The sequence below is a fragment of the Zalophus californianus genome, chromosome 13, assembly GCF_009762305.2.
Source record: "Zalophus californianus isolate mZalCal1 chromosome 13, mZalCal1.pri.v2, whole genome shotgun sequence".
NCBI classification, from domain to species: domain Eukaryota; kingdom Metazoa; phylum Chordata; class Mammalia; order Carnivora; family Otariidae; genus Zalophus; species Zalophus californianus.
The window spans coordinates 7335592-7606987 of record NC_045607.1 but is presented as its reverse complement, the minus strand read 5'-3'; the positions used below and the strand labels follow the sequence as shown (position 1 = coordinate 7606987).

General features: G+C 54.5%; 15 protein-coding genes, 1 long non-coding RNA gene and 3 other non-coding genes across 93 annotated transcripts in view; 13 read left to right on the top strand and 6 right to left on the bottom strand.

Moving 5' to 3' along the window:
- Positions 1-1153, bottom strand: part of PTGES2 (prostaglandin E synthase 2) — a 5145-nt gene extending 3992 nt beyond the window's left edge. Inside the window, exon 1 of one of the 2 annotated variants that reach the window (XM_027616459.2) lies at positions 785-1153. In XM_027616459.2, coding sequence (XP_027472260.1) covers positions 785-1138 — 354 coding nt within the window. In that variant the 5' untranslated portion in view covers positions 1139-1153. The remainder of the gene's footprint in view (positions 1-784) is intronic. The other variant, XM_027616460.2, reaches the window with a different exon arrangement.
- Positions 1154-1906: 753 nt separating this feature from the next.
- On the top strand, positions 1907-15824 carry LCN2 (lipocalin 2). Of its 2 annotated transcripts, XM_027616461.1 has the most exons (8): positions 1907-1940; positions 11900-12076; positions 12606-12742; positions 14125-14204; positions 14327-14446; positions 14691-14792; positions 15475-15508; positions 15631-15824. In XM_027616461.1, exons 2-7 carry the CDS (start codon positions 11912-11914, stop codon positions 15495-15497), a joined length of 627 nt encoding a protein of 208 aa, XP_027472262.1. In that variant the 5' UTR covers positions 1907-1940; positions 11900-11911; the 3' UTR covers positions 15498-15508; positions 15631-15824. The 2 variants fall into 2 exon arrangements, with proteins under 2 accessions (XP_027472262.1, XP_027472263.1); XM_027616462.1 differs by lacking the exons at positions 1907-1940; positions 14691-14792.
- Positions 15825-19678: 3854 nt separating this feature from the next.
- Positions 19679-23171, top strand: C13H9orf16 (chromosome 13 C9orf16 homolog). Its single transcript, XM_027615752.2, has 2 exons — positions 19679-19970; positions 22694-23171. The coding sequence occupies exons 1-2, from the start codon at positions 19892-19894 to the stop codon at positions 22864-22866; spliced, it is 252 nt and encodes an 83-aa protein (XP_027471553.1). The 5' UTR covers positions 19679-19891; the 3' UTR covers positions 22867-23171.
- CIZ1 (CDKN1A interacting zinc finger protein 1) lies at positions 20418-39787 on the bottom strand. 16 transcript variants are annotated; one of them, XM_027615749.2, is made up of 18 exons: positions 39222-39783; positions 38313-38534; positions 37964-38079; positions 36307-36378; positions 34281-34510; positions 33035-33212; positions 32735-32843; positions 31611-32212; positions 31287-31405; positions 30483-30680; positions 29456-29580; positions 27468-27555; positions 27049-27162; positions 26703-26855; positions 25121-25190; positions 24835-24956; positions 24332-24487; positions 20422-21884 (listed from the first exon to the last, which is right to left on the bottom strand). In XM_027615749.2, the coding sequence occupies exons 2-18, from the start codon at positions 38420-38422 to the stop codon at positions 21771-21773; spliced, it is 2676 nt and encodes an 891-aa protein (XP_027471550.2). In that variant the 5' UTR covers positions 38423-38534; positions 39222-39783; the 3' UTR covers positions 20422-21770. The 16 variants fall into 16 exon arrangements, with proteins under 16 accessions (XP_027471540.2, XP_035579553.1, XP_027471550.2 ...); XM_027615737.2 differs by having other exon boundaries at positions 38313-38427; XM_027615748.2 differs by lacking the exon at positions 39222-39783 and adding an exon at positions 38920-39052.
- A 4931-nt stretch (positions 39788-44718) lies between these two features.
- On the top strand, positions 44719-89443 carry DNM1 (dynamin 1). Of its 17 annotated transcripts, none has more exons than XR_003523711.1 (23): positions 44719-44981; positions 59042-59115; positions 59425-59574; positions 59862-60065; positions 60278-60376; positions 60474-60634; positions 61706-61848; positions 61976-62111; positions 62297-62364; positions 65258-65396; positions 71104-71190; positions 74372-74442; positions 74619-74670; positions 74876-74887; positions 77267-77380; positions 81202-81311; positions 81981-82092; positions 82529-82540; positions 82896-83066; positions 84333-84548; positions 84956-85171; positions 87273-87309; positions 88833-89437. XR_003523711.1 is itself a non-coding variant. In XM_027615697.2 (23 exons), the coding sequence occupies exons 1-22, from the start codon at positions 44821-44823 to the stop codon at positions 87292-87294; spliced, it is 2556 nt and encodes an 851-aa protein (XP_027471498.1). In that variant the 5' UTR covers positions 44719-44820; the 3' UTR covers positions 87295-87309; positions 88833-89443. The 17 variants fall into 17 exon arrangements, 11 of the variants coding, with proteins under 11 accessions (XP_027471498.1, XP_027471496.1, XP_027471497.1 ...); XR_003523707.2 differs by having other exon boundaries at positions 88195-89437; XR_003523708.2 differs by having other exon boundaries at positions 88192-89437.
- Positions 89444-89985: 542 nt separating this feature from the next.
- Positions 89986-107206, bottom strand: GOLGA2 (golgin A2). 3 transcript variants are annotated; one of them, XM_027615678.1, is made up of 27 exons: positions 107060-107206; positions 105457-105579; positions 104064-104144; positions 100884-101000; positions 100576-100619; positions 100392-100455; positions 99927-99986; positions 99650-99730; positions 98795-98833; positions 98443-98505; positions 98263-98356; positions 98058-98164; positions 97085-97143; positions 96595-96736; positions 95177-95266; positions 94962-95069; positions 94669-94756; positions 93962-94299; positions 93608-93721; positions 92653-92898; positions 92498-92573; positions 92181-92269; positions 91680-91895; positions 91490-91592; positions 91286-91392; positions 91053-91206; positions 89986-90962 (listed from the first exon to the last, which is right to left on the bottom strand). In XM_027615678.1, exons 1-27 carry the CDS (start codon positions 107141-107143, stop codon positions 90739-90741), a joined length of 3111 nt encoding a protein of 1036 aa, XP_027471479.1. In that variant the 5' UTR covers positions 107144-107206; the 3' UTR covers positions 89986-90738. The 3 variants fall into 3 exon arrangements, with proteins under 3 accessions (XP_027471479.1, XP_027471481.1, XP_027471480.1); XM_027615680.1 differs by lacking the exon at positions 99650-99730 and having other exon boundaries at positions 90739-90962; XM_027615679.1 differs by lacking the exon at positions 104064-104144 and having other exon boundaries at positions 90739-90962.
- Positions 107207-107289: 83 nt separating this feature from the next.
- SWI5 (SWI5 homologous recombination repair protein) lies at positions 107290-113073 on the top strand. The gene is made up of 6 exons (XM_035723751.1): positions 107290-107338; positions 107465-107573; positions 107859-107907; positions 109654-109775; positions 110849-110943; positions 112742-113073. Exons 1-6 carry the CDS (start codon positions 107290-107292, stop codon positions 112804-112806), a joined length of 489 nt encoding a protein of 162 aa, XP_035579644.1. The 3' UTR covers positions 112807-113073.
- Positions 113074-115790: 2717 nt separating this feature from the next.
- Positions 115791-116310, top strand: LOC113934512 (small nuclear ribonucleoprotein Sm D2-like). The gene has a single exon (XM_035723642.1). The coding sequence runs from the start codon at positions 115864-115866 to the stop codon at positions 116218-116220; it is 357 nt and encodes a 118-aa protein (XP_035579535.1). The 5' UTR covers positions 115791-115863; the 3' UTR covers positions 116221-116310.
- A 15415-nt stretch (positions 116311-131725) lies between these two features.
- On the bottom strand, positions 131726-141401 carry TRUB2 (TruB pseudouridine synthase family member 2). Of its 2 annotated transcripts, XM_027616469.2 has the most exons (8): positions 141259-141401; positions 140584-140715; positions 138918-138992; positions 137724-137785; positions 136501-136582; positions 133833-133905; positions 133192-133328; positions 131727-132426 (listed from the first exon to the last, which is right to left on the bottom strand). In XM_027616469.2, exons 1-8 carry the CDS (start codon positions 141365-141367, stop codon positions 132101-132103), a joined length of 996 nt encoding a protein of 331 aa, XP_027472270.1. In that variant the 5' UTR covers positions 141368-141401; the 3' UTR covers positions 131727-132100. The 2 variants fall into 2 exon arrangements, with proteins under 2 accessions (XP_027472271.1, XP_027472270.1); XM_027616470.2 differs by lacking the exons at positions 138918-138992; positions 140584-140715; positions 141259-141401 and adding an exon at positions 138662-138900 and having other exon boundaries at positions 131726-132426.
- On the top strand, positions 141375-151682 carry COQ4 (coenzyme Q4). 4 transcript variants are annotated; one of them, XM_027616474.1, is made up of 7 exons: positions 141375-141485; positions 141947-142081; positions 143175-143271; positions 143809-143911; positions 149760-149889; positions 150426-150519; positions 151009-151183. In XM_027616474.1, the coding sequence occupies exons 1-7, from the start codon at positions 141440-141442 to the stop codon at positions 151181-151183; spliced, it is 780 nt and encodes a 259-aa protein (XP_027472275.1). In that variant the 5' UTR covers positions 141375-141439. The 4 variants fall into 4 exon arrangements, with proteins under 4 accessions (XP_027472275.1, XP_027472274.1, XP_027472272.1 ...); XM_027616473.1 differs by having other exon boundaries at positions 141440-141485; positions 141944-142081; XM_027616471.2 differs by lacking the exon at positions 141375-141485 and adding an exon at positions 141501-141862 and having other exon boundaries at positions 141944-142081; positions 151009-151682.
- Positions 151683-156660: 4978 nt separating this feature from the next.
- Positions 156661-156751, bottom strand: TRNAR-UCU. Its single transcript is given in 2 exon segments — positions 156661-156696; positions 156715-156751. It is a non-coding gene; the product is annotated as a tRNA-Arg (tRNA).
- Positions 156752-157248: 497 nt separating this feature from the next.
- SLC27A4 (solute carrier family 27 member 4) lies at positions 157249-171043 on the top strand. Its single transcript, XM_027615293.2, has 13 exons — positions 157249-157409; positions 158724-158890; positions 161239-161633; positions 162843-163001; positions 164138-164207; positions 164298-164389; positions 165195-165304; positions 165516-165725; positions 165935-166061; positions 166695-166832; positions 167000-167164; positions 167260-167406; positions 170107-171043. Exons 2-13 carry the CDS (start codon positions 158730-158732, stop codon positions 170262-170264), a joined length of 1932 nt encoding a protein of 643 aa, XP_027471094.1. The 5' UTR covers positions 157249-157409; positions 158724-158729; the 3' UTR covers positions 170265-171043.
- LOC113934395 lies at positions 166069-177325 on the bottom strand. 11 transcript variants are annotated; one of them, XR_003523660.2, is made up of 8 exons: positions 177197-177325; positions 176929-177041; positions 171549-171630; positions 171041-171187; positions 169748-169860; positions 168945-169609; positions 168529-168642; positions 167781-168437 (listed from the first exon to the last, which is right to left on the bottom strand). It is a non-coding gene; the product is annotated as an uncharacterized LOC113934395 (long non-coding RNA). The 11 variants fall into 11 exon arrangements; XR_003523655.2 differs by having other exon boundaries at positions 177167-177319; XR_003523654.2 differs by having other exon boundaries at positions 168945-169088; positions 169504-169609; positions 176929-177313.
- A 67-nt stretch (positions 177326-177392) lies between these two features.
- Positions 177393-193967, top strand: URM1 (ubiquitin related modifier 1). Of its 3 annotated transcripts, XR_003523651.2 has the most exons (6): positions 177393-177478; positions 181655-181725; positions 189916-189997; positions 191304-191352; positions 191688-191834; positions 192390-193967. XR_003523651.2 is itself a non-coding variant. In XM_027615295.2 (5 exons), the coding sequence occupies exons 1-5, from the start codon at positions 177444-177446 to the stop codon at positions 191754-191756; spliced, it is 306 nt and encodes a 101-aa protein (XP_027471096.1). In that variant the 5' UTR covers positions 177393-177443; the 3' UTR covers positions 191757-193967. The 3 variants fall into 3 exon arrangements, 2 of the variants coding, with proteins under 2 accessions (XP_027471096.1, XP_027471095.1); XM_027615295.2 differs by having other exon boundaries at positions 191688-193967; XM_027615294.2 differs by lacking the exon at positions 191304-191352 and having other exon boundaries at positions 191688-193967.
- A 9443-nt stretch (positions 193968-203410) lies between these two features.
- Positions 203411-213344, top strand: LOC113934855 (translation initiation factor IF-2-like). 3 transcript variants are annotated; one of them, XM_027616414.2, is made up of 4 exons: positions 203411-203576; positions 203675-203836; positions 212050-212156; positions 212712-213344. In XM_027616414.2, exons 1-4 carry the CDS (start codon positions 203486-203488, stop codon positions 213306-213308), a joined length of 957 nt encoding a protein of 318 aa, XP_027472215.1. In that variant the 5' UTR covers positions 203411-203485; the 3' UTR covers positions 213309-213344. The 3 variants fall into 3 exon arrangements, with proteins under 3 accessions (XP_027472215.1, XP_027472216.1, XP_027472217.1); XM_027616415.2 differs by lacking the exon at positions 203675-203836; XM_027616416.2 differs by lacking the exons at positions 203411-203576; positions 203675-203836 and adding an exon at positions 209772-211402.
- LOC113935214 lies at positions 205328-205539 on the top strand. Its single transcript, XR_003523963.1, has one exon. It is a non-coding gene; the product is annotated as a small nucleolar RNA U3 (small nucleolar RNA).
- A 52-nt stretch (positions 213345-213396) lies between the features above and the next one.
- Positions 213397-227190, top strand: CERCAM (cerebral endothelial cell adhesion molecule). The gene is made up of 13 exons (XM_027616413.2): positions 213397-213694; positions 215125-215235; positions 215409-215526; positions 216063-216197; positions 216304-216508; positions 218314-218433; positions 218764-218840; positions 218942-219048; positions 219893-220025; positions 221728-221855; positions 222031-222234; positions 222623-222869; positions 223601-227190. The coding sequence occupies exons 1-12, from the start codon at positions 213498-213500 to the stop codon at positions 222867-222869; spliced, it is 1782 nt and encodes a 593-aa protein (XP_027472214.1). The 5' UTR covers positions 213397-213497; the 3' UTR covers positions 223601-227190.
- An 8069-nt stretch (positions 227191-235259) lies between these two features.
- Positions 235260-269120, top strand: ODF2 (outer dense fiber of sperm tails 2). Of its 22 annotated transcripts, none has more exons than XM_027615637.2 (22): positions 235910-236047; positions 237144-237382; positions 238754-238844; positions 239732-239848; positions 240131-240256; positions 246646-246816; positions 247670-247830; positions 248627-248756; positions 249354-249485; positions 254133-254204; positions 255565-255636; positions 255758-255874; positions 256584-256769; positions 257180-257289; positions 258790-258925; positions 262362-262472; positions 262569-262673; positions 263667-263825; positions 265116-265216; positions 267393-267555; positions 267989-268114; positions 268787-269120. In XM_027615637.2, exons 2-22 carry the CDS (start codon positions 237351-237353, stop codon positions 268973-268975), a joined length of 2607 nt encoding a protein of 868 aa, XP_027471438.2. In that variant the 5' UTR covers positions 235910-236047; positions 237144-237350; the 3' UTR covers positions 268976-269120. The 22 variants fall into 22 exon arrangements, with proteins under 22 accessions (XP_027471441.2, XP_027471434.2, XP_027471447.2 ...); XM_027615638.2 differs by lacking the exon at positions 235910-236047 and adding an exon at positions 236255-236385; XM_027615639.2 differs by lacking the exon at positions 235910-236047 and adding an exon at positions 236438-236709.
- LOC113935196 lies at positions 249960-250155 on the top strand. The gene has a single exon (XR_003523948.1). It is a non-coding gene; the product is annotated as a U2 spliceosomal RNA (small nuclear RNA).
- Positions 269121-271396: the final 2276 nt, after the last annotated feature.

The window sequence follows — 271396 nt, the reverse complement described above, 5'->3', positions numbered from 1 at the left end:
CTCAACCCAAGGGACCCTCTGGATGAGGGGGCAGAGCCCAGCATTTGCCAGAGTGGGGTCTACCTCAAATCTCCAAGGGGGGAGGGTTGTATCTGGGCCTTGGGCCTGGATCTGCGAGTTCAGTACGTGAGCCCCAGGTAAGCTCGCTGCATATTCACGTTTAAAAGCCACAGCGGCAGTCCACCTCCCTCACTATTCAGATGGGATGCTGAAGCTGGACCACCGGGGTGGGCAGAGAGATACAGAGACCTCCACTCCTCTCCTACCACCCTGTTCCCCTGAGCCCAGGAAGGCGGCACCTGTGCCATCACCGGGCTAGGGGACACCTCCCTGCCCCTCTCTGTCTCAGGGCCTGGAATCTAAGGGTCATCCTTTCCCTAAAAATACTAATACTAATAAACAAATACATAACCTTATGATCTGAAGACGGTGGGAGGGTTTACGGAAAGTTTATTATTTTCCAGAGGACAAAATGTCTACCAAGTAATAAACTCTGAAGAAGGCTTTCTTTCCCTTTCTTGTAATCTCCAAATCTTTTCATGAAAAAAGTCTAAAAACACGTTAGAAAACGACCTTAAGACGAAGACAACAATTCTAGTTAGCAGGCAGCAGTGGCGACCCCATTGCCCAGATGAGGATGCTAAGTGTTCAGATACTTAAAACCAAGTCACTTGCCCAAGGTCACGAACGGACGGAAGAGGTGATACCTGACCCCGCCATAAGTCCCGAAGTTCGGCGCTGACCCCAGCACCCCTACCCGCGGCTGGGTGCGGCTCGGGCTTACCTGCGCGGCAGAGCGCTGGGCGCGGAGGTCCTGGGAGCGCAGGTGCCACCGCGCGGTGTGGTACAGCCCCAGGACGCCCCCCAGGGCCAGCGCCGCCGCCCCCAGCAGCCGCGGGCTCCCCTTGCGGGCGGTGGCCGCGAGGCCCGGGCCCCCCGCCGCTCCCGCGAAGCCGGCCCGACGCTGCGCGGGGAGTCCCGAGGGCAGGCGACCGCCCAGCCTCCAGGCCAGAGCGTGCCCGACGGGCCACAGCGCCCGCGCAGCCTGGGCCATGTTCGCTCCGCCGGCGCCGCGGGCGGGCGCGCGAAACGAAGACGGCCGGGGAATCAGGCTCCCCTTAAAGGGGAGGGCCTCCATCTCCCGAGGGTTGCTAGGGGTGACAGTGACGCCGAGGGGTGAAAGGAACAGCCCTGGAGGGACTAGGCGTGCGTCCCGGGCGCCTGGTTTCCACGCACCCGTGAGAGCCACAGAAACACACTCTGGGATGTCTGGGAGTCGCTTTTTAAATGCCCGGCTTCTGAACATGAGCTATAACCGTTCTCGGTGGTGACCCGGGGCTGAATGCAGGAACTCGTCGTGTGGACTTTGGGTCCCAGCGTCGTCCGGAATGTGTGTTTATTAACTTCTTTCTCATGCAACCAATAGAAAGAGATTGAGCCCTTCAGAGCGTCAGAAAAAGGGTCATAGCATCGAGTCCACGAGGGCCGCGGAAATCAGCCGTACCACCCCTGGTGCCAGCGACTCGGGCTCTCTCTGCCCTCCCGCGCCGCTGCACTGTTTCTCCTGTGTCCCGAACCATAAAATTTTCCATACACACAAGGGGCCTTAGAGACCACGTGTCTCAGATTTCGCCCACGCGGTGGCGCCGGCACGCTGACCCAAAATGTCCCGCGGCAGGATGCGCAGAGTGGAGGTGCCAGGCTGTCCCGCCCCTCTGCCGGGCTTGCTCGCCGTAGCTGAGGACCCAGGCCTCCAACACCTAGGCTTCTCGGCGGGCAGCCCCGGATGGCCCCTCCCGGAGGCCGGGAAAGGAGCGGGGCTCGGGTAGTAGGCGGAGACTCAAAGACGGGTCAGGTTGTGGGCGGGGAGAGGCGGAGTCTGACGGCGGGGCGGGGACAAGAGCTGGGCTCGCGGGAGAGAGCGCGAGAGCTCGACTGCGGTAGGGACCAAGCTCCGGGCGTGGTGGGCGGGACCTCGCGGGTGGGGGCGGGGCTTGCGTCCGGCGGACGCGGCGTGACCCGTTCGTGACCTTGGGCGAGTGACTTGGTTTTAAGTATCTGAACATCTGCCAAATACTTGGCAGAATTTTCCTTGGCGGTCCTCCTCGGTGCCACTCCGCTTGCCCTGCGTTCCGTGCGCCGCCTCCACCTTCCGCCCGGCGCCCGCTGTAGTGCGACGGTCGCCGCGTTGCGTCGTCGCTCGGCCCTCGCGGCGCCCGAGCCCGCGGTGTCGGGCCCCAACGGGGACCTGGGCGTGCGGGTGGAATGCGAGCGCGGAAGGCGAGGACGACGGCTTCGGGGAAGCCGGTGACCCAGAGGGGCTGCTGAAGCGCCCTTTGCTTTCTTAGGGCTGCCCTCCTGGGAAGGGGAAGCGGGGCCGGACTGGGGGCTTGGAAGGGACCGCAGAGCCCTCCCACCTCTCCCCCCTGGGTGCGTTGCGGCTGCGGGCGCCGGCCGGGGTTTCAGGGCGAGCACCTGCGAGTGGGTCCCCTGGAAACCGCAGCATCCGAGAGCTGCGGGCAACCGGCCCCGTTTTACAGATGGGGAAACTGAGGCCGCTTCGAGATCACTCGCCCTTTTGGCATTTGCTGCAGCCCCTGTGGAGACGGGAGCTCCTGAGGGGGTGGGGCGGGTGGGTCGTCTCGGCTTAGCAGGAGGGGCTGTCTGGGTGGGCGAACCCGCCCTGCTGAGTCAGCATCTCCTGCCACCTTTGCTGGTGTGGCCCGGAGCCTTGGCGAATGTGACCTCCTTACAGAGCAGCCTGTTGCCTGCCCAGCACTTCGGGGTGTGGGGGTAGGTGTCGAAGGGAGGGATGTGGAAAGAGAACCATCAGCTGTTTTTCACCTTTTCCAGCCTGTTTCCATATCTGTCAAATAAGAATAATGATTAGGGTCTCCTGCATTGAGATGTGTCAGGATTTGGGGGGAAATGAATGAATGGGGAGAAGCAGGAGGCTGGAGAGACTTGTGCCCTAGAGACTCCTATTTTTTGCGCACCTGGCAACTACCCCACCTTTGCCAAACATAGAATGGAAAGCCAATGACCAGCACCTCCACCAAAATACTTGGCAGAATTTTCCGTTGGTCCAGATTAGGCAGGATATTAGGGCAGGCTCACTGCCCTTGTTCCCTACACTGCTTCTTTCTTCATTCATTACAGCCGGGGGTGGGGGCCGGTGCCTCCTGTTTCTGGCCAGCATTGAGCAAAGAGCCCTGCTTAATGCCCAGGGCCCCTCAGCTTTTGGCTTTGATATTCCTTTTGTATCTTTGTTTCTATTTTCTTAATTTCTGCTCTTCCCCTTCTCATTCTGTTTTCTTTGCATTTATTCTATGGTTTCTTTTCTGCACTTTCACTCAGGACACTTTGCTCATGCCTTTACAGCCTTTCCCTATTCTAAAGCACACACTTAAGACTACTCATGGGCCTTGTTTGTTGTGAGCCCAGCCAGATATTCAATGTGTGCTTCACTCTACATCTGGTTGTCTTGCAGAGGGAGCGCTCTTCAAAATGTCCAGGCTGCGGTTCAGCCAGGATTGCTTTTTTTTTTTTTTTTTTAAGATTTTATTTATTTATTTGAGAGAGAGGGAGAGGGAGAGGGAGAAGCAGACTCCCCCCTGAGCAGAGAGCCCAATGTGGGGCTGGATCCCAGGACTCTGAGACCATGACCTGAGCCACCCAGGTGCCCCACGAGGTTGCTTTGCTTTTCAAATAGATCCTGCTCAAAGTCCACTCAGGCTACAGGGAGACCACAGGAAGACCAGTCACCCCTCCTTGCCCACCTTTGTGGGGCAGTGGCCCCCCTCTCTGCTCCCCAGCGGGGGCTGAGCCAGCCAACCCCTTGACTTTTCTTGACAGTAGTCTGATTCTAGTCTATAATCTCCAAGGTTCAGAAGTCAGCCCTCCACCTTCCCTATGACTCTAAAATAGGCTTTCCTGGGCAGGAGCTGGAGGAAGCAGCTCCTTCCCATCTCTGCTCCTAGTGGGGATAATTCATAGATAGAAGGGGAGAGGCTCTGGTCAGGGAAGGAAAGGACCCCAAGGCCCTTGAATACTTGGCAAGACCCTCTGGGAGGCCTCTTTCCCACTCATGGCACAAGCCTCCCGCCCCCCCAACAGGGACCGCTTGGTGTGCACTTGGGAGCCTGTGGGGACCCTTAGCCATGCAAGAAGGGGAGCATCGTGAGGCAGGACAAAGAGGAGACACTAGGAGAAAGCCAAGGCTCCCACACTGCAGCCACAGCACCTTCCAGGGCACCCAGAAGCCCTGCCTGGGACAGAGCAGAGCTTTGATACCCCTCCCCTGGGGAGGCTAGGAGCTCTCTGAGCAGCCTGGCTGCAGCTGCCCACACAAGCCAAGCCACCCAGGACCCTGGGCCCCTCCTGAAATGAAACCACGTCCCTTTGTGAGCAGATCTGTGGTGTGGGGCACACAACAGGTGGAGCCCCAGGTGTGGGAAAAAAGGGTCTGTATGGATTGAGGGGACTATGGCAGACTGAAAAATGGCCCCCCAAAAGATACATGCATGTCCTAGTTCCTGGAACCTGTAACTACAACTTTATTGGGAAAAAGAGTTTTTGCGGGGCGCCTGGGTGACTCAGTTGGTTAAGCGACTGCTTTTGGCTCAGGTCATGATCCTGGAGTCCCGGGATCGAGTCCCACATCGGGCTCCCTGCTCAGCGGGAAGCCTGCTTCTCCCTCTGACCCTCTTCCCTCTCGTGCTCTCTATCTCTCATTCTCTCTCTCTCAAATAAATAAATAAAATCTTAAAAAAAAAGTTTTTGCGGATGTGATTAAAGATTTTTTGTCTTTATTACTACTTTTTAAAAATGTCTTAATGGTTAATGTACTAATGTCTGATTTTCAAAGTGTGTAAATTAAATGTGTACGTTACTCTCTTCAAAAGCAGACAAAACAAGCTATTTTTTTCTTGGTATGGCCCAGATTTTTTTCCTTTCTTGAAGACTGACAGCGTTCTAATTCCTGATTCATAATCTGACATAGAGTGCATTCGGTTTTCAAATTTCTAAGAGAAGAAAATTATTCTCACAACTCACCAGTGTTTTAATAGTAGAAGGCAAATATTCACAACTAATGATTGGTCTTTCCCTTCGTTTTCTTCTTTTTTTTCTCTTTCTTTGCCTCTTGTTATTCCACCTTTTAAGTGAGTTGCGATTTCGACAGGAGGAGGGCATCCCAGATTCCCCGGGTGGGCCGTGCATGTCATCACATGTGTGCTCCTTAGAGAGGCGAGTGAGATCACACACGTAGAGAGGAGAAGGGAAGGGGAAGGCAGATGTTGGAGCAGTGGGGCCACGAGCCAAGGAATGCCAGCAGCCACCAGAAGCTAGGAGAGAGGCGAGGAACAATGCCCTAGAACATCCGGAGGAAGTGTGCCCTTGCCCACACCTTGATTTTGACACAGTGAACTTCTGATTTTTGGCTTTTGGCCTTCAGAATGTGTTGACTTAAGCCGAAAGTTTTGTGGTGATTTGTTGCTGTAATTTGATGATTTGGGAAATAATCAGCCTATCCAGAAGATGCTAAAAGTAGGAAATTCACTATTTGGAGAGGATGCTCTGGAAAGAAGGTCAAGGGTATGGCTGAGCAGAGGACCTAAGAACGTGGAGGAAGAGGTGGTCCAAGACAGGGGTCTCCAGGGGGGTGGGGGAGGGGGAGGTGGCCCAGGATGGGGAGATCCAGCAGTGTGGGGAGGTAGCTATCTCAGTCTGTAACAGAATACCACAGACTAGATGGCTTATAAACAACAGAAATTTATTTCTCATGTGCATCATAGGGAATATAGTCCATGATATTGCACATGACAGAAGGTAGCTACACTTGTGGGGGCAAAGCATAACTAGAAGTTGAATCACTATGTTGTACACCAGAAACTCATGTAACATTGTGTGTCAACTGTACTCAAATTTATTTATTTATTTATTTATTTATTTTTTAAGATTTTATTTATTTATATGTCAGAGAGAGAGCACAAGCAGGGGGAGTGGCAGGCAGAGGGAGAAGCAGGCTCCCCGATGGACAAGGAGCCCATTGTGGGACTCGATCCCAGGACCCTGGGATCATGACCTGAGCTGGAGGCAGATGCTTAACCGACTGAGCCACCCAGGCGTCCCTGTACTCAAATTTAAAAAAAAATTTGTTTTAATTTATTTCTCACAGCTCTGGAGGCTGGGAAGTCCAAGGTCAAGGCACTGGCAGATTCAGTGTCTGGTGAGCGCCTGATTCCTGGTTCATAGGTGGCTGCCTTCTCACTGTCCTTACCTGGTGGAAAGGGTGAGGGAGGTCTCGGGTCTCCTATAAAGGCACTAATCCCATTCACGAGGGCTGCACCCTCATTATCTAATCACCTCCCAAAGGTCCCCCCTCCAAATACTACTGCACGAGGATCAGCTTTCAGCATAGGAATGGCGGGGTGGGGGGCAGTAATGACACAAGCATTCAGTCCAAGACTCAGGGACGAATGTGTATGGGCAGAGAACAAGGAGCCATGGGACAGTCCAGTCCTGGCAGACTCGGCTGAGCAATTAGGGAGGGACACTTGCAGTTGCACTGACCTGGGGGGAGGCCAGTGCCCACCCAAAACCTGAAGGACCCTGGAGCCAGAGAGAGGCACCCAGACCTGTGCCCTGTATCCTCTGGCCTCTGCAGAGGGTTTGGTGCATGTTCTCGGCATTTCCTCCACCCCAGCACCAGCCTCCTGGCCCCTCACCCCACTCTCCACTGGTCCCAGTTGGCCCCTTCTCATGAAGCTGCACATGCTCTCCCTTTGGGGCCTGACCTTGTCCTTTGCCTGTCACACCTGTCTCATGACCCCCTCCCCCAGAGGGAAAGGCTCAGCCACAGACCCTACCCCATGTGAAATAAGCATGGAGTGTGAGGAGGAACCACTGTGACCCCAACCTTCCTCAAACTGGGATGAATGGGGAGGGGCAGAAAGGCTGGAGCCCTACCCCCTGAGCTCCCAGGAGGACCTCAAAGGAGCCTGAGTACCTCTCAGACATTTGTACTCTTTTCAGCCTTCCAGAACCCATTCCCCTGCCCCCCTGGGCTGGGCATTCTCCTGTTGGGTCCTGGGCTCTCGGGGTACAAAGGAGAATCTGCCTTTTGGGAGAGCCAGACTCTTCTCACAAAAACTACCTTGGATGGTGTCCTGCAGATGCCCAGCCAAGGGCCTGGCAGGCAGGAAGCATGGGGGTGGCCCAGGAGTGGCCAAGGTGGAGATGCTCTTTCCTGGGGTGCTTGGGGCTGCAGCCCAGGCAGGAAGGGTGCGGAGCTGGGAGGAGCCGGGTCTTGGCCAGCGCCAGGACGCTGCCAGGCAGAGGTACCTCCTGCCCAGCTCCACAGGAGCCCAGTGTCTACCCACCACCAGCCGGATAGATGCCTGGTGCCCACTGCAGGCCCTGCCCAGAGCAGTGGCCTCCAGTCCCCACTGTGGTCATCATGGACACTCTAGCCTGCATGGGAGTCCAGGCCCCAGAGACAGAGGCAGGAGCACCCAGCTGGGAGGCATGCTTGGGCCAGGTACCTGAGGGCCAGACTGAGGAGGCAGCCCTGGGCCCAGACCTCATATGGCAGGGCCTGCGGGCCCCTGCCCAGTGGGCCCAAAGGACCTTTGCATAGGGAGGAACCCAGTGGGTGTTTTGTGGGAGGTGTAGGGAGGGGCTGCCTTTCAGAGCTGTTCCATAGCCAGGGTCCCTGCCAGGTGGAAGGGACAGGAGCCAGGAGATCCTTGAGGCTCCCTGGTGAGCCCTCGCATGACAAATGGGGCCTGGGGGTTGGAAAGCTGCTCTGGAAACTAGAAACTCAAGCCAAGGCTCTGGAGGAGCAGGCCTTCCCCCTCCAGGGTGTTTGGACCCGCAGTGGCTAAGGAGGGCTCATCTCTGGACACTAAGAGTTGCTGCAGCTGTGACTGGTCTCCTGGGGGCATCTCCCCAGCACTCAGGGGGACCATGGTGTGGACCTTCTGTCTGGACTCTGGCCAACTCCAAGGGCTCCAGGGTAGACAGGACCCTGAAGGCCACATTGCTCACTCATGTGAGTCCACAACACATCACACAGAAGCCTTGGGGCCAAGTCCCTCCTGGGAGAAGCCAGGTCTGGGCCTTCCAAGTCCTGCTCTGGGTCTCTGGAGCAATGGCGGAAACTGAAAAGGCACCCACACCTGTGTTTCTCTGTGGCAAGAAGCCAGGAGAACTCCCCCATGGTCCCTGAGTGCTGAAACTCAGCTTGCATGAAGTGGGTGTACATCTTGACCTTACCCTCCCCCCACAGCCCTGCAGAACGCCTCCCTTCCTAAGGCCCAATGCAGCGGGCACACCCAGCTGGTCCCCTCCCCTCCAGCTCCAACCAGCCCAGCACCCACATCTTGTTGGCTAGGATTGGCCACAGCTTGGCCTGATCTCTGCAGTACCCATGGCCATGACCGTCCTTGGGTCCCCACAAAGTATGGCTGGGACACAGCACGCTGCTTAGCCTCAAATCCGTGGACAGACCTTGTCCCCTTCACTCTGACCCCTCCCTCGGCTCCTGGGCTGGGCCAGCAGAGGGGCGAGGCAGCTAGGTAAGGAAGGGGCAATGAGGTGGTCATCACCAGCTGTCAGCTGAAGGTTAAGCCCACACAAAGATAAGAACAGACAGATAAGGCCAATGGGCCCAAGACAGGCCTGCAGCCAGCGCCACAAGAAGACTGGGTTTGCTCAGAAACTCCGAGATGGCCTCAGGTAGAGACGCCGCCCCATGTGTGTGCTGGCCTCTGTTAAACAACACAAATTCAGCTGAGTAATTTAAAACATCAAATTGGATTTATTGAACGAGTCATGAATCAGGCAGCATCCCATCTAGCAAATAGAAGGGAGCTTTGTGGAGCTGCAGAAAAGGAAAGGTTTTAAAAGGTGGAGAAGGAACAGAAAAAAGGAAACTTATCAAAGAGTCCATTGTTTTAGGCAAGGTCAACCTCCTAAGGGAAATGGAAGGGGTCTCTCCATAAATTTCATGGTGCTGACCCGGAAATTCCATGTGTGCTGGTCAAAGGTTACATTGGGGGGGCGCAGGGGGGCCGAAACTGCAATTGGGGTAGGCGTTAGGTCTTGGCTTGCCAACATAGGGACCTTAACATAAGTGAATCCATTTTGGGCCTGTGGTTTTCTTTTCAACACCTCCCAGCATCTGCAACGCAGCTGTCTTTACAGAAGGGAAAACTGGCAGGGGTGGGGTGGGGTGGGCAAGGGTGGGCTGCACCTCAGCGGTCAGGATCCTACCAAGGGCCCCTGAACCAGGCCTTCTCCCTTCTTGCAGCTGGCCCTGGTTTTCTCAGGCTGCAGACCTGGCCCTAATCCCTCCCCACTCCATACCCTGGTGAGCAGGCGTTGGGGGATTCGTACCAAAGGAGCATTGGCCACTCTACCTCATGACTGTTCAAGTCTAGAATATTCCGTCCAGTGACAGGTACCGCCTCTCCCTAGTTAGGGACACTGCTCCCTCCCTACTGGGGCTCCACCTGTCAGTCACCCTCCTATCCAGCAGTCACTGCAAACTCAAAGATACCTTTTAAGGTCAGAGAGGGAAGCAGAGGTGGAGCTCCTGGGGCTGTGAGTGGGAATGAGAGGGGTGAGAAGTAGCCACTGGTGCCTTCAGAGGGCACGTGGGCTTTGGTGGCAACTTCATTCCTCCAAAGCTTTGCTCATCCTCACTTCCTGCTCTTTCATCACCCTGACAGGCCTGAGAGGGCAGGGGTCCTCTGGGGGCCTTTCTGGCATTAGGGAGGTAGAGGCTGCCCCCACCCCCCATCTCAGGACCCCCAGAGTCCCTTCCCTCAGGGCCTACCACCCAAAGCCCAGACTAGGGGAGCTGGTTCCCCTGTAGCAAGTAGAAGAGCCAATGAGGCCTCAGAAGTCACCTGAGGCCAGTGAGCCCTCAGTTCTGCCTCAGGTCAGGCGGCTCTCCTGGGGACTTCTAGGAGACACTGCCCAGGGGCTGGGACCCTTCACTGCCTCCCGTGGACAACCAGGCTCCCATGAGGAAACTGCTTCCCTCCAGGACAAAGCTGGGATCAGCCATGACAGAAACACTTCTGGGGGCCCAGGTCTAGGCTGCTGGGCTCCACAGCCCAAGACTGTGGCCAGAGACAGCAGATGGTGTCAATACCCCCTCAAGGGTGAGGCCGAGTTATTGCACTCACTGTGACCCAAAGTACCTGATGTCCAGAGCAGCAGGGTAGAGAGCCCCCGCTTTGGGTCCCAGCCCCCCAGCCTGCTTCACCCAGTGCATGGGGCATGTCCTTCATTGTCTTCAGACCAGGATGGAGCTGGGACTGCGTACTCAGAGCTCTGATTTGTCAAGCTGTCTCATTTGTGGCTGGCAGGCCCAGCTTGAGGTCTCTGTCCACGGGGCCCACAGGAGGGGCCAAGTCCCTTAGGGGTCAGCTGAGGTCTGGGTCCACCCCTGCCAGTAGGGTGCGGAGGAGGGGAGGAACATTGCCCATAGGCCTTCACTGGGGGAAAGGTATCTCACCCTGGGCCAGGTCCTGGTGTGGGGTCCCTGGGCGGGGGGCCAGGACCTGGTGTGGGGTCCCTGGGTGGAGGCCAGGATCTAGGCTCCATGAGCACAGGGCACATACTCCGTCCTTCCCTGCCAGGAAGGTCCACTTTCAGCTGCCTTCCTTTTCCTGGAGGGGACCAGGAAGTAGTGATGAGGTTTTGGAATAGAGGTGAGGTTCGGTGGGGTGAGGTCCGGAGCCAACGACCAAGAAAGAATTCTTTTTTTTTTTTTTTTTTTTTAAGATTTTATTGATTTATTTGACAGAGAGAGACACAGCGAGAGAGGGAACACAAGCAGGGGGAGCGGGAGAGGGAGAAGCCGACTCCCCGCTGAACAGGGAGCCCAACGCAGAGCTGGATCCCCGGACTCCGGGATCATGACCTGAGCTGAAGGCAGACACTTAACGACTGAGCCACTCAGGCATCCCTGTTTGTTTGTTTGTTTGTTTTTAAAGATTTTATTTATTTATTTATTTGACATAGAGTGAAAGAGAGACCAGACGGGGAGTGCGCAGAGGCAGAGGGAGAAGCAGGCTCTGGCTGAGCAGGGAGCCCGATGCGGGGCTCTCTCCTAGGACCCTGGGATCATGACCTGAGCCGAAGGCAGACGCTTAACTGACTGAGCCACCCAGGCGCCCTGGTTATACGGACATTTAATTGTATCTACATTTCCTTCTGGAAGCTAGATTATTGATAGAAATGCTTCGTTCTTGTAGATTGCTAAGACATTTGTAAACTGAGGGAGACTTATGTCTTGCAGAATTGTGATCTCTAGAAATTAACTATTTGTTTTTCCTTTCCTTAGCTTTAGGGCAGCCAGGAGTGCCTGAGGAATGTCACATATATCCCATGGGTGGGGGGGTTGTGGGGTGTCAGCTTCTGCTTTGTCCTCAGCTTGCCTTCTGTTCCCTCATCAGTAGCCCATACTCTGTTGGTGTGAAGCACTGTCTGCCTTCATCAGGTGTGGGAAGGGGGCCTCTCTGCATTTACCCCACCCTGGGCTTGGGCTGAGCAGAGTCTCCTAGAGGTCAGGGATGACAACTTGGCCAGATTGGAGACGATGGACCACACACAAAGGAGTCCTTGTCCCTGCCAGAGATGTGGAGCTCTGGGGAATGCCCCCTCCCCCTCCCCTGGCCTTCCTGCCCCTCATCTTGCATAATCCTGACCTGGGGGAAAGGGACCAAGAGCTTGCCAAATGTTTCAGCCTGAGTTGCTGGCAATTGCCTCACTCTTCCTGGATTTGGCAAAGGATAAATTCGCTCCACCCTGAGTGAGCCATTGGCCAGGGGACCATAAATAGGGTCCCCCAAGGGCAGCTTTCTCACTAGCTTCTCCTCTTCAGCTGCCATCTGGCATGCCAGTTTTCCTAAGCCCTGAAGTCATGGCCCGAGGTCTCCTGTGGCTGGGCCTTGTCCTGCTGGGGTCCCTGCAGGCTCAGGCCCAGGACTCTCCCCCAAAGTTGATCCCAGCCCCACTTCTGATCAAGATCCCCCTGCAGCCTGACTTCCAGGATGACCAGGTAAGGGGCCTGGAGGGGCAGAGTGTGAAGAGAGGATGGGAGAGACAGAGTCTTAGGGAGAGTGTCAGGGCAGGATGGGCTCAGGCTTCAGCTCAGCCTGCCCCTGGGTCCCCTGATGGAAGGCACACCCCATGCCCCCATCTCCACCCCAACTTTGCTGCCAAGAGGGTCACTTGAGCAGAACTTCCCAGGTCCACAATCCCTTCCATAAGGAAGTGGGGACAGTCCCTGCAAGGTGGGAACATCTTCAGGCCTCCTACATGATGAGGAAACAGGATCGGGGACTTCAGCTGGCCACTTGCTGAGGGTCATCCTGCCCCTACCGGACTCGGGGCTCTCTCCTGACCTGGTGGCCGGCTCCTGTGGCTGCATCAGCGCAGGCCTGTGTGGCCAGTCGGGGTCCCTGCTGCCCAGTTAGGGGAGCTCCTGGTTCCTGGTCAGGCTGCCTGGAGGTACCTGCAGGGACGGAGCAGTAGGGGCCCCCAGGGGCCGTTCCTGGGCTCCGCCTATCATCGGCCCCCCACTGTAGTTCCAGGGAAAATGGTACGTCATAGGCGTAGCAGGGAATTCAATTAATACAGAAAAACGAGCCCGGTTGAAGATGTACACCACCACCTACAAGCTGAAAGACAACCACAGCTACGAGGTCACCTCCACCCTGATCAGGTGAGGGCCACCACCTCCTGGAGGCGCGGGCAGAGGGGGTCCGAGCGGGGGCGCCATCCTGGGGGTCTGAGAGGCAGACTGATGTCAAAACCGAGGGGTGACTGAAGCTGAGGTGGACATTCATCCTTTTGCTGGGTACCAGAGCCCCCAGCATTTATCCCTTCCTTCGCTCACTAGCTCAACATTTATCGGTGCCTTCAGTGCAGACGCACAGACGGTACTGGGGATGGACACAGACTGTCCTAGGGAAACGAGACGGAGAGAGCAGGGGTGTGCTAGAGTGGGAGGAGGGTCACCGGATCCAGCCTGGAATCCCACCCAAGGCTTCGTCAAGGGCTTCCAGAGAGGTGGTCTCTAGGCTCGGCCTTGAGCGGGGAGCCAACTCTTCCAGGAAACCATCACATGGCTGCCCTGAGCAGGGGCTGATGAACAGCCCAGAGGGGGGCAGTGGCCACAGGGGCAGGGTCCTCAGACACCAGTACCAAAGGGATCTGGTGACGAGCGGGTCTGGCTGCAGCAGGGAGAGGAATGAGGGAGGCTGGTCAGTCCCAGGTGGGAGATGACCACGGGGCGGGGGGGCAGATGAGGACCTAGAGAGGAGAGCCAAGGATTACCCAGCTCCTATGGGTTTCTGACTCTGTCACTTGGGGGATGAGGCTAGAGCATTTGTGGTGCAAGGAACAGAAGAAGGGCAGGTTTGGGGAGATCAGATAGGATGCACGTGAGAAATCAGGGTTGGCCCAAGAGCTAAGGGAGTCCCTGGCATCGAGCAGACTGGAGCCTTGGAGGGTGAACCCCCTAGGAGAGGTTACAGCAGGAAGCCACAAGATAAGAGTAGGGGACAAATCCCTGGGGGGGGACCCCAAAGAGGGAAGGACAGTAAGGTGCTGGAAGGAGAGTCAGGTGGCTCAGAACAGAGCAGGCAGGGACAGGCAGGGATGGGTTCAAGGGGAAGAGCCAGACCCATCGGAGCAGGGTGGGCTGTGGGCCTCCTGTGGCAGGATGGGCTGTCACCTTTTAAAAAAAATATTTTATTTTTTATAATTAATTATATATAAATAAATAAATATATATAAATATAATTAATATTTTAAATTTTAAATTATATTAAAAATATTAGAGAGAGAGAGAGAGAGAGTGTGTGTGTGTGTGTGTGTGTGTGTGTGTGTGCACGCACGCCCAAGCCGGGGCAGGGGCAGAGGGAGAGGGAGAGAGAATCTCAAGCCGACCGTGCTGAGCACACAGCCTGACTTGGGGGCTCGATCCCAGGACCCTGAGATCAGGACCTGAGCCAAAATCAAGAGTCAGACACTTAACCGACTGAGCCACCCGGGTGCCACTGGACAGTTACTCTCTTACCCACCCATCTCTTGCTTCCACAGGAACCAGCGCTGCGACCACTGGATCAGAACTTTTGTCCCAAGTTCCCTGCCTGGCCAGTTCACCCTGGGCAACATTAAGCGTGAGTCCTGAGTGGGGCGGGTCTCCAGGGGGCATAGATGCCATCCTGTGGGGGCCGGGGAGGAAAAACCTGTTTCCCACACCGGGTCAGGGCGGGCTGACCCCTCACCGACCACCCTGCAGGTTACCTCGGAGTGCAGAACTACACCGTGCGGGTGATGACCACCGACTACAACCAGTTTGCCATGGTGTTCTTCAAGAAATTTTACAAAAACCAGGAGTACTTCAAGATCACCCTCTATGGTGGGTCCTCACCTACTGCCTCTGGGACCCGGCTCCTGCTCAGGCTGGGGGAAAAGAGGCCCATCCCACCCAGCCCCCAAGGTCCCCTTTACTCTGAGCCCCTGGCAGGTGGGTGAGGGGTCTTCCCGCCCGTCCATTCCCACCCCCACCCCCGTCATGTGGAAGAGCTCTGAGGCCTCGTTCCCATGTTCAACAATATTTATGGAGCATTCGCCTGCCCACTCACTGGCCATCTTGACCATAGGGAGGACCAAGCAGCTGCCCATTGCTCTGAAGGAATACTTCACCGGCTTTGCCAAATCCCTGGGCCTCACCGATGATTACATCATCTTCCCTGTCCCCACTGGTAACTGCCAGCGACGGAGAGGAGAAGGGGACATGGGGACTGTCCAGGCCTGTTGTTGCCTCACGAGGGAAAGGGGGAGAGGGGAGACTCAGGCCCCTACTGCAGTCACTGGAGCCCCTGGGAGCCACTTTGGGTTCAAGAAGACCCTGACTCACCCAGAGGTCTGCGGGGCACCCAGCAATGTGGGGGCCCCAAGGATTCCTCCCTGACAAAGAGCCCGGGTCCAAGTTTCCCATGTAGTCGCCTGGCCATGTTCCCCTCTACCCAGGTCTGCTTGTCCTGGGCTAGCACCCACTTTGCCCTGGGGCTTGCTCACCACTGACTTGGGAGGTGCTCAGGTGGCCTGGCCTGGGCAGGTTACCTCCCCAAGCCTGCCGGGGCTGTCAGGACTCAGCAGGGAAACAGGCAGAAGGCCTGGTGCCCAAGCAGGCATGTGGCTGGGCCTCATCTGCCTCCTTTGGAGAATGGGTGTCACCCAGCTCTGCTTGTCCTCTGGCTTCTCTCCCTGTCCCCTGCCCCCATCACCCACCCCTCTGCTGTACCATCCCTGAAGGGAACCCCCAGATCTTCTGCGGCTGGGCCAGGCTGGGGCCCAGGGCAGCCCAGGGGCAGCACAGGGGCCCTGGAGGTCAGGGATCCCCCCCCACACTCCTGCCCACGCTGACCACTCTGTCCCCCACAGACCAGTGCATCGATGATAAGTGAACGAGCATGCGGTGAGTATGGCCCAGGAAGGGGCTGATGGGAGCTAGAGGGCAGTGGGAGGGGGTCCCAGGCCTGCCTTTGTCCCCCCCTGCCCAGCACTGCCGCCATCTTTATTCCTCTGACTCTCTTTTAGGTGTCCCCTGTCTCTCTTCACCCCCTCACCCTCACGCTGACCTCTGCCCAGGGCACCGCCCAGCTGTTCCACCAACCTGGACACCAGGAGAGAGCCCGGAGATCCTTCTCACCACACAGCCCACCAGCTGCTTCCCAAGTCGCCCTTCTGATGGAACCCCTCCTTGCTTGCTAAATAAACACATGCCCCCAGGTCTTGAGTCTCTGCTCCTTGACCCCTGGGCCCTCAGAGGGAGAAGAGTAAAGGGCGGGCTCCTATTAGCATCACTCCCAGGGACGTGGCCCCCAGAGAGGGATGGAGGCTGCAGAAGCAGAGTCCAGCTCTGACTGAACACTTGTGGCTCCCAACTCCAGGCCCAGCCCCAGATCAGCAGCAGCCCTCACCGGCCCCCACCTCCTAGCACACTGATGGGGCACACTGACACCCACGTTCAGCCACCTGCAGCAGGGCCAGGGAGCTGGAGGGGCTTGGGGGGCTGAGGTACTGTCATCCACACTTCACCAGGACCCTGTAGATCCTGGAAGACTGTAGCCAGGGCAAGAGGGGTGCACAGTGGGTGGAACAGAAGCATGCCTAGCTTGAGGCTGTGCCAGGCACAGAGGGCCACCGGAGGTGGTCCCCTTTCTCTCTGCCAGCCCCCTATGGGCCCACTGGTGGGTGGCAGTGTCCACATAGACCGCATTCCAAGTACTGTCCCTCACCCACATCTCTCCTCTGTGATGACCTCTGGATCATCGTGGGGGCAGGGCCAGGGGAGGCAAAGAGGAGAATACACTGCCAGGAATCCAGATTCCAGAAGACTTGAGGGCTCCAGGCCTATACCCACTGCTTGGCTGGGCCTGTGTGTGGGGCCTGACCAGCCCCTGTCCACCCCTCTGTGTCTGCATCACACACCTTGAACTGCATCACACAACATTGCACACTTGAACTCCCTTCCTGGCCTCTTCTCCCCTTGCAAGGTCAGAGGCCAGAGGGGGCGAGGTTCTGAAGAAACCCAGGCTTATCCACCCCAGAGACTTGCACACTTACCCTCAGCTGGTGGGGGGGTGTTGGGAGAGAGTGGGATAGTGGGAAGATACTGGAGCTCTGAGTAGTCCCTAGCCTCAGCCCTGAGGGGGCAGGACAGGCCTGAGACCCAGGGCCACCAGATAGGCTGCAGCCTTAGGAGTCTGGGTCAGGGGGCGCCTGGGTGGCTCAGTTGGTTAATGGGCTGCCTTCGACTCAGATCATGATCCCAGATTCCCGGGATGAGCCCCGCATAGAGCCCTGCACAGAGCCCTGCATAGAGCCCCGCATCTGGGGTCTTTGCTCAGCGGGGAGTCTGCTTCTCCCCTTCCCTCTGTGTTCAATCTCCCTCTCAAAAAAAAAAAAAAAAAAAAAAAGTGGTCTGGGTCAGGTTCCAGGAGGAGACCAGCTTGCTGCAGCGTGGGCTAAGAAGGATGGAGGCTCTGCCCAAGGCCAGAAAGACCCACACTGAGAAGGGCACCACTAGCTGGCCGAGGGGGTGGGAAGCTGCACCCAGCATGCCTGGGGCTTGGGGTCCACCTCGGACAACAGAGACAGTTTCTTTGCTTTGGCCCAAGCCATGCAGCTCCCTGGCATCACCTGGGCCTGCCGGCTCTTCAGGAGCAAACTCTTAGGCCACAAACAGGCTTTGTGTTTCTTCCCAGGGTCACTGGGTTTTATTAGTTTCCTATTGCTACTATAATAAATTATCACACACTGGCATCTTAAGCCAATACACATTTATTCTTTTATAGTTCTGAAGGGCAAAATTCTGAAATCACTTTTACTAGCTAAAATCACTTTTCGGCACCTGGGTGGCTCAGTCAGTTGAGCGTCTGCCTTTGCTCTGGTCATGGTCCCAGGGCCTGGGATCGAGTCCCGCGTAGGGCTCCCTGCTCAGTGAGGAGTCTGCTTCTCCCTCTGTCTGCCTCTCCCCCTGCTTGTGTGCACTCTCTCTCTTTCTCTGGCAAATAAATAAATAAAATCTTTAAAAGTAAAATAAAATCACTTTCACCAGCTAAAATCAAAGTGTCAGCATGGCTGTGCTTCCTCCAGAGGCTCTTGGGGAGAATCCCCATCTTTGCCTTGGGGTTTTTTCTTCCTTCTTCAAAGATAGCAGTATGGCATCTCTAAATCTCTCTCTCTGCCGAGGTCCTCACATGGCTTCCTCTCTTGTTTGCAGTCAAATTCCCCTTGACCGCCCTCTTTATAGGGACACTTATGATTACATTTAGGGCCCACCTGGATAATCCAAGGTAATCTCCCCATCTCAAAATACTTCCTGTAATCACATCTGCTCAGGCCCTTTTTCCAAATAAGGTACTGTTCTTAGGTTCCAAGGATGAGGATCCAGATATCTTTGGGGGCAGACCACTACACTGGGGTCGGAGAAGGAATCAGGACAGAGCTAATGAGATGGGGAGAGAGAGGGGCACAAGGACTCCAGAGGCAGGGAAGCACTAAGGCATATTCCCTTCCCCCTGTCAGGGCTGGATGGAGTAGGTGGCAGTTTTGTCCTGTGGTCTGGTTTATGGGCCCGGACCACTGGAGTGAGGTGGGCAGAGGAAGAGGCCCTCTCTGGGATCACAGCATTTCACCAACGAGGAGCGTGCCTGGGGGCAGCTGCAGGCTCCACCCACGAGCATTTGCATCCACCTGCTGCGTCCCTGTGGTATGTGGATCTGTGCATGCCTGGGCTTGTTTCTGAGAACCTACGTGACTTTCTGAGGGTTTGTTTGCCCCTCCCCCTGTGCCCTGGAGTCTGCACGTTTCTCCTCTGGTCTAGACATAGTCAGATCCTATTGATCTCATGTGTGATTTCACATTTAAGAGAAAAACATGTGTCTGTGTTTTTGTTTGGGTGTCTCGTGCTTAAAGGGATTTGGATTATGTCAGCACATCCACAAAGGTGACCTGTGTTTCTGCCGTGTCTCCGCAGATCTGTGTGCCACACTTGGGTACGGGTGTTTCTATGCCAGTCAGGGCTCACGGGGCTTTGCTTTCTTGGTTGGTGAAATGCTGCGCTCCTATGGAGGACCTCTAACCCATCAGCCGAAGGTGGATGCACAGGCCTCTTTCTTTCTCAGCCCTGCTCACTGGTTCAATGCAGGCCTCACCTCCATTCCACCTGATTCAGGGAGGAGAAGGCAGGGCTGCCAATATGCAAGTCAGTAGTGCTCCGATTGCAGGCTGCGGACTCCACCTTCCTCAGGTGAGATGGTGGGATAGTTTTGGGGACACAGACGATCCCTCCCCATTGTCATCATTTGGGGCATACCCAGGTTCGCCATTGCTGGCTCGGCCCCCCAGGGCCGTGTCACAGTAGAATGCAGCGACCATGGCGGAAGGTGGGGGCACCCGATGGAACGCGGGCCTGTTTGGGCCATACCAGGTCTGACCCCGATCCCAAGGATGTCCTGCCCACAGGAAGCACCCGTGTGAGACCAGCACGGGGCTGCTGCAGCCATGGGGCTCCCTGGCAGCTACAGCTACGGGACTCCCAGTGAGTGAGCCTAACTCAGCCGGACTCCTGGCCAGGATGATACTTCCGGGTCCAGCTCAGGAGCGACAGTGTCTTGGCGGGTGACTTTGGGCAAGCCTCCCTTTCTCAGCTGGTAAAGGGGGTGGGGGATGATGGCAGCTGGGCCAACCTAATCCTGAAGCCACACGCAGCACTGTGCCACACAGACCGTGACTCTCACTGAGGCTGTGAACCTAAATCTTCCGAAGCCATAGGGAGCCTTAGAGAAAACGCGTTTCAGATTTCGCCCACGCGGAGGCGCCGGCTCGCCGACCCGCAGGTCCCCAGCGGCAGGACGGGCGGAGTGGAGGCGCCAGGCAGCCCCCGTCCCTCTGCGGGGCTCGCGAGTCCCGGCTGAGCGCCCAGGCCTCCACCACCTGGGCTTCTGGACTGCCAGCCGCGGATGACCCCGCCCAGCGGCCGAGAGGGGGCGGGGCTAGGGGCGGGGCGCGACTGTGAGGCAGGGAGTGGGCGGGACTCGGGCCGTGGGGGCGGAGTCTGACGGCGGGCGGGGACGGAGCTCTGGCGGTGGGGCGGGGAGGGGGCGGAGCTCGCGCCGCGAGGTTCCGGCCTTGGGGGCGAGGCCCCGGCCGCCCTGCCGCGTTCTGCCGCGGCGTCCCACTCTTCCGGCTTCGAGTTCCATCCGGCGTCTCCACCTTCCGCCCAGCGCAGGCTGTGGGCGGGAGGGTAGCTGGGTTCTACCGTCGCGCGGCCCTTGCGGCGCCCGAGCCCGCAATGTCGGGCCCCAACGGGGACCTGGGCGTGCCGGTGGAGACGGGCGCGGAAGGCGAGGACGACGGCTTCGCGGAAGCAGGTGACCCAGAGGGGCTGCTGAAGCGCCCTTTGCTTTCTTAGGGCTGCCCTCCTGGGAAGGGGAAGCGGGGCCGGACTGGGGGCTTGGAAGGGACCGCAGAGCCCTCCCACCTCTCGCCCCTGGGTGCGTTGCGGCTGCGGGCGCCGGCCGGGGTTTCAGGGCGAGCACCTGCGAGTGGGTCCCCTGGAAACCGCAGCATCCGAGGGCTGCGGGCAACCGGCCCCGTTTTACAGATGGGGAAACTGAGGCCGCTTCGAGATCACTCGCCCTTTTGGCATTTGCTGCAGCCACTTCCTGCAGCCCCTGTGGAGACGGGGGCTCCTGAGGGGGTGGGGCGGGTGGGTCGTCTCGGCTTAGCAGGAGGGGCTGTCTGGGTGGGCGAACCCGCCCTGCTGAGTCAGCATCTCCTGCCACCTTTGCTGGTGTGACCCGGAGCCTTGGCGAATGTGACCTCCTTACAGAGCAGCCTGTTGCCTGCACAACACTGCGGGGAGTTGGGGGTGGAGAGAGAACCATCAGCTCCCCTCACCTTGGGGAGCCTTAGTTTCCGTATCTAAAATAAGAATAATGATTAGTGTCTCCTGCATTGAGATGTGTCAGGGTTAAATGAAGAAAAAACAAATGGAAAATATTTAATAGGTTCAAAGCATGCAGGTGTTCGGTGAGTGGTTATTTTTCCCTTTAGTGTAATAAAGATTGATTTCTCAAGTTGGAGGGCAGGACTTAGTAAATGTGAGGTAAGTATGGAGTCTGCTTTTTGTTTTGTTTGGGTAACAGCTTTATTGAGCTATAATTCACATACCATACAATGTATCCATTTAAATTGTACATGTCAGTGGGTCTTAGGATATTCAGAGTTGTGCATCCCTCACAGTAGTTTCAGAACACTTCGATCACCCCGGGTCTGCATTTAATAAAGAGGTAGAGGACCTCCCACAGGGTGGTAAGTGGTAGGCCGGCCAGTTTGCCCTGGGCACTGCAAGTGAACAGTAGCCAGATGTGTATTAAGGAAGCCTGCAGTAGCAGGGAGAGCAATCAGGAAAAGCCACTCAGGTGTCACACTGAGTGGATGTTGGCAGATTCACAGGACTTAGTGCAGTGGGGAGGTGGCTGTCCCAGGCAGAAGGCAGAGGCTTAGCACTGGGAAGTGCCCTTGACACAGATCAAGCCTGGCCCCCAGTGGTGTGGAGATACCACCTGCCTCCCCCATCCTGCTTCGGGCCTGTGTCTTGTGACACAGAATGTGCAGTGTTGATAATAATGACCGTCTACTAAGTACTGGCTGTGGCCAGACCTTGTCTGAGTTTTTAATATATTGGAATCCTCACAACAACCCGGTCCTTATTCCCTTACCAAACGACGCAGTCACGTGCTGGGGTGGAGTGGAGCTGGGACTGACACCCAAGTGCCCCTGCTCCCTCTGAATCTTGGCTGTGCCACCAACCAGCTGGAGGATCCTGGGTAGGTCCCTTCCTTCTTGGGCTTGTTTTCCCATCGGTACCACAAGGGGGTTGGACTCTAAGATCCAGCAGGGACTTTCCAGGACTCTGTCCTCTGTGAGCTGTGCCAGCTCTGGCCGATGGTGCTCTTCCCCCAGAATGCAGACACACTTGCACCCAGATCCCAGACACACTCCTCCAGCCCTGGCCTTTTCCAAACACTGTCAGCCGCTTCCCCTTTTGTCCCAGGCTGGCAGCTGAGTGAGATTATCTGAGTCATGGGCTGGCTCAGAACTGGGTCCGCAGTGGGCACAGGCCCAGACCTTGGATCCTAAGGGATACTGTGCTGCTGAGAGGCAGGTCAGGAGTGGCCATGGAGGAGGGAGTGATGGTTTCTGGTGGAGACCAGGGAAGGCTTCTTAGAAGAGGAGGCGTTTTGAGCTGGTCCTTGAATAACTCTTGTGGTTGAGGCATTCTGAGTGGCAGAGACAAGTGAGTAAAGGCAGAAAGGCCAGAAAGTCGGACGCTTCATTCAGTCATCCATCCATCCATCCATCCATTCAGCTAGTGCTTACTGTGTGACAGTGAGGGCACCAGGGAGACAGCAGTGAACACAAGAACATTCCCTGTCTCATGAGCTCTGTAGTCTGGTGTGGTAAGGACCGTGGAGGTGTGTGGAAGGCAAGGATTGGGAAAGCTCCCTGTAGCAACATCCACGCTGGGCGTTGAAGGATGACAGGGATTCATCCAGGAGAGGAGGAGGGAAGACAGAGGAGGACGCATTGCAGGCAAAGGCAGCAGCATGTTCAGGGGGCCCGAGGTGGGCAGAGGCGGGTGAGGCGGGGCTAGAGAGGGGGCAGGGCCTCGGGAGTCTGGGCTGTGCTTTTCCCTTCCGGCAGGGGGAGCCTCAGAAGGGCTGGAGAGTAGGGCCTGCCTGGGGCCAGAGGCCTTGATTGCCTGACTCGGGAAGGGGGGCTCTGGCCTCCGGGCAGCTGATAAAGGAAGTGGAAAGGAGCCTTGGCACTGGGCAGGACACGGTCTGGCTGACCTCCCCCTGACGACCTTAACCCTAGAAAAAAGGATGGTGCACTACTAAGGTATTATTTCTCCAAAGCCTTTCACTTTTGGTATCCACCCATTTTCCAGATGGTGACACAAAGGGTCAGCAAGGAGTAGGGACTTGCCCAAAGCCCTTTTGTCCTGCAGGCTGGGGGGCTGTGTGGGGGAAGGTGTCCGAACCCTGAGGAGACCTGGAACCTTGGCTCTCTTTTCCCTTCCTCCCAGAATATGCTGCCATCAACTCCATGTTGGACCAGATCAACTCCTGTCTAGACCACCTAGAGGAGAAGAACGACTACCTCCATGCCCGCCTCCAGGAGCTGCTTGAGTCCAACCGGCAGACACGCCTTGAGTTCCAGCAGCAGCTTGGGGAGGCCCCTAGTGATGCCAGTCCCTAGGTTCTGGGAGCCCCCAACCAGCCCAAACCCTGCCTCCCTGGGCTAGGCTCTGGCCTGGGCACTCACCACCTGGCTTAGATACCTTCTCAAGGGCTGGCCTACAGGTCCCCTGGTGGGTCTGCCTGCCTCAGTCACCCTTCCGGTACTCCCCTTGGCATGCCTGGGCCAGCCCCCACACCCAACATCCCCTCCTGGGGTCAGGTGTGGGCCCACGACCCACCCACTTAGCCTGCTTGCCCAGTTCCGGGGCACTCCCCACTCTGCCCAGGCCTTGAGCGTCCATATTAAACGGGTCTCCAACAGCACTGTGCCTCTCCTCTGTATCTTGGGTGAGGACTCCACTGGCCCTCACAGGTAAACAGGGCAGTGGAGGCATTCCAGGCACTGATCATGCGCTGGTGACTCACAGGCCTGCTGGTAGGGTAGGGGTTCTTGGCCTTGTATTTCTGGATACACAGGCAGCCGGTGAGGCAGGGCTTCCTCCCTACCTGGTGCCCTCCTGGACAGCAGCAGATTCCCCAGCCCAGTTGAGAGCACGGGACGTGCTGTGTGACCCTGTGGATACACTCAGCTTCTCTCGGTCCTAGGGTCTTTCTCTACGACAGCCAACTCCTGTTCATGCTGTGTAACCCTGCTCCAGGCCTCAGTCTTCCCAGCTAGCCAGTCACAGGGTTGGTCTACCTCTAAGGGTTTTTTCAAATGAGGAAATAGCAGAACTAAAGAACCAACTCCTCCTGGGCCCCATTCGCTGATGATTCATCTTAGGGTCACCTGACAAGAAGGGTGGGCCCCTGCTATTGAACCACAAACTCAGAACCAGAGGACAGGGAGGTCCCCTTTGCCTACACTTCAGTTTCCAGAGTCCAGCTGGAGAGAGGCCAGCACAGGGGTCCAGAGCCCAGGCCTGAGGCAAATCCTGGCCACTCATCAGATGCATGACCTCTAGCAAGTCACTTGACCTCGCTAGGCCTCAGTTTCTTCACCTACAATTTGGGGACCACAATAAGACCTGCCCCCTAGGGTCCCTGTGAGGATTAAATGAGATCTGAGTTGAAGGTGAAGGTGCTTTCCTAGCCCTGATAACCCCATTAAAGAGGGAAACAGGCTGTGAGGGATAAAATGCCTTGTGACCCCAGAGGCCCTGCTCAGGGAGCCTGCCTGTGGCCTTCTGGCTCCGGCCACCACACCATGCCTAAAGAGGGTGGGTGTTGGCTGATAGCAGGCTGGGGTATCCCCTGCCCCTATCCACCCAGACAGAAGGGCTGGTGGGCACTGTACGGCCAAACTACCTTCTTTTATTAGATTTTCAGTAAAAACACCAACCGTGTCAGAATTTCCACACAAGACTTCTAAAACGCATAGCAGACTGAGACCCAGACGGGGTGGTCCTGAGGCGCTCCCTCTATCAGGTTTTGAGGCGGGTTGAGCGCCGTGGTAGTGGGGGTGGAGGGGGTTGGGCTGTCACCTTGCTGGGGGTTTTAGCTGTGTCCTGGGTGCTGGGCTGGGTGGGTGTGCGGCCGCCAGAAGTGAACAGAGCAGTCAAGGCGTTCCGGGCGTTGATTGCACACCGGCGGCTCACGGGCCTGCTGGTAGGGCTGGGGTTCTTGGCCTTCTTGTATTTCTAGACACAGAAGGTACAGGTAAGGCAGGGCCTCCTGCCCACCTCATATGCTCCCTCCCAGCAGCTGCCTCCCCAGCCTGGCTGAGACTGCATCGGACATGCTGTGACTGTGTGTGTGTGTGTGTGTGTGTGTGACCCTGTATGATGCACTCAGCCTCCCCAGGCCAGAGCTCTGGAGCTAACAGCCCTGGCCCTCAGCTCCCCCCAGAACAATAGCACAAAGAGCTGGGCCCCACCCCTGCTCAGGTTCCCTCCCTGGGCTGAGGCCAAACACAGGAGGAAGGTGGCTGCTGGCCATGCCCGGCAGCTAGGGTGGGTGGGCGGGTGGAGCAGCAGGCCCAGCTCACCTGCAGGTTCTCGAAGTGGGCCAAGGACTTGCAGTGGGAGAGCTGTGCCCCCGAGTTGCTGTGGTAGAACTTGTGGCAGATGCGGCAAATGTAGCCCATTACGGGCACCAGGAAGTCCACACCTGTGGGGCGGCAGCGTCTATGCACTTATCCCCCATGCCAACCCGGTGGCCCTCCCTCTCTAAGAGCCCATTTGCTTGCCCACCCTCCAGGTGAGAGGAGAGAAGAGGACAAGGGGAGAGGCTGCCTGGCCTCTCCTGCAGTGGGGTCAGGGCTAGGGTCTTACCGTATGCGGTATTGGGGCTATAGGTCTCCGAGCCTTTCCACTCCTCTATGGATATATCTCTGGACCTCACCTAGAAATATGCAAGTGTGGGCCTTGGTTCAAGCTTCCCCTGAGCTCCTCCCAAACGCTGGTGGGGCCTGGTTTCCACCCACATTCTTCAACACCGCCCCCTTGATTCCCAGGAGGAATATATCCGGGAGGTTGTGGGTGGCATTTTCTGAGCCTTTGCACAAGCTGATCCTGCCAGATTGTCCTTCCCAATCTATACTTTTTGAGTTCAGCTCAATCAGTCCTCTCCTCCAGGAAGCCCTCCTGCTTCCACAGTGACCATAATCCATGCCACGTGTGCGCAACACATCACGAGTGTCCTCTCTGAATCCCGTAACAACCTTCCTAGGTTCACCCATCTTACATAAGAGGAAACTGAGGTCCACGCACATTAACTCACTTGCCCAGGGTTTATAGAGGAGCAGAGTAGTTAACCCTGGTGAGCCCTAACCCTGGTTACACTCTTAACCACGAGCCCCCCGTGCCAGCTCCCTGAATTCTTGATATTGCAGTGACCTCAGTCCCAGGGGAGCTGGGTTTCAGGTGATCAGGGACTCCTTGTCTCACCGGCTGGATGCGAGCCCCTTCCAGACGAGGCCATCCAACTCCAGCCATGGCAGCCCCACCACACTTAGCAGTGCCCTCCTCACTTACCAGGCAAATGTGCCTTCCAAGGGCGACAACCACTCCCCTTTGCCACCCTGGGCTTTGGCCCACCCTCACAGCCTGAGCTGGGACCGTTACTTCTAAGCAGAAGAATTGGGGCTCCGAGAAGCCGAGGGGCTTGCCTGAGGTCAGGCCAGTGCTGATTGCATGTAACAAAGTGGCCTCACCCCAAACCTGCTTAGGGCTGAGGATCGCCCTTGCACCCCTCCATGTGCCCCTCAGGCTACCCCTCACTACTCTGGACTGGCAACGGGCAAGCTCTGGGCGGGCAGGGGCCGTGCCCTCCACATATCCCCACGGCCAGCACCAGGGCCTGGCTCAGAGCAGCTGCTTTTCATTTCTTAACACGAAGAGAACCCAAGTTCCTCCAGCTCCTCCAGCTCCTCGCTCGTGGGAGGGAGCTGGGGCGTTCGGAGTACGGGCTCTGGAGTCTCGCTTCCTGGCGTCCAAGTTGGTGAGATTCAGTCAGGAAAGCGGTGGGTACATGCCTGGCATATAATAAATGCTCAGAAAGTGCTGACGGCTATTATCGTCATCAACCTCACCTCATGCTGACAGAATTCTGTGTACCCCGCATAGTTCTCTCCATGCCCTTATTGGCCTAAGACACCCTTTCCCTCCCTAAACACAGGTCAAGATTTCAGCCAGGCTTCGAGGTCCTGCAGCTGGCCACCCTGCCGTCCTCATGATGTGTATTTACACCGAGTCATAGGGAATAGAGTCCTGTTCACACTAAATCATGGCAGGCCTTACTGCCTACAAATGTCAGCTCGTCGGCCCCTGGCCCCTGGGAGGCGGGGTGAGGTCCCGCCTGGGCTGGGAGTCCAGCCTCCAGCCTGCCTCCCACGCCCCCTCCGCCCCTAAGCACCTGCTTGCAGAATTCCTCCTCCACCTCGATCTCTTCTTCTTCATCTTCCTCTTCCTCCTCCTCCTCCTCATCACCCTCAAAGCAGCCCACAGCGTCCACTGTGATGAAGTGGTCCTCATCTTGACCGGCTAGCTCCTTCTCGAGCAACTTCAGCTGCCCAGGGGAATGGGCCAGGGCTCAGGTCAGCTCTGGGCACACGAGGTGCCACCCCACCCCCACCCCCGAGAGTCCCAATCCCTCCAGACCTGCCGAGTTTAGGCCGGGATAAACCTCAGCCCACTGTGTGGTCTCGGCCAAGGCTCTGTGCCTCTCTGGGCCCATGTCCTCCGAGGGAGCTGGGGGTTACCTCCTTGGCTTTGTCCTTGTGCCCCTGGGACTTCACGTGCTCCACAAACTTGCGGGGCGTCTTGAAATAGCGGTTGCAAACAGTGCAGAAAGGTCGCAGGGATTGCTTGGCGATCTGATGAAAGGAGGGCAGGCCAAGCGGGTGGCGGGCGGTGTCCCCAGGGGCAGCCAGGCTGTGCCCAGTAACACCTCCTCTCCCACTTGCAGGCCTCCACATCTGTCATCAGCTGGTTGTGCTCCACCCCTTTCCCAGAACATGGGCACACACAGCCCCTCCCTGCGTCGTGGGCTTCGAGACAGGATGGCAGGTGGCAATGGAGGACAGACACAGGGCAGGGGGAGAGAGAAGAGCTGCCAGGAGGACCCCCACAAGCCCCATGGCAGGGAGACAGCACGTGTGGGTGCCCCTGCAGCTCATACCTTGTGGTCCTGCGTCCTGCGGTGTTGGATCAGGTCACCCATGTAGTAGACCTGGCAGGTGTTACACCAGCGCCTCGGCGGGGGCTCTCTGAATGGTGACAATTAGAACAAGGAGTGTGACACTGCTCTCGTTGGAAAGACAGCCGCTCTCCCAAGGCGCCCCATAAATGTAATGCAACTCCAACATGATGTGTTTTTAGAAACTTAACAACAGTTCTGAGATGCATCTGGAAAAATACTTAGACAAGAATAATAACCAAGGAAGCTTGGTGGGGGGTGGGGAGATTTAGAAGCATCTGGGATCCCAGGAGGCCAGCAGGGCAGTGACACACCTGAGCATATCTGGCCCCGAAAACTCTTTATCCTTCAGTTTAGATGCCCTGTAGTTCCTGGAGCTGTTCTTGCCCCGCCCCCTACTCCTGGACCTGCCCCCTACCCGTAAGCCAGACTCGCCCCTGGCACCCCAAAGGGCCATCGCCACAGCATTTTCTACAACGGACAGGGAGGACCTGATCCCTTCTGTGCCCCCGCTGAACTGTGGTGAGCTCTGGGAGGCCAGGACTCCCAGAGTCCCAGGGCCAGGCACGGGATCGGCCCCTAGTTTCTGACTGCGTTGGATGAAGGAAGGACGGGCAGCCTATCGGAAGGACTGCCATGACCTGTGTGGCCTCAGGGGCCCTGGTGAGGCTTCAAGGGAAGACAGTTCACTGAATCTCCTCCACCTAAAGCCTGCTCGTAGGACGCGCTAAACCTTTCTAGTTTTCTTGTGTCCACAAGATAGGTTTTTATATAACCAAGCTCATTCTGCAAATGCAGATGTGAACCGTGTTCTAACCCGACGCTGCATCATACCTGTTCCCACGGTCTCAGGAACTCCCTGGTATTGTCCTTTATGAGCTACTCCACCAAGTGGATGAGCCTGAGCTAACTCATCCCACAGGAGTGGAGATTTTCAACAGTTTCCAATTAAACTTTTTCACCATGACAGTCCTCTGCAAGGAACATCTTTGGGTGTCACCTTTCCTCTGTATTTATGATTACTTCACCTAAGTATAATCCCTGGGTCCTCGAGCAGGGGAGGTTTAAGGCTCGAGAACATGCTACATGACCACGTCAGGAAGTTCTTCTCAAAGTGAGAACCACCTAACAGAGGCGCCGCTGCCTCTGGAGAGAGCACTCCGTCACTCAGGGCATGCAAGCAGCAAGCTCCAAGCTGTGACCCTCTGTGAGCGCTCCTGGCAGAGTCCCCAACCACTGGGTGTGTGATGGGGTTGGATTCGGGCTCCCTAGGCTTCTTTCATTTTGATTCTGAACTAGCTGCTAACATTCTGAAATTGGGAGATTTCCCATACAAAGCTGGGTTTCTCGATGCTCCAGAACAATCAGGAGACCTGGAGCGGAGGAGCAGCTGTCCTGTGAGACAGAGCCCAGGTCCCCCAGCCTGGCCCGAGGCAGTGCTGACCTGCTTCTCTCCTCCCTGTAGGCCTCTGTGACTGCCCACAGGATGGTGAAAGGTCTTCCAGTGTCCACCAGGCCTCCTCAGCCCAAGAGCTAGTCCTGGACTCCAGGAGGGCTCACATTTTGGATCAATGACGCGCCCATGACAATGAAAGGGGGACAGGCAGGGTAGCTGTAACTTCAAGCCACAAGATGACTGATCCCCGGGTGGGGTCAGCACATATGCCAGGGAAGCAGGCGTCTGTGCCACCACCCGCTTCCTTCCCATGTGGGAAGTGCCTAGATGGCACCTTAAGAGACTATCTAGTTCATGAACTCTTGCACTGCACCCTTTACCAGGCCATCTCACAGATGAGGAAAACTGAGGCCCACAGGTCCACAGTTAACAGTGTGACGAGGCCTCCGGCGGCGACCAATATGTAACCCAAAGGCAGACCTTGCAGGTGGTGGACTCAGGGCCCCTCTCGGCCTTGCCTGGCCTGCAAGACCGTCTACCCCCCAGCACGGAGCCTCCGAGACCCCCCACTCACTCGTCCTCTCTCTCTAGCACATCCCGGGGCACGGGCAGCAGGGACAGGAGGCAGGCCTGGCTCATGTGCTGGATCTCCCCGAGCCGCTGCTGGTGCTGGGCCCCTGACATGTGGTTCTGGAACTCCTGCAGTGGGATGAAGAGTGAGCCCTGGAGCGACGAGCGAGGGTGGGGCCCGGGCAGGCAGCCTGTGGCCTCAGCTTCATGGCCACTGTGTCGCCGCCGCCGAGGCCATCTGTCTCACAACAGCCCTGTGGGGGCCAGAGGAGGATGGCGACCTGAGGCCCCGAGTGAGCACACAGCAGCCAGAGCTCCTGCTGTTTCTCCTGGACACCGTGTGAGCCCCTCGCAGACAAGGAGCAGTCCGACTGACCTCCAGACCCCACTGCTCTGCTCAGGATGACACAGGCTGCAACGGCAAATGGTCATAACAATACGAGCAGAATGCTCTTGTTAAGGCACCACGCTCGCTCTGGGCTGGGCCGGGGGTTCGTGATTTCAATGTCAAGTCATTGAATCCTCGGAGCCTCCCAGCAAGGTGGGTTCTTGTTTGTTTTTTTGAAGATTTTATTTGAGAGAGAGAGAATGAGAGAGAGAGAGCATGAGAGGGAAGAGGGTCAGAGGGAGAAGCAGACGCCCCGCTGAGCAGGGAGCCCGATGCGGGACTCGATCCCGGGACTCCAGGATCACGACCTGAGCCGAAGGCAGTCGCTTAACCAACTGAGCCACCCAGGCGCCCAGCAAGGTGGGTTCTAAATGCTTCTTCATCTGAAGCACGAGCAAACAGAGGCATAAGGAGGGGAGTTCGCCTTCTGACGTCTATGCAGCTAGTCAGGGCTGATTCAGACCTGGCCTGCTGCACGCGCGGATACTAACTTCTTGGCTGGTCAGGAAATGTTTCCAGAGCAGATGCACAGCTGCCGTGGACGGCGTGGACGGCGCTCACGGGGCCCACGGGGCCACTCGGGCACGCCCTACAGACACCCCCACTCTGCCCAGCAGAACCCCCCGGCCCCGGCCCACAGTACCTGCTGGCTGCTACAGTTGGCCTTACAAAGGTAGCAGAAGAACTGGAGGGTCTGCTTAGAGGGTGTGCTGGCGGCGGCCAGGGCGGCAGACGCAGAGTCGCCAGCGCGGGGCATGGGGGTGACGGGGACGGTGCTGAAGGCCCGGCTGTCACTGCTCTGCAGGATGGTGACCTTCAGGGAGCCCCCGGCACCCCACACCTGCACCGGGAGCAGGGGCAGAGCTACCACCCGCGGGGCACCTGTGGTGGGCCCGCCCCTGGGCCAAACGCCCGTGAGTGGCATCTCCCCGGACCCTCCTGACAGCCCCCTTCACAGATGGGGAAACGGAGGTGCTGAGCTGGTAGGTGACTGCCCAGGCTCACAGAGCTGGGGCGGACGACAGCCGGGACTCAAACCTAAGCCCACCCAACTGTGAAGTCCACCCCGCCCCACCCTCCTGTGAGAGATGGAGAAACGGAGGCACAAAGACAGAGCGGTTTTGGTTGCAGTCCCCCTATGAGGCGGAGCAGGAACCCGAACCGCATGCAGAGGCTTTCGCTCTGTGCTCTCCCCGCTAGAGCAAAGCTCCCCCTGTGAGGGGACCAAGGGCTCTAGTTTGGGGATGGGCAGGCTGGAAGGGACTTGTCGCCAAAAGTACCTCCAGTTCTTCAGAGCAAAGGCACGTGAAACAGTCAAGCCCAGTCTGCTCCGCCCACAGGCCAGGGGTGGTGGGGAAACGTGAGGGGCCCGGAGGAGTGGGGGCGCGCAGGCCCTCCCGCGCTGGGCCCGCGGTACCCGAGCAGCCCCAGTAGCACGTTGACCCACCCCTAGCATCTCTCTTGCTCGTTTTTCACATTCTCCCACATCCAGGCCACTGGTCAAGTCCTCCTGGCTCTCCACGCTGACCTGGGCGCCACCTGGCTCTGGAGAGGCCTCCTCCAGGTCTGAAACAATAGATGGGTCCATCTCCCACCGGGCCCCAAGGGACCTGGGCCTGACAGCCCCTTCTCTATCCACAGCCAGGACCCTGAAGCCTCTGGTGGGGACAACCCCGAGCCCTGATCAGGACCACAGGGCGCCAGGGAAGGAGCCAAGGGCCCGGGCAGGGCTGTCCCATCATGGAGCAACTGGGAACCAGTGCTCACTTACCGGCTCCACTATCTCCCTTATCAGGCGGTGTCTCGAGCACCACGCAATGATCCGGAACCGACGCTGGCTCTAGGGCCGGCACCGACACCCGTGGCGGGGGCTGAGGCTGTCCCTCAGTCTGGTCAGGCGGCTGGCCTGGCGACGGCCCTGGAGGTTGCCTCGGGGGCTGCTCCGGGGACTGGGCCTGAGGACACGTCTGCGTCTGTGCCTGCTTCTGCGGCTGTGGCGGCGGCAGAAGCGGCTGTGGCAGCGGCGGGGGCTGCGGACGTGCCTTCGGCGGCACCTGTCTCTGCAGCTCCGCCTCCTTCCGCAGCGGCTGCGGCCCCACGTGGTCCGGGGAGGTCTGTGTCTGCGCCTGCTTCTGCAGCCTGCGCTGCACCGGGGCGTCCGCGGGGGGCGTCAGTGGCTGCGCCTGCGCCTGCGCCTGCACCGGGGCCTGGATCTGCAGAACCCGGGGCTGCAACGGTGGCAGCACTCGGGCTTCCGGCGGCTCAGGCAGCAGCTCGGGTGTCTGTGTCTGCTTCGGGGCCGTGGTGCGGGCCCGAGGCTGGACCTTCGCCTGCAGCTGCCCGGGGGGCCCCCTCTCTGTGGGCAACTCTGAGCTAGGGAGGATCAAGAGATAGCTTCCTGTGTCTCCCAGTTGACCCCAGGGGCTCCTCAAAAAGACCAAGATCCACGTTCAGTCCTAGTTCTAGCACGTACAAGCTGGGCATTTGCGGAAGGGCCTGCCGCTCTGCGGGCCCCAGCCGCGCCTAAATAAATTGGGAGGATCACTGAGCCCCACCTCCCACAATCTGCTAATATGTATCCAAGGCCCTCTAAAGCCGCCCACCCTCTGCCCACTCTGAGGTCCCAGATGCACATGTTCACCTCTCCAACCTGGCCACCCAGGCTGCCTCTGGGTGGCTCAGTCCCAGGGAAGACACCGGAGACTCTCTAACTGGGCGCCCTCCCAAGTAAGATGCAGATTTGGGTTTGACCTTCCTGCAAGCCAGACGCCAAGGCCCTTTCCTTCTTCCAGCTCCCTGAAGGGTCCTGACCCCCCCACCTACACCCACCCCCAGCCTTCGCAAGAATGAGGGTACAGGGCCCCTGGGCCCCAGCGGGTTTTCAGCATCCGTTACCTCTTTGACCTCTTAGCTGGTGGCTCAGATGCCTCACAAGACTCAGGCAAAGGGGCTAGAGTGCGTTTCTCCTTAGTGATGTCATCCGGGCAGGGTGGGGAATCTTGGTCTGGAACAGAGGACAGATGAGTGACTGCCAAGCCGATGCCGTATAGAGCACAAGCTAGCTCCGAGAGACAGGGTCTGGACTCCCCCTGCACCAAGAGCCCTGCCCCCCAGGTCTGCCTCCATCACTGACCCTGCACCCACCTGCCCCAACCCATGGCCCCTTCCAAAGGGCCAGCAGCCTCCCTCTCTTACCTTCTGGTGTGTTTGTTCGGGACTCGACAGCTTCCTCAGACCCCTCTGGGGGGTCTGACTTGTCTTCCACAGGTATCGTCTGAGAAGAAGAATCCTGCTTCCTTTCAGAAACTGGTTCTGACATCTGCCGCCCACCCGTGTAAGTACACCCTGGCCCAAGAGCAGCTGTGACGGGCCCCTAGGGGATGAAGGCGCCCAGGGATCCGGGGACCTCTGGTGAGGCCTGGCCCAGAGCTTCCCACAGATGATCCTAAGCACCCCAGGAATCGTGTCTAGGAGGGTCCATCTAGCTGCCTGGCTGTTAACCCAGATTTGGGGGATACAGAGGGGCCCTCCTGACTCCCCAAGCACCTTCTCCACGAAGCAGCCAGCAGGATCCTTCTAAAATGCAAACCTGACCATGTCTTTTGCCTCTTTCAGTCAGAAATCCTGCTGTATTCCTCTGACTCTAGAGTACTCCTTCCTTACCCAAGCCCAAAACCACCACCCCATCTGACCTCTGCCCCCATGCCATCTCCAGCCAGCTTCCCCCCCTCCCCCTCTCTATGCCCACACTGGCCTTCTCTCTGGTTCCCCAAAGTCCTAGGCCTTGTCCTGCCCCAGGCCTTCACCCAGAGCCTCACAGGCACTTCTTCCAGGAAGCCCTCCTGACCCCAGAGTAGACCCTTAATATGGGTTCCCAGAGGAGCTTGGGCTTCCTTTCTGTGGCATTTTCCACAGTCTTAATTAATTGGTGGGAACATTATTTGCATGAATGTCTCACTACTGCTACCACCCTCCTCCCCAGCCTAAGACCTCCAGGAGGGTCAGGCAGATGTACCATCTGCACCACAGAGGCCCCTACAAGACTCAGAGATGTTTGCTAAATAAATGCACGGCTCCAGCTGGTCCTGGGCATTCCAGTTAGCCCCAAGAGCCTGCCTGCAGGACACCTCAAACTATGACAATGCTCGGTGTCATCTGTATCTCCATGTGTTTGCAAAGAGAAACATTCGGTCAGTAAGATTACTGGTAGCGTTGGGATGTGGAAAAAGTTGCATCGGACATTCATGAATATCTGAAATTTGGGAAACCCTAGACAAGGCCCACTTACCCCCCTCTTTTTACAGATGGGGAAACTGAGGACAAAAAGGGACGTGACCTGCCCGAAGGCCCGGCGTGAGCCACGTGGGTGGAGCTGGGCTGATAGCCAGGTATGACCTTCCGACTCCCCTCCCCACCCACGGCCCCCCTAGCCACCACTCACCTTGCGCTGGGGTGGGGTGGAGGAGGGGGTGCGGGCCTGTTTCTGCGGAGTCCGCCCTGAAAGGTTGATCTGGGAGGGATTCATGGGGACCCCGACAGGAGGGGGACCCAGCAAGGACTGCCGAGTGGCCTGGGGGAAGAACTGCTGTAGATTTGGGGTGGCCAGCTGGGGGGGTGTGAGGCTGGGGGCCGTCAGGTTCGGGGCTGCCAGGTTGTAGCCACGGAGGTTCCCTGCGGGCAGGAAGAAGGGAGAAGAGAGGTTACAATGTGGTTGGATGGTAGAGGCCAGAGTCAGGTGTTCAGCCCCCCAGAGCATCACGGAAACAACACAGATGACTTTGACAGGGAAGCTTCCCACACAGCAGCCAGAGGAGAGAGATGAGAGCCAAAGGCCCACTCCCACCTTGGGCATTCGTAGTGAGGGTGCTTTAGGGCTGGTATTCTGCTGAGGAGGAGAGGGACACCCTGATCAGCAGCTTGTGCAACCCCACTCACCCTCTGGCACGCTTTGGGGCACACCTTAAGGTGTGTGAAAGACCCAGCACAGTACCCATAGGAAGAGCCAGCAAGTTGACTGACTGGTCCCTGGAATATTAAGACACTGCCCTGGGGCGCCTGGGTGGCTCAGATGGTTAAGCGTCTGCCTTTGGCTCAGGTCATGATCCCAGGGTCCTGGGATCGAGCCCCACATCGGGCTCCTGGCTCAGCGAGGAACCTGCTTCTCCCTCTCCCTCTGCCTCTCTCCCTGCTCAAGCTCTCCCTCTCTCTCTCTCTCTGTATCTGTGTCTCAGATGAATAAATAAAATCTTAAAAAAAAAAAAAAAAAAGACACTGCCCTATCCCCCCCACCCCATCAAAGGTCTACTGGGAACCAGGCAGTTGCTAAGCACTTTGCGTGCACGGCCTCCGTCACTCGGCTCAGCCACCATCAGGGTAGGTACTGTGATCTCTACCAATGACAAAATAGACACAAAGTGGAGGTGTAGCTTGCCCAGGGTCTCTGCTTATTCTGCCTTCACTCCTCTCCACCTGCCTAAATCCTTCCATAGCTCCCTGCTGCTTGGGAAGGAGCTCGTCCCTCACCTTGCGGGGGTCCGGCCCTGCCCTCCTCCCAGACCTCCTTTCTTGCCATTCTCCCCACACATGCACCCACTAGACTCCAGCCATGCTTCTGTGCATCCCTTAACAAGCCTGGTTTCTTCCCGCCTCTGGGCCTTTGCAGATGCTGTTCCTTCTGCCTGGGCTATTCTGCCCCCACTACTTCCTGGTCATCCTTCAGATCTCCCTTTAGGTGTTTATCTTCTGAGAGGCCTTCTCAGAACCACTCTGTGTCCCCAGAGGCACTAGCTTCCCTGTTCTAGGACCAACTACACAATTTCCTGTCTGCTTCCCACTGCCCACAACCCAACCACCCTGGGAGCTCCCTATAAGGGCAGGTGCCTCATCTAACTCAGAGGCCTAGTGCTCAGGAAGTGTTTGAACCATAAGAGACAATCCAAATCCTTGCTCCAACACTGGGACGGGAACCATAGGGATTGAGGACATGGGTCAAATGTGTTCTCATATCTAGTTCCAGCCCTATAGCCCAAGCTCTGCGACCCTGAGCAAATCAATTCCCCCTTCTTAGCCCCAGTTCCCTCATCTGTACAATGGGATAATTATAGCACTTGACTCACTGTTTTATGAGGACTCAATGAGATATACAAGTGTGCCTGGGATCCAGTAAGTGTTCAAGTAACATTAACTTAAAACAAAACAAATACATGTACACATATGTGCAGAGAGAATGCCAACCGGCTATTAAAAATAGTAAGATCAAGAGATCTCAAAGCTCTAAAAGAAAAATGGACAAAGGACATGGACAAGTCACAAAAAGAAATATGAATGTTTAACAGACAAATAAAAAACGTTCGACTGAACTAGCACTCCAATAAATGTAAACTAAAACATTAATGATGTAGCTTTTTGCCAACCAAGTTAGTAAATCATGTGTATATATATATATATATATAAAAAGCATATAATACCCAGTGTTGCCGTGGGCATGGTGAGACCGGTACTGTCATACGTGGCTGGTGGCATTGCAAACTGGTCCAGTCCTTTGGGAAAGCAAGTTGGCAATACTTATCAAGAGCCATAAAACATCCATCCCCCGACGCAGCTTTTCTACTTTTCGGAATATGTTCTAAGAAAATCGTCTCAAACATGATATTCATGCCCATGTTATTTAAAACAGAGAAAAAAGAAAAAAGAAAAAACAAAGCGGAGTGGGGAGAAAAAGGAAGCAGCTGAGTTTAGGTACATGAGGGCTTGCCCTCCAGTGGAATACAAAGAGCTTTTAAAAAAATAATCTTCACAGACACTGTCAAATCATCTGGTAAATGATCATGCTATTCTATTCCGTGAAAAAGAAGTAAAAGACAGCCTTTCAGTTCCATGTCAATAACCAACCACAATCATATACAAATTCCCAAGTTTGGGCCTAGGAAAAAATGGGAGGAAATACACCAAACCGTGACAGGTGTTTTTTGCTTTTGTTTTTGTTTTCCTTCAGAAGGTGAGTGAGTCTATGACAATTTGGGTTTCCTTATCCTCTAAAAATAATTTTTTTCACTTTTCTTTGATGAGTGTGATCTTTAAAATAGGAAAGAAAAAGGGGGAAATACATATGTATACATTGTGTGTGCTTTTCTCTCTCCACCTGCCATCGATCGACTGCCATCGATCATTTGTAAATCAACTCCAGGACCTTCCATGCGTATGTGGCAGGGCTGAGAGTGACAGCCATCACATCTTCTGACCTGGCAGCATAACCAGCTGGATGGCAGGACAGCCTAGTATCTAAGAACAGAGTTGTGTAGCAAGACCTGGGCTCTAACTCTCCCTCTAATCCACACCTACTCCCTGTGTGACCCTAGGCACATGATTCTTCTCTAGGCCTCAGTTTTTTCATTCGTAAAATGGGAGCACGAGTGTATCTCACCCCCCACCCCCAGAGTTGTCAGCAGAGTCGAGGAACTGTGTTTGTAAAGGTCTCAGCACAGTGCACCGCCCAGAAGGACCACACAGCAAGCCACAGCTACCGTGCAGGAGGGGCTGGGTCTGAACATGAGCTGGCCCTAGGTCACTGGGCTCCTAAATTAATACCGAAAGGGCTTGATATCCCAGAGCTGCATCTTAGGAGGAAGAGCTGAGAGACTGCTCTCCACATGAGGACACTGAGACGAGGACACAGGCTTACTATATATGGCTAGAAGCACCCACACAGAGATCCAGGGGGTCAGAAGGCTCAGGCTTCATCTAGCTGCATGACCCAGGGCAAATGACTTCCCCGAGCTCTGGACCTCAGCTTCCTCATCTGTCAAATGGGATGTGGAAGAGAGTGATCCAAAGAGATCTTTTCCTCCATCATTTCATCTAATCTGAACGGGAGTGAGCTGTGCTGAGTACTGCCCACAGAGCCAGCACCATGGCCAAGGGCACACCTCTGCGATCAGACAGAGCTGCGTCCAGCTGAGCAACTTTGGGACTTCCACCACCTGGAGCCCCAGAGTCCGCATCTGCAAACTAGGGCGCCGAGAGTAGCTCCCTCTCAGAGTTAGCGTGTGGATTTGGTGAGATTGAGTGCAAATGGGGATGCCAGGGCACCACCCCTGAGTTGCAGTGAGAAGGGGCCAGTCCTACCTTGCAACTGCTGCAAAAGCAAAGCTCTCTGTAGCACAGAGCCGTTGAGGAGGGAGGCGGAGTTGGCACCTTGGAGATTCAGAAGCTGCTGCTGTGGCTGCTGCTGGGGAAGCCCCCTGTGTGTTGGGAGGGGGTGTCAGAGGACTCTGGGAGAGTCAGAGCCTCCCTCTTCCCTCACCTCCACTCTCTGCCCCTCTCTACCGCAGACAGAAGAACCTCGTAAGGTGGGAACTAATGGCTTCCAGGACTGAAACAGGGATGTCCCTGGGAGAAAGGGCTGGGATGGGGTCTCCACGACGGGTCTGAGCGGCAGGGCTGAAGCCGCCCACCCCTCCAGAGGGGAACTCACCGGCTGACGGCCATGGGCAGTGGGGCTTGCGGCGGGGACTGCTGCAGCAGCTGCAGGAGTTGCTGCTGCTGGAGCTGCTGGAGCTGCTGCTGCTGCTGCTGGTTGAACATGGTGGCTGAAGGAAGGACACGGAGTAAGGCAGGACCCCTGTGTCCGCGCCTATCCACTCCTGCCCGTGGCCCTCAAACACCTGCCCGCTGAGGTCACGGCCACACTGCAGTCCTGCCAAGAGCATGCCGCATTCGCACCCCCATGCTTTCAATAAACCCCCCCTCCCGCCACTTTCCCGCAAATCCTGCCAACAGTCCCTCCCTCAAACGCCCAACCCCGCCCGCCATCTCCCCCACTCCCATGGCTCGGTTCTTCCAGGGGCGTCCGACGCAAATGCAGCTTCCCCGCCCCCAGCCTTTCTCGCGTCGTCACGCCCCGATGCCAGCCCCTCTCCACACCCCCACCCCTCCCTCGTGCCCCTTTTGTCAATAACAGCACCCCCAACCTTTCGCTTTGGCCTCTGAACAAAGTGGGAGGAAGGCTTCCCTCCCCCACTCCGCTAAGCCCTTCCTCTGCAGATCCAGCCAGCATTACACATCAAATCCGGCCACCCCACCTGCCCGCGACGCCCGCAGCCTCCATCCAAGTGGCCCCTAAGCCTTGCGTGCGTCCACCAGGCGCTCTCGGCCCGCGCACTTCGCTTCCCCAAACCCCCGCCCAATCGCCCCGCCCCCACTGGCAGAGCCGACTGGGCCGCTGGAACTCGCGGCTCCGCCGGGGCCTGGCCGCTTGAAAGGCTGGTCTGCGGGCCTGGCCGCCGCAGCGCCCTCTGGAGGACCGGAGGACCCAGTGCCGCTAGCCGCGCCGCGAGGTCCCGTCCGGCGCTCAGGTCTCGCTGCGGGGACGGAGCCCGCTTACCCGGCGCCTCGGCTGCGGCCGGCGCGGCTGGGGGCTGCGAGGGGGCCCGAGGCGGCGCAGGCCTTCCGCCCCTCGTCCTCCTGCCCGGGAACCGGCGGCTCCGAGCCCGAGGTCTGTCTGTCTCCCGGAGGGGTCTGTCGTCTGGCGGGGACATCGCGGGCGATTTCGAGAAGGACCTTCCCCAACCGACCTCCCCGGGCCGCCACTGTCCCGCGATCCAGGGGCCCCGCGCGGGGCTGGGGTGGGAGGGGCCGTGCAGCCGGCCGCGGCACATTCGGGGACCGAGACCCGGCGAGAGGGTGACAGGCACAGCGAACAGAAGGTCCGTCTCAAGGTGTTTCTTCGATTTGACTCAGGACGGGGTGAGGAGGGCTGAGTTCAATTATGAAAAACGGCGCTCATCCTGAGCCTGAAATTGTCCTGCCCCGAGGACACTTTAATGACGACTCGGTCCCTCATCCCGGCGCCTCTCTCCTTGGTCCCCACATGGAGTCACTGAGCCAAACAACCTGTGGTCACTCAAATAGCGATCCCTTTTCCTTTTTCTGTTACCAAAATTGGTCCCTAAAGGTAACAACAACCCGGGGCAATCGGCTTCTTTTGCAAGAAGCGCCGATTGTGCGCGGGGCACGGCGCACGGTGGCGCTAGAGGCGTGCAGATTGGAGGCCGGCCCAGCGCGCTCGGCCGCGGAGGCCCGAGGGAGTCAACCAATCCCTGCAGTCGTGTGACAAGCGCTGCCCTAAAGCTCTGGACCCGCTCCACTGCAGCCCCGGGCGGCCGCACCGGTGCCTAATTACGCCTGGATTTAGAGGCGCGAAAGTGGCTCAGCGTGGCCACAGCACGAGGCAGGGGCCGGAGTCAGTAGGACGTCGCGCCCTTGGGTGGAAGGGCAGCCTGGACCGTGGGAGCTTTGAAGGCCTGGCCTTGGGCATAATTTATCCTGAAGGGCGGGGAGCGCTAAGGAAGGGTGTGACAGCATCACATGCGCCCGGATTAGAAAACTCACTTGGTGAGAACCAAGACGGAGCCAATGGGGAGGGAGAGAAGGGGCCGAGTCAAGATCGCTTAGGCTTCCTTCCAACCAGGTCCAAGCACGCTGACACCCTGGTCTGGGTGCTAGCAGAAGTTGGAGAAGTTGAATCCGGGCTCCACAACCTTCTGGCTAGGCGAGTCCAGCCCCCGGGAGAGTCCTCTCCGAGCAGGTTCTTCGTCTATAAAATGGGTGTTCCCTCCCAGGGTGTGTGTGAGGATAATATTACGTAATGCTTAGCGCTAGCCCTTGGCAGAGTGAGTTTAGCAAATTGCTAAAGTAAAAACAAACAAACAAGAAAACTAAAAATAAGGCTCATGCTGGTGATTCTGTGTTGATTCATTTTTCTGAAAAGCAACCTGCAAATTCTCTTATCAAGATTGAGCGTGGGGGCGCCTGGGTGGCTCAGTTGGTTAAGCGACTGCCTTCAGCTCAGGTCATGATCCTGGAGTCCCAGGATCAAGTCCCGCATCTCCCTGCTCTGCAGGGAGTCGGCTTCTCCCTCTGACCCTCCCCTATCTGGTGCTCTCTCTCAAATAAATAAAATCTTTTTTTTTTTAAGGTTTATTCACTGGAGACGCAGAGAGAGAGAGAGAGAGAGAGAGAGAGAGAGAATATGAGCAGGGGGAGAAACAGGGAGGGGGAGAAGCAGGCTTCCCGCTGAGCAGGGAGCCCTATGCGGGGCTCCATCCCAGGACCCTGGGATCATGACCTGAGCCGAAGGCAGACGCTTAACCATCTGAGCCACCCAGGCGCCCCTCAAATAAATAAAATCTTAAAAAAAAAAAAAAGTTCTCGAACGTGTTCTGCCCTTTGACCTGGTAACCCCTCTTGTAGGAAACGTGCCCAAGAAAATAATCAGAAAGGAGAATTTTTAAAGCCAGCAGGTCATTCATGGAAACATTATTTATAATAGCTACCTGGAAAGTAATCAACCTTAGGAGAACAGCTAAGTAAATCATGGTGTCTGCCTCTTAAGGAATAGCACACAGCCCTCAGAAATTACGCTTTCAAAGGTTATGTAAACACCCACGATATGATGTGAAGTGAACTCAGCAGGCTACAAAATTGCACACACATTTATGATGCTGGTTTTGGAAAAAATAAATATATGTGTGTAGTGGGCTCGTGGGGGGTTTTCACTTTCCTTTTTTCTAATTTGCTGTAATTGGTTTGGATGACTTTATCATGGGGAGGGAATGGAACATTTTTTAGAATGTATATAACTTTGTGCTGACTCCTTGAAGACCAGACAAGATAATGGCTGGTAACTCTCTGGGGACACTGTTCAGGGCAAGACGCATGTTAATTGCTTTTAACCAATCCCTTGCTGGCAAAGCCCCCCAATGGACTATGCTCAGAGGGAGAAGGGAGGCCCTGTCTCTTTGCATCTGAAATGAAGTCTGAGGCTGTAGCATCACCTGGAGGTCTCTCACTTGCCTCTAATTTGAGCTGCACCGTTATCACCCAATAAACTCTTATGCTCATACAGATCCAGTTCCAGACCTATTCTGCTCCAGGAATCTACCCATCTCTTCTCCTGATGCTACCACAAAGCATGATTATTACAGTTTGGGAATATATTTTAATGCCTGATAGCACAAGCCCCCAACATTATCATGCTTTACCAAAAAAATTTCTTGCCAATTCCCGATTGTGTAAAAAAATTTTTTCTAAGTAAATTGTGGAATGATGTTGTTAAACCACTCCCCCTACGACCCCCTGCCAAATCTCAAGTTGCATATAATAATATATATCAGAGCTTCTTCCACACTGATGTGCATAGGAATCTCCTGGGGCTCTGTGGTTCTTGTTAAACGGAGGTTGTGATCCAGCAGGCCATGAGCAGAGCCTGAGATTCTACATTTCCTTCCTTCCTTTCTTTCTTTCTTTCTTTCTTTCTTTCTTTCTTTCTTTCTTTCTTTCTTTCTTTCTTTCTTTCTTTCTTTTCTTCTAAAATTTTATTTATTTATTTGACAGAGAGAGAGAGAGAGCATAAACAGGGGGAGCAGCAGAGGGAGAGGGAGAAGCAGGCTCCTTGCTGAGCAGGGAGCCCCATGTGGGACTCGATCCCAGGACCCTGGGATCATGACCTGAGCCGAAGGCAGCCGATTAACTGACTGAGTCACCCAGGAGCCCTCCTTTTTTTTTTTTTTTTAAAGATCTTATTTATTTATTTGACACAGAGAGAGAGCACAAGCAGGGGGAGCTGTGGGTAGAGGGAGAGGGAGGAGCAGGGCTCGATGCGGGGCTTGATGCGGGGCTCGATCCCAGGACCCTGGGATCATGACCTGACCTAAAGGCTTAACCGCCTGAGCCACCTAGGCGCCGCAAGAGATTCTACATTTCTGACAAACTCCAGGTGGTGTCCAAGCTGCTGGTCTGGTACCAGACCTATATAGTATGATCCCATTTCTGTAAAAACAAAATGAAATAAAATGAATATATAGGGGACAAACCAGAGAATAAACACCATAAAAGCTATACTTAGTGGTTATCTGTGGGTAGGAGGATGACCAAGAAGCTTTGAAATATTGTGTAAAGTCTGACTTTTACAGTAAGTTTCACTACTGTAATTAGGAAAAACAACTCAGCTGTGATGGTGCCCCTCTGGGCAGACATCTGCAAACTGCACCCCCTCCCCAAATTAATGGCTCCACTCCAGGCTTCATCTCTGCCCTCTCTGGTTCTCAGAGCATAATAAAGGGGCTGGGTCTAAGCAGCTCTTCTCAGGATGCACAATGTATGTAGCTGATGCTCCAGCTGCCTGGAGGGCTCAATCAGTTGGTTTGATCAAATTCCCCCGAGCACCAAGCCAGGGCCACGCCCCTCACAGGGATTCTAAATCTCTCATTATCCCCATTACCTAGATTAGAAAACTGAGGCTCAGAGACGGGAAGGGACCTGGATCACCCAGCTTGAACAAAGCCTACGGCCTGCTCATTTTCCTTTGCCTGCCTGGAAAATCCCCTGCCCCCAGATGTCCATGTGGGTCACTCCCTTACTTCCTTCAGGTCTCTGCTCACATTTTTACCAGAATCCTACTCTCACCACGCCAAACAAAGAGTAACACTACCCCTGCCCCAACCTTCCCCAACTTTCTCGCTTTCCAAAGCACCCATCACCATCTGACAGGTCATATTTATCGGCTTATTGGTGTTTGTTCCTCTTTTTCCACATATGGGTATAAGCCACATATGGGTAAGGACTTTGTCCATTTGCTCATTGCTTTATCTCTGTGGGCTGGCATAGGGCCTGGCTCAGGTAATATGCATTAAACTGGTGAGTGAATGGTGATCTCTGATTCCCAGGGCACTGCTCTCCCAGCAGTGCTCCCCAACCCCCCACATTCATATACAGGGTGACCCGCTGATGCCCAACAGCACAGGGTAAGCTGGCCTCTCTTTCCCAGCCTCCTTGTGGGCAGTCCAATTTAGGTTCCTCAGAATCAGAGGTGGATGTCTAGGCCTGGAGCCCATGTCCTCTCCATGTGAACAGGACACATAGGGTAGGACTATAGGAGTCCTGGATTTGAATTCCAGTTTTACCACCACCCTGATGGGTTGGGGCAAAGACTGACACTCTCTAGGACAAGAAGTCCCAGCTCTTCCAAGAAGACCTTCCAAGGGTCAGGGCCCTGGCACTTTCTATTCATTCAGTCTGGCCTGCTTTCCCCCTGATCCGCCTGTGGCTGGCTCCTTCTCATCATCTAGGTCTCTTCTCCAATGTCACTTCCTCAGAGAACTACCCATCTCCTCCCAGGCTAAAGGGGCCTTTTGCATCCACACATGTACCTCTCTTCACACCCTGTTTACTTCTTCCATCACTGTTAGTGTAAACTATTTTCACTTTTACGATTTCATTTACCTGTTTCTTCATTTCCTGTCTGTCTCAACCACCCCAATGTAAGATCTGAGGGTAGAGACATTGTTGGTCTTGTTCACTGTTGTATGTCCGCTGCTGCCTACGACAGGGGCTGGCTTACAGGTGCTCAATAAATATTTGTTGAATTAATGTTCTGTCTCCTTCTAGAAACAGGGAAACTGAGGCCCAAGGCAGGACGGGCATGCTGCCATGAATAAGTGTCAGAACCTAGAGTCGAAGGCAGTGAGGCCGAGTGGAACTCCAGGTCAGGAGACGTGACCTTGAAGGAGACCCATCTCTTTCCAAGCCTCAGTTTCCTCATCTGTAAGATGGAGTGAGACAGCCATGACCACTATCCGAGAGGCCCGGTACTAGGGGTGAGACCTTGCCCAGTTCCAGGAATGATAGCTGCGGTGCAGCATCGGAGCCCCCCAGACACGGCTCAAGCGCCCCAAAAGCCGCAGATGGAGAAAACTACAATCCCCATGGTGCCGCAGGCGGCACCTGCGCACAGCGGCCAGCCCGCAGCGCCGTGACCGCCCTCTGGCGGCATCCTGGCGCAGAGCTCCGCTCGGCTCACGGAGGGGCGGGGGGGGGGGGGGGGGTCCGCGGCGCAGGCAGTCGGAGCGCGCGGCTGCAGCGGCTGAGCAGGAGCCGGGAGCTGGAGCGGCGGCTGATTGCAGCCCGCGGGGCCCGCCGCAGCCATGGGCAACCGCGGCATGGAGGATCTCATCCCGCTGGTCAACCGGCTGCAGGACGCCTTCTCCGCTATCGGCCAGAACGCGGACCTCGACCTCCCGCAGATCGCCGTGGTCGGCGGCCAGAGCGCCGGCAAGAGCTCGGTGCTCGAGAATTTCGTAGGCAGGTAGGAGCGGCGCGCCCCGGAGCGCGGACTGCCCCCAGCCCGGGTCCCCGGGCCTCCGCCCCCGACGGCGCCGCGACCTCGCAGCCCTTGGCGCTGCCTCCGCGGACGGCGCGCCCCCCGCCTGCAGCCAGACGGAGGGTGCCCCCCCACCAGAGCCCCTCAGGGGCTGCAGCGCCCCCCGCTTGTCCGCAAACGTCGTCAAGCCACCGGCCACGGTATCACGCCCCCCTCCTCCGCCACATCCTTTAGGGAAGACGGCGCTCTGCTAAGAGACCCTGGCAAAGGGTGCCCCCTCCCCCAGTATGGGCACCAAGGGGGCCTGCATTACTCAGCGCCTCCCTTTGGCTCCCGCGTCCCTCGGAGAGGGCAGCACCCCAAGGGCAGTGCTCCCCAGCCCTAGGTTCCACGGAAGACAGCTCCCTCCCCCAGGAGGATCCCTGGAAAGTGGCTAGGGACCCCCTCCGCAGCTGTGTCCCTGGGAGAGGACAGAGCCCCCGGACATCGAGGACCATGCACAGCCTCCCCCCTCACACACACACCTCTGCAGCTCCCGCCGCCATCCGTGCGCAGCGCGGCGGCGGAGGGAGGAGGGGGTTGGGGGTGCTGCAGGACCAGGAGGGGGGTGGCCGTGAGACCGCTTCCGATCCTCTTGCGAGCCGCGGGTACCTGGCTCCGCCGCCGCCCCTGGGTGGGGGGCGCCTGCCACCGCCGCTCTCCCCTGGGCCTGGCAGAGGGATCGTAATGGAGGGAGAAGGCGGCGGAGGGCAGAGATGACTAAGACAGGGAAGCAGGATGGCGGGGAGGGGGGAGCCATTTGCACAGCCTAATCCCCCTCCTGGCTCTGATCCCATAGGGCGCTGGGAGGGCCAGGTGGCGGGGAGTGGGGGGCAACCGCAAAGACAAAAGGTCCTGGGTTTAGGGGGGCAGGTGGGGTCGTGACCCCCCCTCCCCGGGATCCCCAGAGAAAAATGGAGTCCGGGATGGCTTTTTGGTGCGGAGAAGGAGGATGGTGCTCTCCCGGGAGGGGGATGGGGGCTGAGCAGACAGGGAGGAGGCAGCGACACCGGCCGGCCTCCTGCTCAGGCATCTCCCTCCCTCACCTTCTTCAGAAACCCTAGCTTTCTCCCAGTGACCTTCGCTGCTAAGGAAGCAACTGGCCTGTGAGAGATGGAAGCAGAGGCCCCTCCCTCCGAGGGGCAGCAGTTCCGAGGGGACATCCTGGGTCCAAGCCAGGTTCGGCTGTGAAGCCTCAAGAGAGTCATTTGCCCTGTCTGAGCCTGTTTCCCCACCTCTAATAAGGACAGTTGCACTGGATGGTTGTTCCTGCCCCTCAAATCACCTGGGAAGACCAGTGCCAACCATGGGGCTAAAGGGAAGGGTTCTGACGGGAGCAGTGTATCTGGGAGATGTTGGAAAGCCACCATGGGGGCGGCTGGGCCCATCTGGTCAGCAGCGGGGGAGGCCGTCTGTCTCTTGGGGATGGGCTCCCACAGAGCCCCACTCCTGCTCACGCGACCCTCAGAGCTTCAGAGACAAACAGGCAAGAGATACAGATGGGCCCCTTCCCTGTGGCCCAGCAGTCAGGGTGAGGGGGTGGCAGGGACTCTGGACACAGCAAAGCCCAGAGGCCTTAGTGCTTTAAGGAACACCCACGGAAATGCAGCACTTTACAGTGTACAAACCATATTCCTACCTTTCGTCCATAGAACATTTGCTGAACGTCAGCTTATTCCAGGCTGTGTGCTCTGGCCATGAGGCATGGGGCGGGGGGGAAGGTGACCTCAGCCCCCCTCTGCTGAGCCCTTCTCATGTGCCCCACACCATTCTCCACAGGATGGCTCACAGCAGCCCCATGAGGCAGGTACCATAATGCCCATCCTGCAGCTGAGGGAACAGACCCCAAGGTTAGATGCCTTGCCCAAAGTCCCCCAGCCAGGAAGGTCAGCATCTATTAGATTCCAAAGCCCAGGCTCCTAATCTCAGCCTTGAGAGCCTCTGAGAGCCAGGCCCTGAACTGGGCACAGGGACATGCAGGTGCATGGGCCTCCATCTTCCCTCTCTGTAGGATGGGACCACGGACGGTTGCTGCCCTACTTTCCTGACAGGGCGGTGCGGGACTCCAGGGAGTTCATGGGTGTAAACACCCTTTTGTAAACACGTGGGAGGGAGCTGTTGGTGGTCAGTTAGGCTTGGGGACCCATGTGCGCCAGGGCCAACCTGGTCCCTGTCTTCCTGGAGTTCACTGTCCAGCCAAGGCAGGTGCCAGTAAGTAGGCAACATAGCAGGCCGGCGTGGCCACAGCTGACTTGGGCCCCTGTTAGCTTGTTGAGTGGAGCAGGATGTGGACTGTGTCCCCGGAGGCCCTGGTCCTCTCGCTGCCCCCAGCACCCCGGGGCCCTCTGACAGTGGCCCTGCAGGAGGATGCGCAGGGTGTCCAGGTGCAGGCCCAGGGCGGCTGAGGAGGGCTTGGCCTGAGGTGGAGGAGTGGGTGGGAAAGCGTTATTTGATCCTCATGAAAGCTAGTGAGGAGACCACAGCTGGGGCACCCGGAGGGAATTCAGTGGGGCCCCTAGCCAGCCCCACCTGCTCCCTCATGGGCTCCTGACCTCTCCGTCCAGGGCTGGGTCCCCAGACCCGTGAGCATGGAAACAGCCGCTCCATCTCCCGGGGCTTCCCAGGAGCCAACCCCCCACAGAGAGGAAGTGGAAAAATACACCAGAGGGACCAGAGGCTGCCCCGGGCCAGCCTGGGCTTCTGCGCAGCCCCGGATGGCCCTGCTGTCGACTCTGCAGTCATGTGGCAAAGCAGCTGCCCGGACCCTGCTAGGACTTGTCTGGGTCCATGCTCTTTCTTCATCCCCCTTTTACAGAAGGGAAAACTGAGGCTGATTCACTCAGTCATTCAGACATTTGTGGAGTGTCCCCAGTGTCACGGCGCTGGAGAGTCTAGGGTAGAAAAGACAAAAGCTTTGCATTCCGAGGGGGAGACTCTGAAATAGTAAACACAGGAGCGCATATGAAGAAGACAGAGAATGTGGTCAGTCCTGTGGAAGGGAAAAGGGAGGTCAGAAAGGGTTTCTAGGAGCGGGTAGCATCTGAGATGAGAAGCCATGAGACTGAGAAGCATTCTAGGCTGAGGGAACAGTGAGTGCAAAGGCCCTGGGGCGGTTAACAAATGTGGCATGTTTAAAGAACAGAAAGGAGCCCCTGTGGCTGGTGTTTGGTACGCAAGGGCAGCGTGGCATCAGAGAGGTAGGCAGGGGTTGGATCTACAAGGCCCTGAGGCTCTGATGAAGAGTTGGGTTTATTTTCATTACTGCCAGAAGCTTTTAAGTAGTGGAGTGCCTTGAGCTGATTCCACCAAGTGTGTAACTTGGGGAGGGGGCGGGGGACAGGTGAGGAGGCTGATCTAGTGCGCAGGCGCTGATGGGGGCCTGGGCCAGGACTTCCACAGCGGGGAGGGGGAGAGCGGTGGGGTTCAGGGTACATTTTGGAGGAAGTCCCACATGACTTGCCGGTGGATGGGATCTGCAGGGTGAGGAAGGAGGACTCAAGGATGACGTCAGTGTCTTTGATTCTGGGTGGGTGTTGGTGCCGTTACCGGAGGACGGGAGGAGCAGGTTTGGGGGGGGGGGGCAGGGGCAGGACCAGGAGCTCGATTTTGAGCATGTTGAGTTTGAAGTGTAAGGTGGGCAGTGTGGTGATGAAAGCTGGAAGCTCAGGGGAAGGCGGGCTGGAAGTGTAAGTTTGGAAGTCGTCCATGGCGTAGAGGTGGGATTTAAACCCATGGGAGTAGATGAGATCATCTCGGGGCGAGTGTAGACAGAGGAGTGTGGGCAGGGCCCCAGGACACCCCAGCATTTTGGGAGCAGAGGCCTGCTGCCCTGGGCCACCCGACTTTGCCCCCGGCTCCGCGCCCCCTCCCTGTGACACCTGTCCAGGACCAAGAGTGGGCTGTCCTGGGACAAGCTCTCAGGCTACGCTCCCCTCCCCTCGCTCTGGTGCCAGGTAGGCTAAGAAATGGGTAGCACCCACCCTCCCTGCCCCGTCGGCCCCTGGGGAGGCTGAGGCCAGTGGGAACGCAGCAGAGGGGCGGAGGGCGCAGGCTCTGGAATGGGACCTGGGTTTGTAGCTCAGCCCTGCCATTTACAAGCTGAGTGACCTTGGGCGTGTTTCTTAAACCCTTCTCGGCTCCTAGTTCCTCATCTGTAAAATGGGGTTAGTAATAGCATGTCCCTCTTAGGATTGTGCTGAGTATTGACATAATGCCCACGAAACACTTGGGGTAAGGCCTCGTAGAGAGGATGTGCCAGGTTTGTTCCGCCTGGACAGAGGGGCAGGCTGGGAAGCAGCTGGGGCGCAGGTGGGGGCAGGGGGCCTTGTGAGTGGGCCTCTGCCCAGAGCCCAAGGGGTGGCCTGAGAGGCAAGGCTTTGGGTTTCCCTAGTGGCTCTGCCTACCCCTGCTCAGGCTCCCTGGCTCCTACCGGTCTCCTTGCTCCTTCCTCCGTGTTCTCATCCCAGCGTGGGCTTGGTGCCGGTCTCTGGCCTCTGAGAGCCCCTCTCTTCGTCATCCCTGGGCCCTCCGGTGGGGGACAGCCCACTCCGCGTTACTAAGCTCTCATCTTCTGAATACTTTGGGATACATCTTAGTGGTTCCAATTCCCAGACTTGGAGACTGAGTCCAAAGAGGATTAGGGGATATCCTGAGACATCCTAGGTGGAAAATTACTGACTGGAGGGGGCAGAGGGGACTGACGTTTGCTTCTGTTGAAGGGAGGGTGTTGTCAGAGGGGCAAGAGAAGGCCCCCTGAGGAGGGGGCCTTGCGGGTGGACCTGAACAAGAAGCCGACCCGGTCAAGCAAAGGAGTGGACACACCCCAGGTGCAGGGTCCCATCCGAGCACAGGCCCAAGAAGAGAAGGAGCCCAGTGGGTTTGAGAACCCAGACAGAGGACAGCATCGCCGAGGGAGGAGTGGAGGCCCCAGTGAGACCAGGGAAGTCGGGAGACACCGGCGGCCCTCAGCAAACACCCACACCCACAGAGCCGACTCCCTGTGCTCCAGCCTCCATGTGCTCAGAGTGAGCCCCTGCCGAGTGCTGAGCACACATAACCAGACTCACCTGCTCCACCCAGGCCAGAGAACATCTTTTCCAAACCCCCGCCCCATCCAGTGGCCCCAAGGAGTCGGGAATGAAAGGTGACTCTGGCAGACAGCATCTGATCCAGGCTCCAATAGAATCGAGTTTCCCTGACCTTGGCTCGGGCTACAGGGTCAGAACCTCGGTGGGCGATGGGAATGCGGGGGGCAGGGGGGCAGCGTGGAGGAAGCCAGTCTAGGGCCCGGTGTTATTAGGTGTGGAACAAGAGCAAAAATGGAGGCCCACGTGCCAGATGTCTAAATATTCCAGTTATAAATCAAGCTAAGGGATCGCTGAATACAGTACATCCTGCCCTCCCACCTTGACAAACACACTTTCATAAGAACCTGGCAGACTGGGTTTGAATTTAGAATTTCAGACTCCTCAGAGTTCCGTGATGGGGTGTGGCATTATGGGGACAGGTGGCCCCTCTCCCCAGGCTGCCCCTGTCTTTTCTTACTCCATCCTGCACCAGAAGGGGCCTCCCGGGCTCACATGCCGACACCCTGCCCTCACATCTGAGATCCATCCGAGATGCCAGGAAGGATTCCTCCCCCCCCCCCCCCCCCCCCCCCCCCGCCCCGCCGCGGCTAGGCAGGGCAGACCCTGGAGGAGGGCTTGAGACCAAGAGGGAATTCCAGAGCACTCAAGTGTGGCCTAGGAAGGGTGCATAGGCTCCAGCTGGGCACCGACCCTTGGCCCCTGGGGACCCCTTGCTCTAGAGATCCAAAGAGCGACCCCTAGAGCATGGGGCAGGGGTCCTGATTCCCCATGTCCAAGGGCAGTGCTGATTATTATTTTCTTGGAGCCAACAACCTGTTAGTTGGAGGAGCAGACTATCATCTCCTGTTTTCAGATGGTGAGATGGTTCAGAGAGGGTAGAGAGCTGCCTGAGGTCCCACAGCAATGGAACTAGAGGCAGGACAGGAACGGGTACCGGTCCCCTGCCTCATGTCCGTCCCTCTTCGCCCCCCCACCCCCGCCGCCTGCTTGTGCACAGATCACACCCCTCAGCTTCTCCTCTGCTCTTCTCGGTTGTCTCTCTGGACTCTGACCCCTCCCCGGACTGAAATCCAGCTAAGGAACAAGAGCTGTATGGGGTCGGCTAGAACCATTGCAGGCACCTTGAAAAAAAGACTCTTGGCCTTGGAAGGTGGTCAAGGCCGTCTCCTAAAGGGCATCTTCCCACTGCCCTGGCCAGAGGCTCCGGGACCAGCCTCCCCTCCTGGGTCACCCTCCCCATGCGAGTCCGTCCCAGGCCCTGTGGATCCTGCCCCTGGTCCGCCCACCTCTTTGAACCTCAGCTGCCCCCACCTTTGTCTTAGCCCCGGGGGTGGCCTTCTCTTGTGCCTCCACCCCGTTCTCTGCCTGACAGCACGGAAACGCTCTATGGCCTCCCAATCTGACCCCCTCTGCTTGAAGCCCTCTTTGGCCCCTGACCTCCAAACCGAGCCCCTCGCTCCTGAGTTGAGCCCCTGAGACCTGCCTTAGCCAGCCCCGCTTCCGCCTCTGCCTGTGGGTCCTCCCTAGTATCTTGCAGGTCGTGGAGAAAATGCCCCCCTCACTCTCCTGCCATATGCTGTCGTCATCTTCACCATGCCCTCGTCCTCCTTCACTGGCTCATCCTCTGAGTCTCACATCAGCCAACACCTCTTCCAGGATGCCTTCCCTGACCACCCTCTCCCCCTATGACCTGCCCCTCGCTGTGTGGGATAGGGCTCAGTGTTCTCCCAGGACGAGGGGCTGCAGAGGAAGAGAGAGGCCATTGCCTTGGGCGGAGGGCTCCCAGCAGACAGCAGTTCCAACCACGGTTATATGAACATTTCACCCGTTTATTAGTGCCTCCTCTTTCATCACTCCTGCTCAGATGCATCTGATCTGAGCACAGGGAAATGAGGCCACCGGGCAGGATGCGGAGAAAATTCTCAGCAGGTGGATGCACACTCCCCTCTGACCTGAGTTCCAAATTTGAAGGAACACAATGCACAAACAGGGCACCTAGCCCACATGCGCTCAGGTGGCTCATGGCGCCACCAATGGGCACCCTCCCTTAGAGCCTTCCACAGCCAGGATTGCAGGGCATCCCCTCAGCAGCCCTTAAGGAGGGAGCTGCTGGCCTGTGTCCCATTTCACTAATGGGGAAACTGAGGTTCGGAGCAGGGATATAATTTAGTGGTGGAGCTGAGATTCTTTTGCATCGAACTACTGGTGATAAGCAATAAGGATCCAGGCGTAGCTCTGTTATCGAATGACTTGGGAAATGCCCTTGATGAGCTATTAGGCAAACATAGCCACTACATAAGTGTGGACTGGAGCCCAGTGTGTGTATGTGGGCACGTGAGGGGTCTCTGACCGTGTCTCTCATCACAGCAGCCTTACACAGCCATGCGAGGATCAATCAAGAGTTTGCGGGGGGAGGGGGCGCCTGGGTGGCTCAGATGGTTAAGCATCTACCTTCGGCTCAGGTCGTGGTGCCGGGGTCCTGGGATCGAGCCCCGAGTCGGGCTCCCTGCTCAGTGGGGGAGTCTGCTTCTCCCTCTCCCTCTGCCTCTCCCCCTCTCTCTCAAATAAGTAAAATCTTAAAAAGAGAGAGAGAGAGGATGCAGGGGGTGTGCCTAGCAGCCTCTGTCAGTATAACATGGGACTCTTGATCTTGGGGTCGTGAGTTCAAGCCCCACCTTGGGTAGAGAGAGTAGTTAAAAATAAAGTCTTTTTCTTTTTTTAAGATTTTGTTTACTTATTTGACAGAGAGAGACACAGCGAGAGAGGGGACAAAAGCAGGGGCAGAGGCAGAGGGAGAACTGGACTCCCCGCTGAGCGGGGAGCCCGATGTGGGACTCGATCCCAGGACCCTGGGATCATGACCTGAGCCGAAGGCAGACGCTTAACCACTGAGCCACCCAGGTGCCCTTAAAAATAAAATCTTAAAAAAAAAAAAAAAGGGATGCAGATTTCTTTTTTTTTTTCTTTTAAAGATTTTATTTATTTATCTGACAGAGACAGACACAGCGGGAGAGGGAACACAAGCAGGGGGAGTGGGAGAGGGAGAAGCAGGCTTCCCGCAGAGCAGGGAGCCCGACGTGGGGCTTGATCCCAGGACCCTGGGATCATGACCTGAGCCGAAGGCAGACGCTTAACGACTGAGCCACCCAGGCGCCCCGGGATGCAGATTTCTTAAACAGCTTTATTGAGGTATAATTTACATGCCGTAAAATTCACCTGTTTTTAGTGCACAACTCAATGATTTTTAGTGTATTTACAGAGTTGTGCAACCATCATCACAGTCTAATTTTAAAACACTTCCAGCACCCCAAAAAGAAACCTTGTGATGATGCAGATTTTCAAGCGCCCGGCAGAACCTCTGACCAACAGTCGGCGAGCCATCAGTGTTTGCCATGATTATTATCGTAAATGATAAAATGTTTACAGTGGTGGTCCCCAGGTGCTGGGATGATGATTGTTGTTGTTTTTTTTAAGATTATTTATTTATTTATTTGACAGAGAGAGACACAGCGAGAGAGGGAACACAAGCAGGGGGAGTGGGAGAGGGAGAAGCAGGCTTCCCGCCGAGCGGGGAGCCCGACGCGGGACTCGATCCCAGGACCCTGGGATCATGACCTGAGCTGAAGGCAGACACTTAACGACTGAGCCACCCAGGTGCCCCTGATGATTGTTTTTTATTTTTAAACATTTTGTGTATTTTCTGAATATGTTTTCAAAGGGAGAACATAGGATTTTTACAGGTAGGAGGCAAAAGAGAAATCTGTTTCCATCTTGAAAATATAAAGTCATCAACACTTGCAAGGGAGGGAGGGAAGGATAAGGAGGAAGGAAAGCTCATCGCTTTTCTTTAGTAGGAAAAACGGTTGCCGAGGGGAGAGTTTGCACTTCGGAGTCCAGAGCCCTGGGTGCTCTCCTACCCAGCCACCAACTTGCACTATGACCTTTGGCAACACTCTTCCCTGCCTTGTGCCTCAGTTTCCAAACCTGTACAATGCCAGTGATTTGGGGAAAACTAGAGGAGCTCGTCTTCATTTTTTTTTTCAAAGATTTTGTTCATTTATATGAGAGAGAGAGAGAGAGAGAGTGAGTGAGCACAGAGGGAGAGGGACAAGCAGACTCCCCGCCAAGCAGGGAGCCCGATGTGGGACTCCATCCCAGAACCCCGGGATCATGGCCGGAGCCAAAGACAGACACTTAACCGACTGAGCCACCCAAGTGCCCCGAGGAGCTCGCCTTCAAATCATTCTTTTGGCCAGCAGGGCTGCCCCGAGGGCCAGCTGCCTGCCCTGCTCCATGATGGGCACTGGGGCCACCGTGGTAAATGGGACCAGCCCAGTCCCTGCTCTCAGGACATCAGAGCATCAGGGGAAGCCAGGCCAGGACTGCCCTGAAATGTTCAAACCTCAGCTGGAAATTCATGGTCTGTGTGATGTGGGCATGCCTGGGGCCTCCTGGGGCAGCAGGAACAGAGAGGGACTTGTTGCCTGGAGGCCGCCTCACCTCCTCCCCACTGTATTTCTTGGCCCACCCCCTCCCTCGCCTCCACCCTAGCTCCGTGCTTCAGAAGGCACCTCAGAGCTGGCCTGCCTCCCTTGCCTTCCACTTTCAGGAGCAAGATTTGGCTGGAAATATCCTGGCGCCCCCTCCCACTCTTCTGGCTGTCCCCCAGGAGACCCACCTTCCAACTCCCTCCCTGCTGCATCGTTTGGTGGGGGCCCAGCCTGTGTTCTCAGCTTGCTCAGCAAGTTATGTTATTTATAATCATAATAGCTACCATTTCTTCAGGCATCAAGGTATGTGAGCCTCACAGCAACCCATTTTACTGATGTGGAAACTGAGGCTCGGAGAGGTATGGTCACTTGTCCACAGTGACACAGCTCCTGAGTGGCAGCTCTGACATTCAACACCAGGCCTGTCTGAGCTCAGGGCCTGGGAAACAGGAGACATGGAAGGAAGGCGGCTGCCAGGTGCGCGCCAGATGGAGCCTGCTGCTTGCTGGTGTTTGCATTCAACAGGACCTGGGAAGCAGGGTCCCTGAGCTCTGGCCCCAGATCTCAGGTCCTAGAGTAGAGTAGGGGAGGGTCACTTTGGGCCTTTGGTGTACTTCCTCCAGACCCCTCTGGGTAGGACGGTGCTAATTCGGACACGGAGCCTGTGGCCCTTGAGGGTCCCAAGAGGTGTTTAAGGTGTTTACTTCATCCTCCCTGTGCTTCAGGTTTGAAGGTGTCTCTGCAGATGGCAAGGCAAGGCCTCCTCGGGAAACCACCATCTGTCCAGAAGGAATGGGGAGAACTGGCATGCCACCACGCACCCCTCCCACATGGCTCCTGGGGCTGGTGGGCCCAGCACACTTTCCTCTGTCGTCCCTCAGCCTAAGCAGGAGCTGGGTGGGAGGTGTGGGGTGGCACTGGCTGGAGGCCAGACCGGGCTGAACCCCCACTTTAACAGAGCGCCATGGGACAGTGTATCCAGGTGGAAGGCAGGAGCCATGGAGCTGTTCAGCCATGCTTGCTCCCTGGAGCGTTGCCTGAACACCTACTATGGGCCAGGCCTGGGGTTAGCACGGGAATCCGGCAGGGAGCAAAGATCTCACAGTCCGGACGTGTGAACCAGCCAGTGCTCTTTGCTGCCTGCCCAGGCATGGGGCCCTGGTCCCCTCTCCGCCACCTCTCCCGTCACAGCTCCTTGCATCTCTCGGGGCCTCTGTCCCCTCCTCTAGACAATGATGGAGGAATGACATGGTCTCTGAAAGCTTCTCCTCCTCAGGGTGCATCATTTGCCCCTAACCTTTCGTGGTCAGAATCCCGAGATCTGAGTCAGTGCCTGGAGGAAGCGGGCAGAGTGTTCTGTGGGCTCTCACATTCCTTGCTGAAATTTGGGAACTCTCCTAGAGGGGGTGCTGAGAGCAGGCAGCACCGTGGGCAGCCCCCTGGAGCTGCTGAGTGCCTACTATGTACCAGGCCCGGGCTAAGCTCTTTGTATGAAAAGCCTCCACAGACCTTCTTGCAGCCCACATGTGGTCGTGGATGATGCCCAGTTTCTATGATGCTGGTTTGCAGCTGAAGGTTTTGAGGCCCAGAGAGTGAGGCCCAGACTGCCGAATGGCCAAGGTGGGATTCGAACCCAGGGCCTCTGCCTGGCATTGGCTCCTAACCACTAAGCTTGAAAGGGAATATGAAAGTGACATGGGGTTCATGTTTACAATCCAGATTCCCTCTCCCCTACCCCTGCCCCACTAGCTCCTAACCCAGCATATCTGAGGAACATGCACTTTAACAAGCTGCCCCTGCAGACCATGTGAGGGCCTCACTCTGAGAACCTGGGGCGGGACAGAGATGGGGCCTCTCCCCACCCAGGCACCCCCATCCCCACCCTGGCCCCAAGAGATCCTGGTCTGAGGAGGGGCTCTACTCCCACACATAGCCCTGCCCCTCTAATCTCTGCTTCCCATAAGCTTCTTGTCCTTTAAGTAGCCCTGGGGAGGCAGTGACTTGGGGAAGCCTGGCCCAGACCCCTGACCACACCTCCAGCTGGGGCCTGGGCTCCCCGTACCCTCTATGCAGCACCTCATTGGCCTCCAACCCGCAGGTCTGCTGCGGCCAAGTGGGTCCATCTGTGCAGTGGGCCTGGGGCTCTCAGGGAAGAGCTCCAAGGAAGGTCCATGTCTCTGCGTGGGGGGCTTTCTGTGGGGAGTCCCATCCTTCCCAGCTCCTCCTGTAGTTTCCATGGCAACTCCTGTTGCCATGGTATTGCTGGGTGAGGAGCTGGTGGGGGAAAGGGTGGACCCCAGGCCCCCATGCCCACCCAGCCTCCTTGAGAACAGATGTCCTATCTACACAGCCCTGGGGGTTTCCAAATACTAGAGAGTCACCCCCCAAAGGAGTGAGTAAAGGATGGGAGAGATAGAGACAGGAGCCGCCTCCCCCCCACCCACCGCCCCGTTAATCCCCTCCTCTGCGCTGCCTGGTGCATCTCCGTTCCAGCACGTGTCACACTGCATTGCATTATGTTTACTTGTCTCTCTCTCTCACCACACTGTGAGCTCCTCCTCCGGGTAGGGAGCTGTCTGACTCATCATCTCGCATCCCCGGGGCCCAGCACAGGGCCTGGCACAGAGCAGCTGCTCCCAAATATGTCCTAGATGGAATTTAATTGAATTACATAAAAAGCCAAGTCTGGCTTTTTGGGTTGAAGGAGGAGCAGAGTTTGACAGGAGACTTCCCAGCCTCTGGGGCCCAACAGGCCCTTGGGGTTGAATCTGAGCTCTGCCATTCCCATCTGGGTGACCTTGGACAGGTCACCTCACCCCAAGCCTCAGTTGCTTCATCTGTAAAATGGTCATTTCCATGTCAGAGCCCTGTTTTGAGGGCCAGGGGAGTCAGTCAGCATTTACTGAGTGCCTCTTACGTGCTAAGCCTTGGGCTAGACAGGGGGATCCCGTGGTGGACAGAAAGATGCTGGCCCTGCCCTTCTGAAGCTCAGTCTTGCAAAAATGAAAAGTGCTTGCCTAGCACCTGGAAATGATGAATAAATGCAGGATTTGTCATCCTTCTCCTTCCCCACAGAAGTAGCTGACTCCTCCCTATTTGCCTCTCATCCCCCCAGAGGAGGCGCAGGGGCCAGAAGAGGTCTCCCCAGGGCCCCAGAGGAGGCCTTGAACCCAGGAGCTTGGGCCTACTCTGCTGTGCCTGGGACCCTCCCGGCCGGAAGGGGATGGGGGCGGTGCAGGAAGGTGCATGGTCCAGGTCAGGCTCTGGGATGGGAGTAGGAGACCTGGGTTCTTCTCGGGCTCAGTCCAAGTCCCGTAGGAGCTTGAATGTCCTTTTGCCTTCTTGGGCCTCCATGTGCCTCTCCATGAATGAGGTGGCCAGCTGGATCCCTCTGGTCCCTCAGGCTGTAGCCTGCCCCCCGCTTTCCTGCATCCTGGGGATCCCATGACTGCAGTTCTGACAGCCTGCTCCCTGAAGAGACCTCCGCCCTCATGCCTGCGCCGGCCTGGGTGGGGCCGAGGGTGGGGGTGGATATGAGAAGAGCTGACAGGACAGAGAATCAGCACCCACAAGAGCTGGCCAGAAAGACTGCTGAGGTTGACACTGGCACGAGCAGATATCTGGGGTATAGACATCAGGTCTGGGGCAGTGACTCGGGGACCCCTCAGGTCCCATCCTTCAAAGACTGGGTCTGCAAGGGACTGAAGCGCAGGGAGCTCTCACAGGAGGGTCAAACAGATCTGTGTCCGGAGTCTGCTCTGCTGGATACGGACCGTGCAGCCTGAACACCTCTGAGCCTCAGTCTCCTCATCCGCAAAATGGGGACAGTAACAGCACCTACCTCACAAGGCTATTGTGTGGAGTCCATGAGATATTGCCCACAAAGAGCCTGGCATGCAGTAGGCACTGAAGAAGCATGAATTTTTTTCCCTTGCCTCCTCCTTCGCCCCACCCCTCCTCATCCTCAACCCCAGCCAGATGGGGCCCCCTGGGAAGGGGAAGTGAGATGCTGCCCTTCCCCCACAGCGGAAGGGAGGGGAGAAGGTGCAGCTCCGTTTTCTTGAGATCCACTTGGTGACCACTGGACACTTGGGCACCCCGTGCCACAGTTGAATGGCAGTGGCTGGGTTGGCACATGGACTTCTTTTTGGCCCAAAACCAACACAGGGCATCCCTGAGAGAGATCTGGGGGTTATGGGTCTTGTCTGCTGACAACTCACATGCATAAATCTGTGACCCAGGGTACTTGGGGGAAGTCCTTTCCACCTTTCTCGGCTTCCATCTCCCCTCAGTGAGACGAAACCCCGGGGCTAAGGTGTGGTGGGCACTTTAGGAGAGCACTGGGGCTCCCCATGGCAGGACAGGTGCCCCCAGGACAGAGGGAGCCTATTCAGGCCTTGACCCTCCGCTCACTCCCAACTCATTGCAGGGACTTCTTGCCCCGAGGGTCAGGCATTGTCACCCGACGCCCCCTGGTCCTGCAGCTGGTCAATGCCACCACAGGTACGTGCTCTCATCCACCAGCAGCCCCACCAGCCTCTCCAGCCTCCCCACTCTATCCGCAAGGAGAGGTCCGGCCTAGCCGCTGAACTTGCTTGCTATGTGACTTTGGCCCTGGATTCCCCGTCTGGACAGTAGGGATAAAAATGCATAACGGGGACATGGCGTTGTTGTGGGGAGGGAGGAGAGAGAAGGCAGTGTTTGGGGGTGTATGGGGGTCTATTCCCAGTGGAAGATGGAACCCAAGTGGGTTCCAGGTTAAGATGCTTACCCCTCCACCTTTCCTCCCCACCCCACCCCATTCTGGGGCAGAATATGCCGAATTCCTGCACTGCAAGGGGAAGAAATTCACCGACTTCGAGGAGGTGCGCCTGGAGATCGAGGCTGAGACAGACCGGGTCACGGGCACTAACAAGGGCATCTCGCCGGTGCCCATCAACCTCCGCGTCTACTCGCCGCATGGTGAGGAGACGTGGCCCCCGTCCCGGGCCTCCTGGTCCCCTTGCTTAGCTCCGCCCCCACAGCGACCACCTCCTCTGCCCATCCTAACCCCAAGCTCCATCCCGCCATGACTCTGCCCACCTCCGGCCACGCCCCTAACGGGTCCCCGCTTTAGCCCCTCGTTTCCCTAATCCGTCCACCTGCCGCCAGCTCCCAAGCGGATCCTCTCTAACGGGCCCTGTTCCTTAATCCGCCCGCCCACGGCCACGCCCCTCGCCTTGAGCCCGCCCTCTCGCCACCCTGTCCAGTGCTGAACCTGACACTGGTGGACCTGCCCGGAATGACCAAGGTCCCGGTGGGGGACCAACCTCCTGACATCGAGTTCCAGATCCGGGACATGCTTATGCAGTTCGTCACCAAAGAGAACTGCCTCATCCTGGCTGTGTCCCCGGCCAACTCCGACCTGGCCAACTCCGATGCTCTCAAGGTTGCCAAGGAGGTGGACCCCCAGGGTAGGTTCCTAAGTGCGGCAGAAGTGCAAGGCCCTGGGGCTCTTCTTTCAGTGCCAGGAGGAGCCACTCTGTGAAGAATAAAGGAGGCAGGCCGTGGGTTGAAGGAGGGTGTGGGGAGGGAGATGGGCAGAGCAGGTGGCAGCGGGAGCGCTGGTGGTCTCGGTGTGAGGGTGAGTGCAGATGCAGACGACCCTCTCCTGCCGGCCCCCCAGGCCAGCGTACCATCGGGGTCATCACCAAGCTGGATCTGATGGACGAGGGCACAGATGCCCGTGACGTGCTGGAGAACAAGCTTCTCCCCCTGCGCAGAGGTAGGCAGGCTCCTCCCCTGACACGCTCCACTGCCCCTCTCCTTCAGCCCACCCCGAAGTCAGGGCTGCTTGCCCCTGACTTCACCCCCTTCCACAGGCTACATAGGGGTGGTGAACCGGAGCCAGAAGGACATCGATGGCAAGAAGGACATCACGGCCGCCTTGGCTGCTGAACGCAAGTTTTTCCTCTCCCACCCGTCCTACCGCCACTTGGCCGACCGCATGGGCACACCCTACCTGCAGAAGGTCCTCAACCAGGTAGGAGCTCAGGCCTGGGGAAAGCAGCATGGGGACAGAATCATTTAAATATATTTTGTGAGGGTGGCCCACAGAGGCGTCCTCATCGTGTTTGTGATGATGGAGGGGAGGCAGGGGGGAAGGCAGTGTGGTGTAGGGGCAGAACTGGGGACTCTGGACGCCACAGGCCTGACACTCCATCTCTCTGAACCTCTGTTTTTGCATCTGTAAAATGGTGATGTTGGTGATAAAACAAGATCATTGTGCAGCTTCAGGGAGATACTGTGTATGGGGACCTAGTCAAAGCAAGCCCCCGAACTTGAGAATCACCCTACCGGAGGCCTAAACACAGAGGGGACATGGGAGCAGCCCTCCAGACATCCCCGTCCCAGACACATTTCATTTGGCCCTCATGGTGTCTAAAATTCAGCTAATTTCAGATACAAATCTAGACTCTCTGTTTCTATTGAAAATTACGTGGGGTGCCTGGCTGGCTCAGTGGGTAGAACATGTACCCTTTTTTTTTCTTAAGATTTTATTTATTTATTTGACAGAGAGAGACACAGCAAGAGAGGAAACACAAGCAGGGGGAGAGGGAGAGGGAGAAGCAGGCTTCCCACTGAGCAGGGAGCCCGATGCGGGGCTCAATCCCAGGACCCTGGGATTATGACCTGAGCTGAAGGCAGACGCTTAAAGACTGAGCCACCCAGGTGCCCCAAGCATGTACTCTTGATCTCAGGGTTGTAAGTTTGAGCCCCACAGTGGGCGTAGAGATTATGTAAAAATAAAATCGAAGGAAGGAATGAAGGAAGGAAGGAAGGGAGGAAGGAAGGAAGGGAGGGAAAATTGCATTATTCATCCATGAATTCAGCTCATACACCTACTGTATGCCAGGCCCCGGCCTCAGCAGCTTTGCTTCTCGTGGGCAGGGCAGTGGTGGGCAGGATCATGGCTGCCTTCTACCTCTTTCAACCTCACCGCATCCACAGGTCCCCTGGCATCCTGGCCCCTGCTTGGCCCTCTGGGCATCTGTATTTGTGACCATGGCCTTAACTCCCGTCTCATTCTGTGCTCCCACCCCCCCACCCCCAGCAACTGACCAACCACATCCGGGACACACTGCCGGGCCTTCGGAACAAGCTTCAGAGCCAGCTTCTGTCCATAGAGAAGGAGGTGGAGGAGTACAAGAACTTCCGGCCTGATGACCCAGCCCGCAAGACCAAGGCCCTGCTGCAGTGAGACAACCCCCCATCTCCTGACTCCCCAACACCCAGCGGCCCCTCAGCACAGGGCTCACCCAGGGCTCCCTGCACGAGGCAGCTGCAGCCCCCTCACGCCTTCCCACTCTCTCCACCCCCCCAGGATGGTCCAGCAGTTTGCCGTGGACTTTGAGAAGCGCATTGAGGGCTCAGGGGACCAGATCGACACCTATGAACTGTCAGGGGGAGCCCGCATCAACCGGATCTTCCATGAGCGCTTCCCCTTTGAGCTAGTCAAGGTAGGACAGTCTCCCCAGGGGCGGGGGTGGGGGTGGGGGCTTAGGACTACCCACCCTCCCCCTCCGCCTTGGACTTTCACACATACCTTTGCTGACCTGGGGCCCAACCCTGGGAGTGGGGCATCTGTCTTGGCGTTCCAGGAGCAGGAAGGCCCTGACCAGCTGTCTCTTGTTCTCCTACACAGATGGAATTTGATGAGAAGGAGCTCCGAAGGGAGATCAGTTACGCCATCAAGAATATCCATGGCATTAGGCACGTATTGGGACCGGGGAAGGGGGCTGAGCCCTGGAAGGCAGAGGGTCTGGTACCAAGGCACAGGGAGTGATGAAGTGAGCTGCCCTCAGGAAGGACCAAGAGCCCTGGTCCCCAGTCCCCTCCACCCTTTCTGGCTCCCAGCTCAAATAGGCTTGAGCTGGGGGAGGTGGACTGGAGGCCTGGGCCACCCCCTCCCTGCAACCTGCTGTCTTCCTTTGCTGTCCCTGGAAGCAGGGCCTGGAGGCTGGACCAGCTGGGCAGAGCCCAGGACATAGGTAGCTGGGGAAGCATCCTCTGGGCTTGGGCCCCCTGCCCATCCTCAGGATGAGACAGCCTCCCCAAGTCCTATCCAGGTAGCTGCACAAAGCTGCCAAACCACTGGGAAGGGCCTGGGATGGAGCATCTAGGTATTGGTCTGTGTCCTTTTAGGATGGGACAAGGCCTCTCAACCCTCCAGACCCTCCCATAGTCTCATTAGCCCCAAGTGGGTCCCATTCCACATCACTTCCCTCCTTCTAGCCAACCCCACGGCCTTTGGAACAGGAAGGGGGCCTGGAAAAAAAGATGTTTCCTTAAAAGCTTAGCCCCCTTCAGGGACCCAGATCCACACTGTTCATTCAACAAGAAAATTTAAAGCACCTGCTATGTGCCAGGCAGTGAACGAGACCAAAATGACCCTGCGTTTATACAGGTTCAATTCCAGGGTTTGGCATAGAAATTACAGACTGATAACTGCATTGGCCATGACACAGAAAAAAAAAAAAAAAAATCTCTTCTGGTCTTAAAATAAAATGTTTTATTCCCAGAAAGGCTCTTAAAGAGAGCCCAGTTTGGCAGTTTTCATACCATGTTTGGCCATAGCACCTTTTGTATGAACAGAATCTTCAGAGGAAGCAGGCCATACGTGACAATTACAAGCAGACCTTGTCTTGCCCCAAAGAGCGTCAATGGAAAGTCCTTCGTTAGAATCCCTCCCGCCCGTTTTACAGATGAGGACACTGATGCCCAGAGAGAGGGAGTGGGAGGACCCCAAGGGCAGAGTTCAGGGGGTCGGGGGGGGGCCCTGGCCTGGCACTCCTGGCAGGAGCTGGCCTATGACACTGTGCCCTTCTCCCGCTCCGGGCGTTCAGAACGGGGCTCTTTACCCCAGACATGGCCTTTGAGACCATTGTGAAAAAGCAGGTGAAGAAGATCCGAGAACCGTGTCTCAAGTGTGTGGACATGGTTATCTCGGAGCTAATCAGCACGGTTAGACAGTGCACCAAGAAGGTAACCCGGTGGCCCGGGCCAGCCCCCCCCACCTCTGCCCCCATCCTGCACTGCTGCCAGGCGATCCTTTCCCCACACCCCCCACTGCCTCCTCGGTAGCATGTACAGACCTCAGCGGGGTGGGAAGGCAGGCCACCACAGACTAAGACAGGGGGTCTCTCTGAGGGGGCCTCACCCACTCCCTGGCCCCCAGGCGCAGGGATCACACGTTGATAAGACAGGTGTGATGGTGGCTATGCACCCTGAGAGCCCAGCAAGAGCTCCCCCAGCTCAGGGAGAATCGGCCTGGAGGGACCCTGAGCCCCCTCCCAGCTTTGGGGGTCCCCTTTGGGGGCTCCAGGGAAGGGTCACGGGGACACCTTGGCGCTGCAGACAGGTGAGATACAGGGCCTTCTTGGGTGCTGCTCTGGGGGTCTGGATGGCCAGAGGGGTACAAAGGACCCAGGTCTCGCAGGTACCCCGACTCCCCACTGTCTTTCACCGCCCCCATCCTCACCCCAATCTCACTCAGGACCCTGCCCTACCCTTCCATCCACATCCAACCTTCCAGGGACAGAGTCCTCCTCCATCTGTTACGTCCTCTGAGCTTCACAGAACCTCCCAAGGAGGGCGGGGCAGGGAGGATGGCACCCATGTCACAGCAAGAGAACTGAGGCTTAGGAGATCAAGTGACTTGTCCAAGGTCAGATAAGCTAGCAGGTGGCAGAGCGGCCACTCGAAGCCAAGGCTTTGGACTCCAAATCCAGTACTCGTTTGATTCCACCCCAGCCTCCCTTTCTTGCCTCTCCCCACTGCTGCCCTGGCCCCTCTCTACCACCACTTCCACTCTTTCTGTCTTTCCTCTTCTCTCTTTCTGTCTTTCCCAGCTGAATTCCTCCAGACCCTTTTGGAGGAGAGGCAAAGGATGCCCCTTGAGGAGAAAGGGAAGGGCAGGAGTAGAACCAGGAGCTGGAGAGTGGAGGTCAGGCAGCTACACTGCAACTCCAGGAGGCATCATCTGCACCATGGTCTATGCAAATGGAGCCCCCTGGAGTTGGGCAGTGCACAGCCTGGGCAGCTGGATGCAGCAATCCTGGTGGAGGTAGGGAATCGTGCCAGGCTTTGGAGTCAAGATGAAGTGAATGCAGGAGGTGTTGGCAAACCTTGAATTGAACAGAATGGGTGGGTGGGGTCCTGGCCTGGGTCAGCCCCTTAGGAGGACCCAAAGGCTGTGACAAAGATAGCATCGGAAAAGACAGAGAGGGCCGGCTCAGTGTAGCTGAGGAGTCGCGGCGGGGGCGGGGGAGCCCTGGGCAGAGGAGCTGAACTCAGTAAGGGGCCTTGTACAGAGCAGAGGCTTGGTCCCTCAGAAGCCCCCCAACCCGTACCCCACAGAGCCCTGCGGGATACTTGGCAGCACCTGGGAGGTGCCGACCCCGGGTGGCGGTAGGGAGGGCCGGTCCCACACTCACAGTGTCTTCTGTTCTCTTCCCTTTCTCTGTGTCGGTGTCTCTCCGTCTCCCCCTATGCCTGTGCCATCCTCCACTCCTGAATCCTGGCTCTGCTTGGCTTTCACTCCCCTTCTATTCCCCACCTGCCCACGGCTGTTCCACCTCCCGTCCCCCCTCCTCCCCGGGTGCAGGACGGGCCTCTTCACACCTGACCTCGCTTTTGAAGCCACAGTGAAAAAGCAGGTGCAGAAGCTCAAAGAGCCCAGTATCAAGTGTGTGGATATGGTAGTCAGTGAGCTCACCACCACCATCAGAAAGTGTAGCGAAAAGGTATGACCGCCGCCAGGGCGGGGCTGGGCCTGGCCGTCCCTTCCTCATGGCCATGGACTCCCGTGGGCAGAGCCATCTGCTGAGCAGGCCTGCCAGCCTCTCGGCCACCCACGTGGACCCAGATGCCTGTGCTGGCTGGGTGATTCTGGGCCCTTAGGTTTCGTGCCAGCTTATAACCCTGGGTCTGCTTACACTTACGATCCTTTTAGGCCCCCATCTCTGCTAGAAGACTTTGCTCCAACCCGAGCATCCTCAGCGGCCCCTTTTCACCAACAAGAATTACAATGGTGACGATGATAAGGGGATGGCGGATATTTGTTGAGCACCTATTATGTGCCATGCACTGAGCTAAGTGCTCATCTTTGTTAACTGACTTGAGCCTCCCAACGACCCTAAGAAGTGGGTCATGTTATCCCCATTTTACAAATGAATAAACTGAGTCTCAGAAAAGGAGAGCAGAGTGGGATTCAGATTCAGGGAAGCTGAGGAAATAGATCTGGGATCCAGGCCTCCTGGGGTGGGGGAAGCTATCCCAGTTCCTCAAAACCAATTTGCCTAAAAGCATATTGGATTACTCACTTTATGGTAATCCGTATGCGTTCGACAGGGTCAGCCTCTTTTGGGTCTGTGACCTTTTAAATGCCTTCTTCCTATTTGTCTACTTCTGGGCATTCTGAGGATTTTTAGCCAGATCTTCCGAAGGCAGTTCTTTCCAGGGGAGTTCATGAGAATCAGGTGCCTGGGGGAGCCTCTCCAGGATTCAAATGCCCCTGCCCAGCAAGCTGAATCAGAATCTCAGGGAGAGCCCAGCCTTGCCTGTACTTGAAAAAGCTCCCTATGCTGGGCGGTGGGGGCACTTCTGCCTCAACTTCATGTTGCAAATAAGTTTCACGGGTTTCATGGCTCGTGCATAATTAGTCACGTGCGCCCCTTTCCTTATCCTGTCTTACTTTGCCCACTTTTGTGCCTAATGTGGACAGTAAGCAAATTAGCATCCACTCCAGGCCAGTTCCAAGTGGAGTGAAATCTGGGCTGGACTCCCCATTGCATAGTATTTACCATGACATCTGAGTCACGGTCCCACGGCATACTCAGCAACACAATCTTACTTTTGTTAAACTTTAAAAAACACCGAGTTTATCTTAAGCTGCCTCAAATCTCTTTACAAAAGAAGACAAGATATAACTAAATTATTTTAAACTTCAGCTTTTCGTTATAAAACTAATACCTTCTCAATTTTAAACATTTAGGAAATGCCAAAGCTTAAAAAGAAGGCAACAACCTTCCCTTTCCAGGGAGCCACTAGTGAGACTTTTGTACATTTCTTGCAAGTCTACTCCTTTGAAAGAAAAATTGAAACTATCAGTATTGATTTTGTTCTGATTGTACACGATTGTTACAAAAATATTCGAACAGCACAGAGAAAGCAAGTCCCTATAATCGTACAACCCTAAAAATAAGGACTATTAGCTTCCTAACTAATTACAAATATACGCCAGTTTTAACCTAAATGGGATCATACTATACACGCTGATTCCGGAACTCTTTTTTACTGAGCAGTGTATAATGGAAGCTTGTACATAACTACAAGATCTACCCTTGAACTGCTGAATCATATTCTGCTGTAGAAATGTGCCATGATCTATATATTCAATATCCTATTGACATTTCGATTGTTTCAAACTTTTTTTTTCTTTTACAAACAGTGCTGCAGTGACCATCCTTACAGATGTATTTATAGTACGTATCCTGTTGTTTCTTTAGGGCAAATTTCTAGACAGACAATGGCCAGTCAGTGTATATGAACATTCACAATTTTGGTAACTTCCCCACTTCTCCAACATTGCCCTCCAAAAAGTTTTTACCAATTTATTTCTCCAAATCTTTTTTTCCTAAGGTTTATTTATTTATTTTGAGAGTGGGGGGAGGGGCAGAGGGAGAGAGAGAAAAAAATTCCCAAACAGACGCCCAGCTGAGTGCAGAGCCCAACCGGGCTCAATCTCATGACCCTGAGACCATGACCTGAGCCGAAAGCTCAGTTGGACGAGTTGGACGCTTAACTGACTGAGCCACCTGGGCACCCCCTCCAAATCTTTTTTCTGTACATAGGTTTATTTACCCTGTTAGGTAGTCACACTGTGAATATATTAGCATCCTGCTTTTTCTTTTAGTAACACACATTTTGGGGAGGTATGTTACATAGTCTACATAAACCTTTTTTAGTGGTTGCATAATATTCTACTAAATAGATTTATCATGGTTTATGTAACAGTTTTTCTATTGGTGAACATTTCTTTTTTATTTTTTTTTAAAGATTTATTTATTTATTTTAGAGAGAGAAAGACCACGAGTGGGCGGGGCAGAGGGAAAGAAAGAATCTCAAGCCAACTCCACGCTCAGTGTGGAGCCCAATGTGAGGTTCGAGCTCACAACCCTGAGATCAGGACCTGAGCCAAAACTAAGAGTTGAACACTTAACCAATTGCGCCACCCAGGCCATTTAAGTTGTCTCCAGTTTTTCAATATTATAAATAATCTGGCAATGAACATCTTTTTTTTTTTTTAAGTAATCTCTACACCCAACATGGGGCTTGAACTCATCACCCTGAGATCAAGAGTCACACACTGTACCAACTGAGCCAGCCAAGTGCCCCTGAACACCTTTGCCAATACAAATGTTTATTTTTCTTTCTCTAGGAATTTTTTCCTTAGGATAGATTCCTAGAAAACTGATTACTAGAATCAAACATTTAAAAACTGTGAAACAGTCTGCTGAATTGCATTCCAAAGGAAAGCAGTAATTATCGTAAATGGTAAGATTTTGGAAGCAACCCAGATATTCTTCAAGAGGGGATCGATTATGTAAGGTATCATGCGGTCAATGGCAGACAATAGCTATTAAAAGGGCAAGGCATATTTATTTCCATTCACATGTCCCTCCACAATGTACTGTGGGGAAAAAAGCAGGTTTCAGAAGATAATATAGTATTGGGGGAGGAAATAATATATGTAAACAAGAAAATTCCAAAGGCATAGTCATCAAATTGCTAACCATTATGTTAAGAGAGGGCAAGAAAAATAGGAATTTTTCCATTTCCACTTTGCAAATTTTAGTCTTACAGTGAGTCTGTAGATTTTTGTCAGCAGGAATATTGATACCAAAAACTTTAAAAAGGAAAGCTTATAAATTATTTCTAAAAAATAATGTTGCCTTTTGATGTATTTAATGAGTAGTGATTTTGTTTCTTTACATGGCAAAATTCACCCATCTTCTTTATTCCCCCCCCCCGCAAGTCTTCTAAGGTTAGCAAGGCACCCCTGCCAGAGGTTTCTAAATAGTCAATTCTAACACTTCCCAGGCCTGCTGGATTACAACTTTCCTCTCTGGATGAAATCTGGAGTTTAATGTCGCCCATGGGATGTACTGCTCAATCCTCCCAAGGACCCTGAGAGGGAAAGTGCTGTTACTGGCCCATTTTCCACATGGAGAAACCGAGGCTCAGAGAGGTTGCAGTTACTTTCCTAAGGAGAGTCGGCAGGGCAGGGGCTGGCTTTGAAACAAGAGTCATGTGGCTCCCGGGCCTGCGTCCTTGGCCACTCACTCATGGGCTCCAAGCTGACCGCCCCACTCAGCCAAGGACTGAGAAAGAAATGTTCCATTTTAAAAACTGGCTAAAAGTCCTGGAAAGGCTCAGAGACAGCCAGAATGGAAAAAGATGCTCAAAGGGAACAGAACTTCTCAAAGAGGCTGAGGCTGCCTTGTCATGTGTGACACGTGGAAAACCTGACAAATGTAACATCCAGGCGGTTAGTGGGAGAATTGGTCATGCTGTTTGGCAAACTGCTCCCCCTTCCCTCCTTGCCCACCTCCCCCCCACACACACACCCCTGCCACAGCCCTGCCCTGGGAGGAAGCACTTGGGACCACCTCAGAGGAGGCCTCAGAGGAGGTGACTCAGTCCCAAATCTCTACCCCAAGTTGGAGACTTCAAGGAGCAGTGGAGCCCCTCCTTGGGCTTCATGGGGTAGCGGGTCCACCAGGCCCGTCTAGCCAGTGTTTGTTTGGAAGCCTCGGTCTCAGGCTACCTCTCCCCCAGGTCCCCTGTGCTTGGCCACATCAGCCACGCCTTGGCATATCCACGGGATGGTCGGGGGCACGGGGGGGCGGGGGCTCACATCTCTCACGTCTACCTCTCCTGGGCATCCAGGGTGCCACTTTCTTCCCCATCCTCCTGCCTCTCCCCATGCCCCCTGCCCCATCCCCTTGGCCTCCATCTTGCCCTCAGGATCACTACCTGTGACCCGGGCACGCTAACCTGCAGGTCTCTTCCCACGTAGGGGGATTCACCTGAGGGGCCTGACCCAGGCATGGGAAGAGTGACAGGACTGGTTCAAGATTTGCCCGACCTGGGTCCCATGTGACCACCAAGTGGGGAGGGCAGGCCAGCAGGACTCGAAGTTCCTGTGGGTGGGCTCCCCATCGTCAGCTCAGCGAGGCCCCCTCCCCGAGGAGGAGCTGGTTCATGAGCCAGAGGGGCTGGTGTCCACTCACCCTGGCAAGGGGGGCGAAGACATCCATTCTTCATTCATTCTCTCATTCCTTCAACCTGCCCTCTCTGAGCCGAAGCCGTGTGCCTGACCTGCCACTGTCTTCAGGGCAATGACAATCCAGTTGTGGGGGGGGGGGGCACGGAGAGGCCCCTAACCTAGCTCTTGGGGGTGGTCAGGGCAGGCTTCCTGGAGGAGGTGGCATCCAACAGTCCTGCAGGAGAATGAAGCGATGTGGGCTTTGTCCAGAGCCTGGCTGAGATGAGGGCAGAGTTCACAGGCAGAGGGAGGAGGGTTTCTGCCTCAGTTGATAAAAACTGGAGGGAAATGGGTACTGGTGAGCTCCCACCCCAAAGGAGTGGGGTAGAGACAAGTTGGCTGGGCAGATGCTGCTGGGGATGATGGTGCCAGGCCGGGGCATGCAAAGGGAGGCAAAACTGGGTGGATTCTACCAAGAAGGCCCGGGGCCCAGCCAGGCCCCCGCGGGGTACTGCTCATGCTGCTGGCACCCCACTCCGCATGCCCCCCACCCCGTGCCCTCGCATGCCTTGCCTGGGGCTCCTGCATGTCCTGTATGTGCCTGCTGGTTTCCCCCTGCCCCCTCCCTCAGCCTGACTCAGGAGGCCAACTGGCACCTCGGGCCCTGCCCTCCCCAGATTCTTCCTGGATAGGAATCTCGAGGCTGTTGTCTGCCTGATTCCCCACCTGACTGTCCCTCCAAGCCTTTGGGAGGACAAGGGGTAGCCCTGGGGGTCAGCGAAAGCTTTGGGAGCTAACGGCTCCCCAAAAAGAGGCCTCCAACGAATAGTCTGTTTCCAAGATGGCTGCGACCAAGGGGGCGGGGCAGGCTGAGCCCTGGGGCATTTCTGCCCATGGGAACGGCCGTCCCCCCGAAGTTGACCGGGTAGGCCAGCGAAGAAGAGGGCCTGGAACTGGAAAGACCCTTGAATTGCCATTTGGAACCCACACTTGGGGGAAAGGGTGGCCGTGGCTTGGTGCCTTCAGCTTCCTGGGACCCCGGGCCTCTCTTCCCCTCATCTCGGGCCTTCTGTGTGTCCTGCCGCCGCACGCTCCTGGATCCCCGGATTCTGGTGGGGTGGGGGTGCTCCCCGCCGGTGCCCCCTGTGTACGTGGCTCTCTCCCCTCCCGCCCCTCCTTAGCTCCAGCAGTACCCCCGGCTGCGGGAGGAGATGGAGCGCATCGTGACCACCCACATCCGGGAGCGCGAGGGTCGCACCAAGGAGCAGGTGAGCCCACCGCACGCTGCTTCCCTCCTGCCCCACCCTTCCCATTTTGCCTCTTGCCTCAGGCTCCCTTACACCTTCTCGCCTCATACTCTCTGCTTCTCTAACTTTTTTATTGCGGTCAAATATATATAACATACAATTTGCCATTTTCACCACCTTTCGGTGTGTGGTTCGGTGGCGTGAAGCCCATTCACTCTGTTGTGTGACCATCACACTCCCATCCGTCTCTCCAGAACCTTTTCATCTTCCCCAAACGCAGCTCTGTGCCATTAAACAGTGACTCCCCAGCCCCTGCCTCCCCCCACCCCCTGGCAACCACCATTCTCCTTTGTGTTTCTGTGAATTTAACAACTCTAGGGATCTCATATACCTGGAAGCTTACAGCAATTGTCCTTTTGTGTCTGGCGTATTTCACTTGCATAATTTTCTCAAGGTCCATCTATACCAGGTGTGAGAATTCCCTTCCTTTTTTTTTTTTATTTTAAAGATTTTATTTATTTATTTATTTATTTATTAGAGAGCGAGTGAGAGAGAAACAGCATGAGAGGGGAGAGGACCAGAGGGAGAAGCAGGCTCCCTGCCGAGCCAGGAGCCCGATGTGGGGCTCGATCCCAGGACCCTGGGATCATGACCTGAGCCGAAGGCAGATTGCTCAACCAACTGAGCCACCCAGGCGCCCCCGAGAATTCCCTTCCTTTTTAAAAAAAAATTACTTAAATTCAATTAACTGACGTATAGTATATTGTTAGTTTCAGAGGTAGAGGTCAGTGATTCATCAGTCTTATATAACACCCAGTGCTCATTACATCACGTGCCCTCCTAATGCCCATCGCCCAGTTGCCCACCCTCCACCCCCTCCCCTCCAGCCACCCCCTCAGTTTGTTTCCTGAGATTAAGAGTCTCTTATGGTTTGTCTCCCTCTCTGATTTCTTCTTGTTTCATTTTTCCCTCCCTTCCCCTGTGCTCTTCTGTTTTGTTTCTTAAATTCCACACAAGTGAAATCGCGATACTTGTCTTTCTCTGATTGACTTATTTCACTCAGCGTAATACCCTCTAGTTCCATCCACCTTGTTGCAAATGGCAAGATTTCATTTTTTGATGGCTGAGTAGTATTCCATTGTATATATAAATATATACCACATCCTCTTTATCCATTCATCTGTTGACGGACATCTGGGCTCTTTCCATAGTTTGGCTATTGTGGACATTTCTGCTATAAGCATTGGGGTGCAGGTGTCCCTTCTGAATTCCCTTCCTTTTTAAGGAATGTCCGAATGATGTTCCATTGCCTGTATAGAATTTATTTAGTCATTTATCAGATATTCATTCATTCATCCACAAACATAGTCACTGAATGCCGCCTCTGAGCTGGGAGGAGCAGAGATGAACAGGCCCCCTCGCGGGCCCGCACAAGGCTTATAGGCGAGTCCTCCTTATTTGTCCATCTCTCTGTCATCCTTCTGTCTGTACCAACCCCTGGCTCCCGATTCCTAGCCTCCATATTCATACGCCCCTTCTCCATGATGATGCTGTCCCCCAATCATTCACATCTTTGTTTGGATGTTGTGTTTTTGAAACCTCATTGATCTCTTCAATTACAAAAGTGGCAGATAATAAAATATTCAATCAGTACAGAAGTAATTAAATTACAAGTAAAGTGTTCCTTCATTCACTCCCTACCCCCAGTTCCTCCCACAAAAGAACTGTTATTAACAGTTTGGTGTGTTCCCTTCCAGGCCCAAGCATTTTTTTTAAGATTTACTTATTGGGGCGCCTGGGTGGCTCAGTAGGTTAAGCGTCTGCCTTCTGCTCAGGTCGTGATCCCAGGGTTCTGGGATCGAGCCCCGCATCGGGCTCCTTGCTCTGCAGGAAGCCCGCTTCTCCCTCCCCCACTCCCCCTGCTTGTGTTTCCTCTCGCTGTCTCTCTGTCAAATAAATACATAAAATCTTTAAAAAAAGAGAGAGAGAGAGAGAGAGAGAGCACAAGTGAGGGGAGGGGCACAGGGAGAGGGACAAACAGACTCCCCGCTCAGTGGGGAGCCAGACGTGGGGCTCCATCCCAGGACCCTGGGATCATGACCTGAGCTGAAGTCAGCCACTTAAGCAACTGAGCCACCCAGGTGCCCCTAGGCATTTTTTCCCTAGACCTATACACATTCCAGATTCCATCTTAATCTTCAATAACCACAGTCCTGCTGTGTGTCTTGCCTTTTTTCTCTAAAGATAATTGTAGAAGCTAACATCTGTTGAGCACCCATTACGTGTGAGACGTGTGATCTGCCTCATTTCATTGTGCCTTCACCACTCCTAGGAGGCAGACACACTTCATCTGTGGAACTTGAGGCTCAGTGAACACAGGCTTATTATGCGGAGCAGTGGGGTTTGGGTCTAAACCTGGTAGTGTGCATCAGTCATGTTCCTCTGGTCATGACTCGGTTAAGAATCTCATCACTCTTCCTCATTTGCAAAGGGGATCTTCCAGTGCCAGAACCTAGAAATTGTCCTCATTCTTTTCAATAACTGTAGAGTGATTTATTGTTCAGAGGAGGCCATAATTTATTTCACCTTCTGATGGCCATTGGCTTGTTTCCAATTTTTCTCCATTACAAACTACACCACACTGAACACCCTGGTATACATATATCTTTGTTCACTTGGTGAGTTTATCTAAGAGACATATATATGTATATATATAGTTCTAGAAATGAATATGTGCATTTTAATATTGTTAAATGTTGCCAAATTACCCTCCAAGAAGGTGATCCTAACTTGCACTTCCACCAACAGTATATGAGAATCCGTCTTCTCACAGTTGTGCCCACACTGGTCATTACCAATATTTATTATTAATTTGATGGGTTATAAAAGGATCTCATTGTTTTACCTTAGATTTCTTTATTAATGAGGGTGAGCATTTTTACATAGCCTTATTGATTATATGCATTTCCTCTGTGAATTGCCCATTCATTCAAGAGTTCTCTGGCTCTTTTGATTTGCTTGTCTGTCTTTCACTTACTGACTTGTAGGAAGTCTTTGTTTGTTATGGATACTATTTTTGATGCACTGATTGATTTATTCTGGGTTCTATATGTGCTATAAGTATATTTCTTCCAGCCTTTCATGCATTTTAAAACCCTGCCATATTTTTTCCACTTGCCTGCTGACCTGTGTATCCTCGAAGGTCATGCTTCTCATCGATATTGAGCTGGCTTACATGAATACCAATCATGAGGACTTCATAGGCTTTGCCAAGTGAGTGCTCCCTAGGCAGAGAAGGTGACATCTCCTGTGAGTGTGTGTGTGTGTGTGGGTGTAGGACCCAGGCCTGCTGGGTCAACCTTCTGGGTCTGGTGCCCACTGAGTAGTGGCATTGAAGCTAGGCCTCTTGAGAGAAGAAATTCTGAGACTCTTCCCTCTCTCCCTATTAGTGCTCAGCAGAGGAGCAACCAGATGAACAAGAAGAAGGCTTCAGGGAACCAGGTGAGTGAACCCCAGTGCCCCAGCCGGAGGGATGGAGGGTGCCGGATGGACGCCAAGCTCTGAGAGCCCCCTCCCCCAAGGGGAAGGGTCCCACGGGGGCCAGGGAGCCTGTCAGCTGCCAGCCACAAGCCTCCCACTCTGCCTCAGTAACCCTCTCTCCTCTCTCCCGATGCTTCTCGTGGTTGCTATGGTTACCTCTTTGCAGGATGAGATTCTGGTGAGTACCAGGACTGGGGCTCTTTGGCTTACGTAGTGAAGGGGAGGAGGGGGCCCATTTACAGCGGGATGCAAAGGGGGCAAAAGGGCACTCTTTGGCTTGAGCTGCTTGCACACACCAACACATGGGTGTCCACATGTGCTCTCAGTCCAGAGGCAAGGCCTAGCCATTCACAGAGTCCCATCAAGCTGTCCATCAGCGCACATGAGCTTAGCATCTACTTCAGGCAGAGGTAGACCATGTGGGCTGGGTGGGTGAGAATGGCTGGGAGGGGCCTGGCACTCAGTAGGTGCTCCTCAAATGTCTGTTGAATGGATGGATGGATGGATGGATGGATGGATGGATGGATGGATGGATGGTAGCTATCCCTACCAGAGAGTGGAGTAAAGAGATGAATGAGTGTCAAGAGACAAGTCCCTCCTCGCCCATTCTGTCCTTCAGATCTCTGATGGAACACCACTTCTCCCCCCGACCTGTACACAGGAGTCATAGCCCGGAGTTTTCCAGAGGCCGTAGTTTCTTTGTAACAATCTAGGTGTTTGTGTGATTATTGGCTTCATACTTATTTCCTTCTCAAACCCCATGAGGGGAAGGGCTGGGTCTCTCTTGTCCATCAGCAAATTCTCAGCCCTACAGCCCAGTGCCTAGCACACAGTAGGTACTCAATAGAACAAAGGCATTAATGAGTGTAATATCCCAGGGCAATTCAGTTCAGCAAACACTCGGTGGTGCCTACGCTGGGCTGGCCCTGGACAGGAGTCAGACTCCGGTCCTGACCCCTGGACACCTGAGCCTGCAGTCAGGACCCAGGCAGGGTGGGAGTTGGAGGGGCAGGCAGTTCCTGGTGCAGAGGCTGTGGAAGGGGGTTTGGCAGAGCGGGGGGTGGCCAAGGGAGGACAAAGGCTGCCAGTCAGAGCAGGGAGTAGCGGGACACGGTCTGCTGATCAGTTCCTGGGGCGTGGAGTGCCAGGGCCTGGCATTTGGATTCAGTTCCAAAGACAGTGACAACACACTGGGGATCCTCCCTGGACCTGGACAGGGCGGAAGAGGGACCATGGGGCACCTGGCTATCGTGTTTCTGTGAACGGTGAAGGCCGCTACTCAGCTCCTGATCCACTATGTTACTTGGGTTCTCTGCAAGGTTCTGGGGGAAACCAGAGGGTCAAGGAGGGTGCCGGGAGGAGGGTGTGGTTCGAGGTCCTCAGAAGCAGGCCTGACCGCAGAGGGCTTTCCCCAGGCTCCTTGGCTCTTCTCTGGATGCTCAGAGGAGCCAGGGAGGTCAGGGCTGGGGGAGGGAGTTCTTTCTGAATGGCCCACCACAGGGGTCTAGTTAGTGGCCTTGCCCTTGGAGTAGAATCTACAGGCCCTGTCTATAGTGATGGCTCAGGATGCTCTTGGGGACAGCTGCATCCTGCTGTGAAAACAGACCTTTGACTGTTACTCTGGGCTCCCCAGGGAAGAAGGGGCCTGTTCAATTCATGCTCAGCCCTTCACCCTGCTCCCACTTCCTACCACCCTACTCCTGTCCAGGCCCTGGGGCCAAAGACCCTTAAAACCCTACTGCCCTAGCATTCATGTGTTCATGCCACAAATATTTATTGATTACTTACTGTCTGCCAAGCACACTGCAAGGTGCTGGGATATACCAGTGAGCAAGAGAGTTCATAATTTAGCAAGACAGGCTGACATCAGCAGATAATCTTCCCTCTCTCTCTCTGTCTCTCTCTCTCTCACACACACACACACACACACACACACACATAAACACACACACAATTTTGAAATCTCAGCCTTTGTCATAGAAGAAGACTTAAAGGAGTGATAAAAGACTATAAGAGGATAATGGGGGTCCTGACTTATCCTGGAGGCCAGGGAGGGCCTGCCTGAGAATGGGACTTCTGAGCTGACACCCAGAGGGTGAGGAGGAATTTGGCAGACAGACAGGAGGGAAGTGCTTTCTAGGCAGAGACAGCAGTGGCACGTACAAAGTCCTTGAAGTCAGAAACAAGTCTTAGAATAAGGTGGATCTTAAGCTGCAAAGACATTCAGAATTGTCTGGCCCAGTGGGCCCCCTAAACTCTGCTTGCACACTTTTAGTGGTGGGGAGCTCATCCCCTACCAAGGCTACCAGTCCTCTCCTCAGATGGCTCTGACTGTCAGAAGGCTGTTTACCCTGAGCTGACCTCTGCCTTCCTCCATCTTCCAGTCTATTCACTTGTGGTTCAAACCACAGCAGGTCTGGCCCGCACCCTCCCTGCCCGGCCAGACCTCCAAGAGCTAGAGGAGGGGTGGGCTTTTGAGTGCCTCTCTCTGCCTACCCCATCCTCCACAGGGAGTCCTGGTCTCTTCCCACTGACCTCCTGCCCTCTCACCCTCCAGGTCATCCGGAAGGGCTGGCTGACCATCAACAATATTGGCATCATGAAGGGGGGCTCCAAAGAGTACTGGTTTGTGCTGACCGCTGAGAATCTGTCCTGGTACAAGGATGATGAGGTGAGTAACGGGCCGCTGGTCATCAAGGGGTTTGGCTGGTGGCCAGAGTCAGGCTCAGACACTACCCAGGGCCTGGAGTAGACCGGGTCACCCAACAAACAGGGCTTTTCTTAAATCACATCAAAGACCCTTGGGTGGAAGTGGGCTGCAAGGATCAGAGGCAGGCAATCCTGGGAGCTCATCCAGGTTGGACAGAGAAGGTGTTATGGCAGGAGCGGGGAGCCTGGGGCCGAGCGCCCTGGAGAGGGTGGGCAGGGGTGCTGGGCGCCCCTCCCTGACCCCGCCAGCCCTGTGGCCTTCCTGTTTTCCGGCTCCAGGGTGTGCCGCCTCCCCCGTGGCCCCCACAGGCCTATGACACACACATATCCAGCTGCCAGACACCCTGTTAACCCCTGCACCCCAGTCCTCCAGACCCCAGCGATGCAAGGGAGGCGCCCCAGGTGCCTCCAGGCCAAGGGGCCGGGAGTGATGGGGTCCTGCAGAGGCTCCGCACAAGACCCCCCCCCCTGCGCACAGGGGCACGCAGAACCCCTGCTACCTCCCTCCCTCACTGCCGGTCTCCTTTAAGAATGAGTCTATTTGGCTTCCACATCTGGATTCCAGAGGTGACCAGAGAGAATAGGGAGGGCTTGGGGTGGGGGGGGACTTGTGGTAATGAACTCCAGCTGGCCACAGAGTGGGGGAGGGGACCTTCTTCCTGAGGAAGCTTTTGGAGGAGAGGGCGCTCCAGTGGGGAAGTGGGGCTGGGGTGGGGGGCTGTGATTTTGGTCTCTGAGCTCCCTCCTCGATCCCCGCCCCCTCCAAGTTGCCCCGGGGAAGGCTCCCCCGCCTCCCCATCTTGGGCTGGGCCCTCCATCGTCACTGGCGGGGGCGCCAAGTCATCTGGACCTCATTACCCCAACCCTGGCCTCTCCCCGACCATGGGGCCCCTGGAAGGATGGAGTGTGAGGTGGCGTGACACGGGCGGGGGGATTGCTTCCTGCTCTGTCGCTCAGGCAGGCTGCCTAGACCCCTCATGGGCTGGGGGTGCTGACTGCTGGCCCCAGAACTCCTGATGCTCTTATGTGAGGGTCGTTATATGTTGGGCCAGGGGACAGTGTGACCTGGGGCTGAGGGCTACGCTGCAGGGAAATGTATCCAAGAGGGGCCCCATCCTCGTGTGGCGGGGTCTTTTTGAGCTCTGTGTGTACATTTGAGTCGGGTCGTGTGTGGGGCGCGGTGGGGGTAGGCAGTGAGTGCCGGGAGGTGGGGTGTGAGGCTGATGGGTGGTGTTGGGGGGGCGTTGGAGGAGAGTGTTTGGGGCATAGGCGTCCAGGTGTGGTTGGGGGAAGACTGTGTGCGCCTGAGGTACGACTCTCAGGCGTGTGCCTGTGCCCGGTGTGGAAATGAAGGGGTATGTGTGTGGCAAATGGGCTTGAGGAAGGAGAATGTGCACGTGGAACGTCTGAGAATATGTATGTGCTCGAGATGGAAGGATGGGAGAGAGCCAGTGTTCCACTGTGAGGGTGCGTGTGTGAGCCCCCGAGATGTGCGAGTGTGCTTGGGGCACGAATGTGTGACTTGGGTTTGGGTGTGGGAATGTATGTGTCTGAGTTGTGCGGGTGTGCATGTCAAGTTGTTGTGTTTGTGTGTGTGTGTGTGTGTGTGTGTGTGTGTGTGTCAGATGTGAGTGGATTTTTGCACTACCAGCTTGCGGACATGGAGGTGGTCTGGGCTGCAGGGAGGATGATCTGGCCCCCTCTCTCCCTAGCCGCCAGCCCTCTGGTCTTTGGGACTTGGGTGGCCCTCTGGGCAGACAGGCGGCTGCCCATATCCCCAGTCCTCATTGCCACCCCCCATCTTCTCAGACTTCCTCCGCCGCCCATCAGCACCCCCATCCCGTCTCAACAGCAGGGTGCCCCTTTTCCCTCTGCACCTCCTCCCAGCACCCCCCCCGTGCCCCCACCCCCAGCCCCCTGCCCCATCTCCAGGTTCCGGTTCTGGGATGGCGGGTGGGGGTCGGTCCAGCTCTCCAGCGGCGGCGCCGAGGGTCTAACCCAGCCCAGCCTAACCAATGTGCAGACTACTGTACAATTTGGGAGTCCTGAACAGATAGTCTAAACACTGGGTAGACGGAGTGGAGGTGTCCTCTGGTCCATCCAGGCAGCAGTGTCTGTCCGTCGGGTGGGAGCTTCGGCCCCATGTCCTGGAGATCCAAGGCCCCCAGCCCCAGCCCAGCCAGCCCGTGGTCCCCTCTCTGCTCCCGACTCCCCTTCTGCCTCCTTTGACGTGGCAGGGGTGAGCGGGAGCTGTGGCTGGGAAGGAGGGGCCTGGGGAGGGGGCTGGCCAGCAGGAAGGGAGGAGTGGGGGGAGGAGGCCGCTCCTACCTAGAGTCCAACCCCAGAGCGCAGGGCGGGTGGTGGCGGGGCCTCCCTCGAATGCTTCCAGATGTTCCCTGGCCGCGTGTGCAACTTCCTCCTCTCCTCCCCCAGCCACCCTCTGGGACTCCCGGCCACCCGCCTGGCATAAAGAAGGCTTTATGTGGCTGGACAGGCCAGGCGGGTGTGGGGGGCAAAAGGAGGTGGGCAGGACGGCGCCAGGACTGGGGAGCAGGGTCCTCCTCAACCCAGCCCCCTCCCGCCCCCCTCCCCCCTGCCCCCGACCTGAGATCCTGGATGAGGCTCATGCCCAAGCCCTGAGTCCCTGAGATCCACACAGACATCCCCCGGCCACAGCATGGGTCCTGTGGTGTGGGCACGTGGGGTACCAGCAGCAGAAACCCTCCTCCGCCTCCCAGAGCCCCATCCCGGAGTACCTCCTTTGCCAATCCCTGAGCCTCCCTTGAACATACCAGCCTATAGACGAATGTCAGCCCACAGCAGACATACACAAGTGTGCACGTAGGCCTGGCACCCACATGCCCATCCACAGATACACATCACTCCTCCCAGACGACTACAGATAAACCAAACGTGTTCAACCCATGCAACAAACCATCTGCGTGGAAACATGCATGCCCACGGAGTGCCCCCCAGGCACGCTCCATGCAAACAGATGTTTACAGTTGCCACACACACCCATGAGAGCGTGCACACATCCGCCTTGACGCACAAACATGCTCACACGGACCCATGGCCATGCTGTGCACCTCCTCGGGCACACGCGCGCACGCACACACCTATGCGACACAGACACGTGGGCGCACATACACAATGGTCATGGTGCGTGCTCCAGCTGGCGTGTGTTTGCACAAGCACACAACTACACACGTTGCACACACAGACGTGCCACCTCCAGGCTTGTGCTGTGCGCCTGATTGCTAACACATGGGCGGCTGGCGTGGGGGAGGGGGCTGGCGTGGGCTGAGCCAGCCCTTTGAAGCTGCTGGGGCTGGTGGCCCCCCTTCTCTGTCTCCATAGTCAGGAAATGAAGTCAGCAGCTTAGCCAAAGCCGGTCCCGTTGGCCAGGCTGGGGGCGAGAGAGGCTTGAGTGTGGGGTCCCTGGCTGGGGCTGGCCTGGACGGCATCCAGAGCCTGCTTGGGGTGGGACTGGGAGCCACCCTCGGTCTCGCCACCCTGCGCTCTTGGGCTCTGGCATGTATGCAGAGGTGGTGGGGATGGCTTGAGTGCCATTGGGAACCAGAGGCGCCCGGCAGGCCCAGGGCTCCATGCCAGGCTTTCTTCAGATGGCACCTGTGTCGTGCCTGGTACGCAGGTGCCCCCACAGCCCAGGGCCGCTCTGGGGCTCCACAGCCCCGCCCCACCGCGCGGAACGCTCTCAGGTTGTGAGGCATAGCAGGGAGCAGTGCCGACCTCACCCATCGCCCCCACCTCTATCCACAGGAGAAAGAGAAGAAATACATGCTGTCTGTGGACAACCTGAAGCTACGGGACGTGGAGAAAGGTTTCATGTCAAGCAAGCACATCTTTGCCCTCTTTAACACTGAGCAGAGGTGGGTCCCCAGACTGGAGCCCCAAACCACCCTCACTGAGCAGAAAGGAGAGGGACTTGCCCCAAGCCCCACAGCAAGTCATTCCTTTGACAAATATTTAGACAGTCACTTAGTGAGCACCTGCTCTGCATAAGACATTCTGCCAGGCCCAGGAGGACAAGGAAGAGCCCACCACCAGGCCTGATCCCCTTCTTGTTGCTCAGTGTCCACTGGGGTCGGTGAGGGTACTGGGCCTCTCGCCTCCCAAGCCAGGGCTACCTCCTGTGGGCTTCCCCTTACTCGAGATGAGGGGTGAGTAGAGCTGCCATCAGGGAGGTCCCCAGGCAGCGAGGGGGAGCCAATGGGGGCTGCATGGTCAGGGATACCCCTCTTATGAGGGCTCATCCCCCCCCCTCTTTTTTAGTCCCTTTCTAGTAGAGCATTTTACTGCTAATTTCACTGAATCCTCAAAATGACCCAGGGAGGCAGGAGTTGTTTTATTAACCCATCTTCCAGGCGAGGAAACCGAGGCTTGGAAGGGGAGGGGACTTGCCCAGGGTCGCACCGCTGGGAAATGAGAGAGCCAGGCCTGGACCCCAGACGTGATGCCCCCAATCCGTGCGTGCCCTTCACCACCTGCGTGAATGGGTTTCACGCCTTCTCCCCTCACCGCCTTACTCCATCTTGCAGGAATGTCTACAAGGATTATCGGCAGCTGGAACTGGCCTGTGAGACACAGGAGGAGGTGGATAGCTGGAAGGCCTCCTTCCTGAGGGCTGGCGTGTATCCTGAGCGTGTTGGGGTGAGTGGCAGGGCGGGGGGCGGGGAGCAAGCTACTTCCCACAGGGGGCCCGGGGTCATCATCCTCAGTGATATCAAGTCATGTCACGTTTCTGAGCCCGTATGCAGCTCAGAGATAGCACGGATCCTCCCCCTACCTGCGCTGGGGTGGGGTCAGAGTGAAGCCTTCCGCCTGTTCTTTGTGACCCTCCTCTGCCACCGATGGCATTTCCTGCATCCCTTTCGTATCGTGGTGGCTTTCTGTGGCCACCTCCACTTTCCTCCTCTCTTTCACTGCGGGGATGTCTCGAGTTACCTTAGAGCTGGGGTAGAGTGCCCTGGGTTCACTCGCCTTCTCCTTTCTGTGTGTGTCTGCTTGGGCCATGCTTGCTGGTGGCGGCGGCGGCGGTGGCAATGCTGGTGTCGTGACCTCTTTGGCTTTGGTGTGGGCCTCCCAGGACAAGGAGAAAGTGAGTGTGCCCCTCCCTCGCCTTCTGCCAGGTGTCTCCAGACTGGCAGCAGCTCTGGCCAGGTCTTTAGCATCAGGAAGGGACCTCGGAAGTTCTATCCTAATTGATGGACTGGGAAACTGAGGCAAATTCTAGGCACTAGACTGAGAGCCAAGATAAGGCTGAATGAGGGCCTGGGGTCCTAAGAGGCACTGGGGTGGGCAGAGTAGGCAGACGCAGAGTGTTTGGGGGAGCTGGTGTCTGTTCTCTGTATGGCAGTGTTCCAGGCACCCTTGGAGGGGCCGAGACCCTGGGGGTGCCTGGAACCTGGCTGTGAGGGCCCAGTCACCCTGATGCCCTCTATTCTCAACGGCAGGCCAGTGAGACTGAGGAGAACGGCTCAGACAGCTTCATGCACTCCATGGACCCACAGCTAGAGCGGCAGGTGGAGACCATCCGGAACCTGGTGGACTCATACATGGCCATCGTGAACAAGACTGTGCGGGACCTCATGCCGAAGACCATCATGCACCTCATGATCAACAACGTGGGTGCAACCCTTCGTGGGCGGTGGGTGCTCTTGGGGGACCAGGGAGGCAGCGACCAGGTTGGCCTGGGGGAGGCACAGTCCAGCCCCTTGGGATCAGGTCTAGCGAGGTAAGTATAGGTCCACACGAGAGCTGTCCAAAAGAAATATAATGTGAGCTTTGTATATTATATTGTAGTCACATACCCAAGTTGTTCCAAACATGCTTAAATGTTTCCCAAAAGGAACTAGGAATCACATCTTTTGAGAACTCCCAGGCCATGTTTTGAAATGCACGCCCCGCAGAATCACTACCATCCATGAAAAGGCATGGCCCCCAGAGAATTAGAACTATGTTTGAATCCTGGATTTGCCACAAATTCTGTTTGGCTTTCAGTAAACTACCCTCTCTGAGCCTCTGTTTCCCTATATGTAAACATACGGATAATACAGTTGAGAAGTAAGGGAATATAAAGTGCAGAACAACACAGTGCCTGGCACAGAGTAGGTGCTCAATATATATTTGAACAACAGATAAGTGAGACACAGGCCTTTTTTTTTTTTTAAGATTTTATTTATTTATTTTGACAGAGAGAGAGACACAGCGAGAGAGGGAACACAAGCAGGGGGAGTGGGAGAGGGAGAAGCAGGCTTCCCGCCGAGCAGGGAGCCCGATGCGGGGCTCGATCCCAGGACCCTGGGATCATGACCTGAGCCGAAGGCAGACGCTTAACGACTGAGCCACCCGGGCGCCCCGAGACACAGGACTATGGCGTAAAAGTCTCAGTGCCTCTCCATGAGTATCCCAGGACCCGCACCTGCGGAGTATAAGGAGCACATAAACCCACCGCCTACACACAGAGAGTCCCATTTCACGCAATCCAAGGACGCATTCACACCTGTTACTCAAGGGCTCAGAAAATTTTAAACTCATCTACCTTATTTTGGTCCCGTGGAGCATGCAAGTCCTTGGAAAGGATGTAACTAACTACCCCATTTTATAGATGGGGAACCTGAGGCTGAAACACAGCTGAGTAACTAGGTGTCCTTGGTTGCATGGTGGGCCCCGAGTGCCTTCCCACATCTATGACCTTGGACAGGTCACTTTTCCCCTCTGGACCATCTGAGAAAAGGGCAAGGAGGGAGGCGGGGAAGCAGAGGAGACCTCCAAGGTCAGGCGGTGGCACAGCCAGGACCCCGAACTCCCAGTCCAGCGTACAGTCCCGCGGGGCTTCACGGGGTACGGGCGTCAGGCCCCAGCCCGTCCTTCTGTTCGCGCGCCCGCAGACGAAGGAATTCATCTTCTCGGAGCTGCTGGCCAACCTCTACTCGTGCGGGGACCAGAACACGCTGATGGAGGAGTCAGCGGAGCAGGCGCAGCGGCGCGACGAGATGCTGCGTATGTACCACGCACTGAAGGAGGCGCTCAGCATCATCGGCGATATCAACACGACCACTGTCAGCACGCCCATGCCCCCGCCCGTGGACGACTCCTGGCTGCAGGTGCAGAGCGTACCGGCCGGACGCAGGTACCAGGGCCGGCCCCCACGGCCCCAAAGCCCCCCAGCCCGGGGCCCGCGGGAGGAGGGCCGGGACCGGGCAGTGGCGCGCCCGCGTCACCGGAACGGCTCCCACCTGGAGCAGGGGGCGGGGCTTAGTAGAAATGGGCGGGGCTTATTGCGGGGCGGGGCTTGCCGTGGAGCGCTGGCTGCGGGGCTGGGTGGAGCTGGAACTTTGGAGCCACCGGAGGCGGGGCTTAAACTCCGGGAACAAGTAGGGCGCGGCGGGGCGGGGCGGGGCGGGGCTTCCGCGCATGGGCGTGACCGGCGCTGGCCTGGGGCGGGGCCTCAAGGTGGGGCGGAGCTGCTCATCTCTTCCCCTCCTTGTCTTCCACGCCCTGTCGCCCGTAGGTCACCCACGTCCAGCCCCACGCCGCAGCGCCGAGCCCCCGCCGTGCCCCCAGCCCGGCCCGGGTCGCGGGGCCCTGCTCCTGGGCCTCCGCCTGCTGGGTCCGCCCTGGGGGGGGCGCCCCCCGTGCCCTCCAGGCCGGGGGCTTCCCCTGACCCCTTCGGCCCTCCCCCACAGGTGCCCTCGCGCCCCAACCGCGCCCCGCCCGGGGTCCCCAGGTGAGTAGGGGTTGAATACGATGGGAGAGACCACCGGGCGGGCGTAGCCGGGAGGGAGGTGTGGCCAGAGCCGGCCCTCTCCATCCAGGGCGCTCGGACGTGGGTGCCACCCGACGTGTGGCTGAGGGCTGGCGGAGCCTGCGCCCTAGGGAGCGCTGAGTCCCGGAGGTGGTCCTTTCTGGGGAGGGGGCTGTGGGACTCCTCCCACCTGCCCCCTTCTTTTCAGCACTTGCATGGCGCTTCCCTCCCTTTTCACTTCTCTCTCCCACACGTTGCATTCCTCCTCCTTCCTCCTCGCTCTCCTCCTCCTCCGTTCTCCATTCCATCCTCAACTTCTGTCTCCCAGCCCCTAGTGACCTACCTACCTCGGGTCTGGGCATCTCTGAACCCAGATCCTCTCCAGATGTGGAGTTTTTCACTTACAGGGCTACTCTGAGTCCTGACTCTTTGAGCTGTCCCAGGGGGTGTCTGGCCTCTGGCCCACAGGAACAGAGGCCAGGCTGTGACTGACTGGAAAGGTGTGTGATGTGTGTGTGGGCGTGCACACGAGTGTGAGTGTAAGAATGGCATCCAGGCACGAGCTAGGACACGGAGCATCTGGGAAAGGGGACTGGGAGCCATGGGGCAGTCTACTGGCTTTCTTCTTTGGCCCTGCCTCTGGCCCTACCTGGCCTGGACCGACATGGTGGGTGTTGGGGCAGGAGTGGGTGAAGGCTGCCCCATTCCCAGAGATTTCCAAGGAAAAGGCTTCTACTTCATCCCTTGGATTTGCCTTCTTCATTCATGACCCTTTTTCAAGGAAGCTCATTCTGATATTTCAGTCCCTGTTTCCACTGGCCACGTTCCTTGAGGAAGAACACATCAGACCAATAGCATCCACTTGTGTTTCCAGATGGCTGGAGGGTAGGGCCTAGCCTTCGTGGGTCTAGCCCCCATGAACCCCAAATGAAGCAGAGATGGGACTTGCTTCCACGGTGATCTGATGACCAAAGCAGATGGGGTAAAGCAGGCAGCGTGGTATTGGTCAAGAGCGCTGGATTGGAGTCCAGAGGTTCTGGTTCATCCTGGGCTTTAGGCAAGTCACTTTCCCTTCCAGGGCCTCAGTTTCCTTTCTACCACATGATATTTAACATTCTGCCTTTCTCCCAGGGCTGGTGTGAGGATCAAGGGAGACAGTGACTGTAGACAAGCCGCATGAATTGCAAATGTGGCTATAGGAGCGCTTTGCTAACTTCCCTTGTGAGTTCAGATTCTTAAGGGTATTTGACATGCCCAGGTCTGCGCTGAGGGGTGACATATGGGAAGAGGAAGATTTGGCACCTGCTCTAACTCCAGTCTTGCTAACACACGGGAAACACTTGGCAAGTCACGGCCCTGCCTCGGGGGAAGACAACAGCCTGGGAAGCTTCAAGACAGATTGACCTGGGGGAGGTCTGCGGGCTGATTGAGATAAGACTCAGGTGATGAGGAGTCAGGGACACCTGGGTCGGTGCGGGCGAAGGTTTAGTGTGGGATGCATCGAGGAGAGCCGCTGGCCAGAGAAGAGTGCAGATAGAAGGAGGAAGAATAAGAAAAGGTTGCCCTGGGTATGGTGGGGCAGGCTACAGAACCTTAAAAGTTCACAGAAGAGTTTGTCTTCTTGGGACTCAATGCTGTGGGGACTAGGGAGCCATGGAAGGTTCTCGGGCAGAGAAATGGCAGCTGGACCCTAAGAAAGCAAGATCTGTCCCATATGGAGCATTGCAGGTGGCCCTCTGAGCACGCCAGGCACGAGTGTGCAGGGAGCTGGTGCAAATGCCTCCTGTGTATGGGCGAGCTTCTGTGTTGTGACTCAGCCCACGCGTGTGCTTCAGTGTGCCGAGTGGCTGCATGCCCCACATCCGTGCTGCACGTGCCGGCCAGTGAGGGCGCTGGGCAGTGGGAGGCGGGGGAGGTGTATGCGTGTTGTTTGCGGGCATGTGTGTCAGCGTGTGCATGCGGGGCCGTGGGGCCTCCCAGCATGTGTGTGCACGCCCGGGCGTGTGCGTGTGCGTGACCCCATCCCCAGGCCTGCCCCGTCCGTGCGTGTGAACTGCCATGTTGATTTGGTGCTGTCTTTCAGAATCACTATCAGTGATCCCTGAGGAGCGTCAGCCACGGTAGGTGCATACGGGCCTCTCTGCCTGCTGCATGAACGGTGTGTCTGTCCCCCACCCCTGCTGCACCAGCTCCACATGGGGGGGCGCACCTGGGACCTCAGAGCCAGGCTCCCCCTCCCTCTCCCTTCTGCAGCTCCAGACTTATTCTTTCCTCTTTCTGTCCTCGCTGCCAGCTGGCTCTCTCACCTCCCTCTCAGCAAGCCTCGGGACTCAGTGCCACTGCTCAGGACCTCCAGGGCTGAGCCTGGGGAGCTCTTGGGACAGGCTCCGCGCCCAAGCTCTCGGGAGCCGGCAGAGAGGGCAGAGAGCTCATGGTCAATGGTGTAGAAGCAGGGAACTCGGAGGGGGTTGTGCGTGGGGCCGGACTCAGCCAGAGGCCTTGGAACTTCGTCCCAGGGGTGCCACACTGTCTCCCCAGTCTGAGCCGTGCTGTTGGGGCAGGGCAGCCAGCACCCAGCTCAGGGGCCAGAGCCATGGTAGGGCCCCGCCTCCTCTAGCGGGCCAGCCATGGGGCAGCCATCCGGGGCGAAGGTGGGGTGCTGCTTTCTGAAAGCTGGAGGGCCCTGTCCACAGCTCACAGGCGAGGCAGGGTCACGCAGGCCATCTCCCTCCCTCCTTGGTATTGTCATGCCTGTGGAGGCACAACAAATGACAGTGTCCTCGGCCCCAGATGAAGCGCCATAGCCAGCCCACAGGCTCATGGCCCTGGGGCCTGGTGCTCCTAGGGTGACCTACGCCTTTCAGCCAAGCGGACCACAGTGTCCACTGACCTAGGCAAGTCAGCTTCTCTGGGTCCCACCCTGGCTGGGCCGCACAGTCACCCAGCGACCCGCCTGCCACTCTGTCCCTGCCGCTGACTCTTGCTCTTCTGCTTTTCCCCAGCAGGAAGGGCCCAGCCTCACCTACGCGACCTGTGGTCCCCCGACCAGCTGAGGCTCCCCTCTTAGACTTATAAGCCTGTGGCCGCTGGTATCCGGCTTGCCTGACCTCCCCGCCTCCCCAGGGTCCCTTCTGAGGACTCCAGGCTTTCTGCCCCCCCAGAGGGGCCTCCAGTGCCCCCTCCAGCCATCCTTTTAGCTTTGCCCTCCTGGTTCAGTGTTCTTTCTCCTCCTGTCTCTCTCCGTGAGGACTGGTGACTGTGGCCTGGGGCTCACGGCCCCACACTCCGAGGCTAGGGGTGGCCCCAGGCCAGTACGTTGGAAGACAGGGAGGGCCGAGCATGTGCCTGGAGCTGTGGGTGCACTGCCTGGTGGTGTATGAGAGACCGGCGTGCGTGGCAGGGGGAGGGCCGCCCCGGCCTCTCCCCCCCCCCCCGAGACCCCTGGGAAGCTGCGGCCCCCACCCACCTCCAGTTCCTCCCGCCTTTCCTCTCTCTCTCCTCCATTCCAGAACCCTCGCCCACACCCTCAGCCTCGTCTTCTGCCCCTGCCAGCCCCCTCCTGCCCTGCTGGGCTTGGCTGCCCTTGCCTTACCGTTTCTCTCCCTCCTCTCCGTTCTCTCTCTGCTTTATCTCCAACTGCCAGCCGATCGGGTCAGGCAAGTCCATCCCGTCCTGAGAGCCCCAGGCCCCCCTTCGACCTCTAACCAGATCCCTCTATTCCTCGGAGACCTCCCTTTCCAAGCCTGCCTGGACGGCTGTTCTGTGACTTAACAGTGGCTCCCCAGCCTCAAAGCCCCGCCCTTCATCTGTGACTTAGTCTGTTGTAGTGGTGAGCTGACACATCCAGGCGTGATGTTGGTGAACACTTGTGCCCCTCCGTGGTACTGCTCCTACCCCGTTCTATAAATAACTATAAATACTCATATATACACACACACGCACGCACACGCACACACAATCTGGCCGCCACAGCCTCGCCTCTAGTGTTGGGAATCCGTCACCAGGCTGTCCTTGAGGAGTCTTGTGGCCCAACTACCAGGGAACACTGTCACCCTGACATCCCCCTCTCCGAAGTGTGCCACCTCTGATGAGCCTCCCTGTCCTGCCCGGCCTGTGGACAGCCACTTTTTCCGTCCCTCCCCCGCTCAAGCCCGGGGGCGCTGTCCTGGCAGCCGGGTGGCTCTTTCCCACCGGTCTTGCTGTCTCTCGGCTAAGAATAAAACCCATTCCTGGACGATGGGAAACTGCCCTCTGCTGGCTTGTGTTCTTTGTGGAGTTCAGGGGAAGGGGAAATCTTGAACACTGGGTTGCAGGGGTGGGCAAGGGCCCAGCCATCGCTCCGGTGCTGTAAGGAGTGGCGGTAAAAGGCCCCATCCTTCGCAAGGCCTACTGGGAAGGCACCTGGGGGGTTCACAAATTCTCATCCTGGGAAGCCCGCTCTGCCCACTAGGGGGCAGGGGCACCGACTCGGCCTGGAGGGAGGATTGGGTGCTGGGACCCTGTTTTCCCTCCCCAGGATTAGATCAGGCTTCTGAGCCTCTGGGCCATTAGGGCAGGAATGCCCCTGAGAGTCCCAGGGCAGAGCCCCCTGCGGTCCTCCAGGCGTCCCCAAGCAGCATGGGGGTGACAGGCCTGGCCCACCTCTAACAGCTCCGCTCAGGCTCAGACACACTGGGGCTCCGCACAATCCAGAAGCCTGCCCTCTGCTGGCAAGATCTCCTCCCTGTTCCATGCCCACAGCACAGACCCCAGTCCCTGGTGGCCAGTGACCAGAAACAGGCACCCACAAGGCCAAGTATGGCTAAATCCTTTTATTCTGAAATAAAAAGCAAACCCACAGGAGTCGAATCACCAGGGCAGAACCCCGTCCCCGCCTCCTTCTTCTGTCTTCCTCTGTCCTATGCTATCAATAAATAAGTGTCCCCATTCCCCAAATATTTAATAGAACTTGCTCCCCATTTGCCAGCTCTAACCTCTGCTATGATACAGGGGCTGCCCGATCCCCAGAATATACAAAATGTTACAGAAGTACAGTATATACACTGAGGGGGGAGCCCACCCCGCCAGCAGCTTATATATGCCTTTGCTGGGCCTCAGAGAGGCTTGGGAGAGTGCTGCCCAGTCGTCTAGCGGGACAGGGGGGCACTTGTGCCCCAAAGTGCCTCTGAATAGAGGATGCATGAGCCCCTCTGAATGAAGGACTGCATGGTGGGGGTGAGGAGGTCACCAGGGAGCCCCTGCTCCCCAAGAGAGGGACCCCGAGAGGGAGCCTCCTAAATAAACTCTATATCTATTGAGCCTCCGGCTCTTTGTTTTTCTGGAACCATGAATAGTCCAGATATAAAGACACAGCTCTCGCCAAGGTGGCAAGTGGGTCTGCACCGATTTATCTCCCCCCATTAGGGGGCCTATCATACCCCTTTAGGGGTTCTATCTTGCTAGTGTAGGAGAAAAGGGTGACTGGGAAGGAATGATAGGGTGGTAGGGACAGGGTGGGGGCAGAGCCCCCGGCCCCATTTCTTCAGATTTTGCTTGTTGGTGACAGGTGCTTAAATCACCATGATCTTCACCTCGTCATTGTCATCAGCCCGGTAGAAGAAGGGGATGCAGGGGTTGTTGCCCAAGCCTGGGCGTTCCTGGGGGTTCTGGATCTCACGCAGCAGCTGCATGATCTGCTGTGCAGTGGGGTTTTCAGGGGCACTGCGGCCCACCAGGGCCTCTCCCTGGGGAGGTGCCACACTATCATTGTCAGCCAGGCTCACCTCTCGAAGATCTTCGGGGGGAGAGAGAGGCAGGGCTCTGAGTGCTGTGCAAGCTCTCCCCACCCCCCCTCAACCCACCCGCCCCCGAGGGCTCTACTCACCACCCTGGCCATTGGCATCGCCAAGCTCTTGCGCTGGAGGTGCTGCAGTGGGCTCCCCAGCAGGGTTCTGGACAGTGGCCAGGAGCTTGCCCTGCCACTCATTGCGCTCGCCTACCAGGCGGAGCACTAGCTCCTGCAGCTCCAGCAATTTGACCTGGAGGGAGAGGTGCTGAGCCCCCGCGAGGCCCATCCCTGCCCCGCACACCACTCCCAAGGACGCGCAGGGCCCCTACCTTCATCTCCTCCTTGTCTTGAGCCAGCCGGCTAATGTACTCCTCCTTCTCCCGGTGCCGCTCCTTGAGCAATGCCCTCTGACTCTGGTAAAGGGCTATATACTCTCCTGCGGGCGGGTGGGCAGATGGGCGGCCGCTCAGGCTCTCGCCCCATCCCAGAGCTCCTGCCCCGTGCCGGCCCCGGGTGCTGGCCCTCCCGCTCACCAATAGTGTCCGTCTCTCCCGAAAGCTGGATGCAGCGATGCTCCAGCTCTTCCACCCGCTCCTTCAGCTCCACTTTCTCCTGCATGAGCTCCATGAATCGGTTCTGCGGCCAGAGCAGCGGGGGTCAGGGCGCGCCAGCCCGCCTGGGCCATCCCACCCTTGCCGGCCGAGCCGCAAGAGATTCGCTCACCTGCAGCTTGTCCATGGCCGCCTGGAGGGCCTGGTGGGTCTCCCCAGGCACACTGTCGCCTCCACTCCCGGGGGCCGCGGCCATGTCCGGCACGTGCGGGCCCGGGGCCACCAGGTGAGCCAGGCGTTGGCAGCGCAGCCTTTGGTCTTTCAGCTGCCCACGCAGCCGGGCCTGCTCCTCCTCGGCGCCGGCTAGGGCCGAGTTAAAAAACGCCACCTGCGGGCAAGATGTGCTTTTGTGGGGGGGGGGGCTACTCAGGGTGAACACGGGGGTGGAGAGGAGCTCCTCCTCCCCCGGCCTCAGCGGGCCGGGCCCACCCGTGGTTCAAGAATGGTGCCACAGCTGACCACTGGCTCCCAGGGGTATCGGGGGTCAAGAGAAGTCGAGGGAGGCAAACCAAGAGGCAAGAAGGGTGCCCGGGGCAGGTGGGGGGGGGGAACCTCAGAGGGAAGCAGGAAGGTGGCACAGGGAAGGAAGGGGCAACGGCGGGGGTCCGCTTACCATGGCCTCTCGGCTCTCCAGGCCCTCCGGCACGCTCAGCTTGGGCCGGGCAGCCTCCTCGTGCTGTTCCTCACTGTCCAGGTCGTCTCCTGTCGGGGCAGCCGGAGGCTCCTCAGACAACCCAACAGGGGAGGTGGAGCGGGCCCGGGAGGAAAGCTCGGGGCCGGCTCCGCCCCGCCTTCCTGTGTGACCTCGGGCCAGCCCATCCCCAGAGAAGGAGCCACTGTCCTAAAGGTCCCTTCGCGCTCAATTCGGTGCTGCTCAAAGTCGCCCTCTTCCTTGGGCTCTGTCCCCTTCCCCTGGGCACCCCCACTTACCTTCCCCAGGCATAGCCATGAGGCTCAGCTGGGCCTGGAGCTGCTGGTTCTGCTGGGTGGCAGCTTCCAGGCGTCCCTGAGGGGCCAGGAAAGAGTAAGAAGGGACACAGGTGGCAGGTCCTCCCCTTGGGGGCCCAGCACTCGAACCCCCTCACCTGGGTCTCCTCTAACTCTTGGCGGGTCTTCTCGGCCGCCACCTTGACCTGAACATCCTCGTGCTGCAGCCGGTCCATGAGCTGGGTCTGCAGCAGGACCTGCTTGTGCAGCAACTCCTTGTCGGAAGCCATCTGCTGGTAGGCGGCCACGTGCTGCTGACAGGCGGCCACATACTGTTGCAGGTGGCTCACGTACTGGTCCCGCTGCTGCTGCAGGCTCTCAGCCTCCCGGCTCTTCAGCTCCACCTGCGGGAAGACCCTGGGACTGAGGCTGTGGTGGCCGTGGCTTGTTGCGGGGGGGTGGGGGGGAGATTCGGAGCCCAGGCTGGGGAGATGGGAGTGGGGGGGGGGTTAGGCCTGCTGCCCGCCTGGGCCCCTGGCTCCTTCGCTCCAGGACCAAAGTCACTGCCCCCACCCCCCGCCCAGAGCCCCACACCTCCCTCACCCGGCCTCACACCTCATGACAGCCCTCCTTTTTAACTTTAGTGGAAAATCAAAGAGTCAAAGCACGCCAACTGACATCTAAGTGTGCCCTGAATGCCTCACTTTACAGGCATGCTTCTCCCTTAATCCTCAATACCTCCGTGAGAAAATGCTAATCTCCCTTTTAGATGACACTGAGGCTGAGAGATGAGAAGCGAACAGTGACCAGTGGAGCTGCGGGCAGCATCCAGGGCTGAATCCGAAAAGCTGCCCATGGCACACCATCTCTTGCCCTCTGGTCAGGGGCTCGAGGTCTCTGGCCGCGGCGACGACCTCCATTCGGCCCAGGGCTACCCACTCCATAAAGTCAGAGAGCAGGGGGCAAGAAGGAGCCTGTGCCACAGGCAGGCTGGGAAGGACCCTGGAGTCACATGCCCCCCACCCCCTGGCTAGAGCTGCCTGTCCTGGCCAAGCCTCCCACTCTCCAGGCGGGTGTCTGTCCCCCAGGCTCCTCGGCCGGCGCGGGGGTTACCGTCTCCTTGAGCTCCCCCAGCTTCTCCTGCAGCTGGCCCAGCTTCTTGGCCAGCTCCTTCTTGACATGCTGCTCCGACTGCAGCGCGGTGGTAACCTCCATGTTCTCGTTGGACTGGACAGAGAGGAGGAGTCAGTGGCCACCCGGCGCAGCTGGAGACCCCAGGACATGCTGTCTGCCTCCCACAGCTCATCTGAGCAGGGCTCTCTAGCTCACAGGGTGCCTTCATGGGGACCATGTCAAGTGGGGTCCATACCCCCCTCCCCAGTTTTACAGGTGGGGAGACAGAGGCCCAGAGGGGTTCAGTGTCTCGCCCTGTGCCAGGGACCAGGCCAGGGAGGAAGGGCTGCGCACCAGCCTGACGAAGCCGTTCTGCAGCTCAGCCAGCTGCTCCTTGAGCTCGCGGTTCTGGGAGAGCGCGCGGCTGATGGTGGTGCGGTCATTCTGCATGGTCTCCAGAATCTGCTTGCGCTCTTCGGCCTGCTCGCCCCAGCACTCAGCGGCGCGCTCCAGCTCCAGCAGCCGCTGCTCCTGCTCCTGGTTCAGGCGACTCAGACCTTCGTTGTCTTTCACCTGGGCCTGCAGCTGCCCCGCCAGGATCTCCAGTTCCTTCTGCAGGTGCTCAGCCTCTTCGTGGAGCCGCTGCTCCTCCTCCGAGGGCCCGGCTGGGGGCTCCAGGGCTGGGGGCACCGCTGAGAGGGGGCACACAGGAGGGGCCTCTCACCTCTGTGCCTCCCAAAACCCCCACTTCTTGGTCCACAGCTCCTAACTGGGCCTCGTCACCCCAAACCTTGGCCTCCTGGCTAACAGTCCCCTCACACCCATGGGACGTGCAATCTTTCAAGATACTTTGGAATAGAGTTCCTTAGGTTTTTCTGCTCGAGACAACTCTGGGTGGTGGCCAGTGGGCGCTCCACCCGGACTGGCCAACTCCTGGTACAGACCTCCTTCCCTTGGCCACAGTCCCCTTCCAACCACCCACATCCCTAGGGGCATTCGAAGGCACCCTCACCAGCCCTCTGCCACCAATCCTGCTCCCAGATCCTCCAGCCCCAGCTTACCTATCTGGTTCTTCAGTTCGGCCACACTGGCCTCCAGTTCCTGCACCTGATTCACGCTGTGCTCCTTCTCTTCCCTCAATTTGTGCATCTGCCCAAAGCACAGGGGGGAGGGGCGTGTGGGGGGCGGGAAGGGAGGACCATCGCCCTCTCTACCCCTCCCCCCTGTAAAAACTAGACAGCTGCCTCTGGCTGCACACAGCAAGTGACAGGGTTCCCATTTTACTGATGCCTGGGAAAGATCACGTGACCTGTCTAAGGCCGGGGGGGGGGGGGGGCCGAAGGTCACATCTCACTTGTTCAGACATCTGCTTCATCCTCTGCTGCCAAATGGCATTATCCTCCTTCAGATTCTCTGCATACTGGTCTCTCTCCAGTTGCAGTTGCTTTAGTGAATCTTTCAGCTGCAAGAAGGGGCGCAGAAGTTAGCAGGGGCTGTCACTGTGCCTCACGGGCTCCTGGGCACCTGGGGTCACCCTCCTCCCACCCCCCTCGCTCTGCAAGCCCTCACCTGCCCTACACGGGCCTCCAGCTGTGCCCGGTCTTCCAGGGCCTGCTGTAACTCCTGGCTGCTATCAGGGATTTTCGATTGACTAGAAAACTGGAGAATGAAAGATGAAAAGGTTAGCTGTGGGGAGCCCAGGTGTACCACACAAGGCCCCCCCACAAAAGGGCCTGAGCTGGGATAACGTACAACTTGGGATCGATGAAGATCTCTATGCTCACACTGTTAGTACGGCATCCGTAGGCTTTCTGTTAACTAAATACTCATTGTAAGTGTTCCTCTAGCTCCCAATCCCCCCGACCTGGTGTACATCCTTCCAGATCCTTTTCTGGTTATAGTGAATAAGGCTACAAACTGGTCCAGGTCCTAGAACTGGGGCAGTCAGGGCACAGAGTGCGGGCGTCCATCAACTTCAGGGCAACCTCAAGTCCTCACTTTCTATCTCTAGCGGGCCATTTATTAGACTGCCCATCACAGGGACGGGCCACAGAGGCAACATTCAATTAACACTTGCTGAGAGGATGGGTGGCCAGACAGGTGGATGGGTGGAGAGCTCTGTCTGCTGCCCAGGCCAGACCAAATTTGGAGCTCTAAGAAATCGGGTCCCATATCCAGGAGAAAGCAATCAGGAGGGTGACAGACCACATGAGCAATAGCTGTGTAGCTTGGAAGAGACGAGGGAGCGACAAGGAATCTGCACACACACACACGCCCCCACCCCCCACCCCCCACCCCCCACCGCCAGTATCAGAAGGTCTGTCTTGGGAAAGAGACGAGATTTTTCCTGTGTTGATCGGGAGGTTAAGAGCCCCACCGAGGGATGCGACCTGAAGGCAGAGGATGGCTCAGTGTGAAGAAATTCTGACGGAGGGGGGCTCTCTGGCCCTGGTGGCCCGCCCTCCGAGAGGAAGCAGACAGACTCATGGGCTAGCCTTATGCCTGCCACCTGTACAACAATGGTTTTCACCCAGGATGCTTTAAAAAAACAAAAATAAGGGCGCCTGGGTGGCTCAGTGGTTAAGCGACTGCCTTCGGCTCAGGTCATGATCCTGGAGTCCCTGGATCGAGTCCCGCATCGGGCTCCCTGCTCAGCGGGGAGTCTGCTTCTCCCTCTGACCCTCTTCCCTCTTATGCTCTCTATCTCTCATTCTCTCTCTCTCAAGTAAATAAATAAAATCTTTAAAAAATAAATAAATAAAAAATAAAAAATAAAAATAAAAAACAAAAATAAAAAAGCCCTATCCCTGAGATTCTGATGCCACAGATCTGGGCCAAGCCTCGATTTGTAGATTTTGATCAGTGTTTGGAGCAGCATTCTGTGGCGGTGCCAGAGCAAGGATCCAAATCTTCCAGCTCGTGGCTGGAGGCCGCCCACTACGATCCCGGGAGACAGCGGCCCCCGATGGCTGGGGCTCGGGCCTTACCTGCTGCAGCAGGAGCTCCGACATCTCCAGTTTCTTCTGCAGCTCCTCCATCCTGAGCTGCATGCCCGCCTTCTCATTTACCAGCACTCGAAGCTTCTCGTCCAGTTCCGAGTTCTGCTGCTGCAGGTCCTCGTTGTTTTTGCTGTGGCCACAGGTGGCCAGGAAAGGCCCACCAGCACAGGACAGAAGGGAGCCCTCTGGTGACCGACCGGCCACACGTGCCGCAGAGCCACAGGACAGGGGCACTGGCAGGGGCCCCCGGCAGCAAGAGGCCCCAGCGGCAGGCCAGAGGGAAGACCTGAGCGGCCTGAGGCCATGGCCTGCGCTGGTGGCACCGCTGGGCCCAGCTCTGCACGGGTCCTAGGCCGTAGGAACCGCCCCCCCCCCCCCCCCCCCCCCGCCCTCACGCCCCTCCCGCTTCCCAGCCCGCAGCCCGCAGCCCGCAGCCCGCAGCCCGCAGCCCGCAGCCCGCAGCCCGCAGCCGTCCTACTTGTTTTTGTATAACTCCAGCTTCAGGGCATCTCGTTCTTTGGTTAAGTCTTTGTTGTGCTGCGAACACAGAAAGGCGGGGTCAGGCGCGGACACGGGGAGAGTGCGGAGGGCGGACTATCAGCTACCCTTGACACTTCGTTCAAAGCCTTTCCAAGCCCACGCTCTCATTCGCCTCGGAAAAGAGCCCGGGAAGGGTGGGAGGGACTCCCGGCTGGCCAGCGGAGGTCCGGACAGAGGGGGTGGCACTGCTACCAGGCCCGAGCAGCATTGTGACTGGTCCTTCCCTGAGCCAGTCAGCAGGCACCAGGCTAAGGATCGCGTTCAAGCCTTGCGACCACCGCATGGGGCAGGCCCGACTGTGTCTGTTTTACAGGTGAACGCAGATCGTTACAGGTGAAGTCGTTTGCCTGCAATCCCCAGCAGAGCTGGAATTAAACATCCAGTCTGTCTGATTCTTCACCCAGTTTCTCCCTGCAGTGGGGGAGCAGATCCAAGGAGTGGAATTAAATTTGCATTGGGATCTTCTGTCTCTTTTTTGAATGATCTATTCATAGGCCCAGCACTCATGAAGGTACAGAGGTGACAGGTCTCCCAGAGCTACTCTGTTCCTCTCCCTGGGTTTTTATAAACCCTTTCATGCACCTTCTATCTATTACACACATGCTTCCCTTCCTACACAAATGGTAACATACTAAAAGTACTGTCCTGTACTCGGCCAAGGCCCAGAGCCGGTGACCGGCAGGGCTGGCTCTCTGGCTCTAGGCTCTGCATTCAGTGCTCGCTCCAGAAAACAGCCCCCACCACTGCCAATTACCTCAAGACAGCCAGCTCAGCCCTGCGTTTCTTCTAACAACTTTACAGTAGCGAGAAAGGGCCCGTGCTGCCTTCTGGGCAGTAAGACATTCCACCATGTGGAAGGGACCTGTCGGGGAAGCTGCAACTCCCGCGGATGGGTCCCATGAGGGGCTTACCCTGTCCACCTGTTTCTGCTGTGTGGAGACAGCAGACAGGGTGCGCTCCAGTTCTCCAACGCGCTGGCGGGAAGACTGCAGGCGACTAGCAAGATCTTCAGACTCTCCTAGAATGACAGAGTTCGAAATGGAACCCAGGAAGGAATCCCACCCAAGGCCTACCAACATGCCAGGCTGAGGGATGGGAGGGTGTCTAGACCCCCACCTGCTTTCTGCCTGGCCGCCTGCTGTGTATGGGCCAGGGCTGTCTGTAGTTCAGTCTTCTCAGACACGAGAATTCCTATGGTCTGAATGTGAACCTTTGGGAGAGAAGGCAAAGGGGCGCTGAAGAGGAGGGAAGGAAGCGTTTCCTGGGGGGTGGGAGGGAGACCTCGGCTCCACACACCTGCAGCTGCTCCCTTAGAGACCCCTGTTCCTTTGCAAGCTTCTGCTCAAACTCCTTCTTCTCCTGCAGGAAGGAGGACACACAACATCCCTGACTGGGAGGAGGCAGAGATGAAACAGCAATGCTCCCAGAATGCCACCGATGGCCCAGGACAGGCTCAACAATGTGGCCAGATCGGGGGCGGGTTGGGGGGGGGGGGCAACGGATGGGGGGCAGGGGATGGGGAAGGGGTGGGGGACGAGGGGGCCTTTTATTCCTCCAGGCTAGGAGCAGACCAAGACGAGAATGGGCCTCTACATCTGAATCCTCCCCAAACCCATCTGCCATGTAATCAGCAAAGAAATCACGTTACTTTTTCCAGTTGATCCAAGGTTTCCTGGTTCTGCTGTTTCTGTGGGGAGAGTCAAAGGAAGGTAACTCAGTCTGTCCCCCTTTACTACCCTCCCCACACCAAGACGGAGGATGGGCAGGGGCCAGGGACGGGTTTTAAAGGGAAAGTTCACAGGGACATGAACTGACAGACTCTCCTCAAGCTCCCAAGGAAAGAGACTTTGGGTCTTAAGTGGCTTTGCTCACAGCTATGCAAGTGAGAGTCTGGATCCAGATGCCCATGAAAGGACAAGGACCTAAACCTCTAGAAATGGGAGTTGAGAAGCGAGACTAGACTACCCTTCTGTCAGCTCGTGGTTCGGAAGGGTGCATTCATTCACAAATATTTGCTGAGCATGCCCCCGCCCCAGGCCAGGTTCTGTTCTTAATAGCAGGGATACAGGAATGAGAAGGACCTGATTTTCTGAGCTAAAAGGGACCTTGGCCACCTCTAATTCTACCTCCTCAGGAAACGGAAGCCCAGAGAGGAAAGGTGACTTTGTCCGAGTTGAAAGATGGAGCAAATTAGGGGCTGAGAGTCAAGGCTGGAGCGCACCAGTCAAACCAGTGCTTCCTCCAGAGGCAAGAGCCCCGGGGCAAGTATGGGGAGGACCCAAGCAGGGGTGTCTGGAGAACAGAGAGGAGGCAAAGAGGGCAGCCACAGAGAGCCATGCTGCATGCTCCGTGCTCCGGGGTCCCTCCAATGGAGACTTAGGCCCCCCGGCACCCCATTCTCCCTTGGCACCAGGGGCCCCCAGCCCCTTTCTTCAGAGCCCCAGGGAGAAACTGGAGCCCCAGACTGGCAGTGTGGAATCAGGGGACCCCACTGGACTCTTACCAATTCCTCTATCTTGCTACTGAGTTGTTTGTTTGTTAGATTGCTGGAATCCAGGGCTAGTGAGAGCTCTTGGTACCGGCTCTGAGGCGCATGCACAGGAGGAGGAGGAGTTGGACGAGGGCGGGGTGGGGGGGGAGAGGTAGAGAGAGCAGTCATTAGGGTTGGGGGCTGTCTGCGCTGTCTCAGCTGGCAGCGGGGCACCCAGCCCCCACTGTGGGAGGAGGTGGGGGGGGGGCTGGCCTGCAGGGTCACTGAGCCACGGTCCAGACCCACTTACCTCCAGATCCTTCATATTAGTAGACGCTGCCAGGCCCTCTCCATTGATGTAGGCTGAAGGCTAGGAGACACGAAAGGGCTCACATGGAGGTGTGCTCTGCCCCCGCCTCTGGACCTAAGCCGCCCGACCCCCTGGCCCGCCCGTCAGCTGCAGACCGTTGTGCCTAACCCCTTTGGGCCAACTCCTCCTGGTTCTTATCTCCCCCCTCATCCGTCCCCTCCCAGGCAGCTCTCATCCTGTGCTTCCTGCAGAGGGAGCAAATACCGTCACCAGCTTCGGCTTTGAGGTCCGACCCCTTCATCTGGGGAGCTTCAAAGATGACTCAGAGGAGTCCCGCCGAGCTGAACGTCGCCCAGCGAGCTGGCTGCCCCCGGGCTCTTCCGTCCCTCTTGGGAACCTCCGCCTCATTCTTTCCGTCATATCCCCCCACCTACCCCCCACCTTGGGTTTCAAGTCCTGGGGTACCTCAGACACAAGACCATTGAGCTGCTGAGATAGCTGTCGCAGGCTCTCGGTAGATGACACACATCTGGGGACGAACACAGGAGTCAGGGGTGCAGGAGGCTCAATGGGAAAGAGGGGTTCGCGGTCAGTGGCCTACCCCGACTCCCTCGGCCTAGGGACTGCTGCCCCCACAGGAGATACTCACTTGCTTTCATCCATGAGGAAAGGGCCATTTTCTGCATCATGACTCTGCTCAGGAAGAAACACATGAGGTGGTCACTCAATTGCTGGTAAGACCACCCAGGGGTGGGGGGAGGCAAGCACCCTCTGACAACCTGCCAGCTCCCCAGACTTCAGGGAAAGACCTGGTCTCGGCCTGCCCCACCTCAGTCCTCCGGAAGGAACCAAGCTCCCTGAAGAAAGGGGAAGAGGACCCAAAGCAGGTCCAGTCCTCTCGTGGGGGGGTGGTGAACATCGAGTGGGGCGGCAGGCAAAGGGCGAGGAGGCACAAACCTGAATTGACGCCATGCTAGTGACACGGGGGGGACTAGCACAGCGGGAAGGGACACCATCAGGTGACACGGTGTCATCAACAGTCGGTGCGGCAGGAGCGGCGCAGTCTTTGGGCGCCTGTCACAGAACAGAGAAAGGGGTTAGGGGCCATGCGGGTAAGAAGGCGCCTTGCTGCCACGGACGCAGGGGTGCAGAGCGGGCAGGACAGGTGTTGCTGTGGTCAGAGTGACAGTCACACATGCTGGGAGCCACTCTGGAGGGCGGCCATGACTCGCCCGAGCTGAGGGCCGCTCTGCAGCCTTCTGGACGGCCAAAGCTCAAAGCAGGGTCTGCGCGACCTCCTTCCTCAACATGGGCGCCTTGTTCTCCGTGGAGCTCAGCAAGAGACATTATCAGGCTCTGACCTGCAACAGCCACAGCAGGTGGAAAACAGGGGTGCCCAGTCAGGGAGAAGGAAGGCACTGTTCTTCTGGAATGCCAGAGTGACCCTCACCCTGGGCCCTGCCAGGCAGAGGGTGGTGGTGATGAAGGACGTGGTCAATGCCACTACCTGCCTCCTTCCTCTCTGCTCTCTTTTCCTTTCCCCCTTCTTTTCCCCAGCTACTGGCCATATTATTTGCCCAATTCAGGCCTTTTCTGGGAAAGAAGCTACCTAACTAGATGCCTCACCCTACTCCTGCAGGTAAAAAGAAAAACACGGCCGCTAGCCCCACTCCAACCTCCTAGCTCCAAAACACCTACCCAGCTGAGGACCACCGTGAGAAACCAGAGCTAGGACGTCTACCCTCTGACTCTTGGTATCCTGGAAAACAATCCTGTGACTGGGGACAAGAAGCCATGGAGAAACGGCTCCCTCTTCCCCACCTGGACCCACCTGCTTGACCAGGGCCCCACCCAGCCTCTTCCTGGGCTCAGGCCTGACAGCCCAAGCATGTAGCTCTACTGATCTGATGTCTGACAAGGAGCAAAGATGAGCAGAGAGACGGGGAAGATGGCCGACAAGCTCGAGTTTGAAGAGGGGAGCACACCAGGGAGCCAAGGCCTGGCCAGCGAGGCTGGGGCCTGGAGGAAGAGGGACCCAGGGCTGGCTGTTCTCTGGACCCAACAGCCCTGGCCTCTGAAAAGTCAACTCTACTGCCCTCCTTAGAGCAAGTGCTGCAAAGCCCAGGAAGCTGAGGACGAATCAAGCAATCTGCATGTTTACTATCCAGGCTGTGACCTTTGACCCCAGGACCTGGCGTTGCCTTGCCAACTTGTCAACAGAATCTCCCAGGTAAGAGCAGAGTCTCAGCGGCTGGCGGGGCTTGAGACTTTGGGGGAGGTGGGCACTTCTAGCCCTGGGCCCTGGCAAGCTCTGGGTGCCTCCTGGCATCCTGGGTTCCCATGGATCCCTAGCACTAGACACAAGAACGTTCAGAAAAGGAAGAAAGTAATTTTCTGAGGACTTAAATAAATGTAACACGCCGATTTTAAGATCGACCCAGTTATTTCACGATTTTAGGCATTATAGCAAAAGTATGGAGTATTTAAAAAATCACTCTCCACTCCCCCAACTGTCCCATTCCATTAAAATTTTATTTCTCCATGAGTCCCCATTTCTGGAAATGCTGTCAGCTCTGTTCAGGATCCTGTAACCACAAGCCTGCATTGCGGGAACAGAAAACTTAAGTGGGAAACAGCCACTGATACAGAGAGGATTTAAAAACCACAAGAAAGATCTGGGTCTTCGTTTCCAGGACAACAGAGGGGTGTGGGCACAGAATCTTAGCACTCAGGGCAAATGCCAGCTTCAGGAGTCCTCTAGGCCTGGGCTCCCTTCCCTGTGCCCCTCAGCAGCTCCTCTGAGATCACAATGTGAGTCACAGCACCTGGACAGACCTGACCACCCAGGCATGAGTGGTCCCAGTGGGTGAAAGCCTCTCGCACCAGCATCCAGAGCTCTGTCCCCGCCCTCTCCCCATGCCCATCTCTTGCAGGACCTGGCCGCATTTCAGCCCTACCCTCCTCCCCTCGCACCGGCCTGGCCGGTGTCCCAGGACAAAGTGTGAACATCATGTCCAGAAAACCCACCCAGGCTCCCTTTCTGGGAGATGCTCTGTAAGCTCATAATGCTGGCTGTTACCTGCATCCCGCCCTCCCTCTGCCTGGGACTCCCACTTTCCCCACTCTCCATCTGGATAAATGCTACCCACCTGTAATCTTCAAACCAGTCTCGAGTCCATTTAGAACCAACCCTGCCCTCAGTTGGGCACTTGGAACGTTGCCACAGTCTACCTTTGCTTCTTGCAGTAGGGTCTGCCTCCCTCAGTGTGCATTCGACCTAGTTTACCTCTTTTCTCGAGCACCTAGCCAACCGCCTCCCCTAGCAAGGGCCACTGAATACACAGCCAAATGTCCAGTTGATTTTTAAGAGAGAATGGGGGAGGGGGGCGCCTGGGTGGCTCAGTCATTAAGCGTCTGCCTTTGGCCTCAGGTCATGGTCCCAGGGTTCTGGGATCAAGCCCCGCATCGGGCTCCCTGCTTGTCGAGGGGCCTGCTTCTCTCCCACTCCCCCTGCTTGTGTTCCCTCTCTCGCTGTGTCTCTCTTTGTCAAATAAATGAATAAAATCTTTAAAAATAAATAAATAAAAAATAAAAGACAACAGGGGCGGGATGTCCTGTTTGGTTAACCTCATGTGCTTTACAGTTAATTCCTCTGAAAAAATAACCTCGATCCTTGTGACTATAATGTACGCTCCCTTCGTCTTAACCCTACAGTCCCCTACTCTCAAACCAAAATGAAGTCATCCAATTCAAAGAGAGCACAAACTTGGGGATGGGTGCCCAAAAGGCAAGCCTAAAGGTCTGCTTTTATTTACTCTCTCCGAGTCTGACATGCCACTGGGTATTCATACTCAAGGCTTGAAAAGCCCAGATCCCACACACCTGCTCTGGAAGCTCTCCCAAATTACCTTTAAACTTCAAGGTATGTCTCTCCTTCTTCAAGATGATAAAAGATGAGGGGCAAGAAAAACAAGCCAATCAACCAAGCAGGTGAAAAAAGCAGACATGAACAGGCTGAGGGTTAATGACAGCAACATAAAATAAGCCAGAGGCAAAGTATCCCCCAAACCAGAGAAGCCTTGGGGCATGCACAGCTGGGAGAGAGCAAGCCAGAGAGGGGGCTCGGCACTGCCTCACCTGCCACTTGTCCAATGGGGGGAACGCTACCCCATTGGAGCGGTTAAGGTCGGACACCAGCACCTTCAGGATGTCCTGAATCTACAGGCGGCGAGAAGGGAGAAACAAGGGCAAGGGGAGAGAGAAAGTGGCTTAGAGAGAGGTGAGAGAGTCAGGGAAGGAGGAAGAGGAGAAAGGGGAACAAATCCATGGCCCGGGCCGCCTTCCCAAACGGCTACCAGCTGCCTTGCTGGAGGCAGAAATCAGCGTACATAGAGGGAAAAGTCCCCTGAACGAGACAGAGAATGCAGTCACCGGCCCAATGCAGCGGTTTTCTTAAGACACTCATGAGAGGGCGCCTGGGTGGCTCAGTTGGTTAAGCGACTGCCTTCGGCTCAGGTCATGGTCCTGGAGTCCCGGGATCGAGTCCTACATTGGGCTCCCTGCTCAGCAGGGAGTCTGCTTCTCCCTCTGACCCTCTTCCTTCTCATTCTCTCTCTCTCTCAAATAAATAAATAAAATCTTTAAAAAAAAAAAAAAAAAGACACTCATGAGACCCGCTCCTCAGGCCCAGGATGCTGGGGACGAATCTGACAGGAATGTCATCTCCGTTTTAAAACCAGACTTCCAAGGAAGGGTTCGCTTGAACAAAGGGGGCTCCAGCTAGTAGTCTGAAAGACACTGATTTGCTCATCATCTTACAGATGAGCCCACTGGGCCCAGGGGAGGAAGTGATTTTCCTGAGGTCGCCCAGCAAGCTGGTGGCAAAGATGGACTTAAAACTCAATGTCCCCTAACCCAAGTGCTTGGGCCTCTCCTCGCTACACCCTGGGCCCCTTCTGTTGCTTTCTAAAGGGACAGCATGATGGCACATGGCTGCTCTCACTGCCTGGCTTCCCTTTTGAGGCTAGGGATGAGCAAAGTCACCAGAACAGTACGTCAAATACCACTACCCTTTACTGACTGTTTACCCTGCACCAGGCCCTGTGCCAGGCCTGCGTGGCTCAGTCAGTTAAATGTCTGATTCTTGATTTCTTTCGGCTCAAGTCACATCTCAGGGTCCTGGGACAGAGCTCTATGTCAGGCTCTGTGCTCAGCCGGGAGTCTGCTTGAGGATTTTCTCTCTCTCCCTCCCTCTCCCTTTGCCCCCACGTCCCCAGCTCTCTCTCTTTAATAAATAAATCTTAAAAAAAAAAAAAATCAACCATCTCATTCCAGTGTCACAAGTGTAAATAAGATAACATTACCCCAATTTTACTGATGTGGAAATATATCCCTAGCAGAGACATTATCCCCAGCAAAGGGAGAGGTAGGATTCAAACCTGTACCTGACACTTCCTTCACAATCTTAACCACCACCCTCTACTGCCCCTTGAGCACCCTGGTCCCGGGAGCCTGGCCGGCCAGTACTCACATCCTCGGGAGAGTGACATCCATCAGAAGTGGTTGTCTCTGGACTACTCCCATTTTTGATCTTCCTTTTCTTCTTCGCTCCTGCAGGAATACCAGGGCTGTTCTTCTGCTGATATTCCCTCAACTGCAGAAAAGGAGAGGAGCAGGATTCATGAGAACTCTAATCCCCTGTATTCACATCCAACTTTGTAGTTTACCATATACTCCTACATTCGCCATCTGATTTAATGCCACCAACAGCCCTACAAGGTGTTGTATTTCTCAGCGACTGCAGACATGGAATGATAACTTGGCTTTAAAAAAAAAAAAGAGGGGGGCAATAATGGAATTTAAACTTAGTCTTCCGACTCCGAGTTCTGGGGTTATGCCAGGAAATCAGCAAGTGCCAAGAGGCAAAACCAGAGGTGGAGATGGAAAAGTAAACATCTGGGTAATCAGACTTTAGAGTCCTTTCCTACACATCTGTTAAAGTGGCACACTGGTACTTAGCAAACTTTTACGTCAACGTATCCTGATGGCAGAAGGCAATGAAGGCGCACACCTAGTCAATGTGGGAACGTAACAGAACGAGGACAACCCAACCACCATTTCGGAAAGAATTCTATTATAATCTTACACATCTGTGCAAACGTCATTCCTAGGTACATTATTATAAAATGACTTTTCTCTGTCAAGAGAATCAAGCACAATTGATGCTTCAGTCCCATATTATTCTGTGGCACTTAGGACACTCCATGTTGAGATGATGATTTGGAGAAGATTCCCACCTATGAAGTTCAGGTTCCAGAGATCTGTTCCACAGAGGATAAGCAGATCTTACTCTAAAGACCACCGATTGAGGGCGACCCTGGTCCCAGAATCATGGGGAATTAAAATGTGAGGTAGAGAATTCAGATTTAAACTGTGAAAGTCTTTCTGGACAGTAGAAACCTAGGAGGAAACCATACTAAAAAAAACACAGTCTCCCCAGTTGTCACCAAGGTGTTATCAACGTTCTGCGATCACTGCTGAAGTCAATGCCTAAGGATGGGGTACAATCTTAGAGTAAGGGCTCCTGAAACCTCTCCCACCCAGGTCCCATAGTCCCCAGTCCCCTTGAAGCTGGGAATTTGTGCCGCGATCAGAGAAACCGGAAAGGGTATGAAAACACTGGAAGACTGGGTAGTAAGATCAAACACCGGGCTCGTGGCGCTAATGACAGTTCCGAGGGGGACTGTGACGTAACTACATTCCACTCCTCCCTACCGACGCCCGAGTCGCCGCTCCGCGGTGGGGGAGGGGAAGGCAGGGCCGGGACCGAGGTCCTCGGAGACCGGGACCGGGCAGGGGAGCCCAGGTCCTCCGGTTCTGGGTGGCTGATGGCGAGGGCCAAGCCCGGAGCGAGGATCCCGGGGGTCACCGGCCCAAAGTCACCCGGGGGCGACGGGCGAGGGCGGGGGCTGGGCTGCCGGGGGGCGGGACTGGCTGAGAAGACTTTGGGGGGGGCGCCAAGGGGCGCCGAGGGGCTCGCCCTGTGTGCCTCAGGGGCAGCACAGACTGGCCACGGTCCGGCCTTCGGAGGGGCCTTTGGCTGGGTCAGGGAGCCGCGACCCGGCACGTTTTACCTTCTTCTTGGCCGCAGCCAGTTTGCTCTGTCGGGTTTCTTCCGACATCCCGGGACGGGGAGGGGGGAAGGGGGGCCACATCATCAAGATCCCGACAACCACCGCAGAACTGCTTCCGGTAGTCACCGCGCTGACTTTGCGACTGAGCCAGGAAAGGAGGGACCCAGGAGTTTCTAGGCAGCAGCTGGGTGGGCCCCTCAATACCTCAATCCTATTGGTCGCTGAGAAAGATGAAAGGGGAGGGGGCGTGGCCAGCCCGCCGCGGGCCTCAAGGGACAGGTGGAGTCACAATGAAAGCTGAGCGCGCAGCCGCTGTCCCCGCCCACCTCGCGGGAGGGGCGGGGCCTGAGCTCGCAGGGTGCGCGCGCACCTCGCTTTTTGACCGTTCGCGGTCTGCATCCTAAGATTCCGAATACCTGGCGGGCCTGAGGGGCCGCTCTCCCGCCCTCGCCCTGGACCCTCCTGCACTGCATACTCCCCCGAGACGGGGACCCCGGACCCCAGGGCTCCGGAGGTGGGCGAGGAGCGGAGAACAGGCCGAAAGGGCATCCTTTCACAGCCCCTTTCCTGACTCCCCATATCCCTGCCCCAGACTCTCTCGTCCCAGAGATCACTTCCGTCTACCCCCATCTAGCCCTCCACACACTCCCCCCTCTCCGAGTCTCCCCTTCCTGGAGCATCCCGAGCCTGATCCCGGACCATAACTGCCCCTTCCCAACTCCTAACCTCCCCACACCCCTTTCCTCCCAGAGCGGACTCTAGGTTCAATCAGCATTTTTTTCCTCGGATTCCTCTCCAGGACTCAACCAGGACTTTCCAAAAGTTGCCGCGGGGCCTTCCAATCCCCTGTGAGTATGCCTGTGCACCCCCCCCCCCTTTTTCTGGCCCTCCACCGTGGAAGTCAGTGCTGCTCCCAGTCTTCTTCCCCACCCCAGCCCTCTTCAAGCCTTCCCCCGAGCAGACCTTGTTCTGCTGAGAAACTCCAGGTCATTTCTCAGTCCTTCCCCTTTTTTCCTCCCTGCCCACCAAGCTTCAAAGAAGAAGCAGTGTCCTGGCCTTTGCCCTGGGTACCCAGGCTCTCCCAGTGGGCTCTGTCTCTCCTCCTTCCTGACAGCACCACGAGTGGTTGGTTTTGAGAACACCACGATCCCCTCCCTCACCTGTCCCACCCCACACAGAAACCACCCTCATTCCCTCAGACGTGTGCGCTCTCTCCTGCCTTGGCCCTTTCGACATACTGTCCCCGTCTGGAATACTTTCCTTCCAGCTCTTGAGCAAGGTGATGCCTGCTCATCCGTCAGAGCTGAGAGGTCCCTCAGAGAAGCTTCACCCCCACCCCTGACTCAGTCCAGTTGCTCATTTAGACACTCCCTTCGCACACTGTACTTCACCTTAAAAGCACTTTTCAGGCTTGTCATTAGTTGATTATTTGTCATTCACCCATTCATCTGACGCATTTTATTGAGTGCCTACCACGTGCCAGGCACTGTTGGGGACACAGTGAACAAAACACCGTCCCTGCCCTCATGGGGTTTAAACTCCAGTGGCGTAAGGCCGGCAATGAACAGAATATTATTAATGAAATGTATATGGCAGGTGGTGATGGATGTTATACAGTATCAGGACAAAAGAATAGTGAGCCATTGGGGAGTGACCATTTTAGGCGGGGTGGTCAGCGAAGGCCTTCCTGATAAAATGTGAGTAGAGCTTTAAATGGAGATATCTGGAGGAAAAACATAATGATTGGGTATTTTAGATAAGTTCCGTGAAGGCAGGGGCCAGGCTTGATGTCTTATCCATTGCTGAGTCCCTGGAGCCTTTGCCATTGCCTCGCAGATAGTGCCTACTCCCTCTCTGTCAACTGATTAAAAGCCCCTGTCCTACGAGTAGTAACCATGTCTTCCTTGGCTTCTTCTTGTAACATGTGTACATGGTTGACCCAACACACATTTCCTAAAGATTAGCAGTGTACCAGGCACTGGCCTTTGCAACTTTTAGAGGCAGAGAGGGCAAAGATGAACTGCAGCCCCAGGGAAGGGGTTTGTCACCCAATGAAATTATAAGCCCAGCGACATCATAGACTTGGGCATCCAAGAAATAGACGTGAGGCAGGTTATCTGGGGTCAGATTAGGGGCCAGGATGAGCCCTTTAATTAGGATTGGGTGTGGCTTAGGAGTGAAAGAAAACCCCAAATAACGGTGGCCTAAACAGACCTCAGGGTCCCAGGCCTCTATCTTGTTCCACCGCACCTTCAACATGGTTCTACCTTATCGCCCAAGGTGCTGTTCAGGTCTTTCATGACATCCACATTCTAGCCAGCAGGAAGGAGGAAGGAAGGCCAGAGAAAGGCGTACCCTCTCCCTGGAAGGACAATTCCCAGAACCTGCATACATGATTTCTGACTAACTTCCACTCGCCAGAACTTAGAGAGCTACATCTAATAACAAGGGCAGCTGGGCAATGTAATCTTATTAGGGGGTGGGGGGGTGTCAGTCACCAAGCAGAAGGGGGGCGGTGGTTGTTGGGGACAGCTTGTAGGTTCTGAATTGTGGATAATGGGTCAGTCTGGCTGATGACTTTATGTGCCACACAGCGGCCATCTCCCAAGTCTGGCCAGGCTGATGGGGCCAGCGAGGATTCTCTGCACCTCGACATTCAGAAACTGAAGGAGAAGAGGGACCTGCTGGACAAGGAGATCACCCAGTTAATATCTGAGTAAGTCTCACTGGGCTCCTCCACATGCTTAAGATAACTTTTAACCGGAGACCCAGTAACTGAAACCCAGCCACACTAGCTTAGCGAAAAACCGGGACCGTGCCCTGCCGAGGGATTCAGCGTGTCAGCAGCCTCTCTCGGGTAGGGTGTGGTCAGACCTGGGAGGAGCAGGAACTAGGAAGCGGAAAGCTGTCCCCAGCAGAGGTTATCACTCGGTCCCTCTCTGCCTCTTCCATCTGCACACCGACTCCATTCTTTCTCTGCAGTTGGGCTCTCCAGGGCCTGGAGGAAGCTGGCTCTTCCACAACTCCTGGACTTTCTCACACCTCTTGCTCCAGCCATGTGGCATAGACTGAGCAGCCTTTGAATGTGCATTTCACATGGGAGGGGCTCTGACTAGCCACTCGTGTGCCCATCTGTGAATCCCCCTGCTGTGGCCTGGGTCACACAGTACCAGTGTGGCTGCAAACCACTCCCTAAGGGCACAGGGAGATTGGCCAGGAGTGAGGGGCTAGGCAGATCCCCTGCCCTACCGTAAGCTTCCTGAGGGCAGGGTCTGTCTTGTCCCTAGTAGGTCCTTCGTGAACATTTGTGTAGTTTGTTTTTTTTTTAAGATTTTATTTCCTTATTTGCCAGAGAGAGAGTACAAGCAGGGAGAGTGGCAGGCAGAGGGAGAGGGAGAAGCAGATTCCCTGCTGAGCAAGGAGCCTGATGTGGGGCTCAATTCCAGGACCCTGAGAGCCACCCAGGCGTCCCATGAACATTAGTTAAATAGATGCCTTGTGGGAACCTGGTGGCGCAGTCAGTTAAGCGTCTGCCTTGGGCTCAGGTCAGGATCTCAGGGTCCTGGGGTTGAGCCCCACATCAGGCTCCTTGCTTAGCAGGGAATCTGCTTCTCCTTCTGCCTGCCGCTCCCCCTGCTTGTGCGTGCTCTCTCTCCCTCTCTCTCTCTCTCTTTCTGATAAATAAATAAATAAATAAAATCTTTAAATAGATGCCTTGTTACTCTGAACCTTGGATCCTCCTCAGCTTTCTTAAAGATCCTCTTTCTCTCTCTCCACCCCTCACCCCAGAGGCTACAGTGTGAATGAACTGGAGGACCACATCTCCCTTCTCCACGAATATAATGACATCAAGGATGTAGGCCAGATGCTGCTAGGCAAACTAGGTGAGCAGCAGGACTCCAGAGGAGCAGCCTTCGGAGGGAAGGAGTCCACATTCCCCCGGGTGTCTGGATTTTGCTCCTGGGCCCTCTAACTTGCCAGCCTTCCCATCCTTCTCAGCTGGCCCATTCCCCGAATGCCCCAAAGCACCTGTACAGCTCTTACAGGAGTCCCTGGGGTCTCTTCCCTCAAGTGTAGAGCCTGCTTCAGAGCCCCAGGCAGGTTTGAGCATGAACTTGCCTACCGTTCGATTGTGGGCTGTGGTTCCCGGTCTTCTGGGGCCTACTCAGACTGATTGATACACCACCCTTACCTCAAGTGGTTGACTCGCTACAGAGGCAGAAAGTCACAGATGGGTGACTTTGTGACTTCAAGGAGTATTTTGTTCTTCCTTGAACAGTCTGACTATTATCCAGAGGGCTTGGCCAAGGCACAGACACCTGTGTGCCTAGGCTGGTTAGGACAGTCCACTTTGGAAGCAAGCAAAGGCATGGATGGCCTCAGTCCGGTCACCTGGCTGGGGCCGGTGGGCACTCCAGCGTTGAGCACGCAGTGACTGTTTGGGACAGGGTGCAGGGCTGGGATGTCTGCCTGGTCACTGCAGGAGTTTAGCACTTCCTGTAGAATTGCCTATCAGCATCCGGGAGTCTGTGGCAGGGAGGGCTTCTCTGTTCCAGTGGGGAATGGGTCCTGAGGAAGGAAAGGAGATAACAGGAGGAGGGAAATACAGATGGAGGAAGGAGGATGATCAGACCCCAAGGAGGAAAGAAGGTGAGAGGACCATAGCCTGGTGGTTAAGGGCATCCCCTCTTGTGAGATAGAACCCAGCTTGAGACCTGTTTCTCCAGGCCTGGGACCTGGAGAGGACAGGGCAGCCTATCCTCTGAGGTTATATTTACTGAGCACCTACTCTGTGTTGCTCTGCAGGGCGTGGGGCACTCTAGTGAACCAGACACCTGGAGGACCCTGTTCTCATGTGACTTAGGTTTTGTTGTGTGGGGGAGGGGAGGGAAATGGTCAATAAGTAAAGGAACACAAACAAAGGAATTATAAAATGTGTTAATCGCTATGAAGGAAACAGGCCAGGGGCACCTGGGTGGCTCAGTCGTTAAACATCTGCCTTTGGCTCAGGTCATGATCCCAGGGTCCTGGGACAGAGCCCCGCATCAGGCTCCCTGCTCGGCGGGAAGTCTGCTTCTCCCTCTCCCACTCCCCCTGCTTGTGTTCCCTCTCTCGCTGTGTCTCTCTCTGTCAAATAAAGAAACAAAATCTTAAAAAAAAGAAAAAAAGAAACAGGCCAGAGATGGAGAAGAATATTGAGGTATGAACAGGGTGGCAGGTAGGGATGAGCTAAGGCGGTCAGGGAAGACTTCTCAGGAGATCCCTTCCCCTGGGAGACAGAAAGTAAGGATCTTTGAGGGAGCAGGAGGGATGGTATCGCTAAATGGCCAGGGCATGACCCCTGGGCCAGGCTAAGGAGTGAGGGTTTTCAGCAGGCCCCAGGTGCAATGTAAATATAAATTTACATTTTCAGCAGATGGCTCTAGGTGCTCGTGTGGAGTTCAGGGGAGCTTTGTTTGACTCCTCTGTGAAGTGGGGTGAGGGTTCAGTGAGTCTTGTTTGGGGTGGCCAAGCAGGGCCCACAGTGGTAGGGTCTGGAAGGAGTTGCAGGAGTGTATCTTGGCCAACTAGGGGAGCAAGAAGAAGGTGCTAGAGTGGGTCCTGCGTAGGTCAGGCCTTTGGCCATTCTCCCTCCCACTCCTCCCACCAGACACGCATCTTTTCTTCTTTCTTTCCTTTCAGCTGTGATCCGAGGTGTCACCACCAAAGAATTATATCCAGAATTTGGCCTGGATATGAATGACTGAGCCAAGGCTCACAGCCCTTTGTCCACAGCCCAATGGGACAGGCAGATTTGAACATGAGAGGCAGTGAGAGCCCATCCAGCACATGCACAGGCTTCCCAGCGAGGAAGCGTCAGAAGCCTTTCTCTAGAGAACTTGATCTGAGTCACAAGGGAGCCCAGAGACAGACAGTGAAGAAGAGCTGTTCCCTGCTCCAAGTTTCCTGAAATGTCCTAGTGATGTCTGTGTGTGTGTGTATGTCTCCCGTTTGTAAATAAACATACAAGCAATCTTGGTGTGAATCTCTATACTGAGTCCCTCTCCTCCGGTAGCCCCCTAATCTTCCCCGGGAGAAAGAGAGCCTGCCTTGGGTCATAACAAGCTAATGTGTACCAAGCACTGTGCTGCGCACCTTACATCATTATCTCTCAAGCCTGAGTCCATCCCATGAGAAATGAATATTGCTCTCCCCATTGTAGAGATGAGGAAATTGAGGCTCAGAGAAGCAAAGTGACTTACCCAAGGTCACATAGCCAGTAAGTGGCAGAGCAGGGATTCAAGCATAAGTCTAAGTCTGAAGTTTATGGTTTGCAATATTGCCTTTCTGGGTTGGGGGGACAGGCAGGCAGGAGCTGAGCGTGAAACAGCGATGCTGGAGGAATTCGTCCCGTGTGTGTCCCATCAGCACAATGAAGGTTCCAGTCCCAACTGTAGTCTTCTCTGCCAGCCCAGGGCAATCTGTCGCCCCTCCCTGGTGTGTTGTTTAGCCTGATCCACCAGCACTGGCAGAAGTGAGACAAGTGTTGCAAGTGCTCGGTGCAATCCAGAATGGCGGGATTTCACACCGAACCCGCCAAGTGTTCTGACTGTCCCAGCGGCTCATCCGGCTGTCCCTGCTGGACATCTTAAGACCGTAGGTGTGGTAGTGCTTGAGGGCAGGCCGTCATGAGGTGAAGTAAGCATAGTTCCCAAAAACCGGCCATGTGAGTCAGGCCTGGGTGTGGGTCCCTGCCCACTTGGGAGCTGTGTGACCACAGGCCACCGACTTGGCCTCTATAAGCAGAAATCACAGTAGTACTATATGCATTGGGGCAGTTAGCATTAGCTGTCTCAACAAACAACCCCAAATCCCCATGGCTGAGCACAAGAAAGCTTTATTTCATCAAGTCTGATGAGGGTCTGGTAGCCCTCCTGCATTTTAGGGCTTTGCTGCTAGAATCCACAGCAGGGAGCCGAGGGAGGGAGAAGACATCAAGTCTGAATCGACTCGTCCCCTGATCAGCAGCCATCACTCCTGCTCATAGACAGTGGTCCAGAACCAGCCACATGGCGGGAACCCACTAAGGGAGACCGGGCCTGGGAAACGAGGGTGAGCACCTCGATATTTGGTGGGGACTGGCTGCCATCCGAGCCGCAAGTGCCTAGCTCCCCAGTGCCCCATCTGCGCCCCTCAGTGGCTGGCCTGACCCATGCCCATGCTCCGGCCCTGTTCCAGTCCGTTCTAGACGGCACACATTCGTTTGCACCTGCATGCCCTCGTTGATGACCACGAGAGCTAGGGTGCATTCCCATTTGAGGACATTTCTCGCCATTACCCATATCTTCACATCATAATGTCCACAGGTTTTCACAACCACCCAACCAGATAGCTTCCATCACCATCCCAGGCTCAGGAAGTGGAAGCAACTTGTCAAAGTCACACAGTGGCCAAGCAAGAACAAGAGCCCAGGTCTGTCTGACTCCAGACCCCGGCCTTCTAACCTGGACCCCACACCATGAGACCTTCGCGGGCTCTCTTCCCAGACTGGGTGCCCTTCGAGGACAAGACTGTCAGATTCATCTCGAGTGACACCTTTCACGCCTGCACCCCACACATCCTCAGTATTTGCCTAATTGAATGTGACCCTGATCCCATCCTCTTAGGTCCTGAGGGAGAGCTGGTGATCTAACTGGAGATGGGTACAGGACGGGAATGGGCTTTCTGAGCCCCTCACCTGTCTGAGCTCCTACATAGCTCTCACCTCAACTGACTTTTCCCTTCCAGCTTCCTGAGCCACATCATTTTCCAGCGGAGGAGGAGGTGGAAAGGTTAGCAGCCAGGCTCGGGGTGGGGGGAACCTCCAGAAAGCTAGCTCGTCGTGCCTCCATCCACACTGCATCTCTCAGGGCCAGGAGCTAGGGAGCTATGGCCTCTGGGTCTCTGCCACGCAGTGCTCACTTGCTAGCAGAAGCCAGGGGTCTAAGAAATGATGACAATGCAGTTTGGTCGAAGGCTGTTGTGGGTTACAGGAGCACATTTGAACAGCACCTAGTTTGGGACATTGGGGAAATGTCACAGGGTAGAGACACCCATGCATGTACTGGGAGTCAGCCAGGAAAGAACGTGGGCAAGTATTCCAGGAGGGGAAATGACATTGACAGAGGCCCTGAGGCCAAGATCTTAGTGGACCCAGGACGGACGCTGGGGACTCAGTCCGCTTGGACAGTGATTAGAGACAATTTGTTGACTATTCACTTGGACTCTTGGTGCAGACGGGACCCTGCCCCAGACACAGTTATAACCCAGCTCTGCATTTGGGGCTGAGCTTTTTTTGCAGGGAGATGGGTACAGTTTTTTTTTTTTTTTCTGTAACTCACATGTTTTATGATTTAACTCTTATGATTTGAGAAAATCCAATAAAGACATTAACTCCAATGACGACATTAAAAGAAGACACATAGGGGGCGCCTGGCTGGCTTAGTCGGAAGAGGGTGTGACTCTTGATCTTGGGGTTTGTGAGTTTGAGCCCATGTGGAGTATGGAGATTACTTAAATAAAACTTTAAAGAAATAAAAATAAGGGATGCCTGAGTGACTCAGTCGGTTAAGGGTCCGACTCTTGACTTCGTCTCAGGTCATGATCTCAGGGTCTTGAGATCGAGCCCCGTGTCGGGCTCTGCACTGGGCGTGGAGCCTGCTTAAGATTTTCTCTCTCTCTCTCCCTCTCTAAAAAAAAATAAAAATAAAAGAAGACAGCTCTCTCCGGAGGCAGCAGCAACGCGGAGGAGACGGCGCTGATCTGGGACCTCAGGCACTATCACCATGAGCCTCCTCAACAAGCCCAAGAGTGAGATGACCCCAGAGGAGCTGCAGAAGCGGGAGGAAGAAGAGTTCAACACAGGTCCGCTCTCTGTGCTCACGCAGTCAGTCAAGAACAACACCCAGGTGCTCATCAACTGCCGCAACAACAAGAAGCTCCTGGGCCGCGTAAAGGCCTTCGACAGGCACTGCAACATGGTGCTGGAGAATGTGAAGGAGATGTGGACCGAGGTCCCCAAGAGTGGCAAGGGCAAGAAGAAGTCCAAGCCAGTCAACAAGGACCGCTACATCTCCAAGGTGTTCCTGCGCGGGGACTCGGTCATCGTGGTCCTGCGGAACCCGCTCATTGCCGGCAAGTAGGGGCCTCCTCTCCACCATCAGAATTCCCGCCCTCATCCTGTGAAGACCTGCCCTTTGTAATGGGAATAATAAAGTCCTGTGTTTTTTCTAAAAAAAATAAATAAATAAAAAAATAAAAGAAGACACATAGGAAAAAAACAACAGGGAATGCACCAAAATAATAACGCTTATTCAAGATGGGAGGATTCTTGGTGTTTTCTCTTTGCTCATGTTTTCCTCTACAGCAGCCATGCTGTCACATGGGGTGGTTCTGCTGCCATAGAACCCGCATCCCCACACCTCCACCTGGTGACTCTCCGTTCTCAGCAGCCAGTAAATCCTGACCTTCCTGTTTAATCCTTCCTTTGCTTTGTTTTATTCCTCCCTTTTCCCCTTAACTCCATACTAGTTATTTTGCTTGATTCTAAACTTATCCTTGGGGCACCTGGGTGGCTCAGTTGTTAAGTGTCTGCCTTCGGCTCGGGTCATGATTCCAGGGTCCTGGGATCGAGCCCCGCATCGAGCCCCGCATCGAGCCCCGCATCGGGCTCCCTGCTCGGCGGGAAGCCTGCTTCTCCCTCTCCCACTCCCCCTGCTTGTGTTCCCTCTCTTGGTGTCCCTCTCTGTCAAATAAATAAATAAAATCTTTAAAAATAAGTAAATAAACTTATCCTCAACCTTAATTCCAAATATTACTAGAGATCATTTTTCCCTGGACCCTCGCCTCTTTACAAAATACGGAAAGCCTGGAGTCCCAAGACCTCTTGTGGCTATGTACTTGTGTTCTGGCAGTTGCCCTGAGTTGCGTTTCTTCCGTAAGGTAACACATGGCACTAGGGCAGATTCCAGGTTCTCAAGCTGAGAATGAATAAATACACGGCCCCAAACTCCCCAAACCACGGAGGATCCTGGAAAGAAAAGCATCATCTGGATCCATTTCCTCTTATGTGGGGTCATTTCTGCCCGGTGTCATGGCAGGCAAAGGCCTCCAGGGGGCAGTGTCCGCCCAGAGAAGCGCCCGAGGACAGGGGAGGCAATTCCTAGGAAGGCCTTGCTGGGAAGGTCTGGGCCTGCAAAGCCACTGGCGCAGACCAGATCCTCAACGCGCCCCACACAGAAGTGGGGTTCTGTCTGGCAGCACCCCTCTCAGGAGTCTGGAGTGACCCCAACCCCCCCACAGGTGGTCAGGAGCCCCCTGGCTGTGAGATGTGAATACTGACAGCTGCCACTTCTCAGGGTGCACCTCCTTGGCAGCCAAGGGTACCTCTGACACAGACCTAGTTTGTCTGATCACATCTAGTGTAAACCTGACTCAAAAATATCATCTAGCCCCTACGGCACGAACACAACACAACCTGCATTCTCGTCATCCCTGAGGATTGAAAGGGGTCATTTCTCGACAGCCCCCCCTCACAGAAGCAGTGTCACCAAATAGCACCCCACTTGAGCTCTGCTCAGAAGGGGATGCGTCGGGGAGGCAGAGAGGGGAGGAAGGCCAGGGGCCCAGGGCTCCACTGTGGTGGGAGAAGAGTGCCTGCAGCCCCCGGCCCCTTCCCCGGATGCCCTGGAGGCATTGTGATGAAAGTTCTGGGTCAGGTGGCCGTGGACTGACAATGAGGGGAAAGGTGACAGCCACACACTCAAACCAGTCACGAGCCGGAGGTTTCCCCAGAGAAGGGGTTGATGGTGGTAACAGCTACCCTTTACGAAGCACTGTTGGTCAGGCAGAGAGACAAGCATGTCACCAGGCGCATCCCATCCACATCTCCCAACCACAGAGCGCGTTAGGTGGAGTCTCCCCATTTCCAAACTGCAGTTCATGGGGTGGAGTGACTTGCTCCAGGTCACAGGGCTGATTAGCAGCTGCGCTGTTGGACCCCGGAGGCTGGCCATCGGAGGCTTGTCCTGCCTCCCCAGCAGAGGCCCAGCCTCCCTGGAGTCTTTCGCCCAACATCATGCATTGACAAAAGGAGGAGTTAGAACTTGAACCCAGAACTCTCTCAGCCCTTAAGCTCAAGGTCTTAACCACAAATCTCTGCTTTGCTTCTTAGAAGTTGTATCTGCCCAAGCCCTGCCCTGGTGGCCAGGCCAGTGGCCAAAAATGAACAGCTTTGGCCTTGGTCTCAGCCTTGGCCCCTTTCTCTTAATTCCTCTGAGCAGGAGGCTTTGCTCCCTTCCCAGGGACCCTCTCATTCCTAACATCAGGACAGGACCAGATCCTCTCCTGACCTTTAGCTTCCTCAGCCTCTTGTGTTCATCCCAGAATCCCAAAGGATCTCAGCTGGAACAACCATCATAGCAGCTAACACTGGGAGAGCGTGCTCTGTGCCAGACCCCAGGCCTAGAGCTCAGCATGACTATTGCCTGTGTTTGCACGGATTCCTAAGAGGTACATACTTATCTCCATTTTCCAGAAGAAGCAAGTGAAACTCAGAGAGGTTAAGTCACTTTCCCAAGGTAACACATCTAAGAAACAGACTCAGAGGTTAAAGATTCCAAAGACGTGCTCTTTAAAGTCCAGGTAATAATTTCCAAACCTCTGATTATCACAATTATCTGAAAGGGCTTTTAAAAATGAAGATTTAGGTCTCGTAGGAATTCTGATTTTGTAGGTCTGGGGCAGGCCTGTTTTTTGTTTTGTTTTGTTTTTTAAGATTTTATTTATTTATTTGACAGAGAGAGACACAGCGAGAGAGGGAACACAAGCAGGGGGAGTGGGAGAGGGAGAAGCAGGCTTCCCGCCGAGCAGGGAGCCTGATGCGGGGCTCAAACGGAACATGACCTGAGCCGCAGGCAGACGCCTAACGACTGAGCCATCCAGGCACCCCAGGCCTGTATTTTTTTAACGAGCTCCCCAGGTGCTCTTGATACATGACCTCCCTGGTGAGTGTTCCTTGGCAGTTGGTGAAATTGCTTCTAACCACCGGTAATAACGTCCGATCAAACCCTGCCTTCAAACCAGCCATAGTCCTTTTTTTTTTTTTTTTTTTGCCCCCAAACCAGCAATATTCCACCTCTTCTAGAGAGTCCCTGGACCCGGAGAGCCAGCTCTAGCTCAAACTCAGGCGGGATTTGATCTGCCTTCTCCCCCTCTCACAGGTCCTGGTGTTTGTTAGCTCTGCCACTTGGCTGGAACTGACCTGCAGCCCTGCCCCCCACCCCAGGCGCCAGCAGACCGGCCCAGCTGGTTTGCTGGGGAGCAGCTCCGCCCGTCCTGCCATCTTAGGGCTCCTCTTGCTTCTGACTTACCAGGGGCTCAGTTAAGTACCTCCAGGAGCTGGCAGCGGGGCCCACGTGAAACAGGGCTGGGCGGGGAGTCACTTTGACCGAAGGCTGCATTGCAGACCACAAGGGGGCTGGAAGGCGCCCCCAGACAGCACCCCCCCAACCATCACCACACCCTGGCCACCCACCTGATGCTTGTCTCTCTCGGTCAACCTCCACTGCCCCCGGACAGGAACACCTCTAGTGTGACTAATGTGGGTGCCTCCTGCTCTCCAGCCCATCTCCACAGTCTCACCCTTCCCGTTAAGGTGCTTGAAGGAGGGGGTTAGTTAGGGACTGACAGGATTTGCAGCAGAGATCGAGATGTTGATGATACGGTATTGGAAAGAGTTTTTTGTTTGTTTTAAATTTTTTTTAAAAGATTTTATTTATTTTTCAACAGAGAGAGAGAGACAGTGAGAGAGGGAACACAAGCAGGGGGAGTGGGAGAGGGAAAAGCAGGGTTCCTGCTGAGCAGGGAGGCCGATGCGGGGCTCGATCCCAGGACCCTGGGATCATGACCTGAGCTGAAGGCAGACGCGTAACGACTGAGCCACCCAGGCGCCCTTGTTTGTTTTTTAATCTGTGGCCAAACAAAGGAAGCTCAGCAGGCTGAGCCACGGATGGACAGTTGCAGGAGGCTGGGTTGGCATGAACCTTGCCAAGCCTATGTCTCCTCATCTATAATGAGGTAAAAGAGAAAAAATAAATAAATAAAACGCGCTGTGAGCACTTCACGACGGATCACAGCTGTAAAGGTGGGTTTAATGATTCTAAAGATACAGGCCATTGTGTCAGCTCATTATTATGATAATGCATTTGTGTTCTAGGCATATTCCTGGTCCCCGAGGAGGAGTGCAAGGTCCTTCTCCCTTCAAGTGGGACCTTTCATGAGCCTACCTTCTGGGGTAGTAAAGTCCAGGGAGGGGTGAGGAGAGGAGGACTGGGAAGGAAGGAATAAGAGAGGGGGCACCGAGGAGAGAGATGGGAAGGGGAGTGGGCTGGGGGCACCTATTAAGAGAAAATTCTTACCTTGCAAACTGCAGTTATCTGGGCATTAATATTCAATAAGCATTTTTTCAGGCACTGCTCTAAACTCTGGGGATGCAATAGTAGGAAAACAAATAATCCCAGCCCTTGTGGAACTTACATGCTAAAGCTGGGAGAAGACAGTAAAGCAAACAAAAAGTCCCTTGGATGGTGACAAGTGTCAGGCAGAAGATTAAACAGGGAAAAGAAGAGATGGGACCTGACGTTTATAAAATTTGAGCCTCCTTCCCCTCCTCCCCCAAAGACATATTGAATGAATTCAAGTTTGGGTCCTGGGCCCGGGAAGGGGCCTATTCTGAAGTAATTTATTTTTTCTAAGTTTTTTTTTTTTTTTAAGATTTATTTCTGAGAGAGAGAGAGAGAGTAGGGGGAGGGACAGAGGGAGAGGGAGAAAGAATCCTTGAGCAGACAGCCCTGCCCCTGCTGAACGCAGAGCCGACACGCGGCTGGATCCCAGGACCCTGAGACGATGACCTGAGCCGAAACCAAGAGCCGGCCACTTAACTGACTGAGCCACCCAGGTGCCCCTAAACATGTTTTTTTTTTTTTTTAAGTCATCTTTCCGCCCAACGTAGGGCTCAAACTCACAACCCTGAGATCAAGAGTCACGCGCTCCACCAACTGAGCCCCTGGGCTTCTGGGGCAGTTTTATTTATTTTTTAAAGATTTTATTTATTCATGACAGACAGAGAGAGAGAGAGAGAGAGAGAGAGAGAAGCAGAGGGAGAAGCAGACTCCCAAGGAGCAGGGAGCCCGATGCGGGACTCGATCCCAGGACCCTGGGATCATGACCTGAGCCAAAGGCAGACGCTTAACCATCTGAGCCACCCAGGCGCCCTCTGGGGCAGTTTTAAACAGAGTGGGAAGGTGTCAGTGGAGTGGAGACCCACAGGAGGAGACAGAGGGGGCCCTGTGGACACCTGCGGGGACCAGCAAGTGGAGAAGGCCTTGAGACAGGAGTGTTTGAGGAACAGTGTGGAAAGCCAGCAGGGCAAACAATGGAAAGGGAAGGGGTGGGGTGGGGGCGGGGAGCAGGTAGTGAGGGTCTTTGAAGCCACTGTTAAGGACTTTGGCTTCTATTCTAGGGGAGCAGGGAAACGCTCTGCATAGAAAAGTAACAAGTCTAACTTGCATTGTTACAAAATCCCTCTGTCCACTAGGTGGAGGGGTTACAAGCAACAGACCTAGGTGAACGGTGCTAAATGGTCAGATTCTGGAAACAATAGTATTTTGAACACACAGCCAGCAGCATTTGCTAATGGATGAAGTATGGGGTGTGTGGGAAAGGGGGCCTGCTGGGCTCTGGGCCAGAGTGACTAGAAGGGTGGAGTTGTGCTCCCTGGAATGAGGAAGTCTGGGAAGATAAGGAGCTGGGTTTGGGTTCTGTGAGGTTTGAGCCGCCAAGAAGCGAGAATGCTAGGCGACAGGCATATGGGGATGGAGCCCCTGGGGAAGGTCAGGTGAGACATATAGATGGGGACACCGGCCTTGTAACATCCCCTGGTTTTGACAGCCATGCATTTCCCACTGACATCACCTAGGAGGGTGTGGGCCGAGAAAAGAGCTGGAAGGAGGTTGGGGGCACCAATGAGGACAGCTCAGGGGAAGGGGGGTTCCAGCAAAGAAGACTGAAAAGGAACCAGGGAGGGAGAAGAAGGCCCAGGGGAAGGCCCTTGAAGACATCCCGGGAGGCACCTCACGGTGACCTTGGCAAGAGCGGTTTCTGGAGAGCAGTGGAGACCAAAAGTCTGATTAGAGGGGCTCCGGGCAGCATGGGATCGAGTCCTGCATCGGGCTCCCTGCTCCTTGGGAGCCTGCTTCTCCCTCTGCTTCTCTCTCTCTCTCTCCCCCTCTGAGTCTCATGAATAAATAAATAAATAAAATCTTTAAAAAAACAAAATACACAGTGTGGGTTGGGGTTCACACCCTGGCCCCTCCGCCGACAAAGGCCCACCCTGACGCACAGGGACAGGGCTGCACGCCTGCGGGCAACCGGCAAACGCAGAGGCCTGTGGGATTGCTGATGACGTTGCTGGTGTTTTTTAAGAACACGTTTTGTGCACAGTAGGTGCATGCTGTTGCACATGTTTTGGCTTTAAAAAGTCTCTTTCTTGGGCGCCTGGGTGGCTCAGTTGGTTAAGCGACTGCCTTCGGCTCAGGTCATGATCCTGGAGTCCCGGGATCGAGTCCCACATCGGGCTCCCTGCTCGGCAGGGAGTCTGCTTCTCCCTCTGACCCTCCCCCCTCTCATGTGCTCTCTCTCTCTCTCTCTCTTTCAAATAAATAAATAAAATCTTTAAGAAAAAAAAAATAAATAAAATAAAATAAAATAAAAAGTCTCTTTCTTGAAATAATGGACTCAATAGTGCAACTTGAAACTCAACTTACAAATCTCATGTTGCTAACATATTTGGCACAATTTAATGATCACTGTTAAGTTCTAGCATTTTCAGGGTTAAAGACACCTCCCTAAGGAAAACATTTTACTATCCTCAGGGATTTGGAGTGATTTTCCCAGCCAACTGAGGCTGCCTATTGACGTAAGAGTTTGGCCGTGACTTGGGGTTCTCCGGTCCCCTGCAATCCCGAGACCATGACAGGCCACAGTGAGTCCGCTTTATAATCTCTGTGCCAATAAGGACTCCAAAAGGGGTGGTGGAACAGGCCCTGTGCCTGGGTCCCAGTTATCTAATTTTTCCAGCTAATGGAGGTTTGCATACACCCTCTGGTTAGGTTTCCTCACCATTGGATTAGATCCTGCGAATCCAAGCCTCACTTGACTTTATTCCGAATTTTATACATGCAGGCACATATATTTTCATATGCTTCCTATCTAGCAGGGCCATTAACTCTTAGATAAGATTAGATTATGCAGATCTCCTCTGGCTCCAAAGTCTCAGTAGGAAAATCTAACTGGGGATGTACCCAGGGCACAGTTGGGCTGGGTCTAGGTTTGGCCAAGGTCAAGATAGGGGGGCCATCGGGCGCCTGGGTGGCTCAGCTGGTTAAGCGACTGCCTTCAGCTCAGGTCATGATCCTGGAGTCCCTGGATTGAGTCCCGCATTGGGCTCCCTGCTCGGCAGGGAGTCTGCTTCTCCCTCTGACCCTAACCCGTCTCATGTGCTCTCTTTCATTCTCTCTCTCTCAAATAAATAAATAAAATCTTTAAAAAAATATATAGGGGGGCCATGGTTCAAGAAGGATTAAGAGCACAGGGTCTGGAGCCAGACTACCCAGTTCAAGTCTTTGATTTTTTTTTTTTTTTAAGATTTTATTTGTGGGCGCCTGGGTGGCTCAGTTGGTTAAGCAACTGCCTTCGGCTCAGGTCATGATCCCGGAGTCCTGGGATGGAGTCCCACATCGGGGTCCCCGCTCAGCAGGGAGCCGGCTTCTCCCTCTGACCGTCTTCCCTCTTGTGCTCTCTGTCTCTCATTCTCTTTCTCAAATAAATAAAATCTTAAATAAATAAATAAATAAAAATATTTTATTTGTTTGACAGAGCGCGCACAAGCAGAAGTAGAGAGAAGGAGAAGCAGGTTCCCTGCTGAGCAAGGAGTCCGATGTGGGACTCGATCCCAGGACCCTGGGATCATGACCCAGGCTGAAGGCAGACGCTTAACAACTGAGCCACCCAGGCGCCCCCAGTTCAAGTCTTGAGTCTATACCTTGGTGGGTCGTCTACCCTCTACCCACTTGGTGCCTCAGTTTCCCCATCTGTAACATAGGGATCAAATTCCCTGGGAATTTCGGTGCAAGGGTGGGGCCAGGTAAGAGGGGGTGGTAGGTGACAGCCTGGAGCTGCTAAACAGGAAAAAGGGTGGCTGCCTTGGGGCAGTGAATGTGGCTTAAGTAAGCAGGAGTGGACTATCCACAGGTCCAGGCCACTGAGGTCAGAGAGGCAGGAGACATGCGGGTTAAACTGACCTCTGGAGCAACTACCTGCTTAGAAGTCAGGGAGGCGGCAGGGTCCTATCCAGACCTAGGTGCTCTCTGCTGGGCAGGGTGTTTCTCCCTGCCAGCTTCCTCACCCATAAAATGGGGATAATCATGATTTCTTTCTTTCTTTCTTTCTTTTTAAAGATCTGATTGATTGATTGATTGATTGATTTAGAGAGCAGGTGTGCAAGCGGAGGGAGGGGCAGAGAGAGAGGGAGAGACAGAATCTCAGGCAGACTCCGTGCTGTGAGTGAAACCCCACATGGGGGCTCGATCCCACGACCCTGAGATCATGACCTGAGCTAAACCCAAGAGTCGGACGCCTAACCGACTGAGCCACCCAGGCGCCCCCAATCATGGTATCTTTCATAGCGGGGTGATCATGGGAGGGAGACGGCAGAAGCCCGCAGTAAATGATAGGTACTCTTGTTAATATCACCGTACTTTTCAAAGCACTTGGCCTGGTGATCACCGAACGTGGCCTGGCACTGGGCCCTGGGAATAATTGATAGTGATGGCACCAGCTTAGTTTTTCAGGCATTGTGGGCAGCCATTTTCTTTTTTTTTTATAACTTTTTTAAAAATATTTTTATTTATTTATTTGAGAGAGAGAGAATGAGAGAGAGAGAGAGCACATGAGATGGGGGGAGGGTCAGAGGGAGAAGCAGACTCCCTGCCGAGCAGGGAGCCCGATGCGGGACTCGATCCAGGGACTCCAGGATCATGACCTGAGCCGAAGGCAGTCGCTTAACCAACTGAGCCACCCAGGCGCCCGTGGGCAGCCATTTTCTACCTTCTGGTGAAGTTGTTGGTGGGAGTGCCGGAAGAGAGGCCCAGAGGGGTCGGACCTTCTTGGAAGGAACAAATCCTGGTGACCCTGGCCCTTAACCCCGTGAGGTTCAAGAAAATGCAGAGATGACAAAACCCAGGTAGATCTTCCATCCAGCAGATTCTCAGTCAGATTATGAAGCTAAAGGTCCAAAGGCCCACCTTCTGACAACACAGGACACTTACCTTAGGTGCAAAAGTCCTCAAGATGATTCTTATTCAGAGGCAATCAAACCAATCTGGATATTGCATCTCCACAGAGGACCTTTTGTCCCCTGATAGATAGATACTCTTTGACCCGCAATTGCTGTTCCTTGGCTTCAAAGGCTTCTTCCTCCAGATGATTTCCCAGACTCGTGCCTGACCTCCTTGAGCTCTTTATTCAAATGACCCCTTCTCAAACTGCCCTATTTAACATTCTCCACTGGGTGTTTGGGCTGTCTTGTTTACTGATGTATTCCTGGTGCCTACTACAGGATCAGGAAAATAGTGGGCACTCAACAAATATTTGTTAGTCCAATTCTGGATAAAGTGGCTGGAAGGCAGGCCTTGGGGAAAGCTGCCCCATCCTACTGGCAACAACGTGTTCTAAAGAGAGGAACAGCCCAACGTGGGAGAAGGTTGGAGCCTTCCTGTACCCCTGGGCCACCCACATGGGGTCTGGAGGAAGGAGCCCCCGTACCTGGCAGACAGACAGGAAGAAATGGCCGCACTCTATCACACATGAAAGAAGCAAGTTGTGACACACCGTGCATATTATAATTCCACTTTGTTAAAAAAATTGACCATCTGGGTTAGTCCATGTAGTCAACATATATTTACTGAACTCACATCCAGGTAAAAGAAAAACTTTTCCCTCTCTGCTGACACCACACGTGTGCAGTTTTCCATACAATTCTCCATGGACAAGGACCGGTGTCCTACAATTTAACTCAATTCTGATACTAACTGGCCTGGAGTTAACAGCAAACCCACAGGTTCAGGGCTCAGTCCTACAAGACGGCCCCCACTTCAGACGCTAATCGCGAGTCTTAGGTGGTCACATGTCTGCGGACCGACAGGCTATGAATCGGGAGTTCCCACGACCCCCTCATCAAGTTTGATCATTTGCTTGAACAGCTCATGGAACTCAGAGAAACACTTTGGTGACCAGTTTACTCTAAAGGATACAACTCAGGAACAGCCAAATGGAAGAGCCACACAGGGTTCCTTGCCAAGGTATGTGGGGAGGGGCGCAGAGCTCCCATGTCCTCTGAGGGTGTGCCACCCTCCTGGCACCTAGATGTGTTCCCCAACATGGAAGCTCTCTGAACCACATCATTTAGGGGGCTTTATGGAGCTCCCATTCAGTGGGCAGGTGTGAAGTGGGGCCTTATTATGAATGACAAAAGGTGTTCCTTTCACCTTTGTCACTTAGGAAATCATGAAGGTTGTAGGTGCTCTGGCCAGAACCTGGGGAGGAAGACCATGTATTTCTTATTATATCTCAATATCACAACAGGTATTCAATTCCTTAAACACAGTTACTAAGCACCTACTGTGTGCCATGCCTGGGACTAGTTAGTAAGCCACAGTTGCTCCAGCAGAGAGGCAGGATGGCGTAGTGGTTAGGAAGGCTGACACCGGACAGCATAGATCCTCTCCCTGGCTCTGAACTCCCTTGTTGGGGTGTCTTAGGGCATGTCATTTGCCCTCAGTTTCCTCTTCTGTAAACCAGGGATAGCCATAGTGCTTAAACCCTAGGCACATTTGAAGATTACATGAGATTGGGTACGTTACGGCTCTTAGCCCAGGGCCTGGCACACAGCAAGCTCTCTGGAGGCACTTACTCATCTGGCTCATCTCGGCTCATCTTATCCCTCTGTGAGACAGGAACCACTGTCGTCACTTCTACCTGACGGATGGAGGAAACCAAGACTCACCCATGTGGAGTTACTGGCCCAGCTCACATACTGAGAGGCAGGGCTGGGATTCAAACCCAGGTGGTCAATCCCACAGGGCCCCTTGGACCATGTCAGCCCACAGAGGGAGCATGTATTGTGTTCCTAGATGAAAAAGGGACACATCCTGTTGTGATGAGGTTTGGGGGCAGGACCCAGATATTTGGTCCAACACCAGTCTACATATTGCTGCGAAGGCATTTGAAAAACGAAATTAACATGTACTTTGGGGCGCCTGAGTGGCTCAGTCGTTAAGCGTCTGCCTTCGGCTCAGGTCACGATCCCAGGGTCCTGGGATCAAGCCCTGCATCGGGCTCCCTACTCTTCGGGAAACCTGCTTCTCCCTTTCACATTCCCCCTGCTTGTGTTCCCTCTCTCACTGTGTCTCTCTCTGTCAAATAAATAAATAAATAAATAAATAGTTTTAAAAAAAGAAATTAACATGTACCTCAGTAGATTTATCAGGTTACCCTCCGCAGTGTGGGTGGGCCTTATCCAATCAGTTGAAGGCCTTAAAATAAGAAGGGGAAAAAAAACTGGCGGTCCCCCAAAGAAGAGGGAATTTTGTTTCTAGACTTTCTTGGGCTCGAGCTGCAACTGCAACTCTCTGCTAGATGTTCAGCCTGCCGCTTACCGCCTGCTGCCCGACCCTGCAGATTTTGGATTTGCCAGGTTCCACGATCACGTGCACGAATTTTTCTAAGTTTATTTATTTATTTATTTTTAGTGATCTCCACACCAACGTGGGGCTCCACCTCACAAATGAGATCAAGAATCACACACTCCACCAACTGAGCCAGCCAGGCAACCCGATGTGAGCAAATTCCTTGAAACAAATCTATCTCTAGATACACACTTCCCCTTGGTCCTATTTCTCTGAAGAGCCTTGATAAACACATACCCCATCCTAGGAGCCCATGGTGTGGCTCTAGTGATGAAGCAGACAAAGCCCTCATCTCAACAGACTCCTGAGAGATATATTTGTTTTATTTTTTTTTAAAGACTTACTTATTTGAGAGAGAGAGAGAGAGAGTGAGCGGGGGGTAGGGGCAGAGAGAGAGGGAGAGAGAGTCTCGGACAGACTCCACACTGAGCAGGGAGCCTGATGTGGGGCTCAATTTCACGACCCTGAGATCACAACCCAGGCCGAATCAAAGAGCTGAACACATAACGGACTGTGCCACCCAAATGCCCCATTTTCCTGTTTTCTAATCTAAGACCAACTACCCAAATTTTGTAAATTCTAGAATGAGATCCAGATAGACTTCTTATATACGGTGCAATCAAATAAAAAGTTTAAATTCTTAATTGGACAAGGGAAGGGGAGATGCTTGGTGAAAGCCCTGGAAAGAGGCCCCGGAGGGGACAGCTAGATTCCCTGACCCTGGGTTGCCACCCTCCAGACCCCCTGGGGCCCTGAGCCCTCCCCATTGCCCCAATCTGCAGCAGACGTGGAGGGGACTATGGAGCCTGCCCTGACCTTGGGGGAGTCTTCTGGGCACGTGACAATAGTGCTCTAAGGAGCACTTAGCCAGCCCAGGTGAAGGTCTAGCCATGTGTTGTGGGTTGAGTTGTGTCCCTACACAATGCTCATGTTGAAGTCCTAATCCCTAGTACCTGAGAATGTGAACTGTTTTTGGAAATGGGGTCACTGCTGATATAATTAGTTAAGAGGAGGTCATACTGACTACAGTGGGTACCTCATCTGACCAGTGTCCTCATGAAAGGGGAAATTTGGACACAGGCATGCGCACAGGGGGAAGGCCACATGAACGTGAAGGCAGAGATGTGAGCAACACTTCTACAAGCCAAGGAGCACCAAAGATTGACAGCAAACTACCAGAAGCCAGGAGAGAAGCTTGGCACAGTGTCTTCCTCACATTCCTCAGGAAGAGCTGACCCTGCCGACACCCTGCTCTTAGACCCCTAGCCTTCTGTGCTTAGCCTGTGGCAAGATAATCTGTTGCAGCCACTTGGTTCGTGGTACCCTGTTAGTGTGCCCCTGGTAAACGAGCTCACCCTGTCATTCGTGGCTGTTGGCTAATCTCTTCTCAAATGGCCCTCAAATAGCCGTCCATGTGGTTCCTGAAGACCAGAAGGGAATGGCCATGCCTAGCTGGCTCCTGCGGGGCTCTGTTTTTACAGCTCCCATATCAGAATCCTTAGACACTTGCTAAAATGCAGATTTCCAGGGATGCCTGGGCGGCTCAGTTGGTTAAGAGCCCAGGACCCTGGGATCATGACTGAGCCAAAGGCAGACGCTTAACTGACTGAGCCCCCAGGAGCCCCCGCAGTACATCTAGTCGTCATGTCTCCTTAGGCCCCTCTTGGCTATGGTGGTTTCTCAGACGTCACTGCTTTCGATGACCTTGATAGTCCTGAGAAGTACTGGTCAGGCATTGTGTAGGATGCCACACTGCCAGAATCTGCCCCATGTTCTTCTTCTAAGACTGGGGCTCTGGGTTATTGGGAGGAAGACCACAGAGGTATAAGGCCATTTTCATTGTATCATAGCGAGAGGACATACCAGCAACGTGACTCATCACTGTGGCTGTTGACCTTGATCAACTGGCTGAGGTGTGTTTGTCAAGTTCCCAGCTGATTTTTATGCCGGATAATCAGGAGGTGATGGAAAGAAGGACTCTGACTCTGTGACAACTCTTATAGGTCACCGTTCAGAAGAAAGGAGCCACAGCAAGTGGTTGGCTCACACACAGCGCAGGTCATGCAAGGTACCGAGGCAAGCACCTCACCATGATTTCATTGCTACAACCCACCAGGTAGGCAAAATCATCATTCCCAGGTTAACGTATGAGGGAGCCGCACTTCTGAGGCCCCACAGCCAGAAGCCGGCAGAACCACACCTGCTCAGCACCACTGAGCCGCCCCCACGTGAAGGTGAAGGAGCCCTGCTGTCTGGGGCCTCCTCTCCCAGGGTGACGGGGGTGGGGGTGGTGGTGGCAGAAACATGCGGGGCTTCCCCTCAGGGCGCAGACTGGAACCTTAGCCAGAGGCCAACTCGCTCCTTTTAGCCCAAATGTTCTGAGGGGCGCCTGAGTGGCTCAGATGGTTAAGGGTCTGCCTTCGGCTCAGGTCGTGATCCCAGGGTCCTGGGATCGAGTCCCGCATCAGGCTCCCTGCTCTTTGGGAGCCTGCTTCTCCCTCTGCCTCTCTCTCTCTTTCATGAATGAATAAATAAAATCTTAAAAAAAAAAACCACAAAAACTGGGGCGCCTGGGTGGCTCAGATGGTTAAGCATCTGCCTTCGGCTCAGGTCATGATCCCAGGATCCTGGGATCGAGCCCCGCATCGGGCTCCTGGCTCAGCAAGGAGCCTGCTTCTCCCTCTCCTTCTGCCTCTCTCCCTGCTCATGCTTTCTCTTCTCTCTCTCTGTATCTCTGTGTCTCAAATGAATAAATAAAATCCTTTTAAAAAAAAAATAAAAAAAAAAAAAACACAAAAACCAAAAGTTCTGAGTGGGAAAATATCCACATGGATAGAGATTAAAAGAGAGCCAGGCGCAAACAAACAAACAAAACAAAAAAAACACCCCATCCACAGGGGATCAAAGTGTCCAAAGCCTAGGAAAATCAAATTGGCAGGAAAAAATGGCTAAAAAAAATGTTTGAAGATTTTATTTATTTTTGCAAGAGAGATTGAGAGAGGGCTCACCCATGCATGCACATGCCACGAGGGGGAGGAGAGGCCAAGGGAGAAGCAGACTCCTTGCAGAGCAAGGAGCCCAGTGCGGGACTCAATCCCAGGACCCTGGGATCATAACCTGAGCTGAAGGCAGACGCTTAACCCACCGAGCCACCCAGGCACCCCAAAAGATTGGTTTTTGAACATTTTCCTGAGGGTATTAGAATAGAGCCTTTTTATTTTTAAGTAGTCTCTACACCCAACATGGGGCTCCAACTCACAACCCCAAGATCAAGCATTGCTTGCTCTACAGACTGAGCCAGCCAGGCTCCCCTAGAATAGAGCCTTTTGACCCCGTATGCCCCATATTTATTTAACCAGTCCCTTACTGATGGATGGTAATGGCATCTCCTATTTATTACTATTACATTATAGCTATGACCATCTAAGTACCTACAACTGTCTGCAACTTATGCCAGAAGACAGGTTCCTCAAACTGTAACTGCTGAGTCACAGAGCAGGAGTATTTTTAACTTTGACACATACTACCAAGTTACTCCTAAAAGGTTACAAAGTTGTACCTTCCTACCAGTAGCACAGACTGCCCATTTTCTCACATCATCACCAATATTGGATATTCTCTTTTTACTGTTTGGAAAGGCAAGGAAAAGTATCATTTTCATCTGTATGTCTCTCATTATTAGAGAGGTTGAGCATCATTTCTGGCTTATTGGCCACTTGGATTTCTTTTTATACGTATAAACACACAATTCATGTCATTTGCCCAATTTTCTTATCTTTTTCTTATTGTTAATCTTTTTGAAGATTTTATTTATTTATATGAAAAAGAGAGACACAAGCAGAGGGAGAAGCAGAGGCAGAGGGAGAAGCAGGCTCCCCGCTGATCGGGGAGCCTGATGCGGGACTTCATCAGGGGTGCAGGACCCTGGGATCATGACCTAAGCTGAGGGCAAGCACTTAACCGAATGAGTCACCCAGGTGCCCCTGGATATTCATTCTTAAACGTATTACAAGTATTTTTATCTGTCTTATCATTTCTTTATCATCTTTTCCTCCATATAGAAGTTTCTCCTTTTCCATCGGGTCAAGTCTGTTGATTTTCTTACAGTTTCAGAGTTTTATGTCACATGTTCTTCCCTTCCTCTTGCATTCTGCGCAGTTATCAGTTCCAGCTCAGCACAATTCTTATCTATTCACTGTCTCGCCAGCCGCCTGGCCTTTCAAGGCCCTGCACAGCTCTCCAGCCCCAAGGCAGAGCTTGGCCCCCTGGAGTCCCAGGGCTGGCCTGGACCGGGAAGCTGCTGCGTGCCCAGCCCTGGCCTCAAGCTCCTCTCCAGCTCTGCTGCCACCCGGGGAGCTGTGGCCTGGATGGCATCCTGGATGCTGTGTAAATCCCACTGGGTCCTCAGGAGGGCATCGTCTAGGGTGAAAAAGCCATCCCGCGTACGCCGCACTTGGGAACAGACAGCGGTGGTCTTCAGCTCCAGGCCGATCTCATGCACCAGCCTCCTCAGCTGCTTCTGTGTCTCATGCATGCACTGTACCTCTGCCAGGGACACACAACAGATCTGAAGGTTGGGAGCATGGCCTCTGGTATCTGTGGATCTAAATCCACACCCGTGATACCTCTTGGCTGTGTGATAAACCTTAGAGAAAGACCTTAGCTCTCCAGGACTTTGCTCACGGGCCAGCCCTGAAAGTTGATTAGATGTGCAGAATCTTGGGCTCCACCCAGACCTGCAGAATCAGAGACACCCCCCCCCCCCCCCCCCCCCCCCCCCCCCCCCCCCCCCCGCCGCCGCAGGAGTTTTGTGGGCAGGTTAACTTCCGGAAGGCTGTTCTGGTGTAAGACTTAAGGCTCATCTGTAAAATTATCTTAAGAGATAATGTACATAAGGTGCTTATCATTGGGAGAGTCCGGGTCAGCACGCAAGGAGCCCTTGTTAGTAAGATGAAGAGAGAAGAAAGGAGGGAGGGACCGAGCTGGGCAGGACTGGGGAGACGAGGGTGCTGTCTGATGGCCCACTGCAACGTGAAACACTGCGAGGCAATGGAAATGAACCACTAAGTATTAACTTCTCGCTAAGGTCTGGCTTCAAAGTGTAACTTGGCAGCATATAGGACGGGATTTGATCTGAGTGCTGTGTGGATGGGCCAAGTCCAGCCGGGGGCTGAGAAGGAAGCTGGCCCCTGGCGCCTTAGCCAGCAGGGATCAGGGCGGGCATGTGCTGGGGTCTACAAGGGCATTCCACAATGATTCCCCAAACCCAGGAGCCCCATCTCACTGCTCCAACTTCCTGGAGCAATGTACCTATGAGGAATTCCGGCGGCGCAAAGAAGACGCATCGGATGCCCGTTACCAGCATTGGGGACTTGCCCATGGGCCGAATCAAGCCTCTCACAGCCATATCATAGGCCTCCTGGGTCTGCAAGTCCAGGTTGGAGTACCTGGGGATCAAAAGGGGGCTGGCGTGGGATGGGGAGCTGGGTCCAGTTTACCCCTGGCCCTGCCCCACTCAGGAAGAGCTTTCCTAAAGCTCTTCTTTTGCTTTCCAGCTTCCCTGCCCCTGCCTTTTTCTATCTCCTCCAATCCCTAAATGCAGGCTCTGCCCTCCTCTGCAGTCTCCCTAGCTTCCGGTCAAGCACTTGCTGCCTGCTCCTGCCCCCTGCTTCTAGGTCATATGATGTGGGTTCCTGGCTTCTCTCACTGAGGCTAGCTGGGGTCTCTTGTTCCCCCTCGGTCTCCCCAGGGGCTGGCCTGGCACAAAGAAACACTCCTGCATGCTATGGAAGGAAGGGCTGGTTCATGCTGCTTTCGGGCTCTAAAAAGAAGGTCCATGGAACCTGCCCCAGCGTGGGCAGAGCCTACAGGGAGCCCAGTGGGTACTTCTTACTCTTCCAGCACCTCCTCAAGGGCCCCTTTCAGCAAAGTGTGGATTGGGCCCCACTTACATCACCAGGGCCTTCTGATGGGAACCTTGGATCAGGGCGAGGATGCGGTCCAGCTTCTCTCTGGTCACATGGTCTGGAAAAGCCAGGGGATGGTCAGCACACGAGCGCCTGCTGAGGACAGGCAACAACAAACTGGCAAACTCCCTTCCCTCAAACCAGCCCCATCCTTGGAAACTGGAGGGGTCCCAGAGCACCCAGGGCTCCCATTTAGGGGGTTATGAGTCCTTTGAGACTCTTATGAAAGCCCAAGAACCTCGTCTCAGAAAGTTATGCCTGAACTCAGTATTGTGAGGACAGTTTTAAGGGGCTCACAGACTCCAAGTTAAGAACAGTTTCTTATGGAAATGAGGCTCAAAGCCATAATATGACTTCTCCAATATTCGAAGCCAGGTTCCCTGAGCCCCAATCTGGGTTCTTTTATGCCAGGGACCCTGGGAGCGAGAGGGCCATCTGTCTGAATGCAGACACAGATGGCAGAAGGGGGTGGCTCTGCCTGCTGGTACCACCGAGTGACTAGGGCAGGCAGCTGCCAAGCCCAGGGATGCTCACAAACTGCTAGGAGGCTGATCCTGGGGCCCAGCTGGGCAGGTGCCAACTTCTGGCTCCAAAGGCCAGAGTTCTGGGCACAGGTGTGGTGACCGAAGGTCTGCCAGCTCGGAAGGGCCTAGCCTAGGCCTCTTATCCTCTCTCCCTGGCTTTCTTCATGCCATTGTTTTATCTGAAATGTACCTACCACTGCCCCCTCCCTCCTCATTTCCAGCTCAGCTCAAATGCAGCCTCCTCCAGGAAGCCCTCCTGGAGCATGTCACTTCTTTTTCCTGCATCCTGAGTCTCTTTCCAAGCATTGAATTTGTTTTGGTTTGGGGTGCCTGGGTGGCTCTGTCGGTGAAGCATCTGCCTTCGGCTCAGGTCATGGTCCCAGGGTCCTGGGATCGAGCCCCGCAGCGGGCTCCCTGCTCAGTGGGGAGCCTCCTTCTCCCTCTGCCTGCAGCTCCCCCTGCTTGTGCTCTTTCTCAGATAAATTAAAAAAAAAAAAGTCTCTAATTTGCTTTGGTTTTAACATTATTTTTTAGTTATATAATTGACATATAAATCTTCTTTAAGAAATTTATTTATTTTTTTTAAAGATTCATTTTATTTGAGAGAGAGCACGTGCACACTTGTACCCGTAGGGAGAATGGACAGAGGAAGAGGATCTTAAGTAGGCACCCCTCTTCTTTAAGAAATTTAGATCAGGGGGCACCTGGGTTAAGTGGGTTAAGCACCCAACTCTTGATTTCTGCTGAGGTCATGATCTCAGGGTCGTAAAATCAAGCCCTGCGCCGGGCTCCACACTCAGCGTGGAGTCTGCTTAAGATCTCCCTCTGCCCCTTCTTCCTGCATGCACGTTCTCTGTCTCTCTTTCAAATAGATAAATAAATAAATAAAATCTTAAAAAAAAAAAAAAGAAAGAAATTTAGATCAGCATTAACAGCATCTCCCCTTCTCCAAATTTGGGCTTCTTCCCTACCAGAGTGTCAAATTGGTAACTGTCTTTGGACATGTTTTGTATGCTGATACACCCACATATACAGATTATATAGTGTTACTTTGCCACGTTCTTAATCCTGTCTAGAAGATTACAGAGGTGTGTGTTTGCTCTCCCTGCCAGACTGAGTTCACTGAGACTGGGGACCCCATCTGGTTCATCAAGACCCTGGCACATGGTTGGTGCCCAAAAACATCTGTCAAATAAGAAAATGTAATAGATCCTATGGAAAGTGTTAGAACATAGGGAGGGTAAGAAGCGAGGAATGAGCCATCCAACCATCTATCCACCCCCCCACCTACTTCTTCATCCATCCACCCAACCAACAAGAACCTCCCATGTCCCAGGCTCTGCGCTGTGTGTAACCACAGGAATGGAATGACGTGGTCCCTGCTCCCATGGTGACAGTGTGGTGGGAAGACAGATATTAAATAATCACTAATCATGGGACGCCTGGGTGGCTCAGTCGGCTGAGCGTCCGATTCTTGATTTCGGCTCGGGTCATGATCTCGGGGTCGTGGGATTGAGTCCTGTGTCGGGCTCCACACTCAGTACATAGAGTCTGTTTGAGATTCTCTCTCCCTCTCTGCCTCTGCCCCTCCCCCCACGCTCGCTCTCGCTCTTTCTCTCTAATTTTTTTTTAAAGATTTTATTTATTTATTGAGAGAGAGAATGAGAGAGAGAGAGCACGAGAGGGAGGAGGGTGAGAAGGAGAAGCAGACTCCCCGCTGAGCAGGGAGCCCGATGCGGGACTCGATCCCGGGACTCCAGGATCATGACCTGAGCCGAAGGCAGCTGCTCAACCAACTGAGCCACCCAGGAGCCCCTCTCTCTCTCAAATTTAAAAGAATCACTAATCATTAGTTGATTACTGTTCTAAGAGTCCATCTAGTTCATCTGGGGATGAAGTGGAGCTTCCCTGGGGAGGTGACATTTATGCCAGATGGGGAGGCACCGGGCAATTATACTTGCGAGACAGAATGATGTGCCCAAAGGCCCCAGCAGCCAGCCCAAACTTAGTGTGCTGCAGTCACTGAGGGCTGCAAGGCCCGCGTGGGGGTGAGGAATCGAGGGAGAGCAAATGCAAAGGCAGCCATAGCCGCTCTCCTCCCACGGCCCTGGGCGCCTGCGGGCTCTCACCATATGTTGACTTTTCCACCAGCCGCCCATCCTCACAGAAGTCATCTGTTGCTTTGCCCAGGAGGCCACGTACTGTGTAATCCTGCAGAGATGGGGAGGGGATGATGGGGTCAGATTCCCTGCTCGCCCTCAGCACTGAGGAGGGAGGTATGTCCAGCACCTCCTACCCCCAACCTGCTAGATAAGACTGCAGGTGGGGGGTCCTCAGGTCTCCCCTCAGGGAGCCAGGCACTCAGCCCCCACCCAGCCACCCCACTGTCCCCCCAGGGAAGGGCACCAGACTTCCCTATGACAGAAAGCACCTGCCCGCAAAGGATGATGACCGCCCTGTGCCTCCACGTCTCTTCTCTCCAGCCAGACCTGACAACTTATCATGCCAGGCCCCTCCCAGTGCACCCTGTCGGCTTCTCCCCAGCCTCCAAATATGATCTGTGCAGCTAACAGCCTCTGCCACAAGGAAGGGATGACAACGGCAGCAGTAATAACTTACTGAGCATTTACCATGCGCCAGTGACTGTGCTAAGTATGGTGCAGGTAGTTACTAACTTAATCTTCAGAGTAACCCTATGGAGGAGGTACTATTATCTCCCCCACCTTACAGACGCAGAAATGGAGGAACACGGATGTTAAGTCATCCACCTGGGGGCCCACAGCAGGCAGAGGGGAGAAGCTGGTTTTGAACTGAAGCCGTTTGGCTCCAGAATCTGTGCTCTTAACCACTAAAAATGGAGGCTAACGCAGCACCTCTGTCCCCTCTCATGGTGCCAGATTTCACAGCCCCAGCCCAGATGCAAGCTCCCTGATGCCTGGATGGTGATGTCCACCTCTCAGTCTTGGTCTGGGGTCAGACAGATCCAGGTTTAAAGTGCAAATCCAGGTTCGAATCCTTACAGGTTGCACGACCCTGGGCAAATGACATCCCCTCTCTGTGCCTCAGTGGTCCCATCTGTAAGGCGGGTTAACAGCAGATCCCACTTTTCGGGGAGGATGTGAGGCATCCAAGAGGGAGTCCACATGCAGTGCTCAGCAAAGAGCGGCTGGCATGCAACAAGGCCAGCAGCGGTCATTACCGTGCTATCCTTACAGTCTCCCCCAGCACACGGCCATGAAACAACGCTGGCTGATGACCTGGGTGTTCCCCCATGCAGTCCTCTCAGCTTCACATTCCTGCCAGTGAGCCCCAGGGAAAGGGGCTAAACAAGCTGTCTGCAGCATCCCCATACCTTGGTGAGGTGAGCATTGTACATGCTGGTGAGGAGCCTGCGTCCATGTCCCACGCCGAGCACTGGAAGACACCCAGGCTGATGTCACACCTGGCTCCCCCTTCTCATTTCCCTGGGACCTCCAACCCCCACAACCACCACCTGAATCCTTCCATCTCTGATGCTGCTAAAGCCAGCAAGAGGGCAAGGACAGCTTCTTCTACAGGGAGCAAGTGAGCTCCCCTGGGTAGATACGAAAATGTAGGTTTCGGGGCCCACCCACTTGTACTGACTCTGACTCATGGAGGGGCCTTGGATCCTTAGTAAGCGCCCTGGGGGGATGCACTCCAAAGAAAGTGACGAGGGCCCAGTCACACAGACCTGCCCTCAAATCTGGGGTGGCTCTAAGCATGTCCGTTAGCTTCCTTGGGCCTCAAGCTCCCCATCCGTAAAATGGGGATACAAGATCCTGTCTGATCCCTGTGGGTGTTGTGAAGACTGAGGCAATACACAGGAAGAAGTGAGCACAAAGGAAGGGCCCAATAAAGGGGCATTGTGGCCACTGCCTGCCTTTTCCTGGCTGTTTCTCCCTCTGGCTGGAGGAGAGAATGACCCTCCATTCACTCCTGGAGAGGGAGGGCAGGGAGAGGGAACATGACATCATGTCTGCCTGCCTGTGCCCCAGGAAGTGAGACAAGGGGACTGTGACTACCGCACACGGAGGATGTGGCCACCGCCTGACCCTGGGGACACAGATGGCTCCTGACTCAGGGCTTTATGTGTCCAGCTCCAGCGACATTCAGACCCTGGCCGGTGGGGCCAGAGTCACACGCTTGGCTAACCCACACAAGTGATGACAGTTTGTGCTCCCTGGAACAGGGGCATTCTCTAGCCACATGACCCAGACCGAGTCACCTAAGCTCCTGGAGCCTTCTTTTCTCCATAAAATCATAATCTACCTAATAAGGTTGTTGTCATGAAAACATGTGCACGAAGGGCTTCATGCTGCACGTCGAATGCAGGAATCACTTGATAAAAGTGGGCAATTGCGCCATCCCCCCTTCCACCGGCTGACCAGACTTGGGGCAGGAAGCAGGCGAGGAGGGCAGCGGCAGGAAATGGCGGTCAGGCTGGAAGTGGGTGGGGTTCATGGTAGCTCCCTGGTCTTCTCCCGAGACTGTATCACTGCACCCCCGGGCTCACCACATCACCTACCAAGCACCCCAGACGCTTGAGCATCCAGCCGGTGTCCCACGCCAACCTTCAATCTGGTGAATGCTGGTCCGCAGACTAGAAAGAAACAAACGAGTCCCTCTGCTCAATGAATCCAGCCTCCAGGATGACTTCAGCCTGCATCATGGCCTCATTCCTAGGATGTAGCCTCATGGAGCCCAAACCAGGATCAGGTTGGACTCTCAGGCCCCCATGTGGAATCTGAGGCCTCGAACCATTTCCTCAGGTCCCCGGGCCCAGGAAAAGGGCTTGTGACCCTGCCTATCATCATTCCCCTGGTGAGAGGCTTTGAGGGGACTGGGCAGAACATTGGGAGTCAACTTTCCTACTCAGCTGTGGCAGAGAGTCCTGGCCACCCCAGTAAGAAAATGGAGGTGGTAAGTTACTGAAGGCAGAGCCTGGGTCCCAAGTTCTAACCCTAGAGCCCAGAACTCACTAGGCACTCAGGAAACAACTAGTGAGGGACGCCTGGGTGGTTCAGTTGGTTAAGTGTCTGCCTTTGGCTCAGGTCATGATCCCAGGGTCCTGGGATCGAGTCCCACACTGGGCTCCTTGCTTAGCAGGGAGTCTTCTCCCTCTCTCTCTGCCCCTTCCCCTTCTTGCTCTCTCTCTCAAATAAATAAGTAAAATCTTAAAAAAAAAATTAAAATAAAACCATTTTTAAAATGTGGGTTTTTGTGTATCGATTATATCTCAATAACGCTATTTAAAAAGAAAAAAAAAAAAGACCGCATGCAGCAATGAGCCAGAAACACATATACTTCTACAGAACAAGAGGTATCTGGGGGAAGGATACGGGATGGTTAAGCACCTACTGAATCCAGCCTATGTTACTTAATATCCACACTGACCCTCAGTTTCCTCATTTGTGAAATGAGAACAGGACCCACCTCACAGGGTTGTGGTGAAGATTTAATAAAATGGTACTTGGTAAAACCTTAACATGGTATCTAGTACAGAAGAGATCCTCGGTACATCATACTTGTTATTGCTACACTGTAGAATCAATAAATATCACTGCCAAAGGGATTTTAGTGGTTTCTGGTCAAGCCCCTCAGTCTTCCTAATCTTGTATAGTGACAGGGAGCTCATTGTAACTAGTTCCATTCTTGGGCAGCTTTGCTGACTAAAAAAGTCACTCCTTCCCAAGAGCCCCAAACTCCCACCTTAGGACTTCTACCTGAGGGTCTCAATTCGCATCTGGAGTCCCAGAATAGTTAAAAGGGGTCAGCAAGCTACAGTCCACAGGCCAAATTCTCAAGCCTGTTTTTTTTTAATGGCCCATGAGTTAAATTTTTTTTTCAATGATCCCCCAAAAATCAAGAAATATTTTGTGACATAGGAAAATTATATGAAACTCAAATGTCACTTTCCATAGTTTTATTGAAACACAGCCAGGTTCACTGCATTCCATATTGCCTACAGGTTCTTTGCCCTACTACTATGGCAGAACTGGGCCTGCAAAGCCTAAAATATTTGCTATCCGGCCCTTTCCAGGAAAATTTGCCAATTCCCGGTCAAATACTTCCATCCCCGCTGTGGCCCTTCAAGCATCTGGGACAAGAGTCTGAGCACTGACTGGAACACTGACTCTGGGCAGAAACTGCCTGGGAAGTGACACCCAGGCCCCTGCCTGAATGTGCCTTACCCAGCGGATGGTTGGTGAGGGTGGGCACACTGGTGGCGGTCAGAGTAAGCTCCTTCTCTTCACCGTCTCCCACGGGGCCCAGCAGAAAACGAACACGCTGTTCAGGGGCAGGAGCCTTCCCAGCATTGACACCTGAGTACACAAAGGTAAAAGACATCAGGTCAATTCTGTCCGAACACCTGGGGGAGATGGGACAGGGAGGTATGGAGATGTAGAAGAGAAAGCCCATGTAGCAAATAGCAGCAGTTAAGAAACAGGCTTGGGCACCTGGGTGGCTCAGTTGGTTAAGCGACTGCCTTCAGCTCAGGTCATGCTCCTGGAGTCCCCGGATCGAGTCCCGCATCGGGCTCTCTGCTCAGTGGGGAGTCTGCTTCTCCTTCTAACCTTCTCCCCTCTCATGTAATCTCTCTCTCTCTCTCATTCTCGCTCTCTCAAATAAATAAATAAACCTTAAAAAAAAAGAAACAGCCTTGGGTTCAAATTCTGACTCTATTACTTATGACATCTGAACGCAGGGGAAAGTGAGGAGTAACGGAGTACACAGATTACATGCTTAGGAAAGCGCTCTGCCCAGTGGACTGGGTCACATGACTTTATTTTGCCGGGAGGATCAGACGCGGAGATGGACTCCCGGAGAACCAGAGCGGGATCGTGGGTCTGGTTCGAAGCGCTCACCCTTCAGAAGCTGCAACTCCACGGTGTCCCGCACGTGCTTCCATTTTAGCCCCGGGGGCTTGTAGACCGCGAAGAGCCCGTGCAGCCGCGCCAGGCCGCGGGACCCCATGCCCGAAGCCAGCGGCGCCGGCTGGTGAGAGAGCTGCACCTGAACGGAAGTGCCGTCCGGTCCCCCTCCCAAATGTGGTCCGGACCCTGGGTGCCGCCACGTTTCGCAGCCGGAAGAGGTTCACGTCTTTATTGGCCTCGGGGGAAAACGCACGGAGGAGAGGACAGGAGTGCCCGACGCTGAACCCCGAGCAGGGATCACTTGGGGAGCCTTTCTGGGAGTGAGGGGAAATGGGGAGAATTTTGCTTCGGTGGGAATAGGTGGTAGACAGGTCGCCTGGGTTTTCTTCTCTTACTTAGCGATAGGGCCCTCTCCTGTCCGTGCCTCCTTCAAAGGCCCTTCTGGGCGCTCCGCGGCGGGAGAGGTTTGCGGCATCGGCCCTCCCCGTACACTCTTCCCGCGGCCGCCGGCTGGTGCCCGCTGCCATGGGGACGCTGCTGCGCTCGGCCCTGCGCCCTCTCCGCCGACTCGGCGGCCTCCGGGGGCAGGCTGCAGGCAAGTGGCAGAGGCGGGAGGGAGGCCTGGGGCGCCAGGCTCGTCTGACCGCGGCCTTTTTTTTTTTTTTTTTTTGCCCAGTAGACGTGCCGCTCCGAGGCGTGCGCCACGGCGCCGCCGGCCTGCTCTACCCGGGGCACATCCCCACCTCCCCGCTGCAGAAGGCGCTGCTGGCCGCCGGCTCGGCCGGAATGGCTCTCTATAACCCGTACCGCCACGGTAAGGTCGCCGGCGCTCCCGGGAGGGCAGCGGGGGGTCGGCGCGCGCCCTTGCCTGGGGAACCTGGGCAGGTGCCCACCTCTCTCTCTACCCGTCCCCTAGGGGTAACTGGAGAATAGACTAGGTCGGGGTTCCCAAACCTGGCTGCATCCCATCATCACGCGCAAGGTTCACAAAAATGCAGATGTCTAGGGCCCACCCTGGGTTCAGTCCGAATCAGGCCGAGCCTGGGGAGGGGAGGAAGGGCCAGCATTTTTAAATAAACAACCTACCGGAAGATTCTGTCATCCAGCCACATTGAGAACCTGTGTACTAAATAGATGATTTACAAAGTTTGTTATACATTAAATTATAACATCCCAATAAAAATTAAAGTTTACGAGGTCAGACACCCCGACTGCCCTGTTGCATTGTATCAGCATGTTTTAGATTGTGCCTGGTACATAGCAGATGCTCAATAAATGTTTGCTGGTTGTATGACTGGAACATCTTAGGGTTCTACAGGACTCTTCTCATTCTCAGGATTCTAAGTCTGGAAAGGATTATTACTCCTGCCAATTGAAATGGCAGTGCTAACTGCTCACTGAGCCCTAATGCCGGTTGCTCACTGCACTAAATGTTTTATATGCACGATGTTCTTGATTTTTCTTCACATTAACCCTGTAAGAAAGGTGTTCTCCACATTTCATAAATTAGTACCCTGAGGCTTGGAAATGTGAAGCATTTTGCACAAGTTCCCTTAGACAGTGATTGCACCTGAACCCAAACCTAGCACTCTGATTCAAAGCCTGTAATCAATGGAGGCATGATAATCCGTTGTAATAATGGGTGTAAAAGTGACTTATAAACTCTTTAGAGCACTGTGCTAACCAGAGCCATCTCAGCCCGTTGGATTAATACAATGATAATGACTATAGGTACATATATTGAGCCCTTACTGTGTGCCAGGTGATTTGCTAAATGTCTAACATGAATCCTCGTAACTAAGAGGTAGATAGGATTTTGGTTTATCATGTAGGAGACAGGCTCGGATGGGGTCCAGTAACTTACCTAACATCATATCTTCCATTTGTCCCCATTTCTTTCCTTTCAGACATGGTCGCAGTTCTGGGGGAGACCACAGGACTCCGTGCCCTGAAGGTCCTCAGGGACCAGATGAGGAAGGATCCAGAGGGTGCTGAGATCCTGCAGTAGGTCCCAGCTGTGCCTGGGGGATTGGGGATATTCTTTGGGGATCCTGACCTCTCTGGAGTCACATTGTGTTCCTCTAGGGAGCTCTTCTTGATGCCCAGGCCATGGAGAGCTGCACATGCTAGGCACTGCCCAACTCCGTGGGTGCCATTCACACACACACTATGATGACCCGTGGGTAGTGCAATGTGGTGGCCTCAGCCCAGATCCCACCACAGGGCCCTCTGCCTTCCCTAAGCTCCCATAACAGGCTAGCTGTAACCCCCACTCCCCTGCAGTGTCCTTTGTGAGTACCCTGATCACACCTGAGGCTTGCTCCCTAGATTATGCCACTGCAGGCAGGAACCATGACCTTGGCTTGTGGTAGTCTCCTCAGTCCCTGCCACTGTCCTGGCCAGAAGCACGTCCTGCAATAGGATTTGTGTCCCCATTGTTGCTCTCTGCCCCTTCACTTCCCAAATCCTTGCTCTAGCTGGCCTCTCACCTGCCTTTGCTGCTGCCCTCCCAGTACCTAAGCCCTTCCTTCTGCCTTGCAGGAAGCGTCCCCGGATCTCGCTGTCTACCCTTGACTTGGACAAGCTCCGTAGTCTGCCTGAGGGCTCCCTTGGCCAAGAGTATCTCTGTTTCCTGGATGTAAATGTGAGTTTCCAGCTTCTGTGCATTTGGCAATCACTAGGAAAGGCAGAGAAGGGCATGGGAGTGATGTCCTGAGGAAGGAGGAGTCCTGATTGGCCACCATGGCCAGGTGTGTTTTTTGTCTCTTGTGCCAAGGCTTTGTCATGTTCTATGGGACAGGCAAATGGGTCAGGAACTCCAAGCAATAATACTGGCCAGTATGCAATAGCCGCTTACTGGGTGTCAGCTGCCAGGCTCATACCTGATCTTGTTGAACCCTCCCAACAGGAAGGTTCATGCTTGACCCTCCCTGCCAAGTATGTGCTATTATTATCCCCTTTAATAGATGAAGAAATGAGGCCCAGAACACTTAAGCAACTTGATGATTTCATACACCCAGTATGAATGGAGGCAGTATTCATACTCACATCATGCCTTTTTTTTTTTTTAAGATTTTATTTTTAAGTCTGTCTCTATACCCAATGTGGGGCTTGAACTCACAAACCCGAGATCAAAAATTGCATACTCTACCGACTAAGCCAGCCAGGTGTCCCCAGATCATGCTCTTAATTGCTGTATTATGTACTCATGTTCTAGAGTCAGTGCTTTCCCCAGGGTATGACAGGTTGTGGCACTCTCTGTCCCAGGCAGGGAGGACGGGAGCTGGTGGGGAGAGTCCCAGCTGCTGAGGAACTCATTCATGTGTTCAGGATCTGCCAGTTGTCACCCATTGTTCCAGGTGCTGGGGATAGAATGGTGAGCCAGACAGACAAAACCCTGCTCTTGTGGCGCTAATATTCTGGTTTGGGGAGGAAATCGAGTAATAAAAGAAAAAATTTCATATAAAAATTCGGGTCAAATATTTATTGACTCCTTGGAATGTACAACACTGTTCTCTGTAATTGAGATACAGTGAATGAAACCAGCAAAGAGCCTGCCTTTGTGGAGCTTCCATTCTAGCAGATGGTGCTGTGAGAACAACATCCTGAGAGAGGACAAGGAGGTGGGGTCAGAGGTGGCCACTTCCCATAGGGAGGTCACAGGAGGCCCCTCGGAGGAGACTCGGAAGAGGAGGAGCCAGCCCTAAGGAGAGATGAGGAGGAACAGGGCTTCTGGCAAGTGCAAGGCCCTGTGTGTTTAAGAAAAGGGAAATGGGGCACCTGGGTGGCTCAGTGGGTTAAGCATCTGCCTTCAGCTCAGGTCATGTACTCAGGGGCCTGGGATCGAGCCCCGCATCGGGCTCCCTGCTCAGCTGAGAGTCTGCTTCTTGCTCTGCCGCTTCCCCTGCTCTCACTGTCTCGCTTACATGTGCGCTCTCTCTCTCTCTCTCATAAATAAATAAAATCTTCAAAAAAACAAAAAAATGGGGCGCCTGGGTGGCTCAGTTGGTTAAGCGACTGCCTTCGGCTCAGGTCATGATCCTGGGGTCTGGGGATCGAGTCCCACATCGGACTCCCCCTGCTCTTTGGGGAGCCTGCTTCTCCCTCTCTCTCTGCCTGCCACTTCCCCTGCTTGTGCTCTCTCTCTCTCTCTCTCTCTGACAAAGAAATAAATAAAATCTTTAAAAAAAAAAAAAAAAAGGGAAATTGAAAAAAGGAAAAGTGAGTGGAGGACAGATGGCCAGTGGCTGGGAGGAGAGCTGGCCCAGACCCTGCCAGCCATGGGAAGAAGTCTATATTCTGTAACAGGAGCAATAGAAGACATTGAGGGTTTCAAGTAGGCTAGTAACATGACGTGATTTATAAAAGGACCTTAGGATACAGCTGGGACACCTTCCCTGTCCCAACCCCTCCATCCCCGTATACACACATCTCACCAACAAGAAGCTCTGTCAAGTAGTTCTCCAGCCCACTGCGGGTTGCTCTAGAACTAGGCTTCTCAACCCCAGCACTATTGACTTTTCGGGCCAGATAATTCTTTTATTTATTTATTTATTTATTTTTAATTTATTTGAGAGAGAGAAAGAGAGCATCAGTTGGGAGGAGGGAGAAGGAGAAGCAGACTCCCTGCTAAGCAGGGAGCCTGACACGGGACTCGATCCTAGGAACCTGAGGTCATGACCTGAGCTGAAGGCAAATGCTTAACCAGCTGAGACACCCAGGCGCCCCAGGAACAGATAATTCTTTGTTTGTAGGGGCTGCCCGGTGCTTTCCAGGATGGTTAGCAGCATCCCTGGCCTCTCTACATAGATGCTAGTAGCACCCCCACTAAGTTATGACAGCCATAAATCTCTGCAGACATTGCAAATATCCCCTGGTGGACAGCTGAGAAGCTACTGCTCTAGAAGATTATTTGTTCCTGGAGCGCCTGGGTGGCTCAGTTGGTTAAGCGACTGCCTTCGGCTCAGGTCATGATCCTGGAGTCCCGGGATCGAGTCCCGCATCGGGCTCCCTGCTCGGCAGGGAGTCTGCTTCTCCCTCTGACCCTCCCCCCTCTCATGTGCTCTCTTTCTCATTCTTTCTCTCAAATAAATAAATAAAATCTTAAAAAAATATATTAGATTATTTGTTCCTGAGATAATAATCTGCTCCCCATACTCTCCTGACACTTGATCCGGCCCCATTTTCCACCATCTCCTCAGATGTCACCAGGAAGCAAGTTACTTCATCAATGGGAAACCCACCAGGGTGGCCGCCTTCTTCTGAAGTCCCCAGAGCCTTTCATCTTGTTGCTGTGGAGGGGATGGGACTGCCAGGACCTCCCTGGGCACCCTGCCCGGTCTCAGCCCTAGTTGTGACAATAGCCATAGAGACTGTGACACTTGTAGGGCACTGAAACCAGCAGCCCACAGAATGTGAAGGAACAACCTTTGTCCCAGCAGAGATTGAGATCAAAGTTCAAGGTGAGGCCACCCTCCCTGAGGCTGTCATTGGTAGGGGGTATGGTCATCTTGTGGTATTAAGATTATGGGCCTGGGCTCTGGAGTTAAGGGTAGCCTGAATTAGAATCCTACCTCTCTTCCCAGCTTTATGGCCCTGGACAAATCATTTGACTTCTCTGAGCCTCATATTCCTTATCTGAGGTCAGGGGACCTAATGTTTATCTTCCAGGGCACTTACATGGCTTATAATTAATGATATTAAGGTACTGGCTTTGGGGGGCGCCTGGGTGGCCCAGTCGTTGAGCATCTGCCTTCGGCTCAGGTCATGATCCCAGGGTCCTGGGATCGAGCCCCGCATCGGGCTCCCTGCTCCGTGGGAAGCCTGCTTCTCCCTCTCCCACGCCCCCTGCTTGTGTTCCCTCTCTCTCTGTGTCTCTCTCTGTCAAATAAATAAATAAATAAAATCTTTAAAAAAAAAAAAGGTACTGGCTTTGGAATCCAGTGGACTTTTTTCAAATCCTGATTCAGCCACTTGATTAGCTGTGTGATATTGGGCAAGTTACTTCTCTGAACCTCATTTTTCTTACCTTTATCTGAGGCTCCTAAAGTATCTACCTCCAGAGGGTCATAAGGATGCCTTATGATGATATATGTAAAGGACTTCATACAGTGCTGACACATAGTAGGTACTCAATAAATATAATTGCTATCACTCTGATCACCCTCAGCTTCGCACAGCACGTAGAACTCCCTAGAGAAGAAATTAGGAACCGGAACCCAGGGAGCTCACAGACACAGACCAAGGCCCTGAGCCAGTAGCCCCAAAGCAATGAAGATGTCAAATCCTTTGGCCTCTGGACAGGCTGAGATCATGCTTTGGGAACAGGAACACTAGGCTGCTCCCATTCTGCATGGGTGCTGCTGAGGACTCACAGAGGCAGTGGGTGGATCAGAGAGGGACAGTTCATCCCTTCCTGGGGTAGAAAAGTCCCTGGAGATAGAACAGTGAACAAAGCAGCCAGCAGCCATGTGCAGCTGAAAGGCCACTATGGCACTGTTCACAGAAAGCGAACACAAGCCGATAGGTCACTTCCAGTCTGCTGTTAGCCACTTCAGTAAAAGCAAAAAGAAACAGGTGCAATTAACTTTAATAGCCTCTTTTATTTAACCCAGTGTACTGAAAATACTATCATTTCAACATGTAATTGATAGTTCTAAATTACTAAGATTTCACATTGTTCTCTTCACACCAAGTCTTTGAAACTCAGTGTGCATTTTATGCCTACTACGGCACAGCTAGGTTGGAACTGTCCCATTTCTAGGCTTGGTGGCCACATGGAGTGAGTGGCTGCTGTACTGAAAAGTCCAGGTCTAGAAGAGGGGCACATACGATGCACATCACAATACAAGGTACGGGATGCTGCAAGAGACCGTAATGTGGACCTTAGCAGTCTGAAGGTCACGGACAGCCTCCCTACAGCAGGGACACTTAAGGCGAGTCAGAAAGGACAGGTAGGAATTGTCAAGGTGAAGCTGCGGGTGGTGGGGGAGAGCACTCGAGGCTGGGAGCAGCTCATGTGAAGGATCAGGGCCCAGGCACCTGGCTGGCTCAGTGGGTGGAGCATGCAACTCTTGATCTTGGGATTATGAGTTCAAGCCCCATGTTGGGTGTAGAGATTACTTTAAAAAATTAGGGATACCTGGGTGGCACAGTCAATTAAGTGTCCAACTCTTGGTTTTGGCTCAGGTCGTGATCTCAGGGTCCTGGGATCGAGCCCTCCGTTGGGCTCCGCACTCAGCCCGGAGTCTGCTTGGGATTCTTCCTCCCTCCCCTGTGTGTGCACACACCATCTCTGTCTCTCTCTCAAGTATATAAATAAATTTTATTTATTTGGGTGAGGGGGAAGCAGACTCCCCACTGAGCAGGGACCCCATGCGGGGCTCCATCCCAGGACCCCAGGATCATGACCTGAGCCGAAGGCAGACGCTCAACCAACTGAGCCAGCCAGGTGCCCCCCCCCATTCAATCTTTATTTATTTTTTTTTTTTAAAGATTTTATTTATTTATTTGAGAGAGAGAGAATGAGAGATAGAGAGCATGAGAGGGAAGAGGGTCAGAGGGAGAAGCAGACTCTCTGCTGAGCAGGGAGCCCGATGTGGGACTCGATCCCGGGACTCCAGGATCATGACCTGAGCCGAAGGCAGTTGCTTAACCAACTGAGCCACCCAGGCGCCCCCATTCAATCTTTAAAAAAGAAAGTATCAGGGGCCCTGGAAACTTCTTTTTCCCTTTTCTCTCCGTTTTATTTCTACTTGTTAAAAAAAACATAACATGGTGTAACTTAAGGTAAGATGACGTAAGAGTTGCCATCTCAGGGGTGCCTGGGTGGCTCAGTCGGAAGAGTGTGTGACTCCTGATCTCAGGGTTGTGAGTTCTAGCCCCACGTTGGGGGTAGAGTTTACTTTATTTGACAGAGAGAAAGAGAGAGAGAGAGATAGTGAGAGAAGGAACACAAGCAGGGGGAGTGGGAGAGGGAGAAGCAGGCTTCCCGCTGAGCGGGGACCCTGATGCAGGGCTTAATCCCAGGACGCTGGGATCATGACCTGAGCCAAAGGCAGATGCTTAACAACTGAGCCAACCAGGCACCCCTAGAGTTTACTTTAAAGAAAAAAAAAAAAAAGCTGTCATCTTAACCATCTCTAAGTGGACAGTTCAGTAATGTTAAATATATTCACATTGTTGTGAAACCAACCTCCAGAGCTTTTCCATCTTGTAAAACTGAAACCTTATCCCCTTAAACAACAGTCGCTTCCCCCTCCTGCCAGAAGCTGCTTTGCCATAAATTCCAACAGCCTTGGACATGTGTGGGTAGCCCATGGGGGTGTTAGTGCCACCATATTCCCTACCCGAGGACTCCCCTGTTGGCAGGTATGGACAGAAATAGTCCATGGTATGAGTTTGGTGGGAGTGGTTGACAATCAAGAAGAGGCTGGCCAGTTTGGCCTTGGGAACAGTTGGGAAGAGATCTAGGGGAGGTTCATGGTTGTCAGAGGGTCTCCCCAGATACCCGAGCACCCACCCGATTCGTGGACGATGAGGAGCTAGCCTATGTGATCCAGCGGTACCGGGAGATTCATGACATGCTCCACACCCTGCTGGGGATGCCCACCAACATCCTGGGTGAGTGGTAGCCCCCAGCAGCCTTGAGAGTGGGGCTGGGCAGGGTGGGGTGGGGTGTTGCAGCCAGCCTGTCCACCCGGATTTGTCACACACTAGCCAGCCGGCTCAGTGCCTCATTTTCTGCTTTCTGAACATCTTGGTAACATCTGTGCCACGCATCGCCTCTCCATCCCACTGCCTCTGTGGTTCCTAAGCTGATGTAGCAGCATCCAAGCATCAGGGCTCCCTGCTCTGAAACCCTCCACAACTCCCTAAGGCCTGTAGGAACCACCCCAGACTTCTCAGCCTGGCTTTTGGAGTCCTGTGCACTCTGACCCCAGGCTTCCTTCCCAGCCATTACCTCCTGCTCTTTCCTGGACCCTCACCTTCACCCCAAGCCAAGTGCTCTAAGGCCCAGCATGGGCCAGGACCGGCATGGCCAACCCGACAGAGATCAAAGAGGAGCAGATGCTTTGCTCTGTTCTGCCAGGAGCACCATGGCCTCTCTTCCTGGGCCTTTCTCACCTCCCACCCCATTTCTCACCCTGCCCCCCCAGGGGAGATCGTGGTGAAGTGGTTTGAGGCTGTCCAGACCGGCCTGCCCATGTGCATCCTGGGTGCCCTCTTTGGACCAATCCGACTCAGTGCCCAGTAAGTTCTCAAGTGGTGAGGGGTTCGGGAGAGCTCAGAGGAACCAGGATCCAGGAAATGGGACAAGCATGCAGCCTTCCTGAGCAGCCCCAATGGTTCTCCAAGAAGCCAGAGTAGAAAGAATGGGGCAGGAGGGTGCAACTGGCCTGGCACAGGGTCTCCAGGGCAGTGAGTGAAGCCTGGATGTTTCACAGGACTCTACAGTCTCCCGGGCCAGGCCCCAGTGTTGGGTCAGAACACGGAATTGAGGGGGTGGGGCAGCAAATCCAGTGTTAGTTCCTGGAGTTAGGTAGCCCTTGATTTAAATCTGGGCTTTGGCATATTTAAAACGTGTGGCTTTGGACACAAGATTTTACCTCACTGAGTTTCTGTTTCCTCATATGCTAATGGGGATAATAACTACCTTCTTTTTAAGGTATTTGTGAGGACTGAGAAAATGTACACCAACTTCTGGGCACCTTATGTCTTTTTTCCTCTGCTGCCCCACAGGAGCCTGCAAGTGCTGGTTTCAGAGCTGATCCCATGGGCAATTCAGAATGGGCGCAGAGCCCCGTGTGTCCTCAACTTGTACTACGAGCGGCGCTGGGAGCAGCCCCTGAGGGCTCTACGGGAGGAGCTGGGCATCACAGACCCCCCCACCGTGCATGTCAGGGGCCTGGCGTAGGCCCTGAGCCACTGCCCACACCACCACCCAACCTCCCCTGAGGCGGACGATTCTTTGGCCATTACCTTTGTTCCTTTTCTTTCAACACTGACCCTTGGACCCTTCATTTGTCGTAATTTGTCATAACCACTGTTGAGTGGCTTTGAGGACCACCCCAGGAGGGAGCATGCAGGGCACTGGAGCTCCCAGGAGAGCCAGGAGCTGCCCAAAGATCACCACATGTGAGTGAGAATCAGTTGTCCAGCCTGGTGCTGGGGTGTCTCAGGTCCACTACTCCTGTTCTGGACCCATCCCTGCCAATGAGGGTTTTCTGGGTGCCAGGCTGGGTGTCCTCCAGGAGGAAGGGCTATACCAGTTTCCAAGACCTGAGAAGGGGCAGGTGAGTCTCCACTGTCTGAATAAAGTCTGCCATCAGACCAAGTGTCCGCTTCTCCTGCCTTTGCCCAGTGCTCCCCATGACTCTGGCAGCTTTGGGCCCTTGAGCACCAAGGACAGACATCCCCTCCAGCCTGAGCTTCAGCTACTTGTCCTCTTTCCTTTGGTCTGAAGTCAGACAGACTGGGATTCAAATTCCCAATTCCTCCATTGTTTTCCAGCAGAGGGACTTAGGGCAAGTTTGTTCCCCTTTTCAGCCCATTTCATCATCAGGAAAAGGGGAAGAGAACTGCTGGTTCATTTTGGAGTGGCACCCAGGCATATTCTCTGGGTCAGGGCCAAGGGGTGTAAGTACCATTGCAAGAGTGGCTAGCCCTGTCTTGGGATTTAGAACCAGAAACACTCTCAAGATGGCAGAGCCTTTAGAGTTTTGGGGGGCCAGCTCCCCATTGTGTGGATAGGACAACTAAGGCCTAGAGATAGGCAAGGAATTGCCTGAAGTAGCTAGAACACATGCCACAAGACTTCCTGGGTGGGTTTCTTATGCCTCAGTTTCCCTATCCATAATAAGGGCTACAGTTTTAGAGCTGTACTATGTGCCTAAGCAGTTGAGATGCACACGTTATTGCATTGCTGCTTTCAACAATCCAAAGAGATGTGTTATTCTGTTTTACTAATGAGGCAATAGGAGCAGAGCTGGGACTAGAACCAGGGGTTGCCTGAAACCTGCCCCACATTGCCAACCAGTGCCTCAGCCTACCTTGTGCCAACCACATCCCAGCCCAGGGCTCCCAGTGACGGAAGTGGGAGGTTGGAGGCCTACCTTGGATCCAGGGCCTTTTCAAAAGGGAAGCCTTGTCCTGAGCTCTTTGATTTTCTGCAGAAAGAGGAGGAGACTGGGGTGAGCTTTCCAGACCTAATCCATCTTTGCAGTATGGGCCACCTTTCCAGATCTGTCATGTTTCCACAGCTTTCCAGAGTCCAGGCACCTCTACCCCCACATCAGTAAAAGTCAACAGTACCAAGTTTGGGGGAAAAGGTCAGACTCACAGAATGCCTTCTCTGCCCAGCTGGGGACTTCACCTGCTCCAGCCACTTGGTACCTGAATAACCCTGAGCCTTTACAGCATTGGAGAGATGGGCACTGGGCATCATGATTAGCTGGGAATGGAGTCTGGTCTCCAGATCTTTTTTTTTTTTTTAATGTTTTATTTATTTATTCATGAGAGTCAGAGAGAGAGGCAGAGGCAGAGGAAGAGGGAGAAGCAGGCTCCCCGCCCAGCAGGGAGCCTGATGTGGGACTCGATCCCAGGACCCTGGGATCATGACCTGAGCTGAAAGCAGACACTTAACCATCTGAGCCACCCAGGCACCCCTGGTCTCCAGATCTTAAGGTGGCATTTTTGCCACCAACTCGTGATTGGAAAAAAGTTCTACTGGCAAGAGCTACCATTTCCTTAGTTCTTTTTTTTTTTTTTTAATGTTTTATTTATTTATTCATGAGAGTCAGAGAGAGAGGCAGAGGCAGAGGGAGAAGCAGGCTCCCTGCCTAGCAGGGAGCCCGATGCGGGGCTCGATCCCAGGACCCCGGGACCATGACCCGAGCCGAAGGCAGACACTTAACCATCTGAGCCACCCAGGTGCCCCTTCCTTAGTTCTTACCAAAGCCCATAAGTCTCTCTCAACTTCTACCTAGAAACTTCATTCTTCACCTCAATAAACTATGTTGGCCTTCTTTCTATCTCTGGGAATAGCATTCTGTCCCCAGGTCATCACATGGTCAACTACTTGTCATTCACATTTGTGTTCAAATGGCACCTCCTTGGAGAAGCCTGTCCTGCCCACTCACTTGAAGAAGTGCCCTCCCCCTTGCTGCACCACACCATGTCACTTTCTTTTCTTTCTAGCACTTACCACTCTGAAATTATCTTATTTGTTCATTTTATTTATGAGTTCTCTGTCAGCCCCAGGAGGTCAGGGAAACTTGTTCTTTCCCCTCACTGTTGGGAATAGTGCTTGGCACACAGTAGGGGCTTGCTGCTTCATTAGTTGAAAGAGTGGGCGCTAAGCCCGGAGTAGAGAACCCCACAACAACCTCACTTCATGGTGAAGACCGGGGGTCTCAAGTTTGGGGAGCTTGTTCTGGGACACACAGGTCTTGACTCCTCTCCTGGTAGCTCGGGGAAAGCTCCCTTTCCCTCTGCCTGATAAAAGCCTTTGTAGCAAGCCTCAAAGCAATGTTTGGGGGCACAGGCTCTGAGGACATACAGACCTGGCCCTGGCCTTGGCCCTGACCAGCACTGCACCCTTGCAGTAGTCCCGTCAACCCTTTGAGCCTCTTTCTCCCCACCTGTAACATGGGGAGAGTATATACTTATCCCACAGCAGGGCCATTATGCATGTGTAGTGATTTAGCACATAGTCCGTGTTTAGGAAGTAGAAACTGTCATTTTCCAGGAAGGTCCTTCAAGCTCTCTGAAGTCACCATGTACACAATGAAGCCAGAGGTGTTTATTTTGCACACACCCAGCGTGGGAGGACTTCTATAGTTCAGAGGTCCTAATGCCCAATGTAACCATTATCTACAGGATAAGCATCCATGGTGTGCCAGGGGCCAAGCCACTTCAGTCCCCTGGGGAACTTTAGTGCCTCCAAGTGAGTCCAAATGTCGGTCTCTCATCGGGCAAGCCTGGAGGTTTAAGTGCTGATGCTGATGTTAATTCTCCAATGCAGGGGAGATGGGGGTCATGTCAGTGGAAAGGAGCCCACTGTGAGGTCAGCCTAAGCTCAGCCTGTCCCACAAATGATAGCACCCAGCTCCTGCCCTTCTTAGGAACCCTCAGTGGCTCTTCACTGCCCCCAGGATAAACTCCTCAGCCTGGCACACAAAGACCTTTCCAGTCACATTTTCCACCACACGGCCCCCTGTGTGTGTATCCTGACGCACAAGCCCACTAGTCTCTGCTTATTTCCCAAATACCTTCTGAGTGTAGGCCAAATGCTGGGGGTCGCACAGTGATGGAGACAGCTGCATCCCCGCCCTCTCGGAGTTGAGTGGTTATAGCAGCTGAGGGCCTTTGACATGCCCGCCATGTGCTGAGAGCTTGACGCGCATCATCTCGTTGAGTCCATACCCAGCCCCAGGAGGCAGGGACCATGATGACTGTATCCCCATTCTATAATGAGGACACTGAGGGGGCACCTGGCTGGCTCAGTCTGTAGAGCATGGGACTCTTGATCTTGGGGTTGTGAGTTCAAACCCCATGTCAGGTGTAGAGACTGCTTAAAAATAAAATCTTTTTTAAAAAATGAGGACACCAAGGCTCCATGAGGAGAGGTGATTTGCCCAGTGCCTCAGGTGGTGCTAGGGGTGCAACCCAGATGTACCTGACTGGAAAGCAAAGAAGACAAGTCATAATAACGTGTGGTGGGTATTGACAGAAGTATGGTGAGCACTTGGTGAGGGGCAACCTATTTAGTGATCTAATCTCCACTTTCCTCTCTGTGTCCAACTAGATTGTAAGCAATTTGAAGACAGACTGTTTTGTTACCTCTATGTCCCCGCACATCTCCCCCTCAGGCCAGGCCCAGGGTCTGGGTGGAGTACTGCTTTGGCTTCACTGTTGTGACCAGGCTGGGTGGAGACCAGCGGGGCTGGTCACCAGTGCCATCTTCCAAACTCTCCTTTGCCCACATTATATATGACCTCAGCAGATAATGTGGAAATGATCATGTTTATACCTGTGGATCCTGGCCTGGATCAAGTCAGAGCCTCCAATTCACTCTCCCTGTCATTCATTCAGCAAACATTTATCAAGGTAAGCCCTGTGGACATAATCAGAGGTAATCTTTTTTTTTTTTTTAAAGATTTTATTTATTCATTTGAGAGAGAGAATGAGATAGAGAGAGAGCATGAGAGGGGAAAGGGTCAGAGGGAGAAGCAGACTTCCTGCTGAGCAGGGAGCCCGATGTGGGACTCGATCCCGGGACTCCAGGATCATGACCTGAGCCGAAGGCAGTCGCTTAACCAACTGAGCCACCCAGGCGCCCCAATCAGAGGTAATCTTCATGTCTAGATTTTGCATGTGCTTTGTGGTAAGCTTGTAAACTACAATAATAAATAAAATAAGTCAAACACTAACTCATCCTCTGTGAGGTTTGAGCACTACTAGTATGTCCTCATTTTTATATATAAGAAGAGACTTTGAACTTTCAGCAGAGAAGCTGTTCCATATCTGTTGGATGCCAATGCAGAAGCCCATCACCACTGCACCACACTGCCTCTTGAATGTAATAGCGACGGGGGAGGTGGAGCTTTAATTTACCTAGGTTCCCCAAAAGGATGCACTCTATACTCTGGAAGAAATAAATCCAAGTACTTCTCAGACCAAAATTTCATTTTTAATCCCTATGACTAGACCCTGAAAACTGCCCCTCTCCCCTTTAAGGACTTCTTCCTGGACTAAGGAATTAGGGGATGTACTTAAGGATAAGTGGTGGGGCCCCTGGGTGGCTCAGTCAGTTGAGCGACAGACTCTTGATTTCTGCTCAGGTCATGATCTCAGGGTTGTGAGCTCAAGCCCCATGTTGGACTCCAGGCTCAGCATGGAGTGTGGGCTTGCCCCTCTCCCTCTGCTCCTCCCCCGCTCACGCGCTCTCTCTCAAAATCTTAAAAAAAATAAATACAAGGATAAGTGGCAATTGTGCATGCCCAACATGTTTGGTTATCATGGTACCAAGTTTTCAGAGGCCCAGAGCCACACAGGACTGGGAAGCTGGCAATGACCCAGGACTTGGCAGGTGGCATGACAAATCCGGTCGTAGGCTTGGAAGCCAGTTGCTTTGTTCCAAGGTCCAGAGCGATCAGAGGCCAGTTAGGTACAGGTCTTCAGATCCGTGCCCTTTGTACCACCAGGTGTGCCAGACTGCTTACAAGATACCATGGATGGGAAAGGTTACCTAGGCACTAATCCTGACGTCACGTTTATCGCTGTCCCAGATGCAGACGTGCCAGCCTCAAGTCTGCAGATCTTCTGAACCATGTGAAGGTACTGGAGGCCGTAAAATATCCACATGGAAGTGAGGGAGGAGCTATCAAAATTCGACTCTGGTGGGACTCGAACCCACAACCTTTGAATCACCACACCAGGATCGGCTAGAAGTCCAATGCGCTATCCATTGCGCCACAGAGCCGGCTACTCAAACCTCCCTCAGCTCACCTCCCTGCCTACACGGCCCTTTTAGCGTTCTTCTAGGTGTGGCGTTGGCCTTTGTGGAGCCTTGCCCGTCTCTGCGCGCAGACTCCGAATTCTCCGCCCACGCTGCGGGCGGGGGCGCTCCCCACCACGTGCGAATGACAGTGGCTTGCGGGCTCTGGGCCCAGACCCAGCCCGCGGGTCTCCTTCCCTCCCGGGGGAGGGGCTCTCCGCGGCGGGGCGGGGCTGCGAAGCGCGGACTACAACTCCCAGCGTACCGCGCGGGACGCCGCCCGGGGCCGTCGCGCTCGCAGGGCGGGCTGGGCCGGGCGGCGTCGGGCGCGTTGGGGTTGCGCGGCGCCGAGGTCTCTGCGGCTCTCCGACCGCGGGGAAGGCGCGGGAGGCGGTGCTGCGGGCCGGCGCAGCCGGTTTGTGTTGCAGGAGGCGGGCGGGGGAGGAGCGCCGCGGGCGGGCGGGGCCGGGCTGCGGGCGGGGCTGGCCGGGCGGCCGGGCCGTGCCGGGCTCAGAGCCGGTGGAGCTCTGCTGAGAGCCGGCTCTGCGCGCCCAGGGGCGGCTCATGCCCCCCGCGCTCCCCACTACGCTGCCGCAGCCAGGCCGCATCTGGACGGGGCGCCGCGCGGCGGGGCCGACGCCGGGTGAGCATAGACCGGGCCAGTGGGTCCCGGGCGGGGAATGTGCCTGGCTGAGTCGTGGGGCCGGCTGGGGTGAGGGGGGCTCCCTGCTTCTCTGTCTCCTTGCCGAGCGCTCTGCTGCCCTGGCTGCTTAGTTAGGGGCGAGGGCGGTTCGCAGTGACCTGGGACGGGGGCCCGAGGGTTGTGGCATCCTCTTCCCTTCGTCCCATCCCCCAGCCTTCCGGGACGGGGTTCTGTTCTCTGCCCTGGCCGGCTCTGGGAGCCCAGAGATCTGAGGACCTTAGAGACCTTGGCATTGGATACGGGAGCGCTGGTTTGGTCCCCCCTCCCGGCTTTTGCTTTTCGTGTGAAGGGGGGCGGGAGATGGTCTTTAAGGGCTCCCTGTGGTCCAGACCATGTCTTCATCCTGGCTTGGAGACTGTCAGGCTACATTACAGCCATGACCTTCAGCTCCTCCCCAGGAATAGGAGAACCCCTAAAGAAAACTGAGTCCCATCTGCTGTCTCTTGAGCAAGTCCCTAAAGCGCCGGGAGTAGAGACCAAGAGTCCTAATCTCAGTCCAGTCAGCCATTCCCCTTCCTCTATAGCCCAATCCCCAAAGATTCATCTGAGTGGCTTGCTGAGTGTGTTTGTAGGGGGTGACTTCAGGGCCCTCCTGAGCTCCTTCAACACCTTTCCCTTTTAGGCAGTCACCTCTCAGGCACCTCCAGGCTGTAACCCGTTTGCTCTGTCGCCCTCTGTAGGCCAGCAGATACATGGCACTGTCCGAGTTTGTGGGCTGGGTCAGAGCCAGGCCCCTTCCCAGGAAACTGCCCCCTTGGGTATTGTGGCTTGGCCTGGTCATCCAAAGACCCAAGGAGGTTCTTTGGATAAGGAATCAAGCCAGACACACTTAAGTTAATACCCCTCTCCAAGCCATTTTTGTTAGAGATCCTGGATGTCAGGAGAGTGGACTGTCCTGTTTTGGCTGGAAGGGCTTCGGAGAGCAATTCCCGATACACCCATAACATAGAGGGGGAGACTAAGGCCTAAAGTAGGAAGGGAACTAACCCAAGGTCACAGGGAGAGTTGGAGGAGGAGATGGGACTAAGGGGCTAGAACTCAGCCCCTGCCTCTTAGCCATGGAACTCCTCATCTCAAGTCCCATGCGTCTAGCCTGTCCCTTCAAGACAGCCCTGGAAAGGGAGCCCATCCTCAGGTACCACTCAGTATGACTAATCCTCACTACAGGTTGACCTTTGAGATCATAGTGGCTGCCTGGGCCTGGAGGTAGGGGGACATAGACATTTGGCTCCACTAACTGCTCTGTGCCCACAGGCCACAATGCTGCTCGGGGCATCCTTGGTGGGGGTGCTGCTGTTCTCCAAGCTGGTGCTGAAACTGCCTTGGATCCAAGTGGGGTTCTCCCTGCTGTTCCTCTACCTGGGGTCTGGAGGTTGGCGCTTTGTTCGAATCTTTGTCAAGACCATAAGGCGTGATATCTTGTGAGTATCTGGTCCAGTCCATCCAGCCCTGATTCTCCTATAACACGATGGGCTCCTAATTCCCAGAATCTCTCCAGATTAGGCCTCTACGAGCACAGGGCCCCTGGGTCCCAGAGGAGCAGCCTCTGCTTTATACCCTTCCCCTGGCAGTAGTACCTGGTATCTCCATCTCCAAGGTGAAAGTCTTCTCCTAGGAGATCTCCCCAAGTTGGTGCCGTTTAGCCTAGGGCAGATTTAGGGGCCCAGGACATACACTGAACACCAGGTGTGTCAAGAAGACATCTGCAAAGGGTCCTAAGGCTAAGCAGTAGCTTGTAAGAAAATGAAGAGGAACTCTGTGGGAAGGGCCCTGTCTGTAAGTCTGAGAGGGCACAGAGTTCAGAGCAGGGCCCCGAATCAGGTATCTGGGAAAACCTGCTCCCCAAAGAAAGTTAGCTACTGTCCACAGGGCTCTCCTGTACCAGAAACACCTGCTGCTACCTGCTCTATGTCAGGCGTCAGGTTGGCTCTGGGGCCCAGAGAGGAAGAAGGCTGACCTAGTCCTGGGCCCAGCTCAGACTGGTCGGGGAGATAAGCAGGAGATACAGTAAATCCCTAAACTAACAATACCATGCTGGCAGAGACCCTGGCAGTCTTGCTCACGGTGGTGTCCCAGTGCTCAGCACAGTGACCCGCACTCAGAACAGGCAGCTCAGCACCTGTCATCTGAATTGGTTGTAAAAGGAGGTACTGAGTGGCCACTGCAGGAAGGGTGGTAGCAGAGAGCTGTAGGAGTGTGGAGCAGGGAGATGGCATCAGGCCAGGACCTTGGGGAATCAGAGAAGGCCACCTGGAAGAGAAAAAGCTGTGGTTGAGAGGCATCTCCAGGTGATGGGAGCAGGGGATTCCAGCCAGAGGGCACAGCATCTGAATAGGCATAGAAGTCAGGGAGCTAGAAGCTTTCAAAGGTCAGAGGGGGCAGGGGCAGGGCAGGAAAGGGGGATATTGCCAAGTGATTCTTTTTTTTTTTTTTTTAATTCAGTTACTTAATACATAATGTATTATTTGTTTAAGCGGTACAGGTCTGTCATTCATCAGTCTTATGTAATACCCAGTGCTTATTATAACATGTACCCTCCCCAATGTCCATTACGCAGTTACCCCATCTCCCGACCCCCCTCACCTCCAGCATCCTTCAGTTTGTTTCCTAAGATTAAGAGTCTCTTATGGTTTGTCTCCCTCTCTGGTTTCGTCTTGTTTCATTTTTTCCTCTTCCCCTATGATACTCTGCCTTGTTTCTTAAATTCCACACAGCAGTGAGATCATATGATAATTGTCTTTCTCTGATTGACTTATTTTGCTTAGCATAGTACCCTCTAGTTCCATCCACATTGTTGCTAATGGCAAGATTTCACTTTCTGATGGCTGCATAATATTCCTGTGTGTGTGTGTGTGTGTGTGTGTGTGTGTGTGTGTGTGTGTGTGTGTGTGTACCACGTCTTCTTTATTCATTCGTCTTTTAATGGACATCTGGGCTCTTTCCATGGTTGGTTTTTGGTTTTTGGTTTTTTTTAATTTTATTTATTTTTTGACAGAGAGAGACAGTAAGAGAGGGAACATAAGCAGGGGGAGTAGGAGAGGGAGAAGCAGGCTTCCCGCTGAGCAGGGAGCCCGATGCAGGGCTTCATCCCAGGACCCTGGGATCATGACCTGAGCCGAAGGCAGACACTTGATGACTGAGCCTCCCAGGCTCCCCTCTTTCCATAGTTTTTGCCAAGCAATTCTACATTTAGTGAAGCTCTGGGCCTGATACTGAGTGGGGCCCAGGGGACAAGGTGGTGAACAGGATGGAGCCTTACCCTTGGTGGGCTCACTGGGAGGGAGATTGAACAAATCTCAAACTTACCCTTTATTTATTGTGGCAGGGGTCTGGAGAGGTACAGTACAGAGCTGTGGGAGGTCCCAAATGAGTTGGGACTTTGACTTGGGCCTTGGAGTTCAGGAAGGCTTTGATCAAGCAGCAGACTCAGAGCAGAGCTTCAAGTGTCATAGGTGTTGAACTCTGGAACCAGAGAGGACCAGGGTCCTCATCTCAGCTTGTGAAGCCCGGGCAAGTCATGGTGCTGCAGAGCCTTGTTTCTTCCTCTGTACTGGGGAGGGAGTAATCTCCGGGTGCCTGGTGTTATCGTGCAGCATCGGTGGGCTGGTACCTCTAATGGTGCCTGGCACACGGGTGCTGGGAAAGGGGAATGTTGGCAAGTGATTGGGCTCGGGAGCCTCAGGCCGGTGGGACAGCAACCTGGGCCAGGGTATCGGGACCCCCACTCCCAACCCCAACAGTCATGGCTCCCTTGCTTGCTCCCACCTAGCGGCGGCATGGTACTCCTGAAGGTGAAGGCAAAGGTCCGGCAGTACCTGCGGGAGCAGCGGACAGTGCCCATTTTGTTTGCCTCTATGGTACAGCGCCACCCTGACAAGACAGCCTTGATCTTTGAGGGCACAGACACCCACTGGACCTTCCGCCAGCTGGATGATTACTCCAGCAGCGTGGCCAACTTCCTGCAGGCTCGGGGCCTGGCCTCAGGCGATGTGGCTGCTGTCTTCATGGAGAACCGCAACGAGTTTGTGGGCCTGTGGCTGGGCATGGCCAAGCTGGGTGTGGAGGCCGCACTCATCAACACCAACCTCCGGCGGGACGCCCTGCGCCACTGCCTGACCACTTCACAGGCCCGGGTCCTCGTCTTTGGCAGTGAGATGGCCCCAGGTGAGCCCCAGGGGTGTGTCAGGCAAGGAGACCCATAGGATCTTGCACAGATCACAGCCCCCCTCCAGGCCTGGGGGAGGCTGCATGGCTCAGAGGTGAGGGCCATGAGCCATGGTGTCAGACAGCCTGGGCTCTGCCACTTGTAAAGCTGGAGATACTGAATAAGAGACTGGAAATGTCTGTGACTCAGTTTCCTCACTGTAGTACCTGCCACCTATCATTTTCAAGAAGATACTTTGCCCGAAGCGCTAACAAAATGGCTAATGCTAGGTGAGCCTGCAGATATAATGGTAACCATTCTTGGTGACTAATTAGGCCTCATTTGCCTCCTGTATAAAATGAGAACAAGAATGTATTCTTTGGTCTCCTGCAGAGCTTATGTTTTATTTGCTGCCATGATGAGCACTGACTGAGTCCTGAGCTTGATGCTTTACAAAAGCAGCTCTCCTCTTTACAAAGCCTGGTGAGGTAGGGATGGGAGTCTTGGCTTTACAAATGAGGAGACAGACGTTCAGAGTGGTGTGAGGAGCTCACTTAGGGTCACACCGAAGCAGGATTTCATCCTGGGCTTGACTGCTGTGGTGTGGGATGATGGCAGGGAAGGTCAGTGACGTGCAGGGAGGGGGAGAGGAAGGAGGGTTGGACAAATCCAGAGGGAGGCAAAAGTTGAGCCAAGGGGGGCAGGACTGGCCTGTGCCCAGTGCAGGGGAGTATCTAGACCGCTGTCGTGCCCAGAGGAGCCTGAGGGAAGGTTCCCACTTTATGAAGAGGCCGGAGGCTGCTGACCTCTGACCCTCCACACCTCCCTTCTAACTGGCCCCCACAGACGAGCATGGTATAGTGTATAAGGGCACAGACCTTGGCATGCGGTAGAGCTGGCTTAGAGTCCCAGCTCCAGCACATTCTAGCCGTGAGCAGGCCCTCCCATTCTTGGAGCCTCATTTTCTCATTTGGGGCTGCTGTTGGTGCCTACCTGCTGGGCTGTGTGAGCAGGAGTGCACATGGGAGGAACCCACTGTGTAGTTAGCCAGCAGCTAGGGAGCTCTTGCTCCCATCAGCATCTTATAACGAGGATCCAGGTGCTTCACCCATCTTCCTCCCTGCACACAGCCAGTCTCCCCTGACAACACGCCAGCCCTGACACGAGCAGAGGTCCTGGGGACGTGAGGTTTCCTGCCTCCCTGCTGATTGGCCCTGTCTCCCCTGCAGCCATCTTTGAAATCCAAGCCAGCCTGGACCCCTCGCTCAGCCTCTTCTGCTCTGGCCCCTGGGAGCCCAGCACGGTGCCTGCCGGCACGGAGCACCTAGACCCCCTGCTGGAAGATGCCCCCAAGCACCTGCCCAGTCGCCCTAAGAAGGGCTTCACAGGTGGGCCTCCAACCCCACAGAGGGGTTCTCAGATGGGCCCTGGACAGAGCGCCGGCTCCAGGGCCAGAGGCCTGGGTTCTTCTGCAGACTTGCTGTGTGACCTGTAGTGAGTCCTGTCACCCTCCCTTTTTCCATCCGGGAAGATGAGGACCGTGACCATGGGGTCACTCTGAAGGCTAAACAGCCGATGTGTGTAAAGATGCCAGGCACAGTGCCAGGTACTTAGGAGCTCACAAAATTTGATCCTTTGACTTGTTGAACAAGCCTTCATTGCCGCCCAGTCACGAGCAGCAAGATCATGTGGAGCCCAGGAAACCGCTGGGTCTGAATTTTGGCTGGGGTTGGGCCAGGGGCTAGACCCTCTAAATATTCACCCAGCACCTGTTCGGTGCCAGCCCCTGTCAGCCTGGGGGCCTCTCTCTGCCCTGGGCTGCCCTACTTCCCCGTCCCTGCCTCCAGGCAGCCTTCCGACCCTGCAGCCTCTCCTGTACTCCACCCGCCCTGTGGAGCCCCCAGTTTGCTACACTGCCCAGAAGCTCAGAGCTGGCGCTGAGTTCATGCCTCAGCCCCACCACTTCCCTTGTAACCCTGAGCCCCTGAGCTGCCCTCTATCTGAACCTCGGCTCCCACAGCCATAACGATGGGGCTGGTAACAGAACCGATTTTATGGAGTGGTTTGGGGTTTGATATAGTGGAAAGCTGGGGTGTGACAGGAAGTGCTTAGGAACCAGTCTTTGTTGGCGTCATGGTCATTTTATCTCTGTCATGTATGAATTTTGTCTGCTGGGTGCTTTTGTAAGTGACTCGAGGGCAGGCTGTCTGGAGGGGTCAGCCTGGAGTGCCCATGCCCAGCCCAGAGCTGGTGTCAGCAGGCATCCAGAGGGCGTGAGGTGATTGACACATGACATGCAGTCATCCCACGTGTTCCTGGCCTCCTAGAACCTCCTACCAGGGGGGTGGGGGGTGGCGGAGCCTCTGCAGAAACGAACCTGACAGTCCCCCATCTGGGCCACAGGGTAGGGTAAAGACATGGTCTGTGGTGCAGAAGCTCTGTGGACACTCTGCTCCCTGCAGCCAGTATCTCCCTAGCCCTGGGTGGTCTCTTCTCACAGCCGCTACCTGTCTGTTTTCTTCAGATAAGCTCTTCTACATCTACACATCGGGCACCACCGGGCTGCCCAAAGCCGCCATCGTGGTGCACAGCAGGTAAGGGGCAGGTGCTGGGGGGACAGAGCCCAGGAGCCCCTCCTCCTGCCTCCCAGGGGCCTGCGAAGTGCCCTTTCTGTGCCCTCCCAGGTATTACCGCATGGCCGCCCTGGTGTACTACGGATTCCGGATGCGGCCTGACGACATTGTCTACGACTGCCTGCCCCTCTACCACTCCGCAGGTAACACAGGGCCCACCCTCTTAGCCTTCGGTGCCCCAAGGCCTCAGGAACCCCACCCCTCTTGGGGTGGCACCATCTTGTGGGTAGAAATCTGGAGTCAAATCTGGGTTCAAATTCAGATGTGGCCACTGACTGGACCTCTGAACAAAGTCGGCCACGCCAGCCTCATAATGTGTGTGGCCATGTCCCGCAGTTCTGGCCCGGCAGTTCATTTCCACAGGTGTGCACAGCCTTGTGGCTTGGGAAGGGAAGCACAGAGAAGCGCAGAGATGGAATAATTAAGAGTTCCTGCCCTCAAGGTGCTTAGAGGCAGGTGTGGATTTAGGGCAGGATGAAGAATTGGAACTCACCTGACTTTAATACAAGAAATGGCATTGTGAATATGGAGACAGGCAGGGAGCAGGAGCTCAGCTCAAGAGAAGAGCCCAGTGATGGTCAGGAAGGCTTCCTGGAAGAGGTGCTCCCAAGTCAGGCAGATGTGAGGTGTTGAAGCCAGGAGAGCTAGCTTGCTCCCCCTCTGGCTGAATGGCAGCATTACAGGTACAGGAGCAGGAGCTTGGGGCCAGCTCCAGGGGCCCCAGGGACAGTCTAAGGAGCATGCACTCGATCCCACACTGGGGAGGCACTGGGGAACCATGGGAGGTGTCTGACGAGGGGAGAGGGGTGATTAGTTTGTGTTAGAGGAACAGGACAGGAAAGAGGGACTGGGGAAGGGCCTTTGAGGAGATGGGCTGGGCGGGAGGAGATTCTGGAAGGAGGGGTCTCCTAACTCCCTGACCTCCACGTGCCACCCCTTCGCCTTTAGGAAACATCGTGGGAATGGGGCAGTGCCTCCTCCACGGCATGACAGTGGTGATCCGGAAGAAATTCTCAGCCTCCCGGTTCTGGGACGACTGTATCAAGTACAACTGCACGGTGAGTGAGAAGGGCAGAGGATGAGCGTCCCTGTGCTCTCGTGACCCACCCGCCCCATTTGGGGACGTCTGCCTCACAGCCGAGGCCCAGATCGTTCACTGGGGGCAACATTTCCGTTGTTCCAATGGGGAGGCTGAGGCCCAGGGCCCGTGGGATTGGGAGGTGAAGTGAGAGCAGCCATGGGCCAGCCTCACACCAGGTCCACCCCCAGATTGTGCAGTACATCGGTGAGCTGTGCCGTTACCTCCTGAACCAGCCGCCCCGGGAGGCAGAACACCAGCACCGGGTGCGCATGGCGCTCGGCAACGGCCTCCGCCAGTCCATCTGGACCGACTTTTCTAGCCGTTTCCACATCCCCCAGGTGGCTGAGTTCTACGGGGCCACTGAATGTAACTGCAGTTTGGGCAATTTCGACAGCCAGGTCGGCCATGGGACAGTGGAGGGCGGGCAGGGGGCGGCGCGGAGTGTGGGCGCCGGAGCCCCCGCTGTCTGGTCGGGGCGGGCGGAGGGCGGCGCGGAGTGTGGGCGCCGGAGCCCCCGCTGTCTGGTCGGGGCGGGGGGGTTGTGGGAGTGTGGGCGCCAGGCCTCCCAACACAGTCCAATCTTAGGCCCAAGTCTTGGCCTTTGCAGGTGGGGGCCTGTGGCTTCAACAGCCGCATCTTGTCCTTTGTGTACCCCATCCGGCTGGTACGAGTCAACGAGGACACCATGGAACTGATCCGGGGCCCCAATGGCGTCTGCCTTCCCTGCCAGCCAGGTCTGCTCCAGGGTTGGAAGTGGGGTCAGAGCAGGAGACATTGACCCGGGAGGGAGATGGCACTGGGCTGCGTGAGTGGGGAGCCCTTTTCTGACCAGTGGCCATCACTCAGCTCTTAGGGCCACAAGTCATTTATTTTTTGTCTGTTTGTCCTTCCATTCTTTATCCCCTCTGCCCATCAGTCCATTGATTCACCGCTGTGTGGAGGACCCCCAGGTTGATCCTGGCTCAGCCCCTTCACTCTGTGCCCGAGTCCGCTCATCTGCGAGTGAGGCTGATGGCAGCACCATCTCCTGGAGTCGCCCTGGGGATCATGTGTGCTAAGGAACGCACAGAGCCAGGGGCCCAGGGAGTGCTGGCTCTGGTCAGGCTGTCCACGTAGAGCTTGGCCACCCTTTCGTATCATTCGTCTTTCCATATGCTCCGTGACCAGATGTTCCTGAGTGCCTCTGTGCATCAGACCCGCCAGAAGCAGCTTCCCCGCCCTCGGGGTTCCTGCCGCAGAGCTGGCTAGAGTTCCTGTGGGAAGCAGTGTGAACAGAAGTCAGATCAAGATGCAGGGCGCATTTGGGGGTGGGGAACGGGTGAGAGGAGGCCATCAGAGTAAAGCTGCTCGGCCTTCTCTGCCCCCAGGTGAGCCAGGCCAGCTAGTGGGCCGCATCATCCAGCAGGACCCCCTGCGGCGCTTCGACGGCTACCTGAACCAGGGTGCCAGCAATAAGAAGATCGCCAAGGACGTCTTCCAAAAGGGGGACCAGGCCTACCTCACTGGTGGGTGGGCACCAGCCCCTTTGGAGGGACAGGGTGGAGAGGAATGAAGGGGCCCTCCCCCACCTTCAGAGAATACTGCCCCAGTCCCAGCCCTCCCTGTCAAGCAGGTCCTGGGGTCCTGTGAGGCCGGCCAGCCCAAGCCCAGACCTCATACTGTGCCCCCGTAGGAGATGTGCTGGTGATGGACGAGCTGGGCTACCTGTACTTCCGAGACCGCACGGGAGACACGTTCCGCTGGAAAGGGGAGAACGTGTCCACCACCGAGGTGGAGGGCACACTCAGCCGCCTGCTGGACATGGCCGACGTGGCAGTGTATGGTGTCGAGGTGCCAGGTATCCATGGGGGCGGTGGGAGGTGCCAGGTGTGTGTGGGGAGGCCCCGCTGGGGGGCACCGCCGGTTCCTCACGGTCCACGCTGCCACCCCCAGGAACCGAGGGCCGGGCTGGAATGGCTGCTGTGGCCAGCCCTGCTGGCAACTGTGACCTGGAGCACTTCGCACAGCTCCTCGAGAAGGAGCTGCCCCTGTACGCCCGCCCCATCTTCCTGCGCTTCCTGCCCGAGCTGCACAAAACGGGTATGTCCCTGCCCCTGCTCCAGCTCCCAGGTTCTGGGCCTGTGGCCCTTCTTGGCTCCTTTTGGGGAGACCTGGGGGGGCTGTCATTTGCCCTCCGGCCACAGCATTGCTGTGTCATTGGTAAACAGACCTCCCTGTGTACAAGTGAGCGGACCGAGCCCTCAGAGAAGGTTCACACATCCGTGAGCGGAACAAATGTTTACTGAGTACCTACTATGCGTCTGCCAGGCTCTGTGCTAGGTCTCGGGGATTGAGGTGACAGATTTTTTTTTTTTTTTAAGATTTTATTTATTTGCGAGAGAGAGAATGAGAGACAGAGAGCATGAGACGGAGGAGGGTCAGAGGGAGAAGCAGACTCCCCACTGAGCAGGGAGCCCGATGTGGGACTCAGTCCCGGGACTCCAGGATCATGACCTGAGCCAAAGGCAGTTGCTTAACCAACTGAGCCACCCAGGCGCCCGAGGTGACAAATTCTGATGGGACCTTTGCCGTCTTGGTGGAGGCAGCACAGGACAAGGAATTCCAAGGGCAAAGAACGGAATACAGATCGAACCGACAGAAAAGCAAATGAAGGGGGCTATGGTGCCTGGGAGGCTCCCTGGAGGAGGTGACCTTTGAGCTGAGACCTGAAAGGAGTGGGAGGCATTCCAGGCTGGTCCCTAAGACCAGAGGGCACTTGGGCACGAGAGGAGGGGAGGGAGGCCCCCGAAGCCGGAGCCATGGGGAGCTGTGGGCAGCGGTGTCAGGTGGGGCAGAGAGGCCAGTGGGGACCAGAAGACTCGGGGCTGGGGGGGTGCCTGGGCTCTGTTGGGGCAGCAGGGAGCCACAGAAGTGTTTGTGTAGAGCAGTAGCCTGTGTCAAGTGCGTGTGCCACGTGGCCCTCTGGCTGCTTTGTGGGACGCAGGAGAGGGCTACAGGCAGCCCCAGGGGAGCACAGACACTAGCAAGGGGCTGTTACTGTTCGGAGAGAGGTGAGTAGTGGGTCCACAGTAACACAGCAGGGCGGTGCCAGCCTTCTGTCTGTTGGACCACTGATGGGTCCCGATGGGCAAGAGGTCAGTCCTTGCTGCCCTGTCCCGACTCCCCCCCCCGTCCCCCCCACACACACCCCCAGCATCTCACCAGCTGCTCAGCCTCAGGCCACCTCCTTTGTGCTCATCATGTTACCCCCTGCCTTGCTGGAAGGCCTTCCCGGACCCATGTCGCCTCTGCCGGGTGGTAGGCTCCTAGCAGCACCTGAAACAGTGTGGAGGGTCTAATGGGGACACTGGTGCTGGGCTCGTGATGGAGTCTGGGAGCTCCTGAGGTTTGGGTGACAGCTGACTTCTCTGTGCAGGAGAGAGGCAGGGAAGAGACCTCAGGTTTCAGAGGCTTTGCTGCAGCACAAACATCCCTAAACTTACTTTAGCACTTAAAACAGCCATTTTTTTTGCTCTCAGTTGTGGGTCAGCAATTTGCAGTTCAGTTCAGCTTAGCGGTTCTTCCGTCAGCCCCGGCATCAGTCGTGGGGCTGGACGGGCCAGGATGTCCTTACTTACCTGTCTGGCTTCCAGCTGATTGCTTCTGCAGCGCTGGCCGGCAGAGCTGTCTGCGCTGATGATGGTGTCCCGTGTGCGCGCTGACCAGCACCACGGCCGCTAGCCCTGTGTAGCTGCTGAGCGCTCCAGCTGGGGCCAGCATGACTGCGGAATGGAATCTTACATTTTCGTTCATTTTAATTAAATGTATAGAGCCCCTCATGGCCAGATGGCTATCCTATTGGATAGGGTCAGTCCAGGGGGCGTCCCTGGGCTGTCCCACCTCTGCTCTCTGTGGCTCCTACCCCTTCAGAGACTATACTGGTATCAGGCACCCCCTCCTGGAGTGGAAGCTGCAGGGCCCCTCAAGGCCTGGACTCTCCAAACTCTCATGGTCTGTGGGTCCAAGCAAGTCACAAGGCCCGGTCGGATTCGGGTGGGGGCTGAGAAAGACTCCAGCTGTCACTGGGAGAAGCGGCCAAGCCACCAGGCAGCGGAGTGTGCATCCAAGGAAGGAGGGAACCTGGCCATTTCTGGCAATCTGTCGTAACCGGGTTCAAATCCCAGCTCCAGTGCTTACTAGCTGTGTGGCGTTGGCCCAGGGGTGTGCCTTGCCCCGCCAGTCTTCTCCTCTGTCCACTGGGCTGATGCCAATGACTGAGAAGTACAATTTCCGTGACCTAAAACTGAGAAAACATTGCTGCTGTTGAAACTATTTCAGAGATGTTAAAAGCTGAAAATACATGCATTATGGAATCCGTAGAACACCGTGGCGCCCCTGCCCCTGGAATTCATGTGCTCATTAGATGAGCTCACGCCTGTACCTTGGAGGTGTTCAAAGCACAGAAGGCCCAGGCTCTGGCCCTCCCTCTGCTGTCAGTCAGGGCGTGTGGCCTTAGATGGATAGTTTCCCCTCTTTGGTTCTCAGTTTCCCCAGCTGCAAGCAGAAGGCAGGTAGCATGGCTCCCCACTGCAGCGCCAGGGCTGCTTTGAGCAGCAGTACATAATATAATTAGCTGGAGCCGCCTTTGCAAAGTGCACAGGGCTGTGCCCTGCTGTGCTCCATGCCCTATTCCCGTGTTCTCCCCGGCCCTCTTCCTCTGCCCCTCAGCTTTGGTGTGCGGCTTCCCAAGGCTCAGGTCCCTGCCCTGCACGCTCTGACCCCTCTTCCTTGCTCCCTCAGGGACCTTCAAGTTGCAGAAGACAGAGCTTCGGAAGGAAGCCTTTGACCCGGCGGTTGTGAAAGACCCACTGTTCTACCTGGATGCCCGGAAGGGCCGCTACGTCCCACTGGACCAAGAGGCCTACACCCGCATCCAGGCAGGCGAGGAGAAGCTGTGATTTGCCCCGAGTCCCTCTAAGGGCCAGCGGGTGCTGGATCCAGAGCCCCAGCTCCCACCCCAGAGGGGTCGTGGGCAATGCCAGACCAAAGCAAGCAGGGCCCAGCGCCTCTACCCCAAGGTGCTGTGGCCCCCCTCCCCCTCAAAACTGCCAAGTGACTCACTGCCGCCTCCCCCTGCCCCCCAGGAGGCTTTCTGTGAAAGCCTCAAGTCCATATTCTGTCTTCAAGGCCAGGTGGGGCCTCTGGGCCCCAAGATGAGACAGACCAGGCCCCTTAGGATGATGTCTTGGGTCAGGGCAGGGGTAGGTGGAGGGTCACCCAGCACTCCTCAGAGCACAGGGAGCTTGTAAATGGGACCAGGGCAGAAGCCCCCAGACTCAGGAAGCCAGCAGAGTGGGCAGGGGCTGCAGTGGCTATTGATCAGGTGGCCCCGGAGCTGTTCCAGTGTCACTCAGCACTGCCCGCGCCTCCAGGAGGATCGGAGGAGGACCCCGACCCGCAGCAGGCACCCTGACTGAATGCCCTCCCCCTCGCCATCCTCCTCTCCTGGGTGGCAGCCTGGCTGCCCCTCAGGCGGGACCTTTGTCCTTGTAGGTCTGTCCACATCACTTTCTCCATCGCAGTCCTGGGCTGGCTATGAGAGGAGGAGGGGGTTGGGGGGGGTCGTTCAGGAGCCAATAAACTGCCTTCACTCCCCCTAGCCTGTGTGCATGCCACCTGAGCTCACAGCACCTGCTCAGGCCCCACCTCCTGCCCCTCCAGCCCATTTACTCACTCAGACTTAGGGCTACAGCAGGTAAGACGCCCTCGTTGAATTGGCAAGGTATTTAATAGCATGAGCTTGAAAGTCCAAACCAGCTGTGTCACTTTTGAGTTTGTGGTCTAGAGCAAGTGACTCAGTCTCCTCATCTGTGAAAGGGGACTATCAAGAGGATTCAGAGAGCACAGGTACACATGTTGAGGAAAGGGCCGTTCAGAGCCCTTGAGGGAGAAAAGCCTAACGCGGGGCCTGATCCCATCTCCAGACCCTCGCCTGTGCATTTCCTCGGGGGTCTGGGGGCTGTGCGAGCCAGAGCCGGGTGGCCTGACCGGCTCTGGCAGAGTCCAGGAAAGCTTCCCAGACCCATGTGCCCAGGGCTGCAGCACCGGCTGTGCCAGTGGAGAGGCAGCTGTCCCCGAGGCCCCGTTGCCAGAGTCACACCCAGGCTGGAAACGCATGGCCCGTTGGGAGAGGGGTCCCACCCAGCCCAGGGCAGTGGGCAGCATGTGCCCCTGGGCCTTACCTTCACTATTTAAGCTTCATCGCAGTCTGTCAGTCACTTGCTGAGGTCACACAGCAGTAGGGGGAGCTGGGGGGGGGGGGCGCTGGGGGGGGGGGCGCTGGAATGCAAACCCAAGCTGCTGTTGCTTCCTGCTGCTCCACCCACCACCTGGTGCAGAAGGCCAGGGGAAAGCCGAAGGAACTTCCATTCCACCCGTGCCTGTGGAGCCCGTTGTGGGCCCCGCCCTCGGCCTGCAGTTGATGGCCAGGGTGGAGGGCCAGGATGACATCCGGGATGCCTCCTGGGGGAGTGACTCTGAAGAAGGAATCTGATGCTCTTGGGGGAAAGTGGGGGGCAGAGCTGGAGTCCTTGGAGAGAGGTGCTGGAGGGGGCTTCCGGGCGGGGGTGGTGGCAGTCACGGTTGCAGTGTCCTAGTGTGACCAGCAGAGGGCATGCAGAGCTTGGAGAATCCCATCTTCGTCCTTCGCACTCAGCCTCCAGAAGTGGGAAGGAGGGGCTGTGAGTCCCACCTCAGGCCCAGGCGGGTACACAGCCCAGAGCACCCTGTGGCAGGGCTTTGAGGGCCTAGGGTCAGACTTCCAAGGGGCTGGACCTGACAGCGTGGCTTTGTCTTTTTAACCCTTAGCAGTGAGTGCCTTCCAGTGGGATAGTGCCCCCCGCCAGGGGGCCCCATTCCTTCCTTAAGGTTGAACACACACCAAAAGTCAATATGGAGTGATGGGTTAAAAGCTCCAGCTTGAACAGGCATGTGTTCAAGTCCATTCGCCAGGCTAAGCCTCAGTTTCTTCCCCTATAAATGGAGATTACAAGACTAAAAAACAAAAAAAAATCTATATTCAGGTGTTAAGACCCCAGACTAGGCCTGAATTCGCTCCTTCCACACCACTCCTCCACCCACCCTTGAAGGGCCTTGGGAGCTCTCCCATCTGCCTCTGATCATTCTCAACCGCGGCCGTGTGAGTCATCATGCACACACAGTCGATTCTCGGTATGTCCTTGTGAAGTTCACGACTGCTTATTGGGCAATTCCTGACGTTTATATGGTGTTTCACGGTTTACAGAGTACGGTGTAAGTTCATCTATGGAGCAGATTCTAAAGACCTACGCAGGATGGGGGACGGGGCAGAGGCGGTGCGTGGTGAGCAAGAGAGACCTGGGAGCCGGCCGTCTGGGGACGGGGGAGTAAAGTGAGGAAAGAAGCAGAGAGTGTGTGTGGTTAGCTGCACCTACTAACCCAGGGCCCTCGTGGGGTGGGCAGTCCTGTTCCTGGTCAAAGAGGCTTTTCAAGGAAGAGTTATCCAAGAATTGGAGGGAGAAGTGTTTCAGACAGCTGGAGGAAAACGTAAAGGCCTTGGAAGTCCGTGGCAAGCAGGGGAGATTACAGCAAGCTGTGACGCTGCAGGGGAGTGCAGGTTGGGGGTGGAGTAGAGCTGAAGCAAGCTATGAAAAATGAGTCCTTTGTGGGCACTTGTACTTGCATGCTTCCAGAGACTGGGGGCTATGTTAGGAGGTCCCGGCATCGGGGCAGACCCACTTCCTTAGACTTCCTGATGGCCACCACGGATGGAGCCCTCCTCTGTGCCCAGTCCTTTGTGTGCATTGGTTCATTAAGTCCATACCACAAAGCAGCTACTATTTTCATCCCCATTCCACAGATGAGGAATCTGAGGCTCAGGGAGGCAAAGCCTCTCCCAAGACCACAGAGCCTGTGAATGGCAGCGCTGGGATGCAAACCGCCTTCCCAGAGCCGCAGTATTTGCATCTGCCGCAGGGCCAGGGGGAGGCTGGAAGGAGCCTGCCTTGAGCATCCCCGGAGGTCCTACCGCCCTCGGGACAGGCAAGTGGCTGACCAGGCCAGTGCTTGGCGTATCACTTTCAATCCCTGGGAAGGTTAAATACCTCCGAGGGGCCCATTGAGGCGGTGGCAGTAAGGGAGGGGGTGACCAAGTGACTTTCAAAGGGGCCTGAATGCGTGGCCGGCCCCTCCCCCACGAGGAGGGGGCCCTGCTTCCTCCCAGCCTAATGATATTCTGGGCTCAGCCCTCGTCTTTGGCGGCAGTTTAACCCGAGCCGGGGCGGATTTCTTTCTCACTGATCTCAGCTTGACACCCAATTAGCACAAGAATGGGAGGAGGAAGCCTGAGAGAGGCGCCTCCCAGCCTCCCGGGGCGCACGAGGGGAGCAGGCGGGAAGACAAAGAGCAGCGGGCAGGGGGGCACCCGCGCCCTTGCCTCCACCCCCCCACAGACCCTGCCTTTGTCTCCCTAGTTGCTTCAGAGGGGCTGGAGGCCGACGTCCGGGCTGGCCGGCCTGCTGGAGGACTGGGGATGGGGCCCAATTCCCCTCGTCTGCGTAGATCCCAGGGGAAGGCATTTAGGTGATCCGGACCCAAAGGGAGGCCGTCAGGGTCAGTGATACTGAAGGTGCTACAACCTGGGGTTGAGGCCTGACGCTTAGGGACCATGCACAAACCACTGGTTCTGAGCTTTGATTTTCTCATTGGAAAACGGTCCCTGTGAGCAGTCAATCTGTGCATGTATAGCACCTGACAGGTGTAAGGTGGGCATTCAGTAAACACTCTGAATGAGTATGTTAAACTAGTATTGCTACTAATTAAAGAGGTTGAGTGGGGTAGGTTTGGGGTCAGGAGAAGGAAGGACTTTCTGAGACCCAGGCACTCACAGAATGAGCGTTTTGGTTTTTTTTTAAACTTTATTTGAGAGAGAGTGGGCCAGAGAGAGAGAGCGCGCGCGCGCAGGGTGAGGGGCAAAGCCAGAGGGAGAAGCAGACTCCCCGCTGAGCAGGGAAACAGGGCTTGATCCCGGGACTTCAGGATCATGACCTGAGCAGAAGGCAGACGATAAACCGACTGAGCCACCCAGGCACCCCCAGAATGGGCTGATTTACCCAGAAGGGAGCTCCCATTTCTGGGACTATGCAAGAAGATAGAGGAATCCCTGTCTGTTGAGATGTGGGAAGATGCCTCCTTCCTAGGAGCCCTCTCCCTCCCACCATTCCTTTGGATTTGGGCTTAGGTGTGACTTCTGGGAAGCCTTCCCTGATCCCAGTGCTGGATTAGGGCACTCCTCCAGCTCCCATAGGGCCCCCATATGCCCCCTTTATAACACTGATCACACCACGTGGTCCATTTTTACATCTGTGTCTTCTTCTAGAACAGTCCCAAAAGGGCAGGGACCTGTTGGTTTTGTTCACTGTTAAGCACTGGGCCTGGTGCTTAACAGATGCTCAGTGAATGTGTGTCAGATGGCTGAAGCCCTTCAAATGCTCCCTAGCTCTTGTGTTCCAGGCCCAGGAGGGGGCAGTTCCTAGGGGGAGAAAATATTCAATTCATAGAGGTGAGCTGAGATCAGAGGCTCAAGGGCTCTGAACACCTTCTAGGAAGGCCCTTATCTTCGGCAAAGAGAAGCCAGTGAATGAGCAGGGAGTGATGTGTTCACTCACTCATTCAGCAAGCACTTACCAAACCCCTACAATTACAAAGCTCCTTACCACAAGCCAAGGATCAAAGATGAATCAGGCAAGATTTCTGCCCTTCAGGAGCTGGGTCTAGTGGAAGAATCTTAGAATATTTTTGCTGAAGGGACCTTCGATCATTTGGTCCCCAACCTTCTTTACAGATTGGGGAAACTGAGTTCCAGAGAGGGAAAGTGACCAACCCGCACAGCATAGTACACGTGGGACCTTTCCATTTACCGCAGGATTCCTTTGTGCCCTTTGAGGACCAGGGCTGTGTCTCATTTGTCTTCACTTTGCCAGTGCCCTGGAACAGTGCCTAATGCATCGAAATGGCTCAGGGCTCTCCATGGAGTCAAATTGTGCAATGAAGCCAAGGCCAGAGTGAGGGAGGCGGGAGGCAGGCAGGCAGAGAAGCAGCAGGTACAGGTGCAGGTGATGGTGGTGGTGGTGAAAGATTTGGGGGGTTGCAAAATCAGCTTAGATGGGAGATGAATCCAAATCGGTGATTTGAATATGGGAGAGAATTAAGAAAAATGCCCAAAGTTTCTTGAGTGTTTCAGTGGGTGGGAGTGGTATCCTTGAAATGAGGAACACAGAGGAGGGCCTGCTTTAGGGAAAGAGGCACTGTGCCAAGAACTCATTTAGTCCTCGCTACAACCCTATGAGTTAGGGGTTGTTATCCCCATTTTACAGATGAGGAAACTGAGGCACAAACATGTACGTTAAGGGACTTACTTAAACAGCTAAAAGTGGTGGGACCTGGGGCGCCTGGGTGGGTCAGTTGGTTAAGCGACTGCCTTCGGCTCAGGTCATGATCCTGGAGTCCCGGGATTGAGTCCCGCATCGAGCTCCCTGCTCGGCGGGGAGTCGCTTCTCCCTCTGACCCTCTTCCCTCGCGTGCTCTCTATCTCTCATTCTCTCTCTCTCAAATAAATAAATAAAATCTTTAAAAAAAAAAATGGTGGGACCTGGATATAAAGCTGGCAGGTGAATGCCTAGCTCTTTTTTTTTTTTTTAAGATTTTATTTATTTATTTGACAGAGAGAGAGACAGCGAGAGCAGGAACACAAGCAGGGAGAGTGGCAGAGGGAGAAGCAGGTTTCCAGCCGAGCAGGGAGCCTGACGCGGGGCTCGATCCCAGAACCCTGGGATCATGACCTGAGCTGAAGGCAGTCGCTTAACCAACTGAGCCACCCAGGCGCCCCAAAAAAGATTTATTTATTTGAGAGAGAAACCACACACGAGTGGGGGGAGGGGCAGAGAGATAGGGAGAGAGAGAATCTCAAGCAGACACCTGCTGAGCTCAGAGCCCTACTCGGGGCTGGATCTCAGGATCCTGAGATCATAACCTAAGCTGCAATCAAGTCAGATGCTCAATCAACTCAGCCACCCAGGTGCCCCAGGTAAGGATATTTTAAAACACAGTTCAAATCACCCCCTCCCCAAACCTTTCTGAGGCCTCCCACTGCTCTTAGAATAGAGATTGAATTCTTACCTGGCTCCCAAGGTGTGATTTGGCCCCTGCCCCCTTTCTAGCCTCATCTCTTACCAGGTCCTCTGCTTCCCAACTTCCACATTCCCTTCTTGGGGTGCTCCGGCATGGTCTCCCACCCAGAGCCTTTGCATCTTCTGTTCTCCTCATTGGAACGCTCCCAGAGGTTTCCCTCCCCCTCACAGCCGCCTACTTTACTCAGGTTTAGAGCTCAGTTCAGGTCCAGCCCAATCTGTTTTCTTTTTGAAATTCCTGTGACTTCAGATCACTTCTTTCGGTTCGAGATTTTATATTTATTAGTACCACTGGTTCGTTTATTTGATTAGAGCTAGCTTCCCCCACTAGCCTGTGAACGCCCTAAAGGCAGGAACCTTGCCCATCCCATTCACCACGCACACCTATAGCACTCACCAAGATGCCTGGTACACGGAGAACGTGCAATAAATGTTGAATGAGTAAATCCCAAATCGATAACCAAAGGGGCAGATGGATAGCGACTCGATAGCTCAGGAGAGATTGCTGGGCTGGAAATAAAGATTTGCAGTCACTTACAATTCAAGTCAAGACGAATGGACGGGCTCACCCAAGCGCTGTGCGGGCTTAAGAGAGATTTGTTAACTTTTGCAAGATAAACAGTAACGTGGCTCACAGGTACTGCACAAAGATGCCCGGGGCCCACCTCGCTATGGCTCGCACAAGCCGCCGCCCACCCAGCTCTCTGAACCCCGTCACTAAAAGGCAGAGGGAGACCAAGAGTCTCCGACAGCGCCGTGACCTCCCCTCCTCCGCTCCTCGCTCTCCGCCTTCCTCCAATAGCTGCGGAGGATGGCTCCCTGGGTGCCGCCTCTTCCGTCCGCGCCTACCGGAAGTGGGGCGGGAGCGCCGGAAGTTGAAAGGGAATTTCCTGTGAGCTCGGCTTCCTCAACATGGCAGCGCCCTTGTCAGTGGAGGTGGAGTTCGGGTGAGTCACAGAGTTGGGGCGCCGTGGGGATGGATTGAAGTCGTCGGGCCCGGAACTTCCCTCCCTCTGCTTTGGTCCCCGTGACGACCAAATCGCCAAGGCTCCCGGCGCATTCCCAGAGCTACGCCACCCGCCTCTGAGAGTCTGAGAGGTTCGGTCTCCCTTGGCGACGAGGCCGTATGTCCGGGAATAGAGGCGCAAGCCCAGTCGTGGAGGTGCTCTCTGGGCACTCCTCAGTGCCCTGTGCCCTGCCGGACCCTAAAGGTGTGACGGTTAGCTGGCGGCCTCCTTACCTTCTTTGCTAATCCCGTTTGGGACCAGGCCTGTGTGTCTGGCATCTGAGCTCCTAGAACCGAGAAGGACCACCCTTCACCCCCAGATTACTTCCTTCGCGCAGCAGTTTCCGCCTACACGGTTCCTAGAGCCTTGTTTCTCGTGGGATGTGTAGCCAAGACGGGACGCCTTTTCTTTCCCAAGATTTGGGAGTGTTAAACAGACCTGAAGCCCTTTCAGGACCTTCAGGAGACTTGCTGATTGCCTTCTGCTGATCTTGAGTCAGGTGGAGATACGGGGATAAATAAATAGCACGGTGGAGGAGGCTGAGTTGGCGGTGCAGCATGCACAAGACGAGAGGAGCAGGATTGGGGCACACACACCAATAGCTAAACAAACCCAGATCAGGGAGGAAGTCTCCTCAAGCCACTATCTTCTGTCCCCTACAAACAGGTTTGTCATGTGATTTCAGAGCTGAGAGAAACTGCAGAGCTTGGAGAGAAGGCAAAGAAACAGACCCAACAGATGGGTGGTAGAATTTCAAGTCACATGGGAAAAGCCGGGACTAAATGTGCGTGTGCGTGTGCGTGTGTGTGTGTGTGTGAAGATAAACAAGCCAAGGCTTATATGAAAGGGAAAGTCTGAAACGGTAATTTAAAACCTCTAGCCATAAATGCTTTTCCTTCCATGGGGTGCCCCAGTTTCTTTCATGTTTTCCCTTCATTGGATAGTCCATTCAGTAGCCATTTATTGAGTGCCTATCATGTGCCAGGCAGTGAGCCAGGCACTGAGGATACAAAGATAAATAGAACTCTGTCCATGTCCTCCAGTGTTCAGTGTTTCTGTCTGTTAGAATAAGGGAGTAGTCTCATGAATGTTAACTGCATTTTAATTGACAATATTGTCTGGCCCCATGGGTCCAATTAGAACGATACTGGTCTGGCCTCCTGACTATTTTGCTTCACTGACCCTTGGCTCAGCTATACACCCACCCCACCCCACCCCCCTATAGCTTGGTTCTAGGAGGATCCCTGCTGTTTTGACAGGCTTCAGTAGAGCTGAAAAGAGCTGCAGACTGCCGGTGTTACGGTTTATCTGCAGTCAGCCTACCTTTCATCCTTACTGAGTCAGACGTGGTACTTGTTCATCAGGAATGTCTCTGTCTGCCAGGTACTGTCCTGGCAGCAGTGGGGAGTCCTACTATGAGGAAGATAGGGTCCCTGCCTTCCAGAGCGTACGGACTAGCTTAATTACCCCTTTTCTAGCCTAAACATCTCTAGCTTCAGCTTCCCTCACCCCCAAGAGCAAGAGTGAGCCCCACAGCATTCCTCCCCTGTCTCCCCATCTCCTAACACCTCCTCTCACCACCTCAATGTCCCGTGAGAATGGCAGCTTCTCAGGAAGCAAGAATGTCTTAAGATGTATGCCAAACCCAGATTCCTTCTCTCTTTGTCTCAGTGCATGTTTTCGGCCCTGGCTTCTCTTTCATTATCTACATTTTTTAGTGGACTTCCTTCACCCCTCACTGTGAACCTGAGCAGATTTGCAAAGAAACCACCTTGCCCATCATTCTCTCCCTTCTGTCTCTTGAGTGCCACTCTGGTCCTTGAAGAGTCCATTTAGGATTTTCCCTCTTTTCCCTGAGTAGATATGGTCCTGTCAGTCTGACCAGCTTTGATAGACTCTCTAGAAGACCTCTCACACTGTTCACTCTCTTGTGAGGAACGAGTTCTGCCCTCCTTTGTCTTGCCTCCTGAACTGTCCTGAGCGGTGCCTTTTCTTAGATCACACAAGGTTCAAAGTATGCAGTAGAGATGTGTTGTGTGTTCCTGAGGTCCAGATGTGAGATTCCCTTTCCCTCACCCTTTTTCCTTCTTCCTGAGGCTTGTAGGTGTTGGCAAAGGGAGGCAGGACCATTGAGGTAAGAGAAGAAGGAGAAATGGGCATTTTCATTCATTCAGCAAATATTTCTTGAGTGCCTACTGTGTGTCAGACCCTGTTTTAGGCAGAGCTTGTACTCTAGCAGGTAGAAAGGAAATAAATAAACAAAACAAAAAATACATGAGATGAGCTGATGGAGATAAGCTAGAAACAGGGAGGGCAGTTTGGGGATCGTCTGTACCAGCCACTGGTACCAACAAACACTCCCGTCAGGAATTAGGGGGTGAAGGGAAGATGAAGTAGCTTCAGATGTAACTCCTTAGTTGAGTTTGAACAGCAGACCCTGTGGGACATAAGAATGTCTGGCTTTGGTTCTCTTCTGGGACCAAAACAGGTCCCTTGCCTGCCTCCCTAAATCTCTCCAGAGGCCGGGTGTTCACCTTCCTCCCCTCCAGATGTGCTGGCAGTAGAAATGCCAACCCCTCCCTTGGGGAGCCAGTGAACCCAGTGGTGATGGGTCACTCTGAGCGAGACTGCTTCTCCCTTTCTCTGCTTGCAAAGGGAAAAACAGCCTTGGCCTCTGAGCCTGGCACCACCAGGTTTGGCCACTCTTGGTTGTTTGCCTGGGTCCCAGTGCCTCCAGTTCCCACCCCTCTTCTCTGACCCCCAACTCCTGAGCCCCTTGCCTGTCACCCTCCCCCACCCCAGCTGCTGCATGTGCCAGCCCCCACCCAGGAGAGAACGAGGCTCTTGGAAGGGGATAAATGGAGGCTCTGTGCAGCCTTGCAGCTGAAATGGCCCTGCGCGCGGCCACAGATGGGCCTCCTCTCCCCCTCCACATTTCTGCATCAACAAAGCGTGACCTTGTTTGGATGACAGTCGCCCCATGTTTCCCCCATGACAATGCTTGCCTTGCCTTTGCCTCCCAGTGGACTGTCTCAGGACATCTCTGTTCTCTGAAATTGGGAAAGGGTGGTGGGGTGGGAGGCGTCACATCCATCAAAAGTCTGTTAAGGCCTTCTCAGTTAAGATCCACGTGAAGTCTGAGATGGGGATCAGGAGACCCAGAGGAAGAAGCACTGTGGGGCATTGAAAGACCCCTCGTGTCTGCATCATAAGCCCCAGCTTCTGGACTTGACTCCAAGCATCTCTGCTGTCCCAACTTCCCCTTGGCCAGGTGCTGGCACACCGAAGTGAACCAAGCTGCCTTCAAGGGGCTTTCTGACCTTTGGGGAGTCTTGTTTTCTTTCTGCCAAGGTTGCTGGGGCTGAGCAGAAACCAGTTGGAATTTAGATCCTACTTCAGCCACTGCCTCTGTGACCTTGGACAAGTCACTTAACCTCTCCAGGCCTCAGTCTGCTTCTCCATCAGATGGAACTGATAATGTTTGCCTCCCTGACTCCTTACCTGGTTTGCCCTGTGGATGAAATGAGATGACGAGTGTTCTTGTAAATGGCAAAGTTATTGCTAAGCCCAGTGGAGTCTCAGCCTCCAGCACTGTGGTATGCCCACCAGGCCAGCAGTGTGTGGCACAAGCTGGGCCATTTCAAACCCTCCCCTGGCCAGAGGAGACCCCTCAACACACAGGGTCTCCATCATGTCTGATAGTGGCTTCTCAACACTTGTGTAGATGGAAAGAGATTGAGGCTTGAGAACATGAAGTCACATGCCCAAGGTCTGGGCATCGGGCAGAGGTGGAGTGTGGTCTGCATCTTAGGGCAACGGCTCCAAAGCTTGTGCTCTGCACCCATATACTGAGCTGCCTCTTGAGAAAGTAGAGGAGTAAAAATGAGAGTCTGCAAAGTTGGGTGCCTGATCATTGGTGGGAATTATTTACATCCTACTTGACCACATCAGGAAGTCAGATTTGAGAATCAGTCACATACTGGTACTCGAGCTGTCCCTGAGCCTCAGTCTGTGCATCTCTTCAGCTTCGAATGTCAGCCCCCCCCTCAGTTTTCAGTCTTGGCTAAGTTTTTGCAGGAGCTCACCTGGCTGTCTTTCTCTGGCCCTCCTTTGCAGAGGCGGCGCAGAACTCCTTTTCGACGGCGTAAAGAAACATCAGGTCACCTTACCTGGACAGGAGGAGCCCTGTGAGTATGCGCTTTCTGGGCCCCTCTCTGGGGGCTGCTGAGCGGGATCTAAGGCATCACTCAGCCCTGTTCAAGAGGGAATGGGTAGGATTTCCCTGGCCAGTGGGAGAGAGGAGAGTAAGGAAGAGAAATCACTAGAGTACCCTTCCCCCATGCTCTCTAAGATGAGCCAGCTTTGCAGGAGGAAGGTAGCTTCATCCTTACCGATGCGGGTTCTGTATTCAGACAGACTGGAGTTTGGATCTCCTTAGAACCTTAGGCCAGGGGCCTCACCTCTCTGAGCTTTAGTGTTCTTACATATGAGGTAAGGACGGAAGTCCCTATGTGCTAAAAGCTATAGCATGCATCTCCGTTGTTACTCGATGGCAGCAGAGAGGTGTCCTCGTGAAGGGGGTCACCTTCATCAAGAATGGAACAGTGTGGATGGGCTCACATGGTGAGAGGATTTAAATGAGGCGGAAAGTATCCAGCCAGAAAGGATTGGGGAAGTTGACTAAGGGAGACAGTGAGATGTTTTTGTTTGTCCATTCAAGTACTTGTTCATTATCCTTTAACAAGTATATACTGAGCACCTCCTGTGTGGCAAACCATGTACCAGGCACTGGGGAGACATGCAAATATGAGCCAGTCTCTGCCTTCACGCTGGGTGGGGGAGGTGGGGGGGATGAAGAGGTAACTTGCAAGAGTCCAGCTGGGTAAATATCTGTGTAGCCTAGAGGCAGGGGCCTGGGCATCACAACCCCAGAGGTGCCCTGCAGCCCTAGCAATGGGTCCTCACAAGAGCAGAACGCTCAGGGGAGCCTGGGTGGCTCAGTTGGTAAGCGTCTGCCTTCAGCTCAGATCATGATCCCAGGGTCCTGGGATCAAGCCCCGCAGCGGACTCCCTGCTCGGCGGGAAGCCTGCCTCTCCCTCTCCTGCTCCCCCTGCTTGTGTTCCCTCTCTTGCTGTCTCTGTCTCTCTCTGTCAAAAAATAAATAAAATCTTAAAAAAAAAAAAAGAACGCTCAGGAACGGGAGCCCATCTCCGCCTAACGCTGAGATACTTTGGGAGGCGGGGGGATCAATCCTATGAGGAGGTAGGGGAATGGGGTTCATGGAAGCAGGCAGTGGAGAAATGATCATGAGCTCTGACGGGGTTCTTCTGGAACTGGACACACATCTGCCGGGAATCGAACAGTTGCCCAAATTCACTGGCTGCCAAGGCTGTCTGTGACCCTGCCTTGGGGTGGAGAGCAGTGGCGCAGAGTGGGGCTGTGTGCCACATTCCGAGCCGGGGGACATTAACCGAAGCACAGGACACTGCCGTCCTTGAACTGGGAGGGGGCATGAAGCTGGGGTGAAATGTCAGGACTGGGGGACAGCGTGCGTCCCTGGTGAGGGAAGACCCGGGAAGATAAAGGTGACTGGTTCTTAGTTTGACAGATGGCCACACAGCCCAGGGAGGGAACAAGGGGCTCTCAGAAGAAGCCTCTCAAGGATCCAGCCGTAAAGACCTGGCCAGGAAGTTAGTAAAGTCTCATGAGTTATGATTCATTTCCCCCGTGACTGGCGATTGCGTGGCTCGGATGGCCCCGGGGTAAATGATTCCAGTCCCCCTCATTCGCCCATTGGCTGAATGGTTACCATGTGCCAGAGCTGGAAGAGGTACTCACTCTATGGTTGTGGTTGGCATATCTTGTTCTGATGCCTCCTTTGTATCAGGCACTGTACTAGTTGCTGGGTATTCGGTGCTGAGCAAAACAGATGTGGTTCTTGCCCTACATGGAGTGTAGTAGAAGTGGAGGCAGGCAGCAAACCAGGAAACACCTAGTGTGGTGGGCATTGGCATGAGGAGAGCAAACAGGTGCTTTGAAGGAGAGCGCGTGGTAAGGGAAGGCCTCTAAAGGGATGACTTTGAGGTGAAGGCCTGAGGGGTAAAAAGCGGCTGGCCTGGTAAGTTGGGAGGGAGAGCAGAGGTGCTGGGGGCCCATTCTAGGCAGAGGGGGTAGCTCTTGTGAGGGCCTCTTGGTCAAAGGCCTGAGGGTGGTCTAGGAACTGAAGAAAGGCCAGTGTGATGAGGACCACAGGCTGAGTTTGGTGTGGTAGGCACAACCCTGGTTGGTTGTGCAAGTAATTGTCACAAATTCTTAGGTGGTAACTGCCATTATTATTCCCAGTTTAAAAACTGGAAACCCCAACTCAGAGATGCCCAGGGTCGTCTTAGTCCACACCCATACGGTTATTTAAATGGCAGAGCTGGGATTTAGAACCAGATTTCAGGGTCTCCAAAGTCCTTACATGGTACCACGAACTCCCTGAGTCACATGACATCTCATATCTGCAGTGTATTTTCTGGTTTCTACACTTTTCTTTCGTTTGTTCATTCATTCATCAATTCATTCATTCATGCCTTCAACAGCTACTTTGATTTTTGTAATGACCCCAGTAGATATTGTATATGATCAAGAAAACCAAACCTCAGAGAGAGAGAGAAAGACAGAGAGAGAGAGACAGTGACCTGTCCAAAGTTACGTAAGTAGGGAGACAGGGCTAAGACCCAGGTATTTGATCTCTCATCCTCCATTCACTGCTTAGTGGGGAGATGAGGTCTCCCCTCCCCTCTCCGGGATGGCAGAAAAGAAAGCAGGGGAGAGAAGCTGAAATGGCCCCTTGACTCAGTCTCTGGACCCTTGGCTGTGGATCTCCACCCCTGGTTCCCATTTTCGCCCTGCTGCGCCCAGAGGCGTAGGTCACCCTGCAGCCGCAGAGCCGGCTGACAGCTGCCAGGCACTACCCTGGCACACAGGAGCCCAGCGGGTGCCGCCAGCAGAGTCCCACTCTTCCCCCCAGCCCGTGCCCAGCTCTGTCGACTGGCAGCCTTCCCAGCCCAGGGGCTGCCACTTGGCCAAGCAGGTCTTGGAGACTCCAGCAGAGAAAATAGCAACCATAAGATTATGGATTGTGACAAGTCTCACAAACAAGGGGACTCCAGGGCCCTGGGTCCTGGGCCAGGGGAGAGCTTCCAACCCAGCCAACTTGGGAAAAGAGGATGGGCAAGGCCAAAGGGGGCGAGCCTGCAAGAGGAGCCCTGGCAGTGTGCATTTGCAGATCACTTACTTCTGGGGGCCTCTTTTTTCCCATCTGTGAAATGGGAGGTTGGGCTAGATTTAGTCTTTATTGAGCTGGTTACCCGTTGGACATCCACAGTTTGGAAAAGTTGCTTCCAGATCTGAGCACATAATTCTGGGCATCAGGATGTGTTGTTGTTGGTGAGAAGGTATGCTTATCGAGGGGGATGTCCTAACAGCCATCTCCTTGATTGGCAGGGGTTGGTAGGCGCCATCAGTTTCGGACATCGCGGCCACTGGGGGCTGGCTTTTATGCATCAAGGGTCTCTTCAACGCAAGGCCCCCAGCCCATGGTTGGTCAGTGGCCTGGAGCAAACCCAAAACATCAGGGAAGACAGACTGTCCCCGTGTGGGCCTTACCTGCCCTGGTCGCCAGGAGGAGACAGTAGGCCTCACCTTTCCCTGCCTTCTTCCTCTGGCCTGCCTTTGTATTACAGGGTGGCCAGCTAGGGAGTTGGAGGGAGCTCCCGGCGCTTTAAACTGCTTAGCATGCATTTCACAGCCTCTCTGGGGCCAGCTGTTCCTTTCTCTGCTCTGGGGCCTGTTTGCTGATCCCCTCCCCACCGCCCTCCTCTCCCCCAACCCCTCCCAGTCCCTGTGCAAAATTGCTTTTGAAAAGATCCACTTTCTGCTTAATTAAACAATGAGGAGCGTCCCCTGCACATCTGTAAACCTCCTTCTGAGGCCAGTTTAGCCCACAAACTGCTCCATTCTTACCCCCATTCACTTGTAAATGGACCCTCTGATGTTCCCTCTACCCTCTCTTCTCCTTTACTCCCCCCATCCCTGCTCTTTCTTCTCCCTTTTCAACTAAGGCCTGGGGTGGGCTCCCAGAAGAGCCTGGAGCCTGGTGGACTTGGTGGGAACTGGAGCGGTTTAACCTTATGGAGAAGAAGACTTAGGGGATCCAGCTCTCCCGGATCTGAGTGGCATGGGGAAGAAGGGCCGCTTGTGTTGGTGTGGTCCCCATGGACCAACCAGGCTCCTCGGGGGGGGAGTCTCAGGAAGACAGATTTCTGGTTAGGAGAAAAGTTCTCCCTGGAGGTGATCAAAGAGAGGCTGGATGTGGGTCTCTTGCAGTTGGGGTTCATTATCAGATAAGACCTTGGGATTATTCTCTTTCAGCCCAAGAAGCTAGGATGGACACCAGTGGAGGGGCCCTGCCACAGTGGATGGTCAGTGTGCCCAGACAAGGACAGTCCACTGGGGCGAGCGATCCTGGTGGGAGCTTTTGTTGGTGCTCTCTAAGAGTGGTGTGCATGGTGGCCCTTTGCCGGCAGCCTTCAGGAGAGGGTTCTGGCAGCCAAGAGGATAAGGAGCCCTGAGTCCCTGTGGGCAAATGGACATTTGTCCTGTGCATTGGACACTCCACAGGGCCTGCTGCTACCTTATGCCTGAACCCTCATGGCAGTGCTTTGCGGTTTGAATTGCTGTCCCCATTTGCCAGAGGCCGACACTGAGACTGAAAGGCGAGGTGACTTCCTGCCCAGGGCATCTAGCAGCAGCCCAGGGTCTCCCGGCTTCAGAACCCCAACTCTTCCCCACCCTGCCACAGCGCAGCAGCTCCCCCTCCTGCTCTTCCCCAAATGCGCGGGCCAGACTTCCTCACAAGAGACCTTGTTTTAGGTGCCCATCCAGCGCCGGCCTTCTGGCCCCCACAGCCTCAGAATGTGAGTCCTTCTACCTCGGTTGTCCCGGGAGCATGTTAGGGGTCTGAACATCTGAAGTTGAGGAAAGGGGGCACCAGGCTGGCTCAGTCAGCAGAGCATCGAACTCTTGATCTTGGGATCGTGAATTCAAGCCCCACGTTGGGTACAGAGGTTACTTTAAAAAATAAATCAATAAAACGATTTTTACAAATAAATAAAATGGAGGGAAGGCCAGTGTCTGGGGCCCCCTCACCATTCCCAGTCCCCCCCATTCCCTCATTGCCCTCCCACTTCTGATGGCGAGGTAATGGATCCCTCGAAAAGCCCCGGACAGTCCCAGCACTATCCAGTGAGTGCAGGGCTGTCGCAGCCCATCCCCAGGGGGCCAGGGGCCTGAGCAGAGCATGCAGAAGCTCAGGACACTGGGAGAGGGCAAAGGCTACAGATTTTTCCTCTGGATCACAATTACGGCACGGATGTGCCGGGATCTTTATATGGATCATCTTACTCGGCCCTCACAACAGCCCTGTGGGGTGTTCTTACCATTCCCCCAAAGAAGGAAGCAGAGGCTCAGAGAACCCCACGGCCAAGGTCATAGGACCAGGAAGTAATGGCTCAAACTCAGAACCAGGACTGCCTCCGTTCTCATCCTCTCCTCCGCCCTCTGAAGTTGTCCACATTGTCAGCAAATATGTCAGGCGGGTTCTGTGTGGGAGACTGCGCCGGGTCCTCAGGACGTGCCGGGCATTTGAGCTGGATCTTGATACCGTGCGTTACCAGAGAAACGTGGAGCACCAGCCCCGACAGTGTGGGTTCTGTACCCACAGAGCACACTTGGGGTTCACGAGGAAGGAGAGGCCTCTTCCAGAGCAGACCTGTCACAAGGCCCCTGCATGCCCCGCATAGTCCGGCCTGCTCTCGTGCTGATCTTCTTATCTTCTCTGTTCTATTACCTTGAACCTGCCAATTCCATGCTGCCTCAGGTCTTCGTGTATGCACCTTCTTCTGCCTGGGGTGCTTCCCCATCCTGCCCTGCTCATCCTTCAGACCTCAGCATCAACGCGAACATCTTCCGAAAAGTTCTCCTGCCCCTGCACTCAGGAGATAGCATTTATCGCAACTAATTCAATCAGTGATGGCCGTCTTCCTAGCACCTGGCACATAGTAGTTGCTCAATAAATACTTGTCTTGTGAGTGACTACATGGGATCCCAGGAGAGAAACCACCCTCAGTGGAGTGGGAAGGCAGGAGGACCTAGAGGGGGAAGGTGAACAGGAGATTCCCCAGAGCCACCAGTCCCTGACTCTGCTCAACTCTACCTCCTCCCCTGGGCGCCTTTGGAAGCCGACCATCTGGCTTGGAGGCTATTTGCATATTGTCTGGGCCTCAGCAAGCCTAGCAAGATGTCCCTGGGGGTGTGTTTCAGGCCAGGCCGAGTGGCCCTTGCAAGGCCTCCTTGCGAAGGGAGCAGCGAGTTCCACCTCTCCCCACCCCCCAAATCCAGGCATGGGGGAACAATACGGCGACCTCACCATGGAAACAGGCTATCAAGAATGTGGGCAGGCCTGGGGGGCACAGAGGAGGGAGGGAGTGACCTCAGCAAAGAGGAGCATCATGATAAATGAGCCCGTACCGACAGCAGACTCACCCCCCAGTCCACCCCTCTGGGACTCCATGATGGTGCCATCACTTGGATGACCCCGACATGACCACTATCCCTCCCCCCTCCCCCCAGCCTATCCAGAGTGGAGCAGAAGCCCCCCTCCTTTTGGAGGGAGTCGGGCCCTTAACCCAACTGGGTCCCGGTTCTGTACAGGCTAGCCGGGGCTGTGGAGTTGCAGCTGGTGGCCCTCGGGCCAGGCACTGCCCAGTGCCTCTCGTCTCCTCCACACACACAGGCACAGCCCCGCCTGCCACGGCTGGCTGATGGATGTGTCAGACCCCATCGGCTGTATCGAGCGGCCACAAGATGTATGGGCTGGCGGCCCACCAGACAGTGCCAAGATGGAGGCTAAAGGGGAGCCTTTGAGACCAGGCCTCGGGGAGGAACCCAGCCAGGAGTCCAAATGGACTGCAGCTAGTTGGAGGCTACACTCTGCATCCCCTGCCTGCTCCAGGGACCATGAGGACTCCAATCTGCTTTGTTTAAAAGCAGGAATTACAACTGAAAGGCGGCAGCCTCAGATCTTGGACACTTTGCCCATGGCCCCGTGCTCTGCTGGCGGACGATCCAGGGAAGTTGGCACAGAGCAGAGTGAACGGGTCCGTCCCGGGTGCAGCCTGCCTGCCTCTCAGGAGGGTGGCATGCAGGTCAGGGAGAATGCCTTAAAACCCTGCCCAAGGCTGGTTCTGTGGTGGAGACACGCTCCTGGGCCAAGACTGGGGCAGAGCGGAGCTTCTCGGCCAAGCAGCTTTTCCCTCAGCTGCAGGCCGGGGCTGTCACTCTGTGTGGAGAAACCAAGGCACTGCCTGGGCCCTTCTTCAGCTTTGCCTCTGAGCTCTGCTCAGGCGTGGGTCCAGGACAGCAGACCCCTGCGGGAGACTTAAGTCAGGATGGAGGTGGCTGGCCTCAAGGCCCTACGACTTCCTAGAGACTAGTTGTCTCCCCGGGGCCTTCAGTCCTCAAGTGGTCTCGAGGAGAGAAGGAACTGCAGCCTCAGGAGACAGTCTGTTGGAGGAGGAGACAGTTGGACATTTGAGGGCTGTAGGCTTTGAGGAGTTTATGGAGCCAGATCTCAGTGTGCTGTGGCCTGGGACCCTGTTCCTAGGAAAGGAGCGGTGATCCAGGGGACAGGTAGCTCTGAGCCTCCACATGATGTGCACAGAGCTCAGTGGCTGTCCCAGAACCCCAGAGTGGCTGACCTCAGTGTGCAAGCTGAGCAGGAGAGGCCCTCTCGATCCTGAACCTCTTGCCTATTCAGGGTGGTCGTCCCCGGCCTGGGGGGGCTCTATGAAGGTGGGGGTAGCAGGGCAGTGATTTGTCAGCAGCCCTGGCTGGTGAAGGATCCTTCTCTCCCTCTGCCAGAGGAAATGAACTGATGTTATCGGCTCAGCAATTGTTTTTCTTCCTTCACAAAGGGAAATATATGCAGACCCCTCTGAGAGCAAAGCTGAGTCCTCCCCATCTGGGACTGGCTGGAGAGAGAAGGGTGGAGGGGGTCCTGCAGGGCCCTTCAGAAGCCTGTCTGTCTTGAGGCCCCGTCGCCTCTTTAAGCCTTGAGCAGCACCACTTTCTCTGAAGGCCTCTCTGGCAGGATGCTGGTCCCCTAGCCCCCTTCCTCACTCTGGGAATCTGCAAGTCCAGGGGCCTCAAGAGCCTGGCCTAAAAGAGGCCCCCTAAGCCCCATGTTCACTTCCTTCTGATCCAGGTAAGGCTCTGGGGGCCGGGAATCTTTGGGGTTTGACAAGAGCTTGTTCTGTGCCTTCCTCTCTAGGGGACATCCGGAACCTCCTTGTCTGGATCAAGAAGAATTTGCTAAAAGAGCGGCCAGAGTTGTTCATCCAGGGAGACAGCGTGTGAGTCCCTTTCTTCCCTTCCCTGAGGAGGGCAGGCGGGGGCAGGGGGGAAGGAGGTTTGAGCGCCTATCCTTGGGTTCACCCGCAGCCTTCTTGGGGTCCTGTTCTCCCCTTTATCCTCCCTCTGTCTCTGGGCCTCAGCTACTCTCTCCGTACAGGAAGTCCTGAGGAAAAGATGCTGCCCACAGCCCCTTGCATCCCTCGACAATCTGGGACTGTGGTTGTCCCGTAGAACTTTCTGTGATGATGGAAATGCGTATTCTGTGCTGTCCAGTGTAGTAGCTGCTAAGCACATGAGTCTGTTGAGCCCTAGAAATGTGAATAGTGCCTCATAGATACCGTACTGGAGGGCACAGGTCTAGAATTCCAGGGAGTCACTGTGCGCAGCTGCACACACGCAGGTGCACGTTCGTGCTCACTGGGGTGAGCACACCCCTGCCCCTAGCCCAGAGCTTTTGGACCTGTCCCAGACCTAGCCCGGCCTCCTGGGAAAAGAGCCACACACCGTGTCACAGCCAAGAAGTCACTCTGCTTTGACAAGAAGGAGGCCTAAGGTGTAGGAGAGGTGGGCAAGGCACTTGTGGGACCCAGTCACCATCCCCTTGCAGCGGAGGTCACCAGCAAGCCCTGGGGGCTAAGGTTGCCGTTCAAGCCCTGGCTCAGGTCACGGTCCAGCCGTCCCGGAGGCCACCACCCAAGGACAGTAGTGCTCCTTGGGCTGCTGCCAGGCAGGTAGCTGTCCAGATGTCAGCCTCCCCTGCCTTACAGCAGGCAGGGCTGCCCTCGGGCATGTGGGTGCTTGAGGCCCCGGGCAGCCTTCCCTGATTCCGAAGAGCCAAGATAGCCTTGTCTCCGGGATGGGCCTGTGGGAGGCCCAGGAGGGTGAGGTGAGAGCCCTGGAAAACTGTGCTGCTGCCAGTGGTTACCGGGGTAGACGCAGGCAGGCGCCTGACACGCACCGTCCCGTCTCATTCTGACGCAGACCTGGGAGGACGGCTGTGTAATTTGTGCCATTTTCAGATGAGGAAACTGATGCTCGGAGAAACAAAATGAGTTGCCTGAGGTCTGGGAGGTGGTGCTGGAATTTGTACCCGTTTTCTATATCACCCCAAAAGCTACGACTGTCTGGCCTGGTTTCCTTTAGACTCAGTGTCCCCTCCACTTCCTGGGTGATTTTTCATCGGAACCTCAGGAGGACAAGCTCCCACTACCCTGTCCTCCAGCCCACGTGTCTCAGCCTCTCTGCCCCTGCTGCCGACTGCCTCCTGCCCTTCACTCCTGGCTCCTCACGCCCTCTTTCCCACAGGCGGCCAGGAATTCTGGTGCTGGTTAACGATGCGGACTGGGAACTGCTGGTCAGTACCGCGGGGGACCGTCCCTCCCCTCGCTGCTTCCCCAGGACAGCCTTGGGTCTTTTTCATCAGGCCCAGCGGGCTTGGCTGGCTAGTCCCGGGTCCCACTTGGTTTCCAAAGCGGGGCCACTCAAGTCTCCCACCCCAGGGAGGAAGGAACGGGTAGCTGGGGGAAGTGGTGTTCTCGCCTCCATCCTGAAGATTTGCAGGCTAATATGCAGGGCACCCATTTTTCTGGTAGATTTTATCCTTCTCTCCCAAAGCGACCAGGCCCCCTTCTGCCCTCCCGACAGCTGAGGAGAAGCCCCTGACAGTGTCCTCTCTCTCTCCTGGACCAGGGCGAGCTGGACTACCAGCTGCAGGACCGGGACAGCATCCTCTTCATATCCACGCTGCATGGCGGCTGAGGGCCCCGCTCTGGGCTCGGGTTCCCTTGGCGTGGGGAGAAGAGCACAATCAGACATCCCCTGGGACCCTGCTTCCAGGTCTCCCTGTCCCCCTTGGCCGCTTTCTTCCCTGCTCTGTCCCCCGAGCTCCCTCCAGGCAGGGAAAAGAGGCCAGGTGCTAAAAATGAGCCTTTCTCAGGCACGTGAGTTGGGGCGAGCAGTCTCAGCCCTGCCTCCCTCCCCAGCAGCTGAGGTGGGGGAGGGTGCCCCTCTGCTTTGTCACAACAGGAGGGGGCTCCCTGGCCAGGTGACCCAGCTGCCTTCTGCTCCTTGTGTCTCAGTGTAAACACCGAGTGACCACTGACGAGGCGCTCCAGCTCCCGGGCTGTAGTGTCTTCGTGGGGAAGATGAATGGACAGGAATAGCTGATGGGAAACCCCTCCCTTCTCCAAGATGGGAGGAGTCTCTGCCTCAGTTTCCCCATCTAGGCAGCAGAGGGCTCTGGCTGTCCCCCACTGATATCATTATGGAACCCCAGCTGGGGTCCCCTATTCAGTGCTGACTCCCCCCTCCCAGCAGCTGCTCTTCCAACCACACCCTCCTCCTGCCCCCCCATCCCCAGCCCTTGACCCTGGCTGGCCTTCCCCCCCACAGGCCACCAGATGGGCTCCTAAGACCCTCCCCCGGCAAAAGGCTGCCTGCAGCTCATTCTGGAGAGAGAGAAAGAGGAGCCAGCAAAAGCTTGGACTGGCACATAGAGGCCTGGGATGTCAGAGTGCCTCAGTTTCCTCCTGAACAGCAACTGAATATTTATAAGTATCTGAAAGTAGGCGTGATCCTTGATGGCACAAATGTAGACTTTATCTCCTTTCCCACCTCCTGCAGGAAGCAGGATGGGGGCAGGCCAGCACCTGGTAGGCAGGATGGTTTGCCCCTCCTCCCTTCATCCCTTCTGGAAGTCTTGGGGCCTCATTGCCTGCAACAGCTGGCCTTGGGCAAATAAAAGACTAGGTTGTTTACTAGCTTTGCCTGGAGCTTCATCCTTAGAAACCAGTGGCACTCCACATCCCCCCAGCCATGGTCCCTGGTCCAACCTCTCTGCCCTTAGCCTGGGACTTTCAGAGCTGCCCTTCACCCAGAAAGAGGGCAGGGGTTCAAACCCAGACTACACAGACTGTCTGGGAGAGAGTGGTCTGATAGGGCCATCTGGAGAAGGGGATGGCAGAGCCTGTGTGTGCTGACCAGTCTGGGTCCCAGGACACTTCTCTTCTTGTCCGAGGCCAGGCTTTGTGCCACCAGCTGCAGCCCGCAGCCCCAGAAACCAGAATGGGGTGTCATATCAAACTGCTGAACCTCCCTTCCCATGACCTGGAGAAGAAGCTTCGCTGGGGGAAAACCTCAAAAAAAAAAGGGGGGGGGCATTAACATCATCCCACCCAAAACATTGTTTTTCATTAAATGTCAATAATTTAAGGTAGAACCTCTCTCCTGTGGCGATGAAAGTGCCAAATGGTTGTCTCAGCAGTGTTGGGGATGGAGGGGGTGTATATGCACATCCTTCTCAATGCCTAGAGGACACACGACCCCTGGCTTCCGGGCTTCTCTCCAGCAGTCCACGGGTAGAGACTCTCTGGGTATGTGTAGGTGGGGGCCAGCCATGTTGGGGTTATGGGTAGTGGGTATGGTCTGAGTGCAAATTAAGGCCAGTGTTGGGGTCCAGCTGCTGTCTAGAAAGGCTGTTACGACCAACGAGAACCAGGTGCTGAGGTTAGGGTCTCCATGTTAGGGAACAGAGCAAGGGATTTGAAATGGCCCCCTACAGTCTCATTGATTCCTGTATCCTGGAGGTTCCTCCTTGCCTCCAGCCCCACTGGAGTGGCCCATTGTCCCACCTGGGATTCCAAGTCCTGGAAACCGGACGATAGAATTCCTTTCCCGCCTGCACTGGGAAGAGGGAGAGTAGATTCGGGATACCCCTTCTGCCAGGACACCCCGATTAATGCTGAGGAGTAGGGCAGGAGGATACACTGAGAAAACCAGGTTCTCCCGGGTGGGGGGATGCCAGCACCATCGCTAAACTGGCCCAAGCGCCGCTCCGCAGCATTTTGGGTCATTTTCAGTCCCTAGCGGAACGGGGGTCAGATACAGGTGACCTGGGCTCAGCCCCAGCAACGCCCAGCTGCCCCCCCACAACTCCTGAACCCCCACTTTTGAGGAAATAAACGAATAAGTAAACCCTACTATCTCCGAAGATTTGTCTTTAATGAAAAGGATTCGTTTGTCCAAGTTGTTTCCAAAGCCGAGGCGATTGCCCGGCTGGAGCGCATCATTCCCGACGCTTCTCCGACTCCTGACTCCTGCAGCGGCTGGAGGAGGCTCAGCCCATCGGTCCGTCTGGAGGGGCTGGCGGGAGGGGTCGGTTTATTTGGGATTTAGGGGTTGGTTTAGGCTTTTTTGTTTGGGGGGCATTGGTGGGGGCTAGGTTAAAACCAATTCAAAACGAATTAGCGAGCGCGTTCCGCCGGCATCTTCTTTCGCCCGCGACTTGCTGCGGCTCGGGCCGAGGGCGGGCTCCCCGGACCACAGTCATGCCCCGCCGCGGCGTGCCAGCTTCGTTCCCGGCCGAAATTTGAAAAAGGGAAAAACGACGCGATCGACTGGAGGCCCGCGCCAGCCACGACTGGTCACCCGCGGAGGAGGAGGAGAAGGACGACGACGACGAGGGTGAGGATGGCGGCGCTGGTGGCAGGGACCGGCGTCCCTCTTTTGCGCGCCCGGCTGGGGCCGCGATCCTCGCGCTGGGGCCAGCCAGCCGCCTCCCCGAGGGGTCTCGCCCGCGCCGAGCTCGGTCCCTGCGGCTTCCGCCCCTGTTGCGCCCGGAGCTCAGCCACAGATGTCCAGCCACAATTCTCGGTTGGCCGCAGACTCGTACAAGAATTGCGTTTGGACAATCAGTGGCGAAGCCCCCGAGTTCGGGGCCCCGGTTTCCTGCGTGCGGGCTTCCGCTTGGCTCCTTAAAAGCGCCGGACCAGGAGATCTCCGGAGCTGCGCGTCCGACTACCTCGCAGACGCTCAGCGGTCGCGCCCCATCCCGCGGTAGGTGGACGAGCAGGCACGCGGATCCCGACCCTGCGTGGGGATCCCCATCGCCCCTGGCGTGTGTCTCCTTCGATCGCGGCCCGGGGTCCCTAGAGTAGCCCGCGTTGGGTCTCTGCGCCGCCCTGAGTCGGGGGAATCTCCTCTGTCAGGGCCGGGGAACCCCAACTCCCCTCTCCCCGCCCCCAGCCTGGGCTCCCCGGGCTCGCCGGGAATCCGGAAAGCAGGGGCCCGAGGCCGGGTCGCGTTTCCGAGCCCGGGGTGCGGGCTGCTGGACTCGTGGGGTCCCCGCCCCCGCCCAGCCCCGCACGCACCGGCTCCGGCGCTCTCCGCTTCCCTGTGGCTGAGTTGCGGCCGGCGCCCGGCGGTAGCGGTGGCGGCGGTGGCCCGGGCGGCGGGAAGCGCTGGAATGCGCCGCCGGGTCACCTGCAGCGCCCGGGGAGCCGGGCTGGGAGCCGGCGGGCTGGCGAGGCGCAGGGCTGAACCCGAGCGGGCGCCTCTGGCGGCTCGGGGCCGGGGCGGGCTTTTAGTGGGCCGCTCCAACAATACGGGCCTGGCGCGGAGAAAGGGGCTCGGCTGCAATTGGTACTGGATTTGAATAACGCCACGGGGCCATCAATGGTCATTGTGTCGGCGGGTAATGAATCTCCGCTGTCTCTCGGGCTGGCCAGGCAGCTGCAACCTGCGCTCAGGCAGCTCTTAAAGACATAGCGTGCCCCTCCCCGGGGGCGCCCCCCTCCCCTGCACCGGCCGGACCCCTCGCCCTCCCACCCCCACCCTGGGCCCTAGACTCCCAGTGCCCCGCCTGCTCCCTTGACTGAACCCTTTGCCCATCGCCCCCTCCCTTGTCCTGGACCAGACACCCACATCTCGGCGCTACACTCCCATGGACCTGACTCAGACCCCCTGGCCTTGGCTGAGCTCCCCAGGAGTGCCCAGGGGACCCCAGAGTCTTTTCAGGCCCAATCCTGGCCTCCCATCTGCAGCTAACCTGAGGCCTCCGGAGCCCTCCTTCTTTAAGCTGCTGCCCTAGGGACTTCTAGCTGGCGGGTGAGGGGGAACAGTCTGGAGGTCAGAGGGTCACCCCCTTAAAAGGCTCTGCTGAAGGATAAGGGAGGAGGGCATGCAGTCCCAACCCCCAGGCTGAAGATGCCATCTCCAGAGACCACACCCCCACTAGGGATCTGGAGACTGCCCTCTCCCCAGACCAAGGACAAGGGCTTGATTCCCAGGATACCTCCTGCAGGCTTCTGGATACCTCAGCTCTGGCAGGGGGCAGGGGGCGCATGGGGGTGGGGGAGCAGGGGGAGGGCGAGAGGGGCGTGAATGCTATTAATGCTTGTCTTGTCATGTCTCTTCCACTGGACAGCCCACTGTTTTGGGAGGCTTGGGGCTCTGTCTAGGTCTGATGTGCCCCCCACCCCCAGCCCAGCCAGGTCTGGCGCAGAGAAGGTTCTCAGTCAGCTGGGGGCATACATACCAGTTTCTCACCCGCAGAGCTCAGCCTGTCTTTCCCAGTGAAGCTCACACCCTGGTGGGGAGTGCGTGGCCATTCCACCCATACATCCTGCCTTCCTCCATCCACCCTAGGGATCCCCAGACACTCAGAGGACCCCTGTCACCACCCTGAAATCCTCTCCTCTCCCCATAGTTTGTGGGCCGCCTAACTATATGCACACATTGGATTGTGATCATTGGTTTGTCTGTACTCATCAGACAAGAAGTGGATCCTACTAATCTTCAGGCTTCTGGAGCCTAGTAACAGTGCCTCCACACACACACACACACACACACACACACACACCACCCATCGTTGAATGTCCATGAATATCCACCGGTGGCTTAAACATGAATCACATACACTTCTTGGAGTTTCTTACAAAAAGTTGAAAAAAAATACGCCTTCTGGGTAGTAGTACTTGAAGTCGGGGTTTCGTAGCAAGAGAGCCCTGCTAACCAGGTCCCAACTCTTGGGAATGTGCCATCTGCTAATAATAATAGCCACAACAAAATGCTTGATGTGCCAAGCACTAAACACTTTTAAGGTAGTAGCCTGTGGACTGCTCACAACAACCCTGAGAAGTGGGTACTATTAGCAGCCCCACTTTACAGATGAAGAAACTGAGACCTGTGGCAGTGATGTTGGTAGCCGTTAGCCGGCAGGCGATGGAGCCAGAGCCGGAGCTCAGGGCTGGGGAACTCACTGCCCACTGGTTTCCAGCCTTTACTCACCACAGCAGAGATACTGAGGGAACTTGTGGAAATGCATATGCAAAGTGGCAAGACCCAAAAGACACCCGCGTCTTCTTATAAATCCAGACCCGGGCCCAGCCCCGGCCCAGTCTGACAGGAACACAACCTTGACTGGAGCTGGCCAGTGTGGTCTCTGCACCGGTGCCGAACTCCCAGGCCTCGTCGGAAAGCCACATTCTACAATCTAATCTACATTTTCCACCTCCGGGGTATGTCCGAGCTATTTAAAGCCACCAGTCCTGGGCAGAGAAGGGTCAATTGGCCTCATCCTCATCCTCAGGGAAACTGAGGAGCCAAGAAGGGTCTTATCGCTCGCGAGTCATTGAAAAGATATTTCTGGAATGCCTACTGTGTGCTGGCGCGGGATTCAACAATGGGCAGTGTCCCCCAGAGGCAGACCAGCGGAGGAGGAGACCCCAGTCCCCTGGGAGTGGGGAGTTGGGCACTGTTCCAGGCAGGGGGCATGGCACGCCCCAAAGCTAAGGAGCAAGGAAGAACTGGGAGAGTGGGAAGGGAAGTGCGGAGAGGAAGTGCCAGATAAAGCCGAGGTTGACCCTGCCGGGCCCTGTAGGACTTTGGGAGGATTTGTGATTTTATCCTAAACACAGTGGGAGTCCTGGAGGGTCTGACACATTCAGATTTACATTTTTAAAGGTTTGCTGGGGCTGTTGTGTAGAGAATGGGGGTGGGGCTGGGGAGGGGGCAAGCTGGACGACAGGAGACCCATTGAGCTACTATTGCTGGTTTGCAGGTGACAGCTGGTGTTGGCCTGGGATTAGGGGATGGCCGAGCAGGGTCCCAAACTGTGTCCTCGACAGGCAGGTGACCTCAGGTTGCCTGGCAGTGAATAACATTTAGTGAATATCTGAGGTGTACTTTGTGTGCTGGAGGCTGGGGGGAGGGCGAAGAGAAAGATGGACCCTCTGCTGTTACCTCTCCAGAAGTATCCATTCACTGGACAAGTGGACAGACACACAAATAGCCAGCCAGCCCCCGTGAAAGGGGCAGGAAATCTCTCTAAGTGAAATATTAGCAGAGCTATGGGGGATTATAGAAGACCAAGCAATTCATTCCAACAGGACCTGAGGAATCTTCTGGGAGAGGCAGCATTATTTTGGGCAAGTGAATTCCAATAGACTAAACTGAAATCTAGTTATTGCCTCTGTGAAATGGGGCCGTTATGCCTGCCCTGCCTCCTTAGAGATGGTTGTGGTGTTGGGAGAGTCCAAACACACACCTTGCATTTGCTTGCAATAAGATTTTATCATTGCCTCCTAACACAGACACTCACACACACACACACACACACGGATACATGTTCAGGCTCATGCATGCATTCAGCTATTGTAATTTCTGCTCTACCTTCTCCTTTATTAAGACCAACACAGGGGCGCCTGGGTGGCTCAGTCGGTTGGGCCTCTGCCTTCGGCTTAGGTCATGATCCCAGGGGCCTGGGATCAATCCCCCCCCCCGCCCCGCGTTGGGCTCCCCGCTCAGCAGGGAGTCTGCTTCTCCCTCTATCTCCCTCTCCCTCTGTGTGCTCGCTTTCTCTCTCTCTCTCTAATAAATAAATAAAATCTAAAAAAAAAAAAAAGACCAACACATCAGGAAGGAGGTGACAAAGTTGTCCACACTGCCTATTAAGCATGCCCTATCCTCCAGGACTGTCATTTTACCAAACACTGCCCAGCACAAAGGACACGCTCAGTAAACGCCTGTTGAATGAATGACTGAATGGGTGCTTTATTGGAGGAATAATTAAATGAATAGGTGGATGGACAGACAGATGATGAAAAAACAGTTGTTGGGACACTTGGATGGAAGATGACTTGAGCGCCTGGATGCATGAATGTAGCCAATCAGCTGAGGTTCTAGATGCAGATCAGGACACGTTGCTGTGTGAGGGCTCAGTGAAGGAGGCTCTAAGAGGCTTCACGAAGCAGCCTGGTCTCTGTGGTTCAGAACCCTGTCCAAGATGTGCAGCAGGGCAGACGAACGCCCAGGGAGCGGCCTGGGTACCCGTCAGTCAGGTTGTACCTCCGGGCAGGATATTTCCAACCCTGGAATCCTGTCCCCAAATACTGCTATCAATCCCCGTTTCAGGGTGGCCTGGTTGGAGCAAAGAGCCCTGCCCCGACTCGTCGTGCCTCCCCAGGCCAGGCCCTGCCTGTACAGAGTTCTCTAAGAGCAGCCGGGGTTCTTACACGCTGATGACCAAGTGGCTTGCCTTCATAAATGAATTGTCAACCTGAGAATGTCCCCATTCTCAGAAGATAACCAAGCCAGGCCACCGTCCCCACCCAGAGGGGACCCTAAGAACCCCTGCGCCCTGCATAGCATGTTCCAGTTTATAAAAGATGATGTTCCTGGATGTCTCAGTCGGTGGAGCATGCGACTCTTGATCTCACGGTCTTGAGTTCAAACTCCACGTTGGGTGTAGAGCTTACTTAGAAAAAGTTCCTCTGCAGGAGATGTCAAGGCAAGGAAGCTTTCCCAACGAAAGCCGCCTCCACCCCCTGGGTTGCTTCATCCCATCCCCCGTGCTCTTGTCTTCATCACACACATCGCTCTGAAAGCCTGTCCTCACTGGCTGTCTTATTTGTCCACTAGAATGTGAGCCCTATGCAGGCAGCGATCACGTCCTGCCCGCTGTTCTATCCCCGGCACCTAGAACAAGGCCTGAGTCTTAGATGGTCCTGAATTTGATTAAATGCCCCAGTAAAGGGATAAATAGATGGGTGCATGGATCATTGTAATCCAGTCAACAGCCACCATTTATTAGCACTGGCGCTGGGCTGAACACTTTTCATGATCCCTACAGATTTGTGAGAAATGCCACCACTCACCCCATTTTACAGATCAGAAACCTGAGGCCTGGAGAGAGGAAGCCACTTCCCCCAGGTACAGAGCAACTGAGTGGCAGAGCCAGGTTTTAGACCTGAGTCTGTCTAACAGCAAAGCTCACGTTGTTAACCATGATACCTGATACTCTGTCACCCCAGCACCCAGTGAGCTTAAAGCCATTGGAAGTAAAGAGTTCGGACGGAGACATATTGTCTGATTCCATTTATAGAAATATCCAGAATAGGCAAATCTGTAGAGACAGAAAGCAGATTAGTGGTTGCCTAGGATGGGAGGCAGGGCGAGTTGGGAGGGAAGGGGGAGTGAAGGCTAATGGGCACAGTGATTCTTTTGGAGATGATGAAAGGGTTCGAAATTGATTGTGGTGATTGCACAACTCTGTGAACATACTAAAAACCATTAAATTGTACATTTTAAATGGGCGATCGCATGGTGTGTGATTTATACCTCAGTAAAGCTACTATTTTCTTTTTTTTTTTTTTTTTTTTTTTTTAAGATTTTATTTATTTATTTGAGAGAGAGAGAGAATGAGAGATAGAAAGCACGAGAGGGAAGAGGGTCAGAGGGAGAAGCAGACTCCCTGCTGAGCAGGAAGCCCGATGTGGGACTCGATCCCAGGACTCCAGGATCATGACCTGAGCTGAAGGCAGTCGTTTAACCAACTGAGCCACCCAGGCGCCCGATACTATTTTCTTTTTAAAGACTTTATTTATTTAACAGAAAGAGACAGACAGAGTAGCAGAGGGAGAGGGAGAAGCCGGCTTCCCGCTGAGCAGGGAGCCTGACACGGGGCTCGATCCCAGGACCCTGGGATCATGACCTGAGCCGAAGGCAGACGCCTAACCACCTAGCCACCAAGGCCCCCCTAGTAAAGCTGCTATAAAGGAGTTGGGTAGGGGCGCCTGGGTGGCGTGGTTGGTTACTCGATTACTCGATTACTCGGTTGCCTTTGGCTCAGGTCATGATCCCAGGGCTCTGGGATCGAGCCCCGAGCCCTGTGTTGGGCTCCCTGTTCAGCGGGGAGTCTGGTTCTCCCTTTCCCTCTCCTCCCCACTCATGCGCTCTCTCTCTCTCTCTCTCTCTCTCTCTCTCTGTCAAATAAATAAAAACTTAAAAAAAAGAGTTGGGTAGGTGCGCCTGGGTGACTCAGTCATTCAAGGGTCTGACTCTTGGTTTCGGCTCAGGTCGTGATTTCATCGATCCTGAGATTGAGCCCCATGTGAGGCTCCACACTCAGAGGGGAGTCTGCTTGAGATTCTCCCTCCCCCCTCCCTCTGTTCCTTCCCCCACTTGCACTCGCGCACTCTCTTTTTCTTTCTAAAATAAAAATAAATAAATCTTTATTTTTTTTTTTTTTTTTTTTTAAAGATTTTATTTATTTTATTTGAGAGAGAGAGAGAAACAGCATGAGAGGGGAGAGGGTCAGAGGGAGAAGCAGGCTCCCCGCTGAGCTGGGAGCCCGATGCGGGACTCGATCCCAGGACCCTGGGATCATGACCTGAGCCGAAGGCAGTCGCTTAACCAACTGAGCCACCCAAGCGCCCAATAAATAAATCTTTAAACAAATAAGTAAAAATAAAGAGTTGGGTAGAGGGGAGGGAGGTGGGGATGGGCAAAATGGGTGAAGGGGTGTGGGAGGTACGAGCTTCCAGTTACGAATGAGTAAGTCATGGGAATGAAAGGCGCAGCATAAGGGACACAGTTTATGATACTGTAATACTGTTGTATGGTGACAGATGGTGGCTGCACTTGTGGGTATAACCTAACTACGGAGACGTTGAATCACCGTGTTGTACACCTGAAACCAATGTCGCAGTGTGTAACCACACCCAAATACAAAATGTTTTTTATAAAAAGAGTTGGGTGGGGAGGGGCGCCTGACTGGCTCAGTCGGTAGAACATGCAACTCTTGGTCTTGGGGTCATGAGTTGGAGCCCCACGCTGGGCATAGAGCTTACTTGAAAAAATAAAATAAATAGAAAAGGAGTCAGGGCTGAAGTGTCTCATCGTCATTTACCTGCATGCTTGGCAAGTCACTTCCTGTCTCTGAGTGTCAGTTTCCTAACCAGTAAAACGGGAAAAATAAATGTCTCTTGGGCTTGACGCGAGCATTAAATGAGATAATAGTACACGTCATTATCCCCGTTTTGTTGAGGAGGAAACTTAGACCCAGAGGAAGCAAATGACTTGGCCTGAAAATAGAGCTGGTGGGTGACAGGTGAGGGACTCGCCAGGGGTCCCTTGGCGCTGCTTCTTTCAGCATTATGTAGACTGGATCAATGTCTGTGCACCCACCCACCCCACCACTCCCTTCCATTCTCCACCTTCTCTGGGGCTCTGAGTCTCCCCACTGTCCAAGCCCAGAGCACACCAAGGTAGTGAGGTTCCCCCCAGAGCATGGGATGCCCTCCCCCCAGCCCCCACCCTGCTCCCCTCCTGGGGCCATGATGCTGTCTTGCTTTTGCTTGTAATAAAGAAAATATCTCAGCTACCCTTCCACAGTTGCTTGGCAACCCCAAAGGGGGATGGGGGGAGCCAAGGGGAGGAGGGAAGGGGGAGGACTCTGGAGCCAATCTGGAGACAAAGAGGAGGATTTCGGTGACATGGAGCCGGTTCTTAGTGCTAACCTGGCCTGGCCGCGAGGCGGGTGGAGTGGGGGCTTTCTCCCACCCCAGCGGCTCACACCAATAAATATGCATTAGGGAAGTGGGCAGAGTTTTTCCCACAGACCTGAAAGGCCACAGCTGACCTTTCTACCCCCTTTATGTACCAAAGTGACAGTCAGAGAGAGCAAAGAGCAGGACCCCCTGAGAGGCCTCCCCCCTGGCCTTCTGACTTGGGGAAACTTTTCACCCTCCTCCTTCCCCTGGCCCCAGACCAGGTCACAGCCTCGCCCGCCCCAGGGCCCCTGTTCCAGGGATTTCAGGTGGGAGTCAGGAGCACCCAGCCCCAGGGGCGGCCTCAGGCCCTGTCCCGCCTTGGTGGCAGAGCGCCAGGCATGAGGCCCTGGCTCAGCCTGCAAAGGCGCTCCCTGCCTCCTGGGTCAGTCTCTGCCTGTGGCTTCCCATACTGTGCCCCTCCCCACCCCACCTATGCCTGGGGCCTCCTCCCTTAGGAGCCCCTTTCTCTGGTTCTCTGCCAGTCCCTTCCGCGGCCCTCTGTTCGTCTTCTCTTTCCCGGCCTCACTTCATGTCCCTCTTTTCCCACCATCCACTTCTCCATTCGGTTTCCCTCTTTCCCTCTTTTCCTTTGGGGTGGGCCCCTTCTTCCCCAGCCCCCCTACTTCTGTAGTGCCCCCCTTCGAAAACTAGCAAGTCCTGGGAGATGCCATTTCCCTTAAGTGAAGATGGCATTTGGGGAGGTTGCAAAGGAGGGAGGGTGGGGGCGGTGATCTCTCTCCCTGGTGCCCTGGCTTGCTGGCTGCTGGCCGGGGGTGGAGAAAGTCCGCTCTGAATGGAGTCAGTGTAGAGACAGGAAAAGCAAACACCTCAGCCTGGGCCCTGCTGGCCCTGTTTGGGGGGTGGGAGGGGGCCGGCAGGATGGGGCAGGGGCCTGGGCTCATCTCAGCCTCTCCCGGATCAGCCCTCTCCTGGCTTCCTGGACCCCTGGCCCACAGCATCCAGAGAGAAGGTGGGTTTAGGGGCTACGGACAAGCCCTTAGGAGACACCTTCACCCGCATCTTTCCCTGCCCCACTGCCCAAACCCCAGCCAGTGCCCTTCCTGCCAGGAAACCTTGTGTCTGGGGGAAGGACGGTCTGGCACCTGAGGGCCTGCTTGACCAGCCCTTCCAGCAGCGGGAACTGGGTGGGGAAGTCACCTTGTGCCAGAGCCGGCCCCAGCAGTGCCATCTGCCTCCCGGGCCGAGGGGACCCCAAGATGCTCTGCCCAGGTGAGTTCTCCTCTGGCCCCACAGCCAGTGAGGGAGGGGGAGGCTGGGACCACTCCTCCACCCCCAAGAATCCATGACATTTTCCGCTGGACTGTCTCACCCTCCGTCTGTGATGCGTGTGTCGCTGGGACTTGGGCGAGGGGAGCCAAAGGGAAGGTTGGCTAGAGAAGCTGGAGGTGAAGTCAGGTGGAGGGGAGACAACAGGGCTGGAGTCTGGGGTGCAGGACTCCTGGGCTCCAAGCCAATTTTTTTATCAGACTTGCGGACGCACAGAGGCCCCTGTGATGGTCTCCTTTGAACACTTTGGATTCTGAAAGACTCTTGGAATGAGCTCAGAGAGGGGCAGCAACTCATCCTGGGCGACGCAGCAAGTTGGCAGAGCTGAGCCTCAGACCCACGGGGCTCCCTTACCAGGCTGAGGGTAGTACTGTTGGTGCTATGGACACCACGCTGGGCCTCCTCTCCTTTACTTTCCACGTATAATTTGGACCCTCTGGATTTAAGGGGTGGAGAGGGGCAGACTCCGAACAGCACCTCCCAGGGCCCCCTTCCCTTCCTGTCCTCATGGCGGGGCACCATGCCCAGGGCTGGCCAACCCCTGCCACAGTCTCTTCTGACTGCCTGGGAAGCTTGGTTGGTCTTTGCCTTACAAGTCCCAGAGAACAGGGCCCCCGTTGCTCTCGGTGTCCGACCATAAGACCCTCATGCTGTAATCAAAGTACAACCATTTCCTGGGAAAGAACGTCAACAGCTGACTGCATGCCACCAAGTCCTAGCAGTGCCCACCTTGAGGTGTCCTGGCCATTGGACTTGGCTGCATGGATCTTGCTGAATAGAAACTGGCAGCCCTCATGGAGTCAGGCGCTGTTCTAAGGCCTTCTAAGTAGTGCACTGAATGGTCAGCACACTCCTACAAGGTGCGTTCAGTTTTACAGGTGGGAAAACTGAGGCACAGAATGTTGCAGGCCCTTGTCCACCATGGACCTACTACCAGGAAAAATCAGAGCTAGAATTGGAACCCATAGCCTGGCTCCAGAGCCAGGAGCCCTTAAATGTTCCAGCCTGCTTCTAATGCCTAGGAGGTCTCCGCTAGAGGTCATTTGGTCCAATCCCCTGCATCTGGGTGTCTGCTGGGCCAACCTCTGTTCACAGACAAGAATCAATCTCGTTTTTTAAAAGCACCTGCTCCAAGGGTGGAATTCCCCCTGGGGGTAATCAGACATTTATTTATTCATAGCCTTCTGGCCAGGAGGGGAGGCCCTCCCACCCAGAACTCCCCCGGGTCCAGCTGCCTCCTAGCCTCTCTCCTCACTGCATTATAATCAGAAGTGAGCCAGCCCTGTCTTGTGTCTCGGTTGCACAGCCTCCAAGCTGTGTGGCCCTGGACAAGTGACTCAACTTCTCTGAGTCTCAGTTATCCACTGTCAACTGGAGTTCATGATGCACCTGCTTTGTGAGGTTGCTGAGAAGGAAATGATCAAAGGGAATGACAAGACTGTATTTTCAGGGATCGTTTCTATAGTTTGTTACTGGAGAAGTTTCTCTGAACTGTCTAGAGCCTCAGAAACCACGAGGAAGATGCAGTGTTCTCTCTCAAGTGTGAAGCCGGGTCTTGGTGTTGCTTCTGCAACTGCCATTTGTCATCCATAATTGTCCTTCTCTTCCTTCGGGAGAGCGAGAGGGAGAGGATGGTGCAGAGTGGTCTCTGTAGTTAAAAAAAAAAAAAAAAAGACGGCCAGAAAGGGGTTAGTGATCACAGTGCCTGGCACCTGTGAAGTGCCCAGAACCAAAGAGTCAATACTAATATCACCATATTGCCATCATCATCTCATCATCATCATGGAAATCCCTCTCCTTGTGAGATCAGAGCCTCATGCTTTTGGCCTTCTAGTTTATAGCCTCCTCATTACAGATAGGGAAACTGAGGCCGAGAGTGGGGAAGGACTGGCCCAGGGTCACGTGGCAAATTGGTGGCAGAGCAGGAAGCAGCTCTCAGGCCCCCCTGACCCCCCATGGGATCCCCATCCCTTCTCCTTGGCTCCCTCCCCAGCTCAGGCCCTCCTCTGGGGAGCTCAGGGTCGGGTTCCTGGCACCCAGTCCCGCCCAGGCAGGGCCGGGGAGAGAAGTGGTGGCGGTGCTCGGCGGAGTAGGCGCAATAGCCCGGCGCGTTCTCAGCCCTGGCTCTTTGTCTGCTGCTTTGTGATGGTAAGTGCCGCTCCTAAATCAGTTCTGTGACACCGTTATTGTTGCCCAGCGCGCAAAGAGTCTAAACTTTTCCCCTGAGGTCAAGAATGTGGCCGGTCCCCAAGCCGCCAGGAGCAGGGGCCTGGGTGGCTGGGGGTGGGGCTGGGGCCTCACCCCGAGCCGGGCGAGATGTGGAGGGGAGGGGGTCAGCGGGAACAAAACGCTTTGAAATGCCTCCTCTCCATCACTGCCAACATTGTCCGCTGCCCGCGGGGGGCCTGGCACCGCCTCGCCGGGGCTCCGGCCCCCAGCCCTGGCCAGGCCCGGCCCGGCATCTGAAAATGGACAGAAGGTTATTGTCCCCCTTCGCAGTCCTTTGTCTGCTCCAGTTCCAGATGTCTAGGCTGGGACCAGGGAGCTGACCCATGGTGGGCAGGGGGGAGAGGACAAAGGGGGGAGAGCACGGGTCACTGCATCCTGAGGGGTCGTTCCCAGACCCTGAGATCCCACCCAGCCGCAGCCCAGTCACCTTCTGGGCTGTCTCAGCCCTGGGACTGTCCCCTGTTCCCTCGTCCTTCCTCCCCCTCCCACCAGACCAGGTTCCTGCCTCAGGAGGGAAGGCCGCAGGGGTGCAGGAGTTAAGAGCTGGATGCCTTGGGATCCCTGCAGCTCTATCTCAGTCGCTGTGATCTTGGGCAGGTTGGATCCCTCTTGCAGCCTGCTGTCCCCATGGAGGTTCCACGGACCAGGGTTCATTGATTGACAAGGAGCGACAGAGCCCTCCTGTATGCCAGCTCCATGCTGGGCGTGAGGGGGCACAGGCCCGGGTGGGCCACTCAGACCCTTCCAGATTGCGGTTAGTGGTCCTAACAGGAAGGGGTAATAAAATGCCCCCCTCCCCCGCGTGGGGTGCTGGGCCAACCATCTCATCCTTTTCACAAGAAAATCAAGGACGCAGAATATTTTCCAGCTATGGACACTGAGACTGGGATGTCAAGTCAGTTGCCCAAAGCCGGGCTGCTGGAAACAGCAAAGCCGGGCTTCTAGCCCAGGCTGACCCGCAGCCACTGACAGGAACGATCTGCTAATAAACTCTTGGAAGGTATTGAGCACAGAGCCCGGCATGGCTCCAGGGCGCTGGTGGTGTCAACTCCACCCATCAGTTATCCCATTCCACAGATGGCCCTTACCAGCGCCCAGCCCCCGGGGTGGGGGTGGGGGGACAGGGGGGGTGGGAGGCAAGGAGCTGGGGGGAACTGAAATAGCACCACCACCAAGGGCTCGGATTCGGGGAACCGCCAGGGCAGCCCCGTTTAAAACCCCAGGTCTGTACAGGCTTGGGCAGGCCGCTTAGACTCGCCACGTCTCCGTTTCCTCATCTGTAAAATGAAAGTCTTCCCTGCTTCACGGGACCCGTGTGAAAATTAAGTCAGAGAATACATTTAAAGCCCTTAGCCCAGTGTCTGGCACGCAGCAGGGGGTTCATGATAGCTAGTAGGAGTAGTAGTATTCTGAATGGGGTTCTCATTTGGCCCTTTGAACCGTCTTACCTGGGGTCGCCTGAGGACAAGGCTCCGTGGCGGGGAGGGGTGTCTGGTTAGCAGTCGTTGAGGGGGGCGGGGGTAGCGAGGCTTGGTCTTCTTGGGGTCTCTGGAAGTCTCTCACCGGGCTGCTTCCAGGAGACGGGGGGGGGGGGGGGGGGGGGCAATGGAGAAGGGAGCTGGGCCCAGAGGAGTTAACAGCCCGCAGGCCCCGGACCAGCAGGGCTGCCACGCTGCAAGCCACAGCCATGGCCACGGTTTCAGCTGGGGAGCCAGGGCTGCTCCCTGATGGGCAAAACAGCTGGCTGCCCGGGAAAAGCAGCTGGCCTAGCCCCAGCTTCCTGCGGACTGAGGCAGAACCTCAGAGGAGGCTAACTCCCCATCTGGGGTCCTGGGAGACCCGGGCATGGCCAAGAGGCAGAGGGTGGGCCTCTGGAGTGGGTGTGGGCGTTGGGTGGGACCCCTGAAGATGAGGGGGTGTGGGCAGATCCCTGGAGCAGAGACCAAAGCAAGCAGCATGGACAGAGTGACTCCAGCTGGGCGAGGGGTCTCAGTCTCCCCTCAAGGAGGAAAGATGAGGGGCAGGGGAGCCGATGGGGGTCAAGCCTGCACACAGCCCTGGGTCCTCTTGGAACGGGACTTGGAACCTGAGCTAGGAAGGAACCCAGGCGGGTCTCCTGGACTCCTATCTGCCGAGCTGTACCCAGGACCAGGAGCAGGGCATGGGCTCCTCCTCTGGGCAGGAGGCTGGGATCCCTTGACCACAAAGCAGGACAGGGGCCCAGAGAGCCCCCAACCCAGGAGACGTGAAGCTGGCAGCTGGTAAGAGCTCCATCCACGCATTCTCTCCGCCGTGGGCCCCTGTTCCTAGCTTGCTTGGCTGCTAGGCTATGAGGACCCCAACACTGGGGCTCTGTCGGGGCCCCAGGGTACCTCCAGGCTGCTCCCGCCCATGGGCGGAGAAGCAGCACCTGAGACCTCACCTGAGGTTGGGCAGGATAGGCAGAGGGTTAAACGGGTATAGCCAGAGGCAACTGGACCAGAGCCGCCTGCCTGGGCTCCTGGCCCCCAAGCCCCACAGGCCAGACACCCTAATTTCTTCCTGACCAAGGGGGCTTTTCCAGCCCACCTTCCTAACCTCCAGGAAGAAGGGGTTGGCCCCTACCTTGGGTGTGCCAGCCTCAGCTCCCCCCTCCCTGATGAAAGCCTCCCTGCAAAGCCTTTGCCAAGTGGGCAGGCCTTGGAGCAGAGGCTTTAGGGGGGTGGGGGGGGTGGGGAGGGAGAAGGCACAGGGGAGGGGGATAATTCTTCCTGGGTCTCTAGCTCCCGAAGCCAAGCGAAAGCCTGGGGTGCTGGCGCCACCCTCTGGCTCTGGCCAGAACCACAATGGCTGAGGGATGGGAGTGAAGATGCTGTTTTGGGTGGGGTGGGGGTGACCCAGAGCCTAGTTAGATGATGGCTCAGGGGTGGTCTGGACCTATTCGGCCAGATGGGCCCAAACCATCATTTTTTTCCCAGGCATATAATCTACATGGCCTGGACAATGAGGCCATAGGTCCCAGAGAACAGCGGCTTCAAACTAGCCTGCATCACAATCACCTGGAAGCCTTATTGGTTTAACCTCCACTCCCACAGCTTCTGATTCACTAGGTGTGGGGAGGGGCCTAGGAATTTGCATTTCTAACAATTTCCAGGTGAGGCTGATGCTGGCTGGTCCGGGGACCATGTTCCGACAACACTGCTTCAGCGTTTCTGTGAATTTGGCCCAATATTACCTCCGTAGAGTATGTCCTATTATTATATTTTGGGGTGAAAAGTGAGTGGAAATGGCAGCACAGGTGCATGATCAGCCCACCTCAGTGACCCACTGGTCACTGGTTCACGGCCCAAGCGGAAGGCAGACGCTTAACCCACTGAGCCACCCAGGCGCCCCCAGAGCAATCTTTTTAAGACAAATCACATCACTTCTCTGCTTACCCCCTCCAGTGTCTTCCTATTGCGCTTTAAAAAAAAAATATCCAGGGGCGCCTGGGTGGCTCAGTCGTTAAGCGTCTGCCTTTGGCTCAGGTCATCCCAGGGTCCTGGGATCGAGCCCCGCATCTGCATCGGGCTCCCTGCTCGGCGGGAAGCCTGCTTCTCCCTCTCCCACTCCCCCTGCTTGTGTTCCCTCTCTCACTGTGTCTCTCTCTGTCAAATAAATAAATAAAATCTTTAAAAAAAAATATCCAAACTCCTGTCTCAGCTTCAAGGCCCTAGCTGATCCTCACCTCTTTCCACCCTCCCCTTGCTCACTGGGCTCCAACCACTGGCTTCCTGGGTTGCACCCCCTGCAGGGGCCTTGGCCGGACCTGTTCCCTCCCTGTGGAACACTCTTCCCCCAGGACTGCCCTTGGCTGGCTCGCTTACACCCCGAAAGAGATCCACTGACTCCTCTACTCAATGTTGCCTCCCACCCCCAGCAGTTTTCTGTTCTTCTTAACTGGTTTTATGTCGTATGCAGCATTTACCCTTCTTGGAAACTATCTCTTAATTTATCAGCTTGCTTGCTTGCTTCCTGTCTGTCCCCTCATGGAAATGTGAGCACCCTAGAGGCAGAGGTGCACCTTCTACCTGCACATGTAGTAAGTCTGTGCTCAATAAATACTTGCCGAATGAATGGGATTATATAGGATGCCGTGTCAGGGTATGTGCCCCCAACATGACGTGCGGAAGGCTTTCCATGAGAAGCAAGTTTCAGCTGACACTGGAGGGCCTGTAGGAGTTGTCCAGAAAGACCAGTTCAGGCAGAAGGAAGCGAAAAAAAAAAAAAAAAAAAGGATGTGGGACGGTCCTAAAGCATGGAGTGTTTGGGAAACCGTACCTTGTCCAAATTGGCTTGAGCAGGAGAATTAAAGGGGAAGGAAGAGGCAGGGGAGGTGAGAGGAGTTGGAGAAGTGTCACGCAGGCCATTGCAGGGCCTCGGTGCTCCCAGTGGGCAGTCCCTGAAGGGTGTTAACCGCAGACATTTCCAAAGGGTGGCTGAGGGCAGAATGGTTTCTAGGGCGAACACGTGGGGGGCAGGTCTCTGGGAGACGCTATGGGCCCCATGAGTGGTGCTGGTGCCCTGAGCCAGGCGAGTGGCAGTGTGGAAGGAAAGAGGTGGCCATGTGCAAGAGATACTGAGGAGGCGGGCCTGCCCGGACACGGTGATGGAGTGGGCTGAAAGAGGGACCTGTCATCTCGGGACACCGGACTCTCCAGCTCGAGGGACCTGGTGGCCGAGGTGCCGTTCTCTCGACTGGGGAGGCCAACAGAGGGGGGGCGTGTTTGGGGGAAAGGTTGGGGTTCTGTTTTGAACATGTGACTCTTGATCTCAGGGTCGTGAGGTTGAGCCGCACACTGGGTGTCGAGTTTACCTAAAAAAACCCCAAAACCAAAAACAGGTGGAATTGGGGTCCAGATGGGCAGTGGAGACTCCTGTTGGTTTTCCAGAAAGACAGAGTGGCCCATGCGGTCAGGTGCTGAAGGGAGCCCTCTGGATGAGGAGGCAATGAACGTTGAGGGGAGTGGCCAGGAGGACCCTGGTCTTGGCAGGAGCAGTTTGGCTAGAGCAGCCTTGGTGTGTGTCAAGCCATGATGGGAGATGAGGAAGGGAGACCTGGAGCAAAGCACAGATCCCCCTTCCAGAGGTTCGGGAGGGAGAGAGAGAGATAAGGCTGTGGCTGTTTTCTTATTTTAAGCTGGGGGAGATTTAAGTCCTTTGGAATGTCAAAGGAAGCACCCAGAAGAGAGGGAGGCTGATGATCCAGGAAGGGCAAGGGGATGGAACTTGGAGCTTCGGAGCTGTTCCATCGTGACGAGGGTGAGGAGGGGGCGCCTCTTCCTTTATACCAGGCAGTGAGAGCTGAGGCAGGCTTGGCGGCAGGGGATGGAGGCTTGGACGCTGGAAATGAGAGCTCCCAGGTGAGGGCTTCTCTTTTCTCCAAAAAGTAGCAGGGAGATCCTTGCTCGAGTGGGGGCTTCAGAAGCTGTGACATGCCACAGAGGAGAGGGGGCAGGAGCAAGGGAAACTGGCCCGTTGGGCCTGGCGAGAGTCCCGTTGAGAGTGGAAATCCTGAGTCTGCAGTAGTCCCACCACGCCAAAAAGCAAGATGGTTATAGGGTTTTCCTGGGCAGGGATGATGGGAGACCCCACAGGCAAGGGAGTCAGTGACAAGGATGGGTTACTGGATGGACTGGGGAAGGAGGAAGGGGACAGTGGGAGGCGTGAATGCATTCAGAGGAGGAGAAGGAGGAGGAAGAAGACTTGAGGCCAGAGAAGAATTTGGAAGCCCCTGTGACCAATAGGATGGGCAGAGGCTCTGGGATGACTCCGGGACAGGTCAGGTGGGGCATACCGCTTGGCTTTAGAAATGGAATCCCCATTCTGGGGATGGGAGTGCCTTCCGGCCAGAGGCTACCATGCAAGGGAAGGGACTCTTCCATGAGGCCTCAGACCTTTCATTGCAGGGCCACTGGCCACCGAAGCTTTGACCGGGGTCTGGTGGAAGCTTAGGAGCTGCGCTGAAGACCGGGACTCCCGGGTTCGATGCCCCCACAGGCTGCCCCGGCACCAGGCAAGTCCACTCCTTGCTGGTTCCCCACCCCTTCCCTCCCAGCAGAGATAGTGTGCACAGGCTTAGCCCTCTTCTCTGACCCTGGGAAGAGCCTGAAGGGAGACCCAAAGCTGCCATAGGAAAGTAGGCCTCCAGGTGGGTGGCGGGGCGCGGGCGGTGAATGGAAGGAGAGCCTGGTTTCTCCAGTCCTGTCTTCCAGCCTCAGCAACTCTTTCCGGGGTCATGCTCCATGCAAAGAGAAGCATCCAGTGCGTTCATTCTTTCGAGGCATCCTTGCAAACCCATCCAGTTGAGGACCAGAGGCTCAGGGAAAGTGACCTGTCTGGGATCACAGCAGATACTGAGCTGGAATTGGCCTGGGGCCCTCAGGGCCCTCCCTTTCTGCCCTCTCCTTAAGGGAGGCTGCAGCCCCCTTCTCATCTCAGCAGGGGCCCTGAGGCCGATTCTGCCCCGGGGGAGGCTGTCCTGCTTTGGACAGGGCTGGGTCAAGGTGCGGGCTCCGTGGTGCCCCCTGGGCCTACACTCCGCCTGAGAGTGGGCTTTGTTCTCTTAAAGGGCCTGAGCAGCGCCGGCGCTGGCGGCGGAGGCGAGGACGACAACACGCGGAGGACGCCAGGCTCGGGACGCAGCTGGGATGGCGCGCCCAGGTCCGGGGGACCCCCGCCCGTGCCCCCCGCCCCGGGGGGCTGGATGGCGCGCCCAGGTCCGGGGGACCCCGCCCGCGCCCCCCCGCCCGGGGCTGTCACCGCGCAGGTCTGCGAAGTTCCGCATGGGTCCGCCAGAGGGCGCCCGGGGGCGGAGGCGGGGCGGGGCGGGGCGGAAGCGGGGAGCCGGGCAAGGGCTGCGGCCCGTCGGTCCCGCCCCGCGGGGTTGCGGCTCAGGTCAGAGGGTCGGATGCGAGGCCGGGGAATCCGGACTCAGGGGCGTCGGACGCTCGGTAGAGCCGGATTCCGGGGGCTGAACGCACCAGGCTTCGGAGTGGAGCGTTCTCAGGCGCCGGAGCGGCTCGGATGCCGTCCCCCCGGACCCTCCCCTCGTCCCCCGTTCCCCCCCGCGCCGGCCAGCTGGGAGGGGGCTGCCCCCGGGTCGCGCGTGGGGCGGGTCTCCGGGCCCTGGGCCTCCGCCACCCAGGGTTGTGGAGAGGACACTTGAGAATCAGCGCGTAGCGGTTGGGAGGTGGAGCCCAGTCTTTGGGGGTACGCTTCCCACCCACCCCCCGCCCTTGTGCGGCCGCCTCGGCCCCGCCCTGGCCCCAGGCCCCGCCCCGGTCCTGCCGCCCCGCCCACTCCCCTCCGCCGGGCCCGAGCCCCGGGGGCAGCCGCCGCCGCCCGAGCGCCCGCCATGCCCGTCGCCCCCGCCGCCCCGCTGCTTCAGCTGCTGCTCCTGCTGGGGCCGTGGCTCCAGGCTGCGGGCGTCGTGGAGCCGCCGCTGCCCGCCGTGGTCCTTACCATCCTGGCCCGCAATGCCGAACACTCACTGCCCCACTACCTGGGCGCGCTGGAGCGGCTGGACTACCCCCGGGCCAGGCTGGCCCTCTGGTGAGAGAGACCGGGCATTGGCACCCTCTGGGCATGTACCCCCCGCCCCACAGATAGCCTCCACTCCCGATGGCCCCGTCTGCTCCGTCCAGACACCACTCAGACAGGCCCCTCCCCTGGCAGACAGGCCCTGCCCGGCCCTGCGCCCCTGGACAGGACCCCTTACCCCTTGGCCCTGCAGACTGACCTCTGAGGCTTTACGTTGACCCCGGAACACCCACCCCGGCCCTTACTCCTCTGGGGACCTCCTCTGGCTTTAAGTGGGGTCCTCTTGCCCTAGCCTCAGAGCCCAAACTCAAACCCCCATGGGCCCTGGGGTTGGCTTGACCTGGAGTGGAGCCGGCAGGAACAGCTGGCCTGCCCTGCCCTGGGTCCCCACGTGGCAGAGATCAGCAGGCCTGGGGGTGCCTGGGGAGCAGGTGAGGGTGCTGTCTGCCTCCATGCTGCTCTGCAGCGGGGCGTCAGACCTGCTCCTCCTTCCCCCGCGCTGGTTTCAGCCTCTCTCTGGAGGGTCTGGGTCCTGCCTGCGCAGGGCAGAGAGCCCCTTTCCTAGAGTCTCTCCCCCAGGCATCCCCACAGGGCTCACTGGAATCGGCGGCCCCAGTGTGTGGAAGCCAGAACAGGGAGGAGCCCCAGGCTGAGGTTGGGGATAAACTGGAGAGAATTGACAAACTACCCCCCAGGGCACACCAAAGTTGCGCTGAGGGTGGAGCCAGGGTCTGGGGAGGCTGCCCACAATTACCACAGTCTGAGTTAGTTAGTTCCCACCCCTAGGAGACTTGACACGTAGTTAGTCTTCACTTCTGGGGAATTGGCTTAAAGGGGCAGGATCACCTAAAACTTGGGATCTTGGCTAAGCCCTCTGCGCCAGCCCCCCCCCCCCCGCGCCTGGGGAGCCCCCTCCGCAGAGGAGAGGTTATGCTCCGTGGCCGTGGAGCTCAGGCGCATCAGCACTTCTCAGGGATGTTCGGAGGAGGGTTTGGTCGTTACTACAATTTTCTGGCAGAGGGAAGCAGCAGCTCTTCTGTCCAGTTCTGACTCAGACAAGGGGAGGCACGGATCTGTGGTCTGGTAAGGAAGGAAGGGAGCCAGGGCACATGGCAGGTGTGGTCCTCAAAGCTGAGGTGCTTTGTCTTTCAAATGCGTTCATGTTCTGGGGTCTCAGCCCATGAGCCAGGCAGGACAGCTTCTGGTTCCAGAGGGAGAAAGTGAAGTCCAGAGATGAATGGGACTCGCCTGAGGTCACACAGTGGGTCACAGACCCGTGCCTGGGACCTGGGTGCTTGCCTTACTCTGTAGCACACCTCCTCCCCCCGCAGCACCCAAGCGTCCAGCCTCGGAGGGGTTGGTGCTCCAGGGGTCAGTGCTGCCTCGGGGTCTGGCCCTTCGGTGGCAGGGCCCCCTCACCCTTCTTCCTGCCGCATCCCCAGGTGTGCCACGGACCACAACACGGACAACACCACGCAGATGCTGCAGGAGTGGCTGGCCGCTGTGGGTGACCACTACGCGGCTGTGGTCTGGAGGCCCGAGGGGGAGCCCAGGTGGTGACTGGAGGGAAGGGTTCTTGGGAAGAGGGCTAACAGCTGCCACCCAGGGAGGAAAAGGGACAGCTGCAAGCCCCCACCTCCAGGCCAGGGCTCTCTCCACTGCCCTGCCGCCAGGGGGACCACGGACACCTGCCCCTGGTGAACTTCTCATCTGTCGAACCTCTCAGGTCCTACCCAGACGAAGAGGGGCCCAAGCACTGGACCAGAGAAAGGCACCAGTTTCTGATGGAGTTGAAACAGGAAGCCCTGACCTTTGCCAGGGACTGGGGGGCTGACTACATCCTGGTAAGAAAGCCTGGCTAGGATGGGGTTTCCCACAGGTGGTGGTATCTGTCCCTGACAGCAGTCTCGGTGTGACTTAACTACCTGTAGGCTGGACCCTTCAGCTAGCAACCTGGGTCAGAACCCAGACCGGACATTGAGCTTGGATCCCTATGCTTGAGCTCAGATTAGCTATGAAGCCTGGATCCCTGAAACAGATTGCCGGGTATATACTGAGCCTAGGTTCTTGGGCTAGAGCCCGGAGTATAAACTGAGCTTCGTTCCCCAGACTAGAACTCAGCGTAGGTCTTTGGCTCTACTCCCTAAGTCAGATCTAGAATAAAGCTCTTAGATTAGCAACTCAGGTAGAATCTCTGGACCCGATCCCAGAGCTATTGGTCCAGAAATACACCTGTTGGTTTATAGAACTCTCTAACGGGACGCCATTGGATCCTGGGAGACAGGCAGCGTCTCTGGCAATCTAGAGGGATCCCACTCAGTGACTCCTTAAGGGTACAGCCCAGACAAGGCTGGGGTCTGTGATACCCCTCTCCCAAAAGTTTGCAGATACAGACAACATTCTGACCAACAACCAGACGCTGAGGCTTCTGATAGAGCAGGGGCTGCCCGTGGTGGCCCCGATGCTGGACTCCCAGACCTACTACTCCAATTTCTGGTGTGGGATCACGCCCCAGGTAAGGCTGGGGACGGAGGCCTCGGAGTCTGTGGGCCATGTCAGGGGAGGCAGTGTTCTGGGGATGGAGGGGCCCCATCATAGTTCAGAGCAACCCCTTTCCCCAGGGCTACTACCGCCGCACAGCCGACTACTTCCCCACCAAGAACCGCCGGCGCCGGGGCTGCTTCCAGGTCCCCATGGTCCATTCCACCTTCCTGGTGTCCTTGCGGGCTAACGGGACAGCCCAGCTCGCCTTCTACCCCCCTCATCCCAACTACACCTGGCCTTTCGACGATATCATCGTCTTCGCCTATGCCTGCCAGGCCGCTGGTGAGGACTGGCTCTCTGTGAGCAACCCTGGAGGCCTCTAGGTCTTTGCATATGCTGTTCCCTCTGCTTTGCACGCCCTTCCCCAGTCTCCCATCCATCCTGTTAAACTCCTGTTTGTCTGGGTCATAGCCTTTCTTGAGCCCGTGGCCCTGGGAGGTTAGATGTCCTTCTGGCTCCCCATCATGGCACTTGCACATATTCCTTCATTAGGCAAATATTTATGGAGCACCCACCATGTGCCAGGCACTGGGGAGACAGTGGTGAGTAAAGTGAGGCGGTCTCTGCCCTCCTGGAACTTCCAGTCCAGTCAGTCCAAGGATCACACAAATCAGTGTCCAATCGCAGCCATGACAGGAAGGAATGCTTCTTGATTCTGCGTGCTCAGGGAGCCTAGGCCAGAGTAGATCTGGGCAGGGAAGGCTTCCTGGAGGGTGTGAACTTTGAGGTTGAGATCTGAAGTACGGGAAAGCATTAACAAGAGCAAGAAAGAGCATTTTAGGCAACAGGACCAAAGGACCAGCAGGTGCAAAGGCCCTATGGTAGCAGGCAATGTAAGAAGGCAGGTGACAGGAGCATAATAAGTGAGGGGAAGCGTGGCAGAGGCTGAGGCAGGAAACCTAGGCAGGGGCCAGCCTGTGTGGACCTGACCGGCCAGCATCTGGTCTTTAGCCTGACAACACTGGGCAGCCATCAGAGGATCACGCGATTGGCTTCACACACTGAAAAGAACACTCGGGTGTTGGCGTTATTTTTAAGATGAAAATTACCGCAAAATGTCTGGGCTCTGCCGGGATAAATCCAGTCCTGAGGAAGAGTCAGAGATGAGAGGGAGACAGAGACGCCCGGTGTTGGGAAAAGGATCTTGAGAGGACTGCACAGGCCAATTCAGGGAGAAGGAGAAGTGACGATGTAACCCAGGAGTGCTGCACCTGAGCAAGCAGCGTGCCCACAGTGGCCAGAGGGGGACATGTTGTCATTGGCTTTTTCATGCAAGAGGTGTTGGTGGAGTCTGCTACTGCAGACGTGCAAGGCAAAAAAAGTCGTATCAAGTGCAAAAGGCAAGTGAAGGAAAAACAAACCCATGGAGAATCCATGAGAAGAAGCAGAAGTGTTGCCGTGTTTTTGTCATTGCTACCACTACTTCGGGTGTCCGCCGCTGTTAACTGGTCAGCGGTTTGCAGGGGGTTTCATCCCTGTCATCCAGGCGCCCCGCACCCAGCTACTGAGTCCCCACGCTGGCCCAGGCTCTGTGCTCCATGCTGGGCGTGGGGTTGACTTTCAAGCGGATTCTGTGTGCCTGCCACTCAAGAGTTCACAGTCTATAGGAGATAAAGGGGAAAGAAGTAATTGCAGTAAAGGTGACAAATATTGAAGAAATAGAAAAGGCCACTCTGGTTGGCGGGGGGAGGCAGGAGAGAGTGTGGGGTCGCTCATAGGGGTCTGGGCACGAAGTGATGGTGCAGGATCCAGCAGGGTGGCAAGGCCGGGAGGTGGGGAGCTTTAGCGGGTAGAGCAATGGACTGGCCCGAAGGCTGTGGTCAGATGGGAGTTTGCTTTCTCCTGTCGCCCCATGATCCCCCAGGGACAGGGCTCTGTCCTGCTCACCACCACCCTCCAGCACCCAGCTGGTGCTCTAGACCAGCAGAAACCATCTCAGCTAGAAAGGTCCCTTAGATATTGTTAGAGTCAAGCCTTTTCTCCCTCCAGCCCCACAGCGGGGACACTGAGTCCCAGAGAGGATGCCTGCCTTGGGTTCCAAGAGCCCTGCTCCCCTGCTCCAGCACTCACTTGGCCTCTCTCCACAGGGGTTACAGTCCATGTGTGTAATGCACATCGTTACGGGTACATGAATGTGCCCGTGAAATCCCACCAGGGCCTGGAGGATGAGAGGGTCAACTTCATCCACCTGATCTTGGAAGCCCTAGGTGAGGGCTGGGAGCCAGGTCACTAGCCTGCTGCCATGCTAGCCTCCCACCGCCGGTGCCCCTTCTCCCAGGCCCCGGACCTGACTGGGCAGTGGGCCTGCGGTCCCAGCCTCAACGTCTAACTTACTCCCTGACTCTGGGCAAGCCCTTTTCCCCGCTGAGCCTCAGTGTCCCCATCTCTATGATGGAAGCAGGTGGATCCTATAATCTCTGACGGCCCTTCCTCCTGGGTGTTCCAAGGGGGCAAGGGTGGGGGCGGGGCGGGGATTCCAGGGTCACTGCTGACAACAGTCTGTAGGGATTCATGATGGGGGGTACTTTCCTCTGCAGTGGACGGGCCCCCCATGTGGGCCTCAGCGCATGTGTCCCGGCCCCCCAAACGACCCAGCAAGATGGGGTTTGATGAGGTAAGTTCCCTCAGCCCGCAGAATTGGGGTCAGGAAGTGGGTGGGCTCTCCCCTCCCGCTACACCCACCCCTCCCGCACCCACCTTCCCTGCCTCCTCTAGGTGTTTGTCATCAGCCTGGCCCGCCGGCCCGACCGCCGTGAGCGCATGCTAAGCTCGCTCTGGGAGATGGAGATTTCTGGGCGGGTGGTGGATGCTGTGGACGGCCGGTGAGGCTCCCCGGGGGCGGGGCCCTGGGCAGCTAGGGGAGCAGTGTGGCCCACTGGAGCTCCCTGGGTTTGGGAAGAGCAGACAAATGAGTGGAATGAGTTTGCTGTTCCAGGAGGTGATCAAACAGGGCCTGAGTGATTCTGTCTTAGAGAGCCCCAGGGCCTACCGGAGGGAGGAGAGCACAGGAGAGCACGGCTCAGAATCTGGAGCCCCTAGGCTTGCGTTCCAGCTCTGCCACTTACCAGCTGGGTGACCTCCGGCAAGTCACCGCCACCTCCCAGCCCTGCTGTGTGAATGGCAGTTAATTGTGCCTCCCTCTTAGGACTTCTAAGGGCTCGGTGAGGACTTTGCCAGGGCCTGACACAGAAGAAGTATTCTAAAGGTTAGGTGTCTTTATTATTATCAGGCTTACTCTTCTCTGTCTTGGACTTAGGGCCCTGATGGGTGGGGGTGGGGGCAGGGGCCAGTCCTGTAGCCCTGAGGAACCAGAGGTCACATGGCTGTGCTTGCCCACGGCTATTGGCCCCTTGTGCCCCCAGCCCTTTCAACAGTAGGATGTTCATCCTCTTCTCAGGCCTCTGCCTGAGAAGCAGATGCCGTGTCCCCCTACGTTCATTCTGGGGAGCATGCCCCTCAGGCTGCTGCCCATCTCCCCATGCTTCTGTTCCCTCCCTCGAGGGTCACCCCGGCCTTAGGTGGCTCTGGTTCCCTGGGTCGTCTCCAACATCTTCAGGCCACATGAAGCAGTAACGAGGTTGACACCTTTAAATTAAACTCCAGTGTGACTGCCCCCAGCAGGCACAGGCCAGGCACCCCTCGCCCCATGATACCTGTCTCCCTCAGGACACTCAACACCAGTATCATGAGGAGCCTCGGCGTGGACCTGCTCCCTGGCTACCAGGACCCCTACTCGGGCCGCACACTGACCAAGGGCGAGGTGGGCTGTTTTCTCAGCCACTACTCCATCTGGGAGGAGGTGAGGACGCCGCTCCCGCAGGGAGAGCAGTGGCGGGGGGGCACCCTATTCGCTGCTCTGTGCTCAGCGCCCAGGGGAACCAGCGGGTGAATAGATATACAAAGGAAGACCTGGCCAGCAGCTTTAAACCTATGCATTCAACCCTGTGCCGTACTCATACTGTAGTCTCTACGGAGCCCATCCTGTGTGCTGGGAGATCTTGTGCTGAGAATACAGAGGCGAACAAGGAAAAGGCCCCTCTCACCCTTCTGGGGCTCAGGGACCAGAGCGGGGCACAGAAACCGGGAAGAAGCAAGCTAGCCGTGGAGGGGAGATGTACAGACTGTCCTAGAGTGTGGGCTGGCTTGCATTCCTGGCCTGGTGTGGGACCAGGGTGGGCCTCACCACCGAGGGGCAGCGAGAAGAGCCTTCCGGGCAGAGGAAGACGGTGGGGCAAAGGCCCTGAGGCAGACCGGAGCTGTGTGTTCGGGGATGGGGGGGGAGAAGAAAGGCCTGGGGCTTGGCCCAGAAGCCTCAGCTCAGGGCTGGGGGGGCAGGTGAGCGCCAGTGAGAGGTCACTGCCTGGCCACTGCAGGAGGGACCAGGGGACTGGGCCTCCAAGGGGCGGGTGCCCCCTCCAGGAGGCAGCACCCAGACCCACTCCTTGTTTTTCTTTTCCACCATAACCAAAATATAAGGACATGAGCTTATGTTTCTGTTTATCTTCTACTGTTTCTTTTTTTTTTTTTTAAGATTTTATTTATTTACTTGACAGGCAGAGAGAGAGAGAGAGAGCATAAGCAGGCAGAGCTGCAGGCAGAGGGAGAGGGAGAAACAGTCTCCTGCCGAGCAGGGAGCCCGATGCGGGGCTCGATCCCAGGACCCCGGGATCATGACCTGAGCCGAAGGCAGACCCTTAACCGACTGAGCCAGCCAGGCGCCCCATCTTCTACGGTCCCTGAACAGATTGAAAGATGACTTCCATTTCACCGTTTACTGAGCTGATTTCATGTTCTTTTCACATTTCCAGAAGTTAAAAAAATAACTTTCTCTAGGGGCACCTGGGTGGCTCAGTCGTTGAGCGTCTGCCTTCGGCTCGGGTCGTGATCTCAGGGTCCTGGGATCGAGCCCCACATCAGGCTCCCTGCTCCGCGGGAAGTCTGCTTCTCCCTCTCCCACTCCCCCTGCTTGTGTTCCCTCTCTCACTGTGTCTCTCTCTGTCCAATAAGTAAATAAAATCTTAAAAACAAAACAAAACAAAAAAACCTTTCTCTTAGGGATTGTGGGGGCTGGGGTCTTCCCCCACCTCCAGCCAGCCCAGCTTCCTTGAGGACAGCTTAGGAGGCCAAGTGAGGAGCTGGGCCTGGAGTCTCCTTACTGCAGTACGGGGACATCATGTGTCCTGCCTCCTGAGGGTCCCACAGATACATAGCTGCACCCAGTGAACGTGGCAAAGGTTATGATTGCCATCAGAGTCTACTTGGAGAGCTAGACTGGGGGCCTGGAGGACCTTGACTGCCAGAGCCAGATGTTGGGACTTCAGTCCCCAAGCGGTGGGAGCCCCAGCAGGCTTTGGAGCAGCTGAGTGATGTGGCCAGGGCTGAGCCTTTGGCATATAATGGAGGCCAGGGAGAGTCTGTCAGGCAGGTGGAAGGGGACCGCCTGAATCTAAAGAGCCTCCCCCATGTTGTGTGTCGCTCCCCCCCCCACCCCATTATTGCAGGTGGTTGCCAGGGGCCTGGCCCAGGTCCTGGTGTTTGAGGACGACGTGCGCTTTGAGAGCAACTTCAGGGGGCGACTGGAGCGGCTGATGGAGGAGGTGGAGGCAGAGAAGTTGCCATGGGACCTAATGTAGGCAGCCTGCACCTGTGGGATGGTGCACAGTGCGGGGGGCTCTGGGGCTCTGCCTTCTCCTGCTGGGAGCCTGGCCAGTCCTCCCGCTGAGCCTGGTCTGTGATTGGGGAAGGGGTCCTTGGACACCACAGGACCTGCAGTGACTCCTGGTTGCCCTCGCTGTCACCCGCAGCTACCTGGGCCGGAAGCAGGTGAACCCCGAGGAGGAGGCCGCCGTGGATGGGCTGCCACATCTGGTGGTGGCCGGATACTCCTACTGGACCCTGGCCTATGTCTTGAGTCTGGCCGGTGCTCGCAAGCTGCTGGCCTCCCAACCCCTGCGCCGAATGCTGCCTGTGGACGAGTTCCTGCCCATCATGTTTGACCGGCACCCCAAGTGAGTCTTAGATGGGGGCCGGGCAGGGTCAGCTCATCCGGGGAGCCCACCTTGGCGAGGGCAGCCGGGGAGACTGAGGCTGAGTCACTTCTTCAAGGTCGCCAAGGAGTAGCCCAGCCTGGCCCTGGAGTCAGACCAACCTAGGTGTGAATTCTGGGCCGCCTGTGTGGTTCTTAGCCAAGCCACGTCCCTGTTGTGAGCCTCAGTTTCCCCGTCTGGAAAATGGGGAGAATAGAGACCCTGCTTCTTGAGTTTGTTGTGCAGTCTTGAGGGGGAGGGCAGTGAGGTGAGGTGCTTCGGGCAGGTGAGGTGTCCGGCTCCAGGCGGGCGTGCGGTGTGGCTGGCGGGACCCACCTCAGCCCTCCTGAGCCTTGCCCCTGCCTCATAGTGAGCACTACAAGGCGCACTTCTGGCCGAGGGACCTGCATGCCTTCTCCGCCCGGCCCTTGCTCGCTGCCCCCACCCACTATGCAGGGGACGCTGAGTGGCTCAGCGACACGGAGACATCCTCGCCCTGGGACGATGACAGCGGCCGCATCATCAGCTGGAGTGGCTCTCACAAGACGCTGCGTGGCCCCCGCCTGGACCTGGCTGGCAGCAGTGGGCACAGCCTCCACCCCCGGGATGAGCTCTAGGTGAGGGTGGGCCTGGGAAGAGGACCCCAGCCCCATGCGCCTCAGTTTGCTCTCCCTTCTAGGCTGGGTCTGGGTCTCCCTTGCCTCCTTCTCAGCCTGCCTTCTCTCCTCTCTCTCTCTGGCTGTGTTCTGTGCTCTCTCTCTGTGGCTCCCTGCATTTCTCTATCTTAAGCTTCTTCTCTCTCTCTGCCTATCTGTGTCTCTCGGATCTTCTCTGTGTCTTTTTCTTTTTCTTTTTTTAAGATTTTATTTATTTGAGGGCACCTGGGTGACTCAGTCGTTAAGCGTCTGCCTTCGGCTCGGGTCATGGTCCCGGGGTCCTGGGATCGAGCCCCGCATCGGGCTCCCTGCTCAGCAGGAGGTCTGCTTCTCTCTCTCCCAGTCCCCCTGCTTGTGTTCCTGCTCTCGCTGTCTCTCTCTGTCAAATAAATAAGTAAAATCTTTTTTTTTAAAGATTTATTTATTTATTTATTTATTTGAGACAGAGAGAATGAGAGAGAGAGAGAGAGCGCACATGAGAGGGGGGAGGGTCTGAGGGAGAAGCAGACTCCCCGCTGAGCAGGGAGCCCGAGGCGGGGCTCGATCCCAGGACCCCGGGACCATGACCCGAGCCGAAGGCAGACGCTTAACGACTGAGCCACCCAGGTGCCCTGTCTCTTTTTCTGTCGGATGCCTCTGGATATCCAACTCTAGTTCTTTCTCTTTCTCTCTTGCCTTTTCTGTCCCACCAGGGCCAGGCGGTGACTCCAGAGGAATGGCCAGGAGCAGGCTGTAGCTGGCCAGGGAGGAGGTTGGAAATAGCTGCAGGAACCACCATCAAGAGCCACAGACCCCACAGAGACCCGACTGTCACCTTAGCCATGGCCACTCTGCCCTCTGGCCCCGTCTGGCATCAGGAGAGACCACTCTGAGATGGGTCCCCTTCCCTGAAGGTCGTGTAGAGAAAAGGCAGGGCTCACAGGCCCTCTCACCCTGCCCGGCCTGACTCAGGGCCTGGGGTGGAGGGAGGGAGGGGGGCACCCCAGCCTTTGGTTTCAAGCTGGACGGACACCAGGAGCCCTGCCCTCTCCGCGGACCCAACTGCTGGGGCCCCTCCACCACCTTCTACCTCCACCTCAGCCCCCTCCCCACTCGACACCTGGGTCTCAGCTGCCTGGGCCCATCCTCTCCCCCTGGCCACTGGGAAGTGCAGGGAAGTGGGAGGAGGGCCCTGGCAGACCTGGTGCCCAGCACATAGTAAGCCCTCAGTAAAAGCCAGCTGGTATTTGCACTTTATATTTTTAACTCCTGGAGGAGCCTCTTTCTGTGTCACGAGGACTGGGAGTGAAGGGCTCCTGATCTATGGATGAGCCCTTGGAGAGACAGAGAGGGGAGGGCAGCCTGGGGGAGGAGTCAGGCCGACCTGGCATCACCATCTCCTTGCTAGGTGATCTTGGATGGATGCCATCCCTCCCTGGGTCTTGGTCTGCTTGGTGGTGAAGTTTTCGAGGAAGAGAAGCATGTCAGGGGCTAGGTGGGTATAGAATGGCCTGGCCCAGAGCCCAGCCCACAATAAATGCTCACCCACTGGGGCTGTCCTGGGCATCACCAGCCTCACCTTGCTGGGTAGGGTGGGCCCAGACCCAGGGCTGCTGAGCCTCCTCCTCTTTGAATCTTCACTTGTGAGGGTGCAACCCTTCGCTGGAGGGAGACGGGGTAGATGGATGCAAGGCTCCCCTCTGGCCCTAACCCATGTGGCCACCAGAGGGCGAAAGAAAGCAGAACATGGACCTTGTGGGCCGGGGCGCCTTCTGCTGGTGTGGGACCGCAAGGGGAAAGGGAGCCTCGGGCGTTTGGAATGAGCCCCCTGTGCTGGTGGGCTACCTACAGCAGCTTCACGTTCTCCGGCTCTCTTGCTGGGGACCTGCTGGTCTTCCCTCTCCATCCCCCCTCCATTGGGTTCGGCTTCTGGGCCCAGTTACTGTCTTCCAATGCCTGAACTCAGGCAGCTGGAGGGCGTAGGGAGGTGGCTCCTGGCCTTGGCCTCCACCGGCACAAGACTGTGGCACCGGCATGTCTAGGCTTCCTTCTTCAGAGGAGCCCCATCCCAGGGCAGCTCCTTGACTTGGTTGCACAAGACCCAGGGTCCTGGCAGAGTCGGACAGGCACCCCCTGAGGCTGGGATATCCCTTGCTTCTGTCCTGGGGATGAGGTCCTGCTGGCCTGGCTTTGGTCCCAGGACCTGGCACGGCTGGGAGAAGGACTTCGGGTCAAAGGTATTGGACGGGTGCTTTGTTAGTTCCAAGAGCGAAGAGCCATTGATTCCAGATGGCGATGACCTTGTGCAAGGTCTTCTCTCTAGGCTTCCGGTGTCCCCTTCACTCATTAAAACCATTTATTGAGCCCGTCCTATGGGCCAGGTTTAGGCATTAGGGATACAGCAGTGAATAAAAGTGCCCCCCAAATCCCTGACCTGGTGCAGCTGACATTCTAGGAGGGAGATAGACAGAAATAAATAAGCAAATATTAGAGTGGTAGATGCTAAAGAGCCAAATGAGGAAGGAGACATCAAGTATGGTTTGAGAAGTTAACATCTGAACAAAGTCTTGGAGGTGAGGGGGTAGGCTGTGGGGATAACTGAAGGAAGCCCATTCCAGACCAAGGGAACAGCACATGCAAAGGTCCTGAGGCAGGAGCAGGACTGGCGGGTTCAAAAGACAGCAAGGAGGGTGCCTGGGTGGCTCAGTTGGTTAAGCGACTGCCTTCGGCTCAGGTCATGATCCTGGAGTCCCAGGATCGAGTCCCGCATCAGGCTCCCTGCTCAGCAGGGAGTCTGCTTCTCCCTCTGACCCTCCCCCCTCATGTGTTCTCTCTCTCTCAAATAAATAAATAAAATCTTAAAAAAAAAAAAAAAAAGACAGCAAGGAGGCCAGTGTGGCCGGAGCCGAGTGAGCAAGGCCTGGAGGGCGAGGAGATAGATGATGGAGCCAAGGTCAGGGCCGGAGCAACGAGGGCCTTGGAGGACATTCTGTCTTTTACTCTGGAACGGGTAGCCCCCAGAGAGTTTGAGGCCGAGAAATGACTTGATCTAAGTTATTTTAACATGAGCACTCTGGCTATAGTACTGAGAATAAACTGTAGGTCAGCCCAGGGGAGAGAAGGAGAGAAGTTAGGAACCCATTGTAATAATCCAGGTGAGACAATGGTGCCCCAGAGCAGGGTGTTCGCTGGCAGCGGGGCAGTGAGAAGGCAGGGCCGACAGAATTTCTAGAGCAGGACAGGAGGCTTTGCAGATGCTGGCCCCGCCACCCAGAGCCTCCCTGCGCTGCCCAGCTATGGTCAACCCCACTGTACTCTTGAGCTGCTGGGCAGCACCGCCTTCCAGTTGTTTGTAGACAAAGTTCCCAAGACAGCAGCAAACTTGCGTGCTCCGAGGACTGGGGAGGAAGGGTTTGGCTCCTGCTTTCCCAGAAGGATTCGCGGATTTCTGTGCCAGGGCGGTGACGACCCATGCCATGAAGGTACTGGGGGCAAGTCCATCCACAGGGAGAAGTTTGATGATGAGAATTTTTAACCCAAAGCACACGGGTCCTGGCATCTGGTCCATGGTCAATGCTGGGCCCAACACAAATGGTGCCCAGTTTGTCATCTGGGCTGCCAAGCCCGAGTGGCTGGATGGTGAGCCTGTGGTCTTTGGCAAGGTGAAAGAGGACACAGACACCGTGGATCGCTCCGGATCCAGGAATGGCAAGACCAGCCAGGTCACCAGGATTGTCTCCGGACAGCGCTAATAAACTGGCTTGTGCTTTATCTCGGGAGGGCACCCCTCTCCCCATCTGCCCGCAGAGTCCTATGGTCTTCGTGCTCTCACAATAGATCTCTGGGTTCCACATGTTCCTTATCCCCCTCCCAGTCCAGCTGGACATAAGAGTTAAGTTGTGAAATAAAAACTAAATGACAAGACAAAAAAAAAAAAAAAAAAGAGGAATGGAGGATGATGTCAAAGTTTGTGGCCTCAAATTCTGGAGGAATGGAGCTGCCATCAGTTGAAATGGAGAAGACTATGGGTGGGGCTGGTGAGGATCCGGGGGCAGAGGGCAGGTGGACGTTGATGTATGAGCCTGGGATTCAGGGTTCAAGTCTGGGCAGGAGATAGAAGCTTGGAATCCTGTCCTGACCCAGAAGCCTTGGCCCCAAACCACACACTGCAAACCACCCCGCCGCCCCGTTACCTGGGGAGCTTGTTAAAATGCAAATTACTGGGGTGCCTGGGTGGCTCAGTTGGTTGGGCGACTGCCTTCGGCTCGGGTCATGATCCTGGAGTCCCGGGATCGAGTCCCGCATCGGGCTTCCTGCTCAGCAGGGAGTCTGCTTCTCCCTCTGACCCTCTTCCCTCTCATGCTTTCTATCTCTCATTCTCTCTCTCTCTCAAATAAATAAATAAATAAATCTTAAAAAAAAAAAATAAAATAAAATAAAATGCACATTACTGACCCCTCGCGTTCCCCCCCAGCCAGGTTCTGATTCAGTAGGTTGTGGGTGAGGCCTGGCTTTCTGAACTTCCCACCCAAGGTGATTCTGAGGAGCGGACAGCTCCAGGAACTCCCGCTAAATCGACACACAGTGAAATTGACTTTGATGATTTCTGACAAATGTCAACAGCCCAGCCACCACCACCACAATGGCGACGTGGAATATATACCCCAGTTCCCCCACGCCAGCCTGCAGTCAGCACCCTTCTCCCACCCTAGCCCCTGGAAACCACAGATCCGGTTTCTGCCCCGATGGTTGTGCTGTTTCCACCCTGTTGTCCGGACGGACTCATACAGTATGAGTGTGGCCTCTCGTGTCTTCTCTTAACGGGTATGATGTTTTATTTGGAAGTTTTGTACAAAACCAAACTTTAACACCTTCCCTAATATGTTATACAGTTTCTAATCCTAACATGTTATGAAGCATGTGTTCTGAAATTTTCATCAAGACTTCCAAATATCGGGGCGCCCGGGTGGCTCAGTCGTTAAGCGTCTGCCTTCGGCTGGGGTCATGATCCCAGCGTCCTGGGATCGAGCCCCGCATCAGGCTCTCTGCTCGGCCGGAAGCCTGCTTCTCCCTCTCCCACTTCCCCCTGCTTGTGTTCCCTCTCTCGCTGTCTCTCTCTCTGTCAAATAAATAAAAAATCTTAAAAAAAAAAGACTTCCAAATATCTCCCAATACCCTCCGTGTGACTCAGATGCTGTGCAAATATTTTGGTTTTCTATGTGTGCCCTGCTATGAAAATGTTGGGAAGCCTTGCCCTGAGGCACGGCCAGTGCTTGGGGGGAGGCATGGATAACTGAGGGAAAGCGAGAAAGTTAGGATGGGGGCCGGTGGGCAGGAACCACGTCTCCTACAGCTCCCTCTTGGGGGACTGCTTTTGCTCTGCTCTGCCCCACCCCCCAAGGTTGGTACATTTGTTTGCAAACCAAGAGACAAGGGCTTTCCTAGGAGTAAATGGCAGTAGCTTTGGAGCATTGCCTTTTTGCCAACTGTTTTGCTGATTCAAGGAGATTTCTGTCTCCCTTCTGGGGTCTCCGCTGGATTGTAGACGCTAAGGAAGAGCCCTCCCTGGATGGTGGCGCTCTCTGCAAACTTTGGTGCTCCCGCTAGCCCCAGCATGCCCCCCACCCCCCCGGGGCAGAGAAACCTGGTGTGAGTGGTCTCTGTCCTTTCTAGTTCTGTGACCTTGGGCAAGTGTACTGAGCCTCCTCGAGCCTCAGTTATCTGCTCTGTAAAATGGGGTTAGCCCTCATGCCAAGCTGACTGGATGTGGTGCGGCCTCGCTGAGCTCATGCAGGTGAGCACCCTGCCTGGCACAGGGGATGCTGCGCTGACGGTTGCCGGCGTCACGGCGACACTCAGTGACAGAGTGGATCTGGATGGACATGGGAGGTCTGCCCGAGTCAGAAGAGAGTAGGAGGCTCTGGAAACAGATAATCTAATTTCCAGTTTCCCCTCTGCCACTTAATTGTGCCACTTGAGTCAGGTGCCTCCCCTTGCAGTAAAACCCTTCCGTTTTCTCCTCTGTAAAATGGAAGAGGCGTGATTTTTTTTTAAGATTATTTATTTATTTATTTATTTATTTGACAGAGAGAGAGAGAGAGAGAGCGAGCACAAGCAAGGGGAGCAGCAGGCAGAGGGAGAGGGAGAAGCAGGCTTCCCGCTGGGCAGGGAGCCCGATGCGGGGCTCGATCCCAGGACCCTGGGATCATGACCTGAGCCGAAGGCAGATGCTTAACACTGAGCCACCCAGGCGTCCTCCCCCAATTTTTTTTTTTTTTCCATAGGCTCTACACCCAACGTGGGACTTGAACTCACGATCTCGAGCCAGCCAGGTGCCCCTAAAAAATGTTTACTCTCTTATTTATTTCTCTTTTTTAAAAAAGATTTTCTTATTTTATTTTAAGTGATCTCTATACCTAACATGGGGCTTGAACTCACAGCCCCAAGGTCAAGAGTCGCAGGCTCTACCAACTGAGCCAGCCAGGCACCCTGCAATCTCCCATTTCTTTAAACTGAGTGGTGGCTCCATTTGTGTTTATTTTATTATTACATCTTTATTTTTTTTAAAGATTTGATTTATTTATTTGAGAGAGAGAGAATGAGAGATAGAGAGCACGAGAGGGAAGAGGGTCAGAGGGAGAAGTAGACTCCCCGCTGTGGGACTCGATCCCGGGACTCCAGGATCATGACCTGAGCCGAAGGCAGTCGCTTAACCAACTGAGCCACCCAGGCGCCCCTATTATTACATCTTTAAACTGAACATGAGCAGTAGGTTATAGGTTGAATTGTGTCCCCCAAAAGTTCCGATGTTGAAGTCCTAACCCCTAGTACTTTGAATGTGACCTTATTTAGAAATAGGATCATTATACACACAATTAGTTAAGATGAGGTCATATTGGAGTAGACTGGGCCCCGATTCCAGTATAACTGGTGTCCTTATAAAAAGGGGAAAGTTGGCCCCAGATGTGCACCAGGGAGAATGTCCTGTGTGGACTGGAGTTCTGCCACCGAGGAACCTACCAGAAGTCAGGAGAGAGATCCGGAACAGATCCTTCCCTAGCGCCTTTGGAGGGAGCACTGCCCGGCTGACCCCTTGCCCTCAGACATCTCACCTTCACCACTGTCAGTGCATTTCTGTTGTTTAGGTCACTCAGTTTGTGGTATTAAAAGTACCACAGAGAATATACAAGAGGGCCATAAGAAATACCCTCTACCAGAAACTTGCATTCTTTTCTCTATGAATTTCTCTCTTTTTTTCATTTTAATTTTTAAAAAAGATTTTTATTTATTTTAGAGAGAGCGAGAGAGGGAACACAAACATGGGGGAGGGGCCGAGGGAGAAGCCGACTCCCCGCTGAGCAGGGAGCACCATACGGGGCTTGATCCCAGGACCCTGAGATCATGACCTGAGCTGAAGGCAGACGCTTAACTGACTGAGCCACCCAGGTGCCCCTTCTCTATGAATTTCTATCTACATTTCTCCCCAGCCTCCCAAACATCTGCACAAGCCTTACACTGAGCTTGTGGTTTACGACCTCAACATGTTTTTTCTGCACTATCTCTCTATTCTTTTCAGCAAGTTTGTAATCTGTTGATTTTTTTTTCTGACTACAAACATGTTCCCTTGCAAAAATACTTAAACATTATAGGGATGCCTGCTGGCTCAGTCAGTAGAGCACGCAATTCTTTTTTTTTAAAGATTTTATTTATTTGACAAAGAGAGAGAGCACAAGGAGGCAGAACGGCAGGCAGAGGGAGAGGCGGAAGCAGGCTCCCAACTGAGCAGGGAGCCCGATGCGGGACTCCATCCCAGGACCCTGAGATCATGAGCTGAGCCAAAGGCAGACGGCTAACCGAGTGAGACACCCAGGTGCCCAAGAGCATGCAATTCTTTTTTTTTTAATTTTTTTTAGATTTTATTTATTTGAGAGAGAGAGACAGAGATAGTGAGAGAGAGAGAGCACAAGTGGGGAGGAGAGGGAGAAGCAGGCTCCCCACAGAGCAGGGAACCCGATGCAGGACTCGATCCCAGGACCCTGGGACCATGACCCGAGCCGAAGGCAGACGCTTAACCGACTGAGCCACCCAGGATCTCAGGGTTGTAAGTTCAAGCCCCACATTGGGTGTAGAGATTACTTAAAAAACAAAACAAAACAAAACAAAACAAAACTTAAACATTACAGAAATTCACAATGTACTAGTGAAAATCTCTCTCCTAATTCCATCTTCCATCAGTCCTAACAGTTCAGTGTATACTCCTTCAGATTCTTTTTATCTTCTGGTAGTAACATACTCAGGTGGTTTTCATGCAGAGACAAAAATCATGGCCCTATGAAAAGAAACAATAGAGGATAGTCAGTATGAAGCAGGGAGGATCTCATAGGTACCAGATCTCAACACACAGGTCTGTCTAACCCGAGACCTAATTAAAATGACTAATATTTGTGGAAGGATGAAAAATCAATCCTAGCTGTTTGATAAATTATGTTACATATATTCAGAAAGTTTAAATATCTATACACACACACACACACACACACACACACACACACACACACACCACATCTTTATCCATTCATCTATCAGGGGACACTTGGCTGCTTCCATATCTTGGTTATTATTAGTAATGCTGCAATAAGCATACAGGTGCATGTAACTTTTTGAATTAGTGTTTTCGTTTTCTTTCTTTCTTTTTAAAATATTTTATTTTTATTTATTTAGTTATTTTGAGAGAGAGATCGGGGGAGGGGCAGACTGCGAGGGAGAGAGAGAATCTTAAGCAGGTTCCATGCCCAGCGTGGAGCCTGACTCAGGGCTTGATCCCAAGACCCTGAATCATGGCTTAAGCTGAAGTCAAGATTCAGACTGAGCCACCCAGGTGCCCCTTAGAGGCTTTTATTTTTAAGTAATCTCTACCCACAAGATGGGGCTTGAAGTCATGACCCAGATATCAAGAGCCACATGCTCTACCCACTGAGCCAGCTGGGCGCCCCTATTTTTAATTTTTTGCAGAACCTCTCTCTACACTGTTTTCTACAGCAACTGCACCAATTTACATTCCCACCAACAGTGCATGAAGATTCCTTTTTCTCCACATCCTTGCCAACACTTGTTATTTCTTGTCTTTTTGATACTACATTCTGACAGGTGTGAGACGACATCTCATTGAGGTTTTGAGATTTTATTTATTTATTTATTTAGAGAGCTCGAGCTGGGGTGGGGGGAGGTAGGAGGGGCAGGGGGAGGGAGAGATAGAGAGAGAGAATCCCAAGCAGACTCAACACAGAGAGCGGAGCCTGACATGGAGCTCTATCCCATGACCCTGAGATCATGACCTAAGCCAACAATCAAGTCTGATGTTCAACCAACTGAGCCACCCAGGCGCCCCTTATTGACATTTTGATTTGCATTTCCCTGATGATGAATGATGTTGAGCATCTTTTCATGTGTCTGTTGGCCATCTGTATGTCTTCTTTGGGAAAATATCTATTCAGGTCCTCTGCTCATCTTTTAGTTGGACTATTTGTGTTTTTTTGGTGTTGAGTTGTATAACTTCTTTATGAATTTTGGGTACTAAAGCCGCATTGGATATATCATTCGCAAATATCTCCTCCCATTCAGAGTTTGTCTTTTCATTCTGTTGATGGTTTCTTTCACTGTGCAAAAGCTTTTTTTATTTTGGGATAGTCCCAAGAGTTTATTTTTGTCTGAGGAGACATATTGAGAAAAATGTTGCTAAGACTAATGTCGAAGAAATTACTACCTGTTTTCTTCTTTTTAAAAAAAAAAAGATTTTATTTATTTATTTGACAGAGAGAGAGCACAAACAGGGGGAGTGGCAGACAGAGGGAGAGGGAGAAGCAGGCTCCCCGCAGAGCAGGGGGAACCCAATGTGGGACTTGATCCCAGGACTCTGGGATAAGTCGCCTAACCAACTGAGCCACCCAGGCGCCCTACTGCCTGTTTTCTTCTAATTACTCTCTATTGGTAACTGCACTGTGTGCTCATTCTTGCACCAGCCTCCAGAGAGAAATAATATGCACAGGGTATGCACTGTGCAAATGCATATTGCCTGTTACTAATTGGCTTTTGCTCCAAACCCATAAGGCTTCCTGGTCCATGTGGAGCCCTCTTTTTGCCTGGGCTACCGGCAAGCCTGAGGGACACCTTGCTGTCTTTTCCCTGAGACTCTTACTCCCTTGGGAAGGTAAGGAGGGGTCAGTCCAAAGACAATCACATTGAGGAAAAGAAAGGATGAAAGGAAATTTCTCTTTAAGGTCTAAATGTTTTCTTGATTATTTTGTTAAAGTTCATTCCTAGGGGTGCCTGGCTGGCACATGAATTTTGATCTCTTGATCTTGGGGTTGTGAGTTCGAGCCCCATGTCAGGTGTAGAGATTGTTTTAAAAAAAATCTTAAAAAACAAATAGAAATAAAAACCTTAACACTAACATCCTCTTAGACCCAGCTGTTTAGAAATACACATATACAGGGCGCTTGGGTGGCTCAGTCGTTAAGCGTCTGCCTTCGGCTCAGGTCATGATCCCAGGGTCCTGGGATCGAGTCCCACATCGGGCTCCCTGCTCAGCGGGAAGCCTGCTTCTCCCTCTCCCACTCCTGCTGCTTGTGTCCCTGCTCTCGCTGTCTCTGTCTCTGTCAAATAAATAAATAAAATATTAAAAAAAAGAAATATATACATACACACACACTTAGGAATATATATATATATTTAGGAATATATATATATATTTTAAGATTTTATTTTTAAGTAATCTCTATACCCAACATTGGGCTCAAACTCACAACCTGTTTAAGGTTTTTAAGATATAATGTCCAGGGCGCCTGGGTGGCTCAGTTGGTTAAGTGACTGCCTTCGGCTCAGGTCATGATCCTGGAGTCCCAGGAATGAGTCCCGCATCAGGCTCTCTGCTCAGCAGGGAGTCTGCTTCTCCCCCTGACCCTCCCCCCCTCTCATGTGCTCTCTCTCTCTCTCTCTCTCTCAAATAAATAAAATATTTAAAAAATAGATATAATGTCCAGTTGTTCTGTCAAAAGATAACATCGATTTTAATTTTTTTAAACATTCATTTATTTGAGAGAGAGAGAGCATGTGGGGGAAGTGTGGGAGGAGGGCAGAGGGAGAGAAGGAGACTCTTCGCTGAGCATGGACCCCATCCCCGGGCTCTATCCCACAACCCTGAGATCATGACCTGAGTCAAAGCCAAGAGTTGGATGCTTAACTGACTGAGCCACCCAGGCACCCCAAAAGAGTACATTAATTTTTAATCCTACCAGCAACATACGAGATTGCTTGTTTCCTAATGTCCTTGTCAGTGCTGGGCATCGCTCTTTTAAAAAAGTGGCCAATCCTGGCCAGGCAACTGAGCCACCCGGGCGCCCCAGGCAGGGGAAAGCTTTAACCATGTTATCTGGTCACATCAGAGAGGTTGGCCATGGGCTCCTCAAAGACTAGGTAGTGTTCGTTGCTTCTTGAACTGGGTTTAGCACATAGCAGGAACTTAATAAATATTGGTTCAACGAATGTGGGAGCATTGAGAAATGATCAACAATTCTGTGCTGGGGGTAGCAAGAGACATTTTACAGAGATAATTGGCCTAGGTCTGGCAGCAAGAAGTTTACCTTAAGCAGCAAGAAGGACATCTCTTCCTCTGAAGGGGGAATTAAAGGATGGGGGAAGTTAAAGATGAGGTCAGGTAGGGAGAAGGTAGAGGGAATTCTACTTTTTTTTTTTTTTAAGATTTCATTCATTTATTTGACAGAGAGAGACACAGCGAGAGAGGGAACACAAGCAGGGGGAGTAGGAGAGGGAGAAGCAGGCTTCCCGCAGAGCGGGGAGCCCGATGCGGGGCTCGATCCCAGGACCCCGGGATCATGACCTGAGCCGAAGGCAGACGCTTAACGACTGAGCCACCCAGGCACCCGCAGGGAATTCTACTTGATGGCTTTATTTTTCTCTCTGAAAAAGGAGAGTTGGAGTATGGGATGGTAAGAGGCAAAGGTTTGGAAAAGCCATTTGTGGAGAGGGAAGGGATCTAGGAACAAATGGAACAATTCTGGGTGGTGGTGAGGGCTCAGGTGAAGGTGGAAGTAATGACGTGTTTCATCCTTGCAGAACCTCAGGGAGAAGATGAATGGACCTGGAGGGCTCCCTAACACTGGGGAATGAATATGGTGGGCACTAGCCGCGAAAACGAAGCCAGAAAAGCAGGTACTATGTGGAGAAGGGGGAAGATGGAATTTCAGATTTCACGTGGATCAGTTGTGTGGCCCTTGGGGTGCATTGGCTGAGGTGCAGGGGAAAGTCATGGACATGAGGATGTCGAGAGACTGAGGCCAGTTTGGTCTGAGGATGTTCAAGTCTCCCAGAATCCAGGGCGGCGCGGTGAGCCACGTGACAGCCCGCCTGGATTGGTCAACAGTGGACATAGTTGAGAAGATGGCGGCTCAGCGAGAACCTCATCGAAGTAGGTCTGTACACACAGCAGCACCCAGTGTGCAGGAGGGCGGTGAGGGGCAAGGGGAACGCAGCCCCTTCCTCTGGTCTGGACAAGGACGGAGGAGGCGCTGTGGGAGGGGGAGAGAGTCTGGGTGGTGTGCACCAACAGTGGAGTATTGACAGGGTTGGATTTCCAGAAGCAGCGCGTAGCTCTGGCCACAAACGTGTTCTGTGTCCTCTGTCTGAACCTGGTCTCCTAACATGTATCAAAGGGTCTGGGGTAGAGTTTTAGCGCTCCTTCGAGGTAGGGGACTCGAGGAGGACCAAGCCCGGGTAAAAATGGCGGAAGGTCAGCTGGGCCTTGAACGGCGGGGCAAGCCGAGGCAGGGTCCGCTAGTGGCGTCGCGCGTCTCCACGGCGATGGGACTCGTGGCCCGGACGTGGGCGGAGCTTCGGGCGGGGAGGGGCATCTCTGTGACGCCAGAGGCTGGGCCTAAATGGCGAAACCCGAGAGGCTCCCGGGGGGGTTTGAACTGGCCAATGGGCGAGCTGCCGACCGGGTGTCGGAAAAGGAGGCGGAAGCGGGGAGGAGCCGCCGCGGGAGCCGGACTGCATCCGCCGCGGCGTCTCCATGGCACGGCCCTGGCCTCCGACTTCAACGACTTCATAAGGAGACGTTTCTGGGCGCAGCCGTGTCGCTCCTGGTGAGAGGCCTCCGGCAGGCGGGATCCCGGGCGCTCCTGGGCGCTCCGCGGCCACCGCCGGGCCGCGTCCCCACGGGCAGCATGGCCCCCGTCGTTCCCCGACCCTCCCGCGGCCGCCCCCGCCTCCAGCCCCCTGGCGCGCTCGTCCGGCTCCCGTCAGAATGTGGCCCCTGCCCCGCCCCCCCGGCGCGGGCCTTCTTCTCCTCCCGCTAACCGGCGGGCCGGCCGCTTCCCTCCTAACCTGGCCTCCGGCAGGACTCTGCTCCCTCCTCTGCCGCCCTCTGGCAGGGCTTCACCCTTCTCTCTATGGGCAGAAACTGGTCCCCTCCTGCCCGCTGGTGGGTGGTCTCCCTCCTCTCCGCCGACGGAGACAGGCCCCGCGCCCCCTGCCCGCCGGTGGGCGTCGCCCCGGCCGCCTGTCCCTCCCTGCGGGCCGCGGCTTGGCAGTTATTTGTCCGCGCCTCGTAGGCAGCGCTATTCCCCGGCGGCCGCCTCCCGGCTTCCCGACCCCGCGGGAGTGGGATCACCCGTGCAGGGGACGCCACCGGGGGTTTCGTCCCGCTCCCTGCACCACCCGGCGTCTGACCCGCTCCAGCTCGGATACTGAATCCCAGTGGCCGCTGGCGGCTGCGCCCGGGAGGATTTTCCCTCCGTCGTCGCGGGTACCCACTTGGCGGCTGCGAGCACCTTTCCCCTGCAGCTGCCGCCCCTCCCGCCTTCTAAATACTATTGGTCCTCTCTGGGTTTCTATTCTCCCGGGAACGCCCCTTCTCCTAGGAGACAGTTGCCCTGGTCCCGCCCGGAATATCCCTCCAGCTCCCTGCGCGGGTTTCGGCCCTTTGCGGCCCACTTGGGGGCCTAGCGGTGCCCGCCCGCCCTTCACGCACGCCAGCCGGCGCCTCAGGTTTTCCCTCTGGTGACCCACCCACCTTCTCTCCCGGGTGGGACCTAGGCGTGGTGGTCCTTGCCTCCGAAGTTCCGTTCCCCGTCCCTCGCTGGGGAGGGGAGCTCCCTCCGCGCCCCCCACCACCTACCAGCCACCCACGCACTGCTCCGCAGGTCGCTCAGCCTCTCCTATCTCCCCCCACTTTGGCAGGACAGTTGCTGTGCGACTTGGACAGTAGAGGAGCGCCTCCCAAGTTTTCATCCAACTGCCACCCCTAAAGCTTCCATCCACCCTCCTCCCCTCAGAGAGGACGTTTGATGCCGGGCCCCTGAGATTCTCATTGACAAGCCCCTCTGGGTCCCCCTGAGCAGAGCCTGCTGACCCAATTGCCCACCTTTGCGGCTTTGATGCCTAACCATGTCTGCCTCATCCTCAGGCGGCTCCCCCAGGTACTACCAACGTGCGGGGCGCCTCCGCAGAAGGGCAGGGACAGGTGGGCAGGGGTCCCCAGGCCAGGCTCGCTGGAGGCTTCTCTTTTCAGCTTCCCTGTTCTGTGTAGTGAAAGTCTGGACCAAAACATTGAAAAGTCGTTTTTAAAGGGAAGGAGGAAAAAAGTGCTTGCTTGAAATCCCAGCTCTGCCTCCCTCTTGCCCTCCCTTCCCCAGGTGCTCCAGTTCCTCCTAGCAAACAGGGCCACCATTGTCTTCATGGAGTACTAGGCACAGGTCCTTTTTGAAAGGAAGCTACATGTAAATAAATAACAGTGATGTAGGCAGTTAACAAGGTGTTGATGCGGTCCAGGTGATTTGATGGCAAGCCCGCAGGGGGAGACAGATTTCCCAGATCTGTTGGCTTTTAAGTGAGGAGGGAAAAAAAAAAAATCTGTCTACTCAGATTTGGTATTCCTCACCTAAATGATGAGTAGGGCCCAATAAATATTTTTTTCTTTTTCGTCAGGGTGTGATACACATACAGCAGGATGCATGCTAAAGTGCTTGAGCATTTTTCTCTTGCATTTTTAGGTTGCATTATTCTCCCCTAAGTATTTGTGGGGAGGATGGAAGTCCTATTTGGAGGCTGTCAGGAGGTAGTGGGATGGATCACATGAATTTTCCAAGTCCCTTTCCGTCGTGGAATTCTTGGACGCTCTGCTGCCAAATATTGGAGATGAAACTTTTGCTATATTTGCAGACCTGGTGATGGGGCTGTTTATGTATGAACATGATAAATTGCACATAGTATTAAAAAAAAAAACAAAACCTCTCCAAAACAAAAATAACCCTGCTTCGCAGGATTTTAAAGGGTAGCAAGTAGAATATTTGGGGACATAGTAACTTTCTGTCAGCTTACTTGAATATGTGACTGTTAATTTTATGAATTTGAGTCACAGGGACTTTGTTCCTGGGCCTGCTGCTCTGTCTTTTGATGTCTGTCACTTCCGGAGCATTTTTCCAGGGCCGCTTCTGCTCCGGGCACAGTCCTGGGCACTTTCACCCTTGGCCACCCCTAGTACCTTGCCTGGTGCTCCCATGCTGCCTGCTTTTTGTCATCTGACAGGATGACAGCTGGGCTTTTCAGCAAAAGGTCACAATACTTGTGATGCGACGGCAGAGGTTAAAAGGCCCATCACCTGTGAATGCCCATCACCCCGTTTCCATCCCCCTGCCAGGCGCACCATGTGTGTTCGGTGGCCATGTAAAGGGAGCCAAGTGATACCAGACTGGTTCTCCTAGCCGTTCACTCGTGTCATTTTGAGAGATCTAAGAGATAGAAGAGCCCTAGTTTTCTGCTTACAATCTGGTTCTTGTGCCTGGGTGCAGGTTTCCATCTTGTGGGAAGAACGGAGTAACAAGTCTCACGCAGAAAAAGGTCTTGAGGACACCTTGTGGCGCACCCAGTGTGACTGTGACGGTAGGTGACATGCCCACGGAGCAGCCCTCCGGTCTATGGCCCTACCAGAAATGCTTTGGTTCGCCTTTTCCAGGAGCTGCCTTTCCCCGCCACCACCACTGTGGCCTAGTGCTCTGCTAGAGGCTTTCCTGCATATCCTGCTCATTGGGGATTTGGTTTTGGTTTTGGTTATTTTGCCTGTGGTAAAGCTGCTGGGTGTGAGGAGGTTGTCTTCACCTAATCCTTCCAAATTCCAGAAGTCCTGAGAATGCATTTTCCAAAAAAAAGAAGAAAAGAGAACGGGGAGGGGACCGCGTTGCGGGTGGTGGGCAAGGGGTGTGTGTGGGCTGGGGGGGGTTCTGCCCTGCTCCAGTTCTCTTCCGAATCAATACAACCTTCTCATCTCAGCATTTCCTTTAGCTTTCCGTTTTCCTCATCTTCCACCTGCCTTCTGCCTGATTTACTGTGCACTCTAACCATGTGGTGTGTGTCCTGTGCTACCGTGCATGCACAGATCAGATCACGGGGCAGAAGGATTCCCCTGCTTCCCAGCTGTGCTACACTAAGTCTACAGAGGAGCTCTGCCTTCCAGCAGGCTCGGAAGGAGATTCGGCTCTGAGGACCCCGGGGCCTGGGTTCGTGCTCTTTTGGAGAACCCGCAGGTCTTGCAGACCCCTGTCTTGAGTGGACCTAGATCTTCCAGGTGGTCTTCAGCCGGGATCTCTGTGGGAGTCTGCTGAACGGTGCTACTGCCCTGGTTCCGGCCTGCATGCCAGTAGTTGGTAGCTGTCCTGCTCGCTTGGTGGCTAGGCTTTCAGTGGCCCCCAGAGGCTGTGAGCTCTGTTTTTTATGCCAGTTTACTCATCCACAGATCAACCTTTTTTGTGTTGCCCTCCCCTGCCTGCCAGAAGCGAAGCATGAAGGACCGCTCTTCAACCCCCCCCTTACATGTTCATGTGGATGAGAACACTCCTGTCCACGTCCACATAAAAAAACTCCCGAAACCATCAGCGACCAGCAGCCAGGTAGGAGCATGCCGGTCGGGCAAGGTGAAGGCTGTGGAGCAGGGTGACCCCTCCCAGCATGGCCTCCTCGGGCTTCAAAATCCATAAAGGTTTGGGAGACAAATGCACTTGCTTTCAGAGGTCAGCTGCCTGGCTAGAAGGTAGGCAGCACTGTCATCCAGAAATGGCAGCGGTAGCCTTAGTCAGAAGAGGCTCCCCTGCAGAGTTGGAAGTGGATACCACCAGAGTGAGACCACAGCCAGCTGTGTGGGGAAGTGACCCTGGGTTTGTCCCTTTCCACAGAAATCTCATAAGCGCGGAATGAAAGGGGACACCGTGAATGTGCGGCGGAGTGTCCGGGTGAAAACCAAGGTACCTTGGATGCCCCCTGGAAAATCATCCACCCGGCATGTGGGATGCAAGTGGGAGGTAGGCTCATTCTTGTTCAGGCTTTTCTTCTCGGACTGATCAGGTTCTAGCAGGCCTCAAACTCTTGTGTGATTCAGGGTCAGCTGTCACTATCAGAGATGTCCCAGTAGGTCCTGTTTAGTGAGCGGCCTGGCTAAACCCTGAAAGTACGCGAATGTTCTGGAGCCCTTAACACCACTGCCAGGTGGTAGGTCTTGCTCTCCCCGTGGACAGATGAGGAAACCAAGGTTCACAGAGATGAAGTCCCAGAGAAAGTAGCGGAGCTGGAGTCAGGGAGGAGGGAGGTCTCATTCTAGAAGTTGCACCCTCGGCCTCTCTGATCTGTGTGTGCGGAGCCACGTGTCTTTCCCTGTGTAACCGTGATAGCATCTGAAGCGTAGCCAACAAAATATATACCAGGTGCATATTTAAGAAAGCACCCCCTCTTTTGAGGTAGTCCTCATAAGAGATCATGCATGTATTCCACGGATGTCATCAAAACCACTTTTGGAACAATCTCGGGGAATGATTGCCTTCCGTATCAGTTGTCAAGGTGCCAAGAGAATTACTGTCCTTTTTTTTTTTTTTTTTAAAGCCACGCCTCAGCATGTTTTGCTTGTCCATCCATCTGTGCAGTAATTCTTGCAGCATATGTTTCTTGAGACTTATGCCAGACACTGCGGGGCCCTGGGGTGACAGCCGCAGATTCGCAGGCATACCCCTCCTTAGGCTTACATTCTAGTCCATTGCAATGAAAAACTTCAGTGATGAGGCAAGACCTTATAGCTGCATTTTAGACAAAGATCTCAATCAGGGCTAGTAAAAAGGACCAGAGGCTGCTTTGAGGTGGTAATGGTGCCTGGCTCATTTTGAAACATTCAATCTTTTGCTGATAGTTGATTACTTTTTTTTTTTTAAGATTTTATTTATTTATTTGACAGAGAGAGACACAGCGAGAGAGGGAACACAAGTAGGGGGAGAGGGAGAGGGAGAAGCAGGCTCCCCGCCGAGCAGGGACCCCGATGCGGGGCTCGATCCCAGGACCCTGGGATCATGACCTGAGCCGAAGGCAGACGCTTAACGACTGAGCCACCCAGGCGCCCCTAGTTGATTACTTTTAAAATTAGAAATAAAAAATAAAAGTAATTACTCTGAAGTCCGACTTCACAGGTGTGACTCCCTGATTTACCAGTTTTTCCTAAGAGACAAAGGGAGTATGGGGTATTCTAGGGAATAAACGATACAAATAAAAGTGTTCTGACCAGTGTGTGTGTGTGTGTGTGTGTGTGTGTGTGTGTGTGTGTGTGTATGTGTGTACATGTATGTGTGCATGTATTTATATGTGTGTATATGTGTACATATTTGTGCATATATGTGTGCACATATGTGTATATATTTGTGTGCGCACATGTGTGCACATATATGTGTATATTTGTGCATGTGTGTATTTGTGTGCGTACATATATGTGTATTTGTGCGTGTATATGTGTGCGTACACATATGTGTCTGTATATGTGCGTGCATATATGTGTCTGTATATGTGCGTGCATATATGTGTCTGTATTTGTATGTGCGTGTATATGTGTGCATACATATATGTGTGTATCTGTATGTGCGTGTACATGCGTGTGCATATGAGTGTCTGTATATGTGTGTGCATATATGTGTCTGTGTGTATTTGTGTGTACACATATGCATGTCTATGTGCGTGTGTATGTGCACATATATGTGTGTCTATATTTATGTGTGTGTATGTGTGTACATATGTGTCTATTTATATGTGCGTGTGTCTACATATATGTGCCTCTTTATATGCACATGTATGTGCGTGTACACGCATGTGTGCCTATATGTATATGCGCGTGTACATGTGTGTCTATGCGTGCCTATATGCGCGTGCATGTGTGTACATGTGTATATATGTGCGCATATGTGTCTATGTATGTGTGTACATGTGTATATGTGTGTACATATGTGTCTATATATGTACGTGTATATGTGTACATATACATGTGTCTATATTTATATCTGTATATGTGCGTACATGTATGTGTATATATGTGTACATATATGTGTCTATATTTGCGTGTATATATGCATATACATATATGTGTCTATATTTATATGTGTATGTATATATGCACACACATATATGCATATACTTATATAAGAAAGATTGGAATTAAAATGCTATCTTCCATTTTTTACTACATGTACCTCACTAATCAGTGAGACATAAATGAAAAACAACTATATTTTTAAAAACAAACACAAGCTCTCATTTTTGTTGAATGGAATATAGTTAAAAAGCTCACTGATACCTCATATTGACAAGCATATGAGAAATCAGCAAACCTTTTTAGACCATTTTGAGAGGATGGTGAAGCCATTTAATAGCTGTGGAGCATTTATCTAAACATTGATGCTATAGTTTGGGTTTTTAAAAATTTTTTTCCAGATATTTAAATTTTTATTTATTTTATTTTATTTTATTTTTTTAAAGATTTTATTTATTTATTTGACAGAGAGAGACGCAGTGAGAGAGGGAACACAAGCGGGGGGAGTGGGAGAGGGAGAAGCAGGCTTCCCGTGGAGCAGGGAGCAGGGAGCCTGATGCGGGGCTCGATCCCAGGATCCCGGGATCATAACCTGAGCCGAAGGCAGTCGCTTAACCAACTGAGCCACCCAGGTGCCCCCAGATATTTAAATTTTTAATCTCTTCACCCCATGTGGGGCTTGAGCTCACAACCCTGAGATCAAGATCCGCACGCTCATCAACTGAACCAGGCAGGCACCCCAGGGATGCTATAGTTTTATATCTAGGAATTGATTCTGTAGTTTTATACTTAGAAATTTATCCTTAAAAAGTCACAGAAGAGTACAGGGATGGTGTATCAAGATGTTTGTAAGAGAGAAAAATTGGAAGCAACCTAAATGTCTATCAGGAGGTATTGGTTAAATGATGATACACCCATGCAGTGTACATCCATACAATCCAAAGATGGAGGTAGATATTTATAAATGATAATGAAGCACAGAGCCACATAGCATGTAGAGTTTGGCCCTATTTGTGCAAAAAAGGGTGTCTGTGGGGCACCTGGCTGGCTTAGTCCACAGAGCATGCGACTCTTAATCTTGGAGTTGTGAGTTTGAGCCCCACGTTGGGCGTAGAGCTTACTTTAAAAAAAAAAAAAAAAGAAAAAGGACATCTGTATCCATGTGTATATGCATGTTTGTATATCTATAACATTTTCTGGAAAGATATACAGGAAGTGATTACCTCTGGGTCGGAGGGGTCTTTATTTTTTATGGTCTGCTTGAATTTCATTATAACAAGCATGTTATATTTTATAATTAAAAATGCTTTTTAGGGGCACCTGGCTGGTTCAGTCGATGGAGTGTGTGACTCTTGATCTCAGGGTCTTGAGTTCGAGCCCCATGTTAGGGGTGGAGATTACATAAAATAAAAAAATAAAATCTTTAAAAAAAATGCTTTTTTAAAAAACCAAAAAGACTTGGTAGTTTTATTTATTTATTTTTAAAGATTTTATTTATTTATTCATGAGAGACAGAGAGAGAGAGGCGCAGAGGGAGAAGCAGGCTCCCAAGGAGCAGGGAGCCCGATGCGGGACTCGATCCCAGGACCCTGGGATCATGACCTGAGCCTAAGGCAGACGCTTAACCATCTGAGCCACCCGGGCGCCCAAGACTTGGTAGTTTTAAAGTATACATTGAAGGTCTGCCACTATGGAAATTGACCTCCCTGTTGACCGAGGTTGCTAGGAGCTATGGTCCCCCCTGGAAAGCTCAAATGTCCAGTTTCAGTCCTCTGGCCGCAGAATCCTAGGAATGGAGGAGCCCAGAGAGGTGACTTGTCTCTCAAATAGTAGCTGTATTTCATGCTGCCCTCTTGAGCCAGTGCCTTTCCCCTTCCCAGTGGTGCTCTTTGTTTCTGGAAAGACCTAGCCTGACCCTTTCCATTGTGGACAAGGGAGAAAGACCCTACGACGAGGAAATATGGGATGAGCTGGACATGGACCTCAGAAGCTGCTGTGTACATGTGGGGATTCTTGTTTGATTTTTTAAAACCCCTTCTGGTATAGGTTGATCACCTTTGGGAGAAAGGAGGTCTGGGTTTTTTCTCTACCCTATTATTGAAAGTGATCTATTTTTTATTATGGGAAGTTGAAAATACAGACAAATAGACCATCACCTGTAATCTTACTACTATAATGTGGCTGCTTTTAAGTTTTAAAAGCTTTGTGTGAAAAGTATAGGAAAGTACACACACATCAGAAATGTATTGCTTGATTGATGAATTTTTACAAACTGAATAAACTGTGTAACTGCTTCCCCGCTTAAGAAACCACATCATCGGGCGCCTGGGTGGCTCAGTTGGTTAAGCGACTGCCTTCGGCTCAGGTCATGATCCTGGAGTCCCGGGATCGAGTCCCACATCGGGCTCCCTGCTCGGCAGGGAGTCTGCTTCTCCCTCTGATCCTCCCCCCTCTCATGCTCTCTCTCTCTCTCATTCTCTCTCTCAAATAAATAAATAAAATCTTAAAAAAAAAAAAAAAAAGAAAGAAACCACATCATCACTAGCTTCCCCAGAAGCTCCCCTCTGGTCCTGATGCTGTCATTACCACCCCCCAGGGGAACCACCCTCCTGAAACTGCTAATATTTTGGTATATTTACTGTCACACTTTTTCCTGTGCGTAGTTTTGGGTTTTAAAATATCATTGTAATCATACTATATATTGTCTTATTATCCTCCTTTTAAATATTGCAAACTTTTTGTCTTAAAAAAAAATACATGGTCACTGTTGAAAAATTAGAAAATCTAAACCAACACAAGGAAGAAAGTAAAAAACACCTGTCATCCCACCAGTTTGAGAAGAGCTCTGGAACTTCTCGGTGGAAGCCTACCTGATCTCTTCTTATGAAGAGACTCCTTGTTTTGATTTTTATAACAATGGGACCATATTTCACTTATCATTGCATTCTTTTTTTATTTTATTTTTGATTATATTCTTTTTTAACATTTTGACTATATTTACATTGCACATTATTTTTTAAGGCAGTATTCCATTGTGTGTATATTTGTACCATGATATATTTAACTAATACTCTCTTGTCATACCTTTGTCTTTATCCTTGCCTTGATTTTATTTTATTTTTTTCTTGCCTTGATTTTAAATATTGATTCACATTCATAAATATTCTTGATAAGTCCCTAGAAATAGAATTGCCCGGACAAAGGGCACATGCAGTTTTAACATCGTACCCTGTAAGTCCTACTTGTTTGGCACAAGAGTTACTCTCTTACTGAATACTCCTTTTATTTTTCTTCCCCTGGAAACTGGCACAGAACGTTGGCCACGTCAGCTAAAGAGGAGCACAGAACTGTACAAAAAATGAGAAATAACAATTAATGCAACAGAATAAACTTACAGATTGAGAGAGTCAAGTTCAACATATCAGAAACTCATGGAGGCCCTGGCTCCCAGATTATAATATCTTTCTATCTGGAGTCTTACAAGCAAAGGGTTATACAGCTTTACATAAACTTTTCAGAGGGGCGCATGCATTTTTTTTCCTAAGATTTTTATTTATTTATTTGACAGAGACACAGTGAGAGGGAACACAAACGGGGAATGGGAGAGGGAGAAGCAGGCTTCCTGCTGAGCAGGGAGCCCGATGCGGGGCTCAATCCCAGGACCCTCAGATCACGACCCAAGCCGAAGGCAGATGCTTAATGACTGAGCCACCCAGGCGCCCCAGGGCACACGCATTTGATTTAAAAAATATGTATTTATGCTGATGCATTTAAATAAATATTTTCCAGACATCATACCCTTTCGACCCCTAAATTATTCAGTATGCATTTCTAATAATATTTTTCTACGTAACCAGAATAACAGTGATTAGTCCTAAAAACTTTATTTCTTATTATTATGTTTCTGGTGATACTCAGATTTCCCCACTTGTCCCTAAAATACCTTTTATAGCACATTTGTGTTACTCGCAACTATCCACTGTCACACATTCATATTCACTTAAAAGGCTTCTGACTTATTTCCCTTTTACCCTAGGTATATGAAAACATCTCTTGCCCCAAACTTTTGCCAACGTGGGGTATTACTATTTTTGCCAGTCTGTTCTATCCTTTATTTTAAACTTGACATTGTAACACAGGTTTATTTCTTGGTAGAGAATCTTTAGAAACCTCATGTAAACGTGGGTAGGTAACGTTCCATCGAGAAGGCCTGGTGCACTGTCCGTCCTGGGGTCCCTGTGACCGGCCCTCAGTGGTTTAGCGCTTCTCGCCTCCAGTGGACAAGCAGGTGCGCTGGAACCGATGCTTGCGGCCTTGCCTTATGAGTTCACGTGTCTCCTTCCTCTGCATCAGAATCCACCTCATTGTCTGGAGATCACGCCACCATCTTCAGAAAAGCTGGTCTCGGTGATGCGGTTAAGTGACCTCTCTACAGAAGATGATGACTCGGGTCACTGTAAAATGAACCGTTACGATAAGAAGATTGACAGTCTAATGAACGCGGTTGGTTGTCTCAAGTCTGAGGTGAGGGAGGTGGGGGCTGGAGTAGCTAGGGCCCTGAGGGTGTGACAGAGCGCCCAGGTCGGTTCCTGGTGGCCTGCTTCCTTGGGGCTGTCCGCCTGTGGGCCTCCCGCCCTTCTCAGCAGGCTGCCCAGGGCTTCAGATGCCTCTGAGGAGGTAGCCCCGGGGCACTGAGCACTTAGCCCAGGGCCTGACTCTGACCCCACCTGGTGCTCTGTATGGACGCCCTGGTTTGACTTGTCACAGTGATAGATGAAGCCAGTGGGGGTATCGCCCCCATTTTGGAGATGACGTGACTGTGACACTGGGAGCTCTGTTCCCCATTTTTACACAGCAGGTTGGAAAGAGAACAAAGCCCCAAAGAGGTGAAGGAAGTTTGTCGTCAGTTGGTAGGCTGTGTCCTTGGGCGGGATCAAGACTCAGGTCTTGACAGCTGACGTGGCCTGTGTCTTTAATCCCCTGCCCTGCATTCGGGGCTCATGGGTCCACCTGGAGAGCCTCGGGCTGGCTGCCTGGCAACAGCCCTTTCTCCAAAGCCCGCAGAGCATGGGCCTTTTTGTGACATCTCCCCTGTGGTGTGCCAGCAAACCACGGTTTGTATCCTGGCTCTGTCCCCAACTAGCAAGTCGGTCACTTGGGCTCTCTCTGTACCCGTACCTCAGTAACAAGGAAATGAGATGAACAGTGTCCGTCCCTCATCTCTGTGCTGATTGACTGAGATTGTGCCCAACAGGACCTAAGTACCTGTGTATCTGTCAACCGGAGGCGCCCTTAACTGGTCCAAAGCAATGAGCCTAGCCATGTGGCCGAGAAGGAGCCTCCCCTCAGTGGCCCCTGCCTGCATGCTCCCGCACAGGTCAAGATGCAGAAGGGTGAGCGCCAGATGGCCAAAAGGTTCCTGGAGGAGCGCAAGGAGGAGCTGGAGGAGGTGGCCCACGAGCTGGCCGAGACCGAGCATGAGAACACGGTGCTGAGGCACAACATCGAGCGCATCAAGGAGGAGAAGGACTTCACCATGTAAGGCGGCCCTGCCCCCGAGTATGTCTCTCCTGCCCAGCCGCCGCAGGCCCTGGGAGCGGAAAGCGACGGAGGCAGGCCCAGGCGCCGTCCCCGGGGCACAGTGTACCCAGGCTTACGGCTGTTCACCAGCCACAAGCTAGTTACCGGTTCACGCTGTGAGGGAGGACAAGGACCCCACAGGGTGCAGTGGGGGCAGGGAAGCTTCTGGAACGAGTGACGTGTAAGGAGAGCCCTGCAGGATGGGTAGAAGCTAGGCAGTAGGCGCTGGGAAAGAAGGCATGTAGGATCACGAGTGAAAGCCCCAAGGGAGGAGTTCGCGGCTGGGAATTGGAAAGCGGGCCATAGTGAGGAGAGGGGTGGGCAGAGGGCAGGGCGGCCGTGGAGCTTGGCAGGGGCTGTTCTTAGCAGTTGCTTTGAGGAGTTTGCATTGAGGGGCCATGGAAAGGTTTTCAAAGCGGGGAGTGGTGGGGCCAGACGTGGCTCCAGGGTGAAGGGTGCGATGGACGGCTCAAAAGTGGATTTGAAGGTGGTGGTTACGAGGCTGTGGCGAAGGCTGGGGACAGAGGTGATGCTAGTGGCTGAGAGGCAAGCAGGGCCACGGATGGCATAATGTCACCTGAGATGAAGACCCTGCTCTGGTGCCCAGGTGGCCTTCCAGGAGCCCTCCTTCCCCCTCTCTCACTGTTCCCTGACCAGGAGATGAGCCTCGCAGGGCATTGTGAGGCGAGCCTCAGAGCTCTGAGCGGGCCGGGGCCTGGGAGGGCTCACAGAGCACTATTCTTTCTGGCCCCAGGCTTCAGAAGAAACACCTCCAGCAGGAGAAGGAGTGCCTCATGTCCAAGCTGGTAGAAGCTGAAATGGATGGGGCTGCTGCTGCCAAGCAAGTCATGGCCTTGAAGGATACTATCGGGAAGCTGAAGACGGTAGGTGGCAGGCAGAACCACCCAGCCCTGGGACTGGGCCCAGAGGCAGGCAAGTTGCAAGCTGGGGAGGGGTCTTTACGCAGTCATCAGGCTGACTTTATGACATCTCCAGGCCAGGGGAGCGCACACTTAACTCCTCAGCCCCCACCCCCACTTTCACTTCCAGGGCCTGATCCTCGAGGATGACCTCTGGTGGCCAGGGTCTCTGAGGAGACCTCATCATGGGTCTCCTGGGATCACAGTGGGTCAAGGCCTAAGTCTGATTCCTGCCAAGTGTCACAGTTTGATTCCTGCGAGTATCGGCCACCAGGTGTCGCCCTCCTCCTCTTCCTCCAGGAAGCCTGCCCTAACTTCACTTGCCTACCCTGAGCTCCCCAGCCCTTCTCCCCACTTGTTGCTCTCAGCTGACTCAGCTCCCGCCCCCATCCTTCCAGGTTCCTCTCCTCCGGGAAGCCTGCCTTTGACCCCTGTGGTCCTGTACACAGCCAAGGGCTTCTTACTGGGCTTCCTGGCACCAGCACCCCTTAAGAGGGGCCTGCCTCGGCCGCCTCCTCCCTTCTCCCCGTGTACCTTGTAAGACTGCCTGCTATCTTCCAGGAGAAACAAATGACCTGCACGGACATCAACACCCTAACGAGGCAGAAGGAACTTCTGCTGCAGAAGCTGAGCACATTTGAAGAGACCAACCGCACCCTCCGAGACCTGCTGAGGGAACAGCACAGCAAAGAGGTGAGCTCCTGGCCTCTGCAGGCCTGTCTGCTCTGAGCCTCCGTTCCTCGTGACAGAAAGGTACCCTCCGCGCCCGACCTGAGAGGGCCATAGAAAGACGTGACCAGTCTTCCCGTGAAGTGCTGGTCACCCGGCAGAGGATGCTGCCTTCATTGTTGAAGCTGGAGCTGGTGGCGCATGAAGGAGCTGAGGCGTCAGGGGCATGCCTGGCCCTTGGTTAAACAGAGGATGGCTTGGGGCCGGCAGATGCCAACTGTAGGGTAGCGCTTTGTTTTCTTAGAAGATGGGTTCCTGATGATATTCTGTGTTAGCAAATGATTCTGGAAAGACCAACGGTATAAATAGCTGTCTCCCTGTTGGGCTCAAACCAAAGAGAGACTGTAGTATGGTGTTTTGTTTTTTGTTTTTTGTTTTTTAGCATTGTCAACTTCTTGTTTAGATTTTTAAAAAATTAGTATTTCATATTTTTATTTAATTACGTCTCGGCTTTTTGGCTAAATTCAAGTGTAGTATCTGTTCTTGTCAGTTTAATATTTTTATTTATTTAATGTTCTTTTTTTAATTATTTATTTATTTATTTGAGAGACAGCATGAGAGAGAGAGAGAGAGAGAGAGCATGGGGGGAGGGTCAGAGGGAGAAGCAGACTCCCTGCTGAGCAGGGAGCCCGACGTGGGACTCGATCCCGGGATTCCAGGATCATGACCTGAGCCAAAGGCAGTCGCTTAACCAACTGAGCCACCCAGACGCCCCTATTGAATGTTTTTTAAAAGAATTTATTTATTTATTTATTATTTATTTGAGAGAGAGAGGGAGAGCACAGAGGGAGAGGGAGAAGCAGACTCCCTACTGAGCAGGGAGCCCAACGCAGGGCTCAATCCCAGGACCCTGAGATCATGACCTGAGCTGAAGTCAGACGCTTAACTGACTGAGCCACCCAGGCGCCCCTATTTAGTTTTTTTTTAAGTGGGCTCCACACCTAACGTGGGGCTTGAACTCAAAACGATCAAGAGTCACATGCTCTACCGATGGAGCCAGCCAAGTGCTCCCCAGATATTAGTGTTTAAATAAGTACTATAGAACCGTGTGTGCCCCGGCCAGCTTTCCAAACAAAATCTTATCCAGGTAGTTACATCCCTCTTGTGTCTCCTTTGGTGATAAGCTTATCAGAGGGATCCTTTATCTCCAATCTGATCATCTTTGTCACGTATACATGACATAATAGAAACTTTACATAAATAATATGGTTCCATGCATATTATTCTGAGTTTTCTTTTTTCACTCAATATATTTTTTTCAAAGATTTATTTATTTGAGAGAGAGAGAGAGAGGGAGGGAGAGAGCAAGCAGGGGGAGGGGCAGAAGGAGAGGGAGAGAGAATCCCAAGCAGACTCCCTGTTGAGCAGGGCCCTACGCGGAGCTCGATCTCAGGACCCTGAGATCATGACCTGAGCCAAAACCAAGAATCAGACGCTTAACTGACTGAGTCACCCAGGCGCCCCCACTCAGTATTTTTGAGATTCATCCACTTTTATCCCTGAGGCCTAAGGTGGTTAATTTTCACCGCTATGTTCCATTTTAATGACTACCACAATGACTACCTCTCTTCTGTGGATGGAAACATATTTTCAGTTTGCTATTACAAGCAGTGTTATTTTGGGTATTCATGTACACTATCCTGGTATACCCAAGAGTTTCTAGAATATATTTCTATCAGTTTTATTAGTTACAGCTAAATTACCCTCTTAAAATCATTAATACCTGTTTAATGTCTGGCTCAGTGTTCTTGGGTGGGCAATTTTTAACCTCTCTGGGTCTCAGTTTTCCCACCTGTAAAATGGGAATAGCATCTTCCACATGGCGTCATGTGAGGACATGGATGAGGGAGTGTCATACTGCTTAGCACCCAATAGGTGTTTGGTGTGTGGTAGGTGGTAGGTGCTGCTGCTGTTTGTCCTGGGACCGTGGCCCCCCAAAACCTCTTCTACCCAGTTTTTTCCCTTTTGACCCCTTAGCTTCTACTGTCCTGGAATCCTAGAATCTCCCATTGGAGATGAAGGGTCAGCCAATTTGGACTCCCACCCACAGCAGGTGCTCCATGTTCAGTCCAGGTTCTCATTTCCTCCTGCCCATGTGGCACTTGGGACAGACCCCTCATCTCGGTGCTTGCTAGGGACACTCAATGGGGTCAGTTGGCTTAGGGCCCAGCTCTGCCATTTCCAGCTGTGTGATCTCACGCAGCTCACCTCACTTCTCACAGCCTCGATCTCCTCTTCTTAAAAATGGGGGTGGTGGTAGTACGTGGCTCCTTAGAATGGGGGATTTGGTGAGACTGTGTTAAATGTGTGTGGTGTCCCCTTGGAAGCTCAGAAGACATGGCATAAAGGGCAGTGGGAGCCCCATCAGGCCTAAGCTTTCATCCTGTGTTTGCCTCCCTGTTGCTGGAAACCACGATGCTGGCTTCTCACTGCTCCCTGTCTTGTCCTGGCTTGTGAAGGGAACCTGTGAGCCTGAGAGGAAAAGGGAGGGCGAGCCCCCCTCTAGGGAAGAATACAGAAGGTTCACAGACACAGCCTGTTGGGAAGATGGGCAAGGGGAGCAGCAGTTAGGGGAAGAGGGAACTCAGTGGCTGATAAACATATGAGTAGTTAGAAAAATGCAAGCTAAAACAGCAGGAGTCTTGCTGGCAAAGACTGGCCTGCTGCCCAGGGCCCTCCTGTCCTGCTTGTGGCCATGCACATCCGTGCAGGCATTTTGTAGGTCATTTCAGCTCACAAACCTGGCTCAGTCATTCCTCCTCTTGGTATCAACCCTATAAAGACACTTGTCCGGGCCCAGCCCAGCACCGTACGTTGCTACAATGTTTGCGGTTGTGCAACCTGATGATGAATAGCCCCGTTGCCCAGAGGCTATGCATGGGGAGAGGTTAAAAATGTAGTGGCATGCTAGAGAAAAGGCAGATTAGTGGTTGCTGGGGGCTGGGGGAGGGGGACAAAGAGATTACTTCAACAGGTACAAGCTTTCCTGTGGGATGATGAAAATGTTCTGGAATTAGCAAGTAGTTATGGTTGCAGAACGTTGTGAACGTACTATATGCCACTGAATTTTACACTTAAAAATGGTAAAAATGGCAAGGTTTATGTTTTGTTTTTTAAGATTTTATTTATTTGAGAGAGAGAACATGCAAGCACAAGTTGGGGGGGAGGGGCAGAGGGAGAGGCAGACTCCCCGCTGAGCAGGGAGCCCAGTGTGGGGCTCAATCCCAGGACCCTGGGATCATGACCCGAGCCGAAGTCAGCTGCTTAACGACTGAGCCACCCAGGCATCCCTGTTTGTTTGTTTTTAAAGATTTTATTTATTTGTTTGACAGAGACACAGTGAGAGAGGGAACACAAGCAGGGAGAGAGGCAGAGGGAGAGGGAGAAGCAGGCTTCCTGCTGAGCAGGGAGCCCGATGCAGGGCCCGATCCTAGGGCCCTGGGATCATGACCTGAGCTGAAGGCAGACGCTTAGTGACTGAGCCACCCAGGCGGGCCGGTTTGTTTGTTTGTTTGTTTTTGTTTTTTAAAGATTATATTCATTCATTCATTCATTCATTTGTTTTTTAAGATTTTATTTATTTATTTGACAGAGAGCAAGAGCAGGAACACAAGCAGGGGGAGTGGGAGTGGGAGAGGGAGAAGCAGGCTTCCTGCTGAGCAGGGAGCCTGATGCAGGGCTCGATCCCAGGACCCCGGGACCATGACCCAAGCTGAAGGCAGACGCTTAACGACTGAGCCACCCAGGCGCCCCAAAGTTTTTTTTAATTTTTAAGTAATCTCAAGAGTCATTCACTCCACCCCCCCTGAGTCAGCCAGGTGCTTCTCAATTAAGCTGTTTTTAAAAAATCAAGTAGTCCGGGGGTGCCTGGGTGGCTCAGCCGGTTAAGCATCTGCCTTCGGCTCAGGTCATTGGTCCTGGGGTCCTGGCATCGAGTCCCGCATCGGGCTCCCTGCTCAGCAGAGAGCCTGCTTCTCCGTCTCCCTCTGCCTGCTGCTCTGCCTACTTGTGCTCTCTCTCTCTGTCAAATAAATAAATAAAATCTTAAAAAAAAAAACTTAAGAAAAAAAATCAAGTAGTTGGGGCACCTGGGTGGCTTAGTTGATTGAACATCTGCCTTTAACATGGTCCTGACCGAGCCCTGCGTCAGGCTCCCCACTCGGTGGGGAGTCTGCTTCTCCCTCTGCCCTTCACCCTGCTTGTGCTCGCTCTTTCTCACAAGTAAATAAATAAAATCTTTTAAAAAAAATTTAAAAATCAAGTAGTAGCACAAAAATATAATATGTTACCATTTTGGTAAAACCACCCATAGATCCCTTCCCCCCCCCAGCCCCTAAAAGATACTGTATCTCTCGGTGTAGCTATATATAAATGCATAGAGAAAGGGTGGGCAGGACATTCATTAAACTAAACAGTGGAATGGGGTTTGGAGGTGGATGAGGGGACTTTAGCATTACTGGTTCACTGAATATTTTATAATGAGATTGCAATTTATGTATGACTCTTATAATTGGAAATACAAATTTTGGAAAAGGAAGAGAATCCAGAAGGGATGTAGACATCTGGGTTCATTGCTTAACCACTTGGCTCTCGCTGTGCCTTCCCTTGAAGGATTCGGAAAAGCTGATGGAGCAACAAGGAGCACTACTCAAACGGCTGGCCGAGGCGGACTCAGAGAAAGCGGTAACACAGCGCCCCCTGCCGGCTCTAGTGGCTTACAGGCGACAGTGCGCAGAGGGGCTGGCCCAATGCCGCCGCGCTGGCACCTCGCTCTGACATTTCTTTGGGTTTTAATTTCATGATCTATGAGATGGGCTGATGTCCCCTATCCTGCCTGCTCCACTCGGTTTGTCTAGTTGGTCACTTGGGGGCTTGAACCACCATGCTAAACACAACATGAGGGATATTGCCGCTGCTGCTGGATTTATTAACCATCAGAGTCTGTTACTTGAATTGCCTTATTTGTATTATGGATTAAAAGCCATCAAAAGGTTCAGAGTTTTTGACTCAGCAATCCCAATTCTAGGAACCTCTCCTAAGGCAGCACACTCCAAAGTCTGTTCATGGAATCCTAAGTTCCTCACGATGTTAATGGGTGCCAGAAACAAAAGAAGGGAGTGATGCGAGGCCAGATAAATTGGGAAATGACTGGCTGGCCTATACAAAAAGGTCACTGGGTTAACTCCAAAACCTTTTGGAGCACTTGAGGTATTAATGCCCACATGAGTCTCCAAGAGAGAAGGAAGATGGAGGCCATGTTTCCCAAGGTGTGGCCCTTGGCCCTTAGTGCCTCTCCAAATACCACAGTGGGAGATTTGGCAATGAAGGGTATAATGCCTAAGTCTGTATCCCCAGCTTGAAAGGCTAGGAATCGAATCATGATACACCAGTAAATTGAAGCTTTAAGCTGCTGTTTGAAAAGAAGTAGAAGATATAATCACATTATGGTAAATGTGGTGGGATTGTACGTATGGAACAACGTACGCATGAGACTTTTTAATGTGTTTTAACAGTGGTTCTTTTGGCTGGGGGACTACGGGGATTTTTTTTTTTTTTTATGGGGATTCTTTAGCATTTTTTTTTTTGTTTTTCAGTTTTCCACAGCTAACATTATTTTATTTATGTATTTTTAACATCTATTTACTGGAGAGAGTGAGAGCGCATGTGTGAGTTGGAGGAGGGGCAGAGGGAGAGAATCTTGAAGCTGACACCCGCTGAGTGTGGAGCCTGCTGAGGGGCTCAGTTTCACAACCCTGAGATCATGACCTGAGCTGAAAGCAAGAGTCAGACACTTAACTGACTGAGCCACCCAGGCGCCCCTCACATGATTTTAAATTGCAAGATCAATACATGTCTTTTGTCTTAAATATTTAACACAGATGTTGGGTGCTTCCGGCCAGGATCTCTGTGACATGGTCTGGTGTATTCTGGACCTTGGGCCCTGGTGGCCAAGCACTCATAGGAGTGGCTGTTCCCCCCCCACCCCCGGGCCCGGCTTCTTTGCCCTTCCCCGGGAGTTCATGACCGTGTGTGTTCTCTCTAGCGCCTGCTGTTACTCCTGCAAGACAAAGACAAGGAGGTAGAAGAGCTACTGCAGGAAATACAATGTGAGAAGGTACCATCCCTGACAGTTGTTTCTCCTTACGAGCTAGTAGAGCTTCGTATGTAGAGTGGGCACTGGAACTGGAAACATGCGTTCACATGCTGGCTCTGTCACTTTCTCCATCTCTCCAAAGGCTCAAGCAAAGACAGCATCCGAGCTTTCTAAATCCATGGAGTCCATGCGTGGGCATTTGCAGGCACAGCTCCGGTGCAAAGAGGCAGAGAACAGTCGCCTGTGCATGCAGATCAAGGTACCTGCCGGCACTGCAGTGGGGCGGAGGGCCGGAGCGTGGCAGTCCCAAGGCAGTGAGCTGCATTCAGGAAGGCTTTGCCCCGACGGTTTATGGGGTGCTTGCTGCCAGTGCCCTTCTGCTTCAGAGATACTGTGGGACAGTGGCAAGAGCAGTGGACCCTGGGAACATGGGACAACAGGGCCCGTCAGCCCTGAGGTGACAGCACTGAGGCCGAGGGAGCTGGCTGCTGGGCTTACCCTGAGTGCCCTTCCCTGCAGTGACCGGGTTTGGTGCCTTGACCCAGAGCCAATCACTTAATCCCTTAGGCCCTTGGGTCTTGTAACTCCCCCCTGGGGAGGGGGTGGTCTCAAATGCCGCTTGCCAAAGCGAGCCAGGGACCTCCCTCTGAGGTCACAGCTCTCCTGAGTGACTGAGAGATACTTCAGACCACATTACCCGGAGTTGAAGGAAGAATTCGAGAAGAGAGTTCTGTCCTAACATTCAGACCCAGTGGGTTCAGCGATCTGGAGAGGTGCCATGGGGTGCTGGGAACGGCCCCTGTCCCTGGCCTGCATTTGGAGAGCCCTGAGCCCCCACACAGTTGGTGACCCATTTTCTCTCTCCCTGTTCCTCACCCCTTCTTTCTGTTGGTCCCCATTCCCCTCTCTCCCCTTCACTCTTGTCTCTCTCCAACCCCCCCCACCTGCTTTTGGCCCTCCCCTCCCAGAACCTGGAGCGCAGTGGGAACCAGCACAAGGCAGAAGTGGAGGCCATCATGGAGCAGTTGAAGGAATTAAAGCAAAAGGGAGACCGAGACAAAGAAACCTTAAAGAAGGCCATCCGAGCCCAGAAGGAACGAGCTGAGAAGAGTGAGGAGTATGCTGAGCAGCTGCACGTGCAACTTGCTGATAAGGTGGCGGGCCTTCCCTGAGGGCGGCTGGGGGTGGAGGCCTGTGGCTGGCTAGGCTGTGATCAGAGGGATGCTGATGGTGGAAAGGGTGACTGTGCTGGGGGGAGGGGAGGGTGAGTAAAGGGGTAAAAGGGTGAAAGCAGGGTGGGCGGCTGGCTGGAGATGCTGGAGGGGACAGTTGAGCCTGCGTCAATATGGTGCGTGGGAATGTTGGTTAAGGAAGGATGTGCACGTAAAGCGCATGTGTGATTGCTGGAAATCTAGAAGCTACAGCTGGGTTCGGTCACCCTTGGTGTTGTCTGGAAAGGGACTGTGGGGGTGAGGAACCGTCCAGGGTGAGCCCAGCACCCAGCTCCCTCGGCCTCAGCGCTGTCACCTCAGGGCTGACGGGCCCTGTTGTCCCATGTTCCCAGGATCTTTATGTTGCTGAAGCTTTATCCACTCTGGAATCATGGAGGAGCCGCTACAATCAAGTTGTGAAAGACAAAGGAGACCTCGAGCTGGAAATTATTGTCCTGAATGAGTACGTGTGTTAGGAGAGGGCGTGTGGGCTGATGGAGGGAAGCGGGTGCACAGGTGGAAGGGGCCTGGCAACGTGAGGTGGGGCCCAGCGCCCTCATGGCTGCTGTGTGGTCTCGCCCATCAGGGGCTGCACTGTGGAGGGGCCCGGCTTCTCTGCTCACAGAGGGCTGGGAGCTGCTGGAAATGGCCCTTTCTCCTCTCTGTTGTCTGCCTGGTGATAGCAGCTGTTTGGCCCAGCAGTTGGTAGGTCAGAGTAGGGGGCAAAAGTGGTCTCAAGTGGTAGGGGACTGAACTCACACCTTTCTCGCCACTGGGGACCAGTGACCATTCAGACGTTCTCAGTGTCACCTATAATCATGTATTCATTCATCTGAAAAAATATTTATTGAGCATCTACTCTCTACCAGGCTGGGTGCTGGCCTTTAGGGTCACCACAGAGACAAGGCAGATGCATTCCCTGCCCTCGTGGAGTTAACCCTGTGCTCTAGTAGAAAACACCAGGCTACAGAGACCTGGACTCCCAGGGTTCTGGACCGGTCACAGGGTTGCTAGCTGAGGAAGTGTCTTTTGCTGGATTCAACTCAATTTAGCAAACATTCGGAGAACCTGCTATGTGTTGGGCCCTCGGCCAGGTGCAACCTTCCCAGGGTTCTCGGTCTGGTAGGAGGAAACTGATAATGAGGGTAGGAGGATACATGGTACAGAGGAGAGGGGTCGGGGAAGAGAGGCTCTGAGGAGGGAAGTCTCAACTGGGTTTCTAAGGGTGAGGAGGAGTTTGCCGGTTAAACCAACATGATGTGTTTGCTTGGGCCTACTCCGTGCTTAGCACGTATTTGCTGAATGAACTGTAACTGATCATTCCTGAGAGCACACACTGTCAAGGTTCTGTTTCGGGCCTGTGGTCAAGATAAGCATCTGCGAGCCAGAATGCTGCTGTGGGGCCGTGGTCTCTGTTGCTGGACTACAGCCCTGCTGAGTGACGGGGGGAGGGGAAGAGGGTGAGGGCACGTGAGAGCATGACTTCTTTCCCTTTGTGCTGTATGCATTCACTGCATTCCCGCCTGTGCGAGGGAAAGATTCACACGTGTGAAGAAGGGAGAGGGATGTCTGGGGGTGTCCCTGACTACCCAGCCTGGGAGTTCTGTCCTAACTTGAAGACCTGCTGGGCTAAAAGATCCAAGGGGGGCCATGGAGAGTTGGGAAGGGACCCCGTCTCTGGTTCTTGTCTTCAGGGCGTGTCTTGGCCTCATGGGAGGATCAGAACACAGAAGGCTTCTGGAAGGGGGGGTATGGGAGACAAATCTAAAGGCTGATAGAAGAGAAGGGGGGTATGTGGGAATGCGCCAGGGCAGAGCGGGGCAGTGGAGTGGAGAGTGGGGAGCAGACAGGGCACCAAGAGGTGGCCCTGGGGAGGAACACTTGGCCCCACTCCACACAGACCTGGCTTCTCAGAACCCATGTAAGGCTTCTCTTTGTCTGCTTTCTGTCTGCGACCTTTTAGCCGGGTGACAGATCTCGTAAACCAACAGCAAACGTTGGAGGAGAAGATGCGGGAAGATCGGGACAGCCTGGTGGAGAGGTTACACCGGCAGACGGCCGAGTATTCCGCGTTCAAGCTAGAGAACGAGAGGCTGAAGGTCTGTAGTGAGAGCGGGCCCACACAGTGGGTGTAGGGCAGCAGGGCCCCTGATGGGGCACTCCAGATGGCCCCCAGAAATGACTCAGGGGTCTTCAGAGGGCCTGAGGCAGCAACATGATTAGGAGGGCATGTGCTGGAGTCAGAAAGGCCTGGATTCGGGGCGCCTGCGTGGTTCAGCCAGTTAGGAGTCTGCCTTCAGCTCAGGTCATGATCTTGGGGTCCTGGGATCGAGCCCAACATCAGGCTCTCTGCTCAGCGGGGAGTCTGCTTCTCCTCCCTCTCGAGTAAATGAAATCTTAAAAAAAAAAAAAAGGCCTGGATCAAGTTCTGACCGCCTTTCACTAGCTACAGGCCCTAGGCTAGACGGTTTATCCTTTGTCACTGTGGTTTCTTGGAGGAAAGCAGGCTCTCATGAGAATGTGGTAATGTGTATGAGACACTTAACATGAACACCCAGCCCGTGTGCGTGCAACACACCCGACTAGAGGGCACCTGGGTGGCTCAGTTGGTTAAGCGACTGCCTTCGGCTCAGGTCATGATCCTGGAGTCCCTGGATCGAGTCCCGCATCGGGCTCCCTGCTCGCCAGAGAGTCTGCTTCTCCCTCTGACCCTCCCCCTCTCATGTGCTCTCTCTCTCTCTCTCTCATTCTGTCTCAAATAAATAAATAAAATCTTTAAAAAAAAAAACAAACCACACCCGACTAGAGGTGAACAGTGACTCCTGGGGGCTGCTGCCCCCTTGATGTGCATCTATTCTCCCTAACTTCCCAACCTCCCGATAGTGAGTAGTTGTCTCTACTTTACAGAATAAGGACACAGACTTAGAGAGGGGTCACGTTTGTTGCCAAGATTTTGCCCCGGAAGTGTTGGCGTTAAGATTTGAAGCCAGTCTCGTTCTGGAGCTCCAGCTCTTGACCACTTGCTCTACACCCTCTCAGCACAGTTGAGGCAGAGGCACTGAGTCAAGGTTCATGTTTCAGAGCCAGGTCGGATCTTTTTAACTGATCTGGACAGTCGAGTCTAGGTTTGTTTATTTTTTTAAAGATTTTATTTTTAAGGGATGCCTGGGTGGCTCAGTCAGTTAAGCCTCTGCCTTCGGCTCAGGTCAGGATCCCAGGGTCCTGGGATCGAGCCCCCACATTGGGCTCCCTGCTTCTCCCTCTGCGTGCCACTCCCCCTGCTTATGTTGTCTCTCTCTCTCTCTCTGTCTCTGTCAAATAAATAAAATCTTCAAAAAAATTATTTTTAAGTAATTTCTACACCCAATGTGGGACTTGAACTCACAACCCCGAGCTCAAGAGTCACATGCTCTACCGACTGAGCCAGCCCAGCACCCCTAGGTTTATTTTTTTTACTGCTTTATTTAAGTATGACATATGGAAAGGTACACCATTCTAGACTTTATCATAAAGTGAACACGTTTTATCCCATCATCCACCCTTATCTGAACCTTACTAGCATCCTAGTGACCTCACCCACTTACAAACACCTGTGCAAAGGTGACTGTCCTCCTGACTTCTTCAGTCAGCACAGATCAGCTTGCCTGTTTTTGAATTCCGTGCCTGGCTTTCATTCAGCGTTCTGTCTGTAAATGATCCATGCTGTGTGGCAGGTCTCAAGGTCCGTGCTGTCCAGTCTGCGGCTGTAGGATCACACCATGCTACATTTATCTCTCCTCTCAATGGACATTTGACTTGTACAGTATCTTCATGCATCTTTGGATGCACCTATTTGGGGTATTTTTATAAGTTAAATACCTTGAGGTAGAATTGCAGGTCATTAGATGGTGAGCATAAATTCAGCTTTGGTAGATGTTGCCATAGAATAAGGCAGTTATACAAAGTTACACTGCCATCAAGGGTATGGGAGGGGTAACAGTTGCTCCGTGTCTCCTGGGGGACCCTTGGTATTGTCAGTCCTCACTGGAGCCATTTCTGGCAGGAGGGGCAGCCCCTCATTTGTTGCAGTGAGGTTGCTGGGAAATGAAAGGCAGCCTCCACGTCTAACAAGTGGCTAGGGGATTAGTTACATTATGGGTGTCTGTGGTGAGTAATACAGTGTGGCCATTCAAAATGATGTTTGTAGAAGTATATTGTCTTAGATGATGTTCTCCGGGAAAAGTTTAAAACATAACAGAAATGTGATATAGAAGTGATGTTCTTTGTGAACTGTGGATACATATTTTTCCAGGTTTTTTCCCCCAATACTAATGTAGATATTCAAACACACACACACCTATTGTTCTGCAGCTTGCTTTTCTCATTCACCCATATCTCATGGATATCTTCTTAGGTCGGGTTATTGTTTTGGTTTGGTTTGGTTTGTTTTTTTTTAGCTTTATCTCTTTCAAATGACTGCAGATTGTTTTATTGAGATACCATGATTTCTTTTGTCCTATCTACTAAGGTGAACATTTAAGTTGTAGGAGGACATTTGTTGACTTGAGAAGTAGGTAAGGTAATTGTTACTTGCAAAAGCATGTTGCAAAGCGGTAAATACAATATAATCCTGTTCCTGTTGGAAAAAAAAATAAAGTATCTAACTCAGCTACAGACAGATAGCCATAAAGCAAGGCATCAGATTGGTTTTCCTTGGTGTTACCTCCATTTTCTTTTTTTTTTTCTTTCTTTTTTTAAAAAAGATTTTATTTATTTATTTGACAGAGAGAGACACAGCGAGAGAGGGAACACAAGCAGGGGGAGAGGGAGAAGCAGGCTTTCCACTGAGCAGGAAGCCTGATTCGAGGCTCGATCCCAGGACCCTGGGATCATGACCTGAGCTGAAGGCAGACGCTTAACAACTGAGCCACCCAGGTGCCCCTTACCTCCATTTTCTTTTTCTTTTCTTTTTTTTTATTACCTCCATTTTCTTTAATGATTATGTATTGCTTTTGTAGTAAGGACAAGAAAGCATAAGAGTTGCTTATTTGCACCTACAGTTGACCCTTGACACACGGGTTTGAATGGTGTGAGTCCACTTATATGTGGATTTTTTTTTATAAATACAGTTTAGTACTGTAAATGTATTTTTTTATGATTTCCCTAACATTTTCTTTGCTTTAGCTTACTTTATTGTAAAAGTACAGTATATAATACATATAGCATACAAAATACGTGTTAATCGACTGTATATGTTATTGGTAAGGCTTCTGGTCAACAGTAGGTTGTTAGTAGTTAAGTTCTGAGGGAGTCAAAAGTTATAGGTGCATTTTCGATTGTGTGGGAGGTTGGTGGCCCTAAGCCCTCCATTCCTTGTTCCAGGGCCAACTCTTTACTCACTTGAATTGCCCTGGCACCTGTCTGAGGAAAACTGCTAGTGTGGGTTTGAGTAGGTGGGGTTTCCCTTGGCTGGCCCCTCGGAGTGAGAGGCGAGGGTGGGATGGCCGCCTGCTCTGGGAGCCTTCCTGTGGGTTACTCACTAGCCGCCCCTTCCAGGCTAGCTTCGCCCCGATGGAGGACAAGCTCAATCAGGCGCACATCGAGGTGCAGCAGCTGAAGGCATCAGTTAAGAACTATGAAGGGATGATTGACAACTATAAGAGTCAGGTAGGCGGCTGCCCGGGACGTTGACCTCTCCCAGGAAGGGTGGGCTGTAAAGGTGTTTTTCACCGAAACTCTGCCCAATGCTCTGCTGACCCCCAGGTGATGAAGACCAGACTGGAGGCTGATGAAGTGGCCGCCCAGCTGGAACGCTGTGACAAAGAGAACAAGATCCTTAAAGATGAGATGAACAAAGAGATTGAAACGGTACCGTCCCCCGTCCTTGCCTTCTTCCGCCACCCAATCCCATGTCTGTCCCCCTTGGTTGTCTGTGAGTCTCCCAGATTTGGACCAGAAACATTGACGAGTTTTCTCATTGCTGGGCTGGTCCACACTACCGTGCACATGCGCTCTCACGCGCTCTCTCTCTCTGCTGCTTTATTCCTTTTCCTCCTGGTTTTTTCTTTCTTCAGTTTCCTTAAAATAATCTCTCCTCCTTAGAGCGTCCAAGTGGATTCAAATGCTCAGATCTGCCAGGTCTTAGAAGTTGCCTGTTTCGTTCTGCTCAACCCAAAGATGTGCCTCCCCTCCCCCTTCCCCTTTTCCCCAGAGAGCCTTATTCTAGAGATAAAGGGATCATCTTAATATTAACCTAGGAGAAGGGCTGAGTCCAGGCCCAGCCACTAATGTTACATAGCCTTGGGCAACTCCTTGCCCCATCCAGTCCTCAACCTCCTTGTTAACACAGGGACGGACTGAATCAGAGAGCTCTGACCTTCTCTGACCTGTAGCGTTAGGATTGCCTTCCTAGGGGCATTGGAGTTAGACTGGACCTTAATCCTTGCTCTGTCAGTTTCTAGCTGAGCTGAGCAACCTTAGGGAAATGACTTTGCTCCTATCATCCTTAGAGCCCTTGTATTGGGACAGCAGCCCCCACTTTATAGGTTGTTGTATGAATTAATTGAGAGAGCCCTTAGCATGGGGCTTGGGGCCTGGTGTTTGCTGTGTGATTGCCATTGTTATTCAATGACTAAAGGAGTGGCAGGCTCAAGGGCCATTTGGGGTCAAGTGTGTCCCTCAGAGAACAGCTGGACAACCCTCAGTGGCCTGTGGGGAGGGCAGGCCACATTCCTGCCTGTGGTTCTCACAGGACCCTCTTCCGGGGACTGAGGGCGGCCCTGCCCTAACTCCAAAGGACTCCGCCTGGCCCCAGCAGCGGCAGGGCCCTTCCCAATGGTGGGCTTTTCTCTCCCACTCCAGGCCCGTAGGCAGTTCCAGTCCCAGCTGGCTGACCTGCAGCAGCTGCCCGACATCCTCAAGATCACAGAGGCTAAGCTGGCGGAGTGCCAAGACCAGCTGCAGGGCTATGAGAGGAAGAACATTGACCTCACAGCCATCATATCAGACCTGCGCAGCCGGGTAAGGGACTGGCAGAAAGGGTCCCACGAACTGGCGCGAGCAGGGTCCCGCTTACCAAGATGAGCTGCACACACCCCCCCCAAGGGAGGACCACTTCCTTTTTCTTGGCTGCCGCTTTCTGAAAGGAGTGAGCTATCATCAGTGCTGTGAAATAAAAGTCTGGTGTGCCAAATGCCTTGTGTTTGCACAAAGTGATTGTAGTTATGGGAGCCGTCACTGTCCTGTGTTGCCCGCCCCCCGGTGCTCCAAGTCTCTACCGCTCTGCGGCTGTGCTCGGCCCCTGGGGAGACACCCAGCCCTCCGAGTGCTCTTTCCCAGCTTTCTCTTGCTTTAGCTGCCTTTCCCTACTCTTAGCTCCATTGCCTGAGGTTCTGACCCCAGAGAGGGCTCCCTTCCTCCCAGAAGCAGTCTGCCTCTGGGTTACTGGAATCCTGCCTGTAGTGTAAGAAACTATGTGCCTCTCCTTTGCAGTGGGACCTCGGGTGAGGCCCTTCCCTTCTCCTGACCTGCTACCTTGTAATAATAAAAGTAGCTGTCGTTTCTTGAGCACAGACTTTGCACCCCAGTATTGTCTCCCGTAATTCTCCCAGGAACGTTAAGATGTAGATACTCTTTTCCCCCATTTTCCAGAAAGCAGCCCAAGGCATAGGGGCATAATTTCCTGAGGTCACAGAGCTGATACTTAGTGAACAGGGTTTGGAACCCAGCCAGCTCCATCTGCTTCCCAAGCCCATGTTCTCAGTCCTCTTAAGTTGCCTACCCTCTCTTGAACCTGAGCATTCTGAGGGCCTTTTGAGCCTGATATCTGAGGCTTCTGCGTACAGCAGCCCTCTGGATAACCTCTCAAACTCGCCAGCCTGAAAGACTTGCTAGGTTTCCTGTTGCCTTGCGAGCACCTGTCCCCATTCAGTGGGAGAATGAAATCAGCGGTGCCAACAATGTAACTGGTAAAGCGCCGTGGCACGTCGTGTGGGCCCGTTAAACCCACCATCTGCTTCCGCCCTCTCATGTCTGCCCCGGATCCCATTGAGTGGCTTCTGCTGATCAAGAAAGCATCACCGTGGGTCATCGGGATCAAACCTGGCTTCTCTTCGTGTGGGGAAAGCCTTCCTGGGAGTCGGGCCTAACCTGCCCCTCCTCTCCTTTGTCCTCCAGGTTGTGCGTTGAGACTTGGATGCCTGCTGAGGGCCGCGTGCCCCTCTCCTGGGTGTGGATGACAGGTCCTAGGGGGAAGGGAGGGCTGCACCGGGAAGTTCCTTCATAAACAGGTCTGTGTTCCTGTCATTTTAGATTGAACATCAGGGGGACAAGCTGGAGATGGCAAGAGAGAAACATCAGGCTTCCCAGAAGGAAAATAAGCAGCTGAGTCTGAAGGTGGATGAACTGGAGAGGTTAGAGGCACTTGGTCCCATCTCTGTCCTCCTAGGACCTGAGACTTTCAGCCACTTAGCTGCTTTGGGCTTAGTGTGCAGAAGTGTTTGAGGGACTCAAGGCCCTGGAAGGTACAGGGCAGACCTCAGAGGAAAAGCTGCTTCCATTGCAGTGGTAAGCATTGTGGGAGAGAGGAAGGTGGTCTCCTGACCGGGGGATGCTCCAGAACAGTGTGGTCACGTTCAGACCACCCACAGGCTCCACCGACCAAAAAGGCACACTTCACCCAGCAAACCAGCAGGACCAGTATGCAGCTGTTGGGGGGGGCATCCCCCCCTTCACAATTTGCTCTTTGTTTCTGATCCTCCTTCCCCAAGACCTTTCTGATCTGATTCTTCTGTTACCTACGGACTGTTGGAGGCAGTCAGGGGAAGAGTACAGCTCTTCCTGTTTCCCTGTGGTTCTCACAGGAAGACTTACAATAACCTCATGAGCTAGATTCTTATCTAGGGAAAAGGGGAAGGGGAGGGGAGGCACATCTTTGCGTTGAGCAGAACGAAATAGGCAACTTCTAAGACCTGGCAGATCTCAGCATTTGAATCCACTTGGATGCTCTAAGAAGGAGAGATTATTTTAAGGAAACTGAAGAAAGAAAAAACCAGGAGGAAAAGGAATAAAGCAGCAGAGAGAGAGAGAGAGAGAGAGAGAGAGAGAGAGAGAGAGAGAGCACACGTGCACGGTAGTGTGGACCAGCCCAGCAATGAGAAAACTCATCAATGTTTCTGGTCCAAATCTGGGAGACTCACAGGCAACCGAGGGGTACAGAGACCCAGAGTCAGAAGCCCTGGCCTTGGGTCTCAGCTTGGCCACTTGTATTAGGATCTTGAGCAAATCCTTGAACCCTTTGAACCTCCGTTTACTCATCTTGAGAAAGGGATCGAGGGAGGGATAAGAATCTAGCTCCTGAGGTTACAGTAAGTCTTCCATGAGGCCTTCCTCAAAGGCCTTACCACATTGTTGCTATTATCCCCCCCGCCTTTTTTTTAAAGTATACTCCATGCCCAACACGGGGCTTGAACTCACGACCCTGAGATCAAGAGTTGCACGCTCTACCGACTGAGTCAGCCAGGCACCCCTACTATTATCCCGATTTTAAATATGAGGAAACTGAGCATGGAGAAAGGTAAAGTGACTTGCCCAAGGTGACACAGCTGGTATCTGGCAAAGCTGTGACGTAGGCCCCTGACTCTCCTCCGGAGCTTTTAAGCATCTGTAAAATGAGGGTTGGGGCCTTAGTTTCAGAGCTGAAAGGCCGGGGCCCTGGGACGCCATGACTGCCCAGGTGGCTCATGCAGCCTGCATGTGGGGACTTGGGCAAGCAGGTCTCCTGGGCTCTGCCAGTGTTCTGCTCTGCTGGCCTCCAGTGTACAGCTGGACTCAGCAGAACTTAACAGAGCTTTCAACTGGAAGATGTTCTGCAAGTGCACTGGGGACCATGTGTGCATAGCGGAATGGTCACTGCAGCCCGTGGTGACTCACATCCGCGGTAGAGTGGTCCAGCTGAAGTCCCTTTGCTGAGGGGGCAGCCGTGAACAGAAGCTGAGGGCATGGGTTTTGGTGACAGACCTGCCAGCTGCGTTGACCTCGGGCCAGTGACTTTAGCTCTCAGTGCCTCAGTTTCTTCCATCTGTAGAGTGGGGATAATGGTGACCCGTGTTTTTGTTGTTGTTTTTTGTTTTGTTTTACAAGTGGCAATTTTATTTGTCCTCTATAAATTCTTTTAAGGTTAAAATTTTAATTATAAAGGAATACATTTTAATCTTATTCTAGAAACTTCCTTCTCTCCTAACCATTCTCCCACATGCATAAGAAACAAACTAATTGCATTTGTGAAACATTGTATAACTTCTAAATTTTAAGTTCAATACAAGGTGCTGTATCATGTGTGCTAACAGGCACACTCAGTCGGCTTTCCCTGCCCGCCCACTCTTCACACAGCCCTCTAACTGGCTGTCCGGGCTGCTCAGCTCCCTGCCGTCTTGCTAATCAGCAGGTTTCTTTGGTTTATTCCTGTGGTTCCTTGGAGACTCTTGGCGTGATGAGAGCCCCCGTCCAGGGGTGACTGGCAGCCCCCTGGTGGGGTGGAACAGGACAGGTAGGGGTATGAGCAGGATCTGATTAAGTGCTTTCACCTAGGAAACTGGAGGCAACCAGCGCCCAGAATATCGAGTTCCTACAGGTGATTGCCAAGAGGGAGGAGGCAATCCACCAGTCCCAGCTGCGGCTAGAGGAGAAAACACGGGAGTGTGGGACCCTGGCCAGACAGTTGGAGAGCGCCATCGAAGATGCTAGGAGGCAGGTCAGTCTCGATTCCATTACTAACTGACTCTATGACCTTGGGCAAATCACCTGACCTCTCTGAGCCTATTTCCCCATCTAAAAATGGGCACACAGTAGTGGCACCTGCCTCATGAATTCATTGTAAGGATCAAATGAGCAATTACTATAGAGGATTTGGCCCTTTATTCATGATGGCTTATTCAATTGCAGCCTGCGTGGGACTCAGCCAGGTTTACCAGGGCTCAGGTGATGACTCATGGGAGTGTGGGGAAGGGGCAGGTGAAGTGGGCTGCAGAAGTCCTGTATTTAGCTCCTGCCCCGAGGCTCCCGGGAGCCGTCCACGGCGATGTGCACGGGCCGTCCCTGAGACCAGAGCGGGAGTTGCCCAGGCTTCTCTGCCTGGCAGTGCCCAGGTCAGGTAAGCCAGCCACACTTCCGGGCCTCCTGGGCAGGTGGAACAAACCAAGGAGCATGCGGTCTCCAAAGAGCGGGCTGCTCAGAGCAAAATCCTGGACCTTGAGACCCAGCTGAGCAGGACCAAAACTGAACTCAGCCAGCTGCGGCGGAGCCGGGACGACGTGAGTCAGGCTGGAGGGTAGGGGGCAGAAGAGGAGGGAGTGGGCTGAGATTTTAGCTTCCTGGGGCCTGCAGGGCAAGGTGTTTTTATGAATATGACATGGTTTTATTTTTCTCAAATCACTTTCCCATCCCTTAAGGATATTCCAGGCAGATCCCTTTTTTTTCTTAACCGCTTTGCTAAGGTATCATTTACATACCATAAAAGTCACTCATTTAAACTGTACGCTTCGGTGGTTTTTATTATATTCACATATTCACAGAGGTGTGCCATTATCGTCACAAGCTAAGTTTAGAATATTTTCAGAAAGAAACCCCATAGCCGGGCGCCTGGGTGGCTCAGTTGGTTAAGCGACTGCCTTCGGCTCAGGTCATGATCCTGGAGTCCCGGGATCGAGTCCCGCATCGGGCTCCCTGCTCAGCAGGGAGTCTGCTTCTCCCTCTGACCCTCTTCCCTCTTGTGCTCTCTATCTCTCATTCTCTCTCTCTCAAATAAATAAAATCTGTAAAAAAAAAAAAAAAGAAACCCCATAGCCATCAGCAGTCCCTCCCATTCCCCCGCCCTCAGCCCCTGGCAACCACTGATCAAGTCTCTTAGGGATCTGTCTGTCCCGGACATTTTACACACTTGGCCTGTACTCACACTTGGCCCGTACTCTGGTTCTCCCTCCTAGGCTGACCGTCGCTACCAGAGCCGGCTCCAGGACCTCAAAGATCGCCTGGAGCAGTCAGAAAGCACCAATCGCAGCATGCAGAACTACGTCCAGTTCCTCAAGTCATCCTATGCCAATGTGTTCGGGGACAGTCCCTACACTACCTACCTGACCAGCTCTCCCATCCGCTCCCGATCTCCTCCTGCCTGAGGCCGCCAGTCTTGGGCCAGGAGCCCGGATTGATGCCATGGGAACCGCAGAGGGGCCAAGCCATAGCTGCAAAGCCTGTTGCTTTCCTCTCTCTTCCACTGATGGAAGTGTGTTCAGGATCTTGTCTGAGCTACTGGCCCCAGAAAAGTCCCTAAAGCAGCAAGAGGGTGGGGGTGGGGGACAGGAATGACTTAGTTTTCTCTTTCTCCCCTCTGACAGAGTCATCTGATGGAAATTAATTACCTTGACACACCATAAATCTACTAATCTTAGGGTACCCGATTTTAACTCACCATGACTTTGCTCCTTCCTTCCCAGAGAAAATGATCTGAACTTTTTCTTCCAGTTCCCTCACAGCCCTCCTCTTTTGAGGAATCTCTCCCTTGGGTTTTCTCTTCCCTGAACCAGCAGGATCTATTAGGCCGAGGCCCTCACCACCCCTCCTGGGCTGTAAGCATGTTCACTTGCTGTTTTTTGTCACGGGTACGGTGTTTGCCCCAACGCCTCCCTCCCACGCCCGCTGGAAACCTCATGTTCGAGTGTCCTTGAGGCCACCCTGTCCCTAAGCACTTCACAACAGACGCTGCAGGGCCCATGTCCAGTGGCCTCTTCAAAGTGTAATCCCAATCTCACTGATTTTTGTTTCTCTTTGCCAGGTCTGTATCTGTGGAATGCATTTATTCTGGAAATATGTGTGTTGTTTTATAAGAAGCTTTTATAATCAATATTTAAGGCTCCATTGGATGATTTCCTTACCCACCCCTTCCCTTTTCTAAAAACGATGAAGGAAAATGTTGCAGGAGAGCCAGTAAACAAGTACTTGGTGCCTGGGACGTGAGGCTTCTCATTTCGTTTTGGCCCAGGTTGGTTCTTCCTTCCTTGTGCACCTTCTTCACAACATAATCCTGTGAGATGACTGGAGAACACACTTTGTAAGGCACAGCTCAGTGTCAGGTGGGGTGGATAGGATGGAAGAAGACAGGATGTGTATATATTACTATTTTTAAAATGTTAGTTGGTTTTTCTTTTTATAAAGATCTTATTTTGGGGGATGCCTAGGTGGCTCACTCGGTTAAGTGTCTGCCTTCAGCTAGGGTCATGATCCCAGGGTCCTGGGATTGAGCCCGACATCGGGCTCCCTGCTCAGCGGGGAGCCTGCTTCTCCCTCTCCCTCTGCCTGCTTGTGCTCTCTCTCTCTCAAATAAATAAATCTTAAAAAAATAAAGATCTTATTTTTAAAAAAAATTTAAAGATTTTAAGTAATCTGTACACCCAACCATGGGGCTTGAACTCACACCCTGAGATCAAGAGTTGCGTGCTGTACCAACTGAGCCAGCTAGGTGCCCCCTGTTAGTTGGTTTCTGATTATGGGCTATTTTTGTACTCTTCACATTTTCCTGTATTTAAAAGAAAGAACACATTCCTTAGAGGGTGAATGAATGGGCTACTGTGCTGAACCCTAACCTTTCTGTTTTAGCTGTTATTGGCCTTCTGGGTGATCCAATCTTGTCCTCTGTCTACTCTAACTCATGGGCAATGAACTCCAGAGAATTCCCCCATGTCCTCAAAAACAATGGGCCCACACAGGCATCTAGAGATTCAGAAAATCTCCTTCCCCCCTCAAATTTTTGGACATTTGCAGTTTCCAGCTTTTAATTTTGCCAAGGGAGTTCATTTGAAAAACAAGCACCAGCTACCAGTGCCACAATACGAAGCCTGTTTTCATAACTTTAATGATAAATGGACTAGAACTTACAATGTATGAAAGATCTTCCAAGAAAGAACAGTTGGGGGCAGCCTTCTTGGGTCCCCTCCCTCTTCGGGAGCTTTGTACTATCACTCAATAAACTTCACTTTGCTGCCCACCAAAAAAAAAAAAAAAAAAGTACAGTTGGCAAGCTTACACCAGTGTGGTACATATCTGCACAACTCATTTGTATTTTTGTAAAACCAATGAAAAATTCCTCCTGCAGGGCACTGCTATTTACAACGCTGGTGGGAAACACCTCTTTTGGAGTCTATTGCTGGGACCCTCTCAACGATGGTCTATTTTTCTTTGTAAAGTATTTTATTACAAACAGTCCAGAGAGTTTGTAAAAAAAAAAAAATGAAAAAATGAAAATGTTTATAACACTTCAAACTCCAGAGGGTGTTTCCTTTCTACCTCGAACTGAGATCCCACGAAATGGGCAAAAGAATTGCCAAAGCTAAAAAGTCCCAGTTAAAGCTGGTTCCCAGCAATGGTGAATCTTATCCGATGTATTGAAATAGGATTCACATACCATAAAATTCACCCCTTTAAAGTGTATAATTCGGTCATTTTCAGTATATTCACAAAGTTACGCAACTATAAACTTTATCCGGTTCTAGAACATTTTCATCACCCCAAATGAAGCCCATACCAGTTAGCAGCCACTCCCC

What these genes read in the sequence shown, in the direction of transcription:
- LCN2 (XM_027616461.1), top strand. Translation starts at nt 11,912, where the DNA reads ATGCCAGTTTTCCTAAGCCCTGAAGTCATGGCCCGAGGTCTCCTGTGG. An exon ending in GTCACCTCCACCCTGATCAG is followed by an intron (nt 12,743 to 14,124) that starts GTGAGGGCCACC and finishes TTGCTTCCACAG; the next exon opens with GAACCAGCGCTGCGACCACT. An exon ending in CACCCTGGGCAACATTAAGC is followed by an intron (nt 14,205 to 14,326) that starts GTGAGTCCTGAG and finishes ACCACCCTGCAG; the next exon opens with GTTACCTCGGAGTGCAGAAC.
- C13H9orf16 (XM_027615752.2), top strand. Translation starts at nt 19,892, where the DNA reads ATGTCGGGCCCCAACGGGGACCTGGGCGTGCCGGTGGAGACGGGCGCG. An exon ending in CGACGGCTTCGCGGAAGCAG is followed by an intron (nt 19,971 to 22,693) that starts GTGACCCAGAGG and finishes CCTTCCTCCCAG; the next exon opens with AATATGCTGCCATCAACTCC.
- CIZ1 (XM_027615737.2), bottom strand. Translation starts at nt 39,495, where the DNA reads ATGTGCCGCGGCCGGCTGCACGGCCCCTCCCACCCCAGCCCCGCGCGG. An exon ending in GGCCGCAGCCGAGGCGCCGG is followed by an intron (nt 38,428 to 39,221) that starts GTAAGCGGGCTC and finishes TCCTTCCTTCAG; the next exon opens with CCACCATGTTCAACCAGCAG. An exon ending in TAGCCCCAATACCGCATACG is followed by an intron (nt 24,957 to 25,120) that starts GTAAGACCCTAG and finishes GCCGCCCCACAG; the next exon opens with GTGTGGACTTCCTGGTGCCC.
- DNM1 (XM_027615690.2), top strand. Translation starts at nt 44,821, where the DNA reads ATGGGCAACCGCGGCATGGAGGATCTCATCCCGCTGGTCAACCGGCTG. An exon ending in CTCGAGAATTTCGTAGGCAG is followed by an intron (nt 44,982 to 59,041) that starts GTAGGAGCGGCG and finishes AACTCATTGCAG; the next exon opens with GGACTTCTTGCCCCGAGGGT. An exon ending in CTCTTTAACACTGAGCAGAG is followed by an intron (nt 81,312 to 81,980) that starts GTGGGTCCCCAG and finishes TCCATCTTGCAG; the next exon opens with GAATGTCTACAAGGATTATC.
- GOLGA2 (XM_027615678.1), bottom strand. Translation starts at nt 107,143, where the DNA reads ATGATGTGGCCCCCCTTCCCCCCTCCCCGTCCCGGGATGTCGGAAGAA. An exon ending in GTAGCAAGATAGAGGAATTG is followed by an intron (nt 98,834 to 99,649) that starts GTAAGAGTCCAG and finishes CTCTCCCCACAG; the next exon opens with AAACAGCAGAACCAGGAAAC. An exon ending in CGGAGCTCCTGCTGCAGCAG is followed by an intron (nt 95,267 to 96,594) that starts GTAAGGCCCGAG and finishes TTCATTCTCCAG; the next exon opens with TTTTCTAGTCAATCGAAAAT.
- SWI5 (XM_035723751.1), top strand. Translation starts at nt 107,290, where the DNA reads ATGAAAGGGGAGGGGGCGTGGCCAGCCCGCCGCGGGCCTCAAGGGACA. An exon ending in CGGACCCCAGGGCTCCGGAG is followed by an intron (nt 107,574 to 107,858) that starts GTGGGCGAGGAG and finishes ATTCCTCTCCAG; the next exon opens with GACTCAACCAGGACTTTCCA. An exon ending in GATGCTGCTAGGCAAACTAG is followed by an intron (nt 110,944 to 112,741) that starts GTGAGCAGCAGG and finishes CTTTCCTTTCAG; the next exon opens with CTGTGATCCGAGGTGTCACC.
- LOC113934512 (XM_035723642.1), top strand. Translation starts at nt 115,864, where the DNA reads ATGAGCCTCCTCAACAAGCCCAAGAGTGAGATGACCCCAGAGGAGCTG.
- TRUB2 (XM_027616469.2), bottom strand. Translation starts at nt 141,367, where the DNA reads ATGGGGTCCCGCGGCCTGGCGCGGCTGCACGGGCTCTTCGCGGTCTAC. An exon ending in TCAAGCGTCTGGGGTGCTTG is followed by an intron (nt 137,786 to 138,917) that starts GTAGGTGATGTG and finishes GGTGTCTTCCAG; the next exon opens with TGCTCGGCGTGGGACATGGA. An exon ending in GCCGCCGGAATTCCTCATAG is followed by an intron (nt 132,427 to 133,191) that starts GTACATTGCTCC and finishes TGTCCCTGGCAG; the next exon opens with AGGTACAGTGCATGCATGAG.
- COQ4 (XM_027616471.2), top strand. Translation starts at nt 141,793, where the DNA reads ATGGGGACGCTGCTGCGCTCGGCCCTGCGCCCTCTCCGCCGACTCGGC. An exon ending in GAGGGTGCTGAGATCCTGCA is followed by an intron (nt 143,272 to 143,808) that starts GTAGGTCCCAGC and finishes TCTGCCTTGCAG; the next exon opens with GAAGCGTCCCCGGATCTCGC. An exon ending in CCAATCCGACTCAGTGCCCA is followed by an intron (nt 150,520 to 151,008) that starts GTAAGTTCTCAA and finishes GCTGCCCCACAG; the next exon opens with GAGCCTGCAAGTGCTGGTTT.
- SLC27A4 (XM_027615293.2), top strand. Translation starts at nt 158,730, where the DNA reads ATGCTGCTCGGGGCATCCTTGGTGGGGGTGCTGCTGTTCTCCAAGCTG. An exon ending in TGGGCAATTTCGACAGCCAG is followed by an intron (nt 165,726 to 165,934) that starts GTCGGCCATGGG and finishes TGGCCTTTGCAG; the next exon opens with GTGGGGGCCTGTGGCTTCAA. An exon ending in GCCCGAGCTGCACAAAACGG is followed by an intron (nt 167,407 to 170,106) that starts GTATGTCCCTGC and finishes TTGCTCCCTCAG; the next exon opens with GGACCTTCAAGTTGCAGAAG.
- URM1 (XM_027615294.2), top strand. Translation starts at nt 177,444, where the DNA reads ATGGCAGCGCCCTTGTCAGTGGAGGTGGAGTTCGG. An exon ending in ACCTGGACAGGAGGAGCCCT is followed by an intron (nt 181,726 to 189,915) that starts GTGAGTATGCGC and finishes CTTCCTCTCTAG; the next exon opens with GGGACATCCGGAACCTCCTT. An exon ending in TTCATCCAGGGAGACAGCGT is followed by an intron (nt 189,998 to 191,687) that starts GTGAGTCCCTTT and finishes CTCCTGGACCAG; the next exon opens with GGCGAGCTGGACTACCAGCT.
- LOC113934855 (XM_027616414.2), top strand. Translation starts at nt 203,486, where the DNA reads ATGGGGCAGGGGCCTGGGCTCATCTCAGCCTCTCCCGGATCAGCCCTC. An exon ending in CCACAGCATCCAGAGAGAAG is followed by an intron (nt 203,577 to 203,674) that starts GTGGGTTTAGGG and finishes CCTTCCTGCCAG; the next exon opens with GAAACCTTGTGTCTGGGGGA. An exon ending in CCCCAAGATGCTCTGCCCAG is followed by an intron (nt 203,837 to 212,049) that starts GTGAGTTCTCCT and finishes CTTTCATTGCAG; the next exon opens with GGCCACTGGCCACCGAAGCT.
- CERCAM (XM_027616413.2), top strand. Translation starts at nt 213,498, where the DNA reads ATGCCCGTCGCCCCCGCCGCCCCGCTGCTTCAGCTGCTGCTCCTGCTG. An exon ending in ACTACTCCATCTGGGAGGAG is followed by an intron (nt 220,026 to 221,727) that starts GTGAGGACGCCG and finishes CCATTATTGCAG; the next exon opens with GTGGTTGCCAGGGGCCTGGC. An exon ending in AAGTTGCCATGGGACCTAAT is followed by an intron (nt 221,856 to 222,030) that starts GTAGGCAGCCTG and finishes TGTCACCCGCAG; the next exon opens with CTACCTGGGCCGGAAGCAGG.
- ODF2 (XM_027615631.2), top strand. Translation starts at nt 235,884, where the DNA reads ATGGGCGAGCTGCCGACCGGGTGTCGGAAAAGGAGGCGGAAGCGGGGA. An exon ending in CATCAGCGACCAGCAGCCAG is followed by an intron (nt 239,849 to 240,130) that starts GTAGGAGCATGC and finishes CCCTTTCCACAG; the next exon opens with AAATCTCATAAGCGCGGAAT. An exon ending in GAGGAGAAGGACTTCACCAT is followed by an intron (nt 247,831 to 248,626) that starts GTAAGGCGGCCC and finishes TTCTGGCCCCAG; the next exon opens with GCTTCAGAAGAAACACCTCC.